General features: G+C 36.7%; 28 protein-coding genes, 1 long non-coding RNA gene, 2 other non-coding genes and 4 pseudogenes across 48 annotated transcripts; 15 read left to right on the plus strand and 20 right to left on the minus strand.

Moving 5' to 3' along the window:
* The first annotated feature begins 1070 nt into the window (after window positions 1-1070).
* Window positions 1071-4589, plus strand: LOC147298079 (ABC transporter G family member 9-like). The gene is made up of 4 exons (XM_086243889.1): window positions 1071-1163; window positions 1357-2164; window positions 3122-3444; window positions 3800-4589. The coding sequence occupies exons 1-4, from the start codon at window positions 1071-1073 to the stop codon at window positions 4493-4495; spliced, it is 1920 nt and encodes a 639-aa protein (XP_086100015.1). The 3' UTR covers window positions 4496-4589.
* Window positions 4590-9887: 5298 nt separating this feature from the next.
* LOC147298080 (NAC domain-containing protein 72-like) lies at window positions 9888-11698 on the plus strand. The gene is made up of 3 exons (XM_086233898.1): window positions 9888-10192; window positions 10298-10566; window positions 10697-11698. The coding sequence occupies exons 1-3, from the start codon at window positions 9958-9960 to the stop codon at window positions 11291-11293; spliced, it is 1101 nt and encodes a 366-aa protein (XP_086090024.1). The 5' UTR covers window positions 9888-9957; the 3' UTR covers window positions 11294-11698.
* A 15124-nt stretch (window positions 11699-26822) lies between these two features.
* On the plus strand, window positions 26823-28989 carry LOC147298081 (NAC domain containing protein 2). The gene is made up of 3 exons (XM_086229100.1): window positions 26823-27139; window positions 27277-27584; window positions 27662-28989. The coding sequence occupies exons 1-3, from the start codon at window positions 26917-26919 to the stop codon at window positions 28172-28174; spliced, it is 1044 nt and encodes a 347-aa protein (XP_086085226.1). The 5' UTR covers window positions 26823-26916; the 3' UTR covers window positions 28175-28989.
* Window positions 28990-33294: 4305 nt separating this feature from the next.
* LOC147298082 (uncharacterized) lies at window positions 33295-34606 on the minus strand. Its single transcript, XR_015120059.1, has 2 exons — window positions 34506-34606; window positions 33295-33732 (listed from the first exon to the last, which is right to left on the minus strand). It is a non-coding gene; the product is annotated as an uncharacterized LOC147298082 (long non-coding RNA).
* A 5803-nt stretch (window positions 34607-40409) lies between these two features.
* Window positions 40410-44957, minus strand: LOC147298083 (Peroxisomal membrane 22 kDa (Mpv17/PMP22) family protein). The gene is made up of 7 exons (XM_086234934.1): window positions 44317-44957; window positions 43116-43256; window positions 42909-43022; window positions 42633-42806; window positions 41701-41816; window positions 40868-40952; window positions 40410-40767 (listed from the first exon to the last, which is right to left on the minus strand). The coding sequence occupies exons 1-7, from the start codon at window positions 44821-44823 to the stop codon at window positions 40762-40764; spliced, it is 1143 nt and encodes a 380-aa protein (XP_086091060.1). The 5' UTR covers window positions 44824-44957; the 3' UTR covers window positions 40410-40761.
* A 1789-nt stretch (window positions 44958-46746) lies between these two features.
* LOC147298084 (Cyclophilin-like peptidyl-prolyl cis-trans isomerase family protein) lies at window positions 46747-52289 on the minus strand. 2 transcript variants are annotated; one of them, XM_086234923.1, is made up of 12 exons: window positions 52010-52289; window positions 51174-51431; window positions 50999-51088; window positions 50292-50387; window positions 49647-49754; window positions 49341-49390; window positions 48530-48632; window positions 48233-48286; window positions 47686-47844; window positions 47437-47559; window positions 47205-47254; window positions 46747-47100 (listed from the first exon to the last, which is right to left on the minus strand). In XM_086234923.1, exons 1-12 carry the CDS (start codon window positions 52193-52195, stop codon window positions 46989-46991), a joined length of 1389 nt encoding a protein of 462 aa, XP_086091049.1. In that variant the 5' UTR covers window positions 52196-52289; the 3' UTR covers window positions 46747-46988. The 2 variants fall into 2 exon arrangements, with proteins under 2 accessions (XP_086091049.1, XP_086091052.1); XM_086234926.1 differs by having other exon boundaries at window positions 51174-51439; window positions 52010-52150.
* Window positions 52290-53979: 1690 nt separating this feature from the next.
* Window positions 53980-67129, plus strand: CLUB (TRAPP II complex TRAPPC10/CLUB). 4 transcript variants are annotated; one of them, XM_086257510.1, is made up of 21 exons: window positions 53980-54250; window positions 54678-54907; window positions 55794-55975; window positions 57182-57362; window positions 57658-57748; window positions 58654-58814; window positions 59455-59544; window positions 59695-59856; window positions 60181-60242; window positions 60434-60524; window positions 61265-61431; window positions 61582-61795; window positions 62284-62829; window positions 62931-63143; window positions 63340-63733; window positions 63851-63941; window positions 64061-64145; window positions 64831-65020; window positions 65309-65607; window positions 66384-66477; window positions 66610-67129. In XM_086257510.1, the coding sequence occupies exons 1-21, from the start codon at window positions 54187-54189 to the stop codon at window positions 66783-66785; spliced, it is 3783 nt and encodes a 1260-aa protein (XP_086113636.1). In that variant the 5' UTR covers window positions 53980-54186; the 3' UTR covers window positions 66786-67129. The 4 variants fall into 4 exon arrangements, with proteins under 4 accessions (XP_086113636.1, XP_086113654.1, XP_086113646.1 ...); XM_086257528.1 differs by having other exon boundaries at window positions 66387-66477; XM_086257520.1 differs by having other exon boundaries at window positions 61268-61431.
* Window positions 67130-67856: 727 nt separating this feature from the next.
* Window positions 67857-67928, minus strand: TRNAQ-CUG (transfer RNA glutamine (anticodon CUG)). Its single transcript has one exon. It is a non-coding gene; the product is annotated as a tRNA-Gln (tRNA).
* Window positions 67929-70863: 2935 nt separating this feature from the next.
* Window positions 70864-72966, minus strand: LOC147298087 (uncharacterized). The gene is made up of 2 exons (XM_086254789.1): window positions 72491-72966; window positions 70864-72166 (listed from the first exon to the last, which is right to left on the minus strand). The coding sequence occupies exon 2, from the start codon at window positions 72143-72145 to the stop codon at window positions 71267-71269; it is 879 nt and encodes a 292-aa protein (XP_086110915.1). The 5' UTR covers window positions 72146-72166; window positions 72491-72966; the 3' UTR covers window positions 70864-71266.
* An 8407-nt stretch (window positions 72967-81373) lies between these two features.
* Window positions 81374-85946, minus strand: HL (HAL2-like protein). 2 transcript variants are annotated; one of them, XM_086229161.1, is made up of 5 exons: window positions 85522-85655; window positions 84751-84895; window positions 83577-84264; window positions 82416-82776; window positions 81374-81635 (listed from the first exon to the last, which is right to left on the minus strand). In XM_086229161.1, the coding sequence occupies exons 2-4, from the start codon at window positions 84776-84778 to the stop codon at window positions 82473-82475; spliced, it is 1020 nt and encodes a 339-aa protein (XP_086085287.1). In that variant the 5' UTR covers window positions 84779-84895; window positions 85522-85655; the 3' UTR covers window positions 81374-81635; window positions 82416-82472. The 2 variants fall into 2 exon arrangements, with proteins under 2 accessions (XP_086085287.1, XP_086085286.1); XM_086229160.1 differs by lacking the exon at window positions 84751-84895 and having other exon boundaries at window positions 85522-85946.
* Window positions 85947-103118: 17172 nt separating this feature from the next.
* On the plus strand, window positions 103119-103471 carry LOC147298089 (uncharacterized). Its single transcript, XM_086229284.1, has one exon. It carries the CDS (start codon window positions 103181-103183, stop codon window positions 103385-103387), a length of 207 nt encoding a protein of 68 aa, XP_086085410.1. The 5' UTR covers window positions 103119-103180; the 3' UTR covers window positions 103388-103471.
* Window positions 103472-112233: 8762 nt separating this feature from the next.
* Window positions 112234-115818, plus strand: THE1 (protein kinase family protein). Its single transcript, XM_086236161.1, has 2 exons — window positions 112234-112619; window positions 112738-115818. The coding sequence occupies exon 2, from the start codon at window positions 113019-113021 to the stop codon at window positions 115539-115541; it is 2523 nt and encodes an 840-aa protein (XP_086092287.1). The 5' UTR covers window positions 112234-112619; window positions 112738-113018; the 3' UTR covers window positions 115542-115818.
* A 1290-nt stretch (window positions 115819-117108) lies between these two features.
* On the minus strand, window positions 117109-118242 carry LOC147298091 (uncharacterized). Its single transcript, XM_086229432.1, has 2 exons — window positions 118005-118242; window positions 117109-117906 (listed from the first exon to the last, which is right to left on the minus strand). Exons 1-2 carry the CDS (start codon window positions 118225-118227, stop codon window positions 117116-117118), a joined length of 1014 nt encoding a protein of 337 aa, XP_086085558.1. The 5' UTR covers window positions 118228-118242; the 3' UTR covers window positions 117109-117115.
* Window positions 118243-119288: 1046 nt separating this feature from the next.
* LOC147298092 (phytohormone-binding protein-like) lies at window positions 119289-120223 on the plus strand (annotated as a pseudogene).
* Window positions 120224-121543: 1320 nt separating this feature from the next.
* Window positions 121544-122685, plus strand: LOC147298093 (phytohormone-binding protein-like). The gene is made up of 2 exons (XM_086229977.1): window positions 121544-121758; window positions 122263-122685. Exons 1-2 carry the CDS (start codon window positions 121575-121577, stop codon window positions 122541-122543), a joined length of 465 nt encoding a protein of 154 aa, XP_086086103.1. The 5' UTR covers window positions 121544-121574; the 3' UTR covers window positions 122544-122685.
* A 2312-nt stretch (window positions 122686-124997) lies between these two features.
* Window positions 124998-125734, plus strand: LOC147298094 (phytohormone-binding protein-like). Its single transcript, XM_086229030.1, has 2 exons — window positions 124998-125196; window positions 125304-125734. Exons 1-2 carry the CDS (start codon window positions 125016-125018, stop codon window positions 125588-125590), a joined length of 468 nt encoding a protein of 155 aa, XP_086085156.1. The 5' UTR covers window positions 124998-125015; the 3' UTR covers window positions 125591-125734.
* A 141-nt stretch (window positions 125735-125875) lies between these two features.
* LOC147298095 (uncharacterized) lies at window positions 125876-127482 on the minus strand (annotated as a pseudogene).
* A 2303-nt stretch (window positions 127483-129785) lies between these two features.
* On the plus strand, window positions 129786-133082 carry LDL2 (LSD1-like2). The gene is made up of 2 exons (XM_086250308.1): window positions 129786-131895; window positions 132033-133082. Exons 1-2 carry the CDS (start codon window positions 130362-130364, stop codon window positions 132743-132745), a joined length of 2247 nt encoding a protein of 748 aa, XP_086106434.1. The 5' UTR covers window positions 129786-130361; the 3' UTR covers window positions 132746-133082.
* A 997-nt stretch (window positions 133083-134079) lies between these two features.
* Window positions 134080-138554, minus strand: LOC147298097 (protein ULTRAPETALA 2-like). The gene is made up of 4 exons (XM_086244076.1): window positions 138545-138554; window positions 135729-135998; window positions 134834-135206; window positions 134080-134254 (listed from the first exon to the last, which is right to left on the minus strand). The coding sequence occupies exons 1-4, from the start codon at window positions 138552-138554 to the stop codon at window positions 134080-134082; spliced, it is 828 nt and encodes a 275-aa protein (XP_086100202.1).
* A 2535-nt stretch (window positions 138555-141089) lies between these two features.
* Window positions 141090-146321, plus strand: LOC147298098 (uncharacterized). The gene is made up of 13 exons (XM_086254995.1): window positions 141090-141277; window positions 141852-141965; window positions 142465-142575; window positions 142655-142717; window positions 142840-142953; window positions 143045-143194; window positions 143602-143679; window positions 143753-143974; window positions 144062-144148; window positions 144451-144570; window positions 145304-145396; window positions 145563-145818; window positions 145955-146321. Exons 1-12 carry the CDS (start codon window positions 141131-141133, stop codon window positions 145620-145622), a joined length of 1359 nt encoding a protein of 452 aa, XP_086111121.1. The 5' UTR covers window positions 141090-141130; the 3' UTR covers window positions 145623-145818; window positions 145955-146321.
* Window positions 146322-146681: 360 nt separating this feature from the next.
* Window positions 146682-146754, minus strand: TRNAF-GAA (transfer RNA phenylalanine (anticodon GAA)). Its single transcript has one exon. It is a non-coding gene; the product is annotated as a tRNA-Phe (tRNA).
* Window positions 146755-146831: 77 nt separating this feature from the next.
* LOC147298100 (uncharacterized) lies at window positions 146832-149996 on the plus strand. Of its 2 annotated transcripts, none has more exons than XM_086248186.1 (5): window positions 146832-147054; window positions 147420-147712; window positions 147831-147953; window positions 148394-148684; window positions 149555-149996. In XM_086248186.1, exons 2-5 carry the CDS (start codon window positions 147461-147463, stop codon window positions 149762-149764), a joined length of 876 nt encoding a protein of 291 aa, XP_086104312.1. In that variant the 5' UTR covers window positions 146832-147054; window positions 147420-147460; the 3' UTR covers window positions 149765-149996. The 2 variants fall into 2 exon arrangements, with proteins under 2 accessions (XP_086104312.1, XP_086104305.1); XM_086248179.1 differs by having other exon boundaries at window positions 146833-147054; window positions 147413-147712.
* Window positions 149997-151117: 1121 nt separating this feature from the next.
* LOC147298101 (peroxidase 5-like) lies at window positions 151118-152570 on the minus strand. The gene is made up of 2 exons (XM_086229858.1): window positions 152084-152570; window positions 151118-151919 (listed from the first exon to the last, which is right to left on the minus strand). The coding sequence occupies exons 1-2, from the start codon at window positions 152450-152452 to the stop codon at window positions 151128-151130; spliced, it is 1161 nt and encodes a 386-aa protein (XP_086085984.1). The 5' UTR covers window positions 152453-152570; the 3' UTR covers window positions 151118-151127.
* Window positions 152571-155264: 2694 nt separating this feature from the next.
* On the plus strand, window positions 155265-158354 carry LOC147298102 (uncharacterized). 5 transcript variants are annotated; one of them, XM_086251670.1, is made up of 7 exons: window positions 155265-155817; window positions 156095-156172; window positions 156575-156609; window positions 156744-156768; window positions 156873-156912; window positions 157394-157489; window positions 157772-158354. In XM_086251670.1, exons 1-7 carry the CDS (start codon window positions 155398-155400, stop codon window positions 157828-157830), a joined length of 753 nt encoding a protein of 250 aa, XP_086107796.1. In that variant the 5' UTR covers window positions 155265-155397; the 3' UTR covers window positions 157831-158354. The 5 variants fall into 5 exon arrangements, 4 of the variants coding, with proteins under 4 accessions (XP_086107796.1, XP_086107804.1, XP_086107811.1 ...); XR_015123460.1 differs by lacking the exon at window positions 156873-156912 and having other exon boundaries at window positions 156744-156799; window positions 157408-157489; XM_086251678.1 differs by lacking the exon at window positions 156873-156912 and having other exon boundaries at window positions 156744-156799.
* A 228-nt stretch (window positions 158355-158582) lies between these two features.
* On the minus strand, window positions 158583-160881 carry LOC147298103 (uncharacterized). Its single transcript, XM_086229187.1, has 4 exons — window positions 160716-160881; window positions 160271-160341; window positions 159384-159473; window positions 158583-158869 (listed from the first exon to the last, which is right to left on the minus strand). Exons 1-4 carry the CDS (start codon window positions 160837-160839, stop codon window positions 158846-158848), a joined length of 309 nt encoding a protein of 102 aa, XP_086085313.1. The 5' UTR covers window positions 160840-160881; the 3' UTR covers window positions 158583-158845.
* Window positions 160882-161319: 438 nt separating this feature from the next.
* Window positions 161320-163634, minus strand: LOC147298104 (uncharacterized). The gene is made up of 2 exons (XM_086229349.1): window positions 163329-163634; window positions 161320-161837 (listed from the first exon to the last, which is right to left on the minus strand). The coding sequence occupies exons 1-2, from the start codon at window positions 163474-163476 to the stop codon at window positions 161560-161562; spliced, it is 426 nt and encodes a 141-aa protein (XP_086085475.1). The 5' UTR covers window positions 163477-163634; the 3' UTR covers window positions 161320-161559.
* A 2611-nt stretch (window positions 163635-166245) lies between these two features.
* On the minus strand, window positions 166246-169875 carry LOC147298105 (monodehydroascorbate reductase, seedling isozyme pseudogene; annotated as a pseudogene). Its single transcript, XR_015123295.1, has 2 exons — window positions 169803-169875; window positions 166246-168177 (listed from the first exon to the last, which is right to left on the minus strand). The product of XR_015123295.1 is annotated as a monodehydroascorbate reductase, seedling isozyme pseudogene (transcript).
* A 2815-nt stretch (window positions 169876-172690) lies between these two features.
* Window positions 172691-174488, minus strand: LOC147298106 (uncharacterized). Its single transcript, XM_086230066.1, has 2 exons — window positions 174013-174488; window positions 172691-173171 (listed from the first exon to the last, which is right to left on the minus strand). Exons 1-2 carry the CDS (start codon window positions 174344-174346, stop codon window positions 172852-172854), a joined length of 654 nt encoding a protein of 217 aa, XP_086086192.1. The 5' UTR covers window positions 174347-174488; the 3' UTR covers window positions 172691-172851.
* A 1020-nt stretch (window positions 174489-175508) lies between these two features.
* LOC147298107 (uncharacterized) lies at window positions 175509-177224 on the minus strand. Its single transcript, XM_086230068.1, has 4 exons — window positions 177092-177224; window positions 176531-176740; window positions 176180-176257; window positions 175509-175637 (listed from the first exon to the last, which is right to left on the minus strand). Exons 2-3 carry the CDS (start codon window positions 176726-176728, stop codon window positions 176201-176203), a joined length of 255 nt encoding a protein of 84 aa, XP_086086194.1. The 5' UTR covers window positions 176729-176740; window positions 177092-177224; the 3' UTR covers window positions 175509-175637; window positions 176180-176200.
* Window positions 177225-183272: 6048 nt separating this feature from the next.
* Window positions 183273-190123, plus strand: AGD5 (ARF-GAP domain 5). Its single transcript, XM_086254195.1, has 11 exons — window positions 183273-183487; window positions 184546-184604; window positions 184814-184904; window positions 185597-185651; window positions 185748-185838; window positions 185984-186218; window positions 187658-187886; window positions 188023-188195; window positions 188472-188807; window positions 188900-188958; window positions 189647-190123. The coding sequence occupies exons 1-11, from the start codon at window positions 183437-183439 to the stop codon at window positions 189813-189815; spliced, it is 1548 nt and encodes a 515-aa protein (XP_086110321.1). The 5' UTR covers window positions 183273-183436; the 3' UTR covers window positions 189816-190123.
* A 9701-nt stretch (window positions 190124-199824) lies between these two features.
* LOC147298109 (cotton fiber-like protein (DUF761)) lies at window positions 199825-201679 on the plus strand. The gene is made up of 2 exons (XM_086228796.1): window positions 199825-200529; window positions 200912-201679. The coding sequence occupies exons 1-2, from the start codon at window positions 199893-199895 to the stop codon at window positions 201316-201318; spliced, it is 1044 nt and encodes a 347-aa protein (XP_086084922.1). The 5' UTR covers window positions 199825-199892; the 3' UTR covers window positions 201319-201679.
* A 1534-nt stretch (window positions 201680-203213) lies between these two features.
* On the minus strand, window positions 203214-208313 carry CCDA (cytochrome c biogenesis protein family). 2 transcript variants are annotated; one of them, XM_086229821.1, is made up of 13 exons: window positions 208181-208313; window positions 207944-208031; window positions 207697-207834; window positions 207339-207394; window positions 206971-207101; window positions 206780-206865; window positions 206614-206645; window positions 206360-206521; window positions 206059-206131; window positions 204566-204666; window positions 204096-204188; window positions 203724-203770; window positions 203214-203456 (listed from the first exon to the last, which is right to left on the minus strand). In XM_086229821.1, the coding sequence occupies exons 2-13, from the start codon at window positions 208029-208031 to the stop codon at window positions 203384-203386; spliced, it is 1080 nt and encodes a 359-aa protein (XP_086085947.1). In that variant the 5' UTR covers window positions 208181-208313; the 3' UTR covers window positions 203214-203383. The 2 variants fall into 2 exon arrangements, with proteins under 2 accessions (XP_086085947.1, XP_086085946.1); XM_086229820.1 differs by having other exon boundaries at window positions 207944-208053; window positions 208181-208266.
* A 369-nt stretch (window positions 208314-208682) lies between these two features.
* Window positions 208683-224505, minus strand: LOC147298111 (B3 domain-containing transcription repressor VAL2-like). Of its 6 annotated transcripts, XR_015120068.1 has the most exons (11): window positions 223841-224505; window positions 219941-220031; window positions 219596-219704; window positions 218463-218637; window positions 218122-218221; window positions 217182-217359; window positions 216692-216771; window positions 214878-214924; window positions 214580-214716; window positions 209703-209970; window positions 208683-209186 (listed from the first exon to the last, which is right to left on the minus strand). XR_015120068.1 is itself a non-coding variant. In XM_086230122.1 (9 exons), the coding sequence occupies exons 1-8, from the start codon at window positions 223945-223947 to the stop codon at window positions 214889-214891; spliced, it is 876 nt and encodes a 291-aa protein (XP_086086248.1). In that variant the 5' UTR covers window positions 223948-224505; the 3' UTR covers window positions 208683-209186; window positions 214878-214888. The 6 variants fall into 6 exon arrangements, 3 of the variants coding, with proteins under 3 accessions (XP_086086248.1, XP_086086246.1, XP_086086247.1); XR_015120070.1 differs by lacking the exon at window positions 214580-214716; XR_015120069.1 differs by lacking the exon at window positions 209703-209970.
* Window positions 224506-225976: 1471 nt separating this feature from the next.
* LOC147298112 (uncharacterized) lies at window positions 225977-227808 on the minus strand. The gene is made up of 3 exons (XM_086229404.1): window positions 227648-227808; window positions 227478-227532; window positions 225977-226323 (listed from the first exon to the last, which is right to left on the minus strand). Exons 1-3 carry the CDS (start codon window positions 227730-227732, stop codon window positions 226167-226169), a joined length of 297 nt encoding a protein of 98 aa, XP_086085530.1. The 5' UTR covers window positions 227733-227808; the 3' UTR covers window positions 225977-226166.
* A 1405-nt stretch (window positions 227809-229213) lies between these two features.
* Window positions 229214-230904, minus strand: LOC147298113 (cytochrome P450 89A2 pseudogene; annotated as a pseudogene).
* Window positions 230905-241462: the final 10558 nt, after the last annotated feature.

Raw genomic sequence — 241462 nt, forward strand, 5'->3', positions numbered from 1 at the left:
ATATATCAGCTTTCATATGATCAATGCATTCTATATAATCACCTCCCAAATTGAAAACACTATTTGTTTTTTGTTAAATTCATACTAAAGTCTCTAACTATTGTACCTTTAACTATCTTTTTGGCCGGGAAAGCTAGAAGGTGATTCATCTGAGTAGAAAGTTAGAAAAAAAAATTGGGATCATAATTGGTAGTGGAACTCTTTATGATCAAATTAATTTGAGTGGGGACTTTAATCGGTTACATACTCACTGGAGAAGTAAGCTGAGTAAAAATGGCGATGATCCACTCCTTGAGGTAATCAAGCAAATCCAGCAAATTTCTACATATATTGACCTGCCATGGCCGCCAGAATCAACCAAATTAAAGTTGTGGTTAAAAGTTACATACAAAGACATGAACTTTGATTAGATTCTAGCCAGCTAGCTAGCCAAAGTAGTCACATGAGGCACACAAATATATACACCATTCTTTTTCTTCTCTTTTTGGCCCAATACTGTCCCTAATCTTTGTACTTAATTATAACCCGCTTACCATGGAGAAATTTTAGTGACAAGAAAAGGGTTCTTTGTTAAATTTGGCATTAATGTTGTAGATGTTGGACATTTGTTTTATAGTAATTAAACTTTCGATTATATGACATATTTTGAAGAAATAAAAAAAATGATAAATAGAAGCTTTAAAATCAAATTAAGGCATGAAGTTGAATTGTAGTGGGACTCTTCATTCACTTAGATATGTGTGGGTGTGTGGGTGTGTAACAGAATATATAAGAGAGTAGCTATGAACACGGAAGCCAAAACCTGAATTGGAAGCCAAACCCATCAAAAGGGGCCGCGTCTGCCTCAGCTGTTATCTTTCATCTCTCTCGCATGACCTCACCCTCTCCATCCCCCAATATCTGTACACTCCATTGCTTATATAATTGAACACACGTACATATATAGTTCAGAGAGAGAGAGATCAGCTACTTGATCTTCTCTTTCATTTCTGAGTTCATTTCTGATCTAACTCAGAAATTAAAGACAGTGGTTTTGTCATCAGGGTTTCAGAGAGTGAGAGAAATTAAGCATGGAGCAACAAATGGTGGATTTAGAGACTCAGACTCATACTAATGAAGCCCCTGCCATCTTCAAGAAAGCAATTCGACCTGTCACCTTGAAGGTAATTAATTATTGATGTGGTTTCTTTCTTTTTTGTTTGGGTACAAATGAATGGGTTTTCTTTCAAGATCCTCATGCATTGTTTTCTTGAATAACCCTGATCACATTTCACTTAATTAAGCGAATGGGGTATTGTCGAGGCCAAAAAAAAAAAAACAAGCTCATGGGTGTTGTCGTTTTGACCCAAAACGCAGTTTGAGGACGTGGTGTACAAGATCAAACCCAAAAAGGAAGGAATATCAAAATGTCTTCTGATGAACAAGAAGTCCTCCAAGTCCGAAGAGAAAGCGATCCTGAAGGGCGTGACGGGCGTGGTCCGGCCCGGCGAGATCCTAGCCATGCTGGGCCCGTCCGGTAGCGGCAAAACGACTCTCCTAACCGCCCTCGGCGGTCGTTTAGGTGGACAGCTCGGCGGCTCCATAACCTACAACAACAAGCCCTTCTCCAACCCCATGAAGCGCAACACCGGCTTCGTCACCCAAGACGACTACCTCTACCCCCACCTCACTGTCACCGAAACCCTCGTCTTCACCGCCCATCTCCGCCTCCCCAACACGTTGAGCAAGGCGGACAAGGCCATGCAGGCCGAGGCCGTCATCAACCAGCTCGAGCTGACCAAATGCAAGAACAGCGTGGTAGGGGGTCCGCTTTTGAGGGGTGTTTCGGGCGGTGAGAGGAGGAGGGTTAGTATAGGTCAGGAGTTGCTAGTGAACCCTAGCTTGCTGTTTTTGGACGAGCCCACCTCGGGGCTCGACTCAACCACAGCGCAGAAGATCGTGTCTGCGCTGTGGGAGTTGGCGAATGGAGAGAGGACGATTGTGATGACCATACATCAGCCGTCAAGCCGGCTGTTTTACATGTTTCATAAGGTGCTGTTGTTGTCGGAAGGGAACCCTTTGTATTTTGGGAGGGTTTCAGAGGTCATGGACTATTTTTCCGGCATTGGATATGTCCCCATGGTGGCCATGAATCCTGCTGATTTTCTTCTGGACCTTGCTAATGGTATGTTAATTAACTTAAGTAGCTAATAGACTGCGTTAATTATAGGTTTGCGTAATAATCTTAACCATCATCAAATGGCATTTTACTGACTTTACATCACGATACACAAATTTAGTGAGTATGACGTTGTACTCTACTTTGACTGCATGGTTTTTTGGTATTATTGGTTGACTAGTGATATTTAATGCTGTGTTTATTCGTATAAGGGTTCAGCAATTACAGGTAATTTAATGCATGTTTGAATTGTCCAGCTTTTTATAACTCTAATTACAGCCATATTTCCAATAAGATTGATCAGAAGTCTCTAAATAGATTTTTTCCAATTCCAACATTTTTGTCTACTACAAGTTTATGATCATGTGGCTACCATGTTTCTACTTTCCGTTTCCTTTTCGAAACTTTGGCAATATTCTTCTTGCGGGGTAGAATTTACAGAGGGACTGAATTTTACTATATCTTATCTTGACACCTTGTAGACTAGTACTCAATAGAGACGATACAAGTAACATTACTCCAAGATATATCGATATTTCTCCTCATAATTCTTGATTGCATGAATATTCGAATTAGTCTTTCTTCTATAACCTTTTTCGTAAATGATAAATGCCCAGTATTATAGGGTGAGTGTTATAAATACAAGCACCTAATTCCTAAGACAGAAGCCAAAAGGTAGCAGTACGTCATCTAGATGCCTACAAGTGTCATGCAAGTGTATTAGATACCTGTCACTGATGCCATTGTAAAAGTGATATATATATATATATATTACATACTATATGTGTAGGTATTTAGCACCTCATGAATCACATGAAATTAAGACCATATGGTTAATTAATAAGCAGAGTATTATGGTTTTGGCATAAAGCAAGTGTGTCTACAAGTGTATATTAGAATATGCCTGTATCATATACGCAAGTGTGTAACTGATCATTATACATGTTATATTTATATGTGTAGGTCTGACACCTGATGAATCACATGAAAACAAGTCCAAGGTCAAGCAGAGTATTGCTTTGGCCTACAAGCGAAACCTTGCAGATAAATTGAAGGCTGAACTTCAACAAAACAACCACAACCAATTCCAAGAGGGATCAGAAGACAAGAACTTTGGGAAATGGCCAACAAGCTGGTGGCAGCAATTCTCTGTGTTGCTTAGGAGAGGATTGAGGGAGAGGAGGCACCAAGCCTTCTCTGGTCTAAAAATTGGTCAGGTCATGGCGGTGTCTCTTCTTTGTGGGCTACTATGGTGGCAGTCTGATAGTTCCCACTTGCAGGATCAAGTAAGTAACACTTCCATATATGTATCCTCTCCCATTTCTAGGATTTGCAATTACAATTAATATCCAGTTTCCTCGGAGATATTTCAGTCTAATTTCTAATAGTGTAATACTCATAGTGCTAATATCATTTAGAGGCATTTTGGTTTCAACTCATATATATATATATATATATATATATGCCAGAAAACCCATTCAAAAATAGTACAAGATCTCTACTTGTAAGTTCAAATTATAGGCATGCCAATAAAGTTGAAAATTGGGTTTATGCATAGCATGAGATAATTTATATATTACTAATTAGCCCCCATTTTTAACAACTTGATCAGACTAATCTTTTGGCTATATATGTTTGCAGATTGGGCTTCTCTTCTTCATGTCTGGATTCTGGGGCTTCTTCCCTCTCTTCCAAGCAATCTTCACCTTTCCCCCAGAGCGCAAGATGCTCGAAAAGGAACGATCTTCAGGCACATACAGGCTCTCATCTTACTTCATGTCAAGGGTCGTTGGTGACCTCCCCATGGAGCTTGTCCTCCCCACCCTCTTTGTCACCATAACCTATTGGATGGCAGGCCTAAAACCCACACCCCAAAACTTCTTCCACACCCTCTCGGTTCTTCTCCTCGCTGTCTTAGTCGCTCAAGGCCTGGGACTGGCTCTTGGTGCTATGGTCATGGACCAAAAATCTGCCACAGTGCTTGGGTCAGTGCTCATGTTGTCATCTCTTCTAGCTGGTGGGTACTATGTGCAACATGTGCCTGCTTTCATAGGATGGGTCAGATACGTTTCAATTAGTCACTACTCATACAGGCTCTTGCTGGGGTCTCAATACGAGCACAATGACACATACCCATGTGATCAACATGGTGGTAGTAGTACCACTAATGGGTCTGCAGCGTTGTGTTTGGTTGGGGAGTTTCCCTCTATTAAACACACAGGGCTTAATGGACAAGTGGAGTGTGCTGTTGCTTTGGGCTTGATGCTTTTGGGTTACAGGGTGATTGCTTATATAGCCCTCATGAGGATTGGGGTGACAAAAAAGAAGTATGTGTAGCTAGGTTCTTAGGAAACAATCAGAACTTATGATGCTCAGTTATATGTAGATCAGCTTCGTGCTCTGTTTAGATATTTGGTTCCCACGTTAATTTCCAGTTTGGCTAGTATCCTAAATAGAGACATTAGGCATTAAAGTTTGTAAGACTTTTTGGTGATTATAGTCATGTGATGTGCTTGTATTCCATCTGAAAAAGGTCAGAACTCCTTTTTGTCTACAACTTCAGGGAGAGAAGTTTTTATGGAAATTAAAGTAGTTCCAATTGTTATTAGCCAGTCATATTATGTGACAGTTAATGTGTCAATTAGTAGTTGATCGTATTAATAATGTAACAAGTATACAGTCATCGTGCGAGTAGCTAATACAATTCAATACTCGAGTAATATTTTCTTATTCTAAATAAAATCTTTTTTATTTTGCGTCTTTTTGAATGGGTTTATTTGGGACTTCTAAATACACCCAAGTAGTTTATAAGTGGGCTTCAGCACTCAAAAGAAATGAGGCAGAGAGGCCCATAGCCCAAAGTTGAAGTTAAGCCTTATGCTGCCCCATGGACTTGAACCAATTTTACAGGCCTACTTAGCATAATGAAAAAGATTAAACTTTAATTACAAGTGGAGATTATCAGATAGCTAGCATGCTCTGTTTAGCATGAGGAACATGAACTTCTGCAAAATGAATGGTTAAAAGTAAAGGTTCCTTAATATTTTATTAACCTTCTGCTATTTTTTTGGACATGTGAAGAATACAAAAAGTAGATATGGTCGACATTAAATTTTATATTATCAAATAAAAACACACATGCACACATAGTGGCGGTGCTATCAAAATGTCAAATGGGAAGTTGGTTGCTCTTTTCTAGTCTTTGATATTTATGTTATTTGACTCCTGCAACCTTATTAACGGCAAATTGGTCATGAAGTGGAGCAGATCGAGCTAGCTAGCTAGCATTCACATTAATTTCGCACATGTATATATAATTGTCAAGTTGAAAATTTTCATGCACAGTACATATGAGTTAAGCAGTGACGTAATATCGTCCCCCCAATTCCTCAAGTTGACAGTTGAAAATTATATATATATATATAAGGATTATTATTACAGAGTTAAATAATGTTATTATTCGAATGCGAATATGTCTGTGTAAAAGGAGGCAGGTACAAAACTGCTTAGAGTGATTGGTTAAAAAAGTCCAAAATGCGCGCATACTGGCAATTACTGACCATGTTCGCCGCAGTGTGGTCTGGGTCTGGGGTTTGAACTTTGAATGTCAATGAATTCCGAAACTAATCTGAAACTCTGTGTCTACTATATATGATAGTGCATACACCATTGCACCAGCTCCAGGCTGTCATATATGCAACGCCAAGTTATTTGATGTGGTTTTTTCTGATCTCTTTTTTGGTTAATATTCTTTAAATATCTTATTATAATCAACCCTACGGTCCCTACTCCAAAGTGAAAATTAATAAAAGAAATAAAATCACTATTACTGGAAAACTAAGCTGAGAGACCTTAATCTCTTTAATTGACCACTTGGTGATATGTGAGGTTTATCATTTATGTGCACGTTATGTGATATGTGAGGTTTATTTGCAACATTCACTATGTTATATATATATATATATATATATATATAATATGCTCAGCTACGGTCAGATTTAACAAGGGACAAATGAGGTCAATTGACTTTATGAATTCAGATTTTTCCCTGATTTTTGATGTGTAAAGTTGAAAGAGCAATGTGTTTGTGAAGATGTTTTAAACTGACAATTAATTTTCTAAAGAGGAACATTAACTAGTCTAATTATTATTTATTTTTTTACTACCTACCAAAATAAGGTTCTTTTGGTAAGGGAAAATTTTAGCAAAATGACTCCAACTATACCCCTATTTTCAGTTGAGGATCATGTTTTCACTTTACTTCAATTAAGGACTATTATTTTTCAAGTATTTCAATCAAAGATTTTCGTTAATTTTGTTACAATTTTCATAAAAAATTGGTCATGTGCAAAGCATCTGACCAATTTTTAGGGCTAAAAAGCCTAAAATCATCATTTCAACTAAAAATTAATTACAACAAATAAAACTAAAATATTTATAAAAAACAAAACTAAAATAATGATAAAAAATAAAACTAAAATAATTATAATAAATAAATAATAATAAAAAAAAAGATATGAGTTGAAACCCAGCCACCACCAACCCTCACCCCCTAGCCACCGCCGACGACTCCCCACTCCACCGGAGACTCCCCCATCCGTCGACATTACCCATTTATCTCTCTCTCTCTCTCTCTCTCTCTCTCTCTATACCCAAAAATCATCAATCCTTAAAATTTCTAATTGGAATAAAAAAATTGGACGTTTTTAGGGTGGAAATTATCCAAAAATCATCCAAGAACACTTCTCATAGCTACCATTCAAAGGGAACCCGAAATGGGTTCCAACCCTCCCAAATTTCAATTTCTCAAATGGAAAATGCTTAGGTATTCAGAAATGAACACCAAATTTGTCCTTAAAACCAATCACATGAGTCTATGATGAGACCCACCACCTTTTCTCTTATGGTGGACTCTATTATGAGCTCATGTGATTGATTGTGAAGACAAGCTTGTACTCATTTCTTAGTACCCAAACATTGCCCTTTTCAAATACTCAAAATTAAACTAGAATTTCATAAGGGGAATTAAACCCCAATATAAGTGGAGAAAAACCCACCAAAATTTGGGTCGATCGGAGGCCGGAGGTGGTTGAAATCGGCGAAAGAAGCAGCAATAGGGCTGGGCTGTCCAGCGGGTTTTCGTGGCCATGGGCGACTAGGTTGCATGGAGGTGGATAGAGGTGGTCGATCGGCTTGAGAGGAGCACACCAGTGGCCATTGGGTCACTGGACAACTGCCCGGAGGGCTGGGCCGGTGGTGAGGGGGTCGGCAAGGGTGTTTGCGGGAGAGAAGAGACAGAGTACATGAGAGAGAAGTGAGAAATAGAAGAAAAAGATAGAGTCATAAATGCCCCTACCTTTTTTTAATTGTTTAATTATTTTTAGTTTTATAATTATTTTTTAAATGCACAAAAAAGACATAAATGCCCCTATAAACTGGTCACGTGATCAATTTTTAACATAAAATTTGACGAAGTTAATAAAATATCTTTGATTGAAACACTTGAAAAATAATAGTCTATAATTGAAGTAAAGTGAAAACGGGATTTTCAACTGAAAATAGAAATATAGTTAGAATCATTTTGTTAAAATTTTCTCTTTTGGCAATGCCTCTTAAACCCAAGAAAAAAAAAAACCACATTAAAACATGAAGATACACTAGCTCACTCGGACGCATCCAGTTGCTTGGCCCTAATCCATTTTGTATCCTCTCCAACTTATCCCCTTCACTTCTTCAACTGTACTCCAGCCATGTAGTCCCGTCAGCTTCTTTCTTTTGAGAATAAATATATAAAAATTTTATGTCACTCTATAAGGCAAAAATATCCTTGAATCCACCACCATCGTCAGCTATTTTATATATAACCTTGTCATCATACTTTGCAAGTTTGCATTGGTTGTGACAAGGATTTATTTTTCATGAGAAAAGAAATTAGTGCATCTGCTTCGTTATTGACTTATTGTCACATCTTACCATCCCTGTAGTATTTTTCTTCCACAAAATCTGGCCACTCAACGTATAGTTATGCATTGGTTTGGAATTTGGACAATGCCTAATAAGGTTTTATATAGCGCAAGGGTTGACATTATTAGATTGTAAGTTGTAACTTGGACATAAACCCAAAAGAAATTGTCAATACATAAACCACAATATTGGAACAAACAATTGTTTATATATATCTTGTGATTTCTGATCATTCAAAGTTCAAAGTTCAAGTCTTGCAGCAAAAATAAAAAGTAGGTGCCGAATCTTTGTTTCTCATGACAACTTTATGCTTTAATTTTTAGCCTTTTTTTATTTTTCAAAGCCAAAGCCGTCCGAATGCCACTCACTTGCTGCCACCTTGCACTCCACATTCTGCACGTGGCATAAAACAAATCTCAAATCTTCAACACCCAATTAATTGACCCACATTTCTATTACATTTCTCATTTGTCGACGCAACATTTTCAGATTCCCACCTGACTCTGGTGGTCGGACACTGATCTCTTTGGGGTTGTTATATTTATATTTATAAGTTCTAACTTTATCACTTTAAGTTTTTATATAATTATATTTCTAAATACTTTACTCATAAACCCAAAGTGATTTGTAGAAACAAACTTTTAAGCCTACCAATTGATTCTGGTCGAGCCTTGATCTCTTCATTGTTGATCATATACTACTTAAAATTACATATTTCTAAATACTTATAAATGTAAACTCAAAATAATTATCTTTCATCAATTAACTATTAGTTTAATGATAGTTTTTAAAAATATTGAAGAGATTCTAAATTTAAATCATCATGCATCTTTTTCAAATAAAAAAAATAACATTAATTTTCAAGTATTAAAATCAAGTCGTTCTAAATATAAATACAAGATCGCATCAGCCGATATTCTCCATTCCTACCAGTATTTCTACTTGTCAAAATGTAATCCTCACAAAACCACATGTCATATTATAATCTCAAAATCCCTCTACGTGCCCATTTGACCCATCAAAAACGTTCTCGTTTGGCCACGATTGCAAAACACCAGAAAAACCAAAATCAATCGATGAAGAACAATCCAGTCACTTTCCACCTCATCCCAAACCTTGACCAACCCACATCACCAATTTTAACAAATACCCAAAATAAATCGAAACCCATATAATTAATAAAAACCATAAAATCAATCATGCAATTGTAAGCTACCCATAGTGCTTGATGAGTGAAAGAAACCCAAATCCCTCACCTACACACAGATGCACTTCCAAAAAACGACACCAATAAAAAATTCAGAAAACGACAGGAACAATCTCCAGTCCCATGCCAGCGTGCCACCGTCGCATCACTTTTTTCCCTTCTTTGGACAAAATTCCAGCCTAACTCCGGTCCGGCAGTCCACGTGTCGGCACGTGTCTCGCCGACGTGGTTTAATCCGTGCGTGGAAAAAGCCTCTGAAGCTCCGCAAAAACCTTCTGGAAGATCTTGTTTCTGGGTTCGGGGACACGCGTCCGTCTCTCCAGGTGGTGAGTCACCACTTCAACTTTGGTGACGGTTCATGCACCGAAGCCTAGCGACCGTACTCTCGTAATCGGATAAGGTCGGCCGCACGATAATATCGAACTAATAGAACGGGCGCGTGGCGCGCTCTTAGCGGTGTGAAACTAAAGTGGGTCCCGCTCTACCCACAGCAAAGACAAAAACGACCGTACTTATCCCTCTATAAATATAACCGCCATATCTCGGAAACTGAAAAAAAAGAAATAATATTCAGAAATTTCAAATCCCCTGTTTCATTCACCCCCTCTCTCTCTCTTTCTCTCTGTTTATGAAACTTTCTCAATTCAATTGTTCGAGCTCTGAAATTTGTGACCAGAACAAAATGGGTGTGCCAGAGACCGACCCACTTTCTCAGCTGAGCTTGCCACCTGGGTTTCGCTTCTATCCCACTGACGAAGAACTTCTGGTTCAGTACCTGTGCCGCAAGGTTGCTGGGTACCAATTCAATATGCAAATCATTGCTGAAATCGATCTGTACAAGTTCGATCCATGGGTTTTACCAAGTAAGAGCTCAGACCCAATTCAGATTTCAGCCTTTCTATTCTTGAATACGACTCAATTGGTACTAAAACTAACAATACGAATTTGGGTTTGATTTATTTTTGCAGGCAAAGCGATATTTGGGGAAAAAGAATGGTACTTCTTCAGTCCAAGGGACCGAAAGTACCCGAACGGGTCACGACCCAATCGGGTGGCCGGGTCGGGATACTGGAAGGCCACTGGCACTGATAAGGTAATCACCACCGAAGGTCGCAAAGTTGGGATCAAGAAAGCTCTTGTGTTCTATGTGGGCAAAGCCCCCAAAGGGACCAAAACCAATTGGATCATGCATGAGTACCGCCTCATAGAACCCTCACGCAAAAATGGTAGCTCCAAGGTACAAATTAAAGTATTTAATTACAATTTTGTTATATGGGGAATCGAAACACCAAAATTTCCCAAGAGGTCACCTATCGAATACTACTGCAATTGATTACTAAATGTAAACGGTTTGCGTTTTGTTGCAGTTGGATGAATGGGTTTTGTGTCGTATTTACAAGAAGAGCACGAGCTCGTCAGCACAGAAGTCAATGACGAGCGTTTCGAGCAAAGAGCACAGCAACGGCTCGTCGTCTTCCTGCTCTTCTCAGCTCGACGACGTTCTCGAGTGGCTGCCGGAGATCAACGACCACTTCTTCTCTCTGCCGCGGATTAGCTCGCTCAAAACGCTACAGCAGCAGGACGATCTGAAGCTGAATTTTCAGAACACGGGTTCTGGGAATTTCGACTGGGCGACTCTCGCTGGGCTCAACTCGGTGCCGGAACTCGTTCCCAATACCCAAGCTCAAGGACATGCCCATGTGAATTACATGAGCAATGACATATATGTCCCTTCGATCCCACCTCTCTGCCACGTGGACTCGCCGCCTGAGCGGTTTGGAAGGCAGGCGGTGGATGAGGAGGTTCAGAGCGGACTCAGAACTCAGCGGGTCGATAACTCGGGGTTCTATCAGCAGCAGCAGCAGCAGAACTCGAGCGGGTTGACTCAAAACTTGTGTAACCCGATGGACCCACTACGGGTCGGGTACCCGATTCAGCAGGGCGGGTTCGGGCTTCGGCAGTGAAAAGTTGAAAAGTGTGGAAGGAGTGCATTTCGGTAGAGAAATCCATTAGGAGTGCATTTTTGTAAATAGTTGGGATTGTTTGGGCTAATTAACCATTTTGGGTTTATATTACAAAAGAGGACATCAGTTTGGCAAACTTTGGGAGGAATGGATGCATAAAAGTATAAGAATCCAAGTGGGTGAATGGAAATTTGCCCCTTCTTTTTTGATGGTTTAGGCCACACAGATTCAATGAACTCAAGAAGGAATCTTTCTACAGTTTCAATGCAGTTAATTAGAATGTATTTTCCAGCAAAATCATATAAGCTGCTTAGTTCTTAATTATTTGGCCATTGGATACATTATGTGATGGCCGGCTTTTTCTTCTCTATAAAATATCAAATAATGCAATGCTATTTTTCACCATTGATCTGTTATTTTAAATCAAAATAAATGAAATACTGTCAAACAAAAATTTGTTTGTTGACTAAATTTGGTGATTCTTGATTAAGATTTAGATACTTTACTAAATATGGAGTAAGACAATTAATATGGATTGGGCCTTAAAAGTCATTAAGACTAAAAGGTTCTCATGAACATCTTGGTAAAATGTGGATTCCCAGACACCTACATTAAAATCTTTGATCTTGAGAAGGGGGCTATATATGCATAAATAAGCTGCTTTCCATTAATAATTAAATGTATTAGATATTTGTGTATTACCTCCAAGTCAAAAATGGTCTCTTGGAAGAAAACGGTCTTTAGAAATCCCTTACATACGAAGTACTTTCTTGCCGTAAAATGGTGCATTATGGATAAGATTCGTGATTTTTTATCGACTTTTTAGTCCATTATTTTTTAATACAACTCTCGACCTTGTAATCAAGTAGCACACTTTCTTAGCTTTCATTTTTCACGTTAATAAGCCTGTGCGTTATTATTCACATGGTTTTTTTTTCTTTTTCTGAACAATTATTGTTCATGAGATTTGAACTCAATTTTTTTTTACAAAGAAGAGATTGGGTGATAATAGACCAAATGGCTATCGACGGACACGTGCCATCTAATAATATCATCTCTCATCTTATAAAAACAAATATGTCATAATTTGGGAGTTAAGCCATCTAATTTAAACATGAGCATCAAACCAGACAGTTGTGGACTAATTTTTGTGCAGTACTCTCAGTGTGACACATAGAATAGATATAAAAGATGCCATCCCAATTAGATGATCCTGACGACCCAAGAATGTATGTGCCACATACCTTAAGAAACGCCAGCTGGTTAGTTTTTAGTTGAATACCTGGCCTATGGGCCATGTTAACACTAAAATTAAGACATAATATGTGGTGGTTTTTTACGCCGACATAGTGGTACTGTCATTGAAAGTTTAGTCATGTACTCGAAGTCTTGTTCGCTCCCAATCTCTCCAAAACAAGTTTCATATATTACAATGTATATCTGGAGGATAGATAACCTTGTAATTATGATGAGCTGGGAGTGTCAAAATCAGCCCCAAAGTTAAAGCCTTTGGCGGGTCTTCTCAACTCCAGTGGAGTTAATGAATAATGATCAAATATAGTATGAAAGCGATGATCATCAATCAAAAAGGAAAGATACTTTAATTCGGTTCAAACTTTTTTTTTCTTCTCAAGAGTTGTCTTTTTCTACACTTATCTCCATTATTTCGATGCTCACTTTTTTATTATGAAAACACAGTTGAATTTTCTGTGTTTATTGGATATTTGAGGTGTTGACAGATCTGTCCATTAGGCAGAGAGATGAGAACCATTAACTTCATTAAATTTCTAAATAAATACTATCTAATTATGCTCTTTAATTTTTATTTTTGGTCAGACTATCTAATCTATTCTCAAGAAAGAAAACTATCTAATGTATGATTTATTGATAAACTACTATTAAGTTCAAATGAGATTTTTTTTTTTCTTTTTAATTTGCAGAAAAATGTGAATGATGGCAGATTTGGAAGTTAGTAAAATAAAAAAATAATGAAAAACTACAAAGTGTGAATATCCCTTCCTTTTCTTTTGACATTTGACTAATCTTGCTCTACATGATATATATAGAAATGGGATTATTCTTTTTTCCTTTTAATATTTGTATTTGAAGACCATTATTCTTTGGTTGAAAAATGAATGCCTTAAGTAAAAGGGTATCAATTATAAATGAGAAAATTATTAAATGTGATTGTACATAATATTATGTGAGATGATATATGGTATTATTAATTTATTAAAATTATAACACATATACAATTTTATTATATAACGTACTATTACGTACGATTATACGCAATAATTTTTCGTAGGCCTACAAACATGCAAGAGATAAGTATTAGTGCTCACTTTTACATTGAATTATGAAGAAGAGATTTGGACATTTTCAAGAGCAGCTGTACTTACTTTGGGATCATTCCCATCCGATGCCAATCAGATGCCAACTATCCACTCTTTAGTCTTCTCAAAAAAAAAAGTTGTCCACTCTTTCAGATATGTATTGACCTTTTGACCGTTGATTCTTTGATCGTTTGCTTGCACGTGTGGCCAACGTGGCACCCTGACTTTGTCATCTCTCTCTTTATTTTCTTGTTTCTTTAATACTTTATTTGATTCAAAGCTATAAAAACAATTTCAATCGTGCAAGTTTATATAATAGGGACCTGCATGGCGTGTTTGTTGCATGCAAAAGCGACTTCGATTTTGTACGTTGCTAAGGAAAAATAAAAATTTAAGAATACATACAAATGTTGCCTAATGTATTTAGAATGACACCCGGAAATCTCGTATAAGAAAGTATGCTGATTCAACTATAAAATTTAATTAAATTCATTTGATGTCGATAAGTTTTATAAGTTAATTGGTATTAATATTGTAAATTTAGTCTCACTCATATGTGACTTTACATCCATTCAAAAAAAATAGCATGAATCTTTAATAATGTGCTGGCAAACATTTCTCAAAATATCTTTTGGATCCGTTTAATCCAAGAAGACTTCAATGAAGAAAAATCAACGTATGTGCCATCCAAATCAAGATTGAAGGCCTATAAGTTAATAACGAAACTCAAATTAATCAAGATTGGGCCCACTTTTGAGTAAAAACCCACTCTTTTAAAGCCATATTTTTAAGTGGCAGGACCTGGTGATGATGGAGAGTTTGATGGTTTGATGGCACTTTGTTTGGAGTTTGTGATAAAATCTTTGCTTTAGTAAAAGTAGTGAAGATAGATGAATTTTATGTGGCAACTAGATATTGGTTCAGGGGTACTTCCAAATGCATTTATATGGCACTTGGATTTTAAATTAATTTTTGTTATTAAAAAGAAAGTGCTTTCATAAAAATACGCTGCCAAACAGGTTTTCTTGAGGACAGCGACTGTATTACTGTATTAGTATATTAAGTTTAGAAAATAGGGCTTCAAGTATGGACGTGATCTTAATGGCTCGATAAGTATTGGGCAGGTTTGGCAATGGCAAATAGGGCCTCTCATGTGGGCCAAGCCTTGATGCCCAGACCTCAATGCCATTTTGGGCTCAAGTGTGAACTATTATTGATCAGCTTATTTATATCTCAATGTCACGAGCTCAGCAAAGAGTTAGAAAAGGGGAAAGAGCAGTCAAACTCAGCTTGAGTTTGGGGCTTTTACTTTGGAAAGCCTGCTGGGCCCAAAGGGAGAAAGCCCAAAGCACATGCATAATTCTGAAATGGGCCGGAATGCATATGTGAGACTTTCAGCATAATTTGATAGAGACCTATAAGTGAAAATATTCTTGGGAGAGAGAATAGTTTCTTAAGATTGGAGGTGTGTTAAAGGCAATAAGAGAGTGTGCCATCAAAATATTAGGACCAAAGAGAATGTATGTGCTCAAGAGGATTAACACCAAGAGAATCGTTATGCGGCTAAAGAGGACCAGCGGTACAAAAAGATGAAAGGTACTTAATTAAAGAGAGATCAAATAAAGTGTGAGAAACGTACTTTAAAACACAAGGATGCTTTAGGCCTTTGGATGTGATTGAGGTATTGAGTTGCTAGAATCTTGTAATTGCACTACAACATTATCTAGCAAAGCTCATCAATTTTTTTTTTGTAGGAATAGATGCAACTGCCACTATTGTTAGTTTGTATTGCCCATTGCCACCTTGTAGTCACCAAAGAGAATGTTGGAGGTTGGTGTTGGGGTGGCAAGGGAGCTAAGGCCACCCAAATGTAAGAATGGTGGAAGTTTCTGCCAAAACCTGCCATGACAGTCTGACAAGTCAGTTGCTTACTAATGCTGCAGTTAGTTGGTTTTTTCCCTTCACCATTAGATGTAAGGTTGCTGTATTGGTGTTAAAACATAAGCAATAAACAATGTCTCCATGAATTTTGGTGACTAACTAATTAGAATTCAAAATTTATTTTGCTACCAAACATATCCTGCAGTGGGATTGAATCTTACATTAAAACTCATTCCATGCAGCAAAAGCTGGAAGAGGGCTAGCTATTGTGCTAGGGATAGACTTTCTTTAAATCACAAAGAAGAAGAGTAAAAACGTATTCAGAAGTTGGAACCAATTTTCTTCAATATTCATTAATTCTAACAAATACAACCAAACATCTTTTTACAGGAAGAATATAAGACAACAATTCAAATAAACAAAACAATACTAAACATGTGGGGTTTGTGGGATAAAGAACAAAAAAGAAAGAAGAGGATAGGATTGTTGATTAAAAAAGTGAAGGATGGAAATGAAGATAAAAGAAAAGTGCAAATGAAGATGAAGGTTTCACACTTTCAAGCTACTAGAGGTCCGGTCCTCAATCTTCCTCTCAGCTATTAGAGGTCCGGTCCTCAATCTTCTTCTCAGCTTCTGGAGGTCCGTTCCTCTCCCATGAGGTTCGGTCCTCAAGTCTTCTTTTTGGTCTTATTGTCTTACATCACAACCAAGCAAAACCACAAAGTATATACTCACAAGGGAAATGAACATAAGTTAAAAAGGAATTTTGTTTGGTCAAAGTTGAACATAAGCAAAACCATATTTTGGAGTTATAAACATGCCATATTCGAAGTTATAATTAATGTATAGAGGTGAAAACATACATTTTGATCATTATCATAAATCTGCAACAATAAAGGAGAAAATGAAAAATATGAAAGAAGCTCTAGATATCACCAAAAAACCAAGTAGCATATCATAACGTTCAACTTGTGGTATAGACTCAAACAACAAGATAATATTTAACACTAAATAAAATCTGAAGTTGGATATATTAGTGGTACCAAAGGAATACAACTAACAAGATAATATTTAACACTAACAATATAATAATAAATAAGGTGAACAATCAGAATACAAAGAACTTGAAAAATAAATGAAATTGATACCAAAGGAATGACCAAAAGTGGCTGTAGATACTCTAGGGTTTGATTTGGGGGTTTTTGATTCATCCACAATCAGAGTCATACGTGTACACCAATGGAAAGGGCCATGATGAGAGAAGGAAGTCTAGCAACGACTGATAAACTCAAGAAAAATGATGGAAGTACACCAGCAAATAAAGAACAATACAGAAGAATGGTGGGAAGCCTACTCTATTTGACAGCTACAAGACCAGACATCATGTTTGCTGCAAGTCTCTTAGCTCGATTCATGCACTGTCCCTCAATGAAGCACATTGGTACTGCTAAGAGGGTGCTGAGATACATACAGGGAACTTTGGATTTTGGCATCCAATACAAGAAAGACACTGCTGCAATCCTAATAGGGTATTGTGACAGTGATTGGGGAGGAGATGAGGATGACATGAAGTCTACCTCAGGATATGCATTTTCATTTGGAAGTGGAGCTTTCTCTTGGGCATCTGTGAAGCAACATAGTGTTGCACTATCAACAACAGAGGCTGAGTATGTCAGTGCTGCAGAAGCAACAACACAAGCTATGTGGTTGAGATTTGTGTTACATGATTTTGGTGAAAAACAAATGGAAGCAACTCCACTTATGTGTGATAATACATCTGCTATAGCTATGACTAAGAATCCTATTTTTCATCAGAGGTCCAAACACATTAAGAGGAAGTATCATTTCATTAGAGATGCCATTAATGAAGGAGAGATTGAGCTACTGTATTGCAAGAGTGAGAAACAATTGGCTGACATTTTTACCAAGGCTCTTGCCAGAGAAAGATTTTGTGAGCTGAGGAATCATCTTGGAGTGTTATCAGTCAAATCCTTAGAAGGGAGTATTGGAGTTAAATAAGTCATTTGCCTGATGAATTTATTTCTGTTTTAGTTTGTTAATTAAAGTGTTGTTGCATTGGTGGCATTGCCTCATAGGGTGGTGCTTGAGTGGTTGTAAGAGCTCATAGGCTCGTGAGTGGCAACGGCTATATTGGTTGTTACGTTGTCGTTTTGTGTAACAGAAATTGAAATGGAATATAGCTTGCTGGTGTGTGTGCATCTTGCACATGAGGCATTTCGTGCATCATCTTCTTCCTTTCTTATTCCTCTGAAATTCTCTTTGTAACCTCTGTACACTTTTGCATAAATTCCTGGTCATATTCCAAGTACAATAACCAGCAAATTCAACACTAACACCATCTCGATTGGCTTTGTTAAGCTATATTATTTGTAGTGCAATTTAATTCACTTTAATCCTAGCTTGATTGATTTGTACATTATTACAGTTTATGCATTTGAATTGAACCCCGTTTAATTTTTATGTCAAATCAATCAAATTAGTGTCGACCACTGGACCACCTAGGTAGACAATGAATGAATTTGTTCCCACCCAAAACATAACATGTCGCAAGTGCAGTAGCAACAGGATCGATCACAAGTTGGGAGGATATATATTATATTAATGCCCACCATTTGTTAGTTTCTTTTATACTCTTAGAGCTTGAAGAGATTAGAGCGTTGTCACTCTTTTCAGGTTAATTATTTCTCTTCAATATACCAGCCTCTCAAGTGTAATGTTGTAGCTCATGAATTTGCTCACTATGCTCTAGGGATTTGATCAGATGAGCCTTTTTGGCTCGATCTCTGGCCTTCTGCTAGCTTGCTGATATCCATGTACCTTCTAATGGGTTGAATACATAACCTTTGGCTTTGGGCCATTTTCATTGAAAAAAAAAAAAGTAAATGGTGGCCAGGTGATTTCTAATCCATGCCATTTGACTTAAGGCATACTAAATCGAATGCAGGGTCGATATAGCTACAATGTGTGAACATGTGTATAAACTAATGGATCAAATTGGAACATCAAGGAACAAAATAAAATCTCATTCAAACAATATGAGGTAGAGTGCAAGTGACCAATACATACATAACAATGATGCTAGAGATTTCAAATGTGAGTTTTATAATGATGTGTTATGGTTTTACTAGCTTGTTGTAAATAAATGAGCTCTGAAATAGACATAGATGTGAATCTATAAAATCTACATGTCATTTGAAATATAAATTTAAATTCTCTAACACTATTTTATATATATATATAAGTGCACATGTATATATGTTTTGTTTGTGTATGATAGCATTATACATCAGCATACATATAAATACATGGAAATATGGACTCATAGCTGTCATGACGTACAATGGGCCTTCGATCGAGCAGTCTGTCGAAGTACTGAAATCCAAATATATCTAGATTGTGTGTGGAAACAGACCCAGCTGTCACTAAAACAGGCTGTGATTTCTTATAATTACGGGATATATATGTCATGCTAGGAGAGTGTGAGTTCCATCGGAAAATGACACAATGCGGACAGGTATTCAAGATTTTATGGAAGCCAAAAGCCAAAAAAAAAAAAAAAAAAACTAGTTCAGAATAATATATAGTATATAAGATTGAAATTTTCTTTCTATCTATGGGCTTATAGTTTTGGTGGTTAAAAATAATTATCTCTACATTTAAGGTTGCCAATTCAACTATAAAATTTTGTTCTTATCCTAATAACACCGTTTCCATTCTAAAAGCCCAGCATGTTTTAAGGAATGAGTACGTATGGGATCCCTAAGATCTGATTTTGAGAAACAAACACTACAAAAGTGTAAATTCGATCAGGTCGCTTCAATAATAATAATAATTAATTAGGAAGTTAATTTCCAAACTAAAATTAAAAAGAAAATTATATAGGGCATGCATAGTGAATGCATACTATATATATTGACAGAACTAGGGAGTTTAACTAATTATGAGCTAGATGAAGCCTCACATGCATGCGTTATTGCTTGCTACGTACTTCATCGCACTTGAGAATGAACACTCACAAAAGCTGGTTAATTTCAATTAAAACATAGGTGAGAACAGTATGTATGTAATTTGTTAAGAGTAATATAGAACAATGTCCTACATCGGAAAACTAGAGCTTAACATATGTACGTGCTTATAAGGTTTTGGGCCTCTTCATCCATTGCCAATTAGTTTTGGGTTGGATATATGCTCAAATTCTATTTTGATAACAGAGTTTGGTTATCTGCGTGTAAAGTCCAACGGTTATACATTACCCAATACAATTTGTCCACATGTTAAACTCAAAATCTCTTCACATGTGCATGAGGCGTGTTGAGAGTAATATGAAGCAATGTCTCAGATTGGAAAACTAGAGCTTAGCATATGTGCTTATAAGGTCTTGAGCCTCTCTACTCATTGCCAATTGATTTTGAGTTGAATGCTCAAATTTTATCACAATTAACATATATCTCTCATAAATATATGATTATTTACTGAATTATACATATGATTAATATACTGAAAGTATACGTACTGCAAACAAGCATGAGCTTAATTTTGCCCATAAATTACATGCGTTGAAAATCGATCACAACAATAAATTAACAACAACACTAACGAATATGTATATATCCTTAATATTTGGGCTCATATATATAATATAGCATATGCTGATATGCTGCGTATATCTCTATATGTATATGGCTATCATTCTAGCGTGTAAGCATCATTTTGCGGCTATACGCCTCGTGAATCTTGTTCAGAAAAAAACCTATCTGTACTATCCATCAATCGGATAATATTCATGATCTACTTTTGGTATATAGTTTTACTGACATTAATAACCATGCATATCTGATAATATCTTTGACTATTTTGATCATTAATTCTAGTGCAATCGCAATTGCACTACAATACTACATATTTAGCTTGCTTGCGTATAAGTGCATGTGTGAGTGTGAGAACTGACAAGCAATATTAGTGACGACATAGTGCACGTCACAAATCATCCAATATATATTCCACCACATGGTTTTTTTTTTTGGCCAATATATTCCATCACATGGTTAAAAGTTAAAACGTTGTAATACCATTCGAGCCTTTTGGGATAGGGTTTTGTGAAAAGGTGGTAGAAAGTTGGTCATTGCAAGTCATTTAAATTAGGCCAAGTTAAAGGGTGTGTGATGCATGCAATGTACAAGAGAATATATCTTGTTGTCAAAGAAAGCTTTTATATATATCCATGCATGTATGTCTGCTTTTGTGTGTGTGATCGCCAACTTGGAAACGCAAACCCAACAAGCTAGTTAGGTAGCCCTAGTTTTATTTTTTTTGATAATGATGGGTTACAAAAGCAAATGAGATTAAGATCATCAAAAGTTTGAGGCCATTGTTTTTGCACGTTGTTTGGAGCTCTCACACACATGCAATTAACTTTGCAAAATTTGGTGTGCTCTACCCAACTTATACGATTGCGTGTGACATGAATATATAATAATGATAACTAACAGACTTAGAGCCAGTTTTCATTCACATGTGTGAGAGGGTCATGCAATTGTGACTTTGCCCAAGTCTGTTAGAGGGATTTGAGGAAATTTGGCCTTTAATATTGTGGCAGAATTAATTAATTAATTAATTCCCTATGCATGTCATCATATAATTATATAATAGTTTGGCACTAGCAACCCTCATACCAATGATCTCCCATAGAGCTTCATAATACATCAATATTCATGAATCTTCCTTAATAGACAGACAAGATATTCATAACCCAACAATATTTTGCTAGAATACAAAATAATTATTAAAGCTGTTGGAATTAGCGTAAACCAACAAATTTCATTATCGTACCAAAGAGATTTTGATCGAGTTTATATTATTACAATTAATTGCATCGATCTTCCGATTATAAGTTTGTCAGACAAAGATCTTCCTATTATAGATTGAATTTCATACGTACGTTGGGCGGCTCTATATACTTTGGAGAGAGACTCACATGTGGCATAACCAACAAATTTTATCACATATATCTAACATCAAAATCCCAAAAAGGATTATGTCGTATGTACACTTTGCAGGATATATATTCAAATGCGGATAACATTATGGGATACGTAATGTTAAAATGGTAGAATTTTTGTTACATAATTGTTTTAATTGGTAATTTAATTAGTACTCCATGATCTACTAAGTTATGTGTAATTGTGCATGCCATCAAACACTGGGGTAGACAGGACGTATATATAGAATGAAAGTGAGAGAAATGCGTGGTAAGTTTAAAATTTTTCATATGGGATGTGTCAAAGCATTATTATGTGAGAACTACATCAATCCAATATTAAGTAATTAAATGAGAATAACAACTAATTACAATGATCAGTTTTTCTTTCATTATATTTCAGCTAATTCATACAATTGTTGATTCAATCATATTACACCACAAGAAAGTATGCAAGCACCAAAATAGATCTGCTAGGTAGCTAGCTAGGTGTATTGTTGAATGATGATTATAGCTTATTTTGTTTAAGCTTGGTGCACAAGTCATTCATATCATTATAAGAGCATTAAACATCACGGGTCAAACATAATATATACACATGAAAGTACATACCGTGTGCACATGTAAATTTACTCTTTTCCACTTCTAAAAGATAAAGGGCAAGTTAGGCTTACCCTGCAGAGACAGCAAAAATTGACCTGATACCACAGTTTGGTATATATGCATGCATGGTAGCATCATCTCTTGCCATTGACTCAACCCTCTTATATACCAAAGTCACATGCATATATGGATACCAATAATAACACCACGTACCCACCATGTTCCAAAGCTTTTGTACTATGCATATATTTCTCAGGTCTCTAGCTATCATCAACTCATGCGATGCAATTTTTAGGGGCATACGAAATCGTAATTTCGAGTGTAGGGGTAAATGCTGTGACCTGGGCTTGGCATGCATTCAAGTAGTCTGCAAGCTAAGGATGAGATTGATTTTTTGGGGGTGATGGTTTTGGGTAGTGACAAGGTTTGCTCAACATGTAGTGCCATTTTGGAGAGAAATATGGTGCCGGCAGGAAATGTTGCCTTGTATGGCAACCCATGCTGACATTAAGAAATTTGTTGGGCCGTTCTCTACAACATGTTTGTAATTGCAACAAAGTTGATTGGACTTTAGGCAAGATTTTATCTCATCTCTAGATAGCCTTGTCCCTTGTACTAACAAAGGAAAACATAAATTAGATCATATCTTGTTGCTACCCAATTACAGTTTACAAGTGGGATACTCTCATTACTTCATAAAACAAGGGGAGTAATTGATTTTAGATTTTTCTTTTAATTGGCTAGAAATGGTTGATTTTTAGAGGTTGATTAAGTAGTGTAAATTAATTGTTAACTATATTGATATGTTAAAGTACAATTCCTTCCTTGTAATTAATGGTAGAGAATGTTGTTGTGACATGCACCAGCGGCATAGAGAGTTAAAACAAGTTTGGGGTTTCAAAAAGTTATTTTTCATGTATTTATATATAAAATAAAATAATTAAGCAATTAATATTAATCTTGTAATTGGGAATTTTGCATTGACAAATAAGGAAAACTGACTTCCCCTCTTTTTCCAGTACTTGATCGAGCAGCCAATAGTGTTATTGCCCAGCCATCCTCTCTCAGCTCCCAAAAACGAAAACAAAAAAACAAAACAAAATTTTTTGGAGCATAATATTAATTGTATATATGCTCCTTAAGGCCCCACGTAGATTCAGAATTCAGTCAATTCACATCAACAGCTAGTGAATCAAGTTGGTGTGTGATTCCAAATCTAAAAAGAAAGTTGTTGGTGTGATTAATTATGATTGATTAAGCTAGATGATCAAAAATCAAAATGAAGAGAGCCTAGAGAAGGGCAGATGAGCTATAAGCACATGCATGCCAGGCGTGTGATTCACAAGTCCTACTCTTCTAAAGTATATATGAGACTTTGTGTATCTGCACTCTACATCATGTGTGTGTGTGTGTGACAGATTGAGTGGAGGTGTTAGAATTAATTAAGATGCCATTTTCTGACCAAAAAAAAAATATTAAGATGCCAATTAAGATGTGATAGTGTGATGTAAGGATTTGCTTCTACTCCTGGTGATAAGTAATATTGGAGAGCAAGAAGTGACCCCCAATGGGCCCTTTGGTTGTTGATGGAACCAGCACTGGGACCCCCCCCAGCATATGTAGTCACCCATCATGATTTTGGACCTTTGGTCCACACCCAGTACCAGTTTAATTTTTGAGCCATCAGTGCTTGGTTGGTGGTCAAAGACTCAAAAAGAACTTTAAGAATTAAGACCTAGCTAGCTTTTGGCTCAACCAGCAGGCAATGACCAATCCAATATTGTCTCCAGCTCTCTTGTTAATTGTATACATTAAATGGTAGAGTTAGTGATCAAGGTCAGAAATGAGAAGGGATGACATTGGCAATATATGTATATATGGCTCATCATCTTAATTAGCACGTACGTATAACAAATATCATAAATTTAGTGGTCATGGCACAACTCATTTAGTAGTAAGTACCACATCATTATTTTCATTATTTGTGGAGAGATAAACAAATGTAGATAATATAGTTGCAATCTCATCCTATAAATTATCAAATAAGTAAATAATTTGTAAAACTTGCTAGAATTATAACTCTGATATCATACTAGCTAGATAATTATTAAATCTTAAAAATTGAAATTATTAGGGAATTCGTAAATTAACGATGTATATATACCAAAGTAACAAAAGCAGCCACAGCCAATGCATACATCTTGCTGCTCTAATAGACTAGCTAGCTAACTGTACTTCCTCATCAGCATCTGTTTCTACAACGATAGACACAGCCCCCATCTTAATTTATAGGTTATAATATATGCGCGCATCTCTCTTTCCATCGCTCTATCCACATTGAGTTCGAATAAACCATGGACATATGCATTTTTCACTCAACCACAATTATCACTGCTTTCAAATATTAATTCCTACTCACTAAAACTTGTACAAACCCACAAAGCCAAGGATATATATGTGTAATGCTAAAAATCAAGTGCTAGAAAAAATAATATAGTTTAATAAATTGTGAATGGACGAATGGACGATCTATTATTTTCGTTTTTCTGGCCTAAAATGGTATAATTAAGAGCTAATTAACTACCACACCATGCTATATGTAACATTACACCTTGAAGTCAATGGTAATATATACTAAATTTATAATATTCCAAAAACTATTATGAAAATTGTAATTTAGAAAACTATGTTTCTTCCCGAAAACACAAAAAATGAATTAAAAAAGATATTCACAGGGTCCCGATTATATGACATCTTAACATCATCTGACCCCATGATACATACAATTACTTGGAGTATGACGGTATGAATTGTCATGCCCTCGATCATGTGTACATCACAAGACATATATTAATTGTTTACATGACACTGAATGTGTAGTGTGTACTATATTAATTATTTAGTCTATTCATGTAATTAGCACGTGGGTCACATTAATAGTTAATTAACCTAAATTTACAAGATTGTCATTACATTAGCACCCGGGTCACCTTAGTAATTAATGATTTCTAATTTAATTCATTTTTTATAAAATAAATTATTTAAATTATAAAATTAGTTATTTAGTGGGCTCAAAAAGATTATTAGTAACCCATTTATTTTAGAATGCTGATGTTCATGGTGACATGTTTAAAGGGGAAATTAATTAAGAAAGTTGAATGTTAAAGGGAAATTAATTAAGGAGAGAGGTGGTAAATTAATTTTTATGGGCGGTAAAGTAAATTTAAGAAATAGACAACAGACCATTGGATAAAAGCTAAAACGATGTTAGTCATTCGGATCAGGAGATAAATTTAAAAAAGGCATAAATTCAATTTAGACACATAACTATATAAGCTATTTCAATGGGGTCCATAAACTTTAAAATATTTCAAATATACACCCGATCTATTATCTAAATTGAAAAATGAATTTATGTCCATTGATTCGTTGAGAGATCAGTTAAATGACAGCTTGGCTTTTGCTGACCGGGATTACTTGGCGACGTGGCGCTATCTCACAAACATTTCCCGCCAAATGAGCGACACGGGCCCACAATTTAATAATAATAGAGAGAGAGAGAGAGTTTGTGGGCCTATGTCAGGGGTTAGGTGGACCCGTGTCGCTCATTTCCCGCCAAATGAGCGACACAGGTCCACCTAACCCCTGACACGGGTCCACAAACTCATCATCTCTTTCTCGCTCGTTGAACATAAGTGAGAGATTTATATTCGAATTTGGGGGAAAACGTGATATTTTTTGGAGACTAAATGGTCAGGAGAGTGTTCGACGAGCGAGAAAGAGGTGATGGGTGTGTGAGCCCGTGTCAAGTGGACATGTGTTGCTCATTTGGCGGGAAATGTATGCTGAATTGGTGCCACGTCGTCAATTAGTCCCCGTTAGTAAAAGTCAAGCTGACATTTAACCGATCTCTCAATAAATTGATAGACAAAATTTCATTTTTTAATTTACATAATAAATCAGGTGTATATTTAAAATATTTGAATGTTTATGGATTCCGTTGAAATAACATATATAGTTATGTGTCTAAATTGAATTTATACTTTTAAAAATTTAAAAATCGTTCTGTTTTATTATAATGATAACAAAAGTTAAATTAGTATTAAATTCAAGTGAGGAAAAGATTAAACAGAAACTAGTGGAGAATTAATTAGAGGAAACCAGGATCTCCAATCAGTCTTAGTCTGCCATGGTTTCTTGGTGAAAGTGGGGTCCCATTGCAATATTGGTGGTATTAGCGCAACAAAAGCATGACATCTGAAGCGTAAAGCTTGTTCCCACCCCCACACTTATCCGTCTATATCTTTTTGTTGCCTTGTGTGGGCTGTGGCCCCCACCACCCTCCCTTCACACGTGTCGGCCTCTCCCGCAACCGGGAATTTCACGTGTCAACCCATCAACGGTCCACTTCCAGTTCACGTCCTCATAAGGTACCCATCACCTCCACCTGCTGACCTCACTCCCATCTATCTGCTAACCACCACAGAGTCCCTTTCATACCCATGCACCATTTTGGGCCCAAGCCAAAGCCATGGTTAATTCCGTAATTAGACTTCCCAAATGACTAATCTACCCCTGGGCCCCATTTCGCGTCTCCTCGTGATCGGCTGCCCACTTTAACAGCATGCATGCAACTGCACTCGAACATTTGGCCTCGAATTGGCGTTCATTAGCCTCTCTCACACATAAAAGAAGGACCTCGCCACCCCCATACAACATTTTGAGCTCTCTCCACATGGTTTTGTGGGTGTGATATGTAATATGTGCTTGGGTGAAAAACCCTCATCAAAACCCAAGAGCCAAACATGGAGAGCACCGACTCATCCACAGCCTCGCAGCAGCAGCAGCCGCCGCAGCAACAGCCACAGGCACCACCGCAGCCGAATCTGCCGCCAGGGTTCCGTTTCCACCCAACCGACGAAGAGCTAGTGGTTCACTACCTCAAGAAAAAGGCCACATCCGCGCCCCTCCCCGTTGCCATCATCGCGGAGGTCGATCTTTACAAGTTCGACCCATGGGAGCTCCCAGGTACAAAAAATTAAGATGGATCACTTTTGATATTCTGTTCAAAAACTGTTTCGAAAAATTGAAAAACAGTTTTCAGAAAGAATACCGAATGCTTGGTGAATGAGTAATATATATATATATATTATTTGTTTGTGCAGCTAAGGCTACGTTTGGAGAGCAAGAGTGGTACTTTTTTAGCCCGCGAGACCGGAAGTACCCGAACGGAGCAAGACCCAACAGAGCGGCCACCTCGGGGTATTGGAAGGCGACCGGAACCGATAAGCCGGTGTTGACTTCCGGGGGGACTCAGAAAGTTGGTGTGAAAAAAGCACTTGTGTTCTACGGAGGGAAGCCCCCAAAAGGAATCAAAACCAATTGGATTATGCACGAGTATCGGATTGTGGATAACAAGCCCAATAACAAGCCACCTGGGTGTGACTTGGGCAACAAGAAGAACTCCTTAAGGGTAAAAAAGTAATAAAATTTAGTTTTATTTTATTTTCATTTTGATGATTGGATCAATCTGATTGGTAACATGTGTAGCTTGATGATTGGGTGCTGTGTCGAATTTACAAGAAGAACAACACGCAGAGGGCCATGGATCAGGAGAGGGAGGAGTCCATGGAAGACATGCATATGATGGGTGTAGTGGGCCACCACCAGCACCTTCATCAGAATGCGAAGCTGCACCTTCCGAAATCTTATGCACCCCCGACATTCATCGAAAACGACCAGAATTTCTTGGAGGGGATGATGAGCAGTGGTACGGATGCCTCCTTGTCGTCCATTGGACTAAAGCGAGCAGCAGGAGCAGCAGGAGTGCCGCCGTTGTACTGGAATGAGGATCAGGACGTGGATGGTTGTGGGCCATCGTCGAGCAAGAGGCTGCAGGGGTTGGATAATATTAGTACGGACGGGACTAATTCTTTTGCAACTCTGCTTTGCCAGCTTCCTCAGACGCCTCCTCCATTGCACCAGCAGGCAATGCTGGGGTCACTTGGGGACGGTCTATTTCGAACACCGTATTCACTCCCGGGGATGAATTGGTATTCTTAAATCTTAATTCGTCCCAATTCGGATGCTTCGCTGGGTTTCGTTGCTATATGATGATAATGGCACATAATTATTATTATTTATGGCCCAGTTAAAGCTATACAATGTATTATGTTGATCAGAAATTTGCAGGTATCGATCGCCACAGACACAACATCATTGATGATGGTGATGATCATGAAGATGATGAAGATAGTGATGATGTTGTATAGTACTCTTGTTTGGGGGAGATAAAAAACAATTAATTAGATGTATAGATTTGGAATATTGGGAATTGAGATTTTGTTTGTTAGGGGAATTAGTGACCTCATGATGATCAAATTCCTTTGAGCATAAAAGGGTATATATTCATATATATATATATATATAGCAATCTGCTATAAATTCAGGTGAGGCCATAGGCCATAGATATTTTTAGATCATCGATCATAGCTAGCTAGCAATATAGTTCTATACATATTTTTAATTGCTCTTTTTTTTTTTTTTTTTTTTTTTTTTTTTTTTAAATATGTAGAGAGATGATCAGGAAAAAAAAAAAGATGAGAGGTACTCTGGCTGTAGAAAGAAAAAATAAAAAACAGATTACTTTATAACATATTTTTCTCTAAGGTATATAGAACACTCCAACTTATTATAGAAGTACTCTATGTCTCTATCGATCTCTGTTTCTTCACAATTATAATTGTACCATATATGGATTGTCTTTAACATATATCTTAGTTTATTATTTTGATCATATTATATATATATATGCTTAAATTGCGCCATGATTTATGTTGTGATCAGATAAGTTGTGGTAGTAGTTGCTAGCTAGCTAGCTATTGCTTGGTTTTTGGCTTTCTCTCGCATTCAACACCATCAACCCCTAGAAGGTAAGGATCTTTCCTTTTTTTCTCAATTCCTCCCAATATATCATCTCTTCCTCGAACTTCAGACATCTATCTGAGTAAATTGTACAAGAAAGAACATGCAACGTGAAAGTGAACTCCAAATTATCTATGTTCCTTTATGATCTCAAATCTTTCTATTCCATTGATTTGCTCTCTATATAATATATATTATTTTCTTTGTCATACTATATATGAATCTGATCATGAATTAGACTTCATTCAATTTCCAAGTTAGATTTTAATGTCAAGCAGCACGATCAAACGAAGAGCGAATTAGAAGATTGATCCAGATCACGCGGGGGGGTAAACAATTGAGGACCCGCGCGCCCGCAAAAGATGGTTTTTGACATTAAACCAAAATAATAATTAAAAAATAGTTACAGCACTAGTATTACAAGAAATGGCTTCCTAATGATTGGTTGGAGAAGAGAATATAAACATGTCACTAATTTGAAGTATGACCATATATACTGGGGTTCCATCGCTTCTTAATCACGCATATATATAATTGTTAATTTTAATTATCATCATCAAAAGTATTATTATCATTATTATTAGAGTATCTCTAGTTCTTTTTTTATATTTTCCTCAAATATGAGGATAAATTTGGAGAATGGTTCTTCAATGCTAAAGTTGAAATTTCTCCAAATCATATAAAATTTGATTGTTGAAGGTTTTGAGAAACCTATCCATTCAACTTGGGTTGAGGAAATTTTTAGTAAAGTTTTATATTTTAGAAAATGATCAGAACTGTAATTTAATTATGTCTTTTGTTCCCAAATTTACATTAAGGAATGATCGATTTAGAAAAAGGTTGGAGATGCTCTTAATATGATGAATATTATTGTTGTAAGTAAATCTTTTGTGGTAAGTCAGCCACGGTTAGTTTCAATACTTTCTGCACCTTCTATTTAATTGTTTTCCAAGAGGGAAATATTTTTCACCCATATCTCTCATCTCAGTCTCCAAAAGATGCTTTATATACCTTCAACCTTTGTACTCTATCCCTTTTAATAAGAAACTTAATAACATAATATCACATCAAAGATAGGAACCAAAAGAAAACAGGATAATAAAAATTAACAAAAAAAAAAAAAAGAACAAAAGTTTTCATGGAAAGTTCAAGTCCTTTCTGTGACAAATTAACTTTTCATGAAAACTGAAGAAAAATATGAGCAGTAAGCATGACTTTGTCAGAAATGAACTGAAGATCGAGATTTTCCTTAGAAAATGGACTTAAAATCTTCTTTAATGTCTCTTTTGGAGGTGAAAGTTATTGAATAAAAAAGCGTAAATTAATGCTTATAAATTAAGATTTAGGGGTTGAGGAAATCTATCGCCAAAGGAAATTAAATTTTCAAAGTACATACTAGCCAATCACTATACCTAAGAGCTTGCTTGGGCACTATCAATCTGAAAAATACCCAAAATGGTCACTCATCAAAAATTCTGTTGATGAGACGTAAACTTGTAATAAATCATGAATAGCACCGCGTATTAGTTATTTTAATTATTGTGTGTGATGGTAGTACCATGTATACAATTATATATAATGCAGTATATATTAGGTTTAGGATTTATTATTAGAGATATAATATTATTAACTGAATATGTATTATAATTTAGATGAATTCATAATATCACCTTAGTATGCTACATGATCTTACAAAAAAATCTAACACAAGAAAAAATCGAAGAGATCAAAGCCTGAAAAAGTTGTCATGGTTTGGTTTAGTTTTACCTTAATTTAATTAATTCCTCACACACCAACTTAATTAATTAATTATTGATTTAATCTCTAAAAAGATTTTGCAGATATTTTAGAGAGCTAGCTAGTGTGAATGTCATTTTCTTTCTTATGGGACTGATAAGACGTAGTTAAGTATATTCCATGACCTTGAGGTCACACAAATTGACAACAAGAGGGGTACCTCACAAATAGCTTTTCTTTTTATTGCTGACTATATATATATGGGACCATGCTTTGCAATCATCTAAAGGAATCATTATCTTAAAACCACACAAATTAAATACCCTTTAATCACATTCCTTACTGAGGAAAGAGTACAAAACAACTTTATTAAATACCGCATCATTGCTGCTTAGTTTTGGTATGCATATTGCGATCATCAAAATGCTCTATTATCTTCTTTGATCCCTTTGTGGAAGATGCTTTCCCAAAGCTTATAAAACCCACCACAAATCTGGATAGCCACATACATATATTAAAAATATTATATTGCATTTTTCTAATTAAAATATTGATATTTTCTTACACCACATGCTTATACTTGTCTCACATATATGCATGCAATTATACTTTTGTCCAGGCCAGAATTTTTCAAAATAAAGAAAGGAAAATTTGAATGGTGTATGATTAAAATTAATTATTGGCCTTAATTCTCATGATTGGAGAAAAAAAAAATTGAAGTCAAATAAATCAATCAGAGAGAAAGAGAAAGAGAAAGAAACTAGTTTTTTTTAATTTAATGTGTGGGGCAGTGATCTTGATTGAACTCACATTGCCTAGCTAGGCCTCTATATCTATTAAAAAGAAGATCCTGTACGTACGTGGATGCTAGTCATATAGAAGGTAGGCTGCAACCTGAATTGATTAATTTGGGTTTGGCTCTTAGAGTTTTGATGAAAGTCGCAATAACCTAATTCGGTTTGTTATTTTTAGAATTACCAATGAACCTTTTTTTTTTTTTTTTTAAATCATGAGAACCAAGCTCCTAGTTTTCATTTACATGAATGAACGAACATAAATTTGTATGATTATACAATTTATGAGCAATCTTTTCTTGTTAGACGGTATATAATTTGTTATGTTATCTAAAAATATAATTAATATATCAAACTATTTGATAAAAGAATATTTTACATAAAGTTACTTACTATAAATATAACATAAACATAATATCGTCATCATATCATAGAGCTGGATAGAGAGAGAGGAACAGCATGCACCATATATTGGATTTAATAGGAAACATATATGGTAATTAATTACTTAAATGATTAAATCTTTGTTATTTTAACAGTTGGATTTTCACTTATGATCGTTGTGTTTGTTATATATTATAATTAAATATAGTTTATACATATTGTAGCATTTGGATTGGGTTCGATGGAGTAGCCAAATCCTTTAATTAAATCCGAAATTTGGATTGTGTTTGTTATTATACATAAACTTTAAATCCGAAATGATATATAGTTTCGGTTCCAATATCGGGTTTTGGGTATTCTTTTTCGAAAGGTCCAGTATTGGGTATTCTAGAAACCAAGTTACATTGCATCCCTACTAGAAAGGTCTAGAATATAGGGTACGTCCTCAGAACCAATAAACGAACAGCCTTTTTAAACTAATGGGTTGGCGTCCAGCCAACTATAATTCCATACTACATTTAAACACTATTTTCTTTTTTACTAATTATTTTAGTGACAGTATACACTACAACAAAAATGTCGATAGATATCAGTCCTGGACTGATATCTATTTGGGTAGCCGTCTGATATAGCGCGTCGTGATATCTAATGTTCATATTTTAGATATTAGTTTTAAACTGATATGTAAACATTGTTTATATATCATTTTTCTTTTTCAACCTGATATCCTAAATACGAAATGGATATCCAATTTGATATTATTTCTGATATCTATAAAATCCAAGTATCAACAGGATTGGTCAATAGATATCGTATTGGATACTAATACTGACATATAACCCGATATCAATATCAGGTTTGAGGTAGAATATGATATAAAACTATAGTATCAATATCAGGTATGGAATAGATCCTGATATCTAAATATTGTTTTTATATCAGATCTGAGAAAGAACATGATATCAAAGCGTTATAAAATATCAATTATTAGTCCAAAACTGATATCGTTTAGTGTAATCAGATATATATAACTAGGTATCAATATTAGGTATGGAACAGACCCTGATATTTAAACATCGTTTATATATCAGGTCTGAGATAAAATCTGACATCAAAAAATTAAAACATTCCAGTTTTTAGACCAAAACTGATATAAAAACATCCTTTAGACCAGTTGTTATGTACATTATATATCAGTTTTTTTTCACCTAAAAACGATATCAATACATAAATTTGAGCCAGTAAATTGAAATGGCCAGAAATTTATGCAGACACAAAATCTTTCATTCTCATTCCATATATATATTTCAATAATTACCAATAACAATATTCAAAGCTGCCCCAAAAGGTTTACAGTACAAATATCTAATAAGATAACCAAAACATGCTTGTGAAGACCTTTACAAAACCAAAACACAAGTTGTAATATACCAAATTAAAGCTGCCCACATGTACAAAATATTAGCATGGCAGCACCTAGGCTAATTAATCTGCAAATCAGCACTATGTCTCTAGCTAGTTCTAACTTTTGCCACCATTTACAAAATATTGGCATGGCAGCATGTATTCTAATTAAAAGCACCAATCTTCAATCTTCTTCCATGCTTTGCAAAATATGAACATGCTCGACAGCAAATTCTATCCACAAAAAAGGCAAACGTACACCACCTACCAACTTGTCGGTCTCAAGATAATTGAAGTTCACAAATCTCCCCATTCCACCCGCACCTCATCTATTTGATCTTGTGTGTATCCGCTTCGCTTGATCTTCAGATTGGACCACTGAAAACATCAAAGGAATATATATTCTCAAATTTAACCACAAATTCATTGATCTCACAAGTCCTATATACTGACTACATGCATGCCTTATTCATCTCAATTTTCAACTAAACATGCATAAAGAATAAATAAGGTTGCCTTTTTACTCCAGCTCCAATTTGGACCAATTGGTAACCTGAACTTAATTAAAAGGGCACAAAGATGCAGTTTCTTCAAGTTGAACTTAGTCAAAAATTTGGGCAGTACGTATACATTACTTAATGAACCACTTAAAAGGACAAAAGGCATATCAGATTAGATTCAATTGCATTACACTTCATACTCCAAGTATTCAATCCAAATGTATGAACAACATAAAGGCAATACAATCTTGGGCCATGCAGGTGGTTCAAGTATCCAAAATCATAGATTAATTAACAAAACCACACAAGGTTAACAGAGACATGGGCCATGTTTTTTATGACATCTAATATAGCACTTACACTTGTGATTTACTAATAATTTGGAAAACTATCAATCTGTTAGTAGAATTGCTTTGTTATTACACATACAAAAGAGCATTGATCTAATGAAAACCTAAATTTCTACAAGCCACTTTCATAAAAAAGTGATAAGGCCCTCTAATTCTTCACAGGACAACTCCATAGATTATCCATGAAAAGAAGAGAAGCAGCAACAAAAAGAACATTAAAGGTTGCAGTAATGCACTACCAACTAATACTGACACACATGTGTCTCCGCGTGTGGTGTGTACATTTCAAAGGTTAACATACCTTAATGGCTACCTTCAGCCCCTTCTTTGCTGTTATTGAGTATACGGGTCAGAACCAATCAAATATTTTAAGTGCAAATCACTAGCAGCAGCGAGAAAAAATGCAAACCACAGCAACAACTGCACAACAAAATCAAGTGAATGTATATGAAATTAAATTAGAAGCATACCACTCCAGTTTCATGGTTAACACAAGTCATGTTAATCCGTTAATAAAAACGAACACTGGGTGGCTTCTCTGGGTAATCTTTATCACAGAACAGCTTCAACTGATAGATCCAACCTTCATGTACAGTCTGGAGAAAAGAAAAAACATTTGTTGCATTAGACAAAAATCAAATGCAATAGGCGAATAACATTTAAATAACTTAATAGAAGCTTAATACATTTGAGAATATGATGACTAAACAACAAAATAATGCCTATCCTATCAAGGGGGAGAGAAGAATGAATTAACGTCCTAAAAGATTCTGTGAGGGGGAAAAATCAACATGTTATGATGGGATAACCCCAAAAGATTCCTGTTAAATTTGAAAAGTTGGAAGACCGAAAACTTCTCCATTTTACTCAAGAGATTTTAGAGCCCAAGTCAAATCCTCGCTCCACAGGCAAATCCCCTGCACTTCCCAAAATAGATAATTGAAAAAAAAAAAAAAAAGGACTGAACAAGTAGCAGAAATTTGTATGCATGTGCAAGGAACTTACATCACTTATGAAAGATGAGTAAATATTTAAAGTAAAGGTACAAGATGATGCATACTTCAGCATTTGCTAAAAGATGAGCAAATATTAGTTAGCTCAGCCCATGCTGAACACTAAAGCAATGATACCTATGTGTGTATTTGCAGGTGCCATATATGCATGTGCAAATGGGTGTCCAATCCAAAATCTAAGCCCTTCATTAAGCTTTAAGCCATCTATCAAGCTACCAAGAACCACGTGGACTTGACTCTGGACTTCACAAGAGGTGGTGTGGATTTGATTGGTTCTGACCCCTATACTCAGTAACACTAACAACAATATTTTAAGTCTAGCTAGTGTATGACATGGGCGTGTGGTGAATGCTAATGCAGATATTCTCATCCCATCTGACAACAGTAATTTTGTGTTGTTCAATTTCATTAATAATGCAGAAACAAACCATTTCCATTATAAAGAAAGCCAAACGCCATATATAGGAATTCATATGCAAATCTACATATCATAGATAATACATATATAAAAAAAAAAAAAAAAAAGTTAAAGCACACAAATGATAAACCCATTCACATGCAAAGGGAGTAGCTAAATTAGAATGCTAAATTAAGCAACTAAGTATGACCAAGCAATAAGGAAATTAGAATGCTAAATTAAGTCCACATGTATCCTCTAATAAAACTAAGTATGACCAACTTATCAAGAAGCTACACGAATTAAGAAGAGATTAAGCAGCAGAAAAATTAAAGAGCAAAAGGCATACTGAATCAAACATTCAACAAGACATTGTAGGCCTGCTGAAAGGCTTTGAATTAACATTCATGTTCAAAAATATGCAAGAAAGAGAACATATCAGAAACAGAGATAGACTCTCATTTCCAAAAGTGCCAACTAGTAATTAAGTATACTGTATACCCAATAGCTAGAAAAACTTACAATATAATTCTTCTTGTTCTTGTGCAGAGTTCTAGCTAATAACCCAAACTAGCTTATGCCTTGTCCATCATATAACCTTGTAAATAAAGGCAAAAATACATGAATTGACATAGAAATAGACATACATGAAACTAAGAACACTCAAGATTACTATCCTACATTTATCTTAAATATTCTACACAGCTTGGTTTTACCTTCCTTTTTTCATAATTTTATAATGCAGCTTCATTTGCACAACATTGACTTAAAAAGACTAGGGGCCGCATGGCATTGTTTTCCAATAGAATACAACAGTGCCAATAGAACTACTGAACACATAGAAGCCTATAAGACTTTTGTTAGACACTCCATCAAGAAACTAGTCTGAGAATAAACACTTTGGACTTATGCCAAACCTATATACATGTCAGGCCATGAGAAACCAAAACCTCACACACATTATATCCCATTAGAGAGAACAAAATAAACCAAATACAGGGTATATAATTGTACCTTAGCAATGCCTCAAGAACATCAACCCTCAAGATTATTTGATTTTCCTTGTTGTAAACACTATTAATCTTAAGCAAACAGGGAAAGACAGCTTGGGATAAAATCCATTTTCAATGGATCACAAAATAAATAATTAAATCACTAAATAACTTACACGTAACCGGAATTGATAATCTTGAGGATATACTATCAGAGTAACGGAATTCTTAAAATTGAACTTCACAACTGGAAATGCATTATCAACATTGCAAGAAAAAACCACAAGAAAAGTAAGGTATTTTTCTACGAGTCTCACTGCTCTTCATATAAGTAAAGCAAAACTTCTATTGTTTAGACCTTAAATTAGCGATTTGGAAGAAAAAGTAAGTAACCAATGCATATAACAAAAACTAACAATATAATCAATAAAATAGAATGAAAAAGTATTAGCTAATGATTTACTTTTTGGAATACTCAAAACATGTAAACTACTCCTCGACAGTAAGCGATTTCAGGTTAGGCTGCCGGGCTAATATATCTTATTTATCAAATATACCAGTGTAAGTTTTTTTGAGAAAAAAAAAAAACAAGAAATACCAATGTAAGAATTTAGACGACAAAATCCAAATGAATGTGAACTAACAGAGCATTATCTACCTTTTTCGTAAATGAATCATAAATGTCCAGGTTAAGATACGCCAAGATTGTGCCATTGTCAATTACTGCCCCTTTTCCATCTCCAAAGCCAATAATACCCGTGGGAAGTTCTATAACTTCATCACCCTCCTCAAATTCTCATCTCCATGAATAATACAGACACCACCCACAAAATCAGTGGAACCAAAATCCACAAGAAACTGCTCTAAGCCACATACCCATCCCAAAAACCCAGCCACAGACCCATCCCAAAACCAAGCCACAACCCCGTTTTCATACCCAAAATTGATGTGGGAAATTCATGGAACTGATAAATATTAAAACCTTCAAATTGAAGAAAAACCGAAGGAAGTAATTTCCCTAACCTCAATCGTGCCCCATGATCTCAGAAATTTAAGGAATATATACCCTAACTTTAAGAAATCCCTTTAAATTGAAGAAATTTAGAAACCTAAACTAACAGAATTAGAAGACAGAGAATGGAAACCCACATACTTTTCGAACCTCCAATCGACGCCGCAACCCAAAGTCGGAGAAGGGGTGATGCTTCACGAGCGACCAAGGCAATGGCCGCCATTGGCGACTGGGTAGATCGAGCGAGCAGATTAGGGAGGCGTACGCGGGGGCGTGTCTGAGCTTTGAGAGACTCAGAGTGAGATCGAGTCTAAAACGATGGATCGCTGGAAATGGGTTTGACACATTTAGGGTTCGAATCGGGTCCTTGGCTGGGTGTTGGAGGAGACGGAGACCAGAGGGAGAAGGGGCAGGAGGAGGAGGCGACGGCGAGAGAGAGAGAGACAGAGAAGTGAGCTGAGAGATAGACCTAGGTTTTTAATTTTTAGTATATCTGTATATGTCTAAGTGTTGGGACTTGGGAGTAGGACAAAAAAATTTAAGTCAGAAAAAATACATTACATATCAGTGTTAGGATAAAAAATTATAAGTGTTGTTTTAAGATACCAGTTAACAATTTATACTGATGTCTTTATAAGTTCTTAGAAAAATGAAAATATTATATATCAGTTGAAAAAAACCATGTGATATCTAATAGAGTTTAGAAATCAGCTAAAAAATTATCTGATATTATAAGTTTTATAATGTCAGTCATATTCAAATCTGATATAAAATAGGTGATATCTATTGACAATATTCTTGTAGTGAATTAAGTTTGGAGAAAAAAAGGAGGACCACATCACTACAGCTACATTGCTTGCAGCAAGTTGGCAAAATAGCTAGCTAGATAGGTTGGTCATAACAGGCAGGCCAAACATCACTTACAAGTTACAAGAACTAATTAACAACAAAACCTGCAGGCCCCAATTGTGTGCCAAATCAAACACGTTGTAAGTAGTAACAAAGGTGTTTGACATGTCCCAATGAAATGTACATTGTTTATTTAAAAGGGGTTTGATTGACAAGACTTGCTATATTCAAATTCAAATGTTCCGGCTCTCCTATACACATCAAATGAAAAAGTCTCAGATTCTAGATCGACCAAGTCTCCAGTTGGTAGCCAAGCCAAAGACCAATAAATATTCTTTTTATTTTTTATTTTTTTCAACTCATAAAAAGTCTTCCCTTCAAATGTAGGGTCATTCACATACTCATATATATATATATATATATATATGTAAACCTCACACTCCAAAGACTAAGAACGTTAGTCGTTTTGCTATATATCCATCACATTACACATTACACATTACACATTACACATTACACATTCAATTCAAAACACAAACACACCCTCTTCTTCTTCTGTGTCTTGTCTTCAAAAAATGCAAAGGAACCCTCACAAACACATTGGAGAAAGGCTACAAGTTCCTCCAAGGCCATTATCACTAGCAAAGAAGACCGAGGGAAATAGTAAATGTGGTGTTAGGCACAATTATACAGTGTCATCATCACCTAGGGCTCGATTGCCATGCACGTGCTTGAGTCGTCCCGGGTTGAACCGCTGTAGCCGGCACGGGTACGTAGTGCCGGCAACGGGGGAGAAGTGGAGGAGGAACTATGCAAACAAGGAGATGTTGAGGAGGGCATTGAGAGCGTCGCAGCAGAATCGTAGCTTAACTCTTCGGTGGTGGAATTTCCGGCCAACGCCTAGTCGGCTCTCTAACATGTCTATGGCTTAAAGAAGGAGCTCCGAATTTGGCTTAGTTTTGTATGTTTAATTCATTGCTCTTGTTCTTGTCTCGTTGGAAATTATATTGGTGAATCTGGATTCCGAATTTTGAGTATGAAAGATACTTGTTCGCCTATTTGTCTGCATATCTGATGTTTTCTTTGTCACTATAAGAGAGAATCCTTGTTTTAGGGACAACATTATTCGCAGCCTAAAATTGGAAATTTCGGAACTAAAACCCTGGTCAACAAGACCTTTTCTGTCATCAGGTTGTCACAAAACAAATATGAAGCCAGAGATAGAGCGAAAAATTTGCACATTTCATCAACAATTTGGCACGCTACAACTTTTGGCGACATTTCATTTTCTGTAGAATTGATTGTTGAAACATGTATTTAGTGATGAAAGTAAGTCGTCTCACCTAGTCACCTCCCTCTTTTCCATGAATCAGGATGAGGATGCTTCCACATTTGTGTCTTCTTTCTCTTTTTCTCTTTGTTGGTCCACATGATTGATGAATGCTAGCTGGTAACTTGGATGATCATGAGTAACTGGATTTCACGCCACTCTTAAAAAGAGAAGATTGTCATGGTCGCATTTTTCAATTGTCTTGGTAGTTTTACATCATTGAGTAAATTGCTGAATAAGGGCAATTGACTAACTAACGACTAGCAAATATTGATCGATGATTGAGTCATGAAAACACAGTTTCATTTCTTTTCGAATGCATCAAAACATGTATCAATTTCTCATTTTGCTTAAACAATCACTTGTTGTACCATACAATATTGCTTTACCAATCAAGATGCTTCATCCCCTTAGCTTAATGAGACACAAGGTTTACAAATTTCAACTCACTTTTGGTTAGTAAAACTTCCTTCTTTTTTTTGGCCAAATTGGTTAGTAAAACTTCATTCTCACACGAAGTGTGTGTTAATAGGCTAGTACAAAGAATAGCCAATACCACGAAAATCAGAAGACACCCAAAAAGCATGATAAGATATCCGAATCAGAAGGATCTCTATCCAACTACTTCCAAACTATATAAATCATGTCATTTTTACATTAATTAGCTTTTAATTTTTGGGTTTTTACATATATCAGTTAAATGATCTACAATTATATACGAGGAAACTCGATGCATGTAGAAGGGAAAACTGTGTTATTTAACATACACCTGCAAGTTCTGAGATGTGTGCAGTATATATACCATAATCAGCCAGCCCAGGCATATCTCCACATTGCTAGGTATTTCACCTTCTTAAAGTCACAGTCCATCTTGTTAGTGGATTTTACACCTCAACTTTCTCATTGAGCACATTTCTCTCTTTTATGTGTTCCTCTCTTTATCTTCTGGTTGTCTTCAATTTGTTTACTCCTGATGAAGGGGGAAGTAGACAAAAATAGTTGGACATCAGAATTGTAATCTGCAGCTCTTATATACCCGAGAAAATCAGCGTAAAAGGGTTTGTATATACCTCAAGAGGACTTATGTTTGAAGAACTGGTATTTGCTTCTGCCGGTGCCTCAGAAATCCTTGCTTCTGATTTTTCATTTGAATAACTAGCAAAGAGAAATTATGACCCATGTTAGACATGAAACCTACCAAAGAAATGATGATGATGACGGAGCACAAAGCTAGGAACACAATCACTCAACACACTTTGTAATCACCCAACAAATACCCTTTAGGTTTAAACATTCTGAAATATTTAATGGTGGAATGTTTTCCTATAAAAATTGAGAGCAAAACAAATTGTGGCCAGGACATAGCCTATATGATAACTGCACCTCTTCAGATCCCCCAACCTCCCAAATATTGTTACTGATTAAAGAAATAGAGAGCAAGACAAATGAGAAGAATCACCAGATGAAGATCATAAAAACGGTCAAACTCTATACACAAATATAAATTCCTAAACCCGACACTATAGAAAAAGCATCAATAGTATACTTATCTGCCACTTAATTACACATCACATATACCTCAATTTTTCAGATTTTTTTTTTTAACTAAACTTCTGCAACCAAGTCTTTTGTGAAGAAAAAATCATCTATATTGCACAACCTGGTTCTACCAGACAAAAACCTTTTTGCTCCTACAAGCATACATGTCATTTATACAAATAGGCAAAAAAACAAAGCCTATTTAAACTGTTCTTTAAAAGTATCATTAGTAAAATTAGAAACCCATGAATAATTCTAGTGAGCATAATTATTTAGCTATGTCTTTTAGGAGGAAAGAAAGTCATGATCTTCAATCCTTGGCATGCATTGGCGAAAATACAAATAATGGATATTAAATACTTACGTTGAGAGTATAGTCACCCAAATTAACTCTACACAGTCCACCCATAAGAGCCTTTGTTCAACAGGGACCACACCATAGGTAACGAGATGAGCAAATGGCCAAAGCTTCCAACCTGCCTGCATAACAAATCACATTTCAGAAAGATGTCAATGGTCAAACAATTACATGTTCTTTTAACCAAAACTTTAAACAAGGAATATGTAACTTCTAAAACCAGCAGCACTTTTGACACATGACCCAGACCATATAAAACAAACAGTTTTTCAAAAGTGTGTTTGGGAGTTTAGTGAGGAAAAAGCATGTTCTGGAGTTTAGGGTTGACAATTTTTCTCATCTGGACCATACATGGTCTGCTTGATTCTGAACCAAGACTAGTTGCAAAACGAACAGTATTATTTAAAGATGGTTACCAAGAACCCAATCAGTAACAGTTATGTGTAAAATTCCTAATGATAAAAATTGTAAGTTTCTTTGAAAACTGTACTAACCAACTAAAACTTTCGCACAATCTAGATTCATGTTCATTTGGACAACATTTTTTAACCACCCAATCAAATGTAAAAGACTATAGCGGCTAGAACTCTTGATAAGATAAATAGCACTGAACTCCCTACTCCAAGGTTAAAGCCACATGGACAGCAAACAGCTGATACAAAATATACATTCCAACGCATAGTTGCATACACAAACATTGTTTGATTGACAAGTCACAGAACCATGCTCCAGAAGTCAGATAAAACTAACAATTTAAGTTCTAATTGATTAAAGACTTTGGACAAGGGATCCTGACTTTTCCAATCTCCACAAGCTAGAGGAAGTAAAAGGAGAATCAATTAGGTTTCAGGATGTTTGACTCTAAACACTCAAGAGAGAATGCAACGTTAGTACTTCTTTTCCCGAAAAATAAAAAAGAAGGCAGAGGATTCTCTTACGGTCAGCATGGGCCAGAATGTTGCTTTAAGTTCACTGAAAATATTGATGGGGGATTCAAGACGCAAAAGTCCCAAAACTGTAAAGTAAATGCTGTTCCATACTGCTGCCCATGCAGTTTGGTCGAATGCTACTTTGGCAGGAACCACCCACCAGGCTTGGAAAGGAAATAGCTCCTGCAACAAGTTTTAGTTGTTAAAGAAACAGGACTTTGAAAAGAAAAAAAAAAAAAAGAAAGAAGGTAAGTTCTGAAATAAACAACTACAGAAGAAATTTACCTCGCAAAACTGGTAATAGTAGTGAGAGAGGGAACCATGTAGAGTAAAACCAACCAGACCTGATCTGAACATTCGTGCCCGGTCGAACTCAAATAGAGGTTTTCCTTCAAAGCACTACAAAATTATAAGACAGGCATTATGCGCACTGTAAAGAACTAACTCCACCAAGTAGAAGACTTCAAATTTTACTTCACAACACCAACAAACCTGAGCAATCCAGTCCCCAACAGAGTACACCACACCACTAATCACCATTTTGGCTAAAACTGGGTTTGTCTTGAGAGCTTCTTCATAAGCAGACCAGTTGTGTTGAGGTGCATATCTTAGGATCTCATATAGAGTCCATCCCTGTAAGTAAACCAACACATAAATCTCAGCAGAAATACAAGAGCAGCTGTACATGGAAATGGAAAATAATATAAATAAACAGAGCCTTACCCTGAATAAATAAATGGTTTAAAACATTCAAACAATAAATCACAACTTATGATGAAATTTTCTAAACTATGAATTAATTGGACAGGATCAAACAAATTGCTTCATACCACTCTAGCCATAAGTGCACAAGTTATCTTCACCAAATTCAACTTCTAGAAATTGCATGCAGCAATCTCCAAGTCCCCCCCCCCCCCCCTCGTGCCAATCATTTTTTTTTCAGTTCTCTTTCTTCCAGTCTCACAAGCAACTCATTTATCTCACCATGTTTGTTCCAAACCTGTCATTATATGGCAGTGTTGTTCCGTGATTGTCATTTTATTGTGCAAAATCATCTCAGATTTGATAAACAATTTCAGGTCATGTTTTCTTTCGGATTTAACAAGTTTGAACAATCACAATCCTTCAAAAGCAGTATCCACTTCATTTGTTCCACCTAGGTTATAGAAGAAACATCTCACTCTCGCCCCCCTTATGGATGATCATATCAAGATAGCAAGTTTTACTTCATTAATTTGACTATACAACATTGATCTACCACAAAGCATACCCTTATAATTCAGAACATTGTCACACATATTTAGCATAAGACAGGAAACCATCTCCCACAGCTATAGCTGATACAGCTCAGGTCTAATCCACCAAATAAATTGAAAATCTTAGACCTTAGGACTCAAAGAGCATAAACCCAAAGAAGAAAGCACTACAGACAATTGATAAAAACTCACCATCAAATGAAGCAACCTAAAAGGACCAGAATGAAAAAAACCAAAAGAGAGAGGTCCGTTTGAAAACTTTTGGAGACCTAACAACAAACTAAGTACCAACTTCACCCCAATCCATATTCCTTATCATGCTACACATTAAGTTTTCACTCACTTGACCACAGAACACCATGATCATATATTAAACAAGACTCAATCACATAAAAATAAATAAAGAAAGACAATCAAATATGAAGGAAGTTGCTTACATGCCAGTAATCCTGATCAATTGTGAGCAATTTAGTGATAGCAAAAGTACCAGCCGCAAGCACAATAGTGGCATTGATAGTCCTATCTATAAGCCTCATCAATTCCTCACACTCTCTCTCATTTCCAACCCCAGATGACCCAAACCCACCAGCCCCTTCAAAGGAAAGCCTTCCCTCACTTGCTCCAAACCCACCCACTTGACTCACCAACTCGCCCTCCAGACCTTCACTCTCCACTCTGCTCACCACCATCCCTTCCTGCTGGTCCGTACAGTCAGAGCTCTGAACTGGGATCACATCGCACTCTTCTTGTTCAACCACAGCGTTCAAGACCCACCTGTCTTTCCGTTTGTTTCCCGGGAAAGTTTGGTGCTTTGAGAGTTTGGGGCTGTAAAGGTTGGAGCTTGAGATGGATTTTGGGAGAACATTAATGGGTTTACTGGGTTTGGGTTTGGGTTTTGGGAGAGAGAGGAAGCTCTGGGGAGCTATGGAGTGGATGGAGGCCATGGCCGTTGAGACTGAGTTGGGAGAGACCGAGTTGAGCCTAAAGCCTGTATTTGACTATTTGCGTCTCCGGGTTGGAACGTTGAAGACGATTGGTTTTCATATGGTTGTGTTTGGGGGTTGTGATTGGGTGTGTTGGTTGTGTAATGAGTTTATTTCGTTTTGGAGTGGGATTGGAGATTACTTTGGGATGAACAGTGATTGGAGCTTTTGAGTTTGATGTGGAAGTGGTGTGGGGTTATCATTGGGTAGAAGTAATGGGGTGTAGATTGTTATTGTGGGGTGTGATGTGGGGGATATTGATTTTGAGGGAGAATTTTGATGAAATGCAGTCCACATGTCAAGGATGGTCGCTGAATCAGAGATTCAGAACAAATTGATAACTTAATAAATTAACAGATATAAACAACTGGAAGTTGACTGTATATTCCCGCGGGAAATGATGCCGTATAGCTCTTTTTCCTATGGCTTTTTTTTTTTTTTTTTTTTTTTTTTTTTCCTGTTTTGGCTTTTTATGATTCATAATTTCATATCATTTGTTAATGATGTAAAAGGTTAAGAAATGTTTTTTTTATCTGATAGGGAAAAGAAGAAATTACAAAGAAAAACCTTTACTAATTTGAAAACTGAAGATACCTACAAGAGTAACAAGAGTGGCCTTGAGAGTGGTGAAATAGGTAGCTGGACCTTAAAATGTAAAAGACGTTCAAATTTTATAGGTCTATTGTATATTTATATACTATATAAGCTTAAGTAATGCAATTGTGACTTTTTTACAGTTCGGTTCAGATTTTCAAAATCTCAAAATCGAATCTAAAAACCTCTTTTCTTAGAAAGTAAAATCAAATAATTTCAGAATTTTTATAGGACTAAAATTAATACAAGCATCTACAATAAAATTTGCTTCTCTAGAAATATGTTTAAATATGTTATTTTCATAGTGTTATATTCTCAATGTAAATTCTTATTAAAAAGATAAGAAATACTTTTTATTATTTGGAAATGGGAGATTCCAAATTAAGAGTTAAAGACATCCAAATATACAATATTCCAAAAAATTACCGTATGGGCTGAGCCAACTGGTTTGATAGAATCAGCCAAGAATCGTCGAGAACTCAACCATCATAGTATGTGGGTCCCCTGTGATCCAACAACCATTTCATATCCAATAGTTATATCCACATGGTTGTGGGTCCCTGGACCCATAAGTAGCCCAGGTACTCTGGAAATGAAAGCTACATATCTGAAATATCTCATACCAGTGATTCTAGATAAAACTTTGGTACTTTGGCCAAAAAAAAAAAAGCTTTGGTACAAATGTACAATGATTCTAGATAAATTTGTAACACAATATTTTGGCTGCAATTTTTGTATTCCATTCAATTTTTCATGGTCATGCTTATGACAAATGTATATTCTTGTTTTTCTTGTTTTTGTTTTTTTGCTCAGGTAGTTCCTGGTATAGGACTTTTCCACAGCTTTGTGGTTGATTTGTTGCATGTAGATGTGGTTGACAACAAAGCAAAAATTAAAACATAAATTGGGTCTACATGGAATTACCAGAAAGGCAGTCTTTGGAAAATTCTGATAACAAGTTTGAAAATCCTGTGTTCATATTCCAAAAGCTCCCACCTCGTTTTGAATTGCAAAGTTAGGCAATCTATAACTATTTTGTTCTGCAAAATTAAGGAACTTAGCTCCAGCTTGAAGAGCTGGTTAATCAACACTCATCACAGTTGAAAAAGGGCCTTCAAAATTTCAGCATTGTCCGGCCAATAATGATGGTAAAAACAAAGAAACTACAATTAATGCTCTGCCAAATCTTTAAAGAGGGAAGAAAATTCAAACTTACTGGAGTGCTTGTCTGTCCAAACTTATTATCGGTTATATAGTCAAAGCAAGACACACAGGGAGAAGAGGTTCAGGTACAGGAATCAATGGAGATCTCAAACCCTTGGGCAAGTATAACAATTTTCAATTTTCACATGAGACCCTTGAGCTTCAAACCGAAACAACACTATCAAAGTGACACATTAAATCCAAAAAAGAAGAAAAAAAGTGACATAAACTCGACAACACAGCCTGCACCAAGAAAATCAGGGCTGATACCTTCTAAAATACAACAAATACAAAGAATGAAAGAAGTCCTGGTTTTACAAGAGAACAAATCACTTCTCATCTGGCAATACGAGACGATCTTGACCTTCGACCAGCTTTGCAGATCGAATCACATCTCCGGTTTTTATCTGTGAAAGAATATCTCTCCCAACAGTTGTGTATCTGCTTATTAAAAATGTATATAAGTGAGTAAAAAGAAACGCCTAGAACTATTTCATCCAAAACCTTGAGTTTAGTTATAAAAGTTTAGGAGTCAAAATAGATACCCAAAAACTGAGAATTCCCCTTCATCAAATGATAATCCTCCCAAGCCAGCCTATAGGATAAATGTAACATCACAATGTAGATGACACAATAAGGAAGAAAGAAACAATAATGTCACTTTAAGATGGAAGAATCATGAACTGATGGATCCATACTTCTACAGTTTCTGGTTAGTCTAGAGCTTGCCAGAGCCCCAGTTCTTTGAATAACTTAAACAGTGTGGTTTGCACTTACATTTCTTTTGTCATAAAGGTAGAAGAAAAACTGATATGGCGATGAATACTCCTCAGAGACTTCACTATGTGCCATAGCAACTGCTCCATAAACAGATAGTGGAAGAATTGGCAATTCTCCATCCTTCCATGAGGGAAAAAACATAGAACAAAGTAAACATGAATAAACTAATGAAAATAATTATGAACAGGAAAATCATTCTGTTGATCAGAATTGATAGAGTCATAATTGTATAAAGCATAAGCATACCTGCACATCTAATTTTGTTCTGTACAAGGGCTCAAATTGCCCAGATGGCTTTATCTCTAGAGGAACACTATAACCACTGTTCTTGTCAAGACCATTGCCTGAGAGAACAGCTTGGTCGGTACAGCTGAGCTTTGTCCCATTGTAGGCCTCATCAATTACCTGAAGAGATAACAATGGATGTTTCACCCGGGTTAAATTCATATGACTGTCAATAAAAATTCACAAGCTCTATTATAACCAAATACTCAAAAGATGATATCAACAGAAGGCTAGCTGAATTATAATCAGCCGGTTCAACTGCATAAGGATTACAAAGATGGCTTGGCATAATTAGACATTCATTTGATATTAGCATAAAAGAAAAATAAGCAAACTCAACAAAATGTCACTCTAACTACTTGAGGCTAACAGCTTTATCCTTCTCTAATCTTTACACTTTGGACTATCTCAGGCCATGTCTTCTGTCTGTTAATAACAAGAATAAGCAACATCCATCCCCAAAATATAGAAAATTTCATGAGGCCAATGTGAGGTTCAACTACCTTACCAGTTTTGCAAAATTCCCTGCTGTTAATGGTGCTGAATATCCATCTATAACAACCTGTACACAGGTTAATTATCAGTTGACATTAAATTATTAATACTAGCATCAACATCCATTTAAGTACGTAAATTTCACACAAGTGAATATTGCTTCAACATTCAACAATAAACTGAACACCAGGAAAAACACAAGACCAGAAGATTCCAGATATGCTAATCCTAATATGTATCCACATAATAATGTAATATAACCATCCAGGGCATAATATTATCCTTCAGTAGAATATGAGATTTATTATACCTGAATTCTGGCAATCTTTCTTGATTCACCACCAGCTTCTGGAGAAAATGTTGAACCATCCCCTTTCTCGATGGTTAGTTCAACAGTTCCTCTCCCTGTAAGCCTACAAGTCTTGAAAGAAAATATTAATATTCTATTTACAGTTAATAAATGGTCTTATCAATACACAAATGTATAACTCCCCAGGAATTTCAATTGCGCTTATATTCATCACTGTAGGAATTGAGTTCAACAGCACAGATGATGCCATTGCAAAGCCTATCTAATATTTATTTTACATGTGGAGGTCTTTCAAGCATAGATGTGGTAAGTCAGTTGCATATCAAAGATCAATCTTAAATCAGACTGATATAAAAAACAGATGGAATCATATTTTTAACCCTCGTAAAAAAGAACAATACAGTTTCCATTGGACATCCAGAAAACTTATATGTATATCAAGTTTTGTCCCTTTGCATCAATATACTCCTTAGTCTAGGGATCTATGCTACATATGAAACAACCAGCTCCAAAGAACCAGCTTCAAAATATCATAAATATATTTGGCTTAGTAATCACTCATAATCAGCTACATGAGAAAAATAAATAGAAACTTACAAAACTAAAATTTTCAGATTAACGAATTTCGAAATGATTTTCATGATGACGAATGTATTAAAAATTAAATAATATACCTACATGTGTTTGGTAAAGAACTGTTTGAATTGACAAGGCTAAAAACTTCAATTTTTAAATTTTCAATTGAATGAAATATCATTCCCCAAACAGAGAGAGATATCATTCAAAAAAAAACTATTGAGACAATACTGACCTTGGGTATCTCTGGTATTGCTCGGGCAACAAAAATGACAGGCCTGGAGCCTGTTGCAAAAAATATCAAGTTATGATCTTAGACATGTCATATTGTCCTAATAATACAACTAGCTCCTATATGTGACACAGGAAAAAATAGTAAAAAACTTGGAGGTTTCCAAAGAGCATGACTGAAGCGATAGTTTTTAGGAATAATATCTAGAATCATGCTATGCTTTTGATGAGGCATCCATATGTTGATTCAGATATATCTAGTTATCAGGTATAAAAGAGGCATCTAATGCTATTGATTGGTTGTAGTTACCTGTAATAACTCAAGCTCAGCAATGGTATCCAGTGAAGATGCGAGGCCTACAGATACTCTATCTGCGTCCTTATCCTTTACACTTCCAAGAAGAGCTTGCAATCCATTCTGAACTAAGAGAAATTCAATAACATTCTTATTGTTTCTGCAGTGTACCATAATAATCGAGTTGTCATGATTATGTCAAGTAACATGCAGAACCATACATTTACTCTCCTGTTTCTTTTCTTCTCCATAGTTTATTATGGGAAGCTAGGATGCAGAGAGTAACAAATTTCCAGTAGAGTTAGAGCAATGTAAGCAAGGTTTTCTGTTTTTTTAGAAAAAAACCTTCAGTCCAATGTAAGCTAGAATTTTGATTTTCTAGCCAATTCCCTAAAACTGACTGTATATCATGAGAAAAAAAAAATAGTCCAAGTTCAAGTTGACCTCAAAGACTAAAAACCAAATGTGTAAAATTGAACTTTGCAGCCGAAAAAAAAAAAGTGTAAAAGTGAACTATGAAACACTCAACACTAATATCAATGTTGTTTTTCCTTCTCTTCTTTTAGTCGGATATCATACGTGGCATGACACATAAAAGAAGATGATACTATGATAACTGCCTTCTCATGAATTTCTTTCTTCCAAGGGACCTTCACATACCTTTCCATCAATAAGAGATGCATATAATGTGGAACCCCTCTCCCTCAAGTCCGTTGGTATACTTGCGAAAATTGAATCCTTTTCATCTGTTGCTATCTAAGGTAAGGAAAAAGAACTAAGAAATTGTAAAATATAGCATACATGTAATGTATTTGTAAATGTAGGATTATGATTAATGTATAAATGAATAGATAACCATATATCTCAGAGGAGTTACATGATGGAAAAGTGGGCACATCAGATTTGCCATGGCACCTATTACAAAATTCAAATTACAAGTTGCAGAATAGAATAACTGAAAAGAGAATGTGGTTTCTACATTCTGATGGTCTCTACTCTCCACAATTACAATCAATATGTAAAAGGGCACATCAGATGATACAGTATTTGCTGCCAGGTGCCGTGTCTGGGCCCTTGGGGGGCCTGGCATCTCAAGATATGAAGACGTTGTAGAATGAGAGAGAGAGAGAGAGAGAGAGAGAGAGAGAGAGAGAGAGACCATGACAAAAATGCAGGGGAAACTCTCTTAAATTAATAACACTAAAATCGAGATCTCACAGAATCCTAATAGAATAAATCTAATTTATCGTAATAAAATGTATTTGCATTTTCAAACAGCATTAATCCTTGATAAACAGTTGCTTCCCATTTTAAAGTGTCATATGAATGCCATCACTTTTTTAACCAAGAAATTAAGCAATAGATACCTTTAGAGCTTTCTTAACATTTCCCTCCATGGTCCCATAAGGCTTTCTCTGTGGAATTCTTAGCAAGTACAAAATCTCCTCTAGAGAATCCTAGAAATGGAAGCAAGATGGTCTCTCTAAGTGATTAATGTCAGAGTTAAGAAAGCATGTATTAAAATCAATAAACAATAATAACCTGCATGGCCTTCATGTTTGCATTTGCAGGAATAGCCCTCCTTAAAGCTAGTTCTCCTGTTCTGGGAACCTTGGTGTCTGGAGAATAAAGAACTGCATTTGCAGGTGCTATAGGCAAAAAGTCCCAACTAACCAAAGGAAGTGGAGAAGATATTTGGACAAACACAATGATCACAGCAATTAGACTCTCAAGTTTCTTTTTATGTCCATAAGTTGACATGTAGGAACTGGTAAGAGTACCATGCTGGTCTTCGATTTCCTGCATGACTGAAAACCCATGTCAAGAAAAGAAAGACCTCACAAAGGTCAATAATTCCATATGTTCCTACAATGCAATAACTTCAAAATCCTAAGCCACTGAAATAAGTGAATCACTGAGCTGCATTTCACTCTCCTTGCAGTGACGTAAAATTGACTATAACAGAATAACACTACCTTTATAACATGCAATAATTAAAATAAAGGACAGAAAACCAATTAAACTTAAGAACTGTATAACAAGTTACCCCATAAAAGGAAACCAAGGTTCTTTAGTACCACCTTATAGTTTACTACATTGTGTTCTTCACCATGACTATTGAACTTACCACCATCTCTCATCATCAAATAAAGAAAGTAAATATGATGAAACAAAAGTAATGAAGCTGCAGAAAAGAATATATATTTATATATTTATATATGTTGGTTCTGCAACTACTATAACGATTCCAACATTTGTGGGTTTCACATGGCACTCACAAGTGGGGCAGCAATCATAACAATACCAGAGCTTTTACAGAAACCCCACAAGATATATAATTGCAAGAGAACCAGTATATGACTAGGATCAAAACCAACCTCTGGGTGATTCTTCTTGGGCATGCAATGAACTCTGGAGCGGCCTGATCTTTCTGGGTCTTTGCGATTGAAGCAAAATACGAAATGGGTTGGCTTAAGATTTTGCCTCCGAATAATAGAGGGAGCGATGCAGACATTGTGAGAGAGCTTGTGAGAGATGATGGCGGAGGATAAAGGGAACGCCATAGCTACTGGAGCTGGAAGTTGGTAGTTGCAGAGACGTTTTGGCGCGCCTCATCCGTTAAAGCCTATCTGGAATTTTTAGATGGGTTTTGTATGGTTGTAGATCGGAAGTTTCCAAAATACCCCGAATACAAGACATAGGAATTTGGAGTGGGGTGTCAAATACATGGCCAGCCCAAATCACACAAACATATAATATGGTTTACTCCATCGATTTGATCGGACTACTAACACAGAGTTGTGTATAATTTATAAACGATAAATATTACAAGGTATAAATATAGAGAGACATGTGAAAGGCTCCACAGAAAAAATAAAGAGAATTATGAGAGTTTCTAAGAAGTGGAGAGCCCTGTATTATGAGAGGGCCTCTGCTAACTTAATTTGATACATAAACTAAGCTAATCATGATACTAATATCATGTTAAAAGAGATCTACCAAGCATATCATATAGAGTCACATCAAACATTGTACAGAAAAACTTGAATAGACTCCAAATATGACATTTACAATAATCATACTCAAAATTCAACATGAAACTATCACCTCAATTTGAAGACTAGGGGAGTGTTTTCATTAGGGGTGGGCATTTATTACCGAATACCGAAACCGAACCCGTACCATACCGTACCGTGTCAATGTTATACCGAAAAACAATACCGATTATATACCGTACCGTACCGAATCTAAATCGGTATGGTATAGGTATGAAACTTTCAATACCGTGAAATACCGTACCGTACCGATATAATTTTAATTTAATTATTTAATAGTTTTTTAATTAAGTGTTGCCATATTAGTGGCTATTTGGGCAAGTCTATAGACTATAATAGAAAGCATATGCTTTATATACTTGGGTCTGAGTTGCTGTTGTGTTTTACTGTTTTACTCTTCCTTTTGTCATTGTTGTAGTTTCTTTGGCATTGATATATATATATATATATAGAATGGTGTGTGATTTATGATCAGTTGCTTTCTTTTCTAATTCTGTGTTTACACTGGTTGATGATGAATTGGGTTAGAATTATATATGTGCTTAATTAGTCGTTTGATGGTTAATTAAAGATCAATACCATCGGTCATAGTTCACAACAGAAATGAAAGGAACGTACAAGTTGGGTTTTGTTTTATCTTTTGGTTGGAAAAAAAGTATTTCTTTTTGGTTGTTAAATATTGTTTTTTGACAAAAAAAAAAAAGAAGTTTAAAATGTTGGTATATACCAAAACCATACCGAACCATACCGAATTCATAAAACACTGGTATGGTATGGTACAAGTTTTAAAAATGTCCATACCATACAGATACCGTACCGAATAAAAATTTCGGTATGGTATCGGTATGAGGCTCATACCGTACCATACCGTACCGTGCCCACCCCTAGTTTTCATTGTCATTATTTTGGATTGGTTAACCCATTTACCAAGACAAATATGTACAATTTTACTAAAATGAAAACTGTTTTAGCAATGGGGAAACAAATATTTTGTGTCATTACACATTTTATCTTTTATTTATTTGAAACGAGGCTTGAATCTTTTTTTACTCTATTTTAATAAGCTTGATTTAGAACTCATTGTGGTGTCACTACTCCATTCATATTGTCATATTGATAGTAACCTCAGACCCAATCAGGAGCCAACGGGCGAGCCAGATGGTGAGATTGAATGGTCCGAATGATGAAGCGTGATGCATCGCGAAGCACTAGATCTCCGGACCGTAAGAAAATGAACCGGACCTTGAAACTCCGAAGCAAAGAAAAGAAATAAAAATTGACAATAAAATTAGTCGATCGCGCATTCCCACAAGACAGTGAGAGCAAACCAGAGACACAGTTACAACAACCACGGAACTACCTCACTCAAGCTCTCTCCCTCTCTATCATATACATATACGTATCACGTATTCACGTATGTATGTGTATGAATAGATCTCTTTCTCTCTCTACATTTATCATGAAAAATTGCATATGCTTCGTTTAGATCGAGGTCGAACATGGCGAACTATCTTGCTCAGTTCCAGACGATCAAGAACTCCCTCAATCATCTCGTGATTGCAGGTAAATCAATCTCACAATTCTACAATCTCATTCATGGTTGGGCCTTTTTTTATTTTTATTTTTATTTTAAATTCCAGCTTAATGCTCTTGTTGAGTTTTTGTTAATGATTTTCCGCATTTGGAGCTACTGATCTTCATGATTGCTAGTGACCTCTCTCAGATAAGTAATTACGGGTGTTAATTTGGGCCATTTGGTAGTAGAAGCAAAAGTGCATATTTGTTCGAGTATTGGAAAAACAATTAAAGTGGTGCAGCAAATGCATTTTGCCCATTGATACCTTGAATGCAAAATTCATGCTCCTAGTCTGTATTGAATTTAGAACAACTGAAACAGATTGCAGCTATACGTGTTTGTGCAGTAATGGTATGTGTCATTGTCCTCGTTTCATGTTCCCATCTAACAGTTTAACTATCAACACCTTTTCAGTTGAAGATGTGAGCGATTTGTGGCCTATTGTCAAGAAGGGATTTGAGGACCACTTGCCATTCAAGAGAGCTTGTTTAAACAACAAGACTCGTAATCCTGTGTTTTTGGAGAATTTTCCTGCTGAGTTCATATTAACAACAGATTCAAGACTTCGTAGCCGGTTCCCACAGGAGCAATCATTATTTTGGTTCCGGGAGCCATATGCAACCGCGGTCCTCGTCACCTGTGAGGTAAGATGCAATCCCCTTCACCTCACGTATTCTATGTAATTATTTCTATCCAATGGATAGTATGTTTAATATATTAAGAGAACTGTGTTTGTCAATTATATAAGCGAAATGTCAACTATACTTTTATCACATCAAACAATTTTTGTAATAGATTTAAAAACTAAGGTTACGATAGTAAACACCCATAGCCTGCTAACTAATGCTGGGGTCTGAGAGTAGTGTGACTGTGATGGCAGTGGTTTTGATGGAAAGTGTAGGAAAAAAATTAGTGTAATTTCAAGTGATTTAAATTTATTACCACATATATCTATCAATATTTCTATACCGAGAATTGAATAATGGATCACAAATCCAAACCATGATCTGTTTTCTTTGTGAGCTAATCAAGATTTATTGAACAGTAATTGCAACCCATTGCAAATGCTAAGCATTTATGTTGATTAAGGCCTCACCATGTTGGCACTCAAAACTTATCTCTCTCATTCCCCTTCCATTTTGCTCTATCTAGAAACACATATATAGTATCCATTTGTATATGTTCCCAGTCTCACCCTCACCCATTGCACATGCTAAGAATCTATGAGTAGATGTTCCTATCTGGACCTGATGGAAAAGGGACCCAGGCCTGGGTGTGAATTATGAAGTTAGTGCATGTGACAAACAACTGATCTCTACATTTTGCTAAAACTTTACTGTGGTCAGCTTGAGCCAGAACACTAAACGAACCAACAAAAAAAAATAATGCTCAATTTTTTCTCTAGTCTCCTGCAGATTTGATATACTTGTATTTCGTTTGTGGATGGAAATTCTCTCAAGTTTTTCTGTTTGATTGTACTGTTGCCAATCTAATAGTTCAGTGACACTCTTTTTTTCTTCAATTTATTAGGATCTTGATGAGTTCAAGACCATCCTTAAACCGCGCCTAAAATTAATTGTCCAAAATGATGAACGGGAATGGTTCATTGTTTTTGTATCCAAGGCTCACCCGAATAATGAACATGCCACCAAATTGGCAAATAAAGTATATGCCAAACTTGAAGTTGATTTCAGCTCCAAGAAGAGAGAAAGGTGAGCTTACTGCTTTAGAAATCAAATGTGTTTTCTTGTTTTGATTGATGGATTGAGTAGTGTTGAAAAATAAGTACTGTGACTGTTTCATATTCAAATTTTCACTTTTGTGTATGATACCTAAATTTATTCACGTTAAGCTTTTCCTAGTTTTACCCCTCTGTTTGAAGGTGTTCCAGAGCGATTATTTTTAAAATGGCTCTACAGTTCCCAAAAAGAGGCTGGACCAACTTATTTATAGAAATGATAATATGCAGAAGCCTGCAGAAGTTAGCTTGAGGCTAGGTTGATAAACAAAAATGCAAGACCTCATTCTGTCCCAGAACCCATCCTATGCTGAAGCCAGCCTGTACAGGAACTACTCGGACTGTATCTGTTGTTTTTTTTTTTTTTTTTGGGTTACAAAGGGAGGCCAAGGAAAGAGGCCTAAAGGGGGGGAGGGGAGATCGAAGCCCGGTGAGGTGGGGGCAGCACAACTGCTTGCCAACTGGCCTACCCCAAGTCCTCGACTGTATCTGTTGTTTGTGGAACAACTTAGTATAATTTAAAATCACCTATATATTAGTCAGTATTTTGACAATACTCAACTGTTACATAACTGCTTTGTTGTCAACCAAGTCAACATGCAATATTGGGAATTTTCTTTGTAAGAAAAGAAAAATTTGAGCACAACGTTGATATTAATATCACCTCTTGCCTCAATGATTGTTGTGAGATGAACTTGGCAACCATCTCTTTCTTCTTAAATAGTATTGTATATTCGACCACCTCACCATCATAATAACATAATTGGGTTGGGTTTTAAGCATACCTATATATATGGAATTTTTCTTTGCATTTCTTCTTTTTTTTTTTTTTCAATAACTTGCATATGGTATATTGTAAGTAGATTAATTATGAAATCCCTCTCTCTAGTGTTTTTCTAATTTTCTGCTCAGCATTTTTAATTATATAACATAATATTTTGATAATATTTCTTTGAGTTGTGTTTACAAAGTAGATATCTTCATGTACTATCGATATATGTTATATATAACTACTAAATGATATCTATATTAATATTACATAATATGTGATGCCAATTATCAAACATAATGGTAAATGTTATGATTTTGTGCAGCACTCCTATAAAGGAGAATATTCTTTTCTAAAATTTATTTTTATTTTCCATAATCATTTTATTTTATCAACAAATGGTTTTCTCAGGTGCTGCAAATTCGATTTATATTCTGAAGCAAACTTTTGGGAAGACTTGGAATCCAAGATAATGGAGTGCATCAGAAATACATTGGATAGGCGTGTACAGTTTTATGAGGATGAAATACGCAAGCTCAGTGAACAACGCTTCATTCCAGTTTGGAACTTCTGCAATTTTTTTATCTTGAAGGTTGTTCTGATCTCAATTTAAGGATGGGAAGAACTTGATTAAGTATGCTTTGGGTGCAAAGAGGATTTCACTGATTGTTGATTCAATCATAGAATTTTTCTCTCATGCATAAATCGATTGGATTGAAGAACTTTTCTTTTGTTTGACTTATGTTATAAATGTACATTTTAAATCCTACTTTAGACGATTATAAGGCGCATGTCCCACAAGCTTTTGTCTCTCCAAAATCCATACAACTCTAGTTATTCATCAGCTTCTGCATTCTGGCTTCTTATACAATTGCTTCTGTTCTCAGGAAAGCTTGGCTTTTATGTTTGAGATGGCTCATCTTCATGAAGATTCATTGCGTGAATATGACGAACTAGAAATTTGTTATTCGGAAACAGGTGCATAATGCATTTATCTTATTTACCACTTTTGGTGTTGAGATATATGTTCCGCTTTCTACATATCCCAATGAAAATACTATCTTTACATGGAACTGCAAATGTCACCTTCAAGTACATGTATTGGGGATCTTTGCAACAGTTATTTATCTAATTATTTTAGTAAACTTGACCCTGCAAGTATATTAGTGATATATTTGGGGATTTTGACTGAATAGTCGACTAGTGTGTTTATCTTTTAAGCTTACTTTATGAAGGCATGACAGTCTTCATGACTTGGGGTGTCCTTGTAATGTAAATAACTAAATATGAGCAACCATTGACTGTTGTAATTGTAATTCTACTTCTTATATTAAGTCATTTATACATATCATTCTATTAGTTCAAGATTTGATCTCCTTTAGGTTAAGTTTGGTTGCTGATACTTCTCTTCATGTCTTAATTTTTGTTCGGACACACTCTCTGTCAAACTTTTGGCAGTTTAGAAGTTGTTTATATCTCGTCAAAGGTAACATGTTGTACATGCAAAATTTTGATCTCCTATTCTTTAGGGAGCAAAAATTCACGTCCATAATTCGTTGGCTCAAAATCAAAGGACTAATATTCAAATCTCAACATTTTTTAATAAATTTCAACCATTTGAGTTTGATCCAATGATTTGTGAGCATGAATTTTCATGTTCATCGGTGAGTACGAGATCATGGGCCATGGCTATTTTTGTGTGTATGTATATATTCCTATACCTGTTCCGAAGGAAAATAAAACTTGAAAATTCATCATTCTATCAAAACTTTGGTGCTTTTTAAATGGAGAGATTTAGACCACTAATGGGCTTCTTTTTCTCTTTTTCTTTTGTGTGTGTATGTATTTAAGAGACCAAAATGAATCTTTTTCATCTAATGCAGTTGATATGACTGGAAAACGGAAGGACTTTGGGGGAATTGACCATGGTGATGATCAGGCGGCATTGCTTAATTCTGGAAACAAACCATTGACACAGATTGTTCAAGATGACTCATTCAGGGAATTTGAATTTAGACAGTATCTGTTTGCCTGTCAAGCAAAGGTATGCCAGACCGAGTCAGTCCTATGACCTTAAATTTTTTTTTTTTTTTTTTTTTTGCATAAGATAAAAATAGTACATAGTACAATGCAGCGGACAAGGAATCCACTATCCTAAGGAATTCTAGAAACAAGCTCTAGGATATTATGAAAGCCAAAAAGAACAGAGTACACCACTGTAGTAAAAACAGCATAAACCGAAACCTAAGACACAACAGCCTCCCAATTTGACATAAGTCCTAAGACCTTAAATCAGTTGTATAAAAAACAATTAAAAAAGACAGTGATGTCACTTAAATAATTCTATCTGTTTAGCTTTGTCGACAGTCTAGTATTATACTGCATTGACTACGGTGGCTTACTTTCAAATATGCTGCTTATTTGGTTGCTGGAATCCATTAGTAACTCATGTAAAATGTATTTAGCCTACTATAATAAACTGCTACTCCATTCCTTCTGATTCAAACTGCAATTCCTTGTGCATTTAGCCTACTATGATGTCCTGATGCCTTTGAGGAATGTTCTGTACAGGTTTTCCTTGTACAAATTTCAAATAGGAAATTAGATTCATTGCATTCATTTTCTAAGTAGGAAAGTAGAGCCTTTTTTCAGAATCTAGTTTACAAATACATGGTTAAATGTAGCTTTTATTCAAGCTGAATCGCCCCTTTGAGGTTGCATTAAGGGGATACTCATTCATTATAAGCTTCTCAAAGGCTCTGGCTGTTCATGAGGTATCTGATTTTTTTTTTCTTTTCTTTGAAGTATTTTTTACCATAATATCATACTTATCTTGAGCTTCAGTATGAAATTATCATTTCTAACTTTTCTTTTTTCTTTTCTTTTTCCTACCTTTTCTGCTCTCCTTTTGGAGTTTTTCTCAGAATATTCTACCTTTTTGTATGCGTGAAGTTTGGGTAATAACAGCTTGCATCTCCTTAGTCAATTCAACTGCTTCACATTATAAGGATGGACTTGCAGCATCTGATATAGAAAAGGAGTTTTACCGCCTTCAGGGTGACCTTTATTCACTATGCAGGGTTAAGGTAGTTTTTCTTATTGTTTCGTAAGTAATAGAGGAACTTTAAATGTCATTTGGTTTTATTTATTTATTTATTCCATGATACACCTTTGTTGGAGTGCACTGATACAAGTGTCTAGAAACCATTATTGAATTGACAATTGAGATTCATTAGAGACTTTGTTTTGGAAATGCTGGCACTTTACTGAACACATTGACACAGCGTTGCGTATCTTTCTTGGTGATTATGCAGGCCGGTCATAATTTTTTTCTTTTTTTTTTAAATATTTCTTAATTTCAAGTTTTCTGTAAGAAAAGGCTTTTATAACTTGAATGTATGTTTATGCAGTTCATGAGGCTTGCGTATGTAATTGGATATGGGACAAATATTGAAAGGAGTCCTGGAAACAGGTACAGACTTAATCTTTGGAGATGAAAACTACTTTTAGAATCTCATATTGGCTCCTCATTGTAGCATTTTAGAAAGCTTCGCCATGTAATTGAAGCAATTGCCTTTACCGAACCAGAAAGTTGCAGATGCTTTTCTTCACTCATTTTCTTACTTTACCCTTAAAGTTTTTATTTCTTTTTCATTTGAACAGTGCTTCACTCAGCATGCTACCCTGGCCCAAGCCAGCAGTTTGGCCTTCAGTTCCACCCGATGCTTCATCTGAGGTGCTAGCAAAAGAAAAGGTAAATAATCAATATGGCACAAGTTTATTGAAGCCAGAACAATTGCAAGTTTCGTGGACATGCTGTCCACTACAAACAAAATAGCCACTGCAATAAAGCTCTAACTGTTAATCAACAACAAGAAGAAAATCTACATAAGAACTGCTTTCCAATCTGCAAAAAAAACCATAAACTTCTACTCTTGGAAGGTTCATCGTTTATTGTTCTTGCATTTTCTCTTCCCATTTGACCTGCCCATAATACAGTAAGAAGTTGTGGCCGTGGTAAAAGGCATTCTAAAACCACTCCTTGTTACAAATTTGTGACACTTATGCTCCCTTAGATTTTTCTGAATTCCCGTTATGTCAAAGTGTTGATATTAACAAAAAACCATCAACATTGGAAATGATGATTATACCAATTTTTGCCTTGAAAAGCTTTGTTTGACCTATGTTTCATGAAAATTTCACAATTGAACTTCTAATCCCTCATAACTTCTCAAATTTGAACATATCAGTTACGTACTTTAATAATTGTAAATTTACCTCATCTACCACCTTTATCAAATCCCCACAAGGATATAAGTGTCATCCTTGTTACATGGTGCAATCACAGGTCTTGTATATGAACTTAAACCTTGAACTGATGATAATTGATATAGCAATTTCACAGTTTATCTTCTAAAGTTGCTATTGTTGTACAATTGGCTTTATTTGAGTTTGTTGCAAAGGCATTTCTTAACTTAAAATATCCTTTTTTAGCAGATAATTCTACAGGCAACTCCAGCAACCAAGCATTTTGGTATTCGGAGAAAAGCATTGCCTCTTGAACCTTCTCTACTATTACGTGAGGCTAACCGGAGGAGGGCTTCTCTTTCTGCCGGAAATATATTTGAAATGTTTGATGGTCGCCAAAATTTTATTGATGGGTAATGGAAATTCAAGAATTAATGTAAACATAGTGCTATCTGTTCTTAAGAGATTCGTTGTTTTTTATTAAATATTTGATCTCAAGAGTGTTTTATGTCCTTCAAAATTGCATATTTGAGTTGTAATGTAGTCATGATATATGATGGCAGTTCAGGTTCAGATGCATCATTTAAGATGTCCTCATTACAAAAAGTACAATCAAGTGTTATGTCACGTACTAACTCTTCACCTGGAATTTCTGAGAGCTCAATTGATCAGCCCATGAGACTTGCAGAGATTTATGTTGCTGCTGAGCATGCTCTACACAATACAGTTTCTAATCCTGATCTATGGAAGTCTTTGTCATCTACAGAGGAGTTTGAGGTATGAACAGCTGACTACTACATACATGAAGCATGCACTTTCTTATCTGTAGTTTACTGACCATGCAGGATTATTCAAATGATAAATTCCTCTATAGATCCATATGATTTTCAGTTACATATGTTTTTCTTGTTGGCATCTCCATTTTATCAAATGATAAATCCCTCCTTACTTACAAAATTTTAGCTACATATAAAGCACTTTTAGTATGAAATTTCTACTATTAAAGTTAGATTCTTTTTCTTTTCCCATATAAACAAAAAGTTAAATTTGTTTCCTTTTTTCAAAGCTATATAACTTAGAGAAGCTAGATTCCTAATTCACATTTTCACATTGTTTGACTACTCTGTGGGTTCAGTGTGTTGTTGTTGAATTTATTAGTCTCTTTCTCTCTCTCTCTCTCTCTCTCTCTCTCTCTCTCTCTCTTGTGACAACTTGTGCACACACATTCATTCATTATTCTTGATTATAAATTCTGATGTTGACAGCAAAAATATCTGGAGCTAACTAAAGGCGCTGCAGACAATTATCATCAATCCTGGTGGAAAAGACACGGAGTTGTTCTTGATGGAGAAATAGGTGCTGTCTGTTTTAAGCGTGGCAACTTTGATCTAGCTGCAAAGTCATATGAAAAGGTTTGCGCCCTTTACGCAGGTGAAGGGTGGCAGGATTTATTGGCAGAAGTCCTGCCCAATTTAGCAGAGTGTCAGAAAATACTTGATGATCAAGCTGGCTATCTATCATCTTGTGTGAGACTGCTTTCATTAGATAAAGGCTTGTTTTTGACCAAGGAACGCCAGGCTTTTCAGTCAGAGGTTGTTCGCCTAGCACACAGTGAAATGAAGCAACCTTTGCCACTAGACGTGTCATCATTAATTACATTTTCGGGTAATCCTGGGCCTCCATTAGAGTTATGTGATGGGGATCCTGGTAATCTATCGGTAACATTCTGGAGTGGCTTTCCTGATGATATAACTCTTGATTCACTAAGTCTCACATTGAATGCAATATTTAGTACTGATGAGGTTGCTAAGGTATTTCTTGGACTTGAAAATGCATTTTCATCGCAGCCATTTCAGCTTATAAGTTATATGAGCACTCTATATGACTTGGATTATTTCATCTGATATTTCAGCCGTTAAGGAGCTCTACTGCAATTGTACTAAAGCCTGGTGAGAATACCATTACCTTGGATTTACCCCCCCAAAAACCAGGTTCATATGTTTTGGGGGTTCTTACTGGGCAGATAGGGCAGTTAAGATTCAGATCTCATAGCTTTTCCAAGGGTGGCCCTGAAGACAGTGAAGATTTAATGAGTTATGAAAAGCCTCCTAGACCTATCTTGAAGGTTCCGTTTCTTAAGTATAGCTGTGTTTCTAACCATTGTATACCAAATTTTTAGTTTACCACTGTTCTTTTATTTATACCTATAATAAATTTGTATCCAGAATCAGTACATAACTTTGAGATGAAGTTTTCTTTCAGTTCATTTTTCTAAATGTACTTGTGATATTTTACCATCTAATTGACCTTTTCTTTCCTAGGTTTTCGAACCGAGACCTCTGGTTGATCTTGCTGCAGCTATTTCTTCTGCTTTGCTTATAAATGAACCTCAGTGGGTTGGGATTATAGTAAGGCCCATTAACTACTCTCTCAAAGGTGCTGTATTGTATGTTGATACTGGTCCTGGTCTTAAAATTGAAGAATCACATTTTATTGAGATGGAGAGCTATGCTGATGCATCAAAGAGTTCAGTTGGCATGGCCGACTGTAATGGTACTCTTAAACATAGTTCTTTAGCTGTCGATAAAGATTTTGAGCGGTTGACTCTGTGTGATGGTAGAGTAGAGTTTCCAGATTGGGCAAGCAATTTGACGTCTATTTTATGGATTCCAATTTGTGCTATCAGCGAAAACCTTGCAAGAGGATCATCTTCAGGTTGCAAATATGATGCAAATCTTTTGGTTGTGTTCTTATAATTGTGTGTTCTATGTGTATATGATTTTTGTGCTTCCAACTGTTTACCTGTATCTGACGCATCATGTTTTATTGCAGTGGCCTCCCAGAGACAAATCAATTTGGATGGAATGAGGACGGTAGCACTGAAACTTGAATTTGGAATATCTCACAATCAGATATTTGAGAGGCATTTCTCATTTTACATCATCCTCTCAGATCTTACTTTAGATTATTTTCTATTTTCTGTTCTTGGCTTTTCAAAGTTATAAATGCCTTTTAATAATTATTAACCTGTGTGATGCGCAGGACCATAGCTGTGCATTTTACTGATCCTTTCCATGTAAGCACGCGAGTTGCAGATAAATGCAATGATGGTACTTTGCTTCTGCAGGTATTTGTTATTTAGTTTTCACAAGCACTCTTCTTTATGAAAAGTTAATAATCAGTTTTCTGTAATGCAAAATGTATGGGTTAGCCCCCAAACTTGAATTTGGGAATATCCACAACCAGATATTTAAGAATTATTTGTTGTTTGCATATCATCCTTGCAGAATTTCCCTGCAAATTCTGTTTCCTTATTTTCTTTATTGTTATTATCATAAATTTTTGTTTGTTTTAGTAGTTATTTATTTGTCGAATAATCACCTTGCCTGATGTGCAGGACAACATTTAATAATAATTATTAGTTTCATTTATACCTTACCATCTATGGTTCTTAAGAAAGCGTATATATTTTCTATTCCTATGTATTCAGGACATACTGATACTGCCGTAGCTTGGTGGTTGGATCTTTAAGATGTGACATGTGTGATCCTGTGTATGTGTGTGTGTGTGTGCGCCAAAACATGGAAATTCTGTCCATCTCCTCAAAATATAATTGTAACCAATTATCTTAGAATGAATGATGCTTTTGTACATAGCCTGGATATGATTGGCGATTGCACTTTACCATGTTAGGTTAAGATTTTTCTAGCAATTTCCAAAATAAATGCTTATAGATCCTTGAAACAGCAGAGGTTATTTCAATATGATATTTGTTTCTTCTTTGATGTCACGTTGGTTGATATTACTTCCAGGTGATTCTACACTCTGAAGTGAAAGCCACATTGACTATCTATGATGCTTGGCTTGATCTTCAAGATGGATTTTTTAATACTGGACAAGGTGATGGGAGACCAACTTCAGGCTACTTTCCACTTGTTGTTTCTCCAAATTCTAGAGCAGGAATGTTATTCAGTATATGCTTAGGGAAGGCAAATGTAGAAGGTATTGATATTCATTTATGTCATAAATTCTGGCACATTTCTACGCTCCATTCTTTGAGTCAGCCCAAGCAAATGAATGCATGTTGATGAGTTTTTTGAAAATTTTACAATTACTTCCAAGTGCTAAAAGATTATTGTATAAACCAAGTGCCAAAAGGTCACTGCCTTGTCTTCAATTTGATTGCTGCCAATTTAGATTTAGTTTTGAATCTATTCATATTAAACACTATCTTGCATTTGACATAAACAATGTATCTTTTCATTTCGTTTCTTTTTTTTCTTCCTGCAGATGAAGCTAAGGCTTTTCAATCAGATAGTATCCTCAATATTAGATATGGGATTTCTGGTGATAGAACTATTGGAGCGCACCAACCTGTGGCTGCAGAATCTTCTGGGCCTGAGGGTGCTAGACAAGATTTAATTTTCAGAAGTGCTCTTGTTTTGCAAAGGCCTGTGCTTGATCCAGTCCTGGCTGTTGGTTTTCTTCCTCTACCTTCTGGTGGCCTTAGGGTTGGGCAGCTTGTTAACATGAAATGGAGGGTTGAAAGATTAAAGGATTTTGAGGAGAACAAAGTTTTCCATAACAATGTAAGCATGGCGTGATCCCATTGAACAAGTTAGTTTTGATGGTCAAATCTTATGATGCTGAAAGTTTACTCCTTTTTTTATTCTTCTTTTATTTCTGAATGAACATTATATTAGTGTTCAACCGTTTTTATGCCAAACAGAATTTCATATAGTTGCAATTTAGTTCATTTAGTTGTTTCACTCAAAAACTGGGGTGGTGTCATATCTGGTCCATGTCACCTTTTAGTGAAAAGATTTGAAATGTTGCATAACCATTTGGCCATGGTCAACAGAAAAATTAGTTACTGTGATATTTATCCTGAATATTATACCTCCATTAAGATGGTCTAATGTTGTATGTCATTCATCTCTTTTTTAAGGTTTTCAATACCCCTTGATCTTTAGGTTTCTTATGCTTCATATACCAGCTGTAATAAAAATCTTTTTTAAGGACCTTGAAAGTAAAACCAACATTCTGCTCAACTGAATCTAAACTATTTGGCTAGGTTGAGGTCAGCTTGACAGTTTAGGAAGGTATAATTGCATAATTAGAAATACATGTTGTACTTTATCTTACTCATTTAAACTGGATGAACTGGAGTAGAGCGGGATCATGTGCATCTTTTAAGTGTATTTTTGAATCATATCCTGCTACCTTTGCTAGATGCCGAATGAGGGTTGTGTTTGAACTATCATTTGTTAAAATCTGAGTACTATAGGCAATTATGACCCACTATAATGGACTGTGCAATTCTCAACAAAAAAAATTATATTAATAATTTTTAGTGCTTGTGCAGCAGGATGAGGTGTTATATGAAGTCGATGCAAATACTGAGAATTGGATGATTGCTGGGAGGAAAAGAGGGCATGTTTCTCTCTCCGCAAAGCAAGGTTTTGTGAACCACTTAATCTCATGCATTTGTTTTTGTTAAGGAAAATATCTTGTGGCTCATAGCTAGGAAAAAATGGTTTTACTTGTCTCTTTCTAGTGGCATCTTCATCAAATTTTTCTTGCCATGACAGGTTCAAGGATAGAAATCTCAATATTATGTGTGCCCCTGGTGGCGGGTTATGTTCGGCCACCTCAACTGGGTCTGCCAGATGTTGATGAATCAAATATAAGTTGCAATCCTGCTGGGCCTCATCTGGTTTGTGTCTTGCCTCCAACTCTGAGCTCCTCTTTCTGCATTCCTGCATGATTGCTCTCATCAGCCCAGTTTCCTCTCCTGGGTTCAAGTTGCCTCAGGTCATTATAATTTCCACTCTATACGGTTGGACATGTTTCTGATACAGCTATAGAGATAAAATTAGGTTTCCCATTTTGATATCCTGGGAATTTGTAAATCTGTAATTTCATTTTTTTTATTTTTTTTTTGTGTGTTTCTATCAGAGTTGGAAAATCAGCTAGTTAGTTGAATTAGTTTGCATTAGGTAGTTCTGAGTGTTTGCTTTATTTGACATCCTGCCTTGTGTATAGCGGAATTTGTATTCTTCCTGTACAATTCAGTCTAGAGATCCACAAAAGGCATTGATTTTTTTGGTTCATTGTTGTAAAAATTCATTGATTTGATAGAATATTGAATTCAGAAGTATACTGATGCTGTTGATTAAGTTGTATATTTGGTATTTTGGTTTCCACGAGTTCATAAAGTTGATATGATTGAAAGCTTAAAGCCTATGCTGTCACCTCATTTGTGGGTTATAAAAATGTATGAATAATTGAATATTAATGTAACGGTGTAACCAACATGGTTTTTTTTTTTTTTGGGCAAAATCTGAGTAGCATTCATTTGGGACCATTCTTATTTCCTGGTTAAGAATACCAATTATTTTAAACACAAATTCTCGAAGTATGAGAAAAGTGAATAACGTAAGCATTAATATCGGAGTTGTTGAGTTGTCAAACATTCGTCGTATTTTGATTTTAAAATGCTTGTGCAACCAAAGAAAATGAATTTTTTTCCATATGGGATCCACAATTTTAAATTTGTATTATTATGCTAGAATTATCTGAGGTGTAACCAATTTTATTATGTTTTCCAGGACCAGAAAGGAACAGATCCCAGTGAGAAAAAAAAATTACATGATAAAATGGTCCATGAATTATATGAGGTGCAAGTGTGTAACCAATTTTATTTTATTTTCCAGGACCAGAACAAAAAATTACATAGCAAAAGGCCTTTCAGCCTTTCAGGTGATGAAAGTTCATAAAAGGTTTCTGGTTCAGAATACAGGAAAGGAAAGCAACAATTAAAGAGTAAAAATAAATGAGGTCCCACCGAGATTTGAACTCGGGTTACTGGATTCAGAGTCCAATGTCCTAACCACTAGACCATGGGACCGTTGTTTTCATATTCCCATCGGAATCTATTTATTATTAATCAAAAGCCACCCACGGCTACTTTTCAGCACGAATTGCACCAAAAATAAAATTCCATGCTATCAAGTATCGACTTCACCAACACAACTCACTTCATTGTTCCCATGTCCACCCATTATCTCTTCTGTCAGGGATAATAAGATGGAAGAAACTAAAGGTGGAAAATATATGCAAAAAATCGAATTTTCAATAGAAATCCAGAAAAGGAAAAAAGAAAAAAGAAAAAAGAAGACTATATATATGCCAACTAAGGGTGTTGAAGTTATAGACTTATAGTACCAATACCAAAATCCTCACGAGTCATGCCAGACGGATACGAATTCAGAACCCAAGAAAAGTTTGTGTAATCTTATCCGAGAATTATTAAAAATGCTAGCATGCGCACATTGTATGTAATAAAGTAACTTTTTCTATTTCTATAGTGTAAATTTTGAATTACTAGATCAAAATTTAGTAGATAGTCTCAAGAATTATATAATTATATCCCTCAATCAACTCCTTATATTTCCACCCTCACTCCCCACTTCCCACTTCCCAGTTTGTTTCCCTGCCCTTCGCAAATATAGCTAGGATGCTGACTACACAACAACATGCATGAGTGCATGACTAATCAATCCACTTTATCAACTTGACAAACACAAATATTCTCAACAAAATTCCGTCCTATTTAGACATAATTAGTTTTTAACTAAAAGGAATCAAAAAATATATGTAAAGAATATAGGCCATATGGTATTGATTAACCTATTACACAGTTAATATAATTATGTGATATGATCGTTGATTCATTCAAGTTTTTTTTTTAAAACTGTCATTCTCTTTGAATAATCGAGAGAGTTAGTATATGTAATATTTGATTCTCTGTCAAAGATAACCTACACTTTATGCTTTGATATTATGCGAAAGTTAAAACATTCAACAATAAACTAATTAGACAATGAATCTAAAAATTTATGAAGTTTTTTATTGTAACACCAAATTTTACACTTTTGATGTGAGATACACTTTCAACACATGACAAATGTCAGATTTAAAAAAAAAAATCTAGAATTTATTGAAATATAAGAAATTAGTAGAATTTATTGAAATATAAGAAATTAGTATAATTTATCAAAATAGAATAAATTTTTTGTCATTTTCAATACTCAATAAAAAATCTTTATGGAAGAAAAAAAATGAATTGCCCAAGCACTAGTCCAAAAGAGCTCAAACATGCAATGGCAATTTGGAAACCCAGTATGGAAATATGGATGGGGGGGCACATTGTCCGAGACTAAAAATGAAAAAGGGTGGTGGCATTGAAGTTTAATGAAGGATACAGGTTTCCCAAAAATAAATAATAATTAGACAATGCACATGGAGACTGGAGAGGGACACGAGCCCACGCACGTACCATAGAGTCATAAAAACACATGCTGACATGCTGCATTTAAGCCTTTAAGGTGTTTGAGAAAATGCCACTCACTCACTCACAAAGTCACAACTCACAAGTCACCAAGCTGATGGGACCGACTACTCACCATTCTATGGACCTCATCATCTATATATCTGATTAATGTAATGTTAATATCTCTCAAATAAAATTGGCATTCAGCGCCATCATCGGATCATTTGAGTATTTCAATACATGACTGAAATTTAAAACCAAGAAAGAAAGAATCCATTCAAATTCAATAACAATAGATTTTACTCGTAATTAATCATAATTAATCATATTGTATATGCAAGATTTATTTGGTTTTGCTGGAGTTGGCTTCACTTAACCAAACAACCCCAAAAGTATGAGTATGATATAAGTGTACGTATTAAAGATTGTGACTTTTTCTAGCATGGTGGCCGTAGAGATATAATGATATGTCACTAAAACTATAAGAACCTCTCAAATAGTTAAATGTCATTATCCATATAATATGAAAATGCATAATGTACCTGTTGTAACATGTTTTTCAATTATTAAATTAGATGTGGACGAGTATGATAATTAGTACTATACGTGTCACAAGTTTACAGTACATTATGTTGTAATTAATTAATAGATATTGACACCAAAGTTGAAGAAGGGTCCTTGCTATTTAAAAACGTCACGAGATTATTGAATAAAATTTGAGAAAACCGTACGGACCAAAGTTTTGTTAGTTTTGTTGAGAAAAGTTGGATGCAATGGGATTTAATTCTCAACCAAACTCATTCCCACTCGACATTGCACGTTTCACTATCAAAGATCCATAATTGCGACTTCACAACGCCCCAACCCTACCATCACTACTATCAACTCACAACCTCCACAAAGAATCTGCATCCCACCCATTTAAAAATATCACTATCCTTTTCATTTCCATCACCTTTTACTTTTCCTTTGAGCTGTTAGACTGATTAGGAGCAAAATCAAATTCAAGCATTAAAACATCTTTAGATCATTTAATTGAATTCTTTCTTTTTTTATATGTCTTTGAAAGTAAAGGAGAGCGTTCAAAACAGCCATTTGAAATTCGATTACAAAAAACATTTAAATACTCTCCTAATGTTTAAATTTTAAATTTCTGAATACATATGATCAAAAACACTTCTAAAACAGACATTCAAAACTCAAACACAGAGCATTTTTCGTGTTTAAACATATATTCGATTTTAATGTTTAAATGTCAAAATATCCATTTTAGAAATTCTACGTATAATAAATATTTTTAATTGGTGAAAGAAGATGCCAAGATTCTAAATTATGATCATTCAAAATATCTATTAGAACTCTACAGGTTCTTTCAAATTTTCTTTTCTAGTTCAAACAAAGAGAAGTTGGAGAGTCAAAAACTCTTACTAGTGGATGTGAGACAGTAAGAGACTAAGAGTAAGAAATGGAGCTCCCCCAAAATGAACTTGAAAATTAGCAGGGACATAATATGACTATATTACTCATATAATATTGATTCTAATTTCATAAAAGTTTATACAAATTAGCCAACAAACTCGGTACAAAACCCATATAAAGTCACCTATAGAGTATATAGATCAACAGACTATATAAATATATATATGGAAGAAAACTTCATATAACATGACAAACTAGATTCTACATATATATTTAAAATTCCCACCAAAGCATCTGCCATCTGGGTCAGCTTCGCCGCTCCAGATATATATTACTTAAAACAGAAGACTAATTATAGTGGAAACCCCATTAATTAATTAATTAATTAATTAAACTGAAAGTCTCTCAAGGTTGTTGTTGCCTTGTTGGTTATGTATTTTTAAGCTATTTGACTATCTTGTTCTTGTGTATATGGGCCGAGCTGGGCCTCCACGTCAGCATCTCCAGTCGAGGCGGACCTCCCCGGGCCCAAAAAAGTGGTGACTGGGCTTGCGAAACGACACGATGTGGCTGCTGACCATGAACGCCGTGACCCGGTCCGAGACCCGAATGTCCTCCATCTTGAGCTCCTGCAACCGGCGCACGTACTCCGGCACGTGCAGTAGGTCCCACACGACCGCGACTCCACCGGGCTTCAACACCCGGACGAGCTCCCCCACCACCCTCATCCTCTCCGCCGAGGCCTCCACCGTGCGCTGCCCGTACTCCTTCCCTACGGTGTGGACGAACACAGCCGATACCACCACGTCGAAGTAGTTGTCCCCGAACGGCAATCTCCTGGGGTCGCCCTCACGGCACGTCACGTACTCCCCCACCCCTTCCAGCTTGGCAGTCCTTAAAGTCGAGGATAGGCTCGTCATTTTGGACCGGTCCAGGCCCACGACCCGCCCCGAGCTGCCCTCTTTTTTCATCTGGGTCGCCACGGCGTTTAAGAGGATGCCGCGCCCGCAGCCGAGGTCGAGGGCGTGCTTCACCGTTGACCAGTCGTTGACGGAGGTGACCATGCGCTGGACGACGTCGTAGTGGAGGGGGAGGGAGGAGTAGAGGAAGTGGGCGGAGGCGAAGAAGAGGCAGAGGGCGGAGAGCGCAGTGACGGAGCCGGTGAAGCCGGCGGCGAACCGGGCCGAGCCTATGGGGAGGACGCGGTGGAAGAAGAGTGTGATGGGGTCGAAGTAGGTCAAGTAGAGCAGGGACAAAATGGTAAATAGCACGGCGTGGAAGACCAGGAAGAGGATGGTCTGCCACTGGTCCAGGCCGTAGATAGCGTAGATCTGGGTCCAGTCTCTGTTTCCAGCTGCACCTGATTTCCCCATTTCGATTTTCAAGCTTCCAATCTGTAACAATTTTAAGCAGGAGCTCTATCAGTCACGGACTCTGACAGTGAAGGATCTGAGTTTACCAAAGCAGTATAACTTTCACGTTTGGTTACTCAGAAACTGGAGCGAGAAAAGGAAAGTAGTAGAAAAGATTGCTTTTTTATTTTCTTTTTCTTTTTTTGAGGAAAACCCAGAACAGCTGATTCAATTTCCAGCAGGTTGGTGTTGATACATTAACCAAAATGCTTAATTTCTTTGTAGGCTGTTAATTTCTTGTCAGCTTTCTCAGAAACCAAACAGAGCCCAAGTAAAGAGTAATTAGATTTTGGTGGGATAACTTACAGTGACGAATTAAGCTTCTTCTGTACAAGCTTCAGCCTCTCAGATCGACTGGTGGGTGCAAAGAGATTTTGCAACGATTCCAACACGGAAAGAAAAGAAGAGTGCAGAGAGAGAGAGAGAGGAGCAGAGCAGAGCAGCTTGTCTCTGAGAGAAGCAAGAGGTCATTCATTCATTGCAGTAAATCTGGAAGTGGCAGGTGGAGAAAGAACAAAGAGGATCATAATGAGGATGACTGTATTTGTATAAACTGCAACGCGCTTTGATTCGTCGGTTTCTGCTTCAAATTTAAAACCAGAGAGAGAAAGAAACAAATAAGAAATTGGGTTCTGAATTTCTGATTGAGCCAAAACCTTTACTCAAAATTCTTACTCTCTTTCTCAGACTGGAGTTGAGTGGGTCTGTGGGTGTGAAACTTGTACGGATTTTTAAAGAGAGAGTGAGGCAATGAGGAATTTTTGGCCTAAATAAAAAGTGCGAAAGAAAGAAAGAAATAAAGAAAAAGTTTGACCAAAAAAAAAAAAAAAAGTAGATATGGAATTAATCGTAACCGGGAAACCGGCTTAGCGGGTTACTAGATATTTGGATTAGCGGTTCTAATTCGTGATTATGGAATCTAAGTGAGGTTAGTGGCAACAAATATAAACGTACGGCTTTTTTGGAAAATGTATGAGAAGAAACGTACGTTGTATAATAGGAAAAATACAGCTCAATCTGAGCTATTGCTGGCAACTTTTGATATCTCATCTTCAGAATTTAAAGCAAATCACTTTGAACAAAAAAAGAAGGCTTGGATAGTAGACGGTATACCTTTTGTATTTTTCTTATTAGCTGAGTATATCAATATTTTCCCATATTTTTTTTATGTATTTCATTCCAATATTTTCCTAATTTACAGTTTCATTATTTAGATATATCAAACTTTCTTCCAGTTATTGTGTCTAAAAGTAACTATAAGTAGTATGATAACTCTAAATTTTATTCTAAAAATTATTAATTTGAAGATCGTAGACATGTTATAATTTGAGTAAATTTATAATATATTATGCTAAGTTAGTGTTACTATAATATTTTTAGTTTAGGGATGCATGTTTTTAACCATAAAAGCTACAACCTTCCACCAAATATGATCAAAATATAAAGTAAAATTTTATATATGTCACGGATAATTTGTTATTTTTGAAATTATGTGAAGTTAGGCTAAACAATTAGACTCAGACTTAGCTCAGTTTAGAGCTAATAAACTTGAGTTTGTCATGACTCATGAGCCTAGAGCTGGAGCTCGGTTTGTAATTGTTTTGCATTTTATGTTGTTTTGATATAAACATGCAAATGCTTTATGCATGCATCCTTTGAAGCAAAGGATAAGTGAGAGAGTCTTCAATGAGGCATGCTCCACTGATTACATGAGGTGAGACCCATAATCATGTGGATCTCACCTCATGTGAGAGATGTCCCACTGAAACATGCCTCATGCAAGATTTATTCAAAGGTAAGTTGTATTTAATATGAATACAATTAGACCGATAATTAATTGAAGCAGTATATGATCTCTTGGATATACTTGGTTAAAAGTTGATTTAACATCAATAGGTTCAATCCAAGTCACAATCAAACAAATACATTGTTTCGTGATTGAACTCCGGCAAGTGAATTTTTCTAGCTTCTTTGTTGCAACTTGCAACTGATTGATCATCTAATCGAATTTATTGATCACATTGTATTCCTTGGACTGTTGAAGCCAAATCCAATGCCCAAAGGCTAATTGAAATTGAAAAGAAGTTGAGGGCAGAGTGTGTGTCCTTTTGCATATACAAGAATTTTCAGCCGTTAAAGTTGTAAGCTTGGATGCCATTTGTCGTTTTCTTCATCATGTTATTGTATCTCTGTTTCCCTCTTTTTCCAATGGCAAAAAAAACATAAAAATAAAAAAATAAAAAAAAGTTGGGCAAAGCAAAGCTAGCTTGATTATTACTTATTAAGGAATAAGGATCCGCAAATTATGGGTAATTGATGATCTTGACCGTACAGAAGGATAAGAGGTCTCATTGAGATTGATGTAATTGAAGGCTACATTTATTAGATTTTGACCCAAAACCCACACCCACACCACCAATGCCACCGCCTTGCCTCTTATGCTCCCTTGAATAATAGCAGGCCATAAAGTCTAAACCCTTCTATCACCAATGTCTTATTCCTTGTGTTGTGACATGTTTCTCAAATTTCAATTTGTTTCTCCACGCACAATTGGACCCCAACCCTTCTTTATGGGATAAATTTTTCATTGGTTTCTTCATAAAATAAACCATTTACATAAGTATATTAAGAAAATAATACTTCTACAGTTTCACTAAACATTTAAAACATTCATATGTTTTTAACTTCAAAAAGGCAAGATAAGGCTGATGTGTGAATTAAGATTTCGTATCGCTGTCTAATCTTATTTCAACTCAAATCTTAACTCCATCTCAATTATCATACAACATTTTCATAGTTCAAATTGATTGTTTAAATAAAAATATGTATTCTTAATGAATTCATATAATTGTCTAACAATTATTAGACCTAAAAAACTTAATTAAGTCAACAATGTATATATTGTCCTTCATATGTAGCCTCATCTTGCACTTGGAGAGACAAATGTACATATGCAAAAACAATATAAATGTAGTTTCACTATACAGGAAAAAAGTGAAAATAAGTGAGATGGAGATAAAAGTTTTGAACCCAAAACCTTTGAAACTAATCAAACTATAGGTCTAGTAAAATATCAAACAATTACTAGATCCCATGCTTAAATCTTCATAATTATTATGAAAACTAGAAGACAAGCCTAACATTCTTTTAATTAAGGGAGGTGTTCTTCATGTTAGACTTAAGAGTTAGTGTTTTACACGTGTCTTGTTTCTATTAGTTAGTTATGTAATTTTGTTAATTAGCCATGACCTTGTATTCTGTTAATGATAGCTTTAGTATAAAGCATCGTACTGTACAGTTCTCTGTTTCATGAAATCAATATTCAACATAAACAGTTAACAATTTTTCTCTCAATTTCTTTCAAGCTTTCACTTCATACTCCTTTCATATATTCTAGCACTTCTTTTTGAAGTGCCACCAATAACATATTTATGATAATAAATTGCACTCTAAAAAAGGAGTGCAATAATTTTAATGGGCAAAGCACTAAAGCTACTTGCAACTCCTATTTTTTCTGTTCTGACTTTTTTTTTTGTCCAATATTTCCATTTGTTATTAGGCCTTAAAATTGAAGGGGCATTTCCATTCCAATATAAAAATGGAGGAATATTTACCCAAAAAGATAAATAATTAAAGAAATGGTTGAAGGACACAATTGTCAAGATGTCACCACTCCTGAGTCCTGACCCTGTGGTCATTTGTCAAAGACAGTTCTTAAGAAGCTTGAAGACATTATTAAGAAAAAAAAAAAAAAAAAAAAAGTCATTGCAATTAAGTACCAAGTAGGTCCCAATCCAATTCTCTCTGATAAAAGTAGTTGGGCCCTCAAACGACGGAGAACGCGGGAATGACAGAAAGCGATTTCGTAAGTAAGGATGCAAGGCAGGCACGAACTCGGTCAGTTCCCTAACGAATTTGGACCAAATGGGTACACGATTTGATGGCAATTGGATTGCCACCGACTAAAGTACCCAAATTTTAATTTTAATCTAAAATAAAGCTATTAGACCCCAAAAAAAATATCTAAAATAAAGCTAAGATAAAGCATCAGTCTTTAGGTAGCTCTTAATTGGACCTCTGTAGCTTCCACTTGAAATTTTTACATCAAGTTCATATAGTCATCAAGGTTTGATCGATAAAATAAGCTAAAAAACATTTTTGATTGATAAGTTGATAATATAATATTTCTTATTTAAATATTAAGTTTTTATGCTGAGCCATTTAATAGTTAAATATATAGATTAATGGGTGAGATTGAAGCCACTCTTCTCCAACCCACCTTAAAAAATGAAGCTAACTCAACTGCATAATCCCATGTTTAATGGAAATAGGATAATGTCCCTTAACTGAGAGAAGTTGGAGGGGGGACCAAGAGCTCTCCAAAAAATAAAGGAAAATGATTACAATTTTGAATTATTGGGCTAAAGTAGCAGATACTATATTTGACATGTAGAATTGTTTTTTTTGCCTAAACAAACTTAGGTCTATTTGACACCGTTTTTTAAAAACACTTTTATTAAAAAGTATAAATATATTTTTATAAAAATTTTAAGTGTTATGCAAAAGCATTTGAAAATGTTTCTTAACCAAGCACTTGTCAGATGTTTTTCAAAAAATTCTTTAAAAATATTTTTGTAACTCAGAAACACTTTTATTTTATTTTGTCAAACGCTAATAAAAACGTTTTACTAATCTAAAAACATTTTTAACAATTTTAAAAACAATACCAAACGGGTTAATGAGTCTTAGAAATATATAACAGCTTTGAGGACTTGGGGTAGGCCAGTTGGCCAAGCAGTTGTGCTGCCCCCCACCTCACCGGGTTTCGATCCCCCCCTCCCCCCTCTAAGCCTCTTTCCTTGGCCTCCCTTTGTAACAAAAAAGAAATATATAACAGCTTTTAAATTATAATAACTCGTTTAAATTATAATCAACCTATTTAAACTTGAGACAAAATACTCATATTACATACAAAAAAAGAACACTAACAAATCCATTTAAATTGAACTCGGGTTCATATTTCAATGCACCCAAGTACCCAACCCGTCCGAGTGCACCGCCCTTAAACATGGGGTGGTGTTGACACAACCCTCAAATTCATAAAAATTAGATCACTATGCATCAAAATGGGCTAAAAACCTTAGTATGTATTATATTCTAAAGCGTGAAGCACTAGATACCATAAAATTCTCTTAGACACGTTTTAGGATTCATTTAGTATAATATAATGTCAATTAGGAATTATTTTGCTTTAGATCTTTAGTAAGAATTAAGAACCATAAATTGATGCATACAATTTCAAACTACACATGGTGTACTGATGTAGTGGTGATGCACACTTCAATTCATAATAATAACATTAGACCTTTTTACATCTTAATCCAGATTTATTGGTAATCGTGTAAACGCGGTTCCTCTCTCTGCCGTCTTTACATCACCATTTCTTTTTTCTGGTCTATGCCAAGTTCTTTCTTTATTGCTTCTATGATGTTTTATTTTGTTTTCATTTGTTATCTGTGCATGGTAGACAGCTAGACATTTGTAATATTTTGTTTAATTTTTAAAAGAACTAGACATTGTGCTCAAGATGGAGATTCTGTCTTTTTTTTTTTTTTTTCTTCTTGGTGAATAAATGGGGGGTTGCTCCATGCGTTGCCCATAAGAGCATGTCTTAATATTTTGGCAAAAAATAAAAACCGGAAAGATTAGGACTTTCTTAGTTATTAAATTGAATTTTATATAAAACTTTCTAGCTTTGGTTATGTCACATAGGTTAATGCTAATGTTACAATATTATGAAGCGTCATGATTTGTCACTAAAAAAAAAGTATTATTATGGGCAACATATATTTTAGTATATATATTACTGCTTTAATGTTGTTGCTTAACTTGCTTCCAATAAAAGTGATCAAGAGACGAGTTTAAAATTTAGGCCTAAAATTTAATTGCTTAAAAATGTACAGTAGACATGGCTTTGTTACACAAATTACTTGTACTACTAAGCCTACTCTATATATAACCATATGCCCATAACTTCATTTTGTTTTAAGAAATAAATTGAATACAAGTTCATTCGTAACAAACATGACGTTTTGCTTAGCACTATATTTAATTCCTCTGAGTTATATTTTCTGCATGCGATCTTTGGAGCCCAGCTCTTGTTGTGTAACATATATGTTTGGGTCGTCTAAAATTTCCAACCAATGAGGATTATGAGGTGAATTTGAATGCGTTACTTGGACACTTATCTTATCAGCTTCAAATTCTTATATCAATAATGCAAGGATAGAGCTTCACATGCGCTTCCCTCGCAGTCAAAAAGCTATAATTTGGTATGAAAATTGCCTCATAAAACACTCATGTGCAATTTTTTTTGGTTTAACTAACACCACTAATGAAATTTATGTGACGAATAACGAATGTGTTACTACTTTCTTAAGGTTTGAACAAAGTATTCATATGTGGTTGACCCGTTTATATTCTGAAACTCTTAAGAGCCCATTGTTGTATGTCTATGGGAAGTTAAGGTTGAACCTCAAAATACTTTATGGTGTGGCTTAATGCACTGAAAATCTTTCTGAAGTGAATTGTAAAAAGTGTCTTAATGTAGCATTGAAGGAACTTCAAGAAAATAATAATGGAAGGAAGGTGGAAATGCTTGGAGCTGTTATCTCAAATTCGAGTGCTACCCCTTTATTGATATTTAGACTCACTTAGATTATATTTGTGGAAGGTTGAGGACGAAGACCTTTAGTCCAATTGGGAAGTTTAGGAGCTGTTATATATTGTGGCTTAATATCAAATAAAATAGAAATGAATAATGTTCTTTGTATGTCTAATATCAAACAAGTCGATATTTGCTTTCCCAAAACAAATTAAGTGTTCAAGTTTTTTGGGCATAAAATTATATATACTCAAAAGTCAAAATCAATTTTATAAAGAGTTCCCTTTGCCCTATAATTTTTGATACATTTGTCACATTGCTTACATTTTTCTACCAAACTCAAGAATTAGGCCACATGAAATGGTTGTAGAGCTAAAATATCTTTCCATTTTGGAAAGATGGTTGGATTAATCATTCTTTTATTTTGCAGGAAAAACATTTGTAAGAGCGGCACAATGCATCAATCTCTTACAAAATGGTGTAGAACCTACCAAAAAAATAAATATTGGGTCTCATTATTGAGACTTGAGAGGTAGTGCGTTGCACCAGTCTCACAGAATTAAGATTCATTTTATACTTATCTGACCATTTCCATCGATTCATACTAATTATAAATAAATACATACCATTTGCTTGGTCTTTCTACCAATTGACCATAACAACTAGATGATTTTCAATGGAAGAGTCCAAACTCCAACTCCAAAGTGTAGTATGTCCAAACAAGATAAAGATGATGATCAGGCTCTTAGTGTGATTTGTTGTCCACAACCAATGGTCAAAAACTCTAACAAAGAGCTGAGGTTTTTTAATAACGAGCTACAGCTACCTAACCCATGTATATTCATGAGATCATGCCTAACATTGACTTATGTTAACTATTTTTTTTTTTTGGCCATTATTGACTTATGTTAATTAATTTGTTAATTTTATCCAAGGTTTCGTATTTCAGATTTAAATTTTCAATTAATTTGGTCTTATACGAATTTGTCAACAAATAATATTTATTTGGATATATGAAGACAAAAAAAAAAAGTTATTAATAATGATATGCTATCCAGCCCACATTTCGACCAGTATCCCTGTTGGTTGATTTGGAATGGAGAAGTCAATTTTGGCAAGAGAAGCATCCACACAGTTTCAGTGGCAGCCGCTGGCCCGCAGCTAATATAATCTAGGCGTAGTTTTCCTTTCCCCTTTTTTTTGGGTCAAGAGTTTTTCTTTTTTTAGTGCTCAGCTAAAAGAATTGTTTCCTTCTTTCTTTGAAAATTATAGTTTATATCATTTTTTTATTTTGGTTTTCATAATTTCAGATTTTGAATTATATTTATGTAGTTAATTAATAGTTGTAATTAAGATCAAATTAATCAACAAAATGCTCTACTGGGCACGCACATGCAAGGTTATTTCGGTATTTTTATGCTATTCCAGAAGCATTGCATTTGCATTTGCATATGCATGTTGACGGCCAAAATAGTCTTACATCTGCGTGTCATTTGAGAATTTTGTTAATTGATCTGAGTGAAATTGTAGTACATAGAGACGTGTTGTATACATTTATTGTATGCTAATAATTTATCATGTTTAATGGTGAGAAAAAGTAACACCAATCAAAGAATAATGTCAAAAATTATAAATTTAGATCTCAAATGATATGTGTTTTATTTGTTTTAAGTAAATGAGGCATGCAGTAGAACCAGATATGAATCTTTGAATCACTACCACTTCGTTTGGAATACACAAATTTGATATCCTTTTTTTTGGCCAATCACAAATTTGATATCCTTAATAGTTGTAGGACTGGAAACTAAAAGAATAGTAGAAGAGCAAAGTTTTTTCTTGAAAAGAAAAAGAAAGCAAAGGAAGATTGAAAATTAAGAGAAGCCCCTTTTTTTGGGAAATAAAAGCCAACGAGCCCAAAAAACCCAAAACTACACAAAATAAAGGTTGGGCCTAGAGACAATGGCTAGATCCTCCAAAAGCAAAAGGGTAGATGGGCTGGGAAGGAGATCGGGAGAAGCCCAAATCCAACCCACATTCCCACCGCTCTTATATTCCTAGAGCAACTGGGTTTCCTAATTAGTGGAGGATTTCCACTCTATATAAATGCAAGCAGGCAGCAGTTTAGACCAAGCACTTGAGAATGAGAAAAAATTTTGGGGTTGTATTGGTTTAAATTCACACAAGGGGATGGCAGAATACATTCCCAAGAAGCACAGCCTTTGAGAACATTTACCCAGTTCTTACAGAATTCAGTAAAAATCAGCAATGAATGACTACTTTGGGGAAGCATTGCACAGCAATTGTGTTTGTGGAGTGGATGGTTTTGTTTTGTGGTGGACTGGTCAATGAAGATGGAATTTTTAAATGGCCTGACAATGAAGATAGATTGATAGTAGTTATAAAAAATGGTATACAATGAAGCTCAGGCAAAGCTGTGAACCTAAATGGCTAAATGCTGTCATAACACTACCCTAGAAGCTATCAACCGGGTCCAGCTCTCCAGTGCTCTGTGAGCACCAGCAATATCTTGAAATGCAAAATTTTCATTTGAAGAGTTTTACTGATAAAACATTGAGCAGCACTACAAAAGTGCCCTTTTCTTGAATTTGTTGAGCACCTCCCCAAATCAAACACTTCCTTCTGTAAACTTAACCTTGGCGTTAGACTGTTTACTCAGACCATGGAGTCAATCTTACCAGACACTTTATCATATATACGGAGCACTATCAAATTCTAAATAAATGCAGGCAACTGTCGTCAGGAATCCTTCTCAGCAATTTGCTTGGCCTGAAATATTTTAGAGAGATGTAAGTATTTCTTTGCACAAAGCTCAATAAAAGGATGCATATAAGCAACTAGGTTAGTGGGTGTGTGCCTGCAACAAAGTTTACTATATTGAACCTTTTGCAGATGTTTACAAGAAATAAAAGCCGCTCTCTAGACACAGTTACTTTCAAATTGTAACAAAATCTCTTTAATATCCAGCAATTGCACTTTTGAGTTTCAGTATTTACACATAACTAATTATGGAAGTCAGCCCTGTCAAATAACAGTCAACTGGGACCGAAATGATAGGTGAAATAGGAAGCAGGAGAGTAGAGACTAATTATTAAGGAAATTGACATGTTGAGAAAACTGATATAGGGTGTTGAAATATTTGAGATGTAGAATGAACCTAATTTGACAAGATTTTACCTCCATCATGTTAGTATAAACAAATAGGAGTCCTCATTTCTCATGAGTTTTATAAAACCTCCCGCTACATTTGGTAAGGCAGGTAGGAAGACAGATTCTAACAAAAACGAGTCTGAATTTATTTGCTTTCCTTTTCGTTTTCATCCACGATCCAGACAGACTAGAGTAACCCTATCAGAGTATAACTGGACAAAGCCTCTGGATCAAATGAAACTACAACCCATGCCAAACCACATCAAGTAATATAGGACAACTAGCTTACTTCTAAGGCAATTGACTCATTAAGTTATAAAAATGGATAGTGGCAAAAACTGTGTTAAAGTTCTGTTGCAATGTAAAACCAATATTACTATATTAGTGTGATGAACTTACCTCACCAAAAATGCAAAATTACTGCCACAACTGTCTATTGGTATGGTAGAGAAAGCCTCATAAATTAGAAGAGTCCCAGCTGGCATACACGGCATCAATGATTTTCTCATGCAGTGTTGCTCCAGAACAAACAACTATGCCCCTATCAAGGCCTTCTAAGTACAGTCCCTTTGAAAAGTCCAGGGGGCGGCCTCCAGCATCAGTTACCACACCTCCAGCCTCTTCCACAATGACAACACCAGCAGCATGATCCCATATCTTCTCTTTGTACCCAGCCCTTGCAAACTTCATGAATATCTCAGCATCTCCCCGAGCTATGGCCGCATATTTCACCATGCTATAGACACGCAACGGCTGCTTTCTGCCATCTCATATGAAAGGAGAGTATCATATTAGAACACAAGTAAAACCATATAATCTCCAACATCTTCCTACCCCAGTAAAAAAGGGATGGAAAGTGAAAGGTGGCTTTGAGATTCATATCACGTTGCCAACCAATAGAAGAAAAAGAAACTCAATAATGATGAAAAAGGAAGTAAAACTAGGCTACTTTCTCCAGTAATCTAATTTTAGCCTTGGATAACATATCTATCAGATTTCATTGTACTTATAAAAAGATATCATCAAGCAATTGCCTCAAAAGGGAACTTATTAAAAAATCCAAACTATGGGCAAGGACCATACTTGCTGTCATGATCAGTTTCTATTCCTTTATATCTTATTTCACAGAACTTGCGAAATAGGATAATGAAAAAGGAAGAAAAAAAAGACAGTAAGACCAGCGACCTATGTCATACTTGTGATTGAAAACCATATACCAATTTTTTGTTCTAGGGGCTATAAATGAAAACCATATACCAATCTTTTTGTTCACCTTGGAGACAAAAAAAAAACCCATGAACAAATAAACAGTACATTAAGTATTTAGAAAGAAATGTCTTCAAACTGGAAAAACAAAATTTTGATTATACCTCTTCTATTATAGTAAAGAAGAAAATTGGAATTCAAGTGCTCCTTCTAATTAAAAACTCATTTTATTATTCTATTTTCAGTCTTCTCATCCCATCACTCTTCACCTTTTTCCGTATAGTCCTGGTTTCTTTCTTTAGTCTAACAATCATCCAAGTGGAGGTATAGGAATATATAAGTAAACAAATTTACCTGAGCCCTACACTGTGAGCAAGCCCTGCTGTGAAGGAGTGGTTTGAATTTGCTTTTTCCACAGGTTCACAACAAGTAGCCAGTGCCGGATCATTGATGGAAGAAACACAAACAAGTTTTGCAGAATTTGGCCACTCAAACTTCTTATCTCCATGGACTGGAGGCTGCATCCATGCCTCACCACTGCCTCTCCTCGCATACATCACACAACCTCTTTCCCACATATCAGAAGAAGGTGGAGACGACTTTGACATGGTTTCATGGTATTGATAATGATAATTGAGCAATTCCTTCTTCATTGGGTAATTAGGGCACCCTAGGACCCCAATAACAACTTTTCCCTCCTCGACCAAGGCTAGAGCTACAGCATATTGATCCCCACGCACAAACCCTAATGTTCCATCAATAGGATCAAGTACCCAATGTCTTCCTTTGGGGCCTCCCACTGAATTGCATCGGCTGATAGCTTCAAGAATTTGAGAGGTGTCAAGGGCTTTTGATGGACTTTTAAGACCATACTTGGGTGCTCCAGCTAAGCATTCATTCACAGTGTTCACAACAGCTTCCAGCAAACTTGCTGAGTCAGCCTTTGAGAGCGTTTGTACATCTTCTTCAGCTATAATGGATACATTTTGACTCCCAAAGAATTCAGACAGTATCCAGCTAACAGTTGCTTGGACACTCCAATCTGTTCATGCACAATGTCAATAGAATTAGGCAAATTCTAAATAAAATACAATGAGGATTATCAAGTCTAGAACATATGAACAGCTTATTAAATAAAACAAGAGAGAAAAATAAAAATAGCATTATTAAATTCATTTTTAAGTCAGTAAGAACTTCTGACAGAACTGGATTCTCCAGACTGGTTTTCTTCCTGAGCAGCAACTACTCTCATTTTCTAAAACTTTATAATTATACACAAAAGCAACATATTTAGGTTTTCACATAATGCTCTTACAGATTCTATAATTTCCCAATGGCCAAATGCCCCACTCCCATCCCCATTAACTTTTAAATAAAAATCTCAATGACCATTTGCATGGGATAATGGGCAGACAGAATTCATGCTTCATGCATTAACAATATGAGCACTTTGACTAATTCAGTTAATTTCTCACATTAACATCAAAACAATCTTAAATGTTATCCATAAAGATAAAGAATCACATACCATCAGACTCTTCCCCAACAATGTTCATCTACCAGTCAATCCCTCTTATTTAAATAGCACTTGAATAAGAAGATTCTGGTCCCACCCAAAGAGAAAAGCATTCCATAGTCACCCTTATAGGAAAACCTACAAGGCTACAATGCACCTAAAATAAAACAACTAAATTCATAAAGGGCCGAAATTTGTTTGCTTCTTTTTAAGAAATAATAAAACTTATGTCGTCCATCGCAGGTTTTACATACCATTGAAGATACAAATTGCACAAAAAAACAGATTGAGCGATTACCTTAGCTATTGGTATGAATCAATTTCAAGAATTTCAGAACATATGACAAATACCTGAACTGCCGCACCCACAGTGATGATTAATTCATAATACTATATCTAACCTCGCAAAGGTGCTACATTGCACAAGTTTGCCAAAAACAAAAAAAAATCCAAACAGCAAAAACATTCAACGTAAACAAAAAAATTCAAACAGCTGCATTAGTACTGAGGCATAAACTACATGAGCCTTCTGTCACTAAAGTTCCGAATACAGTCACAACATAATAGTTTGTCATTTGTATTCCTCACTTTGTCACCACCCAAACAAAGAACAAAAGCATAGAAGACGTTTTTCAGTGACATTTCCCAAATCCATTTCTCTCAAAGCCAAAAACCATAACAAACCCAACATCAAATACCTCATTTCAGAGCACACCAACCAATCTGCAAAACCTAAATTCAACAAAACATAATGAAGAGCAAAGAGGATTCAGCTCAAAGTACCTGCAACGGTAACAGGAGAATCATCGTCCTTGGACTTAACCTGGTCACTGCTAGCTGAAACCAACCCCTCTTGCAGTCTCTGACACAGAGAACACGCCATGTGAACGACTCTAACAGCCACATCCAACTCCTTAGCGTACTTCTCGGCCTCCATACGCCAATTTCAGCAGCTTCTGACGATTCCCAGATGGAAAAAGATTGAAGACACGTACAAAGATACAATTTTTGAGATACCCACCTTGGGATTTTTGCAAATTAAGGTCCCTACATTCTTGGGTTGTTGATTTTTGAGGTTTATAGTAATGCTACGCAATGGCATTCAGTGGTGCATTAGCTTATAGCTTTATGTTGGGTTTATTTTTGTGCGAGTCGAATTGGGCTTTGTTTGGGTTGATGGCATTTGTGGGAGGTGTTCGGCTCGAAGGAAAGTGAAGGAAAGCGCATGAAAAAAAAAAAAAAAAAAACGAGTGTCAAAAGTTCGGCATAGTGTCCATTTTGGAGGCTTTGAGATGACCACAGGTGTCTCTGTCACAAACTCCACTCTTTTCCTTCTATGGTCTTTGTGGAGAAACGTGGGGGGTGAAAGCATCTAGGGCCTACATGGGCTCATCCTTAGCCACTCAGAATCTGCCACGTCATTTGGTGTACCAGGTAAGCATTAAGCTAGTTTTCACTTTTCAGCGATTTCAGATGTCAGGAGACTCAGAAGCGATCCAAAAAAAGAACTTGGCTTTTTAACAGTAGTTGTTGGGCTTCAGGCCTTAAAAAAAACGACACAAAAAGAAGTTTTTGGGCTTTGTTGTTGAGGGTAAGCCTACCAACTCTTAATAGTTTAATTTAATTTTTTTTAGTTCTGTTGTTTCCGACTCATCTGCACAATACGTGAATTCCTTCTGCCAACTTTTACAGTGGCCACATTTATGTGCATATCTAATACTTTCCAACAACATTTATGTGGTATGACCTACATCTAGCAATCTGTGGTGTTGTATTCAGCAATCTGTTGTGTTGTATTCGATCTTCGTATCGTATGAAATTATTTTAAATTTAAATTCAACTCTTAAACTTATCGTCTCATCGTATATAAATTTAAATTCATCTTTCAAATTTAATGTGTCATGTCATGTTTACCCGTTATATTTTTTCTGCTATTTTTGGTCAACCAAATAACAAAATTTCAGAAATTATAAAAAATATCAAAAATAAAATGAGTAAAACATTTTGTAATACTATAGAAGTTTATGTCAAACACGTTATATAAAAAGTCTATAACATGTGAAAAAAATATACATCCAACAGTTTCTTAAGGAAAAAATTAACAAAATCATTAATCACTTGTCACTATTGTGTTTTGCAAATGAATACTAATTTGATTTATTAAATACGTGTTATATATTATCGTGTTAAGTTGTTAACTCATTAATTATAAACCTAACTTAAAAAAGTTTGATTCGAACATCAAATTTTTCATACATTTTGATATTTTGTTATGTATTGTATATGATTTTGTTAGATTTAATTTGCCAAAAAAAAAAAAAACATTCATATGGTTGATTAATTTTAAAATTTTGTGGAGTGTAGATTGCTGTACTTGTACTTAATTAAAAAACTAGGACCACGAACTTTATGGCAAAAGGACAATATACCATCATTCATCAATTTATTTTTCCTGGATCGAATGTCGATTGCTGGTTTCAGCTTCCATGTGCATGCATTGTGCTCGATCCTCAGTTTTATGTTAATCGCAGCTATCACTTTCTACTTATATATGCCCAGACACTTTTCAAAGTTCAATTACTCACACTCATCACCAGTCACTTCGTACATGCATGTGTGTTGTTTTTTGTGTTTAAGTTTATTTTATTCTTGGGAAAATATTGTTGGTATTTGTTAATTAGTCTATATTGTCGGCTCAAATTTTTTAATTTAATAGTTGTTTGACATAGTATAAGAGTTTAGTCCTTAGTATAGGACATTCTGAGATGGAAATCTTCAATCCCTATTTTTATTTATTTTCATAATATTTTAAGATTAAGACTATGTTTGTGTTGTTTAAGGTTAATTTTAAAATATGAGATGTCCAAGACAAACTCTAAAATAGTCATTCACCGTTTATATATATTACGAGAGTCTAACATAATATATAAATATATATAGTCTAACTATAAAACGACCCTCAATAATATTTAACTGTCTAAAGTAATTGTTTGATTGGTCTACCCTCAAATCGACCCTTAAATCGTTTGGCTCTGGCGTCGACTCGTCTAAGATTATTTGAGTTTGACAGTATTTAGTGTAATCTCCCTTAATGTATGTACAACTGTACAAGTATGAAGGATGAAGAAAGATAGAATATATGTCAAATTAATTTCCATCTGAGGAAGAGTGTTGAAATAGAACTGCAGGTCTCCCACATTTATTGGCCTTTACACATTTCACCACCTAATTGGATGGGAGTGAAGGTGGCATGCATAAATCATAAATGCATATGGTACAGGAAAGAGTCACAATCGATCTTATATAGGACAATATTAGTCAACGACAGATGTTGTGCATGACACCAACACATCATACATATGTCCAAATGATGATGTCGCTGTGATATTCCCATCAGGTTATTCAGGATCTTATAAAATACGTTTTCTTACTGGAATTATATTGATCAGACATTTCAGTCTACATTTAATTCTCTTATAATATAAGCTCTAGCTACTTTCTTAACTCCAAAAGCTAAATCCTAAAAATATATAGTTCTATAAACACAAAAAATATAAGTAGATCTTATTTTGACGATTTGATTGTTCTGATCATTAGGGTAGCATTTGTTTTGCTAGTAAGGGGACTTTAAAAATGAGGATATGTATAAGACTTCATTCTAATATTTAGTATGCACATTTTTTGAAAATATTGCATTTATGTGAATGTAAATGAAAAATCCATTAAGAGAGAATTTAAAACTCATAGACGTCATTTTTTCAAATACTAAGTTGTTATGGCCCTTATGGGCAAAATTGTTATTCCAGTCACCCAGCACCCAATTCTTTTATTTTATTTTTTCAAAAAATTCCCTTCCCCATTCACCTACGAAGCCCCCCCTCCCGAGCCCCAGCACCCAGCCTCGCCACCTACCCAGCCCAGCCACCAAACCAGCGTCGGCGCTGCCCCCACCCAGCTTCGTCTCACCCAGTGCCACCCCCCACCCCCCACCTCTCCCCTCTACCCCAGCCTCGACCCACCTCCTCCTCCTCAATGAGCCCCACCCTACCTCCCTCCCTCCCCCAAAACCCAGCCCCGACTTCCCTCCCCCCCACCCCACCCCACCTCACATCCTTCCCCCAACCCCAGCATTGCCCCCACATACTTAGCCTCGTCGCACCCCTTTCCCCCCGACTTTCTCTCTTTGCCTCTCCTCCCTAGTCCTTGGCTCTCTTTAACCCACATCTCTCCTCCTTTTCTCATGCCGGTTATGAAGAAGATGGTTGTTTGGGGCGGGGGTAGGAGAAATGAGATAGTTGTTTGTGGATAAACCCACACCGATCCAATAGCCAATCCTGGCTGGACACGTGGCTGGTCAGACTTTGACTTCCACATCATCACTTCTCTAAACACTTCCTCCGCCAGCTCGGATCGAGTTTCCACGCCAAGTTATCCAAGCCCGGTCCGAGCCGAACCGATGATCTTCCAGGGATTGAGTGCCCATCTTTCCACGGTCATCCCCGTTCGGATCGGCTCGGCACTGAAGTGACCTCCTTTCGAGTTCTGGCGTCGGCCAGTTAGGGCTCGGAGGGACCCCTATCTTTTGGGTCGGCTCGGTTTGGAGTCCCATGTCCGATCCGATCACGCATGGACTTCATGCATACGCATAAGAACATCTGCTCGGTTCGGCTCGGCTCTCCGCCACCATTCCCAGGAAGAGCACGTTGGGGTGAACCGCCACACTTAAATGCACCTGACACAAATCCTCTGACGGATGGAATGTCCCAGTCTGCATCCATGATCATTGATGTAGTTTGTCTGGACCATCCAACCTTGCATTTAATGGAGCATTCAATGCAGCATTGAATGCTGAGGAGGTAAGTAGCTGTGCATGCAACTAGTTCTGACCAAACAGGTGGGTCACTGGCAACCATTAATTCACATGCAGGTAACTTACTCATCAAGTCTTCCTTTGCTTATATATATCAACTCATATGTGCAAAACGGGATCTATCAATCCATCTAAAAACATACCCCACAAAAAATTCCCATTCACCAAAGGGCACATCCAACTTGCTGAGAATAACCCAGAACATTTGCCTTGTTCTTCCTATTCTCCCAAGTTCATCCTTTGTTCTTCCTCACTTACCATCAAACACCATCACTGACTTCATCATCGGAGGGTGTTTGGCTGGTACCACACCGGTCCATCTCCTTTGATCTTGTGTTTGTCTACAGGAAGATCAAATCGACATACATGTCATCATCCAGCAAGGCTTCGGATCAGCCAAGTCATCACCTCTAAGTTGTTGCATCTATCTAACGGAAATTTGCATCAACAAATTGGCGCCGTCTGTGGGAAGCCGACTTCAGCCGTTGTGTTCATCACCACAAGTGCTAAGCTCTTCCTTCACATAAGTCATCATGACTACCATCTTTCGCGACAGTAGCTCTTCCTCGGGGGCATCTCAGAATGATGAACAACATCAGCCTGAGACACCTGAGAAGACGAGGGGAGCACAACTCCCCAGGACATCAAAGTCCAAAGGCCCCTCAAAAATCAGGGCTGCTCACAAACTCCTCAAGGAGAGCTAACGACATCTGGCCGCTGAAAACGCACTCCTCAAGCAGAATAACGAGCTGCTCGCAAAACAAGTCGAGCTGGCCGAGGAACTTGCACGCCATCGCGCTCAGCTCGAGAACAGCGGGGGATCAGGTTTCCGATCGCGCCAGGCCCGAGCCGAGCAGGAGGTTTTTTCACCGTCTCCTTCTCGGCAGAGCACCCCAGCCGACGTAGACGACCGGTCGGCTTGGGAAAGCGCGGATTACCCATTTCCAGGCTTCGAGGACATGCCCCCGGCCGAACAGGCTGAGTTCTTGAAAGCCCACCGCCTCCTCCAGCAGAAGCAGGCGGCCTTCAGGAAACATTCTCCCGAATGTCTGGGAGGAGACCGTGCCGAACCGGCCACGGATCAACGACCTCCAATCCAATCCAGATTGGGGGATGTCAACCCTACTGGTCCAACTGAACCCAGGGTGCCGATCAGAAGCAGACTTGGTCCCACCACCAGTCAAGGCCCCTCCACGTCGGACACTCATTCGGGGAGACGATCCGCCGCGGAGCGATTGGGGGATACCATGGTCATGTCCGACCGTCGTCCGCTCAGTGAAAGGATCACCCGCCAGCCGATGAGCGAGAGACTCGGTGATCGAACCGAGCGTTCGGGGGAGAACCAGGCCGAGCCGACCACTCTCGACGTAGAAAATTTGGTCCGGACCCTGGTACAAAACCAAATCCGGAGCGTCCACGATCGGCTCGGCCAGGTCGAGGTCTCTAGGGGATATCTCGGCAGGACCGATCACGGAGAGGAACTCCCCCTCCCGTATACCAACAGGATCATGGACGCTGAGGTCTCCCGCGACACCAAGCCTCCCAAGATGGATCAGTACGATGGGACCAAGGATCCATACGATCATCTTGATAGCTTCAGATACGCCATGGAAGCCCGCCAGGCATCTGAAGCCACTAAGTGCCGAATCTTCCCTTCGACCTTGAAGGGATCGGCTCGGGGTTGGTTTCGGACCCTCCAGCCCAACTCCATTGACTCCTTCTCCGACCTTGAGTTCTTGAAAGCCCACCGCCTCCTCCAGCAGAAGCAGGCGGCCTTCAGGAAACATTCTCCCGAATGTCTGGGAGGAGACCGTGCCGAACCGGCCACGGATCAACGACCTCCAATCCAATCCAGATTGGGGGATGTCAACCCTACTGGTCCAACTGAACCCAGGGTGCCGATCAGAAGCAGACTTGGTCCCACCACCAGTCAAGGCCCCTCCACGTCGGACACTCATTCGGGGAGACGATCCGCCGCGGAGCGATTGGGGGATACCATGGTCATGTCTGACCGTCGTCCGCTCAGTGAAAGGATCACCCGCCAGCCGGTGAGCGAGAGACTCGGTGATCGAACCGAGCGTTCGGGGGAGAACCAGGCCGAGCCGACCACTCCCGACGTAGAAAATTTGGTCCGGACCCTGGTACAAAACCAAATCCGGAGCGTCCACGATCGGCTCGGCCAGGTCGAGGTCTCTAGGGGATATCTCGGCATGACCGATCACGGAGAGGAACTCCCCCTCCCGTATACCAGCAGGATCATGGACGCTGAGGTCTCCCGCGACACCAAGCCTCCCAAGATGGATCAGTACGATGGGACCAAGGATCCATACGATCATCTTGATAGCTTCAGATACGCCATGGAAGCCCGCCAGGCATCTGAAGCCACTAAGTGCCGAATCTTCCCTTCGACCTTGAAGGGATCGGCTCGGGGTTGGTTCCGGACCCTCCAGCCCAACTCCATTGACTTCTTCTCCGACCTCCGGAGGGCCTTCCTGGCAAGGTATCGGGTTGTATCCGAACGACTCTACAACTTAAACGATATGTCGCTCATTAAACAAGAAGAAGGGGAGAGCCTCAAGGCCTATCTGATCCGCTTCAACATCGAGTATACGAAGTGCGACGATTGCGACGACAGATCGGCTAAGAACGCCTTTATGCAAGGTCTGCTCGCCGGGGGACTCCGCTCCCACCTGATGAGGAACCCTCCCTCTACTTATGATGAGCTTTCTGCTGAAGCCACAAAGTGGGCGCGGGCTGAGGAGTGGGATGCTCAGGTGGAGGCCCTGAATCCCAGGCCGACTTCAGCCAAGAGGAAGGAGGGAGAGGTTGCAAACCCCAAACCCCAGGTCCAGTCCAAGAAGACCAAGACGGAGGAACCGCGCCAACTTCTGGGCAAGGGTCCCAAGTTCATCCAGTACACAGAGTACACTCCCCTCAACGCCGGTCTGGAGACGATCTTCTCCAAAATCAAGGACCAGCTCCCGGCTGCAAGGGAGATCAAGGGACCACCCCCAGACAGAATCAAGGAGGGCGTCTTCTGCAAGTACCACTCTAATCACGGCCACGTCACGGGTGATTGCTACGCCTTCCGCGACGGAATTGAAACTCTTGCCCGAGCGGGTAAGATCAACCAATTCCTGGCCGGCGGGCCTAGAGTACCCAAGGCTGCGCTGAAGAAACCCACCAACACCATCGACGTCCGGGATGCTGCCATCGGATCGATCGGCGGAGGACCGACCTTCGTGGGAAACTCGAACCGATCCTAGAAGGAGTATATCAGACAGGCGGCTCAAGCTCACGAGTCCCTGTCAATCCAAGCGGGTCAGCCCAGCACTTCCAAAAGACAACGGAAAGACTGGGCACCGGTCACCTTTGAGCCGAACGAGGCAAATGAGATCATCTTCCCCCACTATGATCCGGTCGTCATAGTGGCTGAGGTGGCCGGGACTACCATTGCGCGCTCCTTCGTCGATGGAGGAAGCTCAGTCAACATCCTTTGACACTCCCGCCTTGGTCGGGTTCGGGGGAGAAGTGGTTCAGCCCCTCGGACACATTTACCTTCCCCTTTCGCTCGGGAAGGGACCGATCAAGAAGACTTGCATGACGTACTTCATCGTCGTCAAGCGGCAGTCAGCCTACAACATCATCCTTGGCAGACCAGCTCTGGTCGACCTCGACTGTATCGTCCACTACGCCAACCTCCTCATCAAATGTCCGGTGGGCGACGACTGCATTGTCATTCAGGGAGACCAATGCTCGGCTCGGTCTTGCTACGCCACTTCGATCAAGCAGAAGGGTCAGCTGCCGAACTCACAAGAACTTGACTCCATCGCCGATTCGGGCAGGTGGCCGAGGGCGGAAACATTCGACTTGACTTCCGAGCCGAACCCGGAATCTCGGCCCCTTCCTGTCGAGACCTGGGAGGAAGTGCCGATCTCGGCCGATACACCGGATCGGCTCGTCCGAGTGGGACTCAGGTCAGTCCCGAACAGCGTTCTGCCATCATCGACTTCCTCCGTGCCAATGCGGAAGTGTTCGCCTGGTCTTACGATGACATGCCAGGCATATCGTCTGACGTGATCACCCACAGGCTGAACACCAACCCGGGATGCAAACCGGTCCGTTAGAAGAGGAGGTCATACGACCCGGTCCGATACGCCGCCATGGCTGAAGAGGTAACCAAGTTGCAAAACAACGGGTTCATCCGGGAGGTCAACTATCCCGACTGGCTTGCCAACGTGGTCATGGTGAAAAAGAACAACGGGAAATGGAGAATGTGCGTGGACTTCACCGACCTGAACAGGGCTTGTCCCAAGGACAGCTTTCCCTTGCCCAGAATAGATCAGCTCGTCGATGCAACAGCTGGACATCAGCTCCTCAGTTTCATGGACGCCTATTCTGGGTATAACCAGATCCTCATGCACAAATCCGACCAGGAAGGCACATCTTTCATAACGGATCGCGGCATGTACTGCTACAAGGTCATGCCCTTCGATCTCAAAAACGCCGGAGCCACCTACCAAAGGCTGGTCAACCACATGTTCAGATCTTCCATAGGCAAATCCGTAGAGGTTTACGTGGATGACATGCTGGTCAAAAGCATCAAAGCGGACGATCACGTCAGGGACCTCGCAGACATGTTCGGAGTCCTGAAGGAGTATCAGATGCGGCTGAACCCAGCCAAATGTGTCTTTGGGGTTCGGTCAGGAAAGTTCCTTGGCTACCTGGTCAGCCAACGGGGAATCGAGGCCAATCCGGAGAAGATCCAGGCTTTGATTAACATGAAGTCTCCAAGGACGCGCAAGGAAATCCAGAGTGTGACTGAAAGAGTCGCCGCCCTGAACCAGTTCATCTCGAAGTCCACTGACCGGTGCCTCCCTTTTTTCAAGGCTTTAAGGGGAGCAGGGAAGGGCATAGAATGGACCCCCCAATGCGAGCAGGCCTTTCAAGATCTGAAAAGGCACATGGGGGAACCTCCCATCTTATCCAAACCAGGGGAAGGTGAAGAACTTTTTCTCTACCTCTCTGTCTCTGACTCGACTCTCAGCTCAGTTCTGGTGAGGGAGGTCGGCTGTGTACAACACCCGGTCTTCTATACGAGCCGAGCCCTCGCCGATGCCGAGACCAGGTATCCAAAATTCGAGAAGATGGCTCTCGCCCTGGTCAGCTCGGCTCGGAAATTAAGGCCCTACTTCCAGGCTCATTCAATCGTCGTCTTGACTGATCAGCCTCTCAGACAAATCCTGGCAAAGCCCGAAACTTCAGGTCGGCTCATCAAGTAGTCAATTGAGCTCGGCGAGTTTGACATCATCTACCGTCCCAGGACGACCATCAAAGGTCAAGCCATGTCAGACTTCATCTGTGAGTCGACCACCTCGACGGATGACCCACCGCGCGCCGGCACTACACAAACCGCGTCTGATCTGAACACAAACGGCGATCGCAGCCAGGCTGATCTTCTCACCTGGACCCTCTACGTAGACGGATCTTCCAACGCAATGGGAAGTGGAGCCGGGCTTGTTCTGATCTCCCCAGAACAGGTTGTGATGGAGTATGCTCTTCGCTTCAGATTCCAGGCGTCTAACAATGAAGCGGAGTATGAGGCGCTCATCGCCGGACTCAGGTTGGCAAGGAGCTCGGCGCGACCAAACTGAGCATCTTCAGCGACTCCCAACTCATTGTCAACCAGATATTGGGAGAGTATGAGACTCGAGAACCTAGCATGACTGCCTACCTCGAGAAGACTCGTTTGCTGCTTGGGAACTTCCACGAGTACAAAATATCCCAAATCCCGAGGGCAGAAAACTGCAGAGCCGACGCCTTGGCGCGCCTAGCTTCGGCCACAGACATCGAATCCGCTAGGCACGTTCCAGTTGAGATTTTGGACAGACCTAGCACCGCAGAAAACGAAGTCGCCGTTATGCAGACCGAGGCCGAGCCGAACTGGATGACGCCGATCATCAACTATCTGGCCTCCGGGATACTCCCCCCGGAGAAGGACAAGGCGCGTCTCATCAAACCAGATCGGCTCGGTTCAGTATCATCGATGGTCAGCTCTACAAGAGGAGCTTCTCCCTACCCTACTTGCGGTGTGTCACTCCCCAAGAAGGCCAGGATGTGCTGAGAGAAATTCACGAGGGGATATGAGGAAACCACTCCGGAGGAAGAGCCCTCGCCTACAAGACGATCCGGCAGGGCTACTTCTTGCCGACGTTGAACAAAGACGCGGATCATCTCTCTCGCGCTTGTATCAAATGCCAGCAATTTGCCGCGATCCCCCATCAACCTCCCCAGTTGTTGACCTCCATATCCAGTCCCTGGCCATTCGCGCAGTGGGGACTCGATCTGATCGGCCCTATGTCGAAGGCGAAAGGGCAAGTCACCATGGCCGTAGTAGCAGTCGACTACTTCACCAAGTGGGCCGAAGCCGAACCCCTAGCCACTACCACAGCCGAGCGGATGGAGACCTTCGTCTGGAAGAACATCATATGCCGGTTCGGCATGCCGCACACCATCATTGCCGACAATGGCAAACAGTTCGACTGCAAGAAATTCAGGAGTTTTTGTTCACGTCTGCACATCAACTTGCGCTTCACCGCTCCTTACCATCCGCAGTCGAACGGACAGGTCGAGGCCATTAACAAGATCATCAAGAAGACCCTAAAGACTAAGCTTGATAGTGCTAAGGGAAATTGGCCTGAACTCTTACCAGAGGCGCTTTGGTCCTACCGAACTTCCTATCGCAAGTCCACGAAGGAAACACCTTACGCATTGGCATTCGGAACTGACGCTGTCGTCCCGGTCGAAATGGGGACTCCTTCATTCCAGACCGGTACGTACAACCCCGAGACCAATGACATCGGACTTCGGCTCGGCCTGGATATGATCGAAGAGAGGCGAACCGACGCCAATCTCTGCCGAGCCGCTTACCAACAGAGAGTAGCCAAATACTACAATCAAAGGGTCAGGCCCAGGAGCTTCGGATTGGGCAGTCTCGTCATGAAGAAGAATCCCCTTGCCGTCAAGGAGAGCTCATTCGATCCGAACTGGACCGGACCATACAGAATCACGGGCATAGTCAAGCCTGGCACTTACAACTTGGCCACTTTGGCCGGGAAGCCTCTCAAGCATAGCTGGAACGCTGAACACTTGAAGACTTATTATCAGTAAAAATGTAGTTAGGATCGGGGACTGTCCGACCTAACACTCATTCCAATCAATGAAAGGATGAACACATTTTGACTCATTTTCTTCTTATTTTTCGAAGCAAACACTGGGGATTCTACTTCTGTACACTTTCAACGAAGAGGAAAGACCTAAGTATTTCCTTCGAAAAAATAATAAGCCCATGTGCCGAGCCGAAGTGCCACTTTCGGCTCGACGCTCGGTACATTACAGACTCATCAGGTCTATAAACTCATGTGTCGAGCTGGCGCACCATTTCCGGCCCGACGCTCGGCATATTACAGACTCATCAGGTCTATAAACTCATGTGTCGAGCTGGCGCGCCACTTCCGGCCCGACGCTCGGCATATTACAAACTCATCAGGTCTATAAACTCATGTGTCGAGCTGGCGCGCCATTTCTGGCCCGACGCTCGGCATATTACAGACTCATCAGGTCTATAAACTCCTATGTCGAGCTGGCGCGCCATTTCCGGCCCGATGCTCGGCATATTACAGACTCATCAGGTCTATAAAAATTCCTGTCCGAGCTGAAGCGACTTCCTACAGTCCTAACGTTCAACAGGATATTTCTAAGAGAAAAATATACACTCCAACCGAAACTTTCATCGTGCATGCCGAGCCGATCTGAAAGTAGGTTTGAATATTTTTCTCAAAAAACAAAATTCCTAAATATCTCAATGGGTGTGCCGAGCCCATCCGGGATCACTACTTATCTTGGTTATGCTTATCAAGCTGATCCGAAGACAAGTTCTAATTTATCATTACCATTCATTTTCATTGTGATCGGCATGCCGAGCCGATCTCAAAATGTCTTGGTTTTTATTATGTTTGTCACTTTTATCATTTTCTTATTCATGTGTTACTTGTTATATCTTTAGCTTAAATCTCCGAGCTGAACTGACAATAACTTGTCCATAAAAGAAAATACTGATAAATTAACAAAAATAAAATCCAAACATATTGTTCCAAAATCAATCAAACCCGAGCCACACATCGGCTCGGGGAGGAAAAACCAAAAGCATAAAAAAAATAATAATAAAAAGCATAAAGGATAAAAGCTGCGGGTGTCATGCGGATCGCTCGGCTGGCCCTTCCTGGATCGGCTCGATGGACTCTTCAGGCGTCTCTTCGCCGAGCTGCACCACCTCAATCCCGCCAATCTGCATCTCGGCGTTGGGATCGGACTCGGGAATCGGAGGGATCGGGATCGGCTCGCTCTCAGGCAGCGGAGGATCCTCCAGGGTCGGCTCGGTCACTGACGCGACCACCTCGGCGGAAGCTCGGTGATCAGGAGGAGGAAGGTCTTCTTGTTGGCTCTCCTGGGTGTCCCCCTCGCCGTCAGACTCGCCGACGAAAGACAAATCCCAGTCCGGCCTCTTCGACCGGATCTCCTCCAACAGCTCCTTGTAACCCTCGAACTGGGCATCGGCAAGTGCCTGGACGCTCGGCACTCCGGCTTGACGCCGAGCCTCGACAGCCCTCCGCTCGGCAGCCTCGACGTCCCGCTGGAGATCGTCGGCGAACTGGCCCAGCTCGGCCACCTTCTGCTCGGAGGCAAGGAGCTCCTTTCTGAGCCGAGCCACCTCCACTTCCTTCTCGACCAACTGGGTACGAAGATCGGCCGACCGACCGCGCTCGGCCTTGACCTCCCGTTCGGCCTCGGCTAGCTTCTCCCTCAGTTCACCGTTCCTCTCTCGAAGCCTCCCCATCCTCGCCTCGGCATCGACTGCGGCCTGGGCTACTTCAAACTGCTTTAGGGCGAGCTGCACAAAAAAAAAATGCTAGTCCGAGCCAATTGGAAAAAGCATAAATCCGAAGTCAGGGATACTTACCATCATGGCTTGACGGGAGGTGTTCAGCGCCTTGTTCCCGAAGCTCGGCGTCTCCTGACCGGCCCAGAGCCCTTCGACCACCATCGGCGTGACCACTCGTTTGAAGCCGGTCACGAATGGCTCGATGGAGGAGTCCACCTCCACCGTCTTCATGGAGGCCGAGCCAGAAACCTCAGCATCGGCACCACTGGGCTCGGCCCGGGTCCTCTTCTCTGGACGGGCCTCGGTCGCAGGACCCTTCCTCTTCTCTCCGTGTCGGTCCGGCCTCGGCACGGAGGGTCCAGGTCGGGCTGCCGCAGCGGCGGGGACTCGGCCCGCAGCCTTCCTTTGGGCGCTTCTTTCTGCTTTCCTCCTCAGCCTAGCCTCCATATCGGCAGAACTCATCCCCCTCTCGGCTCGCGGATTCCACCTAGGCACGAACCAGGAGATCCCGCTCGATCTGATCTGGGTCTCTCCGAGCAGAAACTTGGTGGATAGATATTCTGCTGGTGAGTCCTTGATCGCGGCGATCTGATCCTTCAGCTCGCCTCGGAGTTTGTACTTGCCCCAGCTGACTGCAAGGATGAAGCAGAAAGGAGTTAGACAAAAGAAAAAGCAATTACAGACAAATTACATTACAAGTTGTCCTCGGATCGGCCCCAGGTTTCCAATGCCCACCTGGAATCCTAAAGGCCCTGGGGACCCGAGCCGGGGTGGGTCTGCTCGGATCGGCAAATTCCCAATCCCCAGAGACGAAGAAGTATCTCCTCTTCCAAGTCTTCTGGGAAGAGGGATTCCCTGTGAACAACGGCCCCGAGTAAGCCTGCAGATTGTAAAAGCCGAGCTCGGTCTGCTTCGACCTCAGCGCGTAAGAGCAGAACAGGATATCCTTGTCTGGCACACACTTGTGCACCTTGTGCCACAAGATGTGCAGGGACAGGATTATCCTGTACACGTTAGGGTTGAGCTGGTGCGGCGCCGCGCCGATCATCGCCAACCAATCCTGCAGGAATGGGTGCAGAGGAAGCCGAACCCCGTTTTCAAACATCTCGGGGTACATAGTCACCCATCCTTTTGGGGGTCGGCTCGGTTTTTCTCCTTCGATCGGCAGTCGCATCTGCACGGCCTCGGGGACAGAGTACCGAGCCCTCAAGTCCTCGAGATGAAACTCGGTCATCTCGTTTGGGATCTGGTCGGCCTTCTATGCCAAATCCTCATAGAATTCCGGATCGATTGGACTCCCCATCACTGAGCCGATCCGAGGTCGATGCATCATGCCCCCTGTTCCTTTCTTCCGAGCCCGAGATGATTCTCCTCGAAACACTGGAGCTCGACTCGGCTTGATCATCCTCCTCATCGCCCCGAGGTCGGCGCACTTCCCCTGGGTTCCGATCCAGGGCCGAGATGACCTCCTCCAGCTCCTCGGACAGACCATCCCAGTCTGCCTCACCCCCTGGTGGGCTTCGACTCAGCTCGGCCTCACTATCTCCTTCAAAGGCTTCCCCCGAGCTGAGCCGACCACTCGAATCAGTCTCAGACATTATAAACACCTTTTCACCTTTCTCTCTCTTGCTTTTTGAATCAAAAAGTGTTTTTTCTCAAGAACACCAAGAACAAAACCCAGAAAACCCGAAAATACAAAAAAACTCAGAAATGGACAGAATCACTTACTGGTTTTTGTCCGGCCAATCTCTCCACCCCCTACACACTCGGAATCACCCCACCTATGATCGAACCTGGTCGGAATCGAGGTCGGGCCGCCACACGGTCAACGGGGAGAGAGAGGAATTCACGGTGAGAGAGAGAGTTTCGCAGGGAGAGAGAGAGTGAGCTTCTGAAAATGAGAGGGAAGAGAGAGAAACAGTCATATATATACTCCCATGCAAACCGATCTCAGCCCTTCATTTTTTGGCGCTTCAAATCCCAGATCTTGACACCTGTCAAGCATTCAAAATACCCATAAATGATGTGACTCTTACGTTCCCCCATGCAGAAACCGAACGTCCCTTCACCTGCCCCCAAGATATTTTGGCCAAGCACAAGTCATCACTTGTTTGGATCTTCAGGAACATGGTCCTGTTGGGTTCGGCTCGGATCAAACAAAATGCCATTCTTGAGAAGGTCATCACACTTCAGCTTCCAATCCACCACTGTCCGCTCGGATCGGAAGCTGGGGAACTCCTGTTTGTGGATAAACCCACACCGATCCAATAGCCAATCCTGGCTGGACACGTGGCTGGTCAGACTTTGACTTCCACATCATCACTTCTCTAAACACTTCCTCCGCCAGCTCGGATCGGGTTTCCACGCCAAGTTATCCAAGCCCTGTCCGAGCCGAACCGATGATCTTCCAGGGATTGAGTGCCCATCTTTCCACGGTCATCCCCGTTCGGATCGGCTCGGCACTGAAGTGACCTCCTTTCGAGTTCTGGCGTCGGCCAGTTAGGGCTCGGAGGGACCCCTATCTTTTGGGTCGGCTCGGTTTGGAGTCCCATGTCCGATCCGATCACGCATGGACTTCATGCATACGCATAAGAACATCTGCTCGGTTCGGCTCGGCTCTCCGCCACCATTCCCAGGAAGAGCACGTTGGGGTGAACCGCCACACTTAAATGCACCTGACACAAATCCTCTGACGGATGGAATGTCCCAGTCTGCATCCATGATCATTGATGTAGTTTGTCTGGACCATCCAACCTTGCATTTAATGGAGCATTCAATGCAGCATTGAATGCTGAGGAGGTGAGTAGCTGTGCATGCAACTAGTTCTGACCAAACAGGTGGGTCACTGGCAACCATTAATTCACATGCAGGTAACTTACTCATCAAGTCTTCCTTTGCTTATATATATCAACTCATATGTGCAAAACGGGATCTATCAATCCATCTAAAAACATACTTACACAAAAAATTCTCATTCACCAAAGGGCACATCCAACTTGCTGAGAATAACCCAGAACATTTGCCTTGTTCTTCCTATTCTCCCAAGTTCATCCTTTGTTCTTCCTCACTTACCATCAAACACCATCACTGACTTCATCATCGGAGGGTGTTTGGCTGGTACCACACCGGTCCATCTCCTTTGATCTTGTGTTTGTCTACAGGAAGATCTCAATCGACATACACGTCATCATCCAGCAAGGCTTCGGATCAGCCAAGTCATCACCTCTAAGTTGTTGCATCTATCTAACGGAAATTTGCATCAACAATAGTGATTTTGTTTTTGATGATTTAAAGTTTTAATTTTTTATTATTTGTTTTTACATATAGCACTTACATATGGTCCAAGTGTCCATAACATATGGAGTCTGTGACTGGAATTACAATATTGCTCATGGCAGCTCAACATTTTAAACGGTGAGTTTGCTAAAATTGACAAAAGTGGGCAAAGTGAAACACGAAAATTAGTTTCAGAGAGTAATATAATACAAAATAAAATTTATGAAGTGAAGTTAAACTAAAAGTTATTTTTAGGGGCAAAATAATAAATAAGCCTCATATTAATATGGTTTTGCCTTAATTAACTTAATTTGACAAAATGCCTAACAAGCATTTGGCTTCGTCAAAGAGGTTTTGCTCTCTTGCTCTCTCAGGAAAATTTAAGTGGGCAGTGGGAACAAACCATCAAAACTTAAAAGTCGGGGCCAATTGTCCCCTCTCTGGACGTTAGCTAGGTGTCTCCATCAATGATCTACACTAAGCTAAAATACAAAGTCAAACTTGCACAATTAGTGTGAAATACAGAAACTAACAATATATATTTTTAAAGATCAAAATAGTAAAAATATTTAACTTTTTTTTTGTTTTCAGAGGAGATTCAAATTAACTTAAAACATCTCCCGACTGACATTGTAAAAAAGAGAAATACCATTGAATGCAAAAATAATTCATATAAAAAGAGTATGTACTACGTACTTAATCTACAGTCATAATTAATATAGTAAATTATATTTTAGTACTTCAAGTTTGTCACGTATTGCAAGTTGGTATTATTAGTTTAATTTTTAACAATTTTATACTCCATGCTGAGAGAGGATATATCGTTAAAAATAATGAATTGCCAAAAAAATAAAGATGAGATATGAGATGGTTGAAAATTAAACTAGGAGTACCAAATTCCAATACGAGGCAAATTTGTCATGTACTAAATTTGCAGTTTACCCTAATTAATATGAGCATTAATTAATTATGTAAGGATGCAATCGAGTTAATTTGAAGAGAAGCAGGTAGCGCAAAGTACAAGTTACAGGTAGGTATCTCGAAGCTTCTTTACTCCACGTACCAGCAGCTGGGAGCTGTAACTATCACAATTACACCCCCCAACTGTCCTTCACGTGGCACACGATTAATATGAGTCTTAAACAGGTTTTCAATCACAATTACATGAACAAAAATCTCCAGCGCTAGTCCACCCATTTGATTCACACAGCCAAATTAATAGTCTGCATTCCTATTTCTTACTTGTTACGCATTTTCTATACACATATGTATATATAATACTTGGCTAGTGCGTTTCAAAAAGAATAATATGTACTTGGCTTGGCTTCATATATCATCTCCTGAGGACCTGATCAATGGTTTGCTTTTGTTTTTTAGTAGACCAGAGGAGGAAGGTGTGGCGGACGAAGCCAGTGGCCGGGTCGTGTTCGCGGTGCGGGTGCGGGGCGAGCGTGGCGGATATCAAGACTTCCACTCGGTTTTGTTATGTTCCTTTCTACTGGAAATCTTGGAGGGCTGTTATGTGTACTTTCTGTGGAGCCATTCTCAAATCTTACAGATAATTTCTGCCAATTTGCCTTTCTAAGCTCTCATATATGTAATATTAGGTTTCAGAGGTTGAGTTGCTAGCTGACTAGTTTTTTTCATGACCATGAGGTGAAGTAGAACTACTACTGCATATATATGCTTGAAGTTCTTTTTTTATCTTCTTTTTTTTTTTTTTTTCCATTTTGGTGTGAGTACATATAGAGCTATACTTAATTGGATACATTTTTATTTGGGCATAAAAAATAATTAATTGAATATAAGATCCAGAAGAAGAAGAAACTATATGTTTAATTTACATGGTGATATTGATAAGTAAGAGTGAACAAAGGGAATAACATGGTATTGTTTTCAGCTAAGATTTTATCATTTATAAACAATTTTTTTTATATTTAAAAAGATTTTTTTTTTTCAATCTGATTAAAATAAGGTAATTTACATTTCATTATTTTTTTTTCCACAGCTTCATAATATATTGTCAAACAACATATATATTATAGTGAATAATAAAATGAGGAGACCCAGCTTAATTTCTCTCTCTCCAAATTCTTAGCGCCCTTCAACTTTGTGGTTATGTTAAACTAAATTTTGATGGTGGAAGGTGACTCTAGAGAATCGGCCTACAACTTGGTTGAAGTTCTTTTCTTGCCTAGATGGTCTAAGATTTCACTGATCTAATTAAGTTGATAGTGATGGTGTGTGTAAAACTCAAAAGATTGAACTACCGGCAATAATAATAATGGACTTAAGTTAAAAACAAAATACTTTAAATAAAAATGTGAATTTAATTTCACTAATGCTTGGCTGATACAAGATAATGGCCGGTTCTTCCCACGAATCTAACCATCTGTCATTAAATGAAACATTTCTCATCACAAACATGAATCTAAAATAGGTCATAAGATCTGAAAAATAAACTTGACATAATCTACAATAATCTTTTTATGAAAAGGAAGAAATGAAGAACAAGAAACAAAATACTTTAAAAGTATTAAAAAGTAGCTTTAGATCTGCATTTTGGCAGCATTTCTAGGTTTGTGTGTGTTGATGTTGTGTTTCATCTTTCCATTCTGAGCTTTCTATTTAGGTCATGTTTGTTTGGCCGCAATTCATAACCGTAATGGGAATGCGTTTCCTATTTCTTTTAAATGGGGTGTTTAGTTACACTTAACCTTTGAAAGGAAATAAAAATAAAATAAAATTTACCGGAGTCAAACTCCTGAAGATAGCATAATACCAATACCAAAGAAGGGGTGGTATTGCAATTACATCAAATAACCAGAATGAAAATTACGCTTATTACACCTGCAAATATCGACAGTATTGGCAACCCTTTTTAGACTTTCTTTATTCCGTTAATTTTCTTAAACCTGCTTCTTGAAGTCAATGCAGATTCATGCTTTCACTTTTTTGGGTTATTATTTTGTAAATTTTTCCTTTCTTTTGAGGTTTTTTTATTTTTTTTTTCTGTAATTTTTGTAATTTGGGCTCATTTCCTAATCTCGATTTTATAATTATTCCAAACGCTGTAATGAAAATCTCAATACCCATTTCATTTAAAGATAGATATGTAATGGAATACTATTTCAATTTCCATTTTTAGATTACGGTCAAACAAACCCGTAGTGGAGGTGTGCTTGGTAGCCAAGGAATTCCTTTTTTCAATTTCTGACACGTGTATGCCTGGATTGTGCAGGTACAGGTTGTACGGCTTGCTAGTTTTGCTAGCTGCCAGTGTCAATGATCGTTATGGGGGTCGGAAAATGCTTGAGACCATGCTTCGGCCATTCTTGGTTTGGGCTCAACTTGTGATGGGTCGTCTTGCATCGGTTGGGCCTTCTCTTATCTTGGCTTTTGGGCTTGATCAGTCTTCTCTTGATTTGCTTTGATCTATGCAAATTTGGGGTTCCAACAAGTAGTTAACTTAATTCTGTCCTAGCTATATAGACAAAAACGGTCTACTCTAGAATCTAGATAGCTAGCGCTGTATATGTTGCCATCTGTGTCATGAAAATTCATCTCATAATATAATTAAGGGCTTGTTTGGCTCTGGTTTTAAAATTAACAAAAACGCTTTTAGATTAGTAAAAACGTTTTTTTTTGCGTTTGACATAAATAAATAAAAGTGCTTCTGGGTTATAAAAGCGCTTTTAAGTGATTTTTTTAGAGAAAAAAATACTTCCAAGTGCTTTTGCATGAAGCACTTGAATTTTTTATAAAAATTTATATGTGCTTATGAACAGAAGCGCTTTCAACAAAAACATTACTGATTATAAGCGCTTCTAAAAAGTAATGTCAAACGGGCCCTAAGAGTGGTTAGATTGCGTGAGCCAGATTGTACTACATTACATGCTAAGACATTAATTATTGTGTGTGTATTGAATCCTATGACATTTTGGCACTATGTAATAGCTAGGTTCAAAATAGAGGTGTTAATTCGTGTTAATAAATTATATATCTATATAATAAAACAGAAACTCTAAACTCACTAAAAACAGACAAATAACATAACAAAAAGCTAGTAAAAACTAACATATCATTCGTGCATTCCTCACAAAATGAAAATCCACTTAATTTAACTTGGTACTTGCAAAACTATACAAATAATCCTATATATAATTCAACAAGGATTCATACAACCACATTAAGAAATGAAAAAAATATTTAGGAAGAAGAGGGATGGTAATTAGAAGATCCCTATATAATACTAGTTTGCCATATCAAAATATGGTTATTTAAATTTGACACTAATTTAACTTGTTTAATATTCGTATTCATAGTTTATACCATGCGTATTGTAGTTGATGTCAAATAATTATCAACCTTAACCGCTATTGGCATATCATGTTAACATACTTAGATCGAAACAAATCAATTGCATTTTAGCCAGTGGTCAAATCATAATTGTAGCTTAAATGTGAAGGGAGCAAAAGAACTCCATTGGCATATACATCTCAAGGTTGATACCTAGATTACACAAGGACTGAAAATGGAATGCCCTTCTACATAGGCCAGTAGGGGTGTGCAAAAACCGATCAGACCAAACTGCCAAAAATCGGTTGGACCAAACCGTAAAAAATCGGTTTGGTTTGGTCAATGAAAAAGTCAATAAGTCAAACCAAACTGAACCATTCTTACCGGTTCAGCAGCAATTTGAAATTTCTACAAGCTGGTAAAATCGAATCGGACCGTCCATTATATTTTTTAATTTTTTTTTATATGTGGCATATTGTGATTGGACTTTTATAGTTGTTTGTTTGCTTGATGCATATTGTCCTATTGATATTATTGCATGTTTTATTGTTTTGTTAGTGTAGATGTGGCCCACTAACGTGGATTTAAAAATAGTTACATAGACCAAAAAATTAATAAAAGTTAAAAAATGAAATAAATAATTAAAAAAACAAAAGATAATTAAAATACCCAATAATTAAATTAAAAAACAAAAAAAACAAAGAAAAAAAAACAGCCCCACCTTGTGTAGATCGATCACCTCCTCCATTTTCTTCTTGTTGTCTTTTTTTCTATTTATTTCTTCTTTTTGTTTGATCTACAACTACTGCCATTGCGGACTATTGTCGCTAGCACGCCATCTTGGATGGTGCCGGAGGTGATCCAATGAGTGTGGGAGGGGGAGAAGCTGCTGGGGTTTGGCTGGGTTCTGAAATTTTTTTTTTTTTTTTTAAATTTAATTATTGGGTATTTTAATTATTTATTTCATTGTTTTAACTTTTATTGATTTTTTATTAATTTCTTTTTCTATGTGGCTATTTTTAAAGCCACGTTAGTGTGTCACATCGACACATAACGGCCTCCTTCACGAAAAATTTGACGGAGGTATATGAGTGTAAAAAAATGGTAGTTGAGATATATCTTTGCAACCTTTTTTAATTGGGGTACCAACTTGAAAAAAGGCGTAAACCTGAGTTACCTACGTGTAATTTGCTCTTTTCTTTTTAACACACAAACCGCTTAACCAAACGGATTGTGAGTGATTTGGTTTGGTTCGGTTTACAAACTATTTTTGTGTTAAATTGGACTGAACCAAATTGTTAAAGTTGATTGATTTGATTTTCGATTTAATGTTCAAACTAGACCTAACTGGACCGTGCCCACTCCTATCTCTTGCCGAGTCGTCGGGACATGAGGAGAAAATGAGGTACTGAAATTGGGGCTGTCGGCCAGGGCTGGGGTTAGGATGAGTCTTGAGTCTTGAATTAATATTTGGGCTAGAGTCATATATATAAAGCTAGGATTGGCTCAACGTACTTAAAAGTGTTCAAGGCCAGTTAGGAAAGCCCAACCCAAAACAGTGCATGGTGCGTTGGTTGGAGAGAATAGGAAGCCAGAAGCCAATTGACAATTGACAAGGAGAGAGTACGTCGTCTAAGGTATGTCCTACAACTCTACAAGACATCCTCTCACGTACGTTGAAGCTGAGACTCATCACAATATAAAACGAAGTTTCACAGGGCATGTCCCATTAAAGAATAAATTTTCGAGTAGTCTAGTACTGCGAAAGATAGGATTAGAAAGATGAAGAATGACGCGACCCACGTGGCCACGTGACAGCGCATTGCCACATACATTGTCTCGCTTTGTTTTTTTGTAATCTGTCGTTGCCTGCACACAAAATTCTGAAAAAACAAAAAAAAAAAAGATGAAACTTGCAAGTACATTGACGATGTTGCCCTTGTGAAGAAGTAAGCAAAGCAGTTGCATACTAAGTAATTGGTTCTATTTGACTGAAAGAATTAGTAAGCTGGACAGAGTGGTTGATCTTGTCATTTCAATCATTTTAAGAAAAGAAAGTCGTAATTAGAGAGAGACATATCACATACGCGCCGCTCGCCTCAACGTGATTCCCGGCCTCTCCTCTCTCTCTCTGTTGACTATTTGTTTAACTTTAACCTTTAGAATTCGACACTTCAAATATTTCACAATCACATAAATAAAAATTCGGGAGAATATACAAGTGCTGTTGCAAACAAATCCAAGAGTAATAATAACCTATATATTTTAGGATGAAATATGTGAATCTGTTTGGATCAAAGGGTTACTAGTGTGTTCGTCTGTCACACATCCACATCCTCTGCATGTTAGAATTTGGGGTCATTTAGATATTAGCTCATTAAATTATTTTTTAAGAGTTTAACAATACTAATCTTTTTTTAATAACTAAGGGGGGTGTACTCAATCAAGACTTTTAAATTAAAAAGTTAGGAGGTACTCAATCAAGACTTTTATATACTTTTAATAAGTCTATGAAAATCAGAGGGTTCTCAATCAAGACTTTTTAAAAGTTTATGAAAATCATACGGTACTCAAAATGTCAATAACTTTCACAGATTTCTCAAATTCATAGACTTTGAAAGACTTTTGGCATTAAAGTATACATACAAAATCTTCTTATTTTTCTTCCATTCCCCCCCAAGACTTTGAAAGACTTTTGAGAAAAGGCTTCCCCTTTTCTCTCTCCACCTCCTTTAGCATTGCATGCGCGCGTGTATGTCCCTTCTAACATTGATACACATATTCCTTATATTGTCCCATCACTATGCCATTACATATAAATAAACCTGTCATATACGGTTCTAACTCTAGACTTCAGTGCTCCAGAAGTTAGTTTTATGAGTTTACAACATGTCAATTATAATATACTGTTCCACCCTTTTATTTTTTGTTTGTTTACGTTGAGAGTTTCAAGAATGACTTGAGTTAGATTTATCTGTTAGATATAGTAATAAAGAGATTAGTTCAACATTATTTAAAATTTTGACTTATATGTTAAGTAGTAATACAACATTATTTCTTTCAAATTTTAAAACTTATATGCATTTCTCATTATATATTATTTTATTTTTTAATTTAATTGTCTTCACACTTGAAATCTCGTTTTCGTCAACGTTACCTGGATTTAACATTATCCATGTAACATTGAATAGTAAGTTTCGACAAATATTGAAGACCAGTTTTAGATCATTCAATATATTAGTAGGTTTCTTAACAATCTTAATTTCTTGGAGATTATTCTTTCATCAGCTTGTCATTTTTTGTTTGATTTCACTACTTTTTCATTGCCCTTATGTTTGATTTCATTGCGTTTTCATTGCCCTATGTGATATACGGATGTTATTAACTTACAATATTTAACAATGATATTTGTATCAAAAGTCATTGAAAGTCTATCAATGTCTATGAAAGTTTTTTAACAAAACTTCATGAAAGTCTATAAAAGTCTATAAAACTCTTTGAAAGTCTATCATAATTCTGAAAGTCTATGAAAGTCTGTCACTTAAAAAAAGTCTTTACAAATATGGATTGAGTACACCCTCCTAAAACCCATATGTAAAATCTTGCTCCACCTAAGATAACAATATTCCATTAATTTCTTACTATTCACAAATTGTGTCATTATGTAATTAATATTTGTTTTTAAAATTCATAAACTTAATGGAGGATTCATTAAAAGTTTAAAACACTTAATCCCTCATATAGATATATATATATCTTCTCCTTTAATCAAATAAAACAGAATTGTATATAGGTTCATTATATTTAAAAATAATTAAGCTTGAGTCATTTAGAAAAATAGTTTTTAGATAAAGACCAGGGGTGTTTTAAAATTTATAAAAATTCATAATAAAGTCTTTTAATTTATAAATTTTTTTAATTTATAATAAAATCTTTTTAATTTATATGAGTTTGAAGATGGTTTTCCTAATTTACTATAGAATTTGTTGAAATTCTTGAGTATATATGAAAAATGAAGCATTTTACCGTATAAACATGGTACCATGCATGCAGGTACATTCATCATTTAATGGTGAGAACTGAGAGGTACACTATGAAAAAAATTTAAGAGTCAGATAAATATCTGTGTGTGCCTGCGTTGTAAACAAAATCCTAAAATATTTTACCATAATATGAGTCTTGTCTTTGGCATATATATGTCATTTTCTTTGAATGACTAATGCAGCTTGAGCTTATTATGACTTTGCATAAATATGTGACTGAGTCTAAGGTATTTTCAAGAAGAAGTTAAGTGATAATATATCCAATTGCACAATAAATAATGGTAAAGACGTTGCTATTAAGAATAAAGGTGATGGAGACGTTGGTGATGGTGGCCATGTGCTTCAGTTCAAGATGATAATTTACAAAGCAAAAGGTTAAACTGCAGTGATAACTGATAAGCTTGTACACGTCAAGTCGTCAACTCTGGATTCTCTCTCACTGCTCACGACCCAAGTAACGCTCAGATAATGCCGTCTAAATCTTTGTTGCCTCTGTTGGTCTGATCATGCATCTTCCATTCTTCCTCAAGAATAAACTATTATATGCTCATGCAAGTCTTGTGTTTAAACTATTCACTCTATTTGCATACCAAAGTTGGTTAGTTGATCAAGGTTTTATATTGAAACTTTATGCACAACATTTTGATACTTATTTGATAGTTTGTAAAGAGATTATTTATAATATTTTAATATAATATTCGGGTTATGAAAGTTGCACTGTTCGAACAATGCTTCTTATAATCTAGAGTTTTGCACTCATCTTAAAAATTAAATCCTAAATACCAAAATACAACCTTTTTATGTGGACGTATGTATCTTCATTTCTTTTTTTTTTTTTTTTTTTTTTTTTTTTGAGAAAAGGGTGCATAGGAAGTGGATACTTAGCTAAATATAGTTTCATTTATTATACATTTAATCAAATTTTATAAGTAGGAATCGTACAATTTGGTAAGTCAAGATCCCATAATGAAAAAATGACAAAAATTTGATAGTTTGTAAAGAGATTATTTATAATATTTTAATATAATATTCGGGTTATGAAAGTTGCACTGTTCGAACAATGCTTCTTATAATCTAGAGTTTTGCACTCATCTTAAAAATTAAATCCTAAATACCAAAATACAACCTTTTTATGTGGACGTATGTATCTTCATTTCTTTTCTTTTTTTTTTTTTTTTTTTTGAGAAAGGGTGCATAGGAAGTGGATACTTAGCTAAATATAGTTTCATTTATTATACATTTAATCAAATTTTATAAGTAGGAATCGTACAATTTGGTAAGTCAAGATCTCATAATGAAAAAATGACAGTTTATAATTTGATATTGCCATTATAATTAAATGGTGAGGCCCATTATGCATGTGATACAGTTGTATAGGACACAAATGTCGAATCACATAAAAGATTGAATATCTATTAATTAACACGGTTTGTCAATGACAGTATGACACCGCATGCTTATATTTGTCATTTGGCCACTTTAAGTTGAGCAGGCTAGTAAGCTACGAAATTGACTGAACCAAAGTGTTTTTGCGATCTATCTATATCTGGAAAATTTGTGCCATATAGTGTGACATAAGTTATTTTTTGACGTTGAAGGTTGGTGGTTCCTTTTCTACTACTAAAATATCTATATGAATGACAAACTCCTATTTATTTACAACATACTCTTGTAATTGCATGAGACATTTTTTTTTATAACAAAACTGTTAAGTCTGTCACTTATTAAGTTATTAGTCATTTAAATTCATGTACTTATACCAACCGATACATTATAGTGACCTTCAATTCTACCTAACTCGTATGGATTATAAATTTATAAGATGGTGAAGAAGATCCCGTTTATAAGCCACTCACGCTGTTAATGGCCGTTTGAGAGGATCAGCCGCACCAAACAGTCACCGAACTTATGAATGGCCTATGAAACATGTATGCTTCCTCTGCATCTCAAAGCCGCGTAAATGTGGGTCCCAGTACAGCAAGCATTCTATTTCTGTCCAAAGCTTTAAATATTAAGTTTGAAAAAAAAAATGGAAATCTCTTGCATATTTATGAACCTTGAAAAAGAAAAATAGAGTAACAGTACACTAAGGCTCAGTTACAGAACTCTCAATCTTTCATGGCCTTTTCTGTTCTTATATTCCAATCTTTCTAAAGATTCTGAGTATCAAAATCAAACTACAATATCTTTAGAAAACAGCTGGTTTCATGGGAGTGTTATGAATTTGTGAAGTTTCACATCCATTTTTCTTCTTTGTGGGGTCCTCATTATTTTTAGGCACTGTAAATGACAGCCTAATCAACAGCCTGGAAAAGGTGCTTATAGCCGCACTAAAAGGCTCAAGCTTGATGGGTTTTCATGATGGGGTTCACGTAGTCTCTACTTGGTTTCTCTTTGGTACAACCCCAATTCACTCTGCAGCAGATTGCTTCCATTTTGCTCTCTGAAAGAGGTAAGGGCTCTATGAAAGCTCAAATTTTTGTCTGTTTATGTTGGAGAACTTGAAGCAAGTTGAATTTGCTCTGCATTTGAGCAAAAGCTAATGTATTTGTATTGTTTGGCAATGCTAGGATTTTGCTACTTGGGATAAGAGAACTGGGATTTTGGGTTTTGAGTTTTGAGTTATATAGATCTGGGGTAGCTGAAGTTTTGGGTTTGGGTTATAGGAGAACTGGGTTTTGGCATTTGGGATTGTGAGGACTTGTTTTTGGTGAATTGGGGTGTTGTAGAATTGGACTTTTTAGATCTTGGTAGATTCATTGGGTTTTGATTGTGCCAGTTTTGTATTTGCTACGTGAGGAAGTCGACATTCTTTTCTTTCATTAGCCGTTAAGGATCTGGTTTATTAGATATGGTGAAGATGAAACTAGTGAAGTGGATACCTTTGGTTCTGGCTGTTGTTCTGTTTATGAGTCTTAGATCATCTGCTTCATTCACTCCAATCGATAACTACTTAATTGCTTGTGGTTCTTCGAAAAATGTCACCTCTCAAGGTCGAACCTTTGTTCCGGATTCTTCCCTTGTACTAAAAAGTGGAAATTCTTTCATTGCTAGCTCCAATTCCACTGCCCCTTCTCCAATTTACCAATCTGCTCGAATATTCAAGGGAACAGCTTCCTACAAATTCAAAATCCAGCAAGAAGGTCGGCATTGGATCCGCCTTTACTTTTACCCTCTTACTAGTCCAGGCCAAGACTTGAAGTCTGCTCCAATAACTGTAGTCACTGATGATTTTGTACTCTTGAACAGCTTCACTTTCAAGAACTATAATGGTTCGTATCTGTTCAAAGAGTATGCAATCAATGTAACTTCAGATACCTTGACTCTCACTCTCATTCCTTCAAACAACTCAGTTGCTTTTGTTAATGCAATTGAAGTTGTCTCTATCCCGGATGCATTGCTCCCTGACCAAGCATATGCTGTAAATCCGTCTACTCCTTTCAGTGGCCTTTCTGAGCTTGCTCTTCAAACAGTTTATCGATTAAACATGGGGGGTCCTTTGCTCACTGCTCAAAATGATACCCTTGGAAGAACTTGGGAGAATGATGTGAAATACCTTCATGTGGACAGTTCTGCAGTGAATGTATCGGCCAGTCCAGCAAGCATAAAATATCCACCTGCTGTCACACCAGAAATAGCACCAAATTGGGTCTATGCCACTGCTGAAGCCATGGGAAATGCGAATGTGCCCAATGGGAACTTCAACATAACTTGGGTCTTTACGGTAGACCCAAATTTCATGTATCTTGTTCGGGTACATTTCTGTGATATTGTCAGCAAGGCTCTGAATAATCTAGTTTTCAATCTTTTCATAAATTCTGACGACGTGCTCGCGAGTCTTGACCTCTCTTCCATTACTGGTGACTTGGCCGTGCCTTATTACAAAGACTTTGTTTCCAACACCTCCAAAGGTTCAGATACTTTGACCGTCAGTGTCGGTCCAGATTCAATGGCGGATATCACTAATGCAATTATGAACGGGGTGGAAATTATGAAGATCAGCAATGAGTTGGGGAGCTTGGATGGGCAATTATCTGTTAAGAATCTCATTCCTAGTTCATCCTCAAAGAAGAATAAGATAGGAATCATAGTTGGTTGTGTTGTAGGAGCTGTAGCTGTTCTGGCAATTATTGCTCTCTGTTATTACTGCTTGGCATCCCGCAAGTCTAAGACTACTAACCAAGCACACTCATGGCTGCCTTTACCCTTGTATGGAAATTCTCAGACCATGACAAAAATGTCTACAACTTCACAAAAGAGTGGAACAGCTAGCTGCATTTCATTAGCTTCCTCCAATCTTGGCCGCTTGTTCATGTTCCAAGAAATCTTGGATGCAACCAACAAGTTCGATGAGAGCCTACTTCTTGGGGTTGGTGGTTTTGGAAGGGTTTACAAGGGAACACTTGAAGATGGTACAAAAGTAGCTGTTAAAAGAGGAAACCCCAGATCTGAACAAGGTCTTGCTGAATTCCGAACTGAGATTGAAATGTTATCCAAGCTCCGCCATCGCCACCTTGTGTCTCTTATTGGCTACTGCGATGAAAGGTCAGAAATGATTCTTGTCTATGAATACATGGCTAATGGACCCCTCAGGAGCCATTTGTACGGAACAGATCTGCCGACCCTATCATGGAAGCTACGCCTTGAAATTTGCATTGGGGCTGCAAGAGGGCTCCATTATCTCCACACTGGTGCAGCTCAAAGCATAATCCACCGAGATGTGAAGACAACCAACATTCTCTTGGATGAGAATTTTGTAGCCAAAGTTGCTGATTTTGGCCTCTCAAAAACAGGTCCAGCTCTAGATCAGACCCATGTGAGTACAGCAGTTAAGGGTAGTTTTGGTTACCTTGATCCTGAATACTTTAGAAGGCAACAGCTCACGGAGAAGTCAGATGTGTATTCATTTGGGGTAGTTCTTATGGAAGTTCTCTGCACAAGACCAGCTTTAAATCCTGTTCTTCCCAGGGAGCAGGTCAACATAGCAGAATGGGCTATGACCTGGCAAAAGAAGGGCATGCTAGACCAAATCATGGACCCAAATCTGGTGGGAAAGGTAAATCCAGCTTCTCTTAAGAAGTTTGGGGAGACAGCTGAGAAGTGCCTTGCCGAGTATGGTGTTGACAGGCCATCAATGGGAGATGTCTTGTGGAATCTTGAATATGCTCTGCAGCTTGAGGAGACCTCATCTGCACTCATGGAACCTGAAGATAACAGCACAAACCACATACATGGTATCCAATTGACCCCAGTTGAGCCATTTGATAACAGTGTGAGTATGATTGATGGGGGGCACTCCGGCACAGATGATGATCCAGAAGATGCTGCCACAAGTGCTGTGTTCTCTCAGCTAGTTAATCCTCGCGGAAGATGAGAAGGCAGATCCTTTGCCCATATGAGTCTTGGCCTCCGATGCCCCTAAAAAATATTAGTCATCCTGGCCTTGAGAGTGCTTAGTGAGGGAGAAGGTTATTTCTTAGTTCATTACTCTAGTTTGTTACCTCAATATTTCTTCTACAATTTATTTGTAATATAGTTTTGGTGGGTGCCAATTAATCCATCAGAAATTGCAGGTAAGGTGCCAAATGATTTTATTGTTGTCTTGATATGAATCCATCTGGGTTTCAGAGCTTCCCCTGTTTTTAACAAAAGTACACGGTGTCATTGTATTTGCATATAATTTTGTTGTTCATAAGATAATAAGATATAGAAAATAAGCAGAGTTTGTGATCCCTTGTGATCCCTGTAGCGTAGTTCACCTACAAGTTACAAAACTTTTAAATACTTCCTTTGCTTTACATTTCTGTTAAACTATGTTCGTATTGTTATCAGAATCTCGTTCCTGGAGAAACCACCGAACTTATCTCTTACGGATTATCTAAGAGATGACTGGAAAACGATTGTGGAACATTTATATAACCATCGAAAAAGAATTTCTTGTAGTTATGCAATGGACAATAATATCTTTGCAGGGTAGCTGAGTGGATCTAAGAAAGGGGAAGAAAACAATTTGAACAATTCTTCTTGATATGTAGGACTTTATAGCTAGTGGTATAAAGAATGAAATTCTAAATATCAAGTGCCAAAAAGTTACCACAGGTAATGCCTCTGGCTATATCGATCAGCATATATTTAGGCCTGCCTGAAGCCTACTCGAGTACCTAGGAATCAAATATCTCAACATCTATTTGCCTGAGACCTCCAGCTTGTTGATGCACCAATGATTCACGAGCAGTAGTAACTCCTAATCCGTTCAACTACCTTTTCCTCTAAGCTTTGAATTATTGGCATAGACGATTAGAGTGCTGTAAGAGCAGCCTTGGGTTTAAAGTTAAATTGTACAACAATTGGAACTATGAACACTATTTACTTGCTTAACTAGGCCTGTGTTAGAAACGCCAACCTGAAATGTGATCTCTATGCACAATATAGCCTTTATTCCTCTGTTTTCTAAGAAACCAAGTGAATGGTTAAAAGGTGTCTCTTAACATCTTAAGAACTGCTACTTTTCCTAATTCTTATTTTTCGTCGAATTATTGTTCTTCTCCATTCTCAATACTCACGTTATAGATTAGATCTCCTGATACTGCATTTTTCTTCTCTGCCATTTTAAATTTCACATGTCATATATCTCCATTGGTGCTTCTGAATTAGCATACATGAGCTTGCATGTGAGTTCTCATTCTTTCTTAAGGTAGTTCCTTTCTGAGAAAAACATGAAACTTAAATTGTTTTCATCAACTGCATAACTTGGTTTATTTTGGGAATGTAACAATTTAACATAAAAGACTAAATTTAACCAAACTGTCTGACTGTCTGAACATAAATTCTGAGAATTTACTTGTACACACAGGAGTAGCTATTAGTGGAACCATAACCAGACAACTTAAATTTATCATCTGAGAAGTTATAAGCTCCTATTATTCCTTGAGTATGTTACAATATCCATTATTTCCTGCAAACTATTCCATTCCCACTGAAGGCATTACCAGTGCAGTCTAGCCTGCCGATTTCAATCACCCTCAAGTTCTTCTGATCCAACATCCCAGCTTGAGTGAACATACAAGCAAGGCAATCTGCAGAGACAAGTGATGTTGTTTTGTACTTGTATTCACCTCCCACCACTGGCATAGCTACTCCTGGCTTTGCTGGGTTCTTGAAATCTGGCTGATAAGTCCTTCCAAGCACTCCTTCAACATTTGAGGATAGGCCATAGAATCTGAACTGTACTTCAAGATGAGCAAAACAGTCATCTGCTGGTATCTGATAATTGTGGATCCTATCATCTTCCTTTGTCACAGGCACCACATTTACTGAAATTTCAGCAACTTCTGGGAGAGTGACTAGGACACTGTTCTTGCTTGATGTTCTCTCCACTCTAATGGCAGTTTCTGGAGATTCCCACACAGAGAGATGGGACTCTGGGATGATCAACTCCTCTCCATTGTAAGAGAATTTCAAATGGTCAATCTCATCATCCCATGTTGCTGATGGGGTGGCCTCAAGTGAGAAGCTGTGAGAGTCAAAGAGGAGTCCCAGGGCCTGAATCCAAGTATAGTCCCTAGTTCGGCCTTCAGGGCGGAGACCAATGAAGCGGGCATTGATTTGGAGGTTGGGATCAGAAACTAAGCTGAAATGCTCATTTTTCTTGCCATGGAAGTAAAAGACAATGCCATCTCCACCGATGAAGCGAGGGTCCAGGCATGCTGATCCAGGGCCATTGCAATTAGGCTTCCGATCTATGATTATCACCAACCCAAAAAAAACCTTGTCAGCATAACATTTTGAGGAAAATTTCATTTAGTTTCATAATGAAGACATAATGGTAGAGTCTTACTTTTGCACTCAGCTTTGCATATGGGTGAGTTACAGTTGATATAGCACACTTTAGCTTTTGGGTCTGTTGGAGAAGAGGATGGACATTGTGCTGGGCAGGTAATCTTCTTCAGAAAGCATGGGCTGCCCTTGGCGTAACAAACCTTATTTTCAGCTTGACTTTGCACCACAGAAAATACAAAGAGTAGCAGAATGATCAACATCCTTTTGCTGGGGAAATCCATAACTTCTCTCTTCAATGGCTGAGGAACTAGAGGATGATATATCCCATTTGACCTCTCTCTTCTTGTTGACCATCTTCTTATAGAATCTAACAAGTGGGACTTTTGGTATTATTTGTTTGAAGTGTACATTTTGAGTTTGGAAAAGGAACATGGGCTAGTTGGATCTCCTAAATGCTTTGCGGATGATTAATCTTGGTCAATGCTTTGGGGCTTGTGATGGTGACTACAGAATTAATAGCTGTTGAGTGTTGACAATATATATGACTTTGTTATTACTTATTAGTGATTGATAAGTAGGCAATGAATTAAATGGGTCGGATTGAGTGCCTAAGGCATGACTATAGAAGCTTCATTTGGTCCATGTACGTGATGATGGACGCACAATTTTTGCACCCGGTAAAATGGGCTAAGATGCCTGCAGTGTCTGCCTTTATCTTCCTTAATTGCTCATGCTTTCCCCTGTTTTCTTCCTTCACAATCATCATTAGATTTATATATTCTCACATCTGGCCTTCTTGCAAGTTGCAACTTGCCCCAATTGCACTAGAGTATTTAATTCATGAAAAAGGCATTCAATGAATAGTACTATGGGTTTGGATCAATTGGCGTATAGCTGTATTTCGTAAATCAGTGCATAGAATCAAATTTTCATATTTTTACGCTATGACGCTTTCCAACAACTGGTATCAGAAGCTAATTGAAAATTGAAATGGCATCAAATAGTAACATTTTGCGCCCATATCTTCCTTGTTTCAATGTGAAGAATTCCAAACCCTGTTAGTAAATGGTTTTATATAGTTCCCAAGATTGGTGGGACATCTTGAGAATGAGCTCATGGAGCCTGAATCAAGTAACACTTTCTTCATAACAAATCAATGAGCAAGAAGGATAAGAAGATGCTATTCTTTATTTACCAGAAGTAGATATGAAGCTGTTCATGGAAGAATTTCAACAAAAACCTCTGCAAAGGAAGCATTTGGTACAATGATTACAATATCATAATCTTTTCCTTAGGAGGTTTATTAATACTATTGAAACCAATCGGGGGAGTAGTTGGACCATGTTTGTCACCATATTGTTTGTCTGAATGTCACAAACTGTTGGACTTATGAACAAAAGATGCTCCTTAAACTGTTGGACTTATAGAATGAATAAAACTAGTCTCACTAGTCACTATTCATTACCTCATCATCAATCACCTTGTTCTTCAGAGCTATATCTGAAAGATTCTCAGGTTGGGAGAGCCATGGTGGTCAAAGAGACAAAAGCTCAAAAAACAGTTGATGTTGGAGTTGAAGCCCTTTGGAGAGCTATGGTCTGTTTTACCAAAGATAATGCCTGATATAATTTACAGTGTAGACTTGATTGAGGGAGATTGTGGCCTTGGTTCTGTTTTGCTCCTCAATCTTGGCCGTGGGTAGTACTCCAATCTTGGTTCTGTTTACTATTGAGTGCAAAATTAGTCACTTCTATTGCTTAGTAGCGCTTTTATTAGAGATATATAAAAAAACTCAAATGCTTCCTGCATATTCATTTGAAAAATTCCTAAAAGAAAGTAAGAAACACACGTGGATTGAAAATGAACCTTCACATGTGGATTTTTTGAAGACCCTTTTGGGCCTCGTTGCTAAGAAGAAGTTGGTGCATGTTTTTTTAAACCAACATGATGTTAATGGTAGTTTTTGAAACAAAATGTCAGGTGCACAATCCAGAAAACCACAGACTGAGAAGATTGTGGCAGTTGATGAATCTAAGTATCTGTTTGCAATGCAAGTACTAGAAGGCCCAGGACTAACACTGCGTGGTTTTTCTTCATTGACACCAACTTTCCAACTGAGTGCAATTGGAGAGCAGGAGACCCTGGTTGGTATGAAAGTCGAATTCGAGACTGAAAAAGAAGAAGCTGATATGGCAGAGATTGCAATGCAGCCAGGGACTTCTTTCATTCAACTCCTGGAGAAAAATTTATTAGAATCATAGAGTTTGTTCATTGTTGTAGATCTTGAACATTTTTGACAGCAGGGGAAGCTAAGCTATAACATAGTCCTACTGCAATGTGCTTTTATCAATTCTTGCCAATTAATATTTTATTAACTCAAGTTAAATTAGGTGCTCAATTATTTTATGAATCCAAAACTGACAAGTGACAAAAGTCACAAAACCCAACAAAATATTCCTCTCTAACTACTAGTATAGGAGCTCTAAAACAAAAGGGCATCTGTCAAGCCACCCATGGAATTCCAAATTGGCATATAGATTATCATTCATTTTCTAACTAGGATGTTCTTATATTATGAAAAATATGGACCACATTGTTAGGACCCACCCTACAATGTGGTCTCATGACAAACCATCAATTTTTAGATTTCTTCAAGGATCATCCCATCAAATAAAAGTAGATCTCTTGGATGGAATGATTTAAAGAAATTACTGGAATTTTGACAAAAGGGCCAATTTTAAGTGGCTGCATGCAATTTTTGTTGGGTGTTTGAACGCTCCTTGAAAGGGCTTGAATGCTTGTCACTGTTGATCAGTAACACCTTTAAAATTATGTCAAAAATAAGGGTGTAACTTGTAAGCGACCAACAATTACAAAAGCGTAGTGTTCGAACTCTCAATTTTAAACTGATCGGTTTTGAATAAGTTTAAAACGTGTTTTATTGGGGGTTTTTAGCAGAGGACAAACCTGTATATATAGAATCTGAATCCATTAATCAGAAGGCTAAATTAGTTTTTATGGAAGAATTTCAACAAAAAAACCTCTGCAAAGGAAACATTAATTGGACACTTTGCAAAGGACATTTTGCTTATGATCTTGATCACCTTCTCAGTCATCTACTTGAAAAAGGATATGATGCCAAAATAAAAAATCATGCCCTTGAAAAAAACTTAGCATAAGGATTTGGAAATATTTGTTCATGGATTTCTCTGCAAGAAACATACTTATGGTCAGTAGATTGGAACTATTAGTTTAGCATATATATGGTACAATAATTACAATATCATAATCTTTTCCTCTGAATGTTTATTAGTAATATTGAAACCAATCGGGGGAACAGTTGGACTATGTTTGTCACCATATTGTTTGTCTGAATGTCACAAACTGTTGGACTTATATAACAAAAGATGCTACTTAAACAAACATATATTGTTCCAAACTGTTGGACTCAGACCAAAAAAAAAAAAAAACTGTTGGACTATGTTTGACACAAACTGTTGGACTTATTGAATAAAAGATGCTCCTGAACTTGTATAAAAATAAAAGCAGTCTCACTGCTCACATACCACCTCATCAATCACATTGTTCTTCAGAGCTCCATCTGAAAGATTTTCGGGTTCGAAGAGCCATGGTGGCCATAGAGAAAAGAGCTCAAAAAACAGTTGGTGTTGGAGTTGAACCCCTTTGGAAAGCCATGGTCAAAGATATAGTTTCTGTTTTACCAAAGATAATGCCTGATATAATTTACAGTGTAGACTTGATTGAGGGAGATGGTGGCCTTGGTTCTATTTTGCTCATCAATCTCGGCCGTGGTTAGTACTTCAATTATCCAATTTCTGTTTATAGTTGGGTGCAAAACTAGTCAGCTGGATGTTTTTCTTAGTAGCGCTTTTATTAGGGATACATAACAAAATTCATTAAAAACAAAATTTGCTTCCTGCATATTTATTTGAAGAATTCCTAAAAGAAAGTAAGAAACACTAGGTGCTTCTCCTGAAAGCACTGCTTTTGTAACCTCAAGAAGCACTATTGTCTACTTGTACTGAACACAATAGAAAGTGTTTTTGGTTACCCAAAAAGACATACTGCTAGAAGCACTCCTAAACAAGAGTCACAGATTCATATCAATTACTTAGTTTTAGCTCTTATGTTTCTTGTCATTGCTTTTGTTCATTGAAAATGAACCTTCACATGTAGACTTTTTGAAGACGTACCCTAGCCTTTTTGGCCTTCTGGCTAATAACAAGTTGGTGTATGTTGTTTGAAACCAACAGCGTGATGTTGATGGAAGTTTTTTTGTTTGAACAAAATGTCAGATGCACAATCAACTAAACCACAGACTGAGAAGATTGTGGCACTTGATGAGACTGAGTATCGATTTGCACTGCAAGTACTAGATGGCCCGGCACTAACAATGCGCGATTTTTCTTCGTTGACAACAACTTTCAAACTGAGTGCAATTGGAGAGCAGGAGACCCTGGTAGATATGAAAGTGGAATTTGAGACTGAAAAAGAAGAAGCTGATATGGCAGAGGTTGCAATGCAGCCAGTGACTTCTTTCATTCAACTCCTGGAGAAACATGTACTGGAATCATAGAATGTGTTCATTATTGTTCTTGACTATATATCACAGCAATAATCCTACTGCAATTTGTTTTATCAAATCATGTCAATTAATGTTTGATTAATTCAGGTAAAATTAGGTGCTCATCAAATGAATCCAAAACTCACCACTGAGAATACCCATCAAATATTCCTCTACTAATTTAGGAGCACAAAAACAGGAGGGCATTTGTCAAGTTATCTATACTAAGTTTTTTATTTGTGAGTTCTAAATTGGTATAGATTTTCGATTATTCTATAATGAATATGTTATACTTTTAATGAAAATAAGGATCATATGATTGAGGTCCACCCTTTTCTAGGGGTGCGTTACGAATAGGGTGTTCTAATTTCAATCTAAAAAATTTCAGAATAAAATTTATATTCTAAAAAATTAGAATTTCAACATCTCATTCCGATTTGAAATTTTTAGATAAAAAATCTGAATTTTCACATTTTCTAAATATTTTTTAGAGCATCTTTGGATTCTTTTTTTGTGAATAATGATGAAACTAACAAAAAAAATCAAAAGACAATAGGATTCTGGTGTGTTTCAATGTTTATATTAAAATATAATTAAACTATATCTCTAATTTTTTTAAAAACATACAAAATATTAATTTAAATAACATTTAGAACCATATCATAAAAAAATATCTAAAAAAGCAGAAAAAAGAAAAGAAATAATCTAGCAAGTACGTTTTCGTTGCATGGAAAAACAAGAATGTGTGCTTGCACTTGCTTTCATAAACTAAATGATAAAATATATAATATTACAAAACCAATTAGCATAATTTTAGAAATATCAAATCAGAATGTCTTTGAAAAATTTCTGATAAGAATTCGGATTGGATCGAAATTTACAAAAACATTCCAATTCCAATCCAATTTTTTTTTTTTTGAAATTTTCTGATTTTCGGATTTATTTGGGACATTCTAAAATTAGAAATTTTCGGATCAAAATCACACCCGTAACCCTTCCAATATATATGTTCTCATAATCCATACCGTCTAAAAAGAACCCGTCAAAGATTATCTCATTAATAGAACTATATAGAAGGCTGACTGAGCTATAGAACGGTTTACTCCACAAATTTTATTTTTTTTTACGCACATTTTTAGGGCCATAGCCCATAGCTCATTGCCAACAACCCCCAACCAGGGCCTACAACAAACAGCCCACAGTCCACAACCTTCAGCCCATTCCATTTTAATTTTTGGTTCTGTCCGTGCATCAAATAAAGGTTTTTTGGATTGCATGGTCTACAGAAAGGATTTGGCCTTTTCACAATAAAGTTAAATTACATACAATGCATTTATTACAATGTATCTGATTTGAATCCGAAATTTTGAAATGACTAAATGCTGTGTAAAAATATTATGAATTTGAAATTAATTACTAAGTACAATGAATGATTTTAAATGATTCATTGTACTTAGGCTTAGTTTGAGATTGCTGTGAGAAAAAACGGCTGTAAAGTAAAGCAGCTGTGAATTAAAGTCAGCTGTGAAGTAAATCAGTTGAGTGTTTGGTAAACTATATTTTCAAAAGTGTTATAGGTACAAAAAGCAGTATGAAGGTGTTTGGTAAATTGTAATGTAAAACTGTTGTGACTATTTATAATTACTAAAATGAGGGTATTATGGGTAAAATAAAATTTTCATTATTGCTGTGATTCACTGCAGCTTTCAAAAGCGCCTATAAACTTGCTTTCTATTTTTGCTATAAGGAGTTGAGAATTGTGGGGCAAAACACTTTTTCATTTTTTTACCAAACACCAAAACTGTTATGGGTGATTGAGAATTGTCATCCACAGCAGCTTTTGGGTCCTCCACAACAATCTCAAACGGGACCTTAGTAATTTAACTTTAAATTTATAATATTACATTGCATTTAGTCATTTCAAGTTCAATTAATTACATTTTATGTGATAGTTTTATAATTCTTCCAGCTAATATGAGCTTATTTTCAAAAATCCGAATTCATGATTTCAATCTTTGCATCCATCCATCCAAACAATACTAAATTAGTCTATATATGTTATAGGTATTAGACTATTAGTTACCAAACGTGTCCTAAAAAGAAGGTACAGTATTACCAAATGTGGGAATGCTTATAGTAAAACTTGTATGTAAGGGTTGTAGTATATATTTGTTGTATCTATTTGTTTCGTCACATGCCTAGCCCGTGGTGAAAGAAATTGACACATGAATGTAAACACTGTGATAGGTAAGTTTCTCCTAATTGACATGTTCTCGTTACAGAAACCATCCAGTGGTGAAAGGAAATAGCATCTTTTTTGTTGGACTGAAGGAAAAAAAACAGCATCTAGCATGCCACTGTGTCCATATATGCAAAAGATGCTGCCCTGCCACTGATCAATAAGACAATACTATTTGTATATATATGGCCTGGGTTATATCAGTCCTCATCTCTCTCTCTCAAGACTTAAATTTTGAGAGCACCATGATTAAGGAAACTAAAACTGAAGCAAAAGTGGGTGTTGGGATTGAAGCCTTGTGGAAAGCTTTGGCAAAAGATGTGACAATTGTGACTCCGAAAGTCGTCCCAAATTTGGTCAAGAATGTGGAAGTGATAGAAGGAGATGGTGGCGTGGGTACAGTCTTGCTCTTCAATTTTGGCTCTGGTGAGTCCAACTCTTACTTGGCCTGCAATACTGGAATATGAACAGCTTCTTTGAATAATGTTAATAATGAATTTTTGTGTTTTGTTTTGTTTTGGGAAAAATGTCAGATGTATCAAAGATGAGTTACCAGAAGGAAAAGATAGTGGACCTTGATGAGTCTGTGCACAAAATTGGGCTGCAAGTCATAGAAGGGGGCCACTTGAACCATGGGTTTTCTTCATACAAGACAACTTTTCAACTTACTGCTATTGAGGAGCAGGAGACTCTGGTCAGTGTCAATGTCACCTATGCGTCTGAAGCAGTGGAAGATAGTACCATGCCATCTAAGACAACAATGTCTGCTTTAGCTTTCATCAGGAACCTAGAATCTTATTTGTTGAATGGTGCTACCTAGAACTTTGTTATGTTTCAATGTCGGTTGGGCTGTTAAGGCAGAGCACCATGAGAATAGTCCTAGTGAGTTCAGTAAGGGCTTGACCGTTTCAATTTTATATGGTAATCTTTGACATGAATGAGAAATTTTGGGCCAGTTTCTTGAGCTGGGGGAGAACCCATTTTGAACTTGCAAACTCACTTGCTAGAAAGAACTGTGGGAAAGCCTATGCTTTTGTTTGACTTGGGCTTTAATACATGGAGAAATATGACACACTTTTCCCACATCAGGAAATTACATAACTTTGATTAGCTAAAACAAACAACAGCACACTTACTTTTACTGCCAAGATTATTATTCCCTGGAAGCTAAAGCTTCCTCTCATTTCTTGCAAACAATCCCATATCCTGAGGATCTTCTGGTGCAGTCAAGTGTGCCATAATCCACAACTGCAGACTTTTATTTCTCTGCCACACTTTCCTCTGAGAACATGCAAGAAGCACAATCTGCAGAGAGAAGTGATGTGGTTCTGTATTTGTCTTCACCCCCCACAACTGGCATTGCCACTCCAGGCTTTGCTGGGTTCTCAAAATCAGGCCTGTAAGTCCTTCCAAGCACTCCCTCAGCTTTTGGGGACAGGGCAAGGAACCTGAACTGAACCTCCTAGTGGACAAAGCAGTCATCAGAAGGCACTTGGTAGTTGTGGATTCTATCATCTTCATTGGTCACTGGCACCACATTGATCAAAATCTCAGCAACATCATTCAGTGATACGTTGACACTGTTCTTGCTTGATATTCTCTCAACTTTAACATCTTTTTTCTGGAGAGTACCAAGTGGAGAGATAGCCTTCTTGCAAGACTACATTGCTTCCATTGTAAGTGAATTTCAGATGGTCAAATTGGTTGTCCCATGTAGCTACTTTGGTGGCTTCCACAGAAAAACTGTGAGAGTTGACAAGGATTCCCAGGGCTTGAATCCAAGTGTAGTCGCGGGTTCGATCGATCAGCAGGCCTGTGGCCGATGAAGAGGCCATTGATTTGGAGGTTTCTGTCAGAGACTAAGCTGAAGTGCTGGATGCTCTTGCCATGGAAATAGAAGACAATGCCATCACCACCAATGAACGGGGATCATAGCATGCTGATCCAGGACTATTGCAGTTTGGTTGCGGTGTAAAAATATCAAACATTTCATTAAGTTTGTATTTATATACAACAAGACACTTAATTGTTAGTAATCGTGCGGATTAAATACAATAGTCTCACATTGGATAAGTGATATATTTTCTTAAGCTGGCCAAACGAGGTTTTTTAAAATAAATATCACACGTGATTAAGTTAGAGACAATAGTGAAAGTTGAAAGACGCAGGTCACGCAGGTCTTCAACATAAATTATGAAATAACATATTTTGTATTGTTATTTTTAAGTGATATTCTTTTGCCAGACATGTTATATTATCAAATAATTATAATGAATCATATAATCAAATAAGAATACACATGACTACTAATTTAGATTCACAATCTGATAACTGAATGTGAATGTGTGAGAGTATTGTTTAGTAAAATAATATTTCCGAGTCATTCCTATTGTGATTTATATAAATTTTGAGTACACTAGCTAATACAAAGGAAATGTATGATCGAATTAGGAAAGAATGTTATCTCACGTTTGCAGTGGGCCTTGCATATAGGTGAATCACAGTCAACATAGCAAACTTTGGCTTTTGGGTCCTCAGAGGCTCAGAGTAACTGCTTGGGCATTCATATGGGCATTCCACAGTCTTTCCATAGCATCGGCTAGCTGGATTGCTACAGTAAAGAGAAGTATATGCTTTAGCTTGAAACTCTACACCTGCAATAAACAGTACTAGCACAATGATTAATGTGGAGCTGCTTTTTAAGACCTCCATACTTGAATGCTACGAATATTTAAATAAGGCCTTAAAGCTGATAGATACAAGAACTACATCGGTTTCCCTTGCTATTTATAGAATTTGCAATGCCATACATTATCTCTTAAGTTTTACTTTACATTTTAGAGATGCTTGTTTTTAAAGCTTGTGATATAATCAAATCCGTTAACTGAAATTTGAAGTATGAACATGGGCTTGGTTGGTTTTTTTTGTTTTTTTAACATTGTGAAGGTATTGTCAAAGAGACATGAGACTTGTGTTGAGAGTAGAATACCACGTAGGTTTTGAGTCTCTTTACTCATTATCCATTAGTTTTGGGTTAGATATTCTAACTTCTACATGATATTATAACCTTCAATGACCGCATTGTCAATTGGTTTAGACCAGATACTCTAACTTCTGCATGATATAAAAAAGTTAATAACATATACATTGTTAATTGAATTTGAGTTGTATGCTACTATGCTCTAGTTTCTACGATTTGTTCACATAGAAGAGGAATGCCTTCAAATGCAAATTTTCCCACTTGGGTTTGCTTGATCTTGCAAATGATCAAGGATTGGACTTTTGGTATTAAAATTAGCCATATCTACAAGTACAGAGAAGTAAATGCAATGTATTAACTCCTTGATAAGACGGTCAGAACTAAGAAGCTCAAAGAGTATAATTTGATGACGTATATTTATATAGGAGGTTAAACAACACTAAATGCCTAAATGGGGTCAACTATTGCCTCAGGCATTCCCCATGATGCACTCCCCATTTTTGGGCTGTGCCCTGTGCCTTGTTTTTTTTTTTTTTTGGGGGAAGTAGAAATGTATAAACAAGTCGTAATGTAATCCTTACCAAACAAGTCGTAAATTCGTAATTAAGGAGCCATTTATAAACTAATAACAATTTGACATGTATTGATTTTTTTTTAAATTAATCATTAAAAAAGGAAAAGGATAAAAAATTGAATATGTGTGAAACTGTATAATTGTATAGTAAGGATGAACTCCTTACATGGCTCACTATTGATAGGCCTGAGCTTCTGAATGCCCCAAATACTTGATCAATAATTTTTTTTTAATTTTTTGATCAGGTACATTAGGGATAAATTCATTTATTTATTTATTTTTTAAAATTGTGCTAAGCCCCTTGGTTAATTTTGGATGCATTTAGAAACTTTCTTGATAATTAATGATAATTTCATCTAGTAGATTAGACCAAATTCCCTTTTTGTTGGAAAGATGTGAGTTCAAATGAACGAAGTTGATTAATTAAAAAAATAGATAATTAAGTTTGGGTCTTTTAGAAAAATAATTTTTAGATGAAAATTGGGCGTGTTTTAAAATTTATAAGAAAATTCTTTTAATTCATAATAAAGTTCTTTAATTTATAAGATTTTTTTTTTAATTCATAATAAAGTTCTCCCCCGATTTGAAGGGTATTTCCTCTTCTCAGGTGTAGAATCTACCAAAAATCCTAAAGTTAAAACTTAATATAAAACCGTTAAAGAAGAAAAATAAAATGACTTGATTAAAAACCTAAATCACCACCGATCTTAGTATAAGAGCATGTTTGACAGTGCTTTTAGAAAACTTAAAAGCGCCTTTAAATAGTCACTAACGCTTTTGTTTGCGTTTAGCAAAAAAAATTAAAAATCGCTTTTAAGTTATAAAAGCACTTGAAAACACTTCCTAATGATCCTCATGAAGCGTTTCCAAATACATTTACAAACTTACTTATATTTTTTTCAAAAAAATTTATATTTTTCTAACAAACTGAAAGCACTTTTAGTGAAAGCGCTATTGAGCAAAAACGCTTCCTCCTATAGAAGTACTCCCAAACAGGCTATAGAAGTACTCCCAAACAGGCTATAAGAAAAACTCATAAAATGGACTGAACTCTAAGCCTTCCTTAATAAAAAATCAATAATGCTAGTTGTCTCACATTTTTTTCCCACATTTGTATCCCACCTGATGTGTCATTATTTTACTAGAAGGGTATTTCCTTTTTCTTTTTTAGGTTTTATTTTTTAATTTTTAGTGTCCAATGTATGAATGTCATGTAAGATGGTATGAAATTGTGGTATAAAAATGTGGTAAGTGTAGCATTACTGATAAAAAATATACTCCATGAGCCATTTCAGGCCTCAAACCATTTGTCAGTGGGCTTATTCTTTTGCTTGTCGGGTCGGGTATTGATCTTCGTCATAAAGTGGACCATAATTTTGGTACCAAAGCCCACCATCTTTAATTTCCCTCCAATCCGATTTCCAATCCATTGAGTTAACTTGTTTCCTTCGCGGTCGCACACAGCACTCTCGCACCAAAACAAAACCCTAACTCCTACAGTCCTACTGAACCACCCAGCAAAAAATTACCCATTTGCGATTCAACTCGGTCCAACCAGGTGAGTCACTCTTCACTTTCAATTCTTCAGGAACCTTCCGCGTAAACTTCTAGTGTATTTTACACACATTTTCCAATATATTCTGACTACAAAATGGAAAATTAGGCCACAAATTTTGATTTAGTTTAATTTGTGTCGTCACTCTGAGTGATAGTAACTCTGATTTCTTGGTTTGACTCACTGGTTGGATTTAGCAATAACATTGGGTTTGAGGAAAGTGATTGATATATGTGAATTGTCTGTTCAATTTATGTATAAAGATGATCAATGTATCAATGATTGATGCGAGGAGGATATAAACATATTGCTAAATGGGTTTTGACGAAATTGGTGAAAATGAAATACCCATTTGATAATAATTTGCTTAAGGTGATATGCTCGTGGATCTTAAGAAATGTGAGGTTGTGTTCTTGATTGGTTTCTAATCTAACTACTTGATTTGGGTTAAGAAGTTGTTGTTGAGAGAACACTATAGGGTAATGGAGAAGCCAGGTTCAGATGGTTCTGCTACTAAGCGGTCTCTGAGGAAGAAAGCAGGTCTGCGAAATTATGATGAGAATCTGATGGATGATCTCATAGAGAAGCATTTGGGTGGTACTTTGAAAAAAAGGAATAGAACCATGGAGGATTTGGAGAAAGAGACGGAAACTGAGGCCATGATTGCGTTGTCCCTTGGGTTCCCCATTGATGAGTTGCTTGAGGAGGAAATTAAAGCTGGGGTGGTCAGTGAGTTGGGTGGGAAGCTGCAGAATGATTATATTGTTGTGAGGAATCATATTTTAGCAAGGTGGAGGGGTAATGTGCGAGTGTGGCTTTCAAAAGGACAGATTAAAGAAACTGTGAGCGGTGAGTATGAGCATTTGATATCTTCAGCTTACGATTTTCTTTTGTATAATGGATACATTAATTTTGGGGTTGCACCATCATTTGTGGCTCATATGCCTGAGGAGGCAACCGAAGGGACTGTCATTATTGTTGGTGCAGGACTTGCTGGGCTAGCTGCCGCAAGGCAGCTTCTGTCATTGGGTTTCAAGGTGGCTGTTTTAGAAGGTAGAAGTCGACCTGGTGGAAGAGTTTACACACAAAAGATGGGGCAGGGTGGCAAATTTTCTGCCGTGGATCTTGGTGGCAGTGTCATTACTGGCATCCATGCTAATCCTCTTGGAGTTATGGCCAGGCAGCTTTCTATTCCACTTCATAAGGTCAGAGATAAGTGCCCCTTGTACAAGCCTGATGGGACACCTGTTGATAAGGAAATTGATTCTAGGATTGAAGTCATTTTTAATAAGTTGCTTGACAAAGTCATGGAACTCAGACAAACTATGGGTGGGTTTGCAAATGATATTTCTCTGGGTTCAGTTTTGGAGACACTGAGGCAGTTGTATGCTGTTGCTAGAAGTAGTGAGGAGAGACAACTTCTTGATTGGCATCTTGCAAATTTGGAATATGCAAATGCTGGATGTTTATCAAATCTCTCAGCTGCCTATTGGGATCAGGATGATCCTTACGAAATGGGTGGGGACCACTGCTTTCTTGCTGGAGGTAATTGGAGATTGATAAAAGCATTGTGTGAAGGAGTTCCCATATTCTATGGAAAGACTGTCAATTCTATTAGTTATGGAGATGAAGGGATTGAAGTTATTGCAGGGGACCAAGTGTTCCGAGGGGATATGGTCCTATGCACTGTTCCTCTTGGAGTTCTGAAAAAAGGTTCTATCAGATTTGAACCTGGGTTGCCCCAAAAGAAGCTTGCAGCAATTGAAAGGTTGGGGTTTGGGCTGCTGAACAAAGTAGCCATGGTTTTTCCTCATGTTTTCTGGGGAGAAGACTTGGATACTTTTGGATGTCTCAATGAACATGGCCGTAAACGTGGAGAGTACTTTTTGTTCTATGGCTACCATACTGTTTCTGGAGGTCCAGTTCTCATTGCACTGGTGGCTGGAGAAGCTGCACAAACATTTGAATTCACAGAGCCATCCATATTGCTCCATCGAGTTTTAAGCGTCCTCAGAGGTATGTATTTATCAATAAAGGATTGATTTGTAGTTCTCTTGTTTTACGTCTTTGTGTCATAATCTTTTGGGATTTTTGAAAGCTTCCATCTAGATCTGCTTGTCTGATAGATTTTTCTTTTCCATTTCCCTGTTCAGGTATATATAGTCCTAAGGGCATTGATGTGCCTAATCCAATTCAAACCATATGTACAAGATGGGGCAGTGATCCCCTTTCCTATGGTTCATACTCTCATGTTAGAGTACAGTCATCTGGTGGTGACTATGATTTACTTGCAGAGAGTGTGGGAAACCGGCTGTTCTTTGCAGGTGAGGCCACAATTAGGCAACATCCAGCTACCATGCATGGGGCCTTCCTGAGTGGCCTAAGAGAAGCTTCGTGCATATATCGTGCCACAAGGCGTAGCCAAAACAATCCAAGGAAAGTCATGCAAAGGAATGTTGGACCAAGCAATGATATGCTATTAGATCTATTCAAGAAACCTGATCTAGAATTTGGGAATTTTTCGTTTGTATTTGATCCTTCAACAGAGGACCCAAAATCAATAGGGCTTATGAGAGTTAGTGTTGGGAGTAGTGAAGACAGCTATAAACAAGAGTTAGCAAACAGCTTGCAACATTCCTTAAATGTACCCTTGCAGCTTTACACATTTATATCTCGTGAGCAGGCATGTGGGTTAGAACTGGTGACAGGAGGTGATGAAAGTAGGTTATCATACTTGGTGAAAAATCTTGGCTTGACGCTGATGGGACCTGGTGCCCTAGGAACTGTAGGGAATTCATTGACAGTTAGTATTGCCAATGCACGAAGAGGCAGGGGCAGGAATCGCATGTCTGCTGGACGGCAATAAGTTGCTGTCAGTTGCAAGAACTTGATGTTTAGGTCTTTTGTGCATTGACATGGATGGAGTCTTTTGATGTATACGCATGCTACATGAAAGGTTGCTGGAATTCAGAGTGCCTTTGTTTTCAGGCGCACACTTCTGTATATCATTGAGCGATTGGTTATTTGGTAGCTTCGAAAGAGAAGTTGATCTCTTGGAGTTGAATTGGGGAAGCCCATTGTTTGTTTCTGTAGAACATGTTTTAGTCTGACCTTGACCCAGATAGCGGCTAACTAGACAGTCTTTAGCCATTCACGTGGCTGTGAAATTTTGATTAGGTTGAAGACCTTATTACTTGTACAAGCTTCCCATATTTGTAGGGAACATAATATCAGTAAACATTTAAAGATATAGAATCTTTTTGAATGTCATGTGCTCTATCTCTAATCATAAATTTTTGTAATGCACACTAGATTTTTTTTTTTTTTTTTAACCCTTCCTCTTTTCTACTTATGTGTGTTGTCGTGTTGATGCATTAACGGGCTCTTTCTAATTTGCTTCGAGTGTTCGAGAGGTTCACTTAACTATCGGGTGTTCTATTTGGCAAGGACGATATGGTGCAAATTTGTTATTAGTAGCAAATCTTGGAAAAAATTTTAGTGTCCCACTTTCCAAAACTTTCTTGTAAATTTCGTCAGATGACTTTGATCATCTGGTAACTTCAGTAAACAACCTTTTAGTCCTAAATCAGCTCTCTTTTTTTTTTTTTTTACCACATCCTAAATCAGCTCTTAAATGAAGTTTTTAGAACACACTTTGGTGTCTAGTTTCCAAAATTTAATATGGAAATAGACAATGAAGGACCTTAGTCTATTTTCTAATATCAAATATGAAATTAGTATAAACTGCGCTTTAGCAAGCTCAAGACTAATAATAGCGCTATTACCTGTTTTTCCTACTCCTCAAAAAAAGTTTTTAAGACGAAACCATTTTACTTAACCCACCCACTTACTAGCATAATGTCCAAAAGCTACGCATAACCTTAATTGCTTATCTTTTTTTTTAAAAAGTAATTTCACTAGGGAATATATAAAAAATAGGTGGCGAGAGTAATTTGGGGGTGACAATCACTCTAAAACATAATTCGAATGATTGCAAACATAAACCCAACCAAGACAATGAATACTCATAAAAAAAAAATAAAAAAAAAACCATTGAAATAGAAAGCCACATTGTTATGAAGTCATTTGAAAATTTAGAATTTTACAACCATTCCACTAAAAGATATGAAGTCTCAAATTTATTAATGTACCTATTACTAAGCAAAACAAGCTATGGCATGAAGCTAGGGAGGGATGAGTTCATGGTTCCATATTGAGCATGAAGTCAGCACAAGTCCGGCAGTTGCAGTCCAGGAAGCGGCACCTGTTGCAGCCCAAACACACACAAGAGGTGCAACCCTCGCATGTCGAAACTCGAGGACAACCCCGACAGCTTTTGCGACCGGCACGCTCTTCTTCGTCACCACATTTTATCCTGAAACATATATGCATGCATCGGAAGATTAAGTCCAAGAATTTAATTATTAACACACACAAGATTAATTTTAGAGCAAATATCCCAACGATGTCTAGCAAGCATGATGTTTAATTAGCATGCTTAAAATTAATGTGAGTTATATGTGGAAACTTGTAACTCTAGTGATGTTTAATTAGCATGCTTCAAATTTGAGTTATCTGTGGGGACTTGTAACTGTAATATATAAGCTCTTCTTCATCTGGCCTTTTTTGTATGAAAATAAATTTCAGCTATCGATCTTATCCAAATATGCAGCTTCCTCAGCTACAATTTCATTAAGATACATTAACAATTTCTAGAAATATAAATTGATCAGACATATGTATGCTATATATAAAATTGTTAAATCCAAGCCACACAATATTAAACAAAAAGTCACGTAATTTCGATCATATTACCAAAGTTTGACAATATCACATGTTAATGACTGCCAAACAACAAATATAATCACCAAATTAAAGAAAGTTTTATTGATAGAAAATTTGAAGAATATATAATTAAAATGATTAAGCGAGGTGATCGAGGTCAAGTACTCACTTGTGAGTGGGATGGTCAGCACATTGCCATGTTGCTCTATTAGCTACAGCGTCATGAAAAGCTCTGCACTCGTCTTTACTCTTCCGACGAAACCTGCGTTCTTTGTTGCAGTCTGAGCAACATACGAACTCGTCCCGGTGAAAATTCCATTTACGTCGAGTTGCAGAGCCCCAGTTGACGTCGTTGGCAGCATGCCTGTAATACTTGAGCAGCCCGGTTTTCCAAAGTGGAACCTTTAGGTCGTTCATGATCACCCAAATATTGCTTTTCCACTTCTTCACTCCTTGTCTTCGTGCATGCTTTTCAAATGCTTTTGGTGTGAATATCCTTTCCTTTTCTTTCTTCTCTTTTATCTCTATTGAGTCACTACTCTCTGCATTATTGCGTATATAATTCGCTTTGATAGTTTTTAGAGAACATACAAACAATGTATGTATATATATCTATCAAGCTGTGACTTTCCTTCATGGGGTCAGCCTATGTTGTTGCACATAAAGGGAGACAAACAAATAAAGAGAAATGTAGGCAAATTGGAGATTGAAGATTTCATCATGAGACCTACCTCCCTCCAGCTAGCAACCAGAATTCCGTTACCATGTTACAAAACCAGATGCAATTTGAAGGATTTCGTACGTTCATTGATCAAGGGCGGCTTAACAAGAGAGACTTCATGAGGTCCAAAAAATTGAAGTTTAATTATTTGTGAAAACAACCAAATCTCAAAAACTTAGGACATTGGGGAATAAACTAACACTGGGTAGCAACAAATTCAAATAGAAGAAAATCGCTAGGAACAAAAAGAAGAAGTTAATTAATTAGCATAAATTAAAACGCAACCATATATACATGAGAAATATAGAATTAAATTGTATTAATAGAGAGATAGATCGAGTACCTATTTTCGCATGTACAATGCATTCACAACGTATTAAAAACTGTCCAGTTGGAGAAACTCTTAACTTTCCTACACTATCCCCCACTTTGTTGCTTGTGCAGCCACAAAGGACTTCGAGATTGTTATCTCGTCGCTCCAGCCCATCTATTCCCTGAAGCCGAGTCAAATCTTCATCAGTGAACATGTTGACTGCTTGCCTCCCAGTAGATGAGGATCGCCTTATTGATCTCCTTGTGTATGATGATCTCCTTGCTGATGATCTCTTTGGACCTGCAAAAAAAAAAAAAAAAAAAAAGAAGAACCAATTAATCCCATGAAAACAATCAGAAAACATATTCTAGCTAGATTAATTTGTATAAAAATCGATCAACGAAAACCCATTAGGATAGCATGTAGATGTGGTGCAATAGTAGCATAATTAAGTGGGGAACTTAATTTTTATGACAACGGCTAGGGTTTTGTGTGCTCAAAACTTCTTTATTATCATCGATTGTAAACAATATCTCTGTTAAAAGCGAATCTGGGGTGCGTAAATTAAGAATCCGAAATGGACTGATAAAGGACACCTAAACAGCCATGCAGAGGTCGAAAAGCGTGGAAAAGATGAGAGAGAGAGAGAGAGAGAGAGAGATGGCCAAGATGCAATTGACAAATGTCTGAGACTCAGAGGGTTTGCTAGCTATGTATTTAATTTGTATAAGTACAAGTAAACGTTAAGGACTGTATAGCTTAATTCAACCTTTGGTTGATTTCTTGAAAAATTTGATTTCCCCATAAACCCACTTTGGTTTCTTGAACGATTTAAATCTTTCCTAATAGAAGTTTATAGACAGGAAAATGTTTCCACATACCTAGAGTTTATAACCACACCATGCTTTATAACCTCTCGCACCAATATGTAAGGTTCAATGTATGTCAAAGTTTCATTCAAATGGTCAAAACATGCATGTAATTCTTCATTCTCATTTTATCATCACTAATATATTTTACTTAAATTGCACCTCTAGTATGGATATTATCTTACCATATTATAAATCTAATAATTAGTTAGATTGTCTCTTAACTGAATTTATAGTCTATATTCGTAATATATATATATAACTAACAAGAACAAAATATAAAGGCATAATAAACAAAAACTGTTTGAAAAAACTAATTAAAATAAAATAAAATAAAACAAACTGGCAATTATATCATGTAGGATATCGATAACCATTTTGCCTTTTTTATAGATAATTAAGTTGACTTGATTGACCTGCTATTCCTTTGAGGCTAACTTTCTATTAATTTGTGGTTTGTATTATATTTCTTTGTTACTCTTTAAGGTTTAAAATTTTTCAATCATACTCTCTATATATCCAAAAATGCTATCAATTAATTTTGGTCCAATTTCACAATTTTGTCTAATTTCAGTTAAATAATCTTATTAAAAATCTCATGTTTACTAGTTGGATGGTCAATTGATTAAGTGAAAGAGCGATCTTAATTACTCACTCACTTACGCATGCTATTTGACTAAAATTGGACGGAATTATGAAATTGAACCAAGAGCAATAAAATTTTTAACAAAGAGGTACAATTAAAAAAATTTAAACCACCAGTGTAACATTGAAAAATGGTGCAAATTAACCACGAGGACTATTTTATTTGTACAATTTGGCCTTAATTTTATGCTTTGAAATATAATATACACATCTTTTTTCTATTCTTAAAGTAAAAATGGCAACTGATTTGGGTGAAGTCAGATTTGCCATCGCTATCCCCTACTTCAATTTTCAATCCTCATCCCGCCCCTATCTTTCCCACCTTAAGGAATATGGGGATGCCTCATCCTTGCCCTAGAATAAATTAGCCCCTACCCAACCCGCTACCCTTTTATTTGAAAAAAATAAATCAAAATGTTATAAATATTTAGAGCCTGTTTGATATCCTATTCAAAAATCATTTAAAAGAACAAAAAAACATGTTTTATTCAAGAAAGCATATTTAGTAGACCATTTGAAAAAAAAACAGTTTATAGAAAAAAATGATTAAAAAACAAGCCTTTTTTAAAAAACGAAAAAACATCGTTTGTTTTTTAACACTTCCTTCTTTTTTAGCTGCCAACATTTTTAAAATTTAAAATTGTTTTCAAATTTCATACCAAACAAGTTTTCAAATTTTAAAAATTGATTTTGAATACTCACATTTAAAAAAAAAAAAAAAATCTTAATTTTTGGAAAAAAAAATTTGAGTAGGATACCAAACAGGCCCTTAATTTCCTTAACATTTTCATATCCAATATGGGTAGTTTAAGGATCGTTTATGGATCTATTGTTGTAGTACAAGAAATTGTTAATAAGTACATGCACTACAAAAAATGTGAGCAAAATTCACCCTCATTGATTGCTATAAAAAGGGTATCAATTAAGTAATGGAGACTAAAGTGCTTCGATTTTAACAAAAACTGGTGGTAATTGGGCAATGAGACTAAAGTTCCCAATTGCCACCTCTTTTATAGCAACCAATTATTGGTAGGCTTTGCTCACATTTCTTGTAGTGGTACTAGGTTTGGGAAAGTAAACATTAAAATTGTACACGTACTAAGAACATCTAATTATAGATAAAAACATTCACAATTAAGAACGATAAGTTCATATAAAAACACATATTGAACTCTTGGTCTAGCCCAAAGACATCTGATTCCAAACAAGACCACGAATTAATAGATCTCTAGATTACACATCATTGAGCTAGCATATATGCTTAGTATCAGATCTTCAATGGTGATCCTAAACAATGGTATATACAAAGAAAAACATCAATAAAGAGTTTACCTGGAGCCATTCTCAACATATCTGATTCTAGGTTGCTCCCGAACTTGTTTGATGTTTATTTTCAGTAGATCTGGTCTGATTCCAAGTTGTTATTGCCTAAACGCTAAACCCTAAGGTCTATATATATAAGGTTGTCTTCTATGTCGTTACACATAATAGATACATTGTTTCAAAAAAAAAGACAGGATAGATACACTGATTCTATTCTTATGAAACCCAAGTGTTAAAAAGGAAAAATTGGGCACACTTATCTGCGTCGCACAACACAGTAAACCATCTACGTGGCTCAATTAGAAACGACGAAGAAGAAAAGGCTAAGTAATTTATATCATTTCTCATCATGCGTAATATTGAACTTAATAGTAGTATGTGATTGAATGCTGCTGATTAAAACCCAAATTAAATTTCATCCGATATGAAAGTTAGAGTACTCTAACTTTCATATCGGTCTTAACAAGTTTGTCAATGCCAACTTAAAAACTTAAACAAATTTTTGTCATCGACCAAATTTGAAAATAGAAGAAAGCGAATAATTGGTAAGCATGCTACTGCCTAGTCTTAGGTTGGTTGTTCTAGTATATATTAGCATGCTACTCCCAGACCTAATATGTTTCTCCCTCCCCAAACCCAACATCTATATTGAAGAAAAAGTATAATTCCTCCATGACTCCATTGAAGGCAGCCCAAAACTCTCCACTTCCTACATATTTCACAAATTTTAAGTAAATATTTCACAATTTCACAAATTTCACGTGCTTGTTTGTCATTATTTTTGTGTGTGTTAATTTTGATGTTTTGTATGGATTGTGACATTAAAAAAAAAGAAGGTGTTTTTTGCATGTTCATGGGATATAGGATTAGGGACTATTTCTATCGATCGAAGGCCATTCAACACCGGTCCACCAAATACAATGATAGTATTTGGTGGCCAGGCATTGAATTAGCTGCTTCGATTCAGAAACCCTCCCACCGTGAATTAGATGCTTCGATTCAGAAACCCTCCCACCAAAAGGATTTAAAGCATATGAAATTACATTGTTCGACATGCAGTAACCAAACATAAGTAAGGTATTCGGTGGGCGACGGTCGAACATATGACTTCTACTCGGTACCCATCTACTGAAATAGTTTTCACTTTTCACCATTCGATTTAATCCTATCGAAAATTGGTATCGTGTTTAATTGGTAGGTACTAGTTCGTCAACAAACAAAACATGAACCAATAAACCAACTACCTAGATATGATGTATGAAAAATTTCAAAAATGTAAAAAAAATATAAACTCTTGTCTCATTTGGAGGTTCCCTATGAACGATTTCACCCTTTATTTGTCAAAAATTGATTTTTTAGATCAAATAGAGTCAAGGTATTGTTAGGGTTTAGAATTAGGATTGAGAGTGAGAATGATGAAAGGTTGGATTTAGATTGTTGGCAAGTTGTAGGGTTTATAGAGTAAATTGATTTTAATTATGTAAAAACAATTTTTCTTTAATGGTCAATTAATTCATATCGGGGTATAATAGTCTGTTCATATTAGAAAGGAAGAAAGGAAAAAAGGAAGAGGGAATGTGAGAGAGAAGGGAAAGGGCCAGTTGGACCTTTGTCCACCTTACTAGAATTTTCTTCCTTAATTTTTTAGTTGTGTATCCTTTATGGTCTTTTCATATTAGGATAAAATTGTAATTTCAAAAATAAAAAAAGAGTGTTGCTATTTGCACACCATTTTGTTTTCTTTTTGCACACTATTTTTCTCTTTTTTTTCTCCTACACATCCCCTACCCTCTTCTAAAATTTAAAATTTCTCTTAACACACTATTCCAATTATCCTAATATCCCTATTTTATCTATTTCACAAAAATTTTCACCACAACACACTCCATCAACTCAGATAAAAAAAAAAAAAACACACACACACACACCCAACCTATCTCTCTCCCTCACCCCGATCACCTCCCTCCCTCACCCTCCCTCACTGACCACCTCCCTTTCTCCTTCACTCAACCCACTTGTCGAAAAAATCAACAAGTTTCGGCACTGGTCCGCTAAACTAGCTGCAATTTTTTTTTTAATATTTTGGGGAGAGAGGGGAGATTGAGGAAGGCAGCAGGGAAGTCCCTGGTCTTGAAGCTAGACAGAGACAAAGAAAGGGAGAGGAGAGAGAAAGAGGGGTGGGTCAGGGTGGTTTCCAGTCTTAACGGGACTGGGCAGGGCTGAGGTGGTCGCCGGGGTGGTTCCTGTCGAGCTTAGGTCTAGGGTGGGGGGTGCTGTGACGGGGAGAGAGAGGGATAGAGGTGGGTAATTTTGTTTTTGATGTTTTTTGTCTTTTACAAATTAAATTTTTGGATGTGCAAAAAGAAGAAAAAAAAGGTGTGCAAATAGCAATAAAAAAAAAAAAAAAGGAGTGGCGTGAGGTGAGAAGTAAAAGAGTGAGTGTGAGGATAGAAGCAATCAATAAAAACATTTAGAAAGAATAAAATGACATATTTGCCCATCCCAAATATAGAATTTGCCAAGCGCTCAAAGTCCGCAAGAGGCTACGCTCACTCACAGTCACAGGACTAAGCGTCTCCTTCAACCTACTTGAGGATGTCGGCCTTATCCTGCGCCACATCTGCCTATCCTACGCTAACACTTAGAGCTTCTGTACCCATGACTACTACTCGTTCAGTCTCGCCAGTCTCAGTCGCTACCAATCACCATTATCATCAGAAAGACTGTCCTTTTGTTCCAGAGGTAAATTGCTTTAAGTCCATGCTACTTTCCAAATTTCCAGAACCTTCAAGATTATTATTTTTCTGTTTGGTTTCTGGGTAAGTGTTGGAATTTACTAGAAATCAAACTTCTAAGCATTTGGCATGGGGGCTCACTTTTCTGTTGTTTATCTCAAATAAACCATGCAAGAAGAGTAGCTTTAGTGCTGCTCAAGCCTCATATTCTCTCGAAACCCAATTATTTTGATAGCTAGTGAAACAAAAAAACATCTTATGATTATACCAGATAAAAAAACGGTCAAGCATATTGTGGATTATTTGGAGTTTTTTTTTTTTTTTTTTTAATTTCTTAATTTCTTCTTTCTTTTTGGTTGGTATAAGTCACATAACATAATGTTTCCTTGAATTTCAGAGCAATCAAACAAACCCATCTTCCATTTATAAATACAATGCTTAATTTCTGTAGCAAATATACATAATTTGAATTATTAGGCATAGATTGTGAATTTAGTTACAGTAAATATGGAGCTGGATGTTTGTGTTAACAGCTAAAAGCTTCATTGGGATGATACCTCAAGTGGCTTCATTTAATGCAGGTTGCGGAAGCAGTGGACTCCTTATATTCAGAGTTCAGAGCAGTGGATAATTTGGTGGCACGCAATACCAACCGTGTTCTTAAAGCTTTCCAAAATGCTCGAATTGGATCTCATGTAAGTAACTTTTTGTTTTATTTGGATATAGTGCCCGGGATGGTTATTGTTATATTAGAATGTTCAAATTTGATCTCGTGTAAGTAGCCTTCTGTTTAATTTAGAGATAGTGTCTGAGATGGTTATTGGTATACTATACTTGAATGCCAATGCTTTGTCAGGTGATACTGTGACATGCCCTGGTTTTAATGCTTTTGATGTAATCCTCGGAAGCATGTCTAGATTTGTTCTTTGTTCAAAGGCCTTTTATTTGGTTATGGTAGCTGTTAGAATGCGTGCTTTGAAATTTTGTTTAAATAAGTACTACATGCAATGAAATAATAGCCCTTACTGTTTTCTTTTTGTGTCATCATCCTTTATATGCCCTAATTCTGTAAAAAATCCAGAGTTCTCTCTCTGGGTCTCTTGAAATCATGAAAGTTTACCGTATTATGTGATGATAAAATTTATCATATATGGTAGTTATCATGGCTGTTGTCATGCTTATGTCTATAATCAGCATTTCGCCGGATGCACTGGCTATGGTCATGATGAAGCTGGGGGACGCGAAGCGCTTGACCAAGCTTTTGCAGAAATTGTTGGGGCTGAATCTGCAATAGTTCGCTCACAGGTTTTCCATGTAGTGTTTTATGTTTACTTTATAGGGGTATTTACAATGCTTTTTTAATCCTCTTCTCCAATACCTTCAGTTTTTCTCAGGAACTCATGCTATAACCTGTGCTTTATTTGCTTTTCTAAGGCCAGGGGATGAGGTGAGCTTTTACTTTGATATTGCATGCACTTCCTGTTGAAAGTTTATCTGCAGCTATAAATTGTTCTCCATCCATTTTTTCCTTGGAATATGGTTTAGACTTTTGACTAATCTAAATGTCAGCTTTTGGCAGTTGCTGGTCCTCCCTATGACACATTGGAAGAAGTTATTGGAAAGAGAGACTCTCATGGGATGGGATCCTTGAGAGATTTTGGAGTGAAATACCGTGAAGTTCCAGTATGTTATATTGTTATTAGTTATACAAAAACAATTATTTCAGATTTCTGGCTGTGCTATGTGAACTTTCTCACATTTAATGTCATTTTAGCTTGCTGAAAATGGTGGCCTTCACTGGGATGCACTTATGCATGCATTGAGACCTGAAACAAAATGTGCACTTATTCAGAGGTCTTGTGGTTATTCATGGCGTCAGAGTTTAAGTGTGGATGAGATAAAGCGAGCAATTAAGATAATTAAGGTAAGTTTCTCAGAATTTCATTGTGAATTACATGGAACTGGCTTTTTAGCCAGAGTGTGCCATAGAAGTGAATAACCGCAAAGATTATAATCTGGATATCAATTGGAATCTTTATCAAGTTAAGGTGACATCATTAATTCATTATATATTAAATAGGATGATAATTTTAACTACTGATATCTTTTATATCCAATTGTTTTGCTCCTTGAGTAGCCAGAATACTGGGGTATCATCTTGCAAGATTTTCTTCGACACTTCCCACTATTATTGTTAATCTAATTTGTTATTCTGGAGTAGCGAGAAATTGCTATTCTAATTTGGTTTGTTAACTCTTAGCAATCATTTTTTGCTGTCACTTTCATTGTCTCGAAAAGTTTACTGTGGTTGTTCGTCATATATTGAAACAGATGCAGAATCCTAACTGCTTGGTTATGGTGGATAATTGTTATGGTGAATTTGTGGAAAGCATTGAACCTCCAATGGTGGTACGTGACATTTTGTATCCCTTTTTCTATTTCTTCTGAAGAAGGGCAATAAAATGTTGTTATTGGTGAACAGGGTGCAGATTTAATTGCTGGCAGTTTGATAAAAAATCCTGGTGGAACAATTGCACCATGCGGTGGATATGTTGCAGGGAGGGAAAAATGGGTTAAAGCAGCAGCAGCTCGTCTTTCTGCACCCGGCCTTGGAATTGATTGTGGCTCAACTCCTGGTTACATTATGCGAGCGTTTTTCCAGGGTTTGTTCCTTTCACCTCAAATGGTAGGTGAGGCTATCAAGGTATTGGAATCTGCACTTCCTAGTTCACATTTTATTTTTATTACTTCAATTTGGAACTGATTTTTTCCCTTGTTCCTGTAACAATAGGGGACTTTCCTAATAGCTGAAGTTATGGCATCCAAAGGGTATAGGGTTCAGCCACTTCCTCGTGTTCCTCGTCATGACACAGTACAGGTAGTTTGTGCTTCATTTTATATTCTTTCCGAGTGAACCTCCAAAAACATTATATTGTGGGCTCAGAGATTTAGTTCTGCCTTAATGGTCACATGGTCTGGGGTTAACAACTCTCTATCTATTCTAATTTATAGTAATCTGTAAAATTCATCCTTTTAACCAGATAGCATCTCTATTGATAAATATAAGATGATAATGTTATTCTGGTTTTACGGTTTTGATTAACTGATTGATGATGTTAGTTGACAAGCATGCTCTGCTAAAACAGAAGAAAAAATCAAATGGTTTGTAATTCTTTTCAGGCTGTACAACTTGGAAGCCGTGAGCGTCTTCTTGCTTTCTGTGAGGCTGTACAGAAAAGCTCCCCAGTTGGTTCATTTACTAAACCAATTGCTGGTACAACTCCTGGATATGCATCAGAGGTCTGGCCACATTTAATTCTACATTCAGTTACATAATGATTTTCGGAATTTATTTTCTTAAATTGCATCTCTTGCAACAATAGAAGCATTGCAGCAGCAGCTTCTGTTACTATAATCCGCACCAAAAACAAATTTATGAGTCTGGTTCTCATGAAGTGCAAATTGTGTGCATTAGATGCCTCATAAGTCTAAAGTGCACCTGAGGTTATTGAATATTTTAATCCTTGCATCTCAATATAAAAATCTTGTTCCTCCCCATATATAGTTAATTGGTTTTTTTTTTTTGGACTGAATTGGTTGGGTTGGCTGCTCCAAGATAACATGATATTATAGCGGACAATTCATATAAATGAGGCATTAGTGTTTTGAAATCCATGCATGTAGCTTTATTGTAGGACGGGTGCTAGTGGCGGCATGCATTTGGATATTGGCTCCAGTCTGTTAGTTTCCACTTGAGAGTTTTCTTAATTGAAAATTAGTCGAGAACCCATGGCAATTCTTAAGCCCTTCACTAGTTACATTATATCTAGACAGCCAAGAATGCATGATAGCATTACTGAAATCTTTATAAACTGTGAAAATTGGGTAGTTCTATGCACAACTTATATTGAGAGTGGTGCCAAATCTTGCATTAACAAGTTTCAGGAGTAGGAGTTTAACTTTTGAAAAGTTGCTTGAAAACCAGCAGTTAGGCTCTTGTTTTCAATCACTTTTGGTTGTTAACCTGTATCAGGTGATCTTTGCTGATGGAACCTTTGTTGACGGGAGTACAAGTGAGCTTTCGTGCGATGGACCGTTAAGAGAGCCATTCGCTGTATTTTGCCAGGTAAGTGCTCGTTTTACATCGTTTATTTTCCTGGTTGAGGCTTGACCTATTGTGCAATTTTTGAAGTGGGGCAAGTTCGAAGCTTTTGCAAATGGTGATTGCGGTAGATATATTTAAGACATTTATTGCGTCCTGAATTTCAGCTTTTTTGGATTGTCTAATGTAGGGTGGCTCCCATTGGACTCAGTGGGGGCTAGTTCTTGGAGAGGTTTTAAAAGCCGTATAATGTAGAACCAAAGTTTTGCAATGAAGACAGGAAGGTTGTGGAATGGAATGTTTTCAGGGACGTCTGTAGTTCCTATTTATCATGCAAGAAGTACGTTGCTGTACCAGTTATGGCAGTCTCAAGATATGCTCTTGCTGCAATTGCTCAACACACATAACAGGATTGACATCAAACTCACCTCAGTTTTCAATATAAGGTAACAGACTTTAATTGATCTTCTGCTGCTAAAATTCCTGGTTTTTGCGTTTTAACTTTTATGTGACAGTTGCTTGCATGTAATATAGAACTCCAAATTCTAAATTTGTTGGTACTCCTGTTACTATTTTGATCAGCTTGCTGGCTCAGTTTATTGGAATTCGGAAGGGAGCTACTGCGTGAATCCAAAGAGACAAATGAGGATACTGTTTGAGGGGGCAGGAATTTTCTTCACCATGGGGTTTTCTTTGATTTGGGTTGATGCAAGAAAATCAATCACTTTTGCTTTGAAGAAAGTATGCCTAGGAAATTAGTTGAATATTACAATTTTAGCCTCAATGTTTTACTTTAAATTTTTGCCGCTCATTTTGCCATCTTGTCAACAATACTTCATTATATCACAGTTATCACTTGATGTCCGAGTGAAACAGATGGGGCTGGTACAGTGACAAATTAACATTTGGAAGAGAAGATACACATTTTCTAGGGAACGAGGAAACTCCATGACTCATTTTTTCATCGGGTACAAGATCTTCAGATAAATTTTAGATATACCGTATACGCAATCATCCACAAATCACATGGATAAAAGAAGATACATGTATTCATGATATTTCCTGCATGTCTCACTAATGAGCTAATCGACAAGTCAATGGATACTTGTCATTACAGGTTCTTAGAAAAAAATAAATCCAAATGCAGTTGGACTACAAAAAAAGATGAATTTATTCAATCAGAAATATGATGAACTCTGCATCAAGCACGCACCTTCAGAAAATAATGACAATAAATCTGTGTATAGTTTTCGGGCCTTGGGCCCTCATCTAACCCAAAATGCATCAAAAAATAGTAAAAAAAAGTCCGTGCGGTGAGCGTGGATCGAACACGCGACCTTCAGATCTTCAGTCTGACGCTCTCCCAACTGAGCTATCCCCGCTGTTGATGTTACAGCACTTCTGAAACTTTTTATTATCTTGAGTATCCTACAAAGCACACCATCTTCTTCCTCTCCTACAACAATTGAAGTACAAAGCAAAGCATGGCAGAGGTGCTCGCACTCCCTACCATCTCTCACCGTCCAATAATTTCAGTCTGAGCAACCAACCAGTCGCATAAGATCTCATGCCGGATATTCAAACAGTGATCTTTTCTCTGCATCTTTGCTCTCGATAAAAGTTAAGGAAATCTCGCAGAAGAACAACAGAAGCAAGAGCTTGTTTCTGCAACCAAAGAGACCGTTAGTTCATTTTCTGTACTTAATCAACATATGAGTGCTTTTCTTTATGCCTTTAGCATTAGTTGACTGTTAACACTTAGCTTCACTTTTTAAGTATGGATTTATGCTTCTGTTCTGTGTCTGGGTGTTTAGTTATTGGCTGCAACTTTTCCTCACAATTTTTGTCTTTCTGTTACTAATAAATCTCTGGAAAATAAAATAAAAAAAGACTGAAATTTGAATATTGTCATCTGGGTTTGTCACAAATTTATGATTTGTTTTGCTTCGCATCTTTGTTTGACTAATTTGCTTTCTAAGTCTACTTGGTCAAGTGCTTTGGTTAAATTTTAATTAAAACCATTGACACCCTTTTTGGCAGGTTCTAGTTCTTGAATCACCTCTGTGGTTAAAGACACAAAAAGAAAAAATGGCAAATCCTGCACAAGTTACTGTACTCGTTTCCACTTTCTGTGTGATGCTTACAATGCATTTTTCAGTACAGCTTCTCTCAGAACATTTTTTTTACTGGAAGAAGCCAAAGGAGCAAAAAGCCATCATAATCATTATTCTTATGGCCCCCTTGTATGCTATAGATTCCTTTGTGGGCTTGGTAGATTTCCAGGGAAGCAAAGTTTTCTTTACATTCTTGGACTCGGTCAAGGAATGCTATGAGGCATTGGTAAGATTTCAATATTGGGAAATATAGTTTTTGTGTGTAAGGTAAACTAAGATTTGAGGTTCTGTTGGCCTGAGTTATTAATTTGTTGGTGCTAAGTTTCTTAGTTCTTTATGTGCAGGTGATTGCTAAGTTTTTGGCTTTGCTGTACAGCTACTTAAACATATCTATAAGTAAAAACATAGTTCCGGATGAGATCAAAGGAAGGGAGATTCACCATTCATTTCCAATGACCCTTTTTCTGGTAAATGAATTTTCTTCTCGGATTCTGGTTGTGTTTATTAAATTCATGATTTATAAATGTCTTTGTTATCCTGATATCAAAACTTTCTTCTATTGATGTTATGAATAGCACATCTATTAACATTAGCAGCTTAAGAAGAAACAGTTTGGAGACATCTCCGATCGTATAAAACATTTAATTTTATGCTTAAAGAACTCATATATATGGGCAACAACTTGCCTAGTCTCTCTGGGGGTTAGAACATTAAAAGGATTCCTAGCAATTACAAGACACTCTACCTATCCAACTTCTTAGTCTTTTTCACCTTCGCCCAGTAGTAGAGTGTTAAAATGTATGTATGTAGCTTTTCTCAGATTTATTGAAACTAGCTAGCGCCTATTAGCTGTTTTGTTAACCTTGATATGTTGAGGTATATATTGACTTGTACCTATCAAATGCAGCCTCACACTGTTCGTTTGAACCATAATACATTGAAGCTTCTCAAGTACTGGACATGGCAATTTGTTGTGATTCGCCCTGTGTGCTCCATCTTGATGATAACTCTTCAACTTCTTGGAGTATATCCCAGTTGGGTTAGCTGGACATTCACGATAATTTTGAACATTTCAGTGTCACTGGCTCTGTATTCTCTTGTCATTTTCTACCATGTGTTTGCTAAAGAGCTGGAACCACACAAACCTCTTGCTAAGTTCTTATGCATCAAAGGGATTGTCTTCTTCTGCTTTTGGCAGGTAACGATCATTTCCCCTCCCCTTTCATGTTAAGCCATAAACTGAAAAGTTCATAGTTCTGTCAAATGTGGATTGTTAAGTTAGAGAATGCCATTATGTATAACAGTTTTTGTGAATATTATAAACTTTGAGAAGGGAATTTAGACTTTGTTGGCCGTTAGGCATGAAAGTTACCACTGGATAGTGGAGGTATTGTTCTTGATGATTCTTGTTCATGAGCAGATAGACTTGTTGTGTAGAATCTCCCAAAGCAATATTGTCATAATGTGCAATATGCATATTGAATTTTTCCTTCTAGATTATCTGTGGCATATCATACAGCAGCAAGATATTGGACATTGGTGATGCTAGATAGTGATTGTGGTGTGATACCCTATGTAAAACGATCTTTAATTTATCCAGATGTAGATTGTTATGAGTTCAGGACATTGTATGCTTTCCTTTCTTGTCCATGAATATTGTTAGGCTTCTCATGCTGGTTCTAACTTCTAACACCGAGGCTTCTCATGTGTCCATGCCTAAAGTTGTGTTTCATCTTCGATTCCATGAGATGTCCAATACCATATCAAAATGCCTGTGTGTCTGCGTTGAATTTTGAGACCCTTATTTGTCTTTTTGCTCTGGTAGCATTACTTTAATGTTTACATAACGAAACATTTTTTGCTCAAATATCAAAAAATTCCCATTATTGGTTGGAAAAAGTCATCCATAATGTGAATGTACTTTCTTGAACATCTCCAATTTGTAGATATGTACTTGATTCAGTTGTTGGGAACAGGGCTGATTTTTTATTATTTTTTTTTCTACGAGTATTGTTTGCAAATGAAATTTCTTGATTGTTTTGACAAAGAAGTTCACTTGGTTTTGCAGGGAATTGTTCTTGATATTCTTGCAGCATTGAAAATAATTCGACCTCATCATATCTGGCTAGACGTGGAGCATATAGAGGAAGCCCTCCAAAACATATTGGTGTGTGTGGAGATGGTTTTCTTTTCAGTTATTCAGAAGTATGCATATGATGTCACACCATATAGAGATGATGGCATATCGAGCAAGAAACAGGGTAAGAAGCACGAATGATTTGGATCGTGGTAAAGAATCTTATGTGCTGATATTTCTTCTAGTAGCTGTTGTACGAGGAACATCAGCAGATATATCCATAATATTGAATGGAATGCAGGTATGGTGCTTGGTATACCATATCTATATGATCTGGAACGTTTGAACCGTTATCAAAATCCTATTGAACAAGCTCAATATTTAATATCAGAACTAATAAAACCCATGTGGGTGCGTACTAGAGTTTCTTCTATCGTTGCTTGCTAGTAAGTCTGTTGACACTTTGGTTACTACCTAGTAGTGTAGAGTTTCTGTTGAGCATGTTTACAGTAAGAAAGGACCATACCCTTCTCCTCCATGCAGTAGCTGGGTTGCCTATGCATTGGTGTTTTGACTACCATCATTCATTTGTCTAATGTAAGAAGTTAGAAGAAACTTTTTTATTATTGTTGGGATCATAGAATTAATAATAAATTATGTCGAAGTCCTGTTTTTGAAAGATTTTTAACCCTAAACCTAGCGAATTAAAAAAATAAGTTCCAACTCAATCTGTTCGTGTATGCGAGCGCGGAGACAAAAAAAAATACACTACCAAGGGCTCGGTGGATGCATTAGCAATTGCATATGCATCTGCACATTTTTAAGTTGCAGATGGCTTTTTTAGATTACAAATGCATCATTTTAAGTTGTAGATGACATGTTTTAGGTTTTAGGTTGCAGATGTATTGATGTATTTGCCGAGCGCTCAGTGGACAATTTGAGTTTCTACTTAATTTTTTGACCGGCCTGGGGTTTGACTTAAATTTCTTTCTCATTTTGGGTTTCTAATTAAAGCAACCCTAGAATTAATTGAGGAAAATATAGTATTACTTTGTGTAAAATTGTTAAGTTGGTGAAAAACTTGTGACTAAGAGATAGATTTTTTAAAGATAAAATTTTGAACAAATGGGAGAAATTTTGTGGAGTACCGAAATTTCGGCCAAAAATTGAGGAAATATCATCGAAATTTCAACGAAGTCTTTTTCGTTTAACTTTTTTTTTTTTTTTTTTGGAGTTGTGGGGAGGGGGGATTTGTGAGTAATTTTACGGTCATTCCAAATGAGCTACCTAACAACTCTTTTTTCATTTAGCTTTAAAAAGATCGCCCAAAATATCCAACCGAAATTTTGGTCGAAACGAATTCTAAAGAAAGCATATAATAAAAAAAAAATGGAAATACAATGACTAATGTGCAAGAAGTTAAAGTTAGCTTGGTCACAATAAAACCAATCATCAAATCATTGGTGTTGATTCATAAGATATTAGAACCAATCATCAAATCATTTAACAATAAAGAAATGTTATAATTAGCTTAGTCACATATGATATCGAACACTGTTTGGTCTTAGTTAAAAGCCCTACAGGTCTTCCTTATCTCTCCTAGGTCGTTAGTGAGTACATGTGTTCTCCCCATCTTAATCATAGCGTTGACAAAGCCTCGACCCCAAGCTTGATTGCTAATAGCCAGTTTTTGCACCAACCTAGCGGTCCGGAGATCTGAAGCCAGTGTCTGATCCGACTGAAACAAACCCTTCCCTTGCAACAAGTTGGTATAGTAGTGATTGTCCAGCTTCAGTGGTGTTGTGGGATCAAAGTCCACGATATTATCAACCTTCTTTGCTTTGTCTTTGGCCAAAAAATCTTGTTCCGGGCACATGAGGGACAGATCATGTGCATACAACGGGTTCAGGGCAGGGTCTCGGACCTGATTTTCGTTGAACTTGTAGAGTCTGTAGTCAAAGAAGTTGCAGTGCGCCTTACCGATGGAGTGTGCACCTGTCAACACAACCATGTCCTTTGGGGTCAAGCCTTTTCTGGCAAAGATGTCTATGATGTCATCCATAGGTGTTGTAGGAAAAGGGAGGTTGCCAAAAACATCGGCAGAACGTGAAGTACGGCTGTCACGGCGACCAGCCGGAGTTTTGTGATAGGGTAGGCCGGCTAGGAAAACAGCTTCCCGAGCAGCAAATGCTAATATATCGGCGCAAGACACAGTTTGCGGGCACTGTTCCTCTAGCTGAGCCTTTATTTCATCAATGACTTCAAGCCCAATGAGACCACCAATGTTGGCTTGTGATTGTTTCTCTACGGGCTCACCGGAGGGAGTGGTATCCAACAGAATTGAGGCATCACATCCCTGTTCCATTCATGAATTAATTGATGTTAAAAAGAATGACTCATTCTGTGTTTCGATCGATCTCAACACGTAATAAGAAACGAGTCATTTTCTTATATTTCTAACCAGCTTGTGAAAACGTTTTTTGTTTTGAAGAAACCCAACAGCGCGCGCAACATACGTACCTTGACAAAACAATCATGGAAAAAGAGGCGAATGAGGCCAGCCGGTAGCCTTGGATCTTGCAGATGAGCCTTTGCCACAATGTTAGCCACAACTTTCTCCACATTGGGGCATCTACGATCGTAAAATCCCACATGTAAGCCGTTCCCACCGGGTGCTGCCTTCGAAGGAAGGACATTGATGATGCACAAGGTGAAGATTGTTGCAGTGATCAGACGGCTCATCTCCATGTTAATAATTAAAACAGAGATATAATTGATGCCAGAACCAGATACAAGATGCATGGTATGGGGTGCTTCGCTTTTATACCATGCACAAACCGCGTGGTTGGGACTTGGGAGTAATTTCTTAATTTTAGATGCCACCTCCATAGAACCGAATGAAGGTTAATTTTGTCATAAACATCCCTTGTATCTAGGTGTTTTGGGTGGATCGGATCCAAAATAAACTGTTTCATTTCCAATCCAAAAAGCACATGTTGGCCGTTGCTATAAGCCTATAAGTCTAGAAGATGAGATGGGTCCAGCTCCTTTTCGAAATATGTTAACTTGTTCTAAACGCCTTGACGTTTTTATTTTTACTATAATTAGACCCGTGCTTACAAAAGAATAAAGAGAAAACCTACAGTGTACAAGATCGAGGAAACTATATAAAACTTTAGTGACCTGTTCAATTCTTGAATTGTGAATCCACCCCATAGCCCATAGGTCGTGTATATATTTTTCTCTCATATATATCTCACACACCCAAATAAGAAAAAAAAAAAAAAAAACCACAGATACCTAACAAGTAAACATGTGATATGTATAGATGATTTTCAACAAATTAAAGAAGTAGACATGGGTCATAGCATCATGCGATAGCAATTAATAATGCAGATGCAATATTTTTGTGTAATCGATACATATTAAGTTTTGCAAATAGGTACTATTGTCTAGCTCAACATGGTAGGCTATGGTGGGAACCGTCATCAATAATGTAGATGTAATTACCAAACTCCAAAGTACATGGTCTAAATTTCCATTTGTAGTGATCGAAGAGAAGATAAGTAAATTGGTGTTTTTTTTTTTAAATTTAGATGGGGTGGAAAAATAAGGTAGATGAGAAAATATGAATGAAGCTGGGAATAGCCATTCTATAAATAATTACATTACTCACCGATCATTTTATTTGACTTGCAAATATTAAATCAATTAATATCAATACATCTTTGATTAGTATCATATTAAAATTAAATTTATTAACAATCTAAAGTAAAGTACTCTAAAGTTCATTTTACAACCTTTAATGATAAACAAACTCACTTTTGTACAAATAAAGCCTAAGTTATGTTTTGCTTCGTGTTTTTTGTCCTGAACGCTCGGTACCCTTATCGAGCGCTCAGTGGAGTTTTTTTTAATGGGCAAATTGCCACTATTTAACAGTGACAATATTTTATAGGGTGTTTTTGCAATTTAAGTAGCTACTGTTGCATAGTAATCAGGGTGTTAAATTTCGAAGTTTTTGGCGAAATTTCGCCGAAAATTTCGATTTTTGGGGGTGTTGAAATCGAAACCCATATTTGCTAAAATTTTGGGATGATTTCGTCGAAATTTCGGCGAAATTTTCGACGGTGCCCATAACCCATTCCCATAAGTCGGTTGCCTCTACACTGAATTTGAGATCTGGTTTTGGAGCTGGGTTTTTGCAGAAAAATGGAGAGGTGGCAGGGGGGAGATCGAGGGAGAAAGAGGGGTGGCGGCAGGCGGCGGCAGGGGGAGATCGAGGGAGAGAGGCGACGTGGGCGACGGGGAGAGGGCAGGGGGCGACGGGGCGAGGGCAGAGGCGACGGCGGGGGGAGATGCAGAGAGAGAGAGAGAGAGAAGAAATGAAGAAAACAGAGAGGAGTTGCTGGAGCAGTGGAGCCTCGGGGGAAAAGAAAGGAAAGGGAAAGGAAGGAAAGAAAAAGAAGAAAAAAAAAAGAAAAAAAGAAAAAGAAAAGGAAGGTAAGAAAAAGAAGAAAAAAAAAAGAAAAAAAAATTAAAAGGTTTAGGGTTGTTTGGGGTTTGGGGTTTGGGGCCTTTGGGTTAATTGTGAAGAAAAAAAATAGTTTGGAGTTTCGTTTGCCCGTTTTGGAGTTTCGTTTAGTTATTTTTAAACCCTAAACTAGTAAACTATAATATATTTTTATATAAAAAATAATTTAAAGTACCCTAAAGGGCTTAAACCCTAGTATCATATACCATATCCTAAACAATATAGAATATAGATTATAAAATATATAGGGTTTAGTATATATATTATAGAGTATAGATAATATACTAATTTCATTTTATACTAATTTTATTTAACAGTATTTGTCTCCAGCGTGCATTATATTTATCTTATATCACATGAAACCTACTATATAATTTGGTTTCTTCAATATTTTTTATCAATTTAGTAAATAATATGATAAATAAACATATGGTAAAGTTCATTCAAAATTTCCGTATTTTGATATCAATTTTTATCATTTCCGTCAAATTTTTGTCGAAATTTAAAAATCTTCGAAATTTCCGTCGAAATTTCCTCTAACAATTTCAGAGCGCATAGTTGCATTTTGCCGAGCGCTCGGCTCATTAAAGTGGACCGGCTAGTCACCATATTTTTGCAAGTGGGCCGGCCAATTTGGTATTTTTCGTTTTGGACTTTAAAAATAAAAACCCAAAAATCTAAACACTATGATTAAAATCAAAGTCATTATTTAGATTATATTTTCGTATATTTTGTTATTTTAACTTTTTTTGACATGTGATTATATTATATTCGGAATATAAAAAAGAGAGGTGAAATATTGCTATCCAGAAAGTAGAAAAACCAAAGTTAAGTGGAAGTTCTGGGAATAGCCATTCTAGAAATAATTACATTACTCACCGATCATTTTATTGACTAGCAATTTCAGAGTGTATAATTGCATTTTGTCAAGCGCTCGGCTCATTAAAGTGGATCGGCTAGTCACCATGTTTTTGCAAGTGGGCCGGCCAATTTGGTATTTTTCGTTTTGGACTTTAAAAATCTAAACACTATGATTAAAATCAAAGTCATTATTTAGATTATATTTTTGTGTATTTTGTTATTTTAACTTTTTTTGACATGTGATTATATTATATTCGGAATATAAAAAAAAGAGGTGAAATATTGCTATCCAGAAAGTAGAAAAACCAAAGCTAAGGCCTAAGGGGAAAATGAAATCTTCTGATCTTTATTAAAGCCAAGCCACCATGAAATCCTCCATGAACAGTTCTGAACTTTAGATATTGATTGGGTCGTTTATTCTTGAACTTCCATCTCTTCCATGACAACGCTTGTTCAAATCTCTATCAATTCCTTAGCTTTCAGGTTGAGCAGTTTGCGCAATGGCATTTGCAATGAACCCATTAAATATTACTCTCTATCAAGGACAAAGACTGGTCCTTTAAGTCGGAACAGGTTCAAGTTGAGGGCTTACTGGGAAAGATGGTCTTTATTTGGAGTGGGAGGTGGTGAAGATGGAATTTTGGTGAAAGATAAGGGGTGGAAGAGGAAGAAAAGAGTGGTTGCAGTGAGGTTTAATCAGGGGTTTGGGTTCAATGGTGGTGGAGGTGGTGGTGGTGGTGGGAAAGATGAGGGGGCCACTGCTAGGCTTCTGGGTAATATAGCTTTGGCTATTGGGTTGACTTATCTTTCATTTACTGGGCAGCTTGGTTGGATTTTGGACGCCATTGTTTCCATTTGGGTACACTTTCTCTCTCTCTCTTTCTCTGTGTATTGTGAAACCTTTCATATTCTAGTTGACTTTGACGGTGTGTGTGTGAGTGATTATATATCTAAAGAAATTGGCGCCTCTCTCTCTCTCTCTCTCTCTCTCTCTCTCTCTCTCTCTCTCTCTCTCTCTCTCTCTCTCTCTCTCTCTCTCTCTCTGTATTGTGAAACCTTTCATATTCTAGTTGACTTTGACGGTGTGTGTGTGAGTGATTATATATCTAATGAAATTGGTGCTTTTTCTTTTCCAGCTCATTGCAGTGCTAGTACCAATTGTTGGTGTGGGTGCTTTTCTCTGGTGGGCAGGGCGGGATATGGTTCAAGACAGTGTAAGGCTACTTCAGTTTTGTTTTCTTGCTCATTTCTTCAAGCTCATAGTTTGCTTAAGCTGTGTATCAAACATATCTGTTCTTGCTTAGTAAAATCACAATTCAAGATTGTTGCCGCATTGCTTTGATTGCCATGTTGGTCACTTCCCTCTACAAAGTTTGACATCCACCCTAGATCCCCAACAAAGCAATATGCATTTGCCTATGACTAGTAATTGAGGATATGAATTACAACAGTTATGTCAGATTCAATTATTTTTTTTTTCTCATTAGATTTAAGGTCTTGCACAATTTTTTAGCTTGTATGTAGAGTTTATTTATCAATCTACAAACCTTCAAATATATTCTTACTCTGCTGTCTTCTGCCTTTAATGATTGTTTTTCTATGTGATGTACTTGCAGTGCCCAAACTGTGGAAATGATTTTCAGATTTTCAAGTAAGACCTGCTGAAATCTGTTATAATTCAAGCTAACTTATGGATACCTATATTGGGTTGTTTTGCTCTAGTTTCTGCAGTATTTTTATGTATGGTAATTTTCCTAACTCAGGCAATGATGTAACCCTTTGCAGATCTTCTTTAAATGATGATTTGCAGGTCTGCCCCTTCTGTAGTCAACCTTTCTCTGGTATATTCTAATTTTTTGGTTTCTTGCTTTTTTTAGTTCCAAGTTCTACATGCGGCTTTTTTCCTGTTAGCAGACTGCAGGCATTTTCCTTGCGTTGCCACTAGATATATTACGTGAGCGGCTTTTTTATTAACTTTGTGAACCCACATTTTTTATGCATTTTCTAAATTTTGGGTTTCATGTTATTTCGAGTTCCAAAATTCCTCATGCTGCTTTCTTCTGTTAGTAGACTGAAGACATTTTACTACTGATGCCACAAATAGTAACCTTATTACATGAGTCGTTCTACTTTGGTAAAACCTTTATTTTTGTTGCTAATTCTTAGATCTAAACTTGACTCCAAATTAAGGTCCTATTTGTGTTAGAGTGCTCTTATACAATCAAGTGTGGTTTCAATGGCTTTCCTGGATCTTAGCTGCTATGTTTTCATTCTTTTAAATCTTTTTTCACCTTCTTTTTGTAAGTCCATATAATTTCAGTAGTAGCCGTTCTTGTCATGGTTTAAGTGATTATGATACTTCTAAATTGTGAATAAGGCTTTTATAGTATCTGACGGAAAATTGGTGTTGACATTGCCTCATGTTTTAATTTCAGTGGTGGACAACAAGTTTGTAATGGACCCTGTGAAATTCTCTAATCAATCTACAACGTTTGGACAGGCATTTAATGACTACACCCGTTCTACAAGAGGTTATTCTTGAAAAGCCTGTTGCCATTTTTTTCTTCATAATCATTTGTCTACATTTTATGTATCATTGCATTACAACCTGCATTTGATGATTGTGAACATCTGCAATATTCTTATTTGTTGTTATTTTCCATGCTTTTCCCTGCAGTTTTTCTGTGCCTTCCATTTTCATCTTTCAATAATGGCGAAGATATAAATAATCATGATTGATGAACCTAGAATCGTACTTTCTTGGTCTATATTAGTATTTTTGCTGAATCTTCTGAGCTTGACACTGGTTACAGGGAAGAATTCTTCTCAAGCAGTAGTTGATGTTGAAGCAGAAGTAAAAGATGCAGACTGAGGCTGCTTGGGAGAAAAACTATTGATGCTTAGAAGATAATGTAATATTACTCATAGATTAATGAAAATGGTGATATAGAATAGATATGAGAAATGTTGCCAAGAAAATTTTGATAACATTGTAATCAGCCCATTGTCTATCTAAAAGGGTAATTTGATGTCGAAATTGTGTTCGAGATGCACCCTTTGAGCTTCAACTTCAAGTGAAGACCTCTGATGCAGGAATATATCTGCACCGGTGATATGGTCAAAAAAGCAATACTCATCATGCGAGAAAGGTGCCAGAAGAACGTCTCAACTGGCCAAATCGGCATCATTAGTGTACATTGTGTTTTGACAATGAAGATTTTGTGTCATACCTTGTATATTCTCTTGATGCAAATTATTCGTCATTTTTCTTAATGTATTTGTGTGTGGCGAGAGGAAGCACATGATATCAATTTGGAATGGTTATAAAGTTTATGACTAAACTTGCTGCCAAATAAGCCAATGAAATAAATTTTGGGCAATTTACTTGTAGATGTATTTTTCACGGTGTTTGAGGGTTAAATTATTATCAAATTATTTTATGCCACTTCTCGCCTTAACCTTGAGGCAATCCATTTCTTTTAATAGTACTGCAAGGGTCTTTAAGTAAGATGCTAAGCAATATATCATTTATTTAAATTTGAACTCATTATGAGCCTTAAGTAAGATGCTAAACAAATTCGACGACTGATGGGTTTGTGACAAATTAAATAACTTCACGTCCAACCATGCTTCTTCCATATGATGGAGTTTTAAAGGCGTCAAACAAGGAGTAAAAACAAAAAAAGTTTAGATGCATAGCTATAGGTCTAAAAGCCACCATTAGATAAAATGTTCATAAACTCAACATGTTAAAGAGTCATGTACATCTGGAACTGCCTAAAAACTTTGGTGTCTCGTAGCATCGAAAAACATCCTCATTCCAGATATTAAGAAGCCAGGACCCCGATTTATTTGCACATTCTAGATATTCAGGAACAACCAAAAAGCTAGTGCAGTGCTTCTCCAACTTTCTGCAAGCAAAGAAAGCAGACCATAGATAGTAAATATGAGGGTTTTCATATTTCAGAAATCTGTGCAGATGATCCAACAAGAAGAACATATATCCAAATGCTTCTGGTCCACGAAAATTGATACCTATAAGCTTCATCATACAATCAACCAAAGAAAACCCCTACAGCATGTGAAAAATTACCCCCAAACCATAACATAGATGGCATGCATAAATAACCAAGCCAATTCTTACAGCTCAATCATTTTATACAGACGAGTTGTCAGCTCCTGAGAGAGCTGCCTACATTGCTGACTGTTGAGTTACATTAAGTTCAGACTATAACCCATTATTCAAGAGATACCAAACTGATGGTTTAGTTTCATGAGATTATGAGATGGATAAGAGATACCACACTAAAACTTAGATACCATCGTGTAATAGAGTATGAGAAACTACTTAACATATTGATGATTTAGTTTCATGAGAACATGAGATGAACAACAAAGCTCATAATCAAAAGATATAAAAAGTACCTCTTCCTTCTTGTCCTTCTTGCCTCCAGTGAAAAACTTGTAGCCCCCATAGATGAGTATCCCCCATCCAGTTAAAGAGACAATCACAAACTGCCACAAAAAATTGAGGGCTAACTGAAGCAGGCTATAACATTGTTTAAGATTATTACAGTCTTGACTCTTAATTAGGTCTACTCATCATGGGCATTAAGTTAGCACTTGCATTGCATGCAGCTTTATTGCAGGCGATTCAAAAGTACTTTAGTATGAGAAATGTTACTCAAGCCAGATCATTTTGTCTCCTCTCCCACATTCTCAACTGGACTACAGCCTCAATATGCACACCCTCTAGAATAATAGCATTGAAATAACTTTCTTTGCCTGCTGAGACAACCAAGACATATTAAGGCCATCTCTCTCTATCCCTCTCTCTCACACACACACAGCCACACACAACCGATAACACCACTAATTTGTTCCTCCACATCACAAAGGGACAGATCCGTCAATTTCCGACTTCTATTTCAACCAGAAGGTACAGCCTTTCGACTTCATAATAAAAAGCTAAAACCACAACTTAGCCCAAGTATTCTAATAAAAAAAAAAAAAAAAACTTAGCCTAAGTATACATTCATTGTACACAGTTTGAGATAATATGTCACTACTTTATCTTCCCATAGATCTTCCTCAGAAAGTAATAAACCAAACGAAGAAGCTACAGAATGTGTGCAGCATAATTATAAGTCTGGTTATGTCAAATTAGGACATTTACTCTAGCATTGTTAAAAAGTAATCACTAATGCTCACCAAAAAGGAAGAATGCAATCTCTAATCTATATAGTGAGCCAACAATACCATTATACCACACAGTAGACATCCTGGTAAGAAAAAATGATAACAAAACTCACATGTTCTTCTTTCCATTTAGATGGGCTCAATGGGTCCTGCCAAAAGTTCACCTTTGGAGGTCCATGGTGATCTGCGACACAGTCAAAGCAAGTAAATAATTCACTTAAAAAAATTCACGTTTGAAGGGTAGCAGCAAAAGTAGACTGGATTGAGATTTTCCAAGCTTTTCATGACATGGGCATTGGCTGAACTAGATGTGAGTGCAATTGTTAAATCTTTAATGCAAGTAAACTTGTTCAACAATTCAAAGCATTTCAATCAAACCAAGCAAACATTTCTTGCACAGAAACTGCGTGAAAATACAAGTATAGAAGGACACACTACAAAAACAAATACAATAAAACAAAATAACTCGACCGAAAAAAGCAAAAGTTTCTAAAAATAAAAATAACATAAATTATTGGCGAGCCATTGATGAAGCAAAAAGGTTAAAGGTGAAATTACCGCCACCGCCGGCAAGACCGCGCCGATGGACAAGGGAAATGGCTTGAGCGGTAGAAACCGATTTTGGAGAAGAAAGCCGAGCCACATTCACAGCTTGGCGAGCCGCCACTGTCCATGCCGCCATTGTTGGGTGCTCTTTGCGATTGTCAGCTCAGAGAGAGAGAGAGAGAGAGAGTATGGAAGTCCGGAGAAGCTACACGAGAGTGGCAAAGAAAATAGTTAAAAAGAACCTGGAAGACGGTTACGAATTTCCAAAAATGCCCTTGTCAGTTCTCTAGAACATCTGCGAAAGGCCCACGAAGTCCGGCTGTGATGTATTTGTCTATTTGGGCTCTTAGACAAAGGCCCATCGTCCAAAAAGTGTGGCCCAAGTAACAAAGCCTTACATGAGGGTCAAAGACTGAAGACCACAACCTTGGATATTACCAGATACTTCTTCTTGCATTATATCTTTATTTTTGATAAGCGAATGTTTATATCGCACAAATATGGTAAAGAAGTTGAATTAGCATTGGGTCATATTACAAGTGTGGTGGGTCAAGATAGTATTGACTAGTTTAATAAAAGCAGAAAAAAAAAAAAAAAAAAATGTGGCCTACATCGCTACATTCAAAGAAAAGCTGTTTACTGAAAGTGTATCTTTAACAGAGCAATACTACCCCAGCTCAAGTTCATAGACATATACATATCAAATCTCAGCCTTAATGAAATTGTACTTGTTGCCCAAAGAAATATTAAATTACACTTGATCAGAAAATACGATTTTGCATTACATTTTTTTTTTTTCATCAGGAGTACAGTTCTTTTTTTGGTTTGCTGTTATGGTCATTAACACCAACCTCACTTAAAGTCGCGAACGAATAAAGATCTTTCTTTTATTGTTCTGTCGAACACCAACCTCATCTGGCATCTTCTTCAGATGCTCTGATCCCTCAACATGTTTTGTTGAAATCTTATGTTGTTGCTTTACAATATTCATGTCTTCCTGCATCTTCTCCATTTTTGCTTGCATCTCCTCCTTCACTAACTTAAGATCTTCAGGTTTCTCGTTCTCATCAAGAGAAATTGAAACAGGTCGATCCTTCAATCCTTCCTGCACAATCTCATACGCTTGCTTCCTCCCTGCAGTACTCGAAACGGTGGAAAACAATATTTAGAGACAGGGAAAGAGAAATGGTGGTGAATGCATCTGCAACTCTACCATAAGTATGGAAGTGGTAGTCAATACAAAGAATAAGTTCTGTTAGCTAAAGACACTGTCAAAGAAAAAAAGTTTGATCAATAAAGATGTCAAATGAATTCAAGGGTAGACAATTATTGCATGAAGTCATTATTATTCTATAGGACTAGCACAGATATAAAAGTGAATGCATCATTTCAGACAAGGGATGGGATGCAAATAATCTACTAATTAATCAATTTCATCCAAACAGTCTGAGCTTCAGCTGTAGCCTGTCCAATTAGTGACTTTTAACAAAAATCAGGTACTTCTCAACAATGTGATGTTGCTAAAGAAGAGCTTTGATAACTGTGGGAAAAGGGGCTATTATGCTGCAAAGTACGTAGGAGGAAATTTGTGTCGATGGGTTGCCAAGATGTGAAATGACTGAGAAAATGTTATAGGTGACCATTTCTACAGGATTAATATGGGCAGCTCTGTTATCAACCAAGGTGGGAATTGCAACTAAAACTCTTGATCCTCAACATCAAGAGCATCACTGACCATGGCCAGCTTAGGTACCATTTTTATAGTGAAGTGAACTTATAACCCCTAGCAAAGCCAAATTCCACCTTTGCTCTACCTCAAGACCAAAGCACCTAACCGAACATTTCTTCAAGTTATCAATGTTTGCCCACTCATTCCCCTCCAAATTAAATCACTGCCACCAACCTGTTTATAAAAGTGTGAGCTTTCTTGGCTTTCCTCTGTATTTGGTATTCATCAACTTTCTGCAATTCACCCTTATTATTCACAAATTACTTCCAATCATTGACTAGTGGCACCAACGTTTCAACATTCATTAGCCGGGCTACTTCACATTGTCTATCACCAATTCCGTTTATAGCTAGAATTTTCTGACAAATCCTGAAGGATGTCAGCGCCTTATTTACTACTTCGTCAATTCTTTAATAAAGACACAACCATTCAAAGCTTCCCATATTTCACATCCACAGAAACTCCCGTTCCCTCAGATTGTTGTTTCCATTGCTCAAATAGCTGCAAACAACAATCAGGGGAAGTTTGGCCTTTAAGGCCCAAATGCTAATACGAAGACCACAATCCAACAACGCTCTATATATTTCCCACTGCCATTGGTATTTTCAGTGAGGCCCTTCAATTCAAAATGGATAAAGATTCAAAATTGGTGCATTTCAGCAGGTGCATTTGAAATTTAAGAAAATGGGCATCATTGCAAACTAGAACGAGATTACAGGAAAAGGGTTTAACAAGAATCATGTGTTGTTGCAAAATCTCAGTACTTCTGAGCAAACCGAGGAACCAAATAAGCCTATCCATGATTAACAAAATTGGCCAAATAACCAATTTCAATCAATACAAACCAAGAAAGTAATTTACAAAACTATACATGGTGAGGCAGATAAGTAACTAACCAGTGAAGGCTTTGAGAGGGAAGTTGATGGTGGAGTCAACAGCAAATTTGGCGAATTGTGTCAGAAGCCCGCCAATCCTTTCTCGGCGGTCGGGGTTGGGTTTCTGCTCCTTCAGCTTAGAGCTTCTCCCAATTCTAATATCAGCCATTTCGAAAGCGACGTGTCGTTCTGGTACCCAATACGCGTCTGTGATGGACGGTATATCGCTAGCGTTTTGGTTTTATGAAGCTCAGAGAATCGCCAGTTTTCTTCTGTCAACGCAAAACAATGGTGTAGGAAGAAGACTCTAGACTATCCCATGCCATTTTATCTGAACTTCTAATTATAATTTTTTCCTTTTTATAAAATTACCTATAAAGACACTTTAAATCAAATAATTCTCTCAAGACACCCTCTAAAATAAGAATTGGAATTCCTCAAAGAAAGTATTAGATTTAAGTGGGCTGCCCATCGGTCGGTTCGGATCAATACTAGACTTACCAAATCAAAATCAAAAAATTTGATATTTTTCAATTTTGGTATTTTTCGGTTCAGTAATTTTTTGTAAACTTCAGTTTTCGGTTCAATTTTGATAATTTTGGTATCGGATACTTTGATTTATTTTCGATTTACTTCGGTATATTTTCGGTTCATTTTCGATTTAATAATAATAATACTAATTATTATATACCAATATAAATTAAAATTTAATCAAATATGATGCATAAAATATAATGTTTAATGAATATATATTTGCACGAGTAGTATTGGTAGTTTAGTATAGGACTAGTATTAATTGCAATAATATTAATATTAGTAATAATATATACTAGTATAATTAGTTTAATAATATGTATTAGTACATATCCTATTAATTTAGTATGTATATACAAGGAATAAAATTTCGGGTTTCGAGGAAATTTCGATGGAAATTTCTACGGAAATTTCGAAGATTTTTAAATTTCGACAAAAATTAGACGGAAATGACGGAAATTGTTATCAAAATACGGAAATTTTGAATGAAACTTTACCATATGTTTATTTAATATATTATCTACTAAATTGATAAAAAACATTGAAGAAATCAAATTATATAGTAGGTTTTATGTGATATAAGATGAATATAGTACACGCTAAAAACAAATACTGTTAAATAAAATTAGTATATTATTTATACTCTATAATCTGTATACTAAACCCTATGTATTTTATAATCTATATTCTATATTGTTTAGAATATGGTATATGATATTAGGATTTAGGCCTTTTAGGATATTTTAAATTATTTTTTATATAGAAATATATTATAGTTTGCTAGTTTATGGTTTAAAAACAACTAAATGAAACTCCAAAACGGCCAAATAAAACTCCAAACCATTTCTTTTCTTTACAATTGTCCAAAGGCCCCAAATCAGCAAACCTCAATCAATCCTAAACCTTTTAATTTTTTTCTCTTTTTTTTTTTTTTCCTTTTTTTTTCTTCTTTTTTTTTTCCTCCCTTTTCTTTTTTTTTTCCCTTCCTTTCCTTTCCTTTCTTCTCCCCCGAGTCTCCAGTTCAGCAGCTACTGTTTTTTTTTTTTTTCTCTCTCTCTCTCTCTCCCTCTGCCGTCGCCCCCCGCCATCGCTCCCCCGCCGTCGCCCACCCGCTGTCGCCCCCCCGCGATCGCCCCCCCACCGTCCTAAAACCCAGATCTCAGTCTCACCGCCTATCGCCCAGCTTTCCCCCGCCAGTCTCCCTGCTAAGGTTTCCATTTTTTTTTCCAAAAACCCAGCCTTCCTTCCAAAACCATATCTGTCTCACCGCCGAAAATTTTGACAATTTCGCCGAAATTATCCCGAAAATTTAACAAAAATGGGTTTCGATTTCGACACCCCAAAAAATCGAAATTTCGCCGAAAACTTCGAAATTTAACACCTTGTGTATATATACCGATAAATATAAGCAGATATAAAAATAAATAAATATATATATGCATTACTTACCTAAAGATGAGATTTTTATTTTTCAAAAAATAATAATATTTACTTTATTAGAAAATGACTCTATATCTTAACTCACACTTTTGATAATATTAATATAATAACATTATACAATTATATTTTCTTATAGTTGTTTAACATATTAGTAGTTTAATATTTATTGTACCACTAACATAATAGTATTATATAAGCATATATAACTAAATTTCGGTAATTGTTTTAGTTTTTTTCAGTATATATTTCAATTTTTTCGGTAATAATCGATTCGGTTTCTTTCAGTAATAATTTTTAATAATCAGTCGGTTTACCAACTTTTTTCGATTTTTAGCAAAACTAAAGCAACTTTTTTCGAATTTTTGCGATTTGCGATTTCTAATTTTCGAATTGTGAAAATCGGTATACCAAACCAAAAAAATTTGGTCGGTAGTCGGTCGATTCGGTAAAAACCAAATCAAAGCGCAGCCCTAGGTTTAAGCCACATTTGTAGCAAACAACCAATTATATTAAATTTAGGGGTTTAGAGATTTTAATTTGAAATATCTAGATTTAACTTGATTTATTCTGATAGAAAATTCTAGTTGTTTTCGTAATTGTTTGATATACATTATTAGTCTATTTTTTAATAATTTAAAGTTTTGAAATATAATGATTAACTATCATAATATTAGAACTTTGATTGCAAAAGGTCATGTCCTGTGTTTGAATACTCTAATCCTCAATTTCCCACTTCTTGATTTATAAGGTACATAGTAGAGTGGTTGTCTGACAAAAACATACACCTAGAAATTCTTCCCAACAACAAAATATTTAGGACATGTATTATAATTCAAAAAATGAACTCCGCCAAAGTAGATTTGTTCACTCATCCCAGCCCAAGTCCAAGTTGGGCAGGTTTCATAATGGTGCAAGTTGGAGTTATACAAATTCTAAGAATACCTTAAGTAAGGAGAAAGAAAGAGCAATGAAAGCAAGCATATATTTTTCCAACAGAAAAAAACAAACAAGCACATATGATCAAATGAACACCGAGAATAAAGCATGAGGAAATAGAACTAATAAAATCCAGGACACACAGTATCAATCTGCTTAAGTGCATTAACAAAACAAATGAAAGAAAGTCCAAGCAATCAATTTAATATGTACAGGTATCTGAGTTCCAGCAGCCAAGTAAACTCACTTTGCAGATTTTAAATAGGAATTCTTTAACATCTTTCAAGCAAAGAAATAACCCCCCTTTTTCAGTCGATCCAAGTACTGATCAGCTGGAGGTTGGACCCTTGCAATTTTGGCAATAGCCTTGTTTTCTTCATCTGTCCCTCCCTCTAAAAACACTCCCACAATCTTCCCATTATTGATCCATGTTGTTCCAAACTTGGGTTTTGCTGATGCTGGATTGTTGTCTCCAAATAGCACTGGATCACCAACATTGTCTCCATAAAACTTCCATGAAAGATCGAAGATGCGTGAATAGAAGTATGGAACATAGTCATACTCTTCAATGTCTTCATCTTCTTCTCTTGCCTTGATAACTTTCACAGCTTGCTCGGCTGATTTTCTGGCATGGTCAACATGCTCAACTCTTCTCATGTCATTGTATAATTTCATAGGGAAAGTAGCAACATCCCCTACAGCATACACATCATCGACATCTGTTTCAAAATATTTGTCTGTTCTGATTCCACCTTTCTCTTCAGCAACCTGCCCTTTGAATAACTCAGTGAGAGGCTTTGCCCCAACACCAACAACAACAATGTCAGCTTGCAGCACCCTACCATCCTTGAGTTTCACTGCCTTTACCTCTTCGTTCGTGCCAGCATTGAACCCCACTGCAACTGTGCCCTTGATGATGTTGATGCCTTTATTAGCATAGTAACCCTCATAGAAGGCAGCTATCTCTTGAGTGAAAAGTCTTGGCATGCACCATGGCTCTGGAAAAACCATGGTGACATCAAGTTTGTTGATTCTCATAGCTGCTCCGACTTCAAGACCAATGTATCCTCCTCCAACAATGACTACCTTTTTCTCCTTCTTGGCTCTGATTACTTCTACAAGTTTATCAGCATCACTGATTTCTCTCAAGCAGAAAATGTTTTTGGCATCAGCTCCTTGAACTCCAAAATCTGTCAAACTTATTGCTCTGGAGCCAGTTGCAATAATCAAAGTTTGAAATGCAAACCTTCTCCCAGTTGCACTTAGGAGGGTCTTCGAATTAAGATCTGCTTCGACTATTTCTGTGCTAAGAATCAATTCAATACCTTTCTCCACATACCACTCAGGAAGCAGCCTCTCTCCTCCACTTCCAACACAGACAAAGAACTCAGGAAGCCTTGCAGCTCCCTCAGGAAACAGATAGGCCTTACTAAGCGCAGGACGCTCATAAGGTGCCACTGCCTCTTTGGATATGATTGCTAACTCACCTGGTTGCAGCCCTTGTTTCACAAACTCTCTTGCTGCATATCCAGCTGCAACTCCTCCACCAATGATCACATACTTGAACCACTTCTCCGAGGAAACCCCGCTATACAAACTACCTTTCTGGAGCAATTCCTTAACTTCTACAATCTTTTCATCAACAAGCTTTCTTAGATGCACACGTGAGAGATATTTCCTTTCTCCAATTCGTTCGATGGTTTGTATTTCAGTTTTGATAGTTTCCACCTTCACTAACCACTCGTAGACTTCATCTTCTTGTCTTCTAATTGGATGAGGAGGCTCAGCGTCTAATTTTAGTTCTATATCTTCAATAAGCCTGTTTAGCTCTTCTAACAATCTTTTGAGAGTTTCCATATTTTCCTCATGGTTTCTATGATACTTCAACCATCTGCTGATTAGAGCCCATATAGCTATGATTCTTTCAGAAACTTGCTTAAGAAATCCCATAGGTAATTTCCTACACATTTCCCAAACAATTCTGGATTAATTTAAATGAAGTATTGGCTTATTGGATTAATTTAAACCCTTTTTTAGTAGACTTAGGATTAAATATCAAATATCAATAGTTTTTAACTTTTTAAGCAAAGCAGTAAGACACTAATTTTTTTTAGTTTAGGTACTAACCTTGAGCAAAACATTTTGGATTAGATCACAATTTTGTATGAAACGTGAATTTTTTGACATCGGTGGTTTTCCGTTAGTTATTTTTTTCGGTTTGTTATACAGTTGTGATTGTCGAACATGCACAATTGTGACGGTATGAAATTCATAAAAATTCAAAATTTATAATAGTTTAATGCTTTTGATTTAGGCTTGAATGATGAAGTCATACAACCTAGAGACTAAATATTAAAATTTAAGTCTCCCAAACACTGAAATAACAACAAATTAGTAAAAAAGTTATGACTGTTAAACAGTCACAGTTGAGTTTGTAAAAAAATATATATATTTCTCATGAGCTCTCGGCATTGTTTACCGAGCGGTGAAACCGTGTTTTTTAAAGTTGGTACGCAAACTGAAATTTAGTACCTAAACTGAAAAATAAACGTTTTAGTAGTTAAAATGAAAAAAATTGAAATTTGGTACCTAAAATCAATGGATCTATTTTTTATAGCTGCAACATTTGATGCCTAGTTAATTTTTGACCTTATGAAACTAGGCGAGATCTTAAAATTCTTCCTCTCTTTCTCTTTCTAATTCTGTTTTGAAGATAAATTTATTATATGCACACCATTTTTTCTCTCTTCACACACCCCTCTCCCTCATTTAGTAAATAGCAATTCTAACTCCTAACCCAAATGACAAAAATACCCTCACTAAATTTCAGAATAACAAAACCGCCCATTACCACCTTTAGCCACCTCCACCCCATCGATTGTCGGCAGGTTGAACCGTCGGCTTCTCTCTCTCTCTCTCTCTCTCTCTCTCTCATTCTCTTCGATCAGATGCAGGGGCCGGCAACCTTCCCAGCCTCCAGATCGATGGTCGGTGTCCACCGATCTAGAAGCTGGCAAGGTCGCCAACCCCTGTATCTGATTGGAAAAAGTGACAAAGAGAGAAACCAAAGAAAGATATGGAGAGAAGAGAGAGGCTCGCGTCGATTGGGTTTTATTAATTTTTTTTTTTTTGTAAATGAGGGTATTTTAAATATTTTTGGGGTATGTTTTGAGAAATTAAAGAAATTAAAAAGAAAAAGGGGTATGAGGTGAAAAATAGGTGTGTACTAAGAGGAAAAAGAGTGTGCATATAGCAGCACTAAATTTATAATGTATAGGATGCTAAAAGTTATGTCAAGCGAATGTGCGTTAATCATATATAATTAATGAATTACAAGAAAAATCAACGTACGTTTTTAGATATAAGCATAATATAAGGACATAAATATAAGCATAGGATCCTATTTATTTTTTAGTACTATGTTAACTAAATCCAATGTGATTTGTGACATATAATGCATGTTAATTAGACAGTAGCATGTACTAAGGTAGAAAAAGCTAGCACCCCTACAGAAAAAACTTGGAACATATAAGAAACTAGCAGATCGAGCAGTACATCAGTTTACAGAAAAGATAGTTTAATTACCTGGTCTCACTGACTGGTAGAGACACCAATTTCGGTAAATTAATGACTCAGTGATGGAGAAGAAGCTGAAGACCAATTCCAATTAAGGGTTACCTTAAAAGCTTGCCTCTTTATAAGAGAACTGAAACTAGAAAGCTGAGTTGTAGAAGCAAGGTATTTGATAGGTTGGTACTTAGGCAAGTAAAGAATGTAATTAGCAGAACTGAAAAGGCACTGAAATCCTTGAAAAAACACTTTTTTCTGGTTCAAAAGACTTGAAATATTTTGTGATACTAAGCCTTTTCTTGAAACAAGGGCAAGAACAAACATGTATGGTCAGAGTGTTCCATGCAATCACAGTGGTATCTGAGAGATAACACAGCAAAGGGAAAAGAACAACTTATCTCTTTACGCTGCCACAGGGTGAGAAAACTTCATTGAGGAATCAGTGTTTAAGCATAGTAGGATCTCGTGGCCAAAAACAAAAGCATAGCAGGATCTCCAGGGCCATTGGAAAAGTGAATACATTGTGCTTAAGCAGAGTAAGATCTAGGCACCACTCCGAGGCACCTCTGTGTCTGTCATGCAATCACGAATGAACAAACTCACATTTTGTCTCACCAGTGGCCATGGGGTTTTTTTTATGGGTTATTTTTTTTAAAGTTCAGTTCAGAATTTCAGATATTAGGCTCAAAATTCAGCCTACTTTTTATAGAAAATTTCAGCCCAATCTACTTTAATGGTCCGCCGAACCCGCTGCAATTTTTATTTTTTAAAAAATTTGTTTGGCTGTCTGCTTGGGTGAGAGGAGAGAGGGAAGGAGAGATAGAGAGAGAGAGAGAGGAGAAAGGGAGGAGCCGAGGAGGGGCTGCCGGGCTGGTTATGGTGGTTGTTTTGGGTGGTGCTGCGCGGTGGTGGTGCTGCGAGGAGGGTGGTGGCGCGCGGTGGTGGTGGTGCGAGGAATGTGGTGCTGCTGGTGCGAGGAAGGTGGTGGTGCTGCTGGTGCGAGGAAGGTGGTGATCGGGCGGAGGGAAAAAAAACAGAGCAAGGGGGTGTGTACGGAGGGGAGATAGGGATGGGGGTGTGTGGGTGAGGGAAGGGCCAAATGGTCTTTTCTCTTGAATTTTTCTTTTCTTTTTTTCAGAAAGGGTGTGCAAAAAGAAATTTAGGGATGTGCAAATAGCAGCCCTCTTATTAATTGCCACTGTTTGACTGTGACAATTTACAATAGAAGGCCCATTGGCCCACCTCTCTTTTTTTCTCTATTTTCTTATCTTTTTTAGTACATTAGATGAGATCCAATCCATAACTTGTTATCGTCCTAACCCTTTTGCCCACTTCTCCCTCACTACTCGGGCTAACCCATGGGTAGCAGGTTTAGAAAGCAAAACGTATTACTTGTCATTGGACGGATCTGTGACATCTTATTTTTTACACAATATTTCAATGGGGTCCGTTCCATATAGGATTTCAACAATCCGAACCGTCTATTATTTAGGTTTCCATTAAATAATCATCATTGGAAAAATTTAGGTAAATCGAAAATCATTTATTTATAAAGATTAAATGGTTAACAAAATAAACACTTAAAATGTTGGCCATTTAATCTTTGAAGATAAATGGTTTCCGATTTTCCTAATTTTTTATAAAAATAATCCTTTAATGAAAACTTAAAAAATAGAGAGTTCGAATCGTTGAAAACATATATAGAGTGAGCCTCATTTAAATAGTGTCAAAATTTGCGTCAAAAATAGAATGTCATAGTTCCTTCTCCATTAATATATTCCATATATATATAATAAGTCATGGAAAATTCACATCCCAAGTAATTTCCTACTTCGTTAATCAGCCATATAAAACCAGTTAGCTTCAAACACATGTCTTATTATTATTATGAGAAATTTGCATATTTATCACCCAAACTGTAGTGCATTTACCACCTAAACAAATTTTTTTTTACTAATTGTCATACAAACTTTGTTCCGTGTTGCAATGTACCACCTACCGTTAGATTCCATCTATTTTTCTGTTAAACACTAATGTGGTGTGTGCCACGTGTCACCTCTATTCTTTTCTTTTCAATTTTTATATTTTTCTATTTTTACAAACTTTGAAAATTAATTAAAAATAACTTCGAACTTAGAAAAATATACGGAAAATTTTTACAGACTCATCTTGACTAGTACTAATTTAGTATGGGGTAAAATTATCAATTTGTCATCTGAGTGTTTTCAGAAAATTTGGAAAGTACAAATTTATTTCCAAAAATTAAAATATTCTAGACTTTTTGAAAATTCATAAGATAATCTCCTGAACTCCAAAAAATACAACGTCTACACCATTTGTCTTCTAAAAACTAACATTACATTTCTTGTGAACACTTGTCATCTGAGTTCAGGAGATTATCCTATGAATTTTCACAAAGGATAGAGTATTTTAATTTTTATGAAAATAAATTTGTACTTCCCAAATTTTTTAGAAAACACTCATATGGCAAATTGATAATTTTACCCTATAATAAATTAATATTAGTCAAGACGAGTCCGTATACATTTTTCGTGTATTTTTTTGAGTCCAAAACTATATTTTATTAGTTTTTGAAGTTTGTAAAAATTAAAAAAAAATCAGAGGTGACATGTGGCACACATCCACTATGCCACGTCAGTATTTAACAGAAAAACATATGAAATTAACAGTAGGTGGTACATTGTTACACGGAACAAAATTTGTATGTCAATTAGTAAAAAAAAATTTATTTGGGTGGTAAATCTACAAACCCTCTATAATCTGAGTGTTATTATTATTATTTTGGACAATCAAACACACGTTAATGCAGACTTGCAGCCATACACAGAAGAACAATGAACCTGACAATGAAAAAGACTACTCATTACCAGTACATCAGCACATATCATCCTTAATGCCACCACATCCACTTCACAAAATCTCAATTCCAACCCCCCAACAATATGGATGCACACTAACACACACAGAATAATTATTAATTACACACAGCACGCAAGACCTAACCACAAAGCTTCAAACAAGGCAAACTCATGACACTGCCCTTCTACTTCTTCCTCGGTGCAACCTGCAGAACCAGTAGATCATCAAAGAGTTGCCTATGCATGAACTCCTTCATCATAAAGACTCTGATCACATCTTCTGGTTTCTGATTCGCAACTGAATGAATGTTGGTTGTGCTTGGTGACTCAAAATCTGCACATGGCTTATTTATCTGTACTTGCTCATGTAATTTCTTGTATTCACTGACTTCTTTCTCCAATCTGAGTAGATTAGCCTGCAACGCCTTCATATCCACTTCTTGTTTATCGGACTTGTTAAAATCATAGAGTGATCTGTTAACAACATAATAGGCTAAACTTCCACCTGCAAATTAGTGGAACACTGATGACAAAATCATCAAACACAAATTATCTTTGCACAACTTCAGAGATATCTACACCTATGGCCTTCAGACTATTGGTAAGATCTCACATTGTCATCTTGTGAAAAAATTGATCCTAGCTATCACTTGAATTTTAAATTTGTTGCAATGTAAGAGCCACATCTAATTCCGTCCACTATTCCGTCAAAAATTAACACGTGCTTCACACCTACATTAACATCAACCAACCTCGGTTGGTCTACATGTTCATCCACATCTTCCTCTACATCAACCATTCCTAGAACCACTTGTTAATTTGTTATGGAATAGTGGACGGACTTGGTCGTAGGCCACACATTGCAACAAATTAAAAATTGAGGTGGCGTATGGTTCTATTTTTTTTATTTGTTTTTTTTTTCTGGGTGGCAATTTGAGACCATCCCAATAGTCAGGGAAGCATAGGTGTAAATGTCCCCACAACTTTATCTAACAAACCAACGCTTCGAAGATTCATAGAAACCCAAAACTACAAAAAGCTTGAGCAACAGTTATCTTTGCATAACTTTACATGACAAACCATACGCAATTTTCTTTGCTTTAATCAAAATCAATGGCACAATTAGTTCTGTGAACCGTTTATCCACACATAGTTGTGCATGAGAAACCCATTCAAATTAATGGATCATATTAGCTACCCACATTTGCATCCAATTTAATAAACAGAAAATTGGGTTTTGGCGGTAAACTTAAAGCACGCAAAGTATAGTTTGTCCTAATCTGAAAGAGTGAGAGATCAAAATTCAAATAACAAATAATTACAAGGAGTGTGATAATGAAGCAAACCTGGAACCATTTTGAGACCCTCTTTGAGGCCCTCTCTGAGGCACTCGTGGGTTGTGTTTTTAGCGAGGATCGTGCCGAACCGGACGATCTTGGACCGGGCTTCCTCCTCCTGCAAGTAGTAGCTCAAGTTACCCCTGACGGCACTATCGATTTTGGTAACGGTGGCTGAGCCAAAACCGTAAGCGGTGGAGCACAACTGCTTCGCGGCTGTTCCATCGGGTACGATCCGTTTGAGCGAATCGGGTGTGGGGACCCAGTTGTTCACGGCCGTTAGATCCGGGGCGTTCCGTTTCAGTGAATCGGTTGTCCCGGAGATGAAATCCCATATCCCCATTATTTTCTCAGTAGCTCAAAGAGTCAAAGGCTCAGGCTTGCTTTTCTCTTAATTTGTCTTGGAAAAGCAAGAGAGTATAGGAAGTAGTTAGGCAATGCTTCTTTTAAAGTCTGTTTTCTCTTTAGACTTCATTAGCTACAAGATTTCCTCATTAGCCTAAAATCTAAGCTAATAAAGAATAATTTATTTGGGCTAGGTCAGTAGGTCGTGTGGTTGCTAGGCCCATATTTGTTCTGGGTAGGCTTTTTTTTTTTTTTTTTTTGTTTGGGCTTCGACCCTAGTACTGAAAAAAAATTACTCCTGAAATTTCTTGACATTACCTCCTTATATTAACACATCACTGGGAATCCAAATTTAGTATACAAACTTATGATTCTTAGAATTGGATATGCATTGTTTCAATATAATTAATCGGATATGTACTATAATTTCAATTTAATAACCAAATTCTGATTTGAACTCGATAATTTGTTATTTTAACAAAGACAAGCAAGATGATGTATGTTGATATCGGAATGAGATCCAAGAGTAATTTGAGGCTAGAGAAATACAAAAACACAAGTCTCCAACTGGTGCATAGACTGAGCAGTCATTGTGAAGGGTTTTACATGGTTTAAGATGGTGATGAGACAGAATAACTGTTTAGAACCATAAAACCAAAAGAAATAAGTTAAAATCCTTTCTTATATCTTCTTGGATGAATATTCTCATAAATAGAGTAACAGGATGAATGTTCTATGAGAAACATAGAGCAAGCACTGATAAAGAAACTAACAGGAATCAAGGATATATCAAGAAAAGAGATGCAAAGTTCATCATCTCAATCATATCATGCCGATATGTCCTATGATTTTCTCCCTCCCCATCTCATCCTCAGCTATATACAGGAAAAGAAAAAAAAGAACAGAGAACTCTTTATCAACCCAAAAGGAGCAAAGATGCAATGTATCTTTGCATCCCCACCGAAGCACTCACTGAAAATTGCATCCACATAACTGGGAAACGAATATGACAACTTGATCCAGACAAAAAAAAAATGACAACTTGATAGAATCTCTTATATCACTAATATAGTAATATATTAGTTTCCATATCATCCATAGCATATAGGTCAACCATGTCAAGAGGCAACACTACAAGAATACTCCCAAGATTGGTAAAAAAAAAAAGGCAAGTGCAAAAGATATTCACAATAGTAAGATGTTAGCATACAGATATCCACATTTTCAGTGTGTCAAGGAGAAGACCTGAACCCATATTTTCCAATAATACAGATATCCATGATCAGGTTCTGCAATGCAGTTGATTAACAGATTAGAAAATCGACAGAAAGTACTCTGCAAGTAGTGCAGATGACAAAAGTATCTTACCCAGGATTTGCATGAGGTTAAGAAAAATGAAATTCCTAAAGCATAATTAGACAGTAAAATGATTCAAAAGGACAAGGAAGGCTCCATGACAATAAGAGAAGATGGTCCTAGATAGAGAGAAATGGCAGAACAAAGTTTGTGTTCCTGGCCCCAAGTTGTTAATTTGAATAAGGCTTTACTGCTTAGTATAAACAATAAATTTTTGCATATGGTATTAACTGAAACGACAAATTAATTTTTTTGTTCAAGAAATTTAAAAAAACTTTTCTATAGAATGAGCTATTAATTTATCATGCTTATATATATTAATCTTTACAGATTAACAGCACAACAAACATTTTAACTATTTGTCAACACGTTGGAATTGAACACTACAATGAAAGTAAACCTGGTATTTGTATAGAACCCAATGCCAAATGATTACAGCATCTAAATCCACAAAATAATTTCAACTGGAACTGACCACTGCCTGGGAAGGTTGGGTTCACAGAGACAGCCCAGCAAAAAGCAACTCCAACTCCTGATCTTGTGATGCAGTTCTCTGACATAGAAAGGGGCAAGAGGAAGAGCAAAATGGTATCAAATACTCATATCAAATTCATTTCCCTTCTAACTCAAACAAAATCATATAGAAAAACAGAATTGCGCGATGTATATCAGAGCAAATTGATACTCAACTAAAGTTGTCAAAACAACAAAATTTTTGAGTGGTTCTCCAATATAATTGATTACCATTCACTTAAACAATAAATCCATTGGATATTAAGAGCAATCCAAGGCTAATAGCTAAACAGTAAATCCAATGTTTGTGCACCTGAATGGACAAAAGCTGCAGAATTTTATTGAGAACCCGCAATCGGTGAGTAACATAAGAACTGTTTGCAGGCAGCTTCTGCATCCTCTTCATCTCTTCGTGTACAGATGCCTCCTTCTCTACAGGCCCCATTTGCTTCCATTGAGCCTTAGGTTGGGCACTACAACTGTCCTCCATGGTCACGTCAAGTGGATCCATTTTGAAGACAACCTTTGCAATTACTATTATTAGTATTTGGTAATTCGAGCTAGGGTTTGGGACAGAAGTAAAACATTCAAGCTCCGGCCAATTGTAATTTGTAAACCCCCAATTTCTCAGGCAAAAAAATAGAGAGCCCCAATTTCACTATTTGGCTGCTAGGCTTTAGTTAGAGTAGGGACTTGCTTGTTTTCTCGGGTCACTAATAGCAAACTTGTTTAGGATTAGAGTATCTATTCGTTTCTGTTTATTTCACTGTTTTCTCGGCAACCAAACAAGGCCGGAATTGGGAAAAGATGTAGGACGAAAGGGGATAAACGTAAACCCTAAAAGAACGAAATGAAGAGGTACTTAAAGAGTTACAGGTCGCGGTGTTCGACAGCACAACGGTAACGACTTTACGGTTACAAGTTTACAACGAAGCAATTTCAGATAGAAAGAGAGAGCGCGAACAGAGCTATGTGTTTCCCTCGGGTTGGGGAAGGAGCGGTGGCGATTTCATTTTAATAAATTAAATTCCGTGTTTTAAAGTTTTTTAACTGAAAACCAGGTAAATAAAAAATTAAGTTTTAATCTATCCGTGTACGTAGATACGAATCAGAAAAACTACATTATTGAACGCTCGACAAGTCACCAAGGACATATGCATTTTTTCGCTAATAGATGCATTTTTTTGTTTACAAATACATCTTTTTTGCTTATAAATGTAGATTAGTTTACAGATACAAGTGTTGAGTGCTCGGTAAATAATTTGAGTTTCTATTTAAATTTTTGATCGACTAAAGTTTGATTTAACTTTCTTTCTCATTTTAAGGGGTGTCCCCAACTTATATTTCATTGGATTTTAAAAATCCAATGAAATTTAGGTGTCCTCAATTTAGATTTTAATAGATTTCAATGAATTTTAGGTGTCCTCAACTCAAATTTTAATGGATTCCAATGAAATCCAGTTGTCCTCAAAAAATCATGGATTTCATTAAGTGAAATATTTTAATAAATTTGGATGGATTTGGTTGGATTTGAATGCATTTTTTACACATAACAAATTCTATAAGAATTCCACCCAATTTCTTTGGATTTTGATAGATTTTATGAATTTTAAAATCTATTAAACTCCTTTAAAATCTGAGTTGGGACAGCCCTTAGAAATCTAATTAAAGAACCCTTGATTTTATTGAACCAAAACGCATTGTTGTCCAAAGTTTTCACTAAAACGCAGCGGTTAGCAAATCAAGCATGTTGTGTTTTTTTTTTGTGTTAATACAATAAGCATGTCAAAATTTTATGAATTTAATATTTAAATGCAAATAAAATAATAAAATAATAAAAATATTTCTATATTATGAAAAGCGATAAGTGAATAGAAAAATAAATTAGAATTATGGTAAGTTAAGGATTTGATTCATCTAATGTAAACAAAAAAATCGGATTCGTGTTTTACAAAAGGGGTGAAGCTAAGGATTAGCTAACCCAGTCATAGCTCCTCAATCAATCCAAAAATTTTGAGTTTGGCTCCGCCACATGTTCTGCATAGTTTAGTTAGAAAAAATAAATAAATAAATGTGTGCATCATTGCGAATGAGATGGCCATAAAATAGAAGAATAGGACTTAGGCTTGTCATTCTCATTTCTTGAATGAATTTAAAATAATTTTAAATGACCATATTACCTCTCATTTCATGTGCCTTAAATTCAAAATACTATTTATTTTTAAAAAATGCTTATTACTGTTCTAAGACTTTCCAATACTAAACAAGAATTATTCATTTTAATTTTCTTGGAATGAAAATAAAAATAACATTTTCAACAAACTCATTATGGGAATCAAAGGTTTTTTTTTTTTCTTTTGAGGAAAATGGGAATCAAAGGTTCTAGATCATAAATTGCTGATAACTCACTTGTAAACTGTAAAGTAGTTCAATGAGCAGATCATATTGGATATACTTAATAATTTTTTCCTCGTTAGGGGTCATTATTAATGTACCAAAATAACCTCATGTAACATGTTGGCGAAAAATTATTGGTTATAATCGATACACTGTCACGTGGTATAACCAATTTAATGTGTAAGAGTATTATTGGACGATATGTTTATATTAATAGGGTATAATATTAATAGCATTCACTCATATTATAACACATAACTTGGTTATACCCAATAGTATCCATGTTGGCTTGTAACTAGTAATTGTTGATCACTTCCATATTTCATATTTTATAAGGGACATTGCTTGGCTACTCAGATAAAAGGTGTTTAGCTTAAATTATGATATTAACCAATCATACAAATTTGATTACCAAGTTATTAAAAAATAAATAAATAGAATATTACTACTCAATTATTAAGACTTCTCACCAGAAATGAATAGGATATTTTAATTCTTCTGCTTGGGGAACCCAATAAGGAATCCAGCCATGTGGATCATATCATCACATGGCCAACCCTAAACTTTTTTGCTATCCCACATTCCCACTTGTTATCAAGTGGATGGATAGATTCCCACCATAATGTTAATTTCTTCCACTTTTTGTGATCATCCACAATTTCTGACCTTCAAGATTCAAAACCAGCTCCCCACTTACAAATAACAATTGAAATTTGATAGTGATTTTCTTGCATTAATGTCTGCCAACAATCTCTCTCTCTCTCTCTCTCTCTCTCTCTCTCTCTCTCTCTCTCTCTCTCTCTCTCTCTCGTAGCATGATCTTAATATTTCATTTTCTAATTGTTTAATTAGCAGGAAGTTTTTTTTTTTTCCGTATTATTTTAAGTTGTTGTGGTACTGGTATTGTTTGTTTAGGTTTAATTGTTGAAATTGGGTTACACACGTACAGTACGCATAGCAACTGCTATGAAACATGCCAGAGCATTGATCTGTTGCACCACTTTAATCAAAATTTTGAATACCTTAGAAGTCACATTTTCCTCCTCAAGGGGTGACTTATTTTATTCTCACCTTGATTTTCAAATCAAATCACCGTAATTATAACATTGATGCTCACAGGCCACGTCAACAGCTTTTCAATTTATATATATATATATATATATATATATATATATATACTCCTTCTATTGAGGTATACCTCAACTTATTTATGTTGAGGTATGACCTTATTGGGGCCCACACGAGTCGTTTTGTGTCGATCCGAACCGTTCGCAAGGATCATCTTCATTGATTGATCATCCTTGCAAAAAATTAGCCAAATCGGAAATCATTTGCCTATTTAACTTTGATCAAATAAATGGACGAACCAAATATTTTCGATGAAACCGTTCATTTGTTTAATCAAAGTTAGATAGGCAAATGATTTCCGATTTGGCTAATTTTTTGCAAGGATGATTTATCAATGAAGATGATCCTTGCGAACAGTTCGGATCGACACAAAACGACTCGTGTGGGTCCCAACAATGTCATACCTCAACATAAATAAGTTGAGGTATACCTCAATAGAAAGAGCATGTATATATATATATATTTTTTAAAGGGTAATGCTAAAGAGACCATTTTTTTATACCCTCTAATGTATCATCTTTCTAATAGATATGGGACCCACCAATACAAGTGGGTCTCGCCTCTATTAGAGAGATGATACACTAGATGGTACAAAGAGATAATCTCCCTATTATTTTCCTTTTAAAAAATGCACATATATACACACTAGAGTCTAGACTACTAGAGGATACAAAAGCTTTCCACCGTCTCATGTCAATCTAACATTTTTATCAATACTGCAATCCACCAAATACATAATTAGTTCAAGGCTCCTTTCAAAAAAAAAAAAATTGTTCAAGGCCTATTGTCAAATTAAGAATAAAAGGTGATTTGGTTGATTCATCTATTATTTTCTAGTGTTATGAAGTCAAAGTAAATTGGTGATTTGTTAGAAAGAACTTATGACAAGGAATTACTGTTTTTTTTTTACGTACAATAATTACTTTATCCCTCATATTTCGTTCTAAGCTTGAAATCAACTTATTATTAAAATCATTGGAGTCGAACTTTAAGCTCTATCTTACTTGTCGCATGTACGAGTTGAATCGAGCCAAGCCAAAATAAGGTAAATTCAAGTTTTGAGAAAGATGTTGAAATCAATCTAGAGTACAACAACCAAGTTTGGCTTGAACTCAATAGGTTTAAGGCCCCGTTTGGAATTGTAGTGGAGGACCGAAAAACTGCTGTGGATGACAATTCTCAATCACTTACAGCAATTTTGGTGTTTGGTAAAAAAATAAAAAACTGTTTTTCCCCACAATTCTCAACTCCCTATTGCAAAAACAAAAAGCATGTTTCTAGGTGCTTTTGAAAGCTGCAGTGACTCACAACAACAATGAATATTTTATTTTACCCATAATACCCTCATTGATTTCTATAATTTTTATTTGTTTATTTTAAATTAAAAAATATGTCCATTGTTAGTTATATTTTATATTGTGATAATTAATTATAATATTTTATGTATACGATTGAAATTATAATATACCTAAAAAAATAATAGGCATACTTATTTAATAATGTTGTTCTTAGAAAAATTAATGCTAATAAAAATTTGTAGTCAAAAAATTCAAAAATAAGTAAAAAAAAAAACATTTTATTTTTACCAAACAAATAAGTGAAATGCACTTTCAGCATCATGTCTATTTTAGTAATTATACACAGTCACAGCATTTTTATATTAACATTTACCAAACACTTTGATACTGTTTTTTGCACTCACAATACTTTTGAAAACATAGTTTACCAAACACTCAACTGCTTTACTTTACAATTGACTTTACTTCACAGCTGTTTTTTCTCACAGCAATAACAAACTGGCCCTAAGTCAAGCTAAGTATAAGCATTTTCATACCTTACTTGGTTGGGCTCATTTATACATTGAAATTCATTCACTCCTAGTATAAGAGTTGTCACACGTATTAGAGAACAAATTAACTTCAACCAATAACAAAAATAATTAAGAATAACAGTCTTTAATATGAGTACACGACATGATAACACAATCAATAAACAAATTAATATGTGTTCCCGTGTCATATACATAAATAATAGGCTCAAGTATATTTACATCCACCAACTGTATGGTCAATTTCAAGTTAGTACATGAACTATAAAACATTTCAAATTTCTTCATTAACTAACAAAAAACATATAAAATGGTAGACAAAACCGGGTTGACAAAAAAACCGGATCGAACCAAATTATTTATATATTTTATTATATATATTGAATAAAAAAGGTGTAAGGTGTTTTTTGCACATGTTGAGATTTGATCCCATGACTTTGTGAAGAGAGTCAAAGTATAAATTCTCACTACATCACTTAACCACTTGTAAAATTCAAGTACATGCAATATATTTATAGGCATATTGATACTTGAAATATAATAATTTATAAAATTAAATATATTTTATATATTATTCTTTTTTTTTTTAGATATTATTTTAGGTCTCTATTTGAATATTATCATTGCAAAAATTCTAAAAATATTAATAGTTTATATTTTATGTAATTTATAGTTTTTATATTGTAAAAATATTACTAAAAGTCTAAAACTATAATTTATAGTTTATATACTAAAATTATTAGAGTATACGGTTAATTTTTAAGGTATAAGGTTTCTGACTTTATGGTTTAGGGTATAATGTTATGGTGTATATCGAATACCAATTATTATTTTATAAATTATTATATTTCAAGTATCAGTATGCCTATAAATATATTACATGTACTTAAATATCATAATTGGCTAAGTGGTGTAGTGGGAATTTCCACTTTCACTCTCCTCAAGTGGTCATAGGTTTGAACCAAGCAAGTGCAAAATAACACTTTATACCTTTTTTATTCAAAATATATAACTTTTATATAATAAATAAAATATATATAAATAATCCGATTCGGTCCAATTTTTTTGTCAACCCGGTTTTGTCAACTATTCTGTATGTTTTTTGTTAGTTCGTGGACCAACTTGAAATGAATCCTATAGTTAATGGAGAAATTTGAAATGTTTTATAGTTCGTGGACCAACTTGAAATGCACCATATAATTAATGGAAAAATTTGAAATGTTTTATAGTTTGTGGACCAACTTGAAATGAACCCTATAGTTATTAAAGAAATTTAAAATATTTTATAATTCATACACCAAGTTAAAATGGACCCTATAATTATATATGTACTTGAGCCTAAATAACATGTTTGGTTTGAAGAATATTTTAATTTCATAGTTCATGATTTATGAATAATACAATCTATAAACAGTTCAAATAACATGATTGATTTGATTGACTAATTATCTAATTATGACTTATCTTTTTTATCAAATGATGTTAGAACTTAGAAGAAAGGAAATTCCAACTCGAAATCTCTAATTCTCTACTTCAATAGAAATTCAATAGGACAATTAAATTCATTTCATTTTAAATTGCTATCCTTGGCAACCATTCTCTTCTCACACGTGCGCAACACGAACAAAAAAAAAAAAAGATAAAAAAAAAATGCGGAGATAATAGAAAGGCAAAAAAATAAAGTCAAGAGCGACCCTGCTTCGATCTCTCCCCTTCTCTCTTTCTTTCCTTCCAGTGGTCGCAAAATAATCAGAGAAGTGAGAAAGAGAGAAAAGAACGTGAAAGACTAATTTGACCTTCGTCGGTGGAGCTGCTTTTCCTTCTTCCTCCTCTGTCTCGTTTGGTTGTTTTTGTTCTACGGTCACCATGAACGAGAAGGCCAATGTAACCAAGGAGCTCAACGCCAAGCACAGAAAGGTTCTTTTCATTTTCAAATTTTATAATTTATAATTTAAATTTGCCACCAATCTTTTTCTGTTTTCGTACAAATTTCTTTGGATCGTTGATCGTCGATTGTAGAGTTGGATTTCAGTTTTGTTTATATCTCCCCTTTGTTGCTCTGTTTGGTTGCTGAGAAATGAGGGAAGTGAGAGGACAAAGTTTGGAACTTTGTGAATGGTTGGAGTTCGATCGGATTTAATTAGATTTGTATTCGCTTAAATATTTTTCAATTTGGATTTCCGAAATGAAATGTAATCACTGATGTGTTGGGTTCGGCGAGATTTGATCTTTCGTTTTGGACATGATTGGTTTTACCTGATTTTACATTGTTTCACTGCTAGCGCTTGTTGATGCTAAATGCTTTATACTTTTTGCGTATTCAATTGGTGAATCTTTTTTTTTTGGTGGGTGGCGTTCTAATTTAGTGGGATTTATGTGAAATTTGATCTTAGAATATACATTGGGGGTTTTATTTTATTATTGTATAGTTTTTGGGGCTTTTTGGAACCATGGTTTAGTTTTAGATGCTGAATAATGGAAATGGATCTGTAATGATTTGATGCAATGGGGTTTAACAGTTATCTATAGTGATCAGAGTACGTGATTATTAATTGACATCAATTCGTTTTTATCGGTGATGTGAAGTGTTTCTAGTTTGTGAAGCTTGGTGAAATTAATCTTGAAGAAAACCCTTTCGAGTTTCTGTGGTCTCGTGGTTTTAAGATCATATTTCTGCTTTGAGTTCTTGAAGTGTGAACCATTCACTGTTCTTATTGGCGTTCCTTGTATGCCATTTAAGGTGGTTGGAAACATTATGATAGTGCTCCTACTTAGTGTTAGTTACCCAATGCTGTATTTGTGCTGCTGGACATTGATATTTGTTTGTATAGTGACACTTCCTTTATATCATTTTCCACAATTTTAGTGGCCTTAAAGTTCAAGGTTCCTGAGTCAGCATCTTTTACTGCCTTTGTTCTTTTTTTATTCTATTGAGTGTGCATTTTATGTAATTTTCATTTTTTTCACATATGCAGATTCTGGAAGGACTTCTTAAATTGCCAGAGAATAGGGAATGTGCTGACTGCAAAGCCAAGTACGTATCTGGAAGAATCCAAAAGAGATGATGTGAATATGATGATAGTGCACAACCAAGTATAGAGAATGAAAATTGGCTTAACAGCTATGCTTCTAAATTTATGTCATAAAATTTATTTTTATAAAAAGAATGGATGTCATAACTAAGCGGATCATAATAGTTAACACAAATTATGAGTTTTTAATGAAGATTTGATTGCTTTGCAGGGGTCCGAGATGGGCTAGCGTGAATTTAGGTATCTTTATATGCATGCAGTGTTCTGGGATCCACAGAAGTCTTGGTGTACACATATCGAAGGTGATGTTTACATCTTTTATGGCTACATTTGATATAATCTTTTGATTGCAGTAATATTAAGGTATAGTAAATTATGATGAGATGTGGGGTGGACCCACATCAGCTTTTTTCTTTTGTCAGACCACCCCCCCCCCCCCCCCTTCATGAAGAATATCATCAGAAATATTATTTTATTAACTCCCCCTTGGTGGTAACAACAACACCATTTTATCTTCCCATGCCTTGCATAAATACTAATCTTGTTCTGCACTTGCATATTTATTGTTATTACAGATCAGAATTCTAAACTGTAATAACAATAAATATGCAAGTGTAGAACAAGATTAGTATTTATGGTAGCAAATTTAAATGGCTAGTAGCCCCTCAAAAGCAAATTTAATTGGCTCTCTCTCTCATTTTCTATGAAAGATCTCGTAACTTTTTGATATTCCAAAATAACTTTCCAATCTTCTTTCAGCGGGGAAATTAGATAGGTTCCCACAACTCTTATAATTTTTTATCCTATGCAGCCATAGAAATGTGGATACCTTATGTTTTCCTGCATGTTCTGATGTTCATTTCCTCTAGACTTATAACTTTTTTCTTTTCCTTTTAATTGTTAATTGTTCCTTACGCACATGCAAGTTACCAGCTAATAAAACACTGGTTATTTATGCAATGGGCTCGTCTGAATACTATTGGTTTTACTGCAGGTGCGGTCTGCTACGTTGGACACATGGCTTCCAGAGCAGGTTGCATTTATTCAATGTAAGCTTGTCTGTCAGACTTAGGCCCATAGCTTGTTTTTCTTTTGATTGGTGTTGATTCTATTTATGATTGACAATATGTTATGATTTCATATAGCAATGGGAAATGAGAAGGCAAATAGTTACTGGGAAGCAGAGCTACCTCCAAACTATGACAGAGTCGGGATTGAGAATTTTATTCGTGCAAAGTGCGTTTCTGACAGTATCCCTAAGAACTAGCATCTATTTTTCGAGAAACAGTTCCTGTCTATCATCAATTCATCATTCGTTGTTATGTATATTTAGGTCAAGTCTTAAAAACTGCTTTTGGTAATTATTGGATATTCTCTTCAGGTATGAAGACAAGAGATGGATTGCTAAGGATGGAATACCAAAATCACCTTCTAGAGGACAGGAAGAACAAGCTTCGACACATTGGCAGAGACCTGGGGAAAGAAGTGGGCATGGGTATATAGGAAATTCTGAAAAAAAATTTGAGGAAAGGAAAAAAATTCAACCAGCTAGTACAAAAGCCAGTGTTCCTGCTACAAGAATCAGTCTTCCTGTTCCTCCAAAAGGGGCTGAACAAGTATGCCATATCGTGTTTCCCTGTTAATGCCTATTTTGTCTGTTTATTTTGTTTTCATCCAATTTTGCCGGATAGATTTATTATCATGCAGTACTTGTGGCTCTGGTTATCAAACCATATTTGCTACTGATTTTTATGTGGATATATAGGTTGTTAGTTCATTGTATAAACTACATTTTCTAAGAAACAAGAAAATATATGATGGGGGAGGTAATCTTCTCAACAAGATAATTAATAAGTAAGAAATAACAAAGATGACAAAAGAGAGGGAAATAATATACAGCGAAATATGCAAATTTTCAATAAAGAGGATGCACTACTATGTTACCCTGCTTTTTATGGGTATTATCTTCCTTCAAAAGAACCTTTGTGGAACCTAGTTAAATTGCATTTCATTGTCCTTGCAAATCCCCTTATTGTACTTGTGTGGACCAAATTTTGTTTGATGGCCGGAATCAACAGTGGACAAGAGCATGTGCTATGTTGGACAATAATGAATTGGCATAACATTGGTGGCATCCACAAAGCATTCTAAATCATGTATCAATGGTGTTATAGCAAGATTGAAGTGTCTTTGGCAGTTATCCGGAGTAAATATAGTCTACATGTCTGGTGGGACTCTAAAGTGGTGGTTAGAGGTTCGAGCAGGTGTCTGTAGTCTGTAGTCTGTAGAGAGACAAATCTTAGGGTCTTGTTGAGTTCTCTTCTAACCTGCACTTCATGTTGGTTAACAGTGAGAAAATCTGTTTCTGGACTGGGAGGATGTCTGGTGCAGGAATTCCTTTTTTTGCGTCACTTTTCCCCTACTATACAAGCTTTCCTTGTCTTATAATGCTTCAACAGCTAGTTTTCATATTGGGGTGGAACTTCAATTTCTATAGGAATCTGAGAGATCATGAAATTGTAGAGCTTTCTACTCACTTCTTTTTGATGGAAAACATTTCCTTTTTCCCTTTGAGAATAGACAGGAGGACTTGGTTCATCAGGTACCTTTTGTGTACGTCTTTTCCTGCAGATTATCTGATGATCACACTACTCCCAGTTTCAATCCATCTTTAATGATATGGATGGCTAAAGTACCTTTGCAGTTTCTTGCTTGGAACAGATTCTGTGGGGTGAATACTTGTGAGGTTCTTCAATGGAAAAAGCCTTTATGTTTGCCTTTCATCTCAGTGGTGTACTATGTGCCTTTCACTCGCTTGTTGCTTTGGCTGTTCTTGTTTGCGTGTTTTTGCTAAAAGTGGACTGCTGGTTCTCTGTCTGTATTAGTTTTTTCTCTATCAATATATTTAAATCAGTTTTCTATTTTTCTAAAAGAAATTTGCATACCTCATTAGGTGGTGCTGTTTCCATAGCTTTCTTTGTTACCTCATTTATTTTCAGAAATAGTTTTAGATTTTCAGAAAGTTTTGGTGCATGGTGTATCTATATTTCATCAGGTTGTACCGGTCCCAAAACCACAAGAGGTTCATAAAATAGAACCAGCAGTTTCGCAGGCCGAAGCAACAAAGCAAGCTCCTGACACTGCTCCTGCTGCCCCTCCTCCAAAAGTTGATTATGCTATTGACCTTTTCAACATGCTTTCAGTGGATGGTCCAAGTGAGGGTCCAAGTGAGAATGGCTTACAAGCAGCATCAGCTGATGATAATGATTGGGCAGGTTTTCAGTGTATGTCTTTATTCCCCTCCCCTTCCCATCCCCCCTAGATATTTTCCTTACTGGGATCACCATAGCTGCTTGGTTTAGGCTTCTTGCCAATGCCATTATGTTGGGGTTAAGAAATATGGTTGTGTTTAATCTGCAGCTGCTGGAGAAGCATCAACAGCTGAGAAAACTGGTCCGCCGAAAGCAGCAGAGAGCAATCACAAGCCTGCATCAGGAATCGAGGATCTATTTAACAATTCACCTTCATTAACTCCTGTTCCAGAGAAACCCAAGAAAGATGTAAAAAATGATATTATGAGTCTTTTTGAGAAGGTGAGTGCTGCATTATCATGTACAATTAGAATCTGTTTGAAACTATTTTATTAGTTTGTTAATTTGATAATAATTTTTTTTTATAGTTGAAAAAAGCAGTTCGCTCCATATTCAAGTTTGATTTGTTTATTTAGTTATCATGCCTTATAAATTAAGTCTTAAATCAATTTTCAAAGACCTACTTTGGTTTCGAGTGAGTTGAATCATCAATTTCTTGTTCTGTTGCATGACATGGTATGTAGATACAATTTTACACAATGGTTTGAATATCTGCAGTCCAGCATGGTGTCACCATTCGCTGTGCATCAACAGCAACTTGCAATGCTGGCTCAACAGCAGTCTCTTCTCATGGCTGCTGCAGCTAAATCTGCTGGCACGGAGCAAAAGTCTGTGCATCAACAGCAACTTGCAATGCTGGCTCAGCAGCAGTCTCTTCTCGTGGCTGCTGCAGCTAAATCTGCTGGTACGGAGCAAAAGTTTCCTGGCATTACTCAACAAGCTGTGTCCAATGGAAGCAATTTAACCCCCCAAAGTTGGGCAAATGTTGGCTACCAAATTCCTGGAATGGTGATGCCTGTAGACGGGCAGGCTGATCTACAGAAAGTTACGCAGGTAGGGTTTTGAGGAAGGCTTAATTATGTAGTGTTGTTTAATTTTTCTGCATCTAGTGAATTTCTCATTTGTTTTATTTCCGTTTGAGTCAGACAAGAACCATGGGGACGGCACATCCAATGGGGAGCCCTGTTCCATATTCAACACCTAGGTATGTCATAAATCTCTGGCTGCCCTAGTTTGAGGTTCCACATATGTAATGGGATTGTGGGATCTGTTATTGAGGTATATTTTCATGTCATACGAAATGGTGTTAAGTCAATGGAAAATGATCCTAAGCAAATTGAGCTTGTAATTATTATAATAACTTGTTCCTTGTGGTGCATGCATCCACAACCCCTCAATCTTGATTGACTCTCTCCAACGCCACCACGAAAAAAAATTGAATAAAACAGGAAAAGAGTGCAATCAGAACACTGCAATTTTGTGTACTTTTTATATTTTTTATTCAGGTTAGTCCATAGGCACTAGCTCAAAATCACAAGCAATTGCTCTGCATTTTTTCCTTTGTCGATTTCAGTTATGAATCTGGGACCTTTATCTTTTCTGTGGGAATATATTAGGTGCCATTTTCTTTGCAAACATTGTCAAGTACCTAGAAATTGGTGCACTTTTGCTTAGAAACTGGTTCATGGTAATGCTGCTTCTAGTTTCACTTTCATTAGCATAATAATACATCTCCGACCTGTCCAGGGAGTGTTTTCAGAGTTTCTATTTGGATTCTAAACCATGAATTTTTTCATTGTTATTTTTTGTGAGCATGGGGCAGATAAGAACATTCTACATTTGTGCTTAAATCTTCTATTTCCATGATCCATGCTACTGCTTCTCTTTTTCAGCTTTTATAATATGGCCCAAGTTAGCCCGGCTAATGGTGTGACAAACGTTGGAGTGAATAAAACTCAATCACCATCTCCAGTGTCGTCTGCAACTTCTGCAACTAAATCACAATCGGCAAAAGATTATGATTTCTCTTCTTTAACACAAGGGATGTTCGCAAAACAGTGAGGACCATTCAGGGGTGGAACATAGAAGGACTAAGAAGAGGGGCTGCAAACTTCTGAAAAAAAAAAAAAAAAATTCAATATATGTTATAGAGAATACCAATGTATTGGTACATTTGTCACTTGTAAAAACTTTTTGTCTTCTTCTTTTTGGTACAATGGAGGCCGATAAAAACCTTTTGTTTCTCTTCCACTCTTCTTAGAATATTACAGTGACAATAATGGTAGTTGTCCCACATTTTTTTTTTCACATTTGTATCCCATTTGATGTGTCATTACTTTACTGGAATGATATATATATTTTTTTTTTAATTTTTAGTGTCCAATATATGAATGTCATGTAAGATGGTATGAAATTGTAGTATAAAAATATGATAAGTGTAGCATTAATGATTAAAATATATAATTATTCTATGTCCTAAACCCTTTTGATTTATTTATAGTTTTAAATCAAGAATGCATTATATTTTAATGTTTATTTTGATTTAGAAATTGAATATTAATCTTAGAGATTTAATTTGAAATTCAAAAATGAATTATATGATGAATATAAGATTTTTTTTCTTCTATTTGGAAAAAGATTGGTGTGTGGAATGATAGTTAAGGGGGGTGGAAATAGTGTTTAGTATATAGGTGTTTGAGTTGGTATATCAAAGGGTAGGGGTGGGCATTAATACCGAAAATACCGAAACCGTCCCGTTACGTCTCGTTCCGTCCCGATCAATCCCGTCCCGAAATTTTGTTCCTTCATCCCGTCCCGATCCCATCCCGTCCCGTTCTTAAATGGGACGGGAACGGTTCTGATGTTTGAAAACCATCTCGTCCCGTAACGTCCCGAATTAATTATATTTTATTTATTATTATTATTTTTTTATTTTTTTCTCTTTCCAACCATTTAATTATTATTTAAAATTTTAAAACTCTCTCTCTCTCTCTCTCCCCAACCCAACCCGTGACTTTTTCTTTCCTCTCTCTTCCTTTTTCTTTCCTTCTCTCTTTCCTTTTTCTTTTTTCTACCTTCCTTCTCCTTTCCTTCTCTCTCCAGCCCGTGCCTTCACTTCTCTCTTCCTTCTTCTTCTTTCTTCTTCTTTCTCCCTTCCTTCTCCCTTCCTTCTCTCTCCAGCCCGTGCCTTCACTTTCTTTTCTTCTCTTCATTTCTCTTCCTTCTCACTTCCTCCATCTCTCTCGCGCGACCAGCACCTGTCCAGCCACCCCAGCCACCTAGCCACCTTAAACTCGAGCCACCCAACCACTTCCAGCCCGTGCACGACCCAGCCCAGTCACCCACCTCGCCGTCCGGCCACTTTCCCAGCCACCCAGCCACCTATTTTTCTTCTTTTCTTCTTTTTGTCTGGGATCGGGTTGGTACCGAACCCGTACCGAATTGGTTTGGTCCGAGACGAGACGGTACTAGAGCTCCAAAACGCCCACCCCCGTCCTGTACCGATCTCGAATCCAAAGCATGAGATGGGAACGGGATGAGGTTAGTCCCGTCCCCCCCCCCCCCCGTCCCGTGCCCACCCCTATCAAAGGGTATATGAATAATGGGAGGTGGAAATAGTGTTTTTATATTTTTTTTTTAACTTTAATGGTGGGTGTAAAAATAATGTGAGTGGAGAAATAAGACGAGAGTGGAAATATAAGCACTCTAGTTTTAAACTGGGTTCATTTTGTTTTAAAAACCAAACTTCTTTAAACCCAATTTTATAATTTAAAACCCTCTCAATCAACATACTAATATAATACAATTAGTTAATTAACAATTGAAAACCTTAAGTATACAATTAAATGAAAGAGCAAATTACAACAATGGTTTTTGAACTTTATTCCAAATATTACTTTAGTCCGCGAACTTCTTTTTTGAATTCTATGGTTCGTGAACTTTCATCCATATATTACTTTTAGGGCTGAGAATGGGGCGGATTTTACCTGACAACTAACCTATTACCAACATGTTTTTGTAGCCGATGAGTTTTATTCCAAACGATACCGATCGTATCGACAAATCGACCAACTCTGAATCGATCGATTCGGTCATGTGTGCTGGTTTTCCGGTATTGGCAGTCTTACCGAACCGCACCAACCCAATCGGTGTCGAAACAGACTTGAACCCACCCTCATCAGACCACTAAAATCCCGAACCGCCTCCTCCATTACCGCCGACTGAACCCAACCGACACTGAAATGTCGATAATCGATCGTCGTCAAAACAATGGCGGCTCCTTCCTGTGGCATCCAACTGGGATCGGTTTGGTAGTCGATCCGCCTCATTCGGTTCGATTACCAACACCGACCCACCCCTACGTGAGAGTGGAAACATCCTAGGCCCAATTAGCCCAGCCCCTTCTCCTATTTGCCTCTATCATGCTCTCGACTCACTCACTTTCACTCTCTCAACCCTAATTCTCTTTTTTGCTCTCTCATTTTCTCTTTCATCGGCGACTCTCTCAGCCCTGCTCTCTGCTCTCTCATCTTTCTCTCACATCAGACATCACTCTCTCACAGTCTCACTCACTAAGCCCTAATCTCTACTCTCTCATCTTCTCTCTCGACTGCAACATGTCTCTCTCATCTTCTTTCTCACCGGAGACCAAGAAGCCACATGCGCTGCTCAGCTCAGCTCCCTTGCTCTCTGTTGTCAGCAATTGCAAAATCCCTATGCTATCTGAACTGTCCAATCAAGCTCTGGGTTCTGTTTCTTGAGCTTTAGGTGTTTTTTATTTTGTTAAAGAAAGGTTTTTTTTCTTGTGTTTGACTTTCTGCTGGGTCTTGGAGATCTGAATGATTAGGAGCTATTTAGAGTTGTTTTTTGTTCCTTTTTAATGTTTTTGTTTATGAGTTTTTTTTTTTGTGGCTCAATTGGGTCAAATATGTGTGAAGATTCGACTTTGATTGTTAATTTAAATGACTTTGTAGTAATTTTGGTGTAAAGGGTTCTGGGTTCTGTTTATTTAGTTCTGGGTTCTGTTTTATCGCCATTGTCACCATCCTCTTCGTCCTCCGCAATGCCCGCGACTCCGCCGCCTTAGTTTGCTTCCAGACCTAGGCCTAGAACCTTGAGAAGATCAAGCTCCCCAAAACAGTCGGTTGTTGGATGACCGACCCGACATCAACCGACAAAGTCGGGTGCTGACCATCAATCGATCCACAACAAGCGAATCGATTGTCGGTTTTGGGAAATCATCGAAGACAGTTGGTCAGGTGAGTCGGTTGTTTGGCCGATATGCAACTGACCCTACCCATTTCCAGCCCTAATCACTTCAGTCCATTGTGTTAATTCTATATATATTTTCTGTCAATTTTAGTTTTATGTCAAGCACATGATCCTCTTTTGAGGGTAAATGTGGCAACTTACCTCCTCTCCAACATGATACATATGACTAAAACGGAAAAATAGATAAAGTTAAATAAATAAACTTAAGGGATACATGAATGAAAGTTGATAGACTATAAAATTCAAAAAAATGAGTTTATAGACCAAAATAATACTCTGGATTCAAGTTCGAGAACCTTGCTATAATTTGTTCAAAATGAAATTACTAAATCAATATTTAAGAATTGATTATTACACAAAGAGTCAACTCAAATGCACATCCCTACACACAATTCCGAGTACACTACTAAATGACTCATATTTATGATTAGGCTTCTCTCCCATGGCTGATTGACACTAGTCTTCAGCGTTGCCAAATATGTCAACATGTCAGGTTCCCAGCCAATCACCACTCACCAGAGCTTTTGTCTGCTTTTGATCATACAGCCAATTAGTGAGCCAGCCAACAGCTTTATCTTGCTTTAGCTATTTCTTGAAATTTCCACACCAAAATTAGGTATAAAATCTTGGACTTAGAAAAATACTAAATTGAGACCGTGCAATGTTTGTAGAACTTGTAGTAGTTGTTCAAAACCGGATAACCCAACCACAAATACTGTGCCCCGATTGATGACAACACGTGTCACCCATCCAAATATTGGACGGTGGCATGAGAATATATGTGAATGAGATGGTAGTGTAAAATAGTATAAGGCTATAAGCTACACTTCCAAAATCTTTATCTTTGACTCACTTGTAGCTGTACAAACTAGGAGTCAAGCATATTAGGCCATCACCAACCAATAAGAAACCACCACGTATTGACTGGACCTCTGGAAGCATGGTCTTTGAGGTCTCTCCCCAGTGAAGATGATGGTGAGCTGAATGATATGCATGCTCCATGCTAGCTTGATGATGCAACAAATCCAATGATCATAATAATTCCAACTTTCTAACTAAAAAAATAATAATAACTCCAACTTTATGTTTATTTTTTATTGAATGGTGATGTAAGCTCCTGGACTTTGGTGTGGATGATTCTGTTTCTGCTTCCGTGGGGCTTAAATCTTAATCAGAAGAATGGGACAAATCTCACAAAAGCACCCTATCAACGCAGGACCATCAATGGCACAAAAAAATTAATACATATTCCAAGAAATTAATTTTATGAAAAAAATGGAGCATATATTATTTGATTTCAAATTTGCATGAACCACTTTGATCAGGGCCTATCCAAGAACTTAAAATGAGATGAGTTGAACTTTCAAGCTAGTTTTTCATTATTGTTAGTGAAATTTTTTTGCGAACTTTCGACAACATCTTATCTATTTTTATGACATTTCTCAAATTTACACAACATATTAAATCACTTTTATAATTATTATCAAATAAAATTCGACGGCACAAGTGAATTTCATTAATAAAAAAACAAAATATACACCTTGTTAGGGGGACGTAATAAGCTTTACCCCTCAAAATGCATATTCATAACAAGAAGAAACAATAAAAAAAAAACATGTAATACAAATACAATATAACACTACTTAAATTGAGCCCTACGTTTCTTTACAGCATAAAAGTCATCAATTACGTAATTAAAACTAAAAGTATCAACAAGATCTTTTTCAATATGAATAATCATACAATCTACAAGAAAGTCATCACATATCTTGTTCTGAAGTCAATTCTTAACAATTTTCATACATGAAAATGTTCGCTTCGTTGTTGCCATAGAAACCAGAAGAGTCAACACTAGACAAATTAATCTCTCAATTAACAAGTATTATTTTCTTTCTCTAACAAATTTTTGGCATAATTCCGAAAGAAAAAACACATTCTGAAATTGTAAACGTTCACATGCCTCATATTTAAAATGTTTCAATTAGTTTTTCAAGGTAAATAGTTCATGTACATTAAAGTTTTGAGAGTAAAATTTCTCAAAGCTAATCAAAGAAAAAAAAGATCGAGAAAAAAAAAAAAGGAAGAAGAAGAATTGAGTATATATGAGTGAAAACTTGAATTGAAATTGGAATCTAGTAGTGAGATTAAGAGCTAGAAGAAGAACTGAAGAAGTACTTCAGTTGGGTTGGTGGGGTGGGCGGCGAAAAGCTTGGCTGAAGGATATATTTTTTTTTGTTTTGGGTTGGGTATTGGGCTAAAAGCCTAAGACTAGTAGTATTGTTTTTTTTTTTTTTTGCAAAAATTTTGGGTGGGCTACAGTCCACGTCAACCTTCACATAAATACGCCCCTTAACTCTGATGCATATATAATTAAGAATGAAAAATTACCCATAAAAATCTCATCATAATGATAGAATTAGAACATTCAACCCAAAATTAATTGGCAATGGGTGGAGAGGCCCAAGACTTATAAGCACATATGCTAAGTCTTAGTTTTCCGATGTGGGACATTGCTCCACATTACTCTTAACACGCTCTCACATGTGTGGCGAAATTTTGAGCCTTACACGTGAACAAATTGTATTGGGTGACGTGAGAGCACGTGTGGCCGTTGGGCCTTACATGCGAATAACCAAGCTCTGATACCATGATAAATTAGAGCATCCAACCCAAAACCAATTGGCAATGGGTGGAGAGGCCCAAGACTTATAAGCACATATGCTAAGCCTTAGTTTATGTTGAGAGTAATATGGAGTAATGTCTCACATCGGAAAACTAAGGCTTAGCATATGTGTTTATAAGTCTTGGACCTCTCCACCCATTGCCAATTAGTTTTGGGTTGGATGCTCTAATTCTATCACATAACACTATGCAGGATTACAATTCAAATTTTCCTTATAATCTTGTTGTTAATTATCTCTTAATAATTCCTTTAGTTTTTTTAGCCTATTGGGTTGGGTGGGCACAACCACCCACAGGGCCAAAAGTACTCTCCCATTTTCCTAATCTCATCTTTCATCTTTTGAAAGTGTCATTTAGGTAAACAACTTTATAAGCTTCTCACCTTTAACCTTTATTATCTGACATTTAAAGTTAGGAGGAGCAATTTCTTAGGGATTAATAATATTCTCTTGTTAGATAATCCAACATTTTATGTTGTGTGTGATATATTTTTGCTGGTAAAAAAATAAAGATATTCCAACATATATTATGTTATTAAGACGTCAATTTCTAGTGATATAACATGTTTATGCTTAATCTCTATTGATATAACATGTCAAATTGTTTTGTAAGAAAATATATTTTATTTTCCTATTCAAAATGATCATATAAAATGGATTATTGGTCTATTCCGTCTTGTATTTGTTAATGTCCTCCTGGTTTCACATTTTCAAAGAAGTACACAAAACAAACACATAACAGGACTTTGGGCATGCAATCTCCCAGCTATGAGTCTCTGACCATCCAATTGACATCGATGGGCATTTAATTTCTCTGGACATATGCATGGGTAGTCTTGTAGGCCGGTATGTCCGGCCACTTGAAAACAACTTCACCATTGTCTCACTTTCACAAAACGTTGCACAACTTGTACTAAGGAAATCCCAAGTCGCACTTTGCCCGTTTCTGGTAGGAAAAACTGCATGCATGCATGCTTATATTAACCACACATTAAATATTAATCATTACACGCATTGCGTATCTAATTAAAAAATTCTTGATCAATAATTGATCATGATGTTGATTGCTACGGCTTTTATAGCAACTCTGTAATACTGAAAATATCAACTATTATTTCAAATTTTCATATCTAAATTTATATGATAGATATGTCATTTGTTCATGTTGAAATTTACTTTGAATCTCATTTATGTAAAAATAAAAATAAAACTGAATTATCATGTGTTACAAATAATTAGAATTAACTCAAGTAGTGAGGGAAAATGAAGAAATTAGTTAAAATTAAAATAGATTAAAAGTTCAACTAGTTAATTCTAACGTAACAAAAAAAAAATTATATATCTCATTGATTAGTAACTGAAAATTAAAATAATAATTAATGTTTTTAGTATTGTAATTAACACAACAAATGCACAAGACATGAGATAATAGGTGTAAGCTTGGTGCTTATTGGTTGATCGGCAATCTCAACACATGAATCCAATATTATAAAAGACACACACTGCAGAACTCAGATTAAGAACCCAGCCAGTAATTGATCACTCGTTATATATACGGTTATACCTAAATCAGTGGTACTGATGCTTCTGGCTAGCTAGCTAGGTGAATATTCGTGGTTGCTAATTAAGTGGTACTGTGGTTTTGACTTTTGAAGAAAATGCTTCATTTTATTGAGCATTTGGTTTGATATATTGTGTCTAAATACTAAGCCAACTCGTACACTACCTACTGACAAGCACATGACATGGCCAACCCAAATCACATTTTCAAGTATTATATATATATTCCTCAGCCGTTGACTTGCATAATATTATTTTCATGCATGTTTTAGTCATTATAATTAATTTATTAATGTTATTCTCGTACAATTTATATAAGCTCTTTATAGAATGGGGAGGTTCAAATTACATTCTTCTTTAGTTCTTTTGATTTGAGATATTTTTAATAATCAAAACTATTAATTTTATATTTTCATTTAACGATTATTTCTTTCAATCAAATCATAATGATATTTGAACAATAACTTATAAAATAGACAATTTCGGTTATTAATCTACATTACAAGATAATCGAGAGCACAACCTCTACATTTTTCTTTTAAGTGTGAACATCCTCTTTAAATACTGATCTATAGAACATAGATGTCAGTTAGCTCTTGGCAGTGTACTGTATATAGGCCAGTCCAGACTGTCCAGTGACTCCAGTCCTCCAAAAAACTGAAACAATTTACCACTGTCACTAAGCATTCTTTTTTTTTTTTGGCCACTTTGTCACTAAGCATTCTTAAATCTTAATAATATAGTATTAGCCCAAAACGTGGTCGGTTAAGACATAATTAAGTAGAGTTTGATAGGCACGTGCGAAGTTGAAAAGAGACGAGAGACCACCCAATTCAATACTGAATAGTCCAAATATATACCCATGGGCCGGGGATTTAGGATCCGCCTCAAAATAGCTCCGGAGTTAACGGTCACATTATATATATAGCCGTTGAGATGGGATGTATGGTAGCTTTTAAATACTCAGTTGCTCCTGACAAGTAAATAAACAACACAACAAGTAGGTCTGCTGCATTAATATTAATTATATGGATTACAGGGGTAAACTACAGCATGTAAAGGTCGTTAATTATATATGTACTATAATATATTGGGGAAAAGTGTTACACTTTACCAAGTAAGTACTTTTTCTGATTAGATAAATAAATAAAAAGAAGAAAGCCCCACCTCCAGATGATACCTCCAGAATCATCTGGAATATTAATGCTGGATATTTAGACACTGGTTTCGGTGGGTTTTTAAATCAAAGTGAAGCACTTAACAAATTTATTTTAAAATTAATTGACAACCAAATAAGTAATTTAAATTTTTATAAATTATTATAAAAGGTCTCACATTTTTTAGAGATCTTTCTCTTTTAACACAAAGGGCATTGAAAAATGATCGAAAAATCCTAAATCACACAGTGCTACAGCCACTGCATGCAGTGTCTTTTTGTTCAACTACTAAAAAGAAGAGAGGGGATTATTCAGCTAGTAATGTTATTATGGGCTATCTTTCTGATGAAGATGGCTAATTGAGATATCTCAAATAGTTTTATCTTATTTAATTCTAGGCTTCTAGCTTCTTGATCACCCTATGTATACATTGATTAAAACAAAGATCTCACGTATTTAATTTACCAAAAAAACAAAATATGGCATTGTAACGGACAAAAGATGTTCCATTGTAAAACAAACAAAACTGATAAAGAGGCGAGTTGTAAGCTCAAACCTTCAAGTTTTGTATGTAAAAACACTTAAATTTATTTGAGGAGATCAGTCTATGACATTATATTTTTTACATAAATTTTGACACAAGTTTTAATTGAGGGATATTTTATATATAATTTTAATGATCGGAACGATTTATTTTTTAAATCTCAATTAAATTGTCATTGTAAAAAAGTAAGTAAATGAAAATAATATATATAGTTTAGAGATGATTGCGCTTATTCTCACCCTATGGGAATAATATCTTCGTTTTTTTAATGGTTTATTGAACATAATATGGTGACTAAATAATGTATTGATTATGTAGAGAAATTATAGATGAATGTAACATCCAGATTCTCAGAAGCAGATAATTTTGATTTATGATTTCTGCAAAATTCTGCTTCCTTCTCTATTCTACGGTCCAAGCATATATATGAGAAGAACTTCCCTGCACCCCCCAATGACAGCAGCTGGCATCCCCATCCCACCATCTCTCTCTATCTCTCTCCTCTCTCTCTTTCTCTCTCTTTTTTTCTCTCTCTCTCTCTTTTCTTTTTTTTCTCTCTTGTGATACCACCTGTCCCCCTAACACGGGGGCAGGTAAGTTATTTTCCATATATATCCTTGTTACGAACCCCATGCCACGTGGAGCAAACTCATTACCACTGACGTGTCAACCGATCACCACTTTATCCCCCCATTTTTCTTCTTCTTCAAAAACGGTCACACTACTACCTCTTCATCCAACGGCTCACGTTTCATTAAAACCCACTCCGCTCTCCTCCCCTGTATATAATTATAATCGCGCTCCTCAACCATTTACCCACTCCCTCTCTCTCTCTCTCTCTCTCTCTCTCTCCCAACCTCTCGAAACTCTCGCCGGAAAAGGTAAGATTCAGATCGAGCCCCCGACATCTCTTTCGCCGGAAAAAATGGCAACGAGCTCAAGCAGCAACAACTGGTTACTCTCTCTCAAGGTGGTGCTGATCTCCACCGGCGTGGTGTCCATGGCCGTGGCGCTGAAGCTCTCGGTTCCAGTGGCTGCTGACTTGGTAGCCACCCAAGCACCTTCACTCTGGAGCTCCGTGCTCCTGTGGCTCAGACCTCCCTACCTCTACATACTCATCAACTGCATCATCATCAGCATCGTCGCGTCCTCCAAGCTCCATCCAAAAGCCGACGAAGATTCGCCGCCGCAGCCGGAGATGTTAGTCCCTCTCCCTCCGGTTCCGGTCAAGATTTCCGCAGACGTAGTACGGTCCGACTACGCGGTCTACAACGGCGTCCTTCCGAGCGAGTACGCTTATGATGCGAGTGTGTTGCCGAAGGTTTTGGATGCGTACACGGGAGGAGGAGTGGTGGAAGCTACGGTTTCGGAAGCAGAGAAGGAGAAAAAGAGCACCGACGATCAGGTCGTGATGCACGGTGGTGATGAGGCGGCGGTGTCGAGACCTGTACGGACGAGCTTGCAGAGGAAGGACTCTATGGAGTTTTGGTTGAATGAGAATGAGAAGCCTCCGGTTGCTGCAAGGTTTGGTCACAGAAAATCCGTCAAAGCTAGTCCTGAAGGTAAATCTCCTCTCTCTCTCTCTCTCTCTCTCTTCTACTATGCGTACGACTTGTCGTATTATTATTGCAGGTGGAGTTTTAGTTGCAGGTTTAGTAAGTAATCACATGGTGTTGGGACCACTTGAAATCGGTGGTCTCCATGACTGAGGAAGTCGTAAAATTTTGAATTTCCTGATAGGAACAAGGAACCGACTGGTCGGACCACCTGACCTTTCGGTGGTCAGAGCACTACCTGATTTTGATTTGATTTTACTTTTATGGTTTAAATTTCAAAAGACGATATTAGCCTCGTCTTGTGAGCGAGGCGAGCGGAAGAGTAAACCAAATTTGAAGCGGTGAGTCAAAATGGTAAATTAAGCGGAAAGCTTGTGCGAATTTGCAGGAGGGAAGTCGTTGGGAGTGTCGAAGCCGAAGCGGCACGACACGCTGGAGAGCACGTGGAAGACGATAACGGACGGCCGTTCGATGCCGTTAACGAGGCACTTGAAGAAATCCGACACGTGGGACACGCACGTGAGGGGAATGGACGAAAACACCCCTCCCAAAGCCAAGATGAACAAGTCTGAGACGTTCCAGGAGCGGACCGGGAATGCGAACTCGCCGCAGAGTCAGTCGCCCGGGTCGGGTCGACTCAGGAAGGAACCGTCGCTGAGTCAGGACGAGCTGAACCGCCGAGTGGAGGCGTTCATCAACAAGTTTAACGAGGAAATGAGGCTGCAGAGGCAGGAGTCGTTGAACCAGTACAAGGAGATGATCAACCGTGGGGCCCAGGTCCCATTAGCCCATTAGTTTTCTTTTTCTCTGTTTTTCTTTTTGTTTATAATTTAAAGAGGCAAACAGGGCCAGAATTCGGCAGGCAATTGCAATTGCCATATGTTTATTATTATTGGGTTGTTTGTTTTTTTTTTTTTTTTTGGTTCAATCGAGAGGGTGGTGAAAATACAGACTTGTATTACCCAAAATTTTCTTGGGTAACGATGATGTTTATAGTGATCTCATTTTACTTTATTGCCAATATTTTCTTTTTCCATGAGGGAAGAAGTGTTTTTCAGCAACTTGTGCTTGAGAATTACAATTTTACAATCGAATGAATGAGAAAAGGTCACTTTTTAGATTTGTTTGGTTACTAACATACCTTTCAGTGTGTCACATAAGCATATACTAAAGTTCTGGTGCTCTTAGTATCGTTCCTATTTTGTGGGATGTCCCGAAAGGACTTAAGTTCTGGTCCTCTGAAGATATTAGAATGGTGTAAACAGAACCCGGCTTGAATACCATTAAAATGATACTATTTAAAGATAATTTATGTCGCACCATGATTTTCGAAGCACGAGACGACTTGTATCATATCTTAAGTTCAAATTCTTATGCAAACAAAAAGAATTTATAATAAATTACAATTGGTAGAAGGTTTAGAAACAAAAACTACAAGACTTTAGATTATACATCCAGTGTTACAAGAATGGTAATGTGCCTCCATTAGGAAGAGAGGGAGAATGTGACTCGAAAAAACTCGGCTGGTGCCAAAACATGACACAAAGTCTACTTAAAACATGATAAAAGCATGATACGAACACGAATTCTCAATATACAATACAAAAAGGGCATGCGGGTCAGATCTATTTTTTTCTTTTTGCTGTGGATTAAGTTTAATATAACGGGGCTTTAACGTCATAGAATGACCCATCTTAGAGTTATTATTTTGTGTAATCATTATATTATCATGGTGTAATTAATTCATGAATTAATATGAATAGACATTATTAATAATATATTTTACAAACATATTATTAATGTACGTTCGGTCGGCGCGTATGACCAAAATCCACGATAAATTCCGGCCTAATGTTTGGCAGTGTGGATGTGGCCCAAAAAAGCACAGAAAATGGTGGGACTTGTGGATAAACACTCAAAGAAACAAGAAAGGTACACCGTGTGCTTGCGGCTACCTTATGCTCAAGTATTGGCCACTAAAAATTTGAAATTTGGCTGAGTCTAAGAAACTCTTCGAGACCTGCCTATCAGAGGTCAGAGTCCACCATCCATAAGATCATCAACTTCTTCACCAAACGCTTGTAAGTATGAAATATATATACAGCAAAGGCATTCAGAGAGATTAATATCCCAAATGGTCCCAATTGTTATAAAGCACAACATCCACACCACACCGACCTCGTTTCTGGTTAATATTGATGTCATTTGCCGAGTCCTGACCCAAAGAAACTGAGAGTAGGGCGTTACAGTCTTATCTGCTCCATCGTCAACTCCATGTCAGTTGATGATGGAAGAGCTAAAAATGCATACAAGCTGGCTTAGAGTTTTGCTACTTATTATGGCGGTTGAACAATATTTACGTACATAATTCCATATTGTTATCAATATACACCCTTGTTTTCTAGCTGACGGTTAAATCAACAAGACAAATCCAATTTAAGTTTTTTATAACATAGAAGGGGACTAAGGGTGTGTTTGGCAGTACCAAACCCCAATAACCGAAAATGCTTTTTGACTGAAATAAACAAAACTGTTACAAAACACTCTGTGTATCATGAAAAAAAAAAATGCACTTTTAATGTGTATTTAGGAAAAACCTGATTGGTGCTTCTTCAAGAATCTATACTAGATGAATGCGAAAGAAGCACCTTAAGCAAGAACACTAATAAGCAACGTAAGAAAGCAGCGGCTTAGAGAAAACATCAATGGTATTATATTAATTAGACCCATATTATCCTGTACTGGGATTGAATGACTAGTACAAGTGAAACTGTGAGTGATTATTTCATCCTGTACAAAAGATCATAGTGCCACCACTCTCAAAGTGTTTTGATCTTTATTTTTAATAACAAGCATACCTTTACATTGCCATTGTGACTGGGAAAAGCTTATCCAAGAAAGTATACGCACCCCCTCCTAACAGAAGTGCACCACTGTTAAAACAACAAAATTCAAAAAATGTTATTGAAAGCCATGCAGCAGCCTGTCCGGTATCTGAGAAATGAGTGAATAACTCATGAGAGCTTTATGATAGCCATACAATCACTACACCAGGTGCGGATTAGGAAGTGGGTTGACATTAATAGGCAAATGAGTTGTAAATATATAACAAAGCCTACCACCATAACAGCCAATGGGTGACCGAGGATGGAGGTGAATGCTTAGTTCCCACAAGGAGAAAGAAAGGTATTAAGAATTACCTGATTGGGTTGATCCATGATGAAAATTTGCGAAATGAAAGCAGGCTCTGCATATTGTGTAAGGGTTTTGATCAGGAAAGAAAAAATTGAAACAGAATGAGATAATTATTCACTCTAACTAATTAAAACTTTGAGACAAGATGGAATACATTGGATTCACACACAACTATGAGTTAACGTTTCCAGCATTGCTAAACAGGCTTTGCAAATTACATCATAGGTTCACACATAAGTCTTGAAATCTTTTAATATGAGGCCAGTCACAAGCATGGGCAAATCAACACTATAATCAAGAAAGATGGTGCAACCTTTCACTTGCCCTTCTGTTCTAACAGAACCTGGAACTAATTTTTCCAGTGATAGATCATATACCTGCAGCGCTCCAGCAAAAGAAGCAGCAAGAAGTAGAGGAGCAACATAACCAGTTGTGTACGTCAAAAGTAGGCTACCTCCTATAAATGGATCCTGTCATGAAAATTGTCCACTTACAGTAAATAATGTTGACTACATATGTAAACCAACTAGAAAAAGGGAAAACTTGAGCCGGCAAAGAACACCCAGAGGATCAACTATGATAAATGACTCCCAAAACATTGATACACAAATATTCATTTTGAGTAAATTCTCTATTCTTTTCTTTCCTTTCTTTCCTCTATTGTTTTGAGTGTTCACACGAAAGTTTCCTATAATGATTAACTTAGAGAGAGAGAGAGAGAGAGAGAGAGATGCCACCATGTCAGGCCATTACAGCATCCACAAATGTAAAACTACTGGTTTTTTGCAGTCAAAACTATAAAGAAAACTTAAAGTTCTACAGAAATTCAACAAACATTTCAATTTACCTTAGATGTAGCTACATATCCTAGCAGAGTGGCCAGCACTGGGGTACTGCATGGTGAAGCGGCTAAAGCAAATGTAAGCCCAGCTAGATATGCCTGCACACCTAGCATGACAAAGTTTTTCAAAGTTGAAACTCGTAAGATCATTTAGACAACCAGCTTTTTAACAGAACACAATAAATCAAAAAAAGGCAAATTACACAAAAGTACCTCAACTAACCACCCTATTTCACTTGAGTACCTCAATAAATAAAAGTTGCTCAGAGGTACCTCAATTACTGATTTTGCACACCCAGGTACCTCCGTCAACTATTCCGTCAGGGAAACCGTTAATTGTCCACATGGCACACTGACATACCTTTAAAAAAATGCCACGTGGACAAAAAAATAATAATAAATAAAATAAACTTTTAAAAAATAAAATAATTAAAAACACAATAATTAAATTAAAAACAAAAACAAAAAAATAAAGAAAAAATGGAGCACTGTTGCAGCACCCCTCCCTTCGAGACCCACCCAACCCAGCCACCCACCCCTCCGACCCCAGCCACCACGCCGCCAACCCACCTGGCCACCCACCCTCTCTCTCTCTCTCTCTCTCTCTCTCTCTCTCTCTCTCTCTCTCTCTCTCTCTCTCTCTTCTCTCTTTCTTTCTCTCTCTCCCTCCCCGAAACCCCAGCCCCGAGCCCTCCTCCCTCCTCCTCCCCCGCGTTGGCCACTCAATTCAGTGACCCACCATCAGACAAAAAGATAGGCAAGGTTGGGCGCGGCTGGGTGTGGCAAAGCTGGGAGCGACTGGGTGTGGCAAAGCTGGGAGCGACTGGGCGTGGCAAGGCTCGGCGTGGCTTGTCGGGGCAAGGCTGGGCGCGGCGAGCAGATCTGGGCAAGGCGGGGCTGGAGCTGGGGCTTGGTGAGGGGGCTTGGCTGGGCGAGGAAGGGAGGGGCGGGGTTAGATTCAGTTCTCAGACTTCAATCTGGTCCCTCCAATTTGTAGCCATGGCTGGAGGTGTTTGCAGAAGAAGAAGATAAAGAGAGAGGAGGGCTCGACGCTGGTTAATTGGGTGGCCGACGCAATCTACAGTGAAGGTGGTGGGGAAGGGAAGGGGAGGGGTGAAGCTAGTGGCTGTAGAGGGGGAGGGAGGTGGGTGGGTTGGGTGGCCGACGGGGGGAGGCGGAGGGAGGAGGGATCGGGGATGCGAGGTTGCTGGGTTTTTATTTTTTAAGTTTTCTTAATCATTATTTCATTTTTTAAAGTTTATTTAATTTTTTATTATTTCTTTGTCCACATAACATTTTTTTAAAACCATGTCAGTACGCCACGTAGGCAGTTAACGGTCTTCAGACGGAAAAGTTGACGGAGGTACCTAGGCATGCAAAATCAGTAATTGAGGTACCTCTGAACAACTTTTTTTTATTGGGGTACTCAAGTGAAATAGGGTAGTTAGTTGAGGTACTTTTGTGTAATTTGCCCATCAAAAAATTAGGGAGGTAATTACTTGATGGGAAATTAGCAGCAGCAGCCCGAGGATCAAAATTGTTAAAAAATGAGGGTAGCTGTAGTTCAATTACCTGCAAAGTTAACCCATAAGATGATAGCATAAAAATAAGACATAGCATTGAATCAGAAAGAGCAAGTCAATCAAAGCTTTCTAGAGGTTAAACTAAACCATCAGACTCCGGGGACATCTCTCACAGACACATAAAATGGAAATGATATACATTGAAAAATGATAGAAAATGTCAAATAAAAGAAGCACATTTTGGGATAAAAACTGGCGTCATCACATAAATAAATACCTCAAGGAGATTCAGGCCCATAACAACAGCTAAACCTGAAGCAGCCAAAGGTAATCCCTGCCCTGTCTGTCCATATGCCTTTCCAGCAAATGAGGCTCCAATGCCTAAGAGTGCAAGTGTAGTTGCCAATCCTAATGAGAATGCAATTGAATTCCCAATGACCTGACTTAAAAAAAGCACATTAAATTAATACTATATTTAAAAATGTGTGTGTGAGAGGGAGGGAGGGAGGGAGGGAGGGAGGGAGTTATCACCTCAGCCTTGCTTTTCCCTGAGCCAAATGCTCCTGTATGATTCCATTCAATTCATAAATCAGCTTTACACATGATACAGTAAAACAGAGAGAATCCATCTTCACCCAAACCCAACTCCCTCCCCCCTCCCCAAAGCCATGAGATATAAAAGATATAATTCACTTACCTATGTAACCCAGAGTCAGTGGTAGAACGCTAAGAGTGCAAGGAGAAAGGCTGGTGACAAGCCCAGCCCCAAAAATAACTGCCAAACTGTAAAGACGAATAAGCAATGAGAAACAGAGTATATTTCAAGATGGTGAGTATTAAATTGTCAAAAACACAAATGTGAATGAAGACATGATTATAGGACTGAACCTAGAGAAACTGAGGGCTGATAACTGGTCTTGAACAGCTTCATTAGCTTGTTGTCCAGTGGAAAATAGGAAGCCTCCAAACCAATCTCCAAGGCCTCCATCAGCCAAGGAATAGACTGAAGCAGCACCTTCCTGACTTGGAAAAGAATTCTAGTTCCTGAGATTATATATGAGAGTATAACTTGGATACAGATTTTCATAATAGTTTTGCCATAAGCAAACAAATAATTAATTTTTTGGGAAATCAATCTAAAAATTTATTATAAAATAGTAGAACTACAAAAACTATAAGGACTTGAAATTTTGGAAAAATTAATTACTGAAAAGGTAAGAGGGAATCAGCACTTAAAACACAAAACAAACTCTCACCAATACATTCTCCGTACTTACAGCCTTTGCCATATCTGCGAAGACCAAATTCGCCACTGAAACATTGAAAATAAAAGATTATCAGTTACCACAAATTCGCCAATTTCCTTGCATTTTTCGATACTATATAAATTCAATGAAGCAAAACTTCCCATCACAAAAGAAATTGTTCTAAAACGACAATTAACTTCTCACAACTTGAAGAGTAACAGAATTCACAAATTCCAGACACTGACAGTATCCAGAAGACAAAGGAATTAGAAAAGTTCCGCTGAGATATGTCTCAATCTTTGAAGTTACACCTATTCACTATATATATGAAAGTTCACTTCTTTGGGTAAAAAAGAATGGCTGTTACCTGCCATGGAATTTACAAATGTCTTAATTGGGAAGCTGCTGCTGCTTCTATCTTTCATTGCCAACGATCCAAAATCTTGGCAAAGATCCTGAGGTGTAGAGTTTCCCTTCAGCTTTCTGATGGGTACCATATATTTACCTTCAAGATAGAATTTGACAAACACAATTATATCAGTGTATGCATAAACACTAATGTATGTTTCTGAAAATCGCTTAAGGACAATTATGCATAATTATGATTTACTCACCGCGACTGCTTTTCCGGCCATGCTTGCAGCTCGAAATTTTGAAGGAACTGATGCTGTAGCTGCCGAAATGGTTGATAGCCAAACTCATCTGTGCAATTATCATAGAAAATCTCAAAACATAGAAAATAAAAATGAAAATTATAACATATGTTTGGCCGACAAGAAAACTTTTGAGCCTTGGTTTCGCTCCTTAGGAAAACCGATAGAAGAAATCATGAGTTTAAAGGTTTGCTTTACCTTAAGTTAAAGGATTTGGCAAGCAAGAGCAGTAGTAGCAGCGAGAACAGGCGATTGGAGCGATTTGCGAGGGAGATAACGTCAATGGTCAAAAACTCATCATGATTCATAAACTGACATAAGCTGTGAAATGAAAATATCAGAGATATGGGCTTACTGGGCCTACTGGTATCTCCAGTCCAGTAATACATATGGGCTTAATGGGTTCACGGGCTGGATAGTGATACTTTATTCGTTTGTGGTTGTTGGATCTCCTGTCCAGTAATACTAATACATTTTAAATCGTTATCAACTCGTTATGACACTTCACTTCACAAATACACGTAGAACCCACTTACACAATGATTCTCACTCTCACCTTTATTAGTGTTGCGGTTCATGCAACATTTACTCATCTTAACTCCCCTAATTTCCTAACCATCAGTGTTTACAGAGTTAAAAGAAGTGTTTGGATTGTGAGAAAGTACAACGCATTTCCCATAGACAACATCAAAATGTTCAAGTCCAAATTCGCCAATCTCGTTGTTACTTACAATGCAATATTAGTGGTTTATAGCCAAAATCTAATAGTACTCGGAACAAAAAATGACCTGATCAAATGAAACAGATAAGTAAAATGGAAAGTAAAGAGAGGCATTACAAGTCAATCTGGATAATGCAGCATTCTCTGATACCATAAATACAACCATTTCATCAAAACTCATAAATACATACACTGTTATTAAAATTCATCTTGTATTTGACTTTCCTCTTCTACTGGGATGGATCATTTCTCCCAAAGGCTATGGTACAAACCAAGAGCAATACTTGGACTTCAAGGGACCGTTATGTAATTCCAAAATTCCAAGAACAGCTTAGGCAAACCAGCTTATCCATGACATGGTTGAAATTTGTGGCCCGGCGTTCTGGGCAAGGTTGTCCTCCAATACTTATCTAACACAGCAGAACCTAGCAAGTCCACGAGATACATGTACACCATGAATATTGGCTTCTTTGGGCTTCAATCCTGTAAAACCGATATTATTTACACCTCATTACAGGGTTCATCTGCAGGTCTTACATAGGACTAGATATACACTGCAGAATGTAGATAAGCAAGAAAGAAAAACACATATTGTTTACAGAGTTTATACTATTATAGTTACGAGGGAAGTAATTTTTTAAACTGTAATAAGAAAGGCATCAGTATAAAGATAGAGGAAGAGAATGTATATTAAACTGGTCTGGTCTGTTATGTCATTCACAAGCCATGAGCACAGACTGACTATAAGGGAAGGCATTCAAGTTGAGAATGAGTATCTGTTTTGATTTGCGGAATGAATTCAAGCAATGAGACCAAGAGCATAAGTGTCTAAATGGATCAAATTTTTTTACTCTCTCTCTCTCTCTCTCTCTCTCTCTCTCTCTCTCTCTCTCTCTCTCTCTCTCTCACTAAAAGAACATTAAAAAGAAGTAATAAAGATAACCAAAGTAACTGTGTTTGTACTTTGTAGGTGTTCACAGCTTAAGCTAGAAAACTTGCTCAATCTCCAAATCGTATAATGTTGCACTGCAAGCTTTTCTTAGTGCAGGGTAGAGAAGGGCATCAAATCAACCTCAAAACACAGTAACAACATTGTAGACAGCTTCAGCAATATTATGTTAGAAATGGGTCCAGATGCCAAAGGTCTTGTTCATAGGTCCATCTTGATAAGATAAGCACCCATGTAAGATAAGGTCTTAGACTCTCGTCAGTTGCAAATAAAGTCAGAAACACAATGTAAGAGTCAACAGGATGGAAATGCCACGGTCTGAAAGAAAAGCGAGAACGTTTGAATTAAAATAAAAAAGTCACGGTATAAATTTTAGTGTTAAAACCCACACGAGACCAACTATAAAGTGCATGTGTTAAACCCATGACCCTAACTCATCCTCAAAAACCGGCTTGTAAGGAGAGGACTGCCCAAGGGCTTATACAGTGCAAAACCCGACCATATCTTGGTGATGTGGGATATTTAACACCCCCTCTCCACGCCAGGGTTAGGCCCACTTCTACATGACCAAACTCCACTAAACGAGAGTCCATATGCCACATAGCAAACCCAACCAATTCCAGGATACATCGGGTCACAAGAATCAGTTGGGCCTCATTAATGCCGAGGAATACGAACCATCGGCTCTGATACCATGTCAAAGCCACTATGCAAGGTTATACTTTTCCAATGTAGGATAACACTCCACATTCTCACACGCTCCCGCACGTGTGGCGTCACTTAAGCCAAACACGTGGACAACTCATATTAGGTGACGTGGAGCACGTGTGGCCACTCGGCCTAACACAAGTGAGTGAACCTGCTCTGATACCATGAAGGAATTTAGGCTTTGAGCATCCAACCCAAAACCAATTGGCAATGGGTGAAGAGGCCCAAGACCTTATGAGCACATATGCTAAGCTCTAGTTATCTGATGTGAGACATTGCTCCACATTACTCTCAACATTTAGATATCAATTCAAATAGGGAAAAAGAAATAATATGATAAGATGAAGAGGATTTGAAGATAGGCTATTTCTGAAACTTTTAAAAGGATACCAACAGCTAGCTCTGCTTTAATGAATTTTGAACAAAAAATTATTGACTAATTTAATATCAACATACCTAAGAAACAAAACGAAATAAGCTTTGTATACTGTTGGTTTGCAAACAAAGGATTACTGAAAAAGCAGAGCTATCTGGATTGGAGATGGAATCTGTCATATCTTACTGTCAAAGCTAGATGAATTCTTACTTCTTAGTAACCAATTGGATGCTCTATTTAAAGAAAAAAAAAAAAATAAGGGTCTACATAGATCCATGCACAATTAGAAGTTCTATACTCTCCCCTAGGTACCGCCACATTTCATTTTCAAGAATTTTTTGTTATATTAGATTTTAATTAGAAAAGGAACTATAACTCATCCTTGATTATGGAAAGACCAATAACAGCACTGGCAGGAAGGGGATTTTTGTTAATTAAGCAGCAGAAAGTGGATTTTTCTATACCTCAAAATGAGATACTTCAATTATTTTTTTTCAATTCCCAGCCTCAGTCTAAATTGTTTAAATTTCAACTTTTAGTCACTCTTCAAACTTTGCAGCTTCCTGTCAAAGCCTCCAAAGTACCCTTCTGGTAGCATCTAAGTAATATTGGAGGACAACACGTATTAGCCTGATTTATTGCCATCCTAAAGAGAGGGACAAGAGTACCAGGACAGCATCATATGGTAAAACCATGCATCCAGCAATCAAAGAACTAAAGTGTGTGACTGGCAGATTGGTTGTGATAGCAAGGATGTCAGAAATATAAAATTTAGTACTACTTAAGACTCTCCGGACAGTTAGATATTCAATTTATGAATAAAAGCTTTTTTGATGTAGCAGGTCATCTGCACATGAAAATACTGAGCAGATGGGTAACACTTAGAGGAAAGAATTAAATCATACAGACACCAGAATTTAGAAGATAGTCTTAACTATCAGCGGGTGAAACAATCCATTTGCATGGCATGTATGTTTTCTAGCAAAAACATGGGTAGGCACCAGGCAATGGAAGTCATTAATCTCCAACTTATTCTGTGATCCAAAATCAGTTTGTGAAAGTTGAGTTTTCAATAACTAAAAAACAAAAAGCTAAAGCAGTACTCTCTCTCTCTCTCCCCCCCCTTTCTCTCCAGAAGAATGAACTAAGTTCCTTACCTTTTCACCCTTTTTCTTTCCATTAAATTCCAGATTCTTTGTTTTCTCATTAAAATTTTTGGTGTGTAGCTTGCTCAGTATAGAAGGGACATAAGGTGATGTCACAAACTCCATATTATCAATATTCTCTTCTTCTTCTTTTTTTCAGAATTTAACCACCTTACCAAACCTGGAAGAAAATTAGATCGTAGCTACAGTACAGGGTGCATGCAAAAGTGAAAGAGTGCAGAGCCCATATTCTACATGAGAGAAAACTGACTGTTTCATGCTTCACAAATTTATGTTGTATAAGATGCATAGATGTATAAGAGTAACCGATAAATTTCCAATATGTGATTGCAAAACCTCTTTACACCACCATTTTGAGGATGATCTTTTCAATCCAAAAAAATTTTATGATCTAGAATGTGGAATCTTTAGGGGAGATCTGTTGGCCTGATCATAATGGTTTTCACCATGGCCTCCAAGAAGGGACAAGAGGCAGGGATCTTCAGGTACCCCTTGTTCCCTTGTTGCTAAAGCTATTTCAGGAAGGAGAGGGGGGGGGGGGGGTTATGATATGTAAGCAGAAAGATATTTTGAATGCATAACAACTGGCCAACCACTTACCAATACTTGCTCTTTTCATTTCTGAAGTTATGCTCAAATTCATTTGGTCCTATCCTATTACAGGATTTACTGAATGGATAATGCATGCAAAGGGTGGCATTAAGAGGGAGGATTTAAAATAAATTAGGTAGTGTTGTAGCATATTTTCAATTTAGAAACAAAGATATATTTTCACATGTGTTGCAATTTATTCATGATCTATTCAGAATGGTGTAACAACCCAAGACCTCTTTTGGATTCCTAGGCCTCACTTAAGTATCCTAGATCTCCTTAGCGCATAGTCGATGTAGGATTTAGGGTATCAGAATCTTCCCTCTTCTAGATCTTGGTGTCCTCGCCCAGGGGGCAATCACATATACCAGAGGACTTTCTACTGTGGGATGCAACCATTTACTTGCCAATAGATCTACGTTATTCCGTAGCGCAGGGAGCTGTCATTATAATCCTGGAATTGTCATTAGAACTATCATGGCAGTGTCCTTTCCCTCATTGGCAGGGAACTGTCATTATAATCATGGCCCTTGAATCCCCAATAGGCAATGCCGCAATGGGCTGGGCTTCTCTGATAACATTTGTAACAACCCAAGGCCTCCTCCAAAACTAGCTGAAGTTGACACTACCTAGGCCTTGCTTAAATACCCTAGATCTTCCTAGCGCATAGTCGATGTGCAATTAGGGTTATCACAAAGAGTCAATATAGGAGATTTCAAACAATAGCATGTACCTCCGTACGGTATAATAGAATTTTCCTTATACGATGTCTAAGCAATAGTCATTTCTGGTGAGGACTCGAATGAGTCACCTAGCCTGTTCTGGGTACAACCTAACAGGAAAATTCAAGACCATTTTCTTAGTGCGTTCTTATCACCAAAATTCCTTTTACTATATACTAACCTAACTTAGAACTGACTGTTGTTTTACAGGACAAGCCAGTGTTGCTGGATTTCTTTTTCCCTATTTTTACTAAATTGAACCTAGATTATTATGTTGAATTTTCAATTTTCAAAGGGTAAATTTAAACATACATCTTACCTTAAAGATCAAGGTATTTTGACATGTCATAAGGTTTATATTGTGCTTCTAAGAATGTATTACAAGATTATTTACAACTGTTGTTTCTTTCTTTCTTTTACTAACCACAGATAGTGTTGGCAAGACAGGAAGCTACAATAAGGGATGATTTTCTAGTAATATGATCACACTAGCAACAGTTATCCAAGATTTGAATCCTTGAAAATTGTATAATCTAGGTTTTCACTTCTTCAGCCATCATAGATATTATTTCTACTGTAGTTAGCTTAATCTATAAAGCAAATAGAGACACAAAGCTCTATATTGTGTAAAAAATAAGAAACATAAATCTACGATGTTTAAGATCAAGATGCCACAGAGTTACACGGCAACAGCATAGGCTATTTTAACAACAACATAAGTCACAGCCATGGAAGGCACATCTATTCCTTTATTTCCAGACATCATAGGATGACTAAATATAAACTCCTTTTTCTAGCAAACCACTGACCCAAAAAAAAATAAAAGAAAGAAGAAGAAGGAACCACTGATCCATGCAAAGACCATTCCCAGTTGCATGTGGGTTATAACAGAAAAAAACCTTAAAAATGTTATTTTCTCTCTTTATGCTAAGGATAAAAACTATCCGTAGATCAATGAGGGACGTGGGACTGGGATCAGTTGACCTAATAGGCTAATACTCAATTTTTGAACTGGGGTGGTTATCAAATCCATCAGAAATATTTGTTACTGACCTAACACTGACCACCAACATTCTTAATCAAGGCTTTACTCCATAACATCAAGGTTCTTATACAAAAGACTTGATGATTCTCTTAAGAGTAAACCACTGTGGTTAGGAGCATTATCGAGCATACAAGGATCCCAAAAATTTGTGAAAAGATGGCATTTTCATTTTTCACTGATAAAGATAATATTTTATACCTGAAACAATCCCAAGTATATATGGCTGAAACTTTTAGTGAAAAATCCTCTCCTTTCTGACCCTATCCTTTCAGATTACTCTTTTTAGAGAAAAAACACAATATTGCATCAATAAAATTACTTATGTTTTGCTTTGCAAGCTGACAGAGTTTGATTATCCTAAGAGCAACAGAAGGCTTCTGTAACAACTGACAATGCGTTCTTGATTGAATTTCCATATAAACCTTCTGAGGATCCAAGGAAAGAACAAGGTTGGTCCTGGGTGTATAATAACTTGTTTTAGCACATCAGTATAAAATCTGGAAAGGAGAATCAAAATTTAAGGATGATGATATATATATTTTTTTAATGAACAATTAAATTTATAAAATCAAATTATACATGGAAATTATAGTTGAGTACTCGTACAAGCTGTTTACCTTGTCTCTCTTTAGGCTTGTTTCCTACTAAGTATCGGAGATTTTTTCTGTAGAAGAAAAGATATCACACATCACTACTTAATAATAGTTTAGTAGCTCACTCGTTTGGTAAAAACTAAGGACAAATAGATATCATGGCAACATCAAGCACATCCATATGTTACACCAATTTCTCAAAGACATAAGAGAATGTTAAAGTTGCAATTGAAAATTTACCATCATCCAGAGTTGGAAATTAATCAAATATTCATATATTGCAAGACAGTGCATCAGAAATTTATACATTTCCTTTCATAGATAATAAATTGAATATAATGGAATCGCTGGTTACTGTCTACTTCAACTTCCCCTTGGATATCATATGAAAACATTAAGAGAGAAGTATATAGCTTAGCTAATTTTTAGCATGTTAGAGGATATCATATAGTCCCTTTAATATAGTGAATGTAGTTTTGACAAGTCTAGTGCAAGGTTTTATTGTATCTAAATCAATTCAGGCATGTGTGTAACTTTACAATCCTAATAGTAATGTAACTTTACAATCCTAATAGTAATGTAACTTTACAATCCTAATTGTGATGTAACTTTAGAACAAGTACAAAAGGGATGAGAGAATAGTAAAAACTGATCATCAATAAAAACTGAACATTGATCAGTTTTATTGAGTTGGACAAACCATTCATACAGGTGAAAATATAAGGATGTGACCATAAAATTGAAGTAGGATGGATGATAATAATAATAATAATAATAATAATAACAACAACAACAATAATAATAATAATATGCAAGAGTTCATATAGATTATAGAGTATCAAGCAATCACGGAAATCCTATAAAGTTAGGAGGAACTTAATAGGATTCCTGTAAGGCCAACTTGCTCCATTGTACAATTGTTAGGCATCTCAGTAACGATATTTCTATAAAATGGCTCTTTCTAAGATGTAGATGTTAAGATGGTTGAGTGACAGGATGAGAAAAGTTAGAAGTAGGGATGATTAAATAAGTTTATACATTTTAGGGGTGGCGCCAATCAAAGAAAATTTAAGGGAATGCATATAAGATGGGTTGATCATGTGCAACAAAGACTTAAGACTAAACCAGTATGGGATGGTGGCTCGACTTTGGTTGATGAAGTAAAAAGGACTAAAGGAGGCTACAACGGGTAAAAGTAGTCAAGAAGGATTGTCAAATATGTGAAGGAGAATTAGGACTAAGATAGGACTGAGTAGTGGAACAATTGTGTTGAAGATCCCAATTTAGTGACGAAGAGAGACTCGTGTAGCCAACAACAGTTATCCGGGACAAATGATTAGTAGGGTTACGTTGAATCCTAATCATATAGCAAGAAAAAATTTCTCCTCTTTCCAAATTCATCAAGGATACGTTGTTTATCTTTGGGATCAATTTCAATTTCCTTGGTTCTAATAATCTGAGATAATTGTGAGAGTTTCTCAGAAGTTACTATAGTTTGAATAGCAAAGACTCATGGTAGTACTCTTATGTGTCTGGACCCTCTGGCCTCTGCCTCCTAGGAATTTGGCATGAATTCACATAAGAGCGAACAGAAAAGCAAGCTTAATTTTAATTGATTGTTCGTGATCTATAGAGATAATCCCTGATCTAGAGCTATAAATGCTCTCCACTCAACTATCAACATAATAAAGACATCTAGCAGGTCCTCATACAAGAAATTATGTAAGAAAAAGTACTACCAGCAAAGGTTTTGCTGTCTTAATCAAGCATTGTGCTCCATTTCACATATTAATTAACAAATATATATATTTATATTTATATATTGTAGCATGTAGTACCTTAGGAGCTGGTGGAACAGCTGAAGTCTTTTTAGTTCCGATGACTAACTTCCCTTCTGGTTCCATACGATGAAATGTTACTGCAAAATGCACCAATCTTGATCACAAAACTAGGACACATCATGTTTTATGCATAGGATATATAGCTCAGAAGGGTATATGTTTAAACCCCCAGGAAAGCTTTCAGGAACTCCCCAGTATAACAGTGAAAAAGTGTTCAAGATAATTAAATCATTGATATCGATATTATTGAGAACATAATTCAAACATGTAGCATCAGTGATACAAAAGCAATAGACAGGTCAAGGCAATTAGTTGAGTGTAGTTTTACTTCAAATCAGTATTTGAGATTAGCTTAAAATTAGGGTCTAACGAAGTCCTAAAAAGCAAAAACTGACAGAAGAAAAAAAATAATAAATTAAAAGCAGCATGAACAAAACCATCAAGTACAAACTTATCAAGTTGCTGAACACTGAGTTATATAAAATACCTTTGTCGCCCACTTTCCAATGCATCAAGACCATGTAATCCTTGAGTCCTTCTACTACATACATCCTTTTGCAGTTACCATTTTTCCAACTACGGAATCTAACTTCCCAGTCCTTGCCCGTTGTATCCTGAATTGTAACGGGGAATCTTTGTGCTTCAAAAAATTTCAGAAGAAAACCCTGTATCATTGGGAGCAACACAGCAAACTTCAAGCTTAAAGACAAACATGTAATATATTGTTGCTTGTTGAAATTTATATTCTCTAATTACCTAGCTGATTCAGTTAACAAAAGAGAAATGCACAAGGAGAATTTTATTTCCCCTTCCTAAGATCCCTTCTCTTCTATTTTGCTTTACTTTTTTTTTTATTTCTGCAAGGATTTTGCTCTGCTACACACATTCATGCTGTTTCTACTTTATAATGGTAATTTTGTGTGTGTGTGTGTGTGTGTGTGTGTGAGAGAGAGATAGAGAGAGAGAGTGAGAGATGCATAATGAAAGAATATCATATCTTAGAGATTAATTTAATTGAATGTATGGCCAAAATGACTGCTCAACCTCAAATATGTTTTATCAATTCACATGTATAAAATGATATATGTTGACGATTTTTCAAAATTTTTAAAGATGAATAATGATGAAGATTATCAACAGTAAAATCAAATGCAGCACCAAAGGATATGATTAGGACAATATTGCAACAACATTTCCAAAAGAATGATATGGTGCACCCTCTTCTAAAAAAGCTTTCTGAAGGAAAAATCACAGATCCCTCAAGCTTTTGTTGGGCTTGAGGTGCCACCCTTTATATTGCACCAGCAGCCATCCTCATTATGAATTGAAGTACAGGACAAAACCATGAAGACTGATTATCTTTAAAGTACAAAAGAAACAAATTATAAATGATTTGAAAGCTTATATTGTGGAGCTTTGGGACTCACCTCTGCTTGTTTCTTTGGTATCACAAGACGTGCATTCCTGATATCAGCATCACTTGCGGTTAATGACTTCTCAAACAGGGGTATAACATCAGATTTGGAGCTCAGATTTGGTCAAGGATTCACGGATTCGAAAGCAAAAACTTGAGAATATATAGTAAGAATGAGTTTTTTTGTTTCTTATTTAAAAAAAAAAAAAAAAAAAAGAGTTTTTGCATGGAAGTGATGTCAATCTTATATTGTAATTGGAATGAATTCAAACAACAAACAAAATCACTTCTATAATTATGACAAATTATGAAATATAATAAATATCCTCTTTGACACAAAATATTAGTGGATACTTTCCAGAGATTTTCTGCACCGGCTCAATCATCTTAGGCAGATCTTGAGGATTTAAATGGTTCTCTACGGAGGCATCCACTTTAGGTGTTTCATTTCCACCTCTGGTGTCACTAGCTGTATCTGCTCCATCAGATGAATCCGACAATGCTGTTGGATCTGTCTTGCAGTTGACAGCTGCAATAGCAGAGGACCGACTAGAGTGAGTAGTCACTCCCTCATACAGTCATTCTACTGAAGCAATATTTTTTACCAGTATAATAGCACAGAATTGCAAGCCATCTCTATTTGTGGTTGGGGAGAAGAATGGGGGAGAGAAATTATACAGTATAATACTTTTCAACTTTATTTAATTTATTGGTTTCCAAGTGATAAGAGAAGAAAGGAAATCAATAAGGAAAGTTTTGAAAATTTTTCTTTCGGAATCACAACAAGCTTGAAGAGAAAAGTAAGAACAAAAGTTAGGTCAAAACTTCAGAACAAAAACAAGCAAACTGTAATTCTGTAACTCAGTGTTTCTTCATTTAATTTCTCCTCCAACTTTCCTTGCCCAAGAAAATTGAGGAAACAAAGGATATTTTGCTTCTGCTCACTACCATTTCTTACATTCTGTTGTTTTCTTTTCTTTGCCTTTCAAGTAATAAAACAAAGTGTTATTTTACTTTTTCTTTTAATTCCTGAGACATTTTCAATTCAAGCGTATGAGTTGAGCACCTAAACATTAAGTGTCACATTTAACATGGGAATCAGGAATCTGACACAAACTTCTGATAATCTAGATAGACACGTGCATATATTTGAAAATTTACCGTGTTAGATGTACATAATCTATTTTCTGACTACTGTCACAATTTCAAGACTTCTGAGGTTAAGAGTAGTTGAGTTATTCTATAAGTCTCCACATGAGCATCAGATATGGGTGGATATAAATGTTGTGCCCTCAGGCATCCAGCACACTATTTTTCAACAAGGGAAATATCAAAATACCAAAAAGCATAGATTGAAGCACTAAATCAGCATTCTTATATAATTATATACCAAATGCGAAAAGCCTAAAGGCTTTAGAAAATATTAATTGAAAATTATGGCTAAGGTATATAAGCTGTATAAACAATTACACCAGTTATCACTTCACCTGACTCAGTTGACTTTTCAATTTCTAGTAAACATTCAATGCAACCTACGCCTCGAGAATCCAGTGTTTCATACTTGTACTGCGATACAATGCATCCACAGTGGAGTGGCTGCATAAGAAAATCAATCATTAGTTTATTCCAAGAAAAAATTGATGGAAAATAAAATGAAAATTCTAGAATTTAAATACTTATGTGAATTCTGACCAAAATAAAAAATCCTTATGTGAATTAACCTTCAATAGAAATTATATTGATCCACATGCAGATCTAAGAAAAAATTGCAAAAAAAAAAAAAACAAAAAGAAAACAATAAACAATAAAAAAGAAGGAAGTATTTAGCTCACCTTCCCACAAAGAGAACAATCCCTCCAACCAGAACCTTCTTCGCCTTCCAAATGAAAGGTTTCACAAAATCTCCCATTCACATAAGCAAAACTAAATTTGCAAAGGATTAAGTCAGTTACCAAAAACTATGAAGAATATTTATCATATTTGCACTTTCAGGCTTCACTATATAACCATGTAAAAAGCACACTATTCAAAAACTTTACCATTGTCATTGAAAGCAATGATCATTTTCATACAACAATAAATGCATATTAAATATAACAATTTGAGGATATTGATTACTAATCAGACTAATCCGAATTACCTATTAATAAATTAAATGACTTCTCTAGATGGCATGCCTATATTCATAAATAAAAAAATAACAAAAAACTATATATAAAATTCAATGACAATATTTATTTTTCTAGAAAACCTAACTAGAGAGGCAGATAACAAATAATAATAACACCAAGAAATCTAAATACAAGCACAAAGTAAGTTTTCTACCATTTAATCATTCACAAAATAGTTAAACAAGGCAAGGAAACTTAATGAGTTTTATCTCAAGCAAAAAAAAAAAAAAAAAAAGAGAGAGAAAATTGCCTTAGGCCTTGTTGAGTTAGTGAGAAATGGCGTTCCCACATTCAAACATCTCGAGATTAAGATTTACTAATATATCTCTTTTAATAAGAAACAGAAGAAATTTATGAGAAAAAAGTTGGAACAAATGCAATGGCAGTGAATAAGCAGTCCCCCGAAGGTGCAATAAAAATCTCTAACATCCACCTAGGTACTGCCAATACAGCAAATACATAGCACAAAACACACTCTTTAAAAACCGATGCCTGTAATGAAGCCCAAAAATGCACTCTATCCCACAAGAAATTCGCCTCCTGGACATTTGCCTTAATAGGGTGAGAGCTAGCCCAATGGACTCATTAGGTGTGAGGTTTTATCTCAAAAGGCTTCAGTGCTATTAGTAGTGGATCACCCAACTTATGTATGGTAGATTGTTGAGTCACATTTCTGATGTGGAATAAACTCTGTCCACACTTGTGGCTTGTATCGAGTCACTCAACCCCAAGAATCTCCAGACTTTCAAATGTTATATTATTCTTCCCTACCATATTGATACAATTGATTGTATCGAAAATGATTTTGTTAGATTACCATGTTATGGTTAGACTTCCTCGAAAAAGAAGTGACTTTGTTCCACCTTCTAATGCAACTACCATGTTATGACTTCATTCAAGTCAAGAACTTGTATTTATGTCGCAAGCGGCAACATGAGAAGATTGCGATCCACAGATATTGTCCAAGTGTAGTCTCATCTAATATAGCTTTGCATTGTAAGGGCTGCAGATGCAGTTTAGGAACGTATGGAACAATGAGTTCACCTTTATACCTCTAGGGTTATATCTTTCCAAGTTAGGCATTTTATCTATTTAAACCCCTCTAGGGTTATATTAACACAAATCATACGTTTCCTATTTTCTTAATATCATTCCTCTCCCTCTTTTTCACATAAAAATTAATTATGTTTCTCAAAATCTCAAATTCACTAGACCTAGTTAACTACCAACTAGTAAAGACACTGGTTTTGTGCAAGGAAGTTATAGGCTTGTTGCCTGCAATTCGATTGAGAACGTGTTTTTGAATAACATGCTCAAGACCACATTTCCCCGTCGTTATCCCAAGCCGCTACATTAGAGAACTATTAGCCACCAACATTGTTCAAGAATGGCTTCATGAAGTACATGGTTATATCCAAAGGGCTACAAACATGTTCCATGAACTTTTTCTATAATGAATTCACCTATTTATGATTAAGAGGTAACTTTGGATGGTACCTAATCTTATTTTCGGTAGTATTCCAGCAATGCTTATGAGCCTTCAAGCAAGCAAGTTATAGCCTGCAATGTAGAGTGAAAATGCAACAGTGGGTTTAATCCGCTCTTTTGGGATCAAGACCCTTGTCCCAATCACTTTTATCCTTAATTCCATTTGTCATGCCACAATATGGTAAAAGATGGCCAATAATCGAAAAGGAATCTGAAAAAAATTAAGTTCCCTTCCATGATACACTAGTTACCAACTTTTAACCCTAATAAATCCTTATCGGAAGCAAGTAACTCTCACACTTAATTGTGCCTTCCAAATGAATTAACTAAGTTCTTTGGTGTTCTCTTATAATGTTTTGCTTCATATGTTGTGTTAAAGTGGTTCCAATCTATAAACTCATACAAAGGGAGGAGTTCTCAAATTCATTATCAGATGAGGCATTGTTGTTAAAGTCTTAGTGATAATAAGACCTTTATTCTAACAGATATCTACCATCAAACTATTTTGAAATTTTCCCAATGAACAACATTTTGGGAGACTTTTGGAGAAGGAATGTATTTTCAAGAGATCTCAAAGCCCAATTGTGTTGGTTTGAATTATTTTGTGTTGATGATCAGTCACCTTCACTTAGCTTTTGATAAGTAGCAAAAGCAAAAGCAATAGATGTTAGATAGTAGATCATGAGTTTCACAATCATAACCTTATCTAATATCGGTAACCTTGGATTTTGATCAATGTTGAATTTGATCTTCAAATCAATTTCACTTAGCTTTACTAACGTAGATTCACGAAAAGGCGAGGAAAAAGGAACACACAACAACAAGAGTAAGTTGGAGACCATTGAGAAAAAGTTTACTATGTAGCTCTGTGTTGTTACTCATACCATTGAGCGATGCATATGCCCCTTAAATTTTCTTACACCAACTTGATGGATGTTGGAGAACTAAAAGGAACTGTAATGTTTGGGATTTTTTGGAGTAACAAATTAGGAAAAAAAAAATACTTAAAAAATGTTTGAAGAGAGACATTCCATAATCTTCTTCATAAATCAAATATCCACATTTACGATGTGAGGTGCACAGAGGGGAATTGACTCGTTTGTTGAATCATTGGAGTGCTTTCTTAGAAAAAAGTCATCTTCTCCATTGAAAAAAAAATGGAAATTTCTTAAAACGCGCCCTCTATTCCTTAGCCTTTTAGTCTGCGATATTTAGAGAGTAGCCTTTGTAGATAGTAGCCCTCTTGCATGTAGGCCTTCTAGTATGTAGCCTTGAGACTAAGCCTTGGAGCTAGCAACCTTCCGACGAGCTTGTAAAAGCCTTGAAGCTAATAGTTGAATGGTGAGTAGGAGGGCCAAGGATTTATATGAAAACACCAACAATTCCAAGTTTTCAAGATCAATAAGTCCTACTTATATCCTAAAGTCTAAGAGAATAAAAAAGTGGTATAAATTTATATTATGTTATGTTCCATTTGTTAGACAACCACTAGACCCCAAAGCTTAAACTCTTAGAGTTCAGTCATTATATAAAATGGTATCTGAGCTCTGGTTGTAGGAGGTCCTAAGTTCGAAGCCTTCAATCTTCATTCCCTTTCAAGGTACATGGAGCAACAGTCCAGATATCGTTCTACTCTCTTCATTCATATGCTAATTGGAATGAAATCGTATCACCCAAGTCTCAACTAGAAATCTCAGCAGACTACATTATTGTTTTTAAATCAATCCAAATCAATATAAATTACCACAAAAAGATGAACAAATTTTACAAATTAAAAACAAAGAACATTATGACAAACCAAACAGAGTATTAAATCGCTATAAACCTGAACCACATTAATCACAAGTCTAAAAACACACATAGAAATACTTTTAATTCAATACCAAAAAAAAAAAAAAAAACAAAACAATTTATGTACCACAGCAACATAAATAGAATCCAAGCCATCAAAACGTATATCAGTATCTCTTTAAGGCCACTGTAATATAATCCCAATAGAGCAACATATCACATACAATCAAAACAAGCCAAAGCCTTGAGAGAAATAAAAACGTAAAAGAAAATTTGCCTGACCCGCATTTCTCACAGAGCTGAATAAAAGAGCCGTTGCTCATCTTCCAGCCATCCCAGTAGTCAGCAGTCTCGGCGTTGCAGTAGAAGCATCTCTTGGTAGTAGCCATGGAAGCTAAGCAAAAGAGAGAAAGAGAGTGAAAGAGCGAGAGAGAGAGAGAGAGAGAGAGAGAGAGAGACAGAGGCAGAGGCAGAGGCAGAGAGAGCAAGAGTGAGAGAGACTTGAGATAGGGATAGTGATAGTGAGTATTTATGAGTGTGAGTCAGTGCCATCTCAGTGACAGCGAAGGCTATACGAGGACAATGTGTAATCTGTGGTCGCTCGGACCGGAGTCAAAAGGGGAATTAGGGATTTGGGACCGCTGATTGGTTGATGGTTTTGGTTGGGCCGACGTGGCGGAGTTCTGGGGGTGAGGCTTATTTTTGTTCGGTGGGCGGCTTGGCAGGGAAGCAGAGTTGAGGAAAATGAAGCTTCCTGAGGGAGAACCAAAGATGACATGAGGTGCTCTGCATATCGACCAGGTGGACACAGATGGTTTCATGCACAACAACCGCCCAGACCCTGCCTTACGCGACGGTTACGTCTTCATGGCCAATGGTTTTCCCTCCTTTTTTTTCACCTCTTTCTAAGATGAGGCCGGTCAGAAGATTCCCGGACGTGTATCAAACTATCACTCAAAATGGGCCCTTTTTTCGGGTACAATGTGCCCTTTTGCTTAAATATATAATTTCTAAAATTTCCTCATAAAACAAGAATAATTTCTAAAATTTCCTCACAAAAAAATATTAATTTCTAAAATTTCATGATTAAAACATGGCTGCAAAACTTAAAAAAAAAAAAAAAAAAAAAAAGGAAAATTCTTGTCCTCCATAGTTTAGAAAATTTCAATTTACAACAACAAAAAAAATACCAAATAAAATCTACGATTATTGTTGATACAATTTGTCAGATCCACGACCAAATTATGCCGAAATCCCTACAAATTAAAACTAAAATCAGCTTTCAAAGTGGTATCAATGTGATGCCGGAAAAACTCCTTCAATACTTAAATCAAAACAACACTAGTAAATTTGCAACAAGTATTTTAGTAGAAAAAGTGACCATACCTGAATGTTGAAAGTAGCAATATCTTGTAGAGAATTTTGATCTACAACAAGAAAAAAAATATCAAATAAAATCCAAAGTTATTGTTGATATAATTTATCGTATCAACAAAAATGTCCGACAAAACCATGCCGAAATCCCTACAAGATAGACTAAAATGGGCTTTCAAAGTGGTATCGATGTGATGCCGGCCAAAACTCTTTCAATACTAACAAATTTGAAACATATGTTTTGCACGCAAAAGTGAGTAAACCTGAAAGGAGACGGATTTTATCTATCTATGAGAAAAATTTGGCCTATAAACTTTTCATGCTTCTCGGTACCATCGACCTACAATGTTTTAATAACTCTATTATGACCTCCAACCGAGTAGTCTTTATAACAAGTTGCGTTGTTCTTGTCGTTACCTTTAATATCGGTCCGCCTTTTATTTCGACTCATTCTTTTTAAAGGTGACAATTTTTAATTAATACAACTCAAATTCACACAAAATTAGTAGATTAGAGTCCACCGTTACTTGAACAAGACAATTTGCTGACACAAATAATAAATAGGTTGAGTTAATGCGAACAACCTTATTATGACACTACAAATCTATTTATTGGCATTTGAATCCTTGCCATTTGTCCATGAGGTTTGACAACTCATAATATTGATGAAATGCTTTGGTGGTTCATGTGAAAAGGGAAAGTGTAACAGCTTAATTCATTTAAAATCAATATATAGTTATATAACTTATATACACAGCCGATGAACTGCAGTAAGTAGGATTGAATAAATATCATGTGGAGCTTGAGTTCGTATCATGTGTAGCTCATCCGAACTCACCATGTAAAAAAAACAAGTCAAAATCAAACAAAATATTAACCTCCTTTAAAAATTAAAATACAAGTCAAACTTTAGTAGTTTTAGTATGCTTGACTAAAACTCAGTAAGGCCACTCATGGCTGACCCTGTTTATTTTTTTTTTAAGAAACTTTAAGGAATTTGAGCAAGCAAGGGTAAAATTGATATTATAGAATTTGCTGGTGCGATAAGTAAAAATCTTGGTGCAAATATATTGATCTATGGATTACAAAGACTTAGATAAACATTCAACTAATTACATTCACTATCAAAATTGCAATCTACGAAGAAAATTATAAAGAAACTGATAAGGGATCACATAAAAGAGTTGACGATTCTAAATCCTTCTATAACAAACACTATAGTTGACCGCAATCCTCAGTCATATAGCAACTTTGCAGATTGACTTCTCAAGGTTTTGCTTTCATGCTTCAAAACTTTCTCAACAGCCTTCTCTTTTTTAGATATAGCTCTTACTATGGCTTTCTTCTTGCGGGCATTTTTCGTTCTCTTCATTGTTCTTCCCTTTGTCTTTCTGTTACAGAAAAATTTCACAATTAGGAGGTGCAAGAAAAGAAAACGGATTGATTCAAAAAGCAGCTGGAAATTGAACCAGGAAAGGCAGATCACAATGACTTCAATCACAGAAGCATTTAATGGAAATTGAACAGACAAAGACAATGTATAGCTGAATGGACTGAGGTAGAATTTCTTCATTCATTGTTAGTCATCCTTAGTCCTCAGAGATCAAAGAAAGAGTTCATAAGAAAGAAAAAAAAAAAAGAACATAAAAAACCGGGAGGGGCAAGAAACTACAAAACTGCCAAAATCCTGTACCCTATTTTCATGGAAGAAACTTCTGAATAAAATGACAATCGTGTGCCACATCATTAAGCCCTCTCCTTACTCAAATTTCTCCCCTCCCATGCTTTGAACCCTATTCCTGCACCTCTGATATGAACAATCACAGAACCATAGTAGCAGTATCACCTAGCTACAAAGACAAGTTCTCCTCATCACAGATTCTAACCATGCTCAAATGACCCCATACACGTAGTAATGTGTTAAGACAGTTCCTTCTCAACCACAAAACATGGTGAAGAAGTGACCAGGCTAGATCAAAAGCAAAAACGCTTCAAATTAGAGTAGTAGATGTACCCCTCTGTTGCAGAACTAAGGACAAGAAACTACCATATGCTGACTGTCAAATTGATGGTTTGCAACGTTTGTCACACCATACAACACCACCATCTGAGCCAATTAAGGTGACATTCATACTAGACTTTATTGACAGAATTTTGCAAATAATCACAAAATTCATATAAATGGGTTAATCCACGTAATGAAACCTAAAACAAAATAAAATCTAAACTTTTTATGAATGAAATCAATTTGTTGAAGATTTGTAATTCTGCAGCAACTTATGAAATAAGCAACCTATCTTTTGTGCCACATACAGATTAATTACTTAAACCCATAAAGCATAATCTCACACACAATCATTTAGCAATACCCTATTAATCCTATCTGACATGTTATGTTGTCAGATTGTTAATTAGTTCATTGTTGAAATGAAATCATGCTTAAATGTGTGGTTTAGGGTTTAAATTTGTGATCTTGATTGACACCATTAACAGAGTACCAGACAACCTTATGAAAAATGGCTGCTTGTTAATACTTGATACTTACAAATTGGAAGCACCATCACTTGGGTTATGAGCCACAGACTCTGAGGTGTCCATTGCTGCACATAGAGATTAAAAATAAATAAAAACTGATAAATTGCCCAACCTAAAAAAAAAACCAAGAGAAAAATTGGAAGAAATTTATAACGATGGAATATGAAGAAATTAGAATACCTTGAGGCACATCGGAAACGGGCTCTTCCGTGATGTCCATTGAAACGGTACCGTTTCTTTTCTTCTTGTTCCTGTTCTTCGCCATCGCTTTGGAGAGAGAAGAGAGAGAGCTGAAAAATCTTAGCGATGTAAGGGACTAAACCCTAGCTCATGCACACTTGCACAGCGGCCACGGAAGACCCGCTTAAAGGCGGGTATGGGCTGAGCCGCAACAGTATTTCAATTGGGCCGTTAACATTACAGACCTGTTGGGCCAGTGTAGAAAATTTGTTTTAGGACCGGTTTGGTATTGTTGTGAGTAAAAACAGTTGTGAAAGTCAGCTGTAAAATAAAACAGTTGAGTGTTTGGTAAACTATGTTTTTAAAAGTGTTGTGAGTGCAAAAAACAGTATCAAAGTGTTTGGTAAATGTTAATGTAAAAGTGTTATGACTTTGTATAATTACTAAAATGGACATAATGCTGAAAGTGTTTTTCGCTTATTTGTTTGGTAAAAATTTTTTTACTTGTTTTTTAAATTTGTGGCTACAAATTTTTATTAGCATTAATTTTTTTAAAAACAACATTATTAAATAAGTATGCCTATTATTTTTTTAAGTATATTATAACTTTAATTGTACAAATAAAATATTATAATTAATTATTACAATATAAAATATAACTAACAATAGACATATTTTTTAATTTAAAATAAACAAATAAAAATTATAAAATTTAATAAGGATATTATGGATAAAATAAAATATTTATTATTGCTGTGATTCACTGCAGCTTTCAAAAACACCTAAAAATTTACTTTTTGTTTTTTTTATAGAGAGTTGAGAATTGTAGAAAAAAATAATTTTTAATTTTTTTACCAAATATCAAAACTGTTGTAGATGATTAAGAATTATTATTCAAACCAATTATTGAATCTTTACCGTAATCTCAATCGAGGGCCTTAGTGAGGATAATGTTTTCTTATCCGGGCCAAAAAAATGTTATCTTTATCATACTGTATCGTAAATTATCTAACCAGATCATTTTCGGTGTCGATGAAGTCAACAAAATAGTAAGGAAATGATATTATTAAATGCTTCAATCATCACCCCATTTTTCACGTGCATAGGAGTGTTATCTGAGCTTCTTCATATGAGTACAAAAGTGGTAAAATCATGCATTTCTCATTATATATGTCACTTCAATACTGCATAAAGTATATATGGTTTTTTGCTTAATTAGCTTGTTTGTTTATGTCTCACTGGCATTATATATTGCTTATTTAATTTGTTTGACTTAAGCCGAAAGACCATTATAAATTATTTGGGATATAAAATAGGAGTTATGAGTACGTCATGGCAAATACTAATAATTATTTGAGGGTGAAATGGTTTGGTTTGCTCTTTTTAAGTTTTTTTTTTTTTTTTTTAATGAGTGATGGCGGGATTTAATCCAACATAGGTTGATGCCATACCCAATAAATCTGGCAGCAATAATGCAGTGGCTGAAGTAGCCAGTTGACACTATGGTGAAAAAAAGCAGTCAACACATTAATGTGTTTTATTGTTTATATTATCAAGTAGTGCAAAACACAGGGCAGCATGCATGGGAAATCTAAAGAGAGACTACAAACTTAAATAGGTCTCTGATGATCTTAATTAACAGGACAATAATCAAGCTATCGATGATCGTAATGATCTTAATTTGTGATTTATTAATTAGTTGTTGAACACTTGAACCTAGAAGATATATTGGCCTGCAATGGATTCTTCATGACCCAGCTGGACTCCTGCTTCTCACTGAAATCAACCCCAACTCCGTCCACAGGCTTCCACTGAAACTTCCACACCAAATTGGCGACAAAATACTCCAAAAGCAGCAACCCCAAACTCCAGCCAGGACAGATCCTCCGCCCCGCCCCAAACGGTATCATCTTAATCTCCTTACTCCCCGTAATATCACACCCAACACTCTCACCCCCTAACAAAAACCTCTCCGGCTTAAACTCCATCGGCTCCTCCCACACATTCGGGTCCCACCCCATCTCCGCCACCAAGAAATTCACACTCGAATTCTTCGGCACCACGTATCGCCCCCCCAAAACGACATCGTCTGTCACTGAATGTGGTACCAAAAAGTGGCCCGGCGGGTGCCGCCTCAGTCCCTCCAGCACCACCGCCTTCAGATACGGCAGCTTTTGCAGATCCTCCTCTCTCACATCCTCTCCCCTACTTCCCACAACCCCTTCAATCTCGCCCACCAGCCTCGCCTGTATACATGGGTATTTCACTATGTTCGCCATCACCCACTGCAACGTCACCGCCATTGTGTCCGTGCCGGAGTTCAGAATCTCCGAGCACTGGTTCACCAGTTCCCCTTCGTCGAACTTTCGCTTCTCGTCGGGGACTTCCAATTCCATCAATGTATCCACATAAGCCACTATCAAGTCCTCATTGTTGTCTTCATTGCGAATTCCTTGTTCTTTCAATTTGGCTTTCCGAGCTCGAATCAGAGGGAGGAACAGGTCGGTTTGTTGCTTCTGGATGCGGAAGAACTCGTCCCACCGCTTGGGGAACAGAAGTTTCGTCAACCAGGTGGGCCCCAGGTTGAGGGTCTGGAATTCTCCCACCAAACCCAACAGAAACCGGCGCTGGACGTCGACGACTTGGCAGATCTTGGCCTCCTCCACCTTCTCCCCGAAACACATGTACATGAACAAGCAGGTCATGGAGACGCGGAAATGGTCCAAGACTTGGACGGCTTGTGGCTCGGAAGAGGATTTTTGGATACGGTGGGTGAGGATGTCCAAGACCCATTTGCGGGAGCGGGCGAAGGACTTGACCCGACCCGGGTTGAGGATCTCGGAGATGAGGTTGCGGCGGAGGAGGCGCCAGGTGGGGCCGTAGCTGGCGGAGGCAATGATGCGCTGGTTGCTGGTAATGAGCTGGATGATGGGCTGGGCGGGGGGGCGGTCGGCGAAAACGGCGCCGCTTTGGACGAGGGCCTGGTGGGCCAGGGAGCGGTCGGCGATGAAGATGGAGGGGTGGGAGCTGAAGGGGACGGGGAGAGAGACGACGGCGCCGTACTTGGCGTGGAGGTCGCGGAGGACGGGCTCGATGCCGGCGGCGAGCTTGAAGAGCCAGATGAAGTTGCCGATGATGGGGATGGTGGGGGGTCCCGGAGGGAGAGAGCCATGGAGTTTGCTGGAGGGTTTGGAGGGGAAGAGGGTGAGTTTCAGGAGGAAGGTGATGAGGAGGGAGGTCAGGATCAGGAACCACATGGCTGTACGTGGAGTATAGCTTCAAAGATGGTGCCAAATTAAGTATGTGTTTGCTGGTGTAAGAGGGCATGGGATGGTATATATATAATAACTCTCTGTGTGTGTCTGACTTGTGATTGCCGAATGTGTATATAAATAATAAGATCTCAAATTTGTATTCTCAATTCAATGATTGAATCTCAAATAATGTGTTATGATTTTACTAATTCCAAGATAAATATATAAGAGTTTTAAAATGGACATTATTACTGTATTACATATTTGTATGTGCCAGATAATAAAAAAGAAAATTTTGATAGATATATATATATATTGAATATTATTTTTATGTCTGAACTTTAATTTCAAAATTTTCTTTAATCTTCTTTTCAATAGATACTTTAATAGTGAACTTTAAAGACTTGAACCTGATCCTCTCCAATATTTTTCTTCACCAATTCTCCTCCTATTAAAAACAAGATCATTTTGGGTATAATCACAAAATTAATACAAAGAAAATAAGTAAACAAAAAAAAATCATATTTTACTGCATGCATGGGTCATCAGCCATGCATATATGTAGCAAACTAGTGGATAAAAGGCTGGTATGGGGTTTGGTGGTTAAGACTGGAGGATCGAATTGGGTAGATATTAGATTCGATCATTTCTTGAGAGAGGGAAGAAACAAACTAAAGTTAATAAATAAAGAATTGATTAGTTTTTATTTTAATGGTTTTTGGTGAATAAAGAATTGGTTAGACGTTCCAAGTTGTGAATCATGCTGATTCTTGAAGATATGATTTTGTCTGTAGAGGTGGAGTTATTATATATGATTTCCCCTTCAATTATTGGAAGCCAAATTTATTTTGCCCAATACTTCACGCTCAGACTCTGTACCTTGCCCCACTCCCCAGTATCAACAAGAACAACCAGAGATGAGGGTGTAATTCAGTATGTACACGCCTAGGGGTTGGCATCAACGAGTTAAGAACTACAGGAGATGAGAAACTTGCCAAATTGGCAGTGGCAGTCCATACCCTTATTTGCAATATATCCATCGTACCCTTATTTGCAATAGTATGGGTTATATTGGAGAGATAATTCGTTTGTACAGTCTTTAATGCTGTGATCTAAATCAATTATTGTAAGAAAGACGTTCTACATGTACACTGACAATAAGTAAGAATTTCTCCTATTTTGGAAAACGACCCACCTCCATACTCCAGTGTACCTATATATCCCCTCAAAACCCCAGCCATGGCCGGCCTCCATCTTGGAGGAGGTTGGTCTAGCCTCCAAGAAAGAGGCCAGTCACAACTTCCAATTTCATTCTTGTTTTTTTTAGTTTAAAGAAATAATAAAAATAATGAGAAGGGTAAGATGGGGAAACTCTAGAATTATCTTTGGATGCTTTAAATTGTAGTCCAAAATGAAAAAAATTATTAAGCCTAAACCCAGTTGATCAATTAGCCTAAAATTATCTTTGAGTTCGATTTCTAATTGATTGCAGATGTGAGAGAGAGTGAAAAAGAGAGAGAGAGAGAGTATTGGAGAGAACGATGAGAAATGGAGGAAGGAGAGAGTGAGAGACAAAGAGGAATGAAAGAACCACAGGTAAATAACTATTAGACATATAATAGATTGAGGTTTCACTTAATATTCAAATTAACTAGGTTTCTATTTAACAATGTTTTAATTTCAGAATTTGGAGGTAATTTATTAAGAGGGCTGTTATTTGCACACCATTATTTTTCTTTTTGCACACCCTTTTGTAAAAAAAAAAAAATCAAAAATCAAAGGAAAAAACACATCTATCCTTCTCACACCCAAAAACTAACTCCATTTTTTCTCTTTTGCACACCCCATCAACAGACCAAAAAAAACACACACACACCCCCCTTCATCTCCCTCACCCGACCACACCCACCCACGCAGCCCTCCCTCCACCAAGCCCCAGCCCCGACCCACCCACCCACCCAGCCCCCTCCCTCCCTCACCCGACCACCACAAGCAGCACCCAACCTCACCCCCAACCTCCTCCTCTTCTCTCCTCCCTCCCTTTCTCTCTCTGCTTTCTCCTTCGTTCGGCACTGGTTTGCCGAAAATTTGAGTTTCCTTCGGCAGCTACCCACCGAACACCCACAAACCATTCGACAGCCACCCGCCGAACACCCACAAACCGTTCGACAGTCACCCGCCGAACACCCACAAACCATTCGGCATATATCCGCCGAACCTAGAGGGAGGTGGGCCGGGTGGGTCGAGGCTAGAGGGAGGGTGCGACGGGGTTGGATGGGAAGGGGTGCGATGGGGCCGGGGCTGGGTGGAGGGGAGGGAAGAGGTCGGGCTGGGTGGAGGGGAAGGAGGTGGGCTGGGTCGAGGCTTGAGAGAGGGTGCGACAGGGCTGGGGCTTGGTGGAGGGAGGGTTGCGTTCGAGTGTGTTTTTTTTTTTCAGGGGTCTGTTTTTTTTTTTTTTTTGTCTGAGAGTAAGGGGTGTGTTGGTGAGGGGTGAGTGTGTCTTTTTCTTTGATTTTTGATTTTTTTTTTTTACAAAAAGGTGTGCAAAAAGAAAAAAAAATGTGTGCAAATAGCAGCTCTCTTTATTAATTATCTTTTAGTGCTGATGTAGTGGCCGAGTTGCTGGTTGTGAATGGCAACACTCTCAAGTGAATGATAGCCCATTTAGAATCTAGCAAACAACTCATTTAAGAAAAGCCCAGGTGATGAAATTAGTGGATTTAAGACCAACCCAATTGACAAAAGAGTGTTGTCATTCACACCAATCGCTACACGTCCACAACCAAAAACCCAAAATGTTTCCCCTAACTTAAGGCCTGCATCTACATTACAAGAAGGTCAAATTAGTCCCCAAGAAGGAAGCCTTTCTGGCCTGGTCTTCATTTTTTTAAAGGTTTAGAGAAATAAAAAATTAATTAATCAAAGGGTAAAAATGGCAAACATGTTTTTGGATGCTAGGTGACAGGTGTAGTGTGTTTGGGTGTGGATAGCAACACTCTTGAAAAAGGAAAAAAAAAAAAAAAAAGGAGATGATTTGTTGCTGGAGCAATGAAAGTTCAAATTAACCAACTATAGAAGCCCAACATTTTCCTACATTTTGCCATTTTGGTTTCCTCATGGACCAGATTTTGGGATCTCCTGAAGGCGTTTAGAGTTTATCCCAATTTCTCATAGCCATACTCTACAGTCCACATCCAATAAAGAAATGTTTTTTGTTTTTATTTTGTTTACAGTCCTGATTCAACATTTTCATGAGTGAATTTTTATTTTAAGGGGTGTATGAGTAATGCGATTGTTTTAAAGAATATGTCATATGTGTGTTAATTCCGATATAATATAATTAATAGGTTAAGTTAATGTCAAGTCATCTTATACAAGTAACGTACTAAACCTATTAGGTTAGGACTGACTAATATTCAAAATAAACTTGAAACGATTTGATCTCAACACAATACTACACAATCCCAAAATGACACAGCAATATTATTACCTGCTGGCATGCCCTTTGTACTACACATGGCAAGCAATTAAATAGCATTTTTTAGGATTGTTAATTGCTAGGTTAGGTCAGGGCATATGTCAAATAGTGGACATGATCATTGTACAAAAGGTGAAGCTACTTTCAACATTATTGACTGATATGGTGAACAACTAGACAGGTTTGGCTTTTTGTTTTTGGCAATTAACAGCTAAATTTTAGATGGGCCCAAGAACCAATTATGTATTAGAAATCATCTGTGTTATCAAATGGGCCAGGACTTGTTAGTTGGAAAAACCCTTCTTCTTGTTTTTGGGCAAGAATAGAATGATATGTAATCATCTGGTTGTTGGCTACCCAGCTAAGCCTATGAGTTGGGTTCCATTTATCTCCATGACCACTTTTTGGTCATGAATAATGTTGGGTACAATAGTAGGGCAACATTGGACCCTTCCAAAGGCCATTGAGTTGGACTTTGAATTTATATCAGACCCACATAACAGTAACCTTATCTACAATGGATATAATTAATTAATTAGGACTAGACTTGATAAATTTAATTAATGTGGGAGTGAATATTGCTGAATGAAAAGATTTGTGCTGGTATTTAGTATCACCATAAAATTATGGATGTCTCTGCCAATATATGTCCTTTGCCTTGGAGAATAATCAAAGGCACAGAACAATAGAGGACTGGAGGAGCCAAGCTGCTGATCAGTTAAGTACTTAGTATGGCAAGTTTTGCAACCCTTTTGAGACCACATTGACAACATTCCATCCTAGCAGAGCAGACATGTATTTCAGTTTTTGTCAGAGCTTTACCTTCACCAGTCACCAGTCACCACTAATGATTAAAGGGTTATCTGATATTCTTATGGCACATGACACCATAAGGGGCACCCAATGACATAGACACATGCTTTCTTGTAAAAGTAATGCCCACTCGGCTACTCGCCTACTCGGCTACTCGCCTACTCCATTCTTCTTTTTTCTTTTTCTTTAATTTCTTATTCTTTTTGGATGAAGTCATGAAGGTCATCTGCTATGGTGGTATAAAATTAATGTTTATTAAGTTGAAAAAATGGTATGTATATAATCCGATTACTTTGATGAACAAATTTGATAAATATAATATTACCGATATATTGACTATTATAGCCAGCTATTTGCTATTAATTCATACATCAATTATCACATAGTATCATCAGTTAATATATATACACTCAAAAAATGTGGTTATCTAACATTATGCGAAGGTGTTGATGTGTATAAAATTGCAAGATTCTAAAATATAGACTATTTTTTACCTATTTCAATAAAGACATTTATATTTACTCACGTAAGACTCCAGTCATATATGATTTTGCATGATAAAAAATAGTTATGAATCTATCACTCTTATGTTACATTTAATAATATCGGTTATTGTAATAAAAGTTGATCATATCAATACAGTAACCTATACCTAAAAACTTTTAACCCATACACTAAAAACTTTTACACTAGAACGTGCCCAAATTATATGATCCTTCAAGTTCATGGTTCACTCAAATTCCTTACCTAGAAACCGAGCAAATGATGCCAACAAACTTTATTAAATCCTAATAATGAGCCTAGATGCTAAAAATGTCTATAGTCACTCCATACCAACTTTCAAGTGCTTTTAAGGCTCTTTTAGGTGCTTGACTTGCATAAAAGGGCATTGAGTTAGTAAAAAATACATGGAATTGGTGCATGCACTAATTATTGGGTTGCTGCTAAAAGGTAAGATTTATATAAATTTGGAATGCAAATAAATTTTCTTTTAGGCTGTGTGGCAGTTAACTCCGGATTCTTAGGCAAGCTAATTATCATATTCCAGACAAACTTTTGGGTACATTGCCATTGGTGTCATTTGGGAAACACTATCATCAAAATAAAGCAAGTGGTTTATTTTTCTGTCCTTCATTTTGGTTTTGGATTTTTTTAATTTAATGTGTTGTTATTCCAGAGGAAAACGTGGCGCTTTGCATACATATCATAGCTCAATCTATCATGCTCACACTCACCACCAATTAGGATTTCGAGATTTTGGAACTACCACTTCATCGAATATGCAAAAACCCTTTTCTTTTTCCTCTCTTTGATTTCTTTGCATAGAAAATATATGCCATTTGTCATAAAAAGCGGATATGCATATGCTAGTACTATGCCAAATTATTAATTGCACAAGAGTAATTTTTTTTTTTCATCTTGCACAAGAGTATTAATCTAAGTATAGAAAAAAAATATGAGAAAATTACTAATTTAGTCCACTTTATCTTGATTTGGTCAACAAACTTTTTTTTCTTTTCGTCATTATAATTTATGAACTTTTTGACATTTGTCATTTGTCATTTTTGTCAATTCCATCAAAATATCATAAACAAACGTTAAATGGAGGGGCAAAATGGTTCGTTTCATCCCATGTTTTTTAGTTTTTCTTCTTAATTTTGACAAAACTTTTAACTTATCAAATTTTGACCAAACTCAGTAATCTACACCTACTCTTTACAATCATATAAAAAACATTTTAAATGGAGCTATAAAACTCGAAATAAGTGATCACAAAGTAGGCTACCCAAATTGCCCTATTTTTTAAGAAAATTTCCAAATTTTTGAAATTTATTCCAACTCCAATTCTTTCAAATTCAACACTCAAATCAATTTCATAGACTACTAGAAACATGTTTAAAGTCTATTCTTCTTGTGACCCAAACAATTTAGGAAATAAATAAGAATTGAAAGAGAATTCGGGTTGGAGTATACTTATCACTTTTTTAAGTTTTGGAGTTTTATGTTTTTAATTGAGATTTTAATTTATAAGTCATTTTGAGGTTGTGTGATGAATTAAAAGACTTTAAACATGTTTATAGTAGCCTAAGAGTGTTGACATTTATTTATTGAAGAGTGTTGACACTTCTATATTTAATTATTTTTATAATACAACCTATAAACCTTAAATGCTCAATTCTAAGATCTTAAATGCCATCATCTCGGTTATAAGTATAATTTCAATGTATGAAGTATAAGGAGAAAAATCTATTTCCTACATTTCAACTAAATTATAGACTAAAAATGGCCACTTGAAATTTATTTTTTTGTATATTAGAATGGATTGAAACTTGACCTATCTTAACTTTAACGGTGTTTGACCAAAAATTATCGGTGTCTCTTGAAATATAAGCATTTGTGTGCTAGTTTCTCTTGTTTTGTTCTATTGGGGCCTTGCTCCACAATAATACCCAAAAAAAAAAAAAAAGATATGGCCCCTTTCCCCAAATACTAGTGAGCATTATTATGTTTTTTTGAGGTAGATGTACTTTATATAATAAATGTGAGAATTATTATGTGAGCACCATGAGTAATGAGTCATGAGTCTTGTAATTCAACCAAATAGTAGCAAATGGGGTCACAATGAAATAAATGTACGCAGCTGCAGCAGTACATGAAAAACTGAGAAAGATTTGGCAAATAAAGAGGCAAAGCAACCAGAATTAAGTTCCATAACCCAGGGGGGTAAAAGGTTAAGGTGGTGTTTGGTGGCCCACAGTTGTTGCCAACTTCTTGTTTATTGACTTTTGTCAGTTTCCTTTTTCCCCTCTGCCCCCTAATTAGCGGGGGACACGTTACCCTTATGATTAATTCCCCCACCATTTAAATTATGAAATCTTTGATGTCTGACTTTATAAGTTCAAATTACTCATGTACCCTTGTATGGATAATCATCTTATTCTTCAATTTTAGAAATTTGAATACAAAATTGAAATTCACTACATTAGCCCTTGTGGAATTTTAGATGGTTGGCCATGTTTTTTTTTACTTTTCCAAACAAAGATTTAAATTCAAGGAAATTTGGCCTAAGATGTTAATATTCAATAAAATTTAGATATTTAATTACTTTTTTTTATTTGGGGATAAAAATGATAAGAATTGAATTTGGTTTATTTCAATTAAGAAAAATATTTGGTGTTTTTTTTATTTGTTGTTTTTTTTTTTTTAAGAAAAATAAGGATTGAATTTGGTGTATTATGGATAAATTTATGGCCCTTTTCAACTGGGCAAGTCAGCAACTGCAGTCACATCCATGATTTAAATTAAATTAATGTGGCTCCATCGATATCAAAATAGCCGAATACTAGAAACATTTATTTGTCATTTTTCAGCTTGTAGCATCTCATCCAAATTTATTAACATAACCCAAGTTTGTAGAGTTATTTTCAAATGTGCCATTCCAAATTTATTAATATGCCATTTCAAAGCAATGGTGCTTGTTATTAATGAGGTCCACAATGCAGCTTTCTATTTGGTCCCTTTTTTTTTTTTTTTTCTTTTCTTTTCTATTTTTCGGGATTCCTGCTAAGTTTATCATGGGTCCAGTATGGTCCAATTAGATTTGGAGACAATCCTGATTTAATTATATATGAATTTCTTAGCTGTTAATTAGCAGTCTATTATTATACTTGGGTTAGGTCCTTCACCCAATATATGTGTAAAATGGAAAAGTGAATCTCAAATTTTCACATGCCATACTTGGTGTAGAAGTTAATTAGTTGTAAATGGTAAGCTAAAGTTAAACGTTGTCACAACATACATAAATATACTTGCAATCGATATTATGCAAACCAATACCAGAGGAACCAAGAGTTTACACAAATTTTAGTTTCCAAAAAGTGATATAGCACAAAACATGCAATATCTTACTTACTAGTGGGATCAATTAAAAAACAAATGAAAAACTACTACATGATGTAGGGCCCAAAATTTTGAGATTTATTTTGGTGATTATAGTATTACCCTATGCAAAAATATATATTTTGTTAAATATATAACTAGGAATTAGGGAGGAGTATCCATACACTGAATTATTATTTTAATAAGATACTTTTTATTTTAATTAAGTCGTTGGATGAAAATTTAACGGTTAATAAAACACATTTCATTTACTTCATACTCTTGACTTTTGTGCCATTAGCTGTCAGATTTTCACTAATACAATTTAAAGTATCGTAGGTGCCTTTTTTTTTTGGTGAATTAAATGTCTTATTAAAATACAACAGATAAGTGTGTAAACACATTATTGTACAACTAGGCAAATTATATAAAATCAAAAAAGCCATACTGGAATAGTTAGTAAGTCGTTACATGCAAACGACCATCATGGCATTGAATTAATTAATTTCAACCATTTCTACAGTACACCTCAACCCTCATAATTTCTTTGGCATCTTCCTTGAGCTTTGAATATTTTGACCATTCCTCCTCCAAAAGACACTCTGTTTTTCAGGTTGAAGTTTTAAATACGTTACTATACTCATTTATATATAACAGCCTTTCTTATTCAATTTGAAGTTGACCGTTTGAAGTTCAAACCTGCAAAATAGGGTGGCAAGGAGGAGGAGTTATGAAATCTGATGTTAGTACATAAAGACATACTTTACCAATTATAAACAAGCTTCTTTTGTATTGTTATGAGAAAAAGTTGGCAACTTAGAATAATAACTCCAACGCAAGTTCAAAATTTTAGTTGGAATGATTCAAAAGTTACTTTTATAGCTAACCACTTCAAAATTAGGTACTCCAAATCATACTCTTTATTTAAAAAAAAAATTATGTTTTTATTTATTTTAAATGCAAAACATAACCATTCAAAATAGTGAAACTATTCTCACCCACCAATCATATTTTCCCACCCCTTTCTTTAAAAAAATTCAATTATGATTTTACTTTTTTATGAAATTACAAAAACGGACACATTTAAATTTTTTAGAAATAAAAAAATAAACTTAAGGTTGCCATGCCTGCAGCCATGACATTCCATCTTCCATGGCAACTCATTTGATGGCCTTGTACATCGGTAGAACTGCCACCTTATGAGAGCATTAAATTCAAGCAAAATCATATTTCTCATACAAGAAATTGAAGCAATGCCAATCAAAAGAAAAAATACTCATGGAGATCATCCATTCAATAATTTAGTAGGTGCAAGTAGACTAACTGTAGAGGTGCAGCGCGCGCTGCCAGCCATTGCAACATTAATTCTTTTGTTTTCCTTTTTCAAGGTTAGGGTTACGGTGTGTGAGAAGGGGAAGATGAAGAGGAAAAGAAAGAGATAGGGGTAATTAGGGAAAACAGAGGTGGAATAAGTAGATTAATATTTAAAAAATTGTTTTGAAGGGGGTGTGAAAATATGGTGGGTTGGGAAATAGGAATGAAGGGTGAGAATAATATCACTCTTAATTTTTTGAGGAATTCCCTTATACCCTATGTGTATATAAGTAAAATGCGCATGAAAGATGTATACAGAGAATAAGTCGTTAAAGGTAGGCGCATTCTTCTATGCTCATAAGAAAATGAGTAATTGAGAACTTCTCCTTCGAACAATTGAGAATCTAAGGCAAACCATAGTTAGTAAGACACTGTTACGTCATTTTGCTAAACAAAAGTTATAATAATAATTGGTGTTTTTAATATTATTGTTTTTCTTAATAGAACCGTAGTAATTTGACCAAAATAACATTATAACAATTAGAACAATTAGAGAGACAAAGTTATGTCATTTTGCTAAACAAAAGTCAGGATTATAATTTGTGTCTCTAGTACCAACAATGAAAAAGACACATAGCTACATTTGGTGAGCCAAATTTCACCCTAAAAGGTGAGTTTCACGTTCATATTCTATGATCTTAACTTTACAATAAATCATAATGATTATCATACCCTTCTATTTATGCTTTTAAGAAAATACAATTTCTATAATATCTTCATGAAAACATTTCCATCCTCAACGTTTTTGCAAATATTGGAACGAGAATGTTTCATTTCATGGATTATAAAATCCCAATGCTATTACGAGTAGAATTTCACATTTGGGATTCATAATCTTGCATAATAATATACAATCTTTTAGCCCTTTTCGTCCAATTGATTATGAATTGATTGTTTTAACTTCTATATGGTATTAGAACGGACAATATATGTGTCAGGTTTAACAACCACACATATTTTACATCGCCTAATATAATTTATTCACATATTTAAAATAAATGCCCCACCCAAAATAAC

Source organism: Dryas octopetala, chromosome 1 (assembly GCF_963921425.1).
Source record: "Dryas octopetala chromosome 1, drDryOcto1.1, whole genome shotgun sequence".
Lineage (NCBI taxonomy): Eukaryota > Viridiplantae > Streptophyta > Magnoliopsida > Rosales > Rosaceae > Dryas > Dryas octopetala.

Bases quoted from the DNA above. Each gene is read 5' to 3' on its own strand.
- LOC147298079 (XM_086243889.1), top strand. From the start codon at position 1,071: ATGGAGCAACAAATGGTGGATTTAGAGACTCAGACTCATACTAATGAA. The intron at 1,164-1,356 runs GTAATTAATTAT...CCCAAAACGCAG, and splicing joins TTCGACCTGTCACCTTGAAG to TTTGAGGACGTGGTGTACAA. The intron at 2,165-3,121 runs GTATGTTAATTA...TTATATGTGTAG, and splicing joins TCTTCTGGACCTTGCTAATG to GTCTGACACCTGATGAATCA.
- LOC147298080 (XM_086233898.1), top strand. From the start codon at position 9,958: ATGAAACTTTCTCAATTCAATTGTTCGAGCTCTGAAATTTGTGACCAG. The intron at 10,193-10,297 runs GTAAGAGCTCAG...TTATTTTTGCAG, and splicing joins CGATCCATGGGTTTTACCAA to GCAAAGCGATATTTGGGGAA. The intron at 10,567-10,696 runs GTACAAATTAAA...GTTTTGTTGCAG, and splicing joins GCAAAAATGGTAGCTCCAAG to TTGGATGAATGGGTTTTGTG.
- LOC147298081 (XM_086229100.1), top strand. From the start codon at position 26,917: ATGGAGAGCACCGACTCATCCACAGCCTCGCAGCAGCAGCAGCCGCCG. The intron at 27,140-27,276 runs GTACAAAAAATT...TTGTTTGTGCAG, and splicing joins CGACCCATGGGAGCTCCCAG to CTAAGGCTACGTTTGGAGAG. The intron at 27,585-27,661 runs GTAAAAAAGTAA...TAACATGTGTAG, and splicing joins ACAAGAAGAACTCCTTAAGG to CTTGATGATTGGGTGCTGTG.
- LOC147298083 (XM_086234934.1), bottom strand. From the start codon at position 44,823: ATGGCCTCCATCCACTCCATAGCTCCCCAGAGCTTCCTCTCTCTCCCA. The intron at 43,023-43,115 runs GTTTGTTGGTGT...ATAATTTTGTAG, and splicing joins TTGGGGACTGGATTGCTCAG to TGCTTTGAAGGAAAACCTCT. The intron at 40,953-41,700 runs GTAAGTATTTAA...TCTCTTTGCTAG, and splicing joins TGGGTGACTATACTCTCAAC to TTATTCAAATGAAAAATCAG.
- LOC147298084 (XM_086234923.1), bottom strand. From the start codon at position 52,195: ATGGCGTTCCCTTTATCCTCCGCCATCATCTCTCACAAGCTCTCTCAC. The intron at 50,388-50,998 runs GTATCTATTGCT...TCCTTACCTTAG, and splicing joins ATGTTAAGAAAGCTCTAAAG to ATAGCAACAGATGAAAAGGA. The intron at 49,391-49,646 runs GTAACTACAACC...TTTTTGCAACAG, and splicing joins CTGAGCTTGAGTTATTACAG to GCTCCAGGCCTGTCATTTTT.
- CLUB (XM_086257510.1), top strand. From the start codon at position 54,187: ATGGCGAACTATCTTGCTCAGTTCCAGACGATCAAGAACTCCCTCAAT. The intron at 57,363-57,657 runs GTTGTTCTGATC...TTCTGTTCTCAG, and splicing joins GCAATTTTTTTATCTTGAAG to GAAAGCTTGGCTTTTATGTT. The intron at 63,734-63,850 runs GTTGCAAATATG...GTTTTATTGCAG, and splicing joins TGCAAGAGGATCATCTTCAG to TGGCCTCCCAGAGACAAATC.
- LOC147298087 (XM_086254789.1), bottom strand. From the start codon at position 72,145: ATGGGGAAATCAGGTGCAGCTGGAAACAGAGACTGGACCCAGATCTAC.
- HL (XM_086229160.1), bottom strand. From the start codon at position 85,675: ATGGAGGCCGAGAAGTACGCTAAGGAGTTGGATGTGGCTGTTAGAGTC. The intron at 84,265-85,521 runs GTACTTTGAGCT...GTGCATGAACAG, and splicing joins TTCTCCTGTTACCGTTGCAG to ATTGGAGTGTCCAAGCAACT. The intron at 82,777-83,576 runs GTAAATTTGTTT...ATGAGATGGCAG, and splicing joins GCTCACAGTGTAGGGCTCAG to AAAGCAGCCGTTGCGTGTCT.
- LOC147298089 (XM_086229284.1), top strand. From the start codon at position 103,181: ATGGTTTGCTTTTGTTTTTTAGTAGACCAGAGGAGGAAGGTGTGGCGG.
- THE1 (XM_086236161.1), top strand. From the start codon at position 113,019: ATGGTGAAGATGAAACTAGTGAAGTGGATACCTTTGGTTCTGGCTGTT.
- LOC147298091 (XM_086229432.1), bottom strand. From the start codon at position 118,227: ATGGATTTCCCCAGCAAAAGGATGTTGATCATTCTGCTACTCTTTGTA. The intron at 117,907-118,004 runs GTAAGACTCTAC...TGATAATCATAG, and splicing joins ATGCAAAGCTGAGTGCAAAA to ATCGGAAGCCTAATTGCAAT.
- LOC147298093 (XM_086229977.1), top strand. From the start codon at position 121,575: ATGGTGGCCATAGAGAAAAGAGCTCAAAAAACAGTTGGTGTTGGAGTT. The intron at 121,759-122,262 runs GTTAGTACTTCA...ACAAAATGTCAG, and splicing joins GCTCATCAATCTCGGCCGTG to ATGCACAATCAACTAAACCA.
- LOC147298094 (XM_086229030.1), top strand. From the start codon at position 125,016: ATGATTAAGGAAACTAAAACTGAAGCAAAAGTGGGTGTTGGGATTGAA. The intron at 125,197-125,303 runs GTGAGTCCAACT...GAAAAATGTCAG, and splicing joins GCTCTTCAATTTTGGCTCTG to ATGTATCAAAGATGAGTTAC.
- LDL2 (XM_086250308.1), top strand. From the start codon at position 130,362: ATGGAGAAGCCAGGTTCAGATGGTTCTGCTACTAAGCGGTCTCTGAGG. The intron at 131,896-132,032 runs GTATGTATTTAT...TTCCCTGTTCAG, and splicing joins AGTTTTAAGCGTCCTCAGAG to GTATATATAGTCCTAAGGGC.
- LOC147298097 (XM_086244076.1), bottom strand. The intron at 135,207-135,728 runs GTACTCGATCTA...GCAATAATGCAG, and splicing joins CATTGTACATGCGAAAATAG to AGAGTAGTGACTCAATAGAG. The intron at 134,255-134,833 runs GTGAGTACTTGA...TATATGTTTCAG, and splicing joins GCTGACCATCCCACTCACAA to GATAAAATGTGGTGACGAAG.
- LOC147298098 (XM_086254995.1), top strand. From the start codon at position 141,131: ATGTCGGCCTTATCCTGCGCCACATCTGCCTATCCTACGCTAACACTT. The intron at 144,571-145,303 runs GTCTGGCCACAT...AACCTGTATCAG, and splicing joins CTCCTGGATATGCATCAGAG to GTGATCTTTGCTGATGGAAC. The intron at 145,397-145,562 runs GTAAGTGCTCGT...TGTCTAATGTAG, and splicing joins CATTCGCTGTATTTTGCCAG to GGTGGCTCCCATTGGACTCA.
- LOC147298100 (XM_086248186.1), top strand. From the start codon at position 147,461: ATGGCAAATCCTGCACAAGTTACTGTACTCGTTTCCACTTTCTGTGTG. The intron at 147,713-147,830 runs GTAAGATTTCAA...CTTTATGTGCAG, and splicing joins AGGAATGCTATGAGGCATTG to GTGATTGCTAAGTTTTTGGC. The intron at 147,954-148,393 runs GTAAATGAATTT...TATCAAATGCAG, and splicing joins TTCCAATGACCCTTTTTCTG to CCTCACACTGTTCGTTTGAA.
- LOC147298101 (XM_086229858.1), bottom strand. From the start codon at position 152,452: ATGGAGGTGGCATCTAAAATTAAGAAATTACTCCCAAGTCCCAACCAC. The intron at 151,920-152,083 runs GTACGTATGTTG...TGAATGGAACAG, and splicing joins TCCATGATTGTTTTGTCAAG to GGATGTGATGCCTCAATTCT.
- LOC147298102 (XM_086251670.1), top strand. From the start codon at position 155,398: ATGACAACGCTTGTTCAAATCTCTATCAATTCCTTAGCTTTCAGGTTG. The intron at 155,818-156,094 runs GTACACTTTCTC...TTTCTTTTCCAG, and splicing joins ACGCCATTGTTTCCATTTGG to CTCATTGCAGTGCTAGTACC. The intron at 156,610-156,743 runs GTAAGACCTGCT...AACCCTTTGCAG, and splicing joins AATGATTTTCAGATTTTCAA to ATCTTCTTTAAATGATGATT.
- LOC147298103 (XM_086229187.1), bottom strand. From the start codon at position 160,839: ATGGCGGCATGGACAGTGGCGGCTCGCCAAGCTGTGAATGTGGCTCGG. The intron at 160,342-160,715 runs GTAATTTCACCT...ACTGTGTCGCAG, and splicing joins CGGTCTTGCCGGCGGTGGCG to ATCACCATGGACCTCCAAAG. The intron at 158,870-159,383 runs GTACTTTTTATA...CTTTGCTTGCAG, and splicing joins AGAAGGACAAGAAGGAAGAG to AAAGTTGGAGAAGCACTGCA.
- LOC147298104 (XM_086229349.1), bottom strand. From the start codon at position 163,476: ATGGCTGATATTAGAATTGGGAGAAGCTCTAAGCTGAAGGAGCAGAAA. The intron at 161,838-163,328 runs GTTAGTTACTTA...CGAGTACTGCAG, and splicing joins CCCTCTCAAAGCCTTCACTG to GGAGGAAGCAAGCGTATGAG.
- LOC147298106 (XM_086230066.1), bottom strand. From the start codon at position 174,346: ATGGGGATATGGGATTTCATCTCCGGGACAACCGATTCACTGAAACGG. The intron at 173,172-174,012 runs GTTTGCTTCATT...ACTAATTTGCAG, and splicing joins GGGTCTCAAAATGGTTCCAG to GTGGAAGTTTAGCCTATTAT.
- LOC147298107 (XM_086230068.1), bottom strand. From the start codon at position 176,728: ATGGATCCACTTGACGTGACCATGGAGGACAGTTGTAGTGCCCAACCT. The intron at 176,258-176,530 runs GTGCACAAACAT...TTTCTATGTCAG, and splicing joins TGCAGCTTTTGTCCATTCAG to AGAACTGCATCACAAGATCA.
- AGD5 (XM_086254195.1), top strand. From the start codon at position 183,437: ATGAACGAGAAGGCCAATGTAACCAAGGAGCTCAACGCCAAGCACAGA. The intron at 185,652-185,747 runs GTAAGCTTGTCT...GATTTCATATAG, and splicing joins GCAGGTTGCATTTATTCAAT to CAATGGGAAATGAGAAGGCA. The intron at 188,808-188,899 runs GTAGGGTTTTGA...CGTTTGAGTCAG, and splicing joins ATCTACAGAAAGTTACGCAG to ACAAGAACCATGGGGACGGC.
- LOC147298109 (XM_086228796.1), top strand. From the start codon at position 199,893: ATGGCAACGAGCTCAAGCAGCAACAACTGGTTACTCTCTCTCAAGGTG. The intron at 200,530-200,911 runs GTAAATCTCCTC...GCGAATTTGCAG, and splicing joins CGTCAAAGCTAGTCCTGAAG to GAGGGAAGTCGTTGGGAGTG.
- CCDA (XM_086229820.1), bottom strand. From the start codon at position 208,046: ATGATAATTGCACAGATGAGTTTGGCTATCAACCATTTCGGCAGCTAC. The intron at 204,189-204,565 runs GTAAATTGAAAT...TTTTCATGACAG, and splicing joins GATATGTAGCTACATCTAAG to GATCCATTTATAGGAGGTAG. The intron at 203,457-203,723 runs GTAATTCTTAAT...TTGTTTTAACAG, and splicing joins TCATGGATCAACCCAATCAG to TGGTGCACTTCTGTTAGGAG.
- LOC147298111 (XM_086230122.1), bottom strand. From the start codon at position 223,947: ATGGCTACTACCAAGAGATGCTTCTACTGCAACGCCGAGACTGCTGAC. The intron at 218,638-219,595 runs GTGAAGTGATAA...CTGCTATTGCAG, and splicing joins TGAAAAGTCAACTGAGTCAG to CTGTCAACTGCAAGACAGAT. The intron at 214,925-216,691 runs GTACTACATGCT...TTTCTTCTACAG, and splicing joins CTGTTCCACCAGCTCCTAAG to AAAAAATCTCCGATACTTAG.
- LOC147298112 (XM_086229404.1), bottom strand. From the start codon at position 227,732: ATGGCGAAGAACAGGAACAAGAAGAAAAGAAACGGTACCGTTTCAATG. The intron at 227,533-227,647 runs GTATTCTAATTT...CTCTATGTGCAG, and splicing joins CGTTTCCGATGTGCCTCAAG to CAATGGACACCTCAGAGTCT. The intron at 226,324-227,477 runs GTAAGTATCAAG...TTTCTGTAACAG, and splicing joins AGTGATGGTGCTTCCAATTT to AAAGACAAAGGGAAGAACAA.